At 37.8% G+C, this 277,582-nt stretch overlaps 7 protein-coding genes and 1 long non-coding RNA gene across 18 annotated transcripts; 4 read left to right on the top strand and 4 right to left on the bottom strand.

Annotated features, from left to right (window-relative positions):
* The first annotated feature begins 16,893 nt into the window (after positions 1-16,893).
* On the top strand, positions 16,894-37,993 carry GPRC6A (G protein-coupled receptor class C group 6 member A). Its single transcript, XM_088840589.1, is given in 14 exon segments — positions 16,894-16,919; positions 16,921-17,039; positions 17,042-17,075; positions 20,613-20,916; positions 23,837-23,999; positions 24,002-24,141; positions 31,946-31,985; positions 32,715-32,801; positions 32,804-32,886; positions 35,965-36,088; positions 36,905-36,994; positions 36,997-37,064; positions 37,066-37,643; positions 37,645-37,993. Coding segments are annotated over 14 exon segments (2,205 nt in total).
* LOC129560849 (uncharacterized) lies at positions 29,654-55,980 on the bottom strand. The gene is made up of 4 exons (XR_008686866.2): positions 55,861-55,980; positions 55,718-55,769; positions 53,683-53,746; positions 29,654-30,283 (listed from the first exon to the last, which is right to left on the bottom strand). It is a non-coding gene; the product is annotated as an uncharacterized LOC129560849 (long non-coding RNA).
* Positions 55,981-55,983: 3 nt separating this feature from the next.
* On the top strand, positions 55,984-65,504 carry FAM162B (family with sequence similarity 162 member B). 2 transcript variants are annotated; one of them, XM_055433064.2, is made up of 4 exons: positions 55,984-56,292; positions 56,429-56,540; positions 58,876-58,984; positions 63,552-65,504. In XM_055433064.2, the coding sequence occupies exons 1-4, from the start codon at positions 56,121-56,123 to the stop codon at positions 63,714-63,716; spliced, it is 558 nt and encodes a 185-aa protein (XP_055289039.1). In that variant the 5' UTR covers positions 55,984-56,120; the 3' UTR covers positions 63,717-65,504. The 2 variants fall into 2 exon arrangements, with proteins under 2 accessions (XP_055289039.1, XP_055289041.1); XM_055433066.2 differs by having other exon boundaries at positions 55,987-56,292; positions 63,618-65,504.
* Positions 65,505-68,085: 2,581 nt separating this feature from the next.
* Positions 68,086-113,331, bottom strand: KPNA5 (karyopherin subunit alpha 5). Of its 2 annotated transcripts, none has more exons than XM_055433062.2 (14): positions 113,136-113,331; positions 108,718-108,851; positions 107,132-107,233; positions 106,921-107,020; positions 105,447-105,541; positions 100,783-100,914; positions 98,793-98,881; positions 82,669-82,768; positions 80,125-80,288; positions 77,778-77,856; positions 75,710-75,835; positions 74,811-74,938; positions 71,732-71,910; positions 68,086-69,222 (listed from the first exon to the last, which is right to left on the bottom strand). In XM_055433062.2, exons 1-14 carry the CDS (start codon positions 113,137-113,139, stop codon positions 69,035-69,037), a joined length of 1,620 nt encoding a protein of 539 aa, XP_055289037.1. In that variant the 5' UTR covers positions 113,140-113,331; the 3' UTR covers positions 68,086-69,034. The 2 variants fall into 2 exon arrangements, with proteins under 2 accessions (XP_055289037.1, XP_055289038.1); XM_055433063.2 differs by lacking the exon at positions 113,136-113,331 and adding an exon at positions 112,846-113,001.
* A 1,141-nt stretch (positions 113,332-114,472) lies between these two features.
* On the top strand, positions 114,473-157,683 carry ZUP1 (zinc finger containing ubiquitin peptidase 1). 7 transcript variants are annotated; one of them, XM_088840593.1, is made up of 11 exons: positions 114,473-114,757; positions 115,599-115,691; positions 116,604-117,179; positions 120,318-120,428; positions 122,670-122,791; positions 124,955-125,123; positions 127,990-128,178; positions 128,468-128,633; positions 132,007-132,158; positions 133,504-133,724; positions 134,680-135,443. In XM_088840593.1, the coding sequence occupies exons 3-11, from the start codon at positions 116,618-116,620 to the stop codon at positions 134,752-134,754; spliced, it is 1,767 nt and encodes a 588-aa protein (XP_088696719.1). In that variant the 5' UTR covers positions 114,473-114,757; positions 115,599-115,691; positions 116,604-116,617; the 3' UTR covers positions 134,755-135,443. The 7 variants fall into 7 exon arrangements, with proteins under 7 accessions (XP_088696719.1, XP_088696720.1, XP_088696721.1 ...); XM_088840594.1 differs by having other exon boundaries at positions 114,473-114,705; XM_088840595.1 differs by lacking the exons at positions 115,599-115,691; positions 134,680-135,443 and adding an exon at positions 156,961-157,683.
* RSPH4A (radial spoke head component 4A) lies at positions 137,771-154,854 on the bottom strand. Of its 2 annotated transcripts, XM_055433686.2 has the most exons (6): positions 153,964-154,851; positions 150,020-150,254; positions 144,375-145,115; positions 142,598-142,745; positions 140,528-140,645; positions 137,771-138,621 (listed from the first exon to the last, which is right to left on the bottom strand). In XM_055433686.2, exons 1-6 carry the CDS (start codon positions 154,638-154,640, stop codon positions 138,384-138,386), a joined length of 2,157 nt encoding a protein of 718 aa, XP_055289661.2. In that variant the 5' UTR covers positions 154,641-154,851; the 3' UTR covers positions 137,771-138,383. The 2 variants fall into 2 exon arrangements, with proteins under 2 accessions (XP_055289661.2, XP_088696716.1); XM_088840590.1 differs by lacking the exon at positions 142,598-142,745 and having other exon boundaries at positions 138,599-138,621; positions 153,964-154,854.
* A 12,907-nt stretch (positions 157,684-170,590) lies between the features above and the next one.
* On the bottom strand, positions 170,591-179,589 carry LOC129560775 (transmembrane protein 230-like). Its single transcript, XM_055432989.2, has 3 exons — positions 179,545-179,589; positions 173,247-173,255; positions 170,591-171,028 (listed from the first exon to the last, which is right to left on the bottom strand). The coding sequence occupies exons 1-3, from the start codon at positions 179,587-179,589 to the stop codon at positions 170,591-170,593; spliced, it is 492 nt and encodes a 163-aa protein (XP_055288964.2).
* Positions 179,590-189,854: 10,265 nt separating this feature from the next.
* LOC129561230 (amine sulfotransferase-like) lies at positions 189,855-224,772 on the top strand. Of its 2 annotated transcripts, XM_088840930.1 has the most exons (8): positions 189,855-189,989; positions 201,150-201,303; positions 202,854-203,062; positions 212,959-213,085; positions 214,157-214,251; positions 221,707-221,893; positions 223,628-223,713; positions 224,039-224,167. In XM_088840930.1, the coding sequence occupies exons 2-7, from the start codon at positions 201,159-201,161 to the stop codon at positions 223,693-223,695; spliced, it is 831 nt and encodes a 276-aa protein (XP_088697056.1). In that variant the 5' UTR covers positions 189,855-189,989; positions 201,150-201,158; the 3' UTR covers positions 223,696-223,713; positions 224,039-224,167. The 2 variants fall into 2 exon arrangements, with proteins under 2 accessions (XP_088697056.1, XP_055289696.1); XM_055433721.2 differs by lacking the exon at positions 223,628-223,713 and having other exon boundaries at positions 224,039-224,772.
* Positions 224,773-277,582: the final 52,810 nt, after the last annotated feature.

The raw sequence follows: 277,582 nt of genomic DNA on the forward strand, positions 1-277,582 counted from the left end.
CAACCCCATGAATCACAGCACGCCAGGCCTCCCTGTCCATCACTCAGTCATAAAAAGAGTGAATTTGAGTCTGTTCTAATGAGGTGGATGAACCTAGAGCTTGTTATAAAGACTGAAGTAAATCAGAAAGAGAAAAACAAACATAGTATACTAACACATATATATGAAATCTAGAAAGATGGTACTGATCAATCTATTTGCAGGGAAGGAATGGAGACATACATGTAGACAATGGACTTGTGGACACAAGGAGGGAGAGAGTGGGACGAATGGAGAAAGTAGCATCTATGTATATATATACACAGCAGACGTCAGATGGAAAGCTGGTGAGATGTTGCTGTGTAGCACAGGAAGCCCAGTCTGGCTCTCTGTGATGACCTGGAGAGATGGGATGAGGGGAGAGGAAGGAAGCTAAGGAGGGAGGAGATGTACATATAATTACGGCTAATTTGCTTTGTTGTATGCATAAACCAACACAACATTGTAAAAATACTTTTTTTAATATTTAAATAAAAGATAGAAAAAATTATTGTATCAGAAAGCATGTTCTATATGTTATCTTTTTGATAAGCCATATATAGATGATGTGAGCATTTCCCAGGTGGCACTAATGGTAAACAACCCACCTGCCAATGCAGGAGATATAAGAGACACAGGTTTGGTCCCTGGGTCGGGAAGATCCCCTGGAGGAGAAAATGGAAACCCACTCTAGTAGTCTTGCCTGGAGAATCCCATGAACAGAGGAGCTTGGTGGGCTACGGTCCATGGGATTTCAAAGAGTCGGACGTGACTGAAGCAACCTAGCACACATGCACAGATGATGTGAAGTGAAATTTCAAGAGAAAGGTCCGTCTAGTCAAGGCTATGGTTTTTCCCGTGGTCATGTATGGATGTGAGAGTTGGACTGTGAAGAAAGCTGATCGCCGAAGAATTGATGCTTTTGAACTGTGATGCTGGAGAAGACTCTTGAGAGTCCCTTGGACTGCAAAGAGATCCAACCAGTCCATTCTAAAGGAGATCAATCCTGGGTGTTCATTGGAAGGACTGATGCTAAAGCTGAAACTGCAATACTTTGGCCACCTCATGTGACGAGCTGACTCACTGGAAAAGACTCTGATGCTGGGAAGGACTGGGGGCAGGAGGAGAAGGGGATGACAGAGAATGAGATGGCTGGATGGCATCACTGACTTGACGGACATGAGTTAGAGTGAACTCCGGGATTTGGTGATGGACAAGGAGGCCTGGCGTGCTGTGATTCATGGGGTCGCAAAGAGTCAGACACAACTGAGCGACTGAACTGAACTGAGCACACATGCACAGATGATGTGAAGTGAAATTTCAAGAGAATTTTTACTCTTCTACATAAAATAAAGAAATAACGTTAAAAATGCAAGTTATATACAAAGGTGATAGAACCCCTTTTCATCCTTGGATGAAAACTGCTGATCATGTTGGCAAACAAACAAAAAAAGAATCATGCATTTCAGGTTAAAAAAATAAAGGTGAAGGGGAGGAGGAGTTAATAAGAGAAAGAGAAGCAAAAAAGTGGCTTTGATATTAACTTTATAAAATCAAAACAGCTAAAAACATCAAGTGATTAATATTTTAGATACAAAGCCTTATGGATAATTTTCCTAAATTCTGTAGTACTAAAAATGTGTATCCATATATACGGTAAGTCAACTATGTTGAATTTGAGCAATACGTCTTTCAACATCAATTGTATGCATGAAAGTAAATTAGAAAATATACCACTTTGAAAATAATACAACTTAAAAAATTAAATGACACAGTAGTAAAGTACACTACAGTAACATTTACACTAACATGGAAAACAAATAATTACATACCATTACACATGTTAGGTTGATCTATCTGTAATTTCTGTTTGCTCACATCTCTAGGAACTTGATTCATTAACAAGTAAGGCAACATAAAATCCGATGTAAAACCAAAGTATATATTAAACTTAGTCACAAACAGAGTAAATGTGAAATAAGCTTCACTTTTATGAACAAAATAAATAGATATTTCATCCTCACAGCATAGCTACTGTAACTATTAAAAAGGTGGTTGATTATCCATTTCTAACCATGAGTTAATTTTGAAGGGAGACATCGGAGACATAAAAGTCAATTGGTCCCTCCAGAGATTCTAGGCAAATTGTCAAGGTCATTATATGACTTGGTGGAGGATCACGTAAGGAGAATTAAACTAATGGAAAATTCTCCTACAAAGAGTTTCCATTAAATAATCTATGAATTACCAGCTGCCTTCAGCATTCACTGAGAAATAAAAGGATCAAAGAAGACCATAAATAAAAAAAGAAATCCCAATAGTTGAGACAGGAAGTGATTAAGGTAAAAAGATGGACTTGAGTAGAGTCAGGGTCATAGTAAGGATGACTTCTGTTTTGACCCTGTTCTGGTATGTTGATAATTACAAGCCTACAGAGTGAAAAAGTAATTCCATGGTGCCAACAGCAGGCGTATGTTAGACTTTCAATTATTTTATCATCCACTTTGATGGGAATGAGCTCAAATTTTTAAGCTAGAAAATGAAAATTTGTAAGGATATAAATACATGTCATGGATAATGTAACCCTGAGTTTAACTTAAAAGTTAAGATTGTGAAGTCATTTTTTTCAAATTCATGACATTCTGATGTTTTCAGATTCATTGTGCAAGAGAATGGAAGGATATGATGTTTTCACTGCTTCATTCTATGAGCAGCAGGCATGAAGCCCTCTCTGTAGGGGTGCTGCTGCTGCTGCTAAGTCGCTTCAGTCGTGTCCGACTCTGTGCGAACCCATAGACGGCAGCCCACCAGGCTCTCCCGTCCATGGGATTCTCCAGGCAAGAACACTGGAGTGGGTTGCCATTTCCTTCTCCACTCTGTAGGGGTAGCTTTGTGAAAAACCCTACCCTTTTGTAGGAAGCAAGGCTGCCTCCTTCTCAGGGATGCACTTTGATTCTTGCATTAAGAGGACACACCCAGGCTTGCTGGGGAAGCAGGCTGCCTAGCCTCACCCAACAGAATGATCTCTTCTGTACACAGACTGATGACATAGAGAGCTGAACCTCCCATTCACCTGCGTACAGTCCTGATGTCCAGCAGGGAAATAAGAGATGCCAATGAGACTATGGAGAATGAGAGAAAAGGAAATTCAAAAAAATCCCCAAACTAAGATTTTGATATATTTGAATGCAAATTCAAGACCCAGAAGAAATAACTAGGATAAACTGAAAGGGGTAGAATTGTTTGTACTTGGAAAAAAAACACACAGTAGAAGGATAGCACATTGAATCCTTTAAGCCAGAATGGAGATACAAGTTCCTCAGGAATGAAAGAATAAATACAAAACATTTATTAATATCTATATCATTAACAGTATATAGCACTTGGCTTATAATTGGTACTCAATATTCATTATAGGGATTAATAAACTTTGGGAGTTTTAATAATACTACATTGCATACCAGGGCTTCCCTTGTGGCTCAGTGGTGAAGAATCCTCCTGTGATGCAGAAGACACAGGAGAGCTGGATTCAATCCCTGGGTCGGGAAGATCCCCTGGAGGAGGACACGGCAACCCACTCCAGTATCCTTGCCTAGAGAATCCCATGGACTGAGGATCCTGGGGGGCTACAGTCCATAGAGTCACAAAGAGTCAGACACATCTGAAACAACTTAGCGCACACACATATACCAATGTAGTGACCACTGTGTTAAGTAGTTTGTTATATGGTTTTATCCTCACTGATTCTATGAGATAGATGAAAACATGAGTTTTTTACAGATGAAAAAACTGAGATTCAAAAAATTTAAGTTACTTGCCTGAGTTCTCATGGTTAGTAAATGAGGAATCAGGATCGAATCCAGCCTGGCTTGATTTAAAGGGTCACAGTCTTATCAGTATAAGAGCAGGCTTGCTAGACCACCTACCAGCAAAGGGTCTGTGTCGTACACACTTGTACCAGTGGTTCTCAGCCCTATAAACCCACACCTCCACATCCCATTGTTGTAAGAAATATTTTGTAATACTCACTTTACTAGAGAAATTCATAGATAAGTACACACATATTTAATCAATATAATGCACTGGCTCCAATATAAAGAGTGAATTAAAGAAAGGTAATTAATAATAAGCAACATGCATTTCAAAATAGATGTTCAACAGATACACTAAAACACTTTGTTAAGAAATCTGGTGCTTATATCTAACCATAGAATCACCATGAAAAGAACAATTATACATATAGGGTAATATTGGTGTGGGATTCTTACATGGAGCCTCAGAGCTCCCAGACTATTCCAAGAATCAAGAAGTGCCCATTTCTAGGGCCTGGAAATTTGCATTGTGTCACTTCTGTGATATTGTATCGATCAAAGAAATTCTAGAACCAGCCAAGATTCAAGGAGAGGGGCCATGGATCTCACATGCCATCTCTTGGTGACAAGTGTCAAAAAATGTATGACAAGCACTGCAGTCCATTCTGTGACCACAGATTACTTACATTCCTCTCACTTTTAAGATACACTCCCTCTCTTCCCAAATTCCAAAATGTATCATCCCCTTAGAGCACCAGGCTCAGGCTAAATTCCAGGGTCTCATTATCTGCATCACAATCTCTTTCCCTATCTCCCATTTCCCCCAGTCTATGAGATCTTATTCTATTTAGGATGGAATACCATCATACATTTTTTTCAAATCAACTTTAAAAGGCAAATACTTCATGTTCTCTTGACTTCGTGGCTTCATCTTTAAATCTTTTTCTCCCACAAGTTCAACCCTATCAAGTGAAAGTATTGGCTTGAAGACTTGTCTCTGATAAAAAATTTTAAAAGTCTTTTTGTTTTTTTTTAATTTTTTTTTTAAAAGAATTTTATTAAAAAAGCACAAATGCAAAGAAATGAACAGAGGAAAATTTATGCGTCGAACCTGGACTGGTCACTTATGATAATATACATGCTACAATTCCATTCTCTCCAATCATTCCACCTTCACCCTCTCCCACAGAGTCCCAAAGACTGTTCTAAATGCCTATGTCTCTTTTGCAGTCTCTTATACCGTATATTAACGCATATATATGGAATTTAGAAAAATGGTAACCTGAACCCTGTAAAAGTCTTTTTGAAAGTGTCTATCCAGAAACTTTTTTCCTTTCTTTGTTTTTAATCTGTATGAGAAAACAAATGTCATAGTACTGAATGGATACACCTGGGGAAAAAACTGGAGGCTGAGAGGTCATTTAGGAGGCTGTGTGATCTTGTACACCTAAGATGATGTGGACCCAAAATCCTGCTTTGGATTAAGACAGTGATTTGTCCTCTTTCCTAATGATAACGTTGAAAATTATTATTTCTTCCTTAGGTTATATTGATTCAACCCAAAACATAATTTATTATTCTGTCATTTGCCCTTTCATAAAATTCTTGATAAGTTCTCCAAGACCTTAAAGTGCTCAGTATATGTTAATCATTATTATTAGTAGTAGTACTTAATGTCTTTAAAAGTAAGAATTTTCAGTTTTCACTAATTGAATATTATTAATATTATTCAGCGTTACCAGTAGGTGGGGATGTTGAACAATATTTTTCTAGGATGTCACAAGCTTTGTTCCTGACTTAGAAAAAAATGTCTATGAATAAAAACTCTCCGACTGTATTACAAAATCTCTTATTAATGGAAATTTTTTTCAAAATTTGCAAATAACTTTTTTTAAGTATTCAAAATAACCATAAGAAAAAGATTGGGTTCAGCCTAGAATATGAACTCTAGAGCTCCTGGAGGAAGGTACGGTCACTGAAAGGTCAGTCTCTTGCCTCTAGGCTGCTTAGTGGACTTTAAATCAATGTCTCATCTCAATTTTGGACCCAGTACTTTGAAAGTGGATTAAAAAATAGAAATAAAGAATAAGTGCCTCTGTCTGATCCACATGTCAAAAATACTAGGATAGAGTCTGACTCTACTTCTTTCACTAACAGTAGCTATTTAGCAACTACAGGTGCCAGGTGCTAAATTAGGTGCTCTTCAGATTTGGCAAGAAGGCTGAGCGTTGAAGAATTGATGCTTTTGAACTGTGGTGTTGGAGAAGACTCTTGAGAGTCCCTTGGACTGCAAGGAGATCAGTCCTAAAGGAAATCAGTCCTTAATATTCATTGGAAGGACTGATGCTGAAGCTGAAGCTCCAATACTTTGGCCACCTGATGCAAAGAGCTGACTCATTAGAAAAGACCCTGATGCTTGGAAAAATTGAAGGCAGGAGGAGAAGGGAATGACAGAGGATGAAACGGTTGGATGGCATCACTGACTCAATGGATATGAGTTTGAGCAAGCTCTGGGAGATGGTGAAGGACAGGGAAGCCTGGCACACTGCAGTCCACGAGGTTGCAGAGAATCAGACACAACTGAGCGAGTGAACAGCAACAACAAATTCTCATAGCAAGCCTAGGAGGTCAATATTATTAGCTCTGCTTACAGATAAGAGAACTGAGGAATTAAGTCACTTAGCTAGTTTCATTCAACTATTAGATGGTGGAGACAGAATTTCGTCTCTGCCTTCGTTGATTCTTAGGTCTTGCTTGCAAGCCTGTGTGTGTGCTAAGTCGCTTCAGTCGTGTCTGACTCTTCCACTCTTTGTGACACTATGGACTGTAGCCCTCCAGGCTCCTCTGTCCATGGGATTCTCCAGGCAAAAATAGTGAAGAAGATCCCTTCTTCCCCACCCAGGGATCTTCCCCACCCAGGAATTGAACCTGAGTCTCTTAGATCTCCTGCACTGACAACTGATGGTCTATGTCTTAATCCTAGGAGTCAATTCTGACTAAATATCCTAAAGATGAAGTGAAACCAGCAAATATCTCTTCCAGTGCCAAACTACAGCATTCAAATGAAACCGCAGCTTCAATCTCATTGTGGCATTTATGGAAAATGAGACTTCATTTTTGAAGTTGGCATCTATGGAAACTTCCAGTTTAGCAACAAAAGAACCATCTTTTCTTGACTTACCCATGAAGTTGTTTCCTTGAACTTGTCATTCTAACCTAAATGGGACATTATTTTTCTCCAATATCCTAGGGAATAACAATGGAGAGGGGTTTGAGAAGACAAGATATACAGTGTTGGAAAATAATTTTAATTCATATGTGTAGCAGAATTTATAAAGAAACCTTAAGAAAAAGGTACAACCCTATTTTCAAATGGACAAAGCACTTAGCAGGTGCATTTTAGAAATGATATCTCCATGCTGTACCTCTCTAGGGTAAAGGCTGAGAAATCAGAGACCTTGGCTGGGGCAAGGGATCTGGGGGGATATGCCTACTTAGTCTGACCCAAAGTTTCCCATTTAATTAAATAAAAATACTTTTATCAAAGGACAACTATTAACATCTTAAGAAAGTTTGTGAAACATTGACCTGGAGATTTTATTTTTTCTCTTCCTCTAGTTGCTCACATAAAATTCTCTCTCAGATCTTCCTAGTACCCAAACTAGGAAGTCATCAGACACCTCTCTTGCTAGCATTCTATCATTCATTGAAATTGTAAGTCATAAGTGTTTTGCTTTTCTTGTATCTCCTGGAAGATTATTTTCTTAAGTGGAGTTTAAATTTTTGGTTTACTTCATAATCAAAAGAAAATGCTTTTATCATCTCTTGTTTACTAAAGCAAGTTCTAGTAGTTTTAAACTAAGCATGAAAGTGAAGTATGGAAACACACTAAGTAAGAGAGAGTGACAGAGTTCAAAAGTTGAAAAATCTCAATGATTATTCTTTTCCTGTTTTTCCTTTACTGTCTTTGAAGCCAAATGTTTGATCTTTTGCATTTTCCAAGATGGACATATTATGCTATTGTTAGGTAAACACCAAGACAGAACCATGAAGCTCAAAATAAATGTTTCAGCCACACCTCATTAAAAATAATATTTACCACATACTTAGTAAGAGAAAAATACAAACTGTGTTTTATCTTTTATCCCATTTTATTGACTATTTTAGGAAAAATAGTGATAGTACAAAATATAGAGAAATATTATGTAGTTTTTCTTGAACATTTACATATTTCAAAATATAGGTTCTATAGCCAAATAATTTGACTTCCTGAATCTATACCCACATCCTCAGTGTAGCTGTAATAAAAATTGAAAAAATAAAAAAATTTGAATTTTAGAGTTGGCAACTTTTCTAAGTAAGTCAGCAACTTCTGTTGGCTGTGGTTTTTAAATACATCCAGAACTTGACTACTTCTGACTTTCTCTGCTACTACTAGACTCACCAGAGCCACGATTATTTAGCCTAAATTATTGTAATGACTACCAGCTCTATTCCGATTAACTCTCAACACAGAAACAAACTGACCCTTTAAAAACTTAAATCAGGTAACACAACATTGTAAATCAACTATACTCCAATAAAAGCTTTTTGAAAAGAACATGAAAAAGCGATGAAGTGATCTAAAAAATGTAAATTAAGATATATTTCACTCTACTATTCCAGACCTTTCAATAACTTCTCATTTAAAGGCAAAATCCTTACAATGATCTATAAGGCCCTCATATATGGCCCCCCGTCATTTCTCTAATTCGTCTCTTACTGCCCTCCTCCTAGCTCCCTTTACTCCAAATACTACTCTTTGCTATTCTGGATGCTCTCTATTCAACTTTTTTTAAAAGTCTTTATTGCTTCTGTTTTATGTTTTCGTTTTTTGACCACAAATCATGTGGGATCTTAGTTCTCTGAGCAAGGGTCAGACTACCTGCACTGCAAGGCAAAGTCTTAACCACTAGGCTGCCAGGGAAGTCTCTCTCTTCAAGCCTTTGTAACTGGATCACTCTTTCTTCCCATATCCATAGGCTCCTCTCCCTCACCTTTTTAAAATCTTTGTTCAAATGTCTCATCTTTTCAGCAAGCCCTTGAATGACCAGCTTGCCTTACCAACTCTGGAACTTTCTATCTCCCTCTCTGTTTCTTTATTTTTTACAACCTTCTTCAGTTCAGTTCAGTTCAGTTCAGTCGCTCAGTCGTGTCCGACTCTCCGCGACCCCATGAATCACAGCACGCCAGGCCTCCCTGTCCATCACCAACTCCCGGAGTACACTCAAACTCATGTCCACAGAGTCGGTGATGCCATCCAGCCATCTCATTCTCCTTCGTCCCCTTCTCCTCCCGCCCCCAACCTTTCCCAGCATCAGAGTCTTTTCCAGTGAGTCAACTCGTCTCATGAGGTGGCCAAAGTATTGGAGTTTCAGCTTTAGCATCAGTCCCTCCAATGAACATCCAGGATTGATCTCCTTTAGAATGGACTGGTTGGATCTCCTTGCAGTATAAGGGACTCTCAAGAGTCTTCTCCAACACCACAGTTCAAAAGCATCGATTCTTTGGCGATCAGCTTTCTTCACAGTCCAACTCTCACATCCATACATGACCACGGGAAAAACCATTGCCTTGACTAGACGGACCTTGGTCGGCAAAGTAATGTCTCTGCTTTTTAATATACTATCAAGGTTGGTCATAACTTTCCTTCCAAGGAGCAAGCGTCTTTTAATTTCATGGCTGCAATCAGCATCTGCAGTGATTTTGGAGCCCAAAAAAACAAAGTCTGACACTGTTTCCACTGTTTTTCCATCTATTTCCCATGAAGTGATGGGACCAGATGCCATGATCTTTGTTTTCTGAATGTTGAGCTTCAAGCCAACCTTTTCACTCTCCTCTTTCACTTTCATCAAGAGGCTTTTGAGTTCCTCTTCACTTTCTGCCATAAGGGTAGTGTCATCTGCATATCTGAGGTTATTGATATTTCTCCCAGCAATCTTGATTCCAGCTTGTGCTTCTTCCAGCCCAGCGTTCCTCATGATGTACTCTGCATATAAGTTAAATAAGCAAGGTGACAATATACAACCTTGACGCACTCCTTTTCCTATTTGGAACCAGTCTGTTGTTCCATGACCGGTTCTAACTGTTGCTTCCTGACCTGCATACAGGTTTCTCAAGAGGCAGGTCAGGTGGTCTGGGATTCCCATCTCTTTCAGAATGTTCCACAGTTTATTGTGATCCACAACCTTCTTAATACCTTCTAATATATTATAAAACATACATTTTCTGTAATTATTGGCCTCCTCCACTAGACTGTAAGCCTCACGAGGGATGGATTTCTTTTTCTGTTTTGTTCATTTTTGTTTCTCTAGCACCTATGCTAGAGACAAAGAAGACACTTAATAAGTATTTATTGAATATGAATATAGTATAGGCACAGTTTAATATGCCTTTTAACCAAGAAAGGAAAGAATGTATAAACAAATGAAAAGTAACTTTGATCAATTGCCAGGCAACTGAGACTATTTTAGATAGATTATACCTGAGAATAGAATTGTAAGTATAACTGATCCAAGTTCTCTCTACCTTTCTCCTAAGGCACTGAGTTGCTACATGATCAGTTTACCTTTGACAGAAATGGACAGTAGTCTATCAGCACACGAATGTTTATGTGTATGTGTATGTTTGTATGTTTCAGTTTTATTCTTGTTTCCAACTCTCATTTTCCACTTTATACATTTAAAGAATTATATACATTTATTTCTACAATGTTTGAGGACAAATTGAGTGGATTCAAAGAGCTGAATGATCCTGGTCAATCTAACCAACCAGGATTCTATATAGCAGTCATAAGTATAATTGTTATCTTTCTTAGTAAGATATCTGTTTCACTGTCTTTTGTAATCATAACAGAGATTTTTACCTGTTTCTTTTCAATAGTTCTGTTATCTCTTTCTGTAAGTAAACTTTGAAAAAACTCTTCAGTGATTGCTTGTCAACAGAAGCAGCTAGATCTGCAATAATTCACCAGCTTGGTTTAACCAAATTTGTCTGCCTTTGTTTGAGGGATTAAATCTGTTTATTATCTGGAATCTCAACGGTGGAAAAGTTGAGCTTGTCTCTTACACTATTTCCCACTCAAACTCACAACCTCTTTCCTTCTGCCTATGTTGATGAAGAACCTATAAACGGAAATGCCCCTATTTCTGGGCAACTTTGAAGTTTTTCCACTGATGAGCTGTTCATATGACAGAGTTCTGAGTTTCTCGTCTACTTACTTATCACTTACTTTGGCCTGTTCCTGTTAGCGATTTGAACAGCTGCATGTGTAGCTCATTTATATATAAAAAGTTATTTAGCCTTAAAACACTCACATGTGACATTCACAATGTGAAATGCGAACCTGATGGAGTATGTTGAAAACAAATAACAGGTCAGTAGTGAACAGTCTCGGAGAAGGCAATGGCAAGCCACTCCAGTACTCTTGCCTAGAAAATCCCATGGATGGAGGAGCCTGGTAGGCTGCAGTCTGTGGGGTCGCTAAGGGTTGGACACGACTGAGCGACTTCACTTTCACTTTTCACTTTCCACTTTCACACATTGGAGAAGGAAATGGCAACCCACTCCAGTTCTTGCCTGGAGAATCCCAGGGACAGGGGAGCCTGGTGGGCTTCCGTCTATGGGGTCACACAGAGTCGGACACGACTGAAGTGACTTAGCAGCAGCAGCAGCAGTGAACAGTCTGTTGGGGCTACAATCAGCCAGGTGCTTACTATTTCAGCTCATTAGGAGTGGAAGGCGGAGAATGAATAAATAGGGGAGCAGGTATCATTGACTTCAATACAAATCTTCCTTCTGCGATCACAAACCAGAGAAAACCAATGTGAACTTGGGAGTTTCTATTTTTAGCTTTTTAGCTGTTTTTTTGTGGGATTCACCAATATTCAGCTTTCAGAGTTTCTATGGGTGCTGTAGATTCCTAAAGCTATGTGCTCCCAGTCAAGAACAGCAGTCTAAACTGTAGCCATCCATTTTTGTCCTGTTTCAAAGTATTCATTCATTTGCCCAACAGCCTGTTATTGAGTGTCTCTCATGTGCTGGGCCCTGTATAAGATACTGGATACAGCCAGGTAACCTTATGGACATAATGTCTATCCTTGTAGAGTTTTAAAATATAATGAAGGAGGTGGACTGTAAACTAATGGGGAGAGATATTAATAAACGCTGTGAAGAAAAGGAATAAGTTCTGTAAGAAACTTACACATTTAAAGCCAAAACCAGATACAAACAGGTTGAAAATACTCTAGTATCAACATCAGTAGGGTAACAAAAAGTGATCTTTAGACTTTTTCAACTTTGAGCTCAACAGAGTAACCTGGGTAAGAAGGAATAGGTTTATCACTAACATAAGCATTGTGTTCAGAATGTTTATTAGAGAATACAGGAACACAGTTTAGAAATTTCTGAAGAAGGTTTGTTTATAAATTAAGCATTATTTATTCATCATAGAGAAAAGAAAGCTTAGTGCTTATCTTGGACTATATATGTGCACATCAAAAAACTGAAAAAACATTCAATCAGCCAATTTTATCAACAACTTGAAAGTAGTGATTCAGCAGATCTGTTTTTTTCAAGGAATTTATAATTTAGCTTGATACTGAAAATGACTTTCAAGCATGTGCAACTTAGACAAAAGATGAAAGCCTTATAACTTTTTTATATAACTCCACTGAAGAAAAGTGTGGGAGATTCAATCAATACATTAAAATAAGGCTGAGACAGTGATGGATACTGAGGCTAATCCTTTGGGATTTTTATTTCCTTGCCTAATTTACAATTAGGGCTGAGCTGGGCAAAAGAAGTATTTGGATAACTGGAACAGTATATCAGAGTTCAAAGAGAAGATGATGAAATGCTATATTACCATTCCATGTGAGACTGTGAAAGGTAGATCTCAATGGCAACCTAAATGACTAAAGTTCTCCTCTTAAGAGAGAGAGGGGAACACACACACACCCTCAAATTATAACAAAGTATTTATTTTAATAACAGCATTTTTGCATGATTGGCAAAAAAAGAGAAAATGAAAATAACTTTGCAAATTGAACACTTGGTCTGTTCTGTTTTGAACTAATGAAACAGTATAGACTGTTTCTGCTGCTTAACTTCACTGGGAAACAGCAATCCTTCCCTTCATTTTGTGGTCAGTAAGGTAAGTAGATTTTCTTAGGGTGGTAATCTAGTTGTGATCTGCTTTGCAACTGATGAGAAGTACTTTGTGGGTCTTTTGACTGGTGGTTTTAAATGAAGACTGGATATCAAGCAAATGATGAAGTTGTTAGTGGAGGATTAGTGAGAATGATTGGAGGTACAAATGGATAACAACAAAGGCAGTATCATTATCTTGGAAAACATTCCTGTGTTTCCTGGGAAGCAAGGCTCCAATCAGTTCTAATAGACAGTAGTGCTTAACTTCTCTGTGGGAAACAGACTCTGAGAATCTGATAAAAGCACTGCCTGCTCTCCCCCCAAAAAACACAGACATGTGTGTCTACTAAAAATTTTTATACAATTTTAAGTGATTCACAGACTTTCACAGATATACTAAGGTGACTTGAGTAGGATAATGTCCGCTATGTTGAACATTCAAGAACACTTTCAAATGCTAAATCTATATATTACACACAAACAAAATGCTAGGAGAGAGATTTCAATTACAGACAGGAGTACAGCAGATGGTGTATGATGGAGCCGAAGTGCTGCAGTGATAACCAACAATTCAGTGAGGAGTATACAATGATGGAATACAGACAAGGTGAGCAAACAGAGAGGAACAAAGGAACTGGCAGATGAAAAACTGCAAGAACACCAATTATCTTATAATCTTCTTAAGAACCAACTCTAAAATTACTTACATATTTGAAATCCAACTACTTTCAAAAGTTGAAATTAAAATACTCACAGATCTGAAATCACTCAGTCTTGTCCAACTCTCTGCGACCCCATGGACTGTAGTCCATGGATTATACAGTCCATGGAATTCTCCAGGCCAGAATACTGGAAAGGGTAGCCTTTCCCTTCTCCAGAGAATCTTCCCAACCCAGGGATTGAACCCAGGTCTCCTGCATCGCAGGCAGATTCTTTACCAGCTGAGCCACAAGGGAAGGCCAAGAATACTGGAGTGGGTGGCCTCTCCCTTCTCCAGTGGATCTTCCCAACCCAGGAATCCAACCGGGGTCTCCTGCATTGGAGGTGGATTCTATACCAACTGAGCTATCAGGGAATCCCAGAAATCCAACTAAATGAAATCAATCACTTAGCTATGCAGCTAACTAGTTCCATTAGTGATTAGGCCTCGGCCATCTAATTTTACCTCTAGCTGAAGTTTGCTGTACTTTGTGATGTACGATACAGTGGTATCCCTCTAGCATCCAATGATGCTTAAACATCATATGCATTGATAATTTGATTTTTGCAAGTGGGCAATAATAGTAATAGCCCATCTAAGATGCTGATCATATCTAGTAACCACTGTAGCTCAGATTAGCTTAGTAGGCTGCAGCGACTCACCCTATCAAAGTGCTATAAACTAATGATAGTGCAAAGCAGGCTTACTCATTTATTTTACATCCCTTACTGTAATTGTCCAACCTGGGTAATGGTGTTTTTATGAGAATTACTTGGCTAGTGCTATCACTTCTGTGCTATCACCTTTAAATGATATTAGCCAGATATGTCTTCACACAAAGAACATTTCAAAGAAATATAGAACCTTGAGTAAAGAAAGCTGAGCGCTGAAGAATTGATGCTTTTGAACTGTGGTGTTGGAGAAGACTCTTGAGAGGACTGCAAGGAGATCCATCCAGTCCATCCTAAAGGAGATCAGTCCTGGGTGTTCATTGGAAGGACTGATGTTGAAGCTGAAATTTCAATACTTTGCCACCTGATGCAAAGAGCTGACTCACTGGAAAAGACCCTGATAGCTGGGAGGGATTGGGGGCACGAGGAGAAGGGGACGACAAAGGATGAGATGGCTGGATGGCATCACCAACTCGATAGAAATGAGTTTGAGTGGACTCCGGGAGTTGGTGATGGACAGGGAGGCCTGGCGTATTGCAGTTCATGGGGTCACAAAGAGTCGGACACGACTGAGCGACTGAACTGAACTAAACTGAGATCAGAGAGGAGCAAGCTAGTGCCATCAGTAATTCATCTCACTGGAAATTTTTTACAATTTTTATCTTTCAGAAGCAGTTAATTAAAAAAATTTTTTTGGAATAGTAGTAATTATTATTGTAATTTTTAAGTCTTTTAAAATTGCATAAAATATATAGTAACTATAGATTCAAAATGATGGCTAAGACTTTTGTCCCTGGTTCAAAATTAAATCTTGATAGTAATGGAAACTACAACAATGAAGATAACATGTCCAGTGAAATTCTGAAGTAATTAATATACCCTTATCTTTTCTTATGCTGAACTCAGTAATGGGTTTACATTCTAGGGAGACTATAGCCAGCTAATGGTTCTATCACAAACATCATCATTTCCACCAGGCATGCATTTAAGATATTTGAGAAAGAGCTTTGAACAATAATTTACTTAGCCAATTGTGGAAAACACTCCACATTTAGGAATTAATAACTTTCAGTTTGGTTTTAGGAAGGGACAGGAGGGAACTGCTATGTTGTGAATATTTCCGTTCTGTTCCGTCGCTCAGTTGTGTCCAACTCTTTGCGACCCTGTGGACTGTAGCCTACCAGGCTTCTCCGTCCATGGGATTCTCCAGGCAAGAATACTGGAGTGGGTTGCTATTTCCTTCTCCAGGGGATCTTCCCAACCCAGGGATCGAACCCGGGTCTCCCTCATTGGAGGCAGATGCTTTAAGTTCTGAGCCACCAAAATTCAGATGTTAAAACCTAAGCCTAAAGGTGATGGTATTAGGAGGTGGGGCCTTCAGGAGGTGATTAAGTCATGACAGCAGGGCCTTCCCAGTTGGGTTAGTGCCTATATGAAAGTAGCCTTGAGAAAGCTCCCTTGCCCTTTCTGCCATGTGAAATTTATAGCAGGCTCTCAGTAGACACTGAATCTGCCAGTGCCATGATCTTGGACTTCACAGCCTTCAGTACTGTGAGAAATAAGCATTTGTTGATTCTAAGCCAACCAGTTTACAGTATTTCTGTGACAGCAGCCCTGATCAGTTAAGACAGGAGCCAATTACTGAGTACCTACTAGAATCAAGGAGCTTTACAAATCGATTCAGTTCAAGTTTCAGAACATATCCATGAGACAGAGTATCTTATCTATTTTATGTATGAGAAAATTATTGTCCAGAAAAGTTCAGTAATTCGTTCGAGGTCACATGCTAAGTGGTAGGCAGAGTCAACCAATCTGTCAGTTTGCAAAGTCTGAGCACTTTCTGCCACATGACACTGAGTTTTATAGCACAAAGTCTTCTGAAACTTTCTGTTTTTCTACCTTCATAAGGCTCCTTAATAGAAATAGATTTTCCAGCTTAGATTAAACTGAAAATCACAAATATCTAAATTGAACTGAATTTCATTTTTTACATAGAGGTTTTCTGGGAAAATAAATTTGGGATGCTACTTTTTATAAACTGCTTTGCAGCTTTTGTGCCTTGAATTTGATACCTTTGAAAATGCATAACTGTCCATTTCCAAAGTGAGAAAATATTCCCAAACTGCTCCCTCTTAAAGATCCTAAATCCCACTTCAAAAGAAATACCAACATGCCTCAAAGCCTTTGACACGTCAGAAGAGTAAAAGATGCTATCGCAGTGAGGAGCTGTGTAGAAACACATACATTATAAAATTCTATCAGCTTTTACTTTGTGTTACCCCCATCACATATCAACAATGGGGTGTGAGAGGGTCTGATATGTTCTTACTGGTGAAGAACTGTTTTGACCATCATCAGGTATCTGAACACTGGGTGTTTCAGGCCCTTGACAGCGTCCCATGCAGTATATGTGTTTACAGGTGAAACAGGAATCGTGTTACTGCCACCTGTGAGCTCAGAGAGTCCTAAGAACTCTCAAGAAGTGAGCAAATGAGACAGAAACATGGCACTACTGATGGTACTGATTACTCGTTTTTGCTGCTTCTCAGCCTTGCCAGACCCCTGATGACTTTGTGGCTGCCACTTCTCCAGGACACATCATGATTGGAGGTTTGTTTGCCATTCATGAAAAAATGCTGTCCTCAGAAGAATACCCAGAAGGCCAGAAATCCAGAAGTGTGCCAGGTGAGTAAAGCCTCAGAGTACACATTTAGATTTCAAACTTGTACTGTGAGACTAGGGCATGTAAATGTTTACTTGTATTAACATCTAAATCATTTTAAATACAATTTAAACTTATAATCTTTAAAGTTGCATATAGTTACATCTTGCTATTCTCTTCCTTAAAAGAAAAATATATTAGTACTACATGTATAATCAGCCTCCAAGTACAGAAGCTATGAATGCTTACCATTAATGTATTTGGATTTTGCCTAAAAAGAATAACCCCAGAAGATACACGAGAAAGCCAATGAGAAGACACAGTATTAGCCTGTCCACTACATGCACATTTATATTTCTATCACTCACATTATAGCACATTTATATTTTTATCACCCACAAATGCAGGTTGTTCCAAACATGAATCTTAATTCTTCAAAATAGACTGCACTTAAAATTTTTCTCTACGCTTATGTTTTTGTCAGCACTGTATTTATTTCATTCTTGAAATAATCTAATTCTTTCATAATAAATTAAGACCCTACTTCAACTCAGAGTGTTCATTTGTGAACCTTTTACATTGTGAAAGCTGGACTATGGAACAGACATTTGTCATGGTGTATTATAGAAAAGTTAAGCTGAATGGAGGATATTGAAGATAGCTTTCTTTAAGGAGCGCAGACTTTTTGAATTCTAATTTCAGTTTGGGGACAAAGTGATTTTGTAGATTTAGGCACATCATATAAACTCTTTGAGTTCCAGCTTATAATTTTTCTCTTCTATAAAACAAGGGCCTGGATAACTTTTAAAGGCAGGCGGCATCAGCTTCTGCTGCTCTGGCAGTGTGATTCCAGTGCTTCCTGCTAACTCTCAAACCTTGATTTTTTTATCTTGATATTTTTGGATGCAAATTTAATCTCATCTTTTCATTGCCATTTTTTTTTTAAAAAGCTTTTTATTTTGTATCGGGGTATAGCCCGTTAACAATGTTGTGATAGTTTCAGGTGAACAGCAAAGGGACTCAGTCATACATATACATGTATGCATTCTCTCCCAAACTCCTGTCCCATCCAGGCTGCCAAGTAACACTGAACAGAGTTCCATGTGCTATACAGTAGGTCCTTGTTGTTCATCCATTTAAAATATAGCAGTGTGTACACGTCCATCTCAAACTTCCTAACCATTCCTTCCTCCATCCTTCCCCCAGCAATTATCCATTTTTTAAAAATCAAAAGTATTTAGCATGTCCTATATGAATGCTTTCAGGTAAAATGTGTTCCCATGTCACTTTAATATTCCTTCCTATCATTCTCCCCAGAAATTGGACATTTTGATCTACTGTCATCTTAATCATTGATTATCAGGTATACCAGTGAACACTGCAAAAAACATTAATGAAGATTTTTCAGAGCACTAAGTTGGCACCAGAGAATGACTGTAGATTTAAGGCCACAATCATAGGCCAACTAATAAGGATGGAAAATGTTTAAAAAAAAGTTTGTCTTGGCTAAAACAATTTATTCCAAAAAAAGGTCACTGAACATCCTTTGGTCTTATTGTCACTCCTTGAGAGAAATGGTATTCACTCAACACTGAACAACTCTTGTTAAATGCCTACATTCAGTTCAGTTAAGTCGCTCAGTAATGTCTGACTCTTTCTGACCCCATGAATCACAGCACGCCAGGCCTCCCTGTCCATCACCAACTCCTGGAGTTCACTCAAACTCATGTCCATCGAGTCAGTGATGCCATCCAGCCATCTCATTCTCTGTCGTCCCCTTCTCCTCCTGCCCCCAATCCCTCCCAGCATCAGAGTCTTTTCCAGTGAGTCAACCCGTTGCATGAGGTGGCCAAAGTATTGGAGCTTCAACTTTAGCATCAGTCCTTCCAATGAACACCCAGGATTGATCTCCTTTAGAATGGACTGGTTGGATCTCCTTGCAGTACAAGGGACTCTCAAGAGTCTTCTCCAGCACCACAGTTCAAAAGCATCAATTCTTCGGCGATCAGCTTTCTTCACAGTCCAGCTCTCACATTCATACATGACCACTGGAAAAACCATAGCCTTGACTAGACGGACCTTTGCTGGCAACGTAATGTCTCTGCTTTTTAATATGCTATCTAGGTTGGTCATAACGTTCCTTCCAAGGAGTAAGCGTCTTTTAATTTCATGGCAGCAATCAGCATCCACAGTGATTTTGGAGCCCCCAAAATAAAGTCTGATACTGCTTCCACTGTTTCCCCATCTATTTCCCATGAAGTGATGGGACCAGATGACATGATCTTAGTTTTCTGAATGTTGAGCTTTAAGCCAACTTTTTCACTCTCCTCTTTCACTTTCATCAAGAGGCTTTTTAGTTCCTCTTCACTTTCTGCCATAAGGGTAGTGTCATCTGCATATCTGAGGTTATTGATATTTCTCCTGGCAATCTTGATTCCAGCTTGTGCTTCTTCCAGCCCAGCGTTCCTCATGATGTACTCTGCATATAAGTTACCTCGGCCCTATTCTAGGCATGGGTGAGACTAAGGTGAACAAAAGAGATTCAGACTCCCATGGAGCTAACATGTAGGGGACTCTGAAAATATTATGCGTTTTATTTGCCAGACAACTCATTACTTTAACCTCTCTCTTTCTCGTATCTTTCTTTAAGTTAAAAACTTAAAGCTCATTGCCAAACTTCACATTTAGATAGCTGCAGTGACAAACAGCGTTATCCAAATATAATTTATGTTAACTAAATGAATTAAAATAAACTTGAAAATATCAAAACCCTGAAAAAAATCCCCTTTTATTAATTCAAAAAATATTTCTTGAATTTTTACTATATATTAGGCACTGTTTATAACCTTTTATATATAGTGGTGGGTGAAGTAAACGTAACAGTATGTCAGTAATCAAATAATTCAGTGCTCTGGAATAATTACAAGTCCCGAAGTCAACTGGAAAAATCCCACTAAATGAGGAAATACCCATGCCTCGTAACTAAAATATTGCACATTGTCTAGGAGAAAGCTACTGGGCTTTTACCCAGAGCCTGTTTTGTAAGTAATTCTTAAGACTCTTATTCATCTGTTTTCCAACCACAATAGCTTAGCATCACAAAGCTAAAAAATGGGGAAGTGAGTCTATAAGAGCAGATTCTTGAACAGCAATAAAATGCTGACATCTAACTACAAAAAGGAACAGATATCAGATACATTTTCATACTGTAGAATACTAAATTGAGTACTCAAAATCATCCTGAATAATCAAGAAAAGGTTAACTCCTGTTACACAGACTCCATTCAAGAAGCTGTGGGTTCCCATATACATTAAAAAAATTTTTTTTGGCTGTACCATGCAGCATTGGAAACACTGGACTACCAGGGTAGTCCCACTAAATACTCTTGAGAAAGGTTTCCATCAAAACCTTTTTTAAAATAAAGTTTAGATTCTCTTAGAGGTAAACTTCATGGATTCAGGAATTGTCCATCATAAGGCAGAAATTAGGATAAAATTGGATATTATCATGTCTGAAGAAGAGCTATGTTCTAATTTCAAAAACACTTGTTTCTCAATAGCTTTGAAATATCAACTTTTCTTCAAACTCTTGCCATGATACACAGCATTGAGATGATCAATAATTCAACACTATTGTCTGGAGTCAAACTAGGGTACGAAATCTATGACACATGTACAGACATCACAGTGGCAACGGCAGCTGCTCTGAGATGTGTTTCTAAGTTCAACAGCTCCAGAGAAATCGTGGAGTTTAAGTGCAACTATTCCAACTACATGCCAAGGGTTAAGGCTGTCATTGGTGCTGGCTATTCAGAAATAACCATGGCTGTCTCCTGGATGTTGAGTTTACAGCTCATGCCACAGGTGGGTTTTGTTCTACCACCATTGGGTGGGTGTGATCATATTCTTCATCCTGAACCGATCAGGGTAATCTATGAAACTAGTTGGGGAGATTCCTCTACTTTAACTTTTCTTTCTCTTCAGAAAAAAATAAAGGATGTGCCCTAATATGGATAGTATAGTGATCAAAGCACTAAGGAGTAGTCACCCCTCAATCTGTCAGGTCTAGTTTCTGACAGTTTTTAGCATGATTTAGATAAGACACATGCCTCTAAACAACTCAACTGCCTTGTTTCTAAAGTTCCATCAGTTAGATGCCATGAAGAAAACTGAAAAGGAAGTGAGAGGTAAAGGGGCCCAGAAGTCAAGGATACTCTCAAGGAAACGATGATTAGCCTGAAACTTGAATGAGAAGAGACAGCCAAGAGAAGATGGGGGAGGAGCGGAAAGTATCTAGGCTGAGAAAACATTAAGTGCAAAGATAAATGTCCAAAGGAAAACAAAAGATCAACGGGGCTAGATAGGCCTGAGCAGAGAGGTACAGAGTAAGAGATGCATTCACAGAGGTGTGTAGGGGCGGGCCATGTAGCATCCTGTAAGCTATGGTGTGCTTGGTATTTCATTCTGAGTATTGTGGAAGGGCTTTGAGCAGAGACTGTGGAATTACTGAGCTTCTGATAACGTAAGCCCTTACCAGGAAGTAAGCAACATGGTCTCTGAAAGACCAAAGCACGTGTTTGAGAGCCCTGCACTAAGTTCCTGTGCATTACTCAAACAAGTACCCCTGACTTTAATTTTGAACTAACTAACCTTCATATGCGGAGAAGGCAATGGCAAGCCACTCCAGTACTCTTGCCGAGAAAATCCCATGGATGGAGGAGCCTGGTTGGCTGTAGTCTGTGGGGTCGCTACGGGTCGGACACGACTGAGTGACTTCATTTTCACTTTTCACTTTCACACTTTGGAGAAGGAAATGGCAACCCACTCCAGTGTTCTTGCCTGGAGAATCCCAGGGATGGGGGAGCCTGGTGGGCTTCCGTCTATGGGGTCGCACAGAGTCGGACACGACTGAAGTGACTTAGCAGCAACCTTCATATGACATCACTCTATAACTCAGTAGATCACTGCTTTCTAAGCCCAAGGAAGAAGCCATAAGTTAGACAATGCTTATGGTCAGATTATCAAGAAGTAACCATCTGATAGAAGTGAACAGATAAAAATATATATGAATAATATAATAAACATGTGTAAGAATTCAAATTATATAACTTTCTGGAGCCAGACTAAATAAGTGTGTATATCCTTGTAAGACTCTGAGAGTTCCATCGTATTGTAGCCTAGTAACGTCGATAATGAAAAGTTTAAATTAAAAAAATAAAAAAGAACTATTCCCCCAAATATCTCACAGATAAGGCTTTGGCCGAAAATTTCTAGACTATGCATAAAACTAGTTAGGTGACAAGTAAGAAAAGTAGAATATTTTTAACAATGAATGTTTAATGTAAAAATGTAAATTCCATGATAGCACAATAGAAGAGAGGACTCTCCATGGTAACACAGATTTTACAGAAGCCCAGGTAGCAGAGTGAAGGTGAGCATAGCAATGTCTCCTGAGGCAATTAAGATTTAATGAATGAATGTACACTGTGTGCCAATTAAATCGTTTACATTTTCTCCTTCAGTCTTCACAAGAATCCTGTCATTTCACAGGGAAAGAAATGTTAACTAACTTTGTCAAATTTATTGCAGTCAGGATTCTAACAGTTTGTTTGACTTTAAAGTGTATTATCTTTCCTTGCATACCAGTAGCTGCTATAAATAGTAAAAAAGAAAAGAAAAAAAAATTCACTGAGCAAGTGGCATGGTGCAATGGCAGCTGTGGAAGGTAATCACTTTCCCTAGAATAAAATCAACAAAGCTGTAATTTAGGCAAAACTTTGCACACAGTAGGGAGATTTTCCAAAATGCTACTGCTCATTTGAGTGGATTAGGAGTCAGAAAACTATATAGCCTGCGGATCACATGTGGCTCTCAAGGTCTTGAGTTCTCAAGCTAAGAACGATTTTTACATATTTTTTTGAAAGGTTGTTACAAAAAAATACAAACATAATATATGACAGAGACCATATGTGATCAACAAAGCTTAAAATATTTTATATTTGGTCCTTTACAGAAAAAAATTTGCTGACCCCTGAACAGATGATTCTTTGTCTGGATGATTTATCTAGAATAAAAGTCATCAAGGTTGCCATTTATACAAATTTTGAACAAATAAGGAGTCCCAAAAGTTATGGTGCTTATTTGACTGGTTGCATTTTCCCATATTTATTTCTAAGTATTTAAATAATATCCACTGGTAGCTCTGACCTGAGATATAAGATAGATATAAATAAATATAGGCATGTAGAAAGAGTTATGGAGAAGGCAATGGCAACCCACTCCAGTACTCTTGCCTGGAAAATCCCATGGGCGGAGGAGCCTGGTAGGCTGCAGTCCATGGGGTCGCTAAGAGTTGGACACGACTGAGCGACTTCACTTTTCACTTTTCCCTTTCATGCATTGGAGAAGGAAATGGCAACCCACTCCAGTGTTCTTGCCTGGAGAATCCGAGACGGGGAAGCCTGGAGGGCTGCTGTCTATGGGGTCACACAGAGTCGGACACAACTGAAGCGACTTAGCAGCAGCAGCAGAAAGAGTTATAATATAGAGCCTGAACCTTTGCTTATACTATACACAGACAAAACAAGTGAGATGCAATGACTCAACAATCATCAGGTCCTAACTATCATGATTTAAGCTAAATCATGAAGGGGAAGGATAGAAAGGATCAAAGAATTTAGAAAACTTTATGGAAACTCACAGAAATCAAAGAGAAGAACATCTATTATGAAAAGCCACGTGCAGCTCATCAACACCATAACTAAAATATTCTGTCCATTTCCAGGTGAGTTATGAATCTACTGCAGAAACCCTAAGTGACAAAATTCATTTTCCTTCATTTTTATGGAAAGTGCCCAGTGACTTCTACTAAACTAAAGCAATGGCCCACCTGAATTAGAAATCTGGACTGAATTGGATTGGCATCCTAACCACAGATGATGACTAAGGAATCTCAACACTTTTGCAGTTCAAACGGCAGCAAATTATGTGTGCATAGCCTTCAGAGAAGCTCTCCCAGCCTTCCTCTCAGATAATATCATTGAAGTCAGGATCAATCAGACATTTGAGAGAATCACAGCAGAAGCCGAGGTTAATGTCATTGTGGTATTTCTGAGTCAATTCCATGTTTTCAATCTCTTAAGTAAAGCCATTGAAAGGAATATAAATAAGACCTGGATTGCTAGCTAAGGCTGGTCAACATCCACCAAGATTGCTACCATTCCTGATGTTAAAAGGATTGGCAAAGTTGTGGGGTTTACCTTTAGAAGAGGGAATGTGTCCTCTTTCCATTCCTTTCTTCAAAATCTGTACATGTTTCCCAGTGATAATAGCAAACCCTTAAATGAATATGCTATGCTCTTATCTGCTTGTGCACACGCTAAAGACAGTGATCTGAGTCGATGAATCTCCAACTATTCTCAGGGCACTTTGGCCACTAAGGACACAAAAAGGAACTTCTTCCTGAGAACTGACTTCCTGTGGGATTACACTGAACTGGGACTTGTTCATAGTATTCAGCTATCAGTACTGGCCCTTAGTTATGCCATTCTGGATCTGTGACAAGCTTGAGACTATCAGAACCCCACCGCCTTTCAACCATGGGAGGCAGTAACTCACACATACAAGAAAATTCCCCTACCATCATTTCTTTCTTTCCTTTAATTTGCAATATTGCTATAAACTGCTCTAAATTTTATTCCTTTTATAAGTAGATACTGTCAGTGTTGAATAACCTTCATTTCTATTATTCTTTGTTCTTAAGCATAACAGAGTTATTTTACCTTCACCTTCTATTCTTTTCCGCCAAAGGTGTATTCTCTTATTTTCCAAGAAGATTCTGCTGATAGTGTTATTTTCCTTTAGCTTGTGGATTTATATCTGATCTTGCAGTTTTTCAAAATTTCATACGAATTATCTCTTTTGATGCTCTTAACAACACAAGACCAGGCATGTTTAATGATCCCTTTTATTATTGCTAAATATTGTGGGTAAGGAAACTAAAGCAAAATTACTAGTCTCTAGTCTGTGTCTTCTGACTCCATACCCTTTGGGTGATTACAGCCCAACGCCTTCAGTTAAGACTCTTTCTTAGGGCAGTCTTCCTAGGACTCCAGTCTTCTTCAAAAGAATGTTATTAGGTCAATCATAACAAGTCCTGTGTTATCTCAGGTTTAAATGAACCACTAATTATATAAAAGAAGCCTTTTTCTTTCTTCTCTTCGATTAGTTTGTAGAAACTCTAATTAGAGTGGCCTTATTTAGTGAAGATTATACATTGTGTCTTTAAAATGTCCATAAACAAGGCATTTAAAAGCAAACTGCTGCTTTATATGATAAATTTAACTCATCAAAAACAAATTTCTCAGCATTCAAACTTGTCTGTCTTAAGGAAGAATCATGTTCCAAAAATTTAGTTCTTTTAAATTTGTTAGGGGAGAAACGTAAAAGGGAATAAGATCCAGTTTTTTCTGATCACATAAGTGATCAGAACAGGGCTGAATCAGCCCATGGCTGTTTCTACTTGTGTCATTTTTACTTTAAACACCCACAACCACAAGCTCCAAGGTTTGAGGTGATCAGCTTACATTTGGGTGAATCATGTGATGGTCAGAGGGTGTTTTAAGTTGCTCATACTACAATTAGTTTTCACTTTGTAAATGCAAGGAAAAAAAAACTAATGAAGAGGTAAGACTAGAGATTAGGGGTTTTTATTTTTAATTAAAAGTCTCTTTAAAATATACATCACTATACACACACACATGCACATTTATATGTCTAGTTATTTTAAGGTAGCTATTTGAAAGCATACTGTTTGTAGTGAAAAACTTTAATGATGGATTGGGTTTTTTTTTAAAAAAAAACCTATACGTTAAGTGGACCAACATCATAAAACCTACCAGATGAAATTTTAAGAATGAGAGGTGAGAGCTAGAAATGGAGAGAAAACAGACAATCAGAGACAGATGGGATAAAGGGGAGGAGCTATAAAGAGACTCATAAGAAAAAAGAAATACAAATAGCAATAGTTACTTATCCTCTGGGAAAGTATTTTAAATCAGGAATAAGTCTCAAACATTCTGAGGAAAGATCTTGAGAAAGTATAATCGAAGCAACTCTTCTAAAATGTTTTATTTAAACACTGGGAGCCTGGGGTCATTCTTTATTCATCCCCTGGGACATGGTAATCCAGAAACAGACAGAAACAGCCTGGAAATGAGGAGTGGAGGAGTGTCTTGCTCCTTTGATCACCATGAGCCATGTCCCTGCCAGATCCAATAGGACAAATACAATAATGCAAACGATTGTCTTTTTAGGAAGAAATTTCCATATAGATATTAAATTGAAAAGATCAGCAATATTAAGTGTCACTAATCAAGGATATATTCCTCAAAATTATTTTGTCCCCTGGAAAAATTCACTAATACTTAAATAATACTGAGTGATTTTAGATTCAAATAACTTCAAAGGAGTTAGTTTTTCTACAGTATTCGAGGATAATCTTTACTTTGGCTCCACATTTGGTGATATCTGTGAGCAGTATTCAGGGAAAGTGCAATCATATTTGTTTTACTGCAACAGATTTTTTTTTACATTCCTCAGATGTGTGTGAGGACTATTACCTCCTTGTCCCGAATAGTGATTATGGTTTCCTTGTTCGTTTTCCTTTATTCTGGATCAGGTACAAGATAGTGAGTGATGTATGTGGGACAAGAGAATGTATAAGAGTCAAACTACTATTCACACAATTATTTGCCAAATATTTATTGGATGTCTCAGTATTCCTGCCATGGTGTTGAATTTTGAAAATAATATGGGCAATGAGAAATTCTCTCTCTGAAGGAGTCCTGTGTCTAGAGGAGTAAACAGTCAAAGAATTAAGGAGCTGATTACAGTGCAGAATAATGCATTACAATGTTTCATATAAGTACAACATGGCAGAGAATATTCTCCAGAGATCATGACATCCCTGGTGAATATGATAGATGAGTGGGTGCTAGGCAGGACAGAAACACTCCAGCAAAGTCACAGAGAGAGAAAGCGTGGCATCTTCAGGGATCAGAAAGTAGCACCACAGAATTGGAGTCTTTTGTGGAAATTACAGAGTGGAGGGTTAGTGAAGCATCCATGATTAGGGCTTGACAATCAGAGCATCTCAAACTCTGCTCGAGTGTTAATTACCTGGTAATCTTATTATCATGTTGATGCTAATTCAGTAGTTCCAGTGAGGGGACCTGAAAGTCTGCACTTCTAACAACCTCAGGTGATTCTGATTATTGCTGGTACAAAGACCATCCTTTCAATGCAAAGTCTGCAAGCTATGTTTAAAGGTTTGAACTTGAGAGAGCAAAGGGGAGCTATTAGAGCTATTTTTAGACAGAAGAGTGATGTGACCTACCATTGTAGAAATGGTATTTCTACTGCAATGTGCATTGATTAGATGAACACAAGACTAGACAGAGAAAGTTTGTTAATCCAGGCATACAATAAGTATGCCTTATACTTCAGGTATAAGTACTACAGGTACTAAGAATGTGACAATGAGGATGGAGCGACACACATTTCAGAAAAAGATGGAGAGTCTTTGGAGATAGATTGGATGTAAAGAATGACAGAGAAAAGCAAAGATGCTGCAAATGATTCTAAATTTTGGCAACTGGTGCCATTTATTGAGTTGAAAATGCAGAGAAAAGTGAAGGTCTGGTAGAGAGAAGAAATATTAAGCATTCCATTTTGGACACGGTGAATTTGAAGAACTTATAAGACATTCAAGTGTAATGGTCTGGAAGTCAGAGGAGACATTGGGACTAGAAGGGAAAGATTGTGAAGTGATGAAGACAATAATAACTAATAATTTTTAAGGCTTACTAAATTAAGCATTGGGGCTTCCCTCACAGCTCAGTTGGTAAAGAATCTGCTTGCAATTCAGGAGACCCCAGTTCAATTCCTGGGTCGGGAAGATCCGCTGGAGAAGGGATAGGCTACCCACTCCGGTATTCTTGGGCTTCCCTTGTGGCGCAGCTGGTAAAGAATCCGCCTGCAATGTGGGAGACCTGGGTTCGATCCCTGGGTTGGGAAGATCCCCTGGAGAAGGGAACGGCTACCCACTCCAGTATTCTGGCCTGGAGAATTCCATGGACTATACAGTCCATGGAGTCGTAAAGAGTCGGGCACAACTGAGCGACTTTCACTTCACTTCACAAACTAAGCATTAACATACCTCATCTCTAATCTTTAAATATTATGGTAGATCCACAGATTCATGTTCACTACACTTCATCCTAAAGAACTGGCAAGAGGAGGTGTTACTGGTGACTGAGACTTGCAGCAGTTTAGGGATGGGGGGGACCTCAGTTGTAAGGATCTGGGGCCCATCAGGATCTGCTGCCACAGAGTCAGCAGAAAAACTCTCCCAGTGTTAGTCATGTGCTTTTGCTACACCATGGAAAACTTTACAAAAGTAAAAGACTGGGTACCAGACAGAGATGCAAGGGTGCTTCCTCTGCAAGTCTCTGCTTGACTCACATAGATATCTGTTTTCACGAGCACAGCTCACTTACAGAGTTGCAGTGGACAGCAGAGCGGCTGAGGACATGGAAAACAGCATCAACCACGGCAGCTTAATGGGAGTGGCCTCCTGACCTTGTGTTCTCAAAAATAGGTCATCACCATCCTGAGGTGAATTATATAATCATGGGAATGCAAATCCTACTCTCTAAATATTTTGGGGTCAACTTATCATGAGGGTCAGAGTCTTGATGAAAAACAAAAAAATAATGGATGGAAGAAGTCTTTAACAGCTTAATAATTGTAGTATTAGTGTTCAGAATTTAATCCAGAGCAAACATTCAAAAGAATATTTAACAAGTAATGAATGCACTGTTTTGTTTCCATCCTCTTTCCTGTAAGAACAAATGTGGAATTGTGCCATTTTATTTACATCATACAATGTTATCATTATATATGGAACATATATGTGTCAGAAATTTACCCTGTAAAACCTAATTAAATACAGGATAGAAGCTGGTGGAAATTATAGTTCAAACAAGAGAATGGAAGAGGATTTGCTCCCTAAAGTACTAAGATACTAGGGCTTACATGTGTATATTGCTTAAGGAAGGAACGGAAGAAAAATCAATACACAGGTAGAGTTGGGAACACTGAAAGCTGAGATTATTTTTACCTATTTTTGTTCCCTCCATATTTTCTTCCAGGCAATGGCTGCAATAAGATTTTTTGGTTAATTCCACCGTTAGATCTGATATTCTGCTTCTTTAAAGTAATACTAATTAAATTTGAATTAATTAAAAGAACTAGAAGTCTGCGAAGATATATAATAAAATCAATACACATGCTTAAAGATTTTGCTAAAGTTATATTTGGTCATTGACCTGACTATTGTAACTAATATATTCACTTAAAATACGACTTGATTTTCTTTTTTTTATTTAAAAAAATTTTTTTTTATTGGAGGCTAATTATTTTACAATATTATATTGGTTGGTTTTGCCATACATTGACATGAATCTGCCCCGGGTGTACATGAGTTCCCCCTTCCGAACCCCCCTCCCACTTCCCTCCTCCCCTTATCCTTATCCCCGACTTGATTTTCTTACATTGTATTTGCCAAAGAGGGAAAAAACTGAAGGAAGGAAACATTCATAAAAGATTAACTGAGAAAAAACAGAGGAAGAATAACTCTATTCAAGTAGAATAACTTCTGCCTTGTTCCATAGATTCTGTACCCAACAAAAAACCACAGAAGCATCACAGGTACAGATGTGATGGTATTTGCTTAGCCATGATTATAATGGTGGAGCCGGAACTCAAATGTTCTCCTTCTTCTCAGTCTAGTATTCTCTCCTGCACCACAAGTTCAAAATGGCTGCCTCATTTGTCAGTAAAACATTTTCTGTTCTAGCTGTACTGCATACAAGTTCTCACTGTGCAAACTAAGTAATAAGAAGAGTAATTTTTCGCTATATTTCTTTCTTCTCAGGTTAAAAAAATCATCTTCTGAACTAAATTGGAAATAGAATTTAGAGGTCTCTTTATCATACCCTGGGGCTTCCCCAGTGATTCAGTGGTAAAGAATTCACCTGCAATGCAGGAGACATGGATTTGATTCCTGGGTTGGGAAGATCATCTGGAGGAGGAAATGGCAACCCACTCCAGTATTCTTGCCTGGGAAATTCCATGGACAGAGGAGCTTGGCGGGCTACAGTCCATAGGGCTGCAAGAGAGTAAGACACAACTTAGCAGCTAAACAACAATTACTATACCGTCTGTTACTGAAACAGACTTAAAAACCATTGGTGATATAAGATTCCCCACCTCCCACCAAATGAGTATGGACTCAGAGGGAGGTCACTAGCAGTGACTCTGTGCTCAGTTGTGTACGAAACTTCTGTGACCCCATGGACTGTAACCTGCCTGATTCCTCTGTCCATGGGATTTCTCAGACAAGAATGGAGCCGGTTGCCATTTCCTTCTTCAAGGGATCTTCCTGACCCAGGGACTGAATGAACCCAAGTCTCCTGCTTTGCAGGTGGATTCTTTACCACGAAGACATCTGGGAAGCCCAGAAGTTACATTAGGTCCACCAGTTAAACTTCTCAGATGGGGATGCACCCAAGAACAGGGTGCGTTTGTTACTAAACTTCTCTGGGTTTGCAGCTCTGTCGCCTCAACCTTCATTTTGGGGCTGGTGAGCATGACAACTCCTGGCTTGGATCACTGGCTGAGACTTGGGTCAAAGACCCAGGCTGAGTGTGACTCTAGAAGGAAAGGATGAATTTTCCTGCTTCCAAATGGCACCTTGATTATGGCTTTGAAGAAAAAAACATAGTGAGGAGAATTTAAACTAATATATCATTAGGTGCAACAGAAAGACCCCATAATGAAAGTCAAGATGTGTATCTTCAGAGAAGGTCTTTCACTCCTTGGCTGGGGTCCTCCTCTGAGAAAAGAGGAAGATGATCCCTGCTAAGTGTGCTTCACTGATTGTTATGGAGTAAAAGGGCATCACAGATTGGAGTATTAGAAAGTAGCATATGAATGTCAGGTGACTTCATCACTTGATAGACTCAAAGCATTTTCATTTATTTGCACATCATCCCTGTAAGCTAATTCTAGGTACTTAAAAGTATTAAGCTAATCTTTATTAACCCTTAATCTGTTCCTGATGCTAGGCTAAAGTGTTCATATATATGTGTGTCTGTGTTCAGTTGCTCAGTCGTGTCCAACTCTTTTGCGACCCTATGGACTGTAGCCTGCCAGGCTTCTCTGTCCATGGGATTTTCCAGGCAAGAATACTGGAGTGGGTTGCCATCTCCTTCTCCAGGGGATCTTCCCGACCCAGGGATCGAACCCGCATCTCTTACATCTCCTGCACTGGCAGGCAGACTTCTTATGCTGCAGCCACCTAGGAATAATTACATTTAATTCTTACAACAATCCTATTACGTATTGTAGGTTACATTTATCTCAACTGAGGACTAGAAAGAAGTTGTAAATGTCAAGATCACACCACTAATGAAATTTGGAACCAGAATTAGAGTGGCATCTGATCTAGAGGACCCATTCTGAAATGCAAAGTGGAATATACAAAGGTGCTCAGATTTCAGTTCTGTAAGTAAGAGAATCTACCTCCATAAACATTAACTTGCTTTCTCAAATTCACAGAGCAAGACATCAGAAATTCTCAACAATTCTCAAATTGTTGCTTAGTAGTTAAGAACTACTAGTTCTCAAGTAATTCTCACACTCCTTGATCCAGAATATCCTTTTTTCTAATTTTTAAGTGATATTCCTTACAAGGCAGTGTTATAATTGGGATAATGGATACACTTAAAATATTTCCATCAGTCTTTATTTCTGTTTTTATTTTTCATAGTTTCTTGCTGTACTGAAAAATGTCACATTCATGGAGGGCTGCTGCTGTTGCTAAGTCGCTCCAGTCATGTCTGACTCTGCAACTCCACAGACGGAAGCCCACCAGTCTCCCCTGTCCCTGGGATTCTCCAGGCAAGAACACTGGAGTGTGTTGCCATTTCCTTCTCCAATGTTTCCAGTGGTCCTATATGGATGTGAGAGTTGGACTATAGAGAAAGCTGAGCGCCAAAGAATTGATGCATTTGAACTGTGGTGTTGGAGAAGACTCTTGACAGTTCCTTGGACTGCAAGGAGATCCAACCAGTCCATTCTAGAGGAGATCAGCCCTGGGTGTTCATTGGAAGGACTCATGTTGAAGCTGAAACTCCAATACTTTGGCCACCTGATGCAAAGAGCTGACTCATTGGAAGAGACCCTGATGCTGGGAAAGATTGAGGGCAGGAGGAGAAGGGGACGACAGAGGATGAGATGGTTGGATGGCATCATCGACTCAATGGACATGGGTTCGGGTGGACTCTTGGAGTTGGTGATGGACAGGGAGGCCTGGCGTGCTGCGGTTCATGGGGTCACAAAGAGTCGGACATGACTGAGCAACCGAACTGAACTGAACTGAATGCATGAAAGTGAAAAGTGAAAGTGAAGTCACTCAGTTGTGTCCTACTCTTAGCGACCCAATGGACTGCAGCCTACCAGACTCCTCCATCCATGGGATTTTCCAGGCAAGAGTATTGGAGTGGATTGCCATTGCCTTCTCTGATTCATGGATAGAGGAAGTTCATTTCATTTTGATGCCCATGGAGCTATGAATACTGGATACAATGTTGTGCTCTGGAGGGAGATCAATGGCCACATGACTATCACAAGATGGCACAATATGACCTGAAGAATGATGTCTTCATTGTCACAAATCAAGAAACAAAAAATGAGCACAGGAATCTTAAGGTCATTTTGTATTGGCTGCTTTGTAGCATTCAAATCAATTGATACTTCAGCTGCAAAAGTCCTTGTCCCCACCAGACCCTTCAGTGGCCCTGCTGCCTGTTCAGTGGTCCCAACATCCCTCCTTATATTCCATGGTCAACTTGTATATTACTGCCTTGTATGCACCCTCAGTTTCCTTGCCCATCTATCTATTCATCATTCATTGGAGCAAAGTATAATCCTGATTATATTAAACTTTGTCTACCCAATACAGCTGATCCTGGCAAAAACAAACAAACAAACAAACAAAAAACCCCACCTACTCTGCTAACTGTTCTCACTTAAAATTCATGACCTCTAACTTCCATTAGGTTCTAAATGCTGTTGGGAAATCAGACTATTATCCTAGCCCATTCAGTTGTCTACCATCCTAGATGGTTATTTATACTTTCTTTTCTGTCCTTCTACTCCAGCACACCCTTCCCATCTTCACTTTCAGTGGACCCTGTTTCCTATTTGACTAACAAAACTGAGACAATCAAAAGGGATTGACTGCCTCCACCACATCTGTGCTGCGCCATTGCTTTCCATCTGGCACTATGCATGGACTGTCCATGCTCTGAGCCAAGGTCAGCTCCTCTAAATCCCAGCGCCTTTTACTTGCTCAAAGATGTTTCTCTGGCAATTCTCTACTCTCTTCTGCATCCTCAAGTATTTTCTCTTCTATGTTATGGTGATACAAATAAGTTGTGCTTCCTTCCATCTTAAGAAAAAAATCCAAAGAACTCTACTGATCCCATCTTCCTCCTTCGTATACTGCCCTTTCCTATTTTCCTTTATGGCAAAACTCCTTGAAAAAGTTGAATTCACTGGCCTCAATTTCTCTCCTCCCATAATTCTTTTGAATTCTTTTCAGTCCATCAAAATTTTTTCTCTCTGGTTAATAAAAACAAACATCATCTTACTTCGCTTACTGACTAATTATTCTCCCCTCCATGAAACACTTTCTTTATTTGCTTCCATGGCAGCACACTCCCTGGGTTTTCTTCTTCTGTTTCTGGCCACAACTTCTCAGTCTCCTTTGCCCTTTCCTTACTATTCCTGCTCCCTCTGAATATTGGTGGACCCAGAACTCAGAACTGCTCCTTTTTAAATTTTTTTTTTTTTTATTTTGGCTACACCCTGTGGCATGTGGGATCTTAGTTCCCAGATCAGGGCCCAAACCTGTGCCCTATAAACTGAAAGTGCAGAGTCTTAACCACTGGACCACCAGAGAAGTTTCCTACTCTTCTTTTCTGTCTGCACTTTTCCTTAGTGATCTCATCCACGCACTGAAACAATGTCATTATATAGAAGGCAGGTGACTCCCACATTTTTATCTTCTGAATTTCAGCTCAAGTAAATATACAACTATCTATCTGACATCTCTACCTGGGTGTCTAATAGTTTTTCATCTTAACTGAAAAGACTGACCTCCAAAACCTACCTCCATCCCAATAAATGGTAACTCATTTCTCCTAGCTGCTTATGAAACAATCCTACTGGGATCCTTGTCACTTCTCTATCTGTCACACTTCACAGCCATTCTAGGCTACACTTTCAAAATCCACAGTCTACACTTTTGTCCTCTACTCCATTGCTACCACCACCCTGATCCAAGCTCCAGTCACCCACACCCAGACTCATTTTCTTATTGCTATCTTTTATGTGGGGAGAGAGAAAGAAACTGTATAGCTGGGAAGAAACGTTTCACTTTTATCCCCGTAATGATGTTCAGCTTTATCTCATAGTTCAATCCTTTTGTGTCTTCTGAGCATCCTTTAGGAGTGTGGATACTCTGGACTAAGTTTTCCCTGGGGAATCCACAGGGCAGATATCCTGCCTGCTGAAAACCCAGATCAGACATAGCTGTAGTGAAGACAAGAAAGCCAGCATCTGTGAACGCAGAGCTACTAACCTTGGCTACTTTTCTCTCTCACTCAGATCATTTTCATGTCCCAAAGAAAAGACTAGTTAGCTAAGGGCTTCATTTTCCAGGCGAGGAATAGCTGTTAAGACACTCTAGAGAAAGTCTCATTTACTTGTTCAGCTTTGACTTCCCAAGGGTAAGACTGAGACAAAAAAAAAAAATTATCTCACAAGATGTGCCATGAGAAAGGGATTAGGAATGGAAAAGAAAAAACAAAACAGCTGAAATGCAAAGAGTTACTAGCTATATTGAAAAGAGATGGTTCCATAAAAGTAGAATAGTATATGTGACTCACATCATGACATGCAGAATTAAATCTGAAATTCTCAAGATGAATTAAATATTAAATTTTATTTATATATCAAGGGTTATCTTTTTAACTAATACTTTAATGGTTTTAAATTATAATTTTTCCATTATTTTGTTTTTCAAGATTAGACCGGGCATGCTCTTTGGACGCCATGATTAATAACCTTCATCTAAAGTATATAAAAGTCCAGTGATTCTTATATAGTTGAACTCTTTATCTAGCACAGGATTGAAAATTTCCAAAACATCATTTCCTCCATTAGTTCCACCACTACACATTTTTATGTCTGCTAGTGCTCTTGCCTGGAAACTCCCATGGATGGAGGAGCCTGGTGGGCTGCAGTCCATGGGGTCGCTAAGGGTCGGACACGACTGACCGACTTCACTTTTCACTTTTCACTTTCATGCATTGGAGAAGGAAATGGCAACCCACTCCAGTGTTCTTGCCTGGAGAATCCCAGGGACGGGGGAGCCTGGTGGGCTGCCGTCTATGGGGTTGCACAGAGTCGGACACGACTGAAGCGACTTAGCAGCAGCAGCAGCAGCAGTGAATTTTTGAAAGAGTTAATTTCCTTATTTGCTTACAAAAGTTATTAATGTGACAAAATCTGTATTCTTCCTGAGCAGTTTCACTATCTGAAGTACTTTCTATTTTTTAAAGTTGTTGAAATTCCTCCAGATGACAAAATAATTCTTTTACACTATGAAGAAAAACAGACCAAAATACTATTTTGTAAATAAATCTTTAAATTAAATCAGAGATATTACAGTTAGGATAAATCTTTTTAAAAACTTATTTGGAATTTCTTTTCACTTTGCAGAAAATTCAATCTAAATTCTCCAAGGAATGCAGCCCTGGGCAAATGAAGAAAACCACAAAAAGTCAACATACTTGCTGCTATGAATGTGTGACCTGTCCTGAAAATCACTATAGTAATCAGACAGGTAATTAATTACACTCCCTACAACATGCATAGTGATACACCTGAACCATTTCTCTTTAAGCTGATTTTTTAACATGAATTTTATTTGGTTTATTTTTTTCACGTCAAAAAATAAATAGTGTCTTATGTTTCTGAAGCAGATGAACACTCAATACCTAACAGATGTAAAAGTAGCTTCACTTCCAAGGGAAGATGTTGTTCCTCTACTAGACTTCTTCTGCTAGCAACTCTTAAAATAATGCAAGTTCTCTGCCAATTTTTGTCTATGTATCCCACACACATGTGTCTGATTTGTAACTAAGGCACAATAACTATAGATAAATAAATGCTGAATTAACTAAACTGAGCATGATGAAAACCCAGAGGTGTACATACCCTAGAGATCTCGTTATTCCTACCAAGAGGCACTAGTTCAATCAGCCAAGATTACAGGACCCATAAAGGATAGAGAAATGGCTTGAAGTAGGTCTGGTACCAAAGCTCTTATTCTTGACAGTCCCTGAGCTGCCATCTATCATAGCAAGTTCATAGAGGCTAGCATCTATCTTGAGTATATTAATTTTCTAAAGACTCATAGCCCAGATGAATTTTTCTCTTTTTCTTTTTTTCTCTTCCACTCTTCCTGTTCCCTCACTGTCACCCTTTCTTTTCACCTTCCTGGGTCATGTGGTGTTTTATTTTAATAAGTAACCAATGTGACAATTATCTATATCCATTTTCCAGTCAGAACTCTCACTGAGGAGTCTCATTTGTAGCACTGTGGACAATCACCTGGTTTAAATATTTGCAATGTAACCAAATCTGCTGTGTCTTTTAGATACGGATCATTGCCTTTTATGCAACAACGAAACTCACTGGGCCCCTGTAGGGAGCACAATGTGCTTTGAAAAGGAAATGGAGTACCTTGACTCAATGACTCCTTGGCTATCTTGCTCCTGGCCCTCTCTCTGCTGGGAATCCTGTTTGTTCTGGCTATATGGCATAATATTTACAAGAAACCTGAACACACCCATTGTGAAATCATCCGGGGAATTGATGGTCTGCTACGTAATCCTCTTCTGTCATTTCCTCAACTTTGCCGGCACAGGCTTTTTCATTAGAGAACCACAAAGCTTCACGTGTAAAACCAGGCAGACACTATTTGGCATGAGCTTTACTCTCTGCATCTCCTATATTCTGATGAAGTCCCTGAAAATTCTGCTGGCCTTCAGCTTTGATCCCAAGCTGCAGAACTTCCTGAAGTGCTTCTATAAACCCATCCCCATGATTTTCACTCACACAGGCATCCAGGTTGTTATTTGCACCCTCCAGCTCATCTTTGCAGCCCCTGCTGTGGGAGAGAATGTCTCCTTGCCCAGAGTCAGTATCTTTGAATGTGCGGAGGGGTCCATTCTTGCATTTGGCTCCATGCTGGGTTATACTGCCATCCTGGCCTTCATGTGCTTCATTTGTGCCTTCAAAGGCAGGAAATTACCTGAGAATTACAATGAGGCCAAATTCATAACATTTGGCATGCTCATTTACTTCATAGCTTGGATCACCTTCATCCCCTTCTACCACATTTGGCAAATATTTGCTGGTTGTGGAGATCATCGTTATTTTAATATCTAACTACGGGATCCTATGTTGCATGTTCTTCCCCAAATGCTATGTTATACTTTTTAAGCAAGAGACTAACACAAAATCTGTCTTTCTCAAGATGATTTACAGTTACTGTTCCCACAGCACAGGCAGCCTTGTCATGAGCCACACCAACGTCACAATAACCAACCCCAGCTCTGCTGGTGGGTCTGCAGTCCAGCAGAAAAGCAGTGATCTTCAGGTACAAGGCTTTGCACACATATGCAGAGAAAATGCTATGTGCAGATCTAAAGCTTTGCCTCGAAAAATAATCTCAAGTATATGAATGTGTCCTTAAAACATGGTACATTTCAGAACGAAATGTTTTCTAGGGTCTTCGCATTTAAGATGTGCATTTACTTCCTGAACAAATGTACACCATGTTTCTTCACTGCTACTACCTACACCAAATTTCCCCCTGTTCAACCACCTGTGTAACAAAGAAAATAGAGCCCTCAGCCTGAAACTCCATTCATTCCTTAACCACCCCCATCAGCCTCCATCTTTATCTCCTTCCTTTTAGGCACAGAGTCAAAGGTATCTTTTCTAACAAAATCAACCGGTAATGCATCATCCTTATTCCATTCTCTATAACCTCTTCTCAAACCTCTTTGTAGGGTTCTCCTCCTCTCTTGAGCATCTTTACCTTCTAGCCTTGTCTGCTGAACAGGCAGTTGATCAATTAAGGTCAATTAAACAAGAAGTTGAGCACTTACCATGTTCAGGTGATATGCTAAATACAAAGGTACAAAAAGGATTGAGGCATCATTTCTGACTTTAAAGAGCTCAAAATCCTGGGGAAAACAGTCACAAAAATCATTGTTCAGTCACTCAGTTGTATCTGACTCTTTGTGACCCCATGGACTGCATCATGCCAGGCTTCCCTGTCCTTCACCATCTCCTGGAGCTTCCTCAAACTCATGTTCATTGAGTCGGTGATGCCATCCAACCATCTTGTCCTCTGTCGACCCCTTCTCTTCCTGCCTTCAATCTTTCCCAGCATCAGGGTCTTTTCTAATGAATAGGCTCTTTGGATCAGGAGGCCAAAGTATTAGACCTTCAGCTTCAGCATGTCTTCCAATGAATAATCAGAGTTCAGTTCCTTTAAGACTGACTGGTTTAAACTCCTTGCATCCAAGGGACTCAAGAGTCTTTTTGAAAGCATCAATCAATTCAGAGCAGTTGTGATCGATGGTTGTATTGTGAGTAGGGCATTATAATCACATAGTGAAGTAGCACTTTGCCACCGGGGGAATAATGGGAGGGTTTTAAAGAAGGTTAAATAAAGAATGTGATATTTAGGTGAAGTCCTGAGAAATGAATAAGAGTCATGGCTAATCAAAGAAAGTACAGAAAGCTGTTCCAGATAAAGGGAGAAAACAGCAGCAGAAAATGTATCAAGAGTACGAACCCAGGGAAGGACAGTCATTTTGTATGACTAGAGAGAAGTCTTCAGCCATATGTAAAGATGAAATTATAAATGAATGTCACAGACCAGAGTTCTTTTATGAAAACCTTAGGTCTTTATCTTGTGGGTAGAAGGTGACCATCAAAGAAAGATAAAAGGTTCAAAGTCCTGTTCTAGCGATTTGAATGTACTTCATGCCACTGAATAGTGTACTTAAAATTGTCAAAACAGTAAATTTATGTTGGTGGCTTAGTCACTAAGTTGTGTGTGACTCTTTGTGACCCCATGGACTGTAGCCTGACAGGTTCCTCTGTCCTTGGAATTCTCCAGGAAAAATTACTTGAGTGGGTTGCCATTTCCTTCTCCAGGGGAGCTTCCCAACCCAGGACTTGAACCTGGCTCTCCTGGATTGCAGGCAGATTCCTTACTGATTGAGCCTCCAGGGAAGCTCAAATTTATGTTATATATATTTTATCACAATAGAAAAAAAGTATGCAAAAAGAGTCAGATCACTCTGACACAAGGTGATGGATGGAGTCTAGTTAACAGAGGATTAAGATCTATGCCAGGGACCAGAAAGAAGGATGTGGTGTGTGTGTGTGTGTGTGTATTCAAGCTACACAGGAGGTAGGAATTTATTTTGGAGCAGTTGTTGAAGGTTAAGGTAATAGGCTTCTAGCTTGGTTCATTGAAGGGTGGCATAGAATACAGGAGAAAGACTAGTTTAAAGTAAATGAAGAATATTGGACTTGCCTGCAGTCTAATACTGGAGGTGCCTGGAGTCATCTCAAGATGTAACAGGCATTTACATGGATATAAGACTCTGAGCTCAGGGAATAGGTCAGGCTGGTGATAAGGATTTGGATACATGTTCACATCATTTCCATCCTTATGAAATAGATAAATGTACAAAATAATATATCCCTCCTTTTCCTAAATGAATGCTTGAGGGAATAGTGTCATAAATGACTTGTGACCCATTAACTCCGAGACCACTAAAATATGGCTTCTAGTTGCACCACTCTGCAAAAAAGATCTCAGAAAAATGAGGCTTTTTAATCTATCAAATTCAACAGTCATCTCCTTTGAATCTTAATGGCATTTGTGGTATAATTCCTCCTACTTGAAATTCTTTCTTCATTACCACCATAGATTTTTTAAAGCTTTCAATTATTCCTCAATCTAATAATGCAAAGGCTCTTTTGGTTCTACTCTGACATCCCTGACCATTCAGATTTGGTCTCCATTGCTGATATGTCTTCCTCCTTTTGACTCTAAATGTGGTTATTCCCCAGAGTTCCTCCCTCAGTATGAATCTCGCTTCTTTCAGCACCCTCTCTCACTACAATATTATCCCATCTTCATGTCTTAACTTTGATGCAGATAACTCGCCAAACTCTCTGGTCCAGGTCATTCTCTAATCAAACTACCTGTTTGTCACTCTAACACTTCAAAGTCAGTATGCCTAAAATTTATTCCATTATTTCCTTCTCCTAACTCCTCCTCCTTCTGTTTTCCATTTCCAGCTGTACTACCACTGGACTAGGTGGAACCCTGGAATTCATCCTAGCCACCTTTAACTTCACTATTTCCTTCATTCTTCTCCATTTTTAATTCATCATCTATATTTTCTTAAGTCTTTATTGAATTTGTTACAATATCATTTCTGTTTTATGTTTTGGTTTTTGGCTGTGAAGCAGGTGGGAATATTATTTCCACGACCAGGGAATGAACCCACACACCCTGCATTGGAAGTAAGTAAGTAAGTGTTAACTGCTCAGTTGTGCCCGACTCATTGCCCGCCCACGGACTGTGACCCACCAGGCTGCTCTGTCCATGGAATTCACAGGCGAGAATACAGGAGTGGGTTGCCATTCCCTTCTCCAGGGGAATCTTCCTGGCTCAGGGATCGAACCCAGGTCTCCTGCATTGTAGGCAGATTCTTTACTGTCGGAGCCACCAGAAGGCAAAGTCTTAACTACTGGACAGCACAGACAGGGAAGTTCCTGTCTTTTATTTTCTAATTCCTGCATTTTCTCAAAATCTTGCCAAGATCTGTACCCCTGTCTTTAGTTCCTTAACCTAGGCCTTCATCACTTCTTACATCGATTATTGTAATAGGCTTCAAATGGACTCTGGTCTCTCAATGTTTTATTCTAAACATAGAGAAGGACTCACTAAACCTTCCAGTCATTTCTGATACACATATTTCTATATTAAAATCCTCTTTGCTTTACTCATTTGTTTTTAAACCTGCAGTTAGTCAAAACTCCTTGTCCAGATGCTCAAATTCCACAAGTCCAGCTCCAGCATGTAGATAACGCCTAGTGCCTCACCCCTGGGAAATGGCCAACTGCTGGAGATTGTGTGTTCCCACACCTCAGAGCCCACCTCTTCCCCCTGCCTTAATGTCCTCTCCAGACCCTGCTGTCCTCCTCACAGGTCCATCAGACACAATTCAACCATCTCCTCTTCTACCAAGGCTTTCTTTCTGCTTCTGTCAAAGCACATATTACATTTTACTGCATTCATCTGTTTTTATTCTAATTTATTCTACTAACATTTATCAAATGTTTTACTATACACAGGCATACCATTCTATGCAAGGGGAATATAGAAATGATAAAAGACAAACAAGTTCTCACCTCTTGAGGAGTTTACATTCTAGTGTTTTCATCATTTTGCAGTGAGCAGTTAATTCTTCTTTAGAAAGAGCTCTTTCAACTGCCTTTTCCTCTCTGCTATTACTATTGTCGTCATCACAATTTAAGCCATTATGACTTTATCTCTCTCTTGTTGGAAAATTCCATGCTAGTTACCTACCCCAAGATTCCCCTTCTGATACACAGAATACATCATTACAGATCAACCTTTAACAAGTTTGTTCCAGTACTATCATTGTCCTATTCAGAAAATTGAATAACCTCCTATTGCCTTCAGAATTAAATTCCCCCACCTTGCTAAGCAAGACCTTCCACAGTCTTATCTCAGCATGGATTAAACATTAAATAAATAAATAAGCAAATGAAAAGAACAAAGGTATTAATCCTAGGTGACTGCTTAGCTTAAATGTATTTACATACAATATGGTGATAATATCTCATAAAATTGTTAAGGGTATAAAATATTCTGATGTACATGAAAGTGTTAAGAAATGAGTATTCTGTCATTTCATTGACTCATTGTGCTGTTGACATGAAAACACTTTCTCTTATTGAGGTGGGAGCAAAGTTGTGGGAACGCTTTCAGATCTCAAGTGTAATCACACAAAACAGAAATCCCAGCACTGCTGTGCCAACAGAACGATAAAAGAAATATTGTTTCATAGGAGTTGTGAGTTTCACTACAGTTACAAACTTTCAACAGTTATTCCACAAGAAAAATGCTATTCAACCTGTGAAATTAAGTTCTGAATCCTTTAAACCTAAAGCTACCTCCTTGCTTCCATGTAAAACAAACAACTAAATGAATGACTATTGTACCTTTCATTTTTCTGTTAACTTTTGAGGTTTCTGAATTCAACTGGGTATAAATTCAATGATTTTCTTACTATTTTGTCATAAAGGGCTTATTTTTTTATTATAAAGACAGTATACAAATATTATAAAAATGAGAAAATAAATTTATTATTTTTTCCTTGGTAGCCTGGACTGTAAAGAATCTGCCTGCAATGCAAGAGACCTGGGTTTGATCGCTGGGTTGGGAAGATACCCTGGAGAAGGGAACGGCTACCCACTCCAGTATTCTAGCCTGGAGAATCCCATGGACAGGGGAGCTGGGTAGGATACAGTCTTTGGGGTTGGAAAAAGTGGGACACGACTGAGCGACTAATACTACTACTACTAAGAAAACAAAAATAAGAAAATGAACACTCAAAAAAGGACCCATATAGTCATCTCCTTACTCTGTGGAGACACACATATATTTTATTGCTAAAATGCAGGGGTGGGGAAATAATACACATTGTTCCACCACTTTTATTGGCAGGATGAAATCAGAAGCCTATCAGCCCAGGTTGTGAGGATCTCAAGAGCAAGGTCCAAGTGTAATTGTGCACTCTGGGTTTGGTATAAGGCCACCTCCGAAACTGGCATTCAATAAATGTTAAATGAGAGATTTTAATGTTCTCACCAATTTTCCTTACATCTTGGTCAGCACAATAACTCAATGTTTGTGTTCCCAACTTTCTCCACGGTTCTTGAGCTATCTTTAAACCAAACCTTCAGATAGGCCCTTCACTGCCATGGTCAACAAAATTAGACTTTCAGAGCAGAAAACAATGAATTGCATAACCTTCAAAAGATGGCTTAAAATAAGGTGGAGAATAAGCATGTGAACAGTGAAACATGGAAGAAAGTGACACTTCCACTGTGACATTAAAAGGAAAGAATATGCCCTCCCCCAGCTTCTTTTCCCTTCTTGATGCTTCTATGCAGCAATGGAGCCATGATCTCAGACCATGAGATAGAATCTGCAAGTTGAAGACAGCAAAGCAACAAGCCTGAGGAAGACTTGGTTCCCAACTCTATAGCACTGCTTTTTCAGCCCTGGATTACTTATGTTTAGAGAATATGGAAGAAACACAAACATCCTGATAAAGTCATGTGTGGGCTGCTTGTCTGCTTTAATGAGTGGCCAACTACAAAATCAATGTCAAGTACTGGAAGACAAAACACACAAACAGATGTATACAGCAAAAGCTCTTTGGAGGAAAATCTCAATTGACATTTCTTGCATTTCATAATTTCTGCTCTTATATAATTTTTCTGGTACCTGGTATTATGTTTCCAGCCAAAATCAGATTATAGGAAAATAAAATTTTGAGAATGCCAGACCTAAAACAAATTAATCAAAGATCTTCTCATTTTTGCAAATAGCCATTCCTTCACATCCATAAATATGTGAACTTGATCTATTTCTTGCTTGTTAGAACTAGAAGACAGGACTATAAGATGTACAAGCTGACAGTGTGAAATCTGGTCAGCAGTTAACCAGTGGGCCTATGTTAGATTATTTCCCATCTAAAGAGCTTTCAATTGCAAATACTTTAGATAAACAAAACCTGGAGGTCAAATTCTGCAAGTTACCAACGTAAAACTAATGAATTCCAGGATATTAGTCTTTACATGCCACTGGATGACATAAGAACTGATAGTAAGAGATGCCCATGTCAGTAAAAAGCACAAGAAAAGTGAAGTGTTGAAGGCTGCGAGTTATTTATTAAATTTGCAACCACCTATTTCCAAAAAGAGATCTGAAGTGTATTTTTTAAAAGGAAAATACATATAATAGAATTCTTAAACATTCTAGAAGGCAAATAATAACTGAAATTGAAGCTAAGAGTAGTGATGGCTTTGGTGCTAAACTTAGCTCTGGGCCTCTTGGCAGACAAGGGAAGTGGACACCAGCACCCTCAGCAGGCATCACTTGCAGTGCTGTTGGGAAGTTCATAGTCTCCGAGGTTTGTTTCCTGGTCTCAGCTCCTCCTGTATTTGCTGTGTTCCAAGTCTCCATCCCTCTTCATAATTGTTTGAGGAACTGTCTACTTCATGTGACACTGAAAGGACAGTCAGTCCTGGAGCACTACAAGGGTGGGAAGCATCTGTGACTGAGCCAGCCACAAGAGTCCCGGGTCCTCTCTGCACTGGGAAGGAGGCAGAAAGACCCTCCTTGATTTCAGTTTGTGAACCACAGGGCTATCAACCTTCACCTTTCCTGTCACGTGAAGGAGACTTGTTTGAGACAGAAGATAATGAGTTCAAAATGAAAAGTGAAACTGAGCCAAGTGATACAGAAGAGGGAAGCGGGTAGAGGGGAAGAAGAAGAGGCGAGGGAGACCAACATTCGAACACCTTGATACAGCAGTACCTAAAGCTGAACTCTCTTTAGACTGTTGGCTATGAAAGCAAATAATTTTCCCGTTTTCTTCAGTTTATTTTTCTTGGATGTCTACTAATTGAAATTAAAGAATCATGACTAAAACACTTATGTCTCACATCACTGGTTACATGTTCTCATCTGTAAAATGAAAGATATGGAATAAATTGATTTCAAACTTCCCTTTCCAATCTAAAATTCTATAATTCTGACTAGATTAATTCCTTCAGCACAAGGATATTATCTCATCAACTTTGGTATCAAGAATTTGTGCCACTTAGAAGACTCTCAATAGCTATGTCTGGGAATCAATTGAAAAAAAATAGGTGGGTAATTTTGCTTACTTATTCCCCATCTGTATCCCCAAATTAAGCAGTATCAGATATATGCTCATAGGTTCTCTTTCCTGGAAAAAGAGCTAAATAATGCACCAAAATCATTGAATGCGTTTACAACCCAAGTGAGAAAAACACGTTAAACTATAAGTCTGATTTCATGAGAAATATAATATTCCAAGAGAGTTCTTTATTAGTGACATAGTTCAAGTTGCGGAGAAAAATTATTAATCTTCCACTCATAACGGACTTTTAAGGTTTGCATCAGGGGGAGTATAAAAGCATTTACTGGATCAGTAGTTTTAAAAAGCATAAGCCAGATTTTGGAACTCTAGCTCATGAATCTGTTAATGTCAAGACTTTCTTTTCTTTCAAGTATCTGCTCTTACTCCTCAGAAAGAAATAAAAATGCACATTTACATACACGTCCTCCAGGATGGGGAAGAAGATGACAAATTACTCTGCTAAGCCACATGAGAGAGGGTCCTTTTCTGGTTCACCTCTAAGACCCAGTGTGTATTGTGTTCTGGGGCTATTCCTAATAACCTAGTGTGTGGAAGGCTGCAAATCAGTGCTTGTAATGAAGCTCTAGTGGAAACTGAGAAAAAAGAAGGAGCAAATTAGATGCAGAACCAAGGCTTCCACTGGTGGAAGAAACAAGAGGAAACTTGCCTATTCTATTTCCATTGGGCATAGGTGAGTGAAGTGCTATACAAAAGCAAAGCCTGTCTAATAATTCATAGTACTTTTATCACGTACACATTTATAAATCACACACACATATTTATATTTTCTAGTAATTAAACTTTTCTCCATAACTGTATTCAAAGAGTTTTGCCAGGAAAAGCAGAGGAAAAACTGTTGGTCACAGACTAGTCTTCTCATAGTAAACATCCTTAGGAACATTGGAAGAAATGCCATACACACACAGAAGCCCCTGAAACGCTTTGCTACGAATATTTATGTAAGTGTCCTTGTCCTTGGTATTACCTTTGTGTAGTAGATTAGCTTCTCAAAGAAACCTTCCTTGATACTGTTACCACATCTTAACTGTGTCTTAGTTTTCTTATGTGAAAAAATGATGATAAAAATGCATATTCCACCTGCCATATAGGGTTACTACAAAGATTTTCCCTGGCAGCTCAGCTGGTAAAGACTCTGCCTGCAGTTCAGGAGACCCTGGTTCGATCCCTGGGTTGGGAAGTTCCCCTGGAGAAGGGATAGGCTACCCATTCCAGTATTTTGGGGCTTTCCTGGTGGCTCAGATGGTAAAGAATCCACCTGCAATGTGGGACCTGGGTTTGATCCCTGGGTCGGGAAGATCCCCCAGAGGAGGCCATGGCAACCCACTACAGTATTCTTGTCTGGAGAGTCCCCATGGACAGAGAAGCCTGGTGGGCTATAGTCCATGGGGTTGCAAAGAGTTGGACATGACTGAGCGACTAAGCACAGCACAGCATAAAGATCTAAAGAGATAATGCACCATTAATGTGTTTTGAAAGCTACAAATCACTATTCAAAAATATTTTTATTACCCTCATCACTGTTATTACTAGTTTTCACAACAATCTTGTGAAGTTGGTAACTATTACCAAGGAGGAAATTATGGAAAAGTAAGATTAAGCATCTTGCCTGAAGTCTACAACTATTAAGTGTCCAAACAGATGTGAATTCAGACATTCCAACTTGCTGCTAGACCATACAAATCCATGTACTCTGCAAATTTCAAGCAGAAAAGTCTTCCAGAGTTGTGTATCAACACTTTTTTCATGCCTTTGACCTAAAAATGTTTAAACTTTTAAGGGGATACATTCAGTTCAGTTCAGTTCAGTCACTCAGTCATGTCCGACTCTTTGGATGACCTTTTAGACATTCAAGTATCAGGTTAGAATCATAAACCTGTTTCTCCAGTGAGTCAATCAAAACCAGATACAGAACAAGAGGAAAGAGTGTATTGAACACAGTGTTTACTCAACCAGGAAAAGATATTCTTGGAACCTTCAAATTGTGTTAAATTTACTAGTTTGGAAATAGGAATTATTATATACTGTAGATGAAACAGTAATTCAGGACAACTTTTTGAAGGTCAATTTGTCAGTATCTATCACAATTAAAGAACAGCCTCTGACTTAGCAATTCTCCTGCTATAAAATTCATACCTCAGAAATAAATTCTCAACTACACAGAAATATATTTATTTACAAGATATTCCTTGTAAAAAAAAATAAGGATAAATTTATTTTAAAAACTTCAATTTTTTAATACAAAAAAAATGAAATAAAAAAATTTTAAACTTCAAATAAGTTAAATGTCATAAAGAATTCACTAAATAAATTATGGCACATTAGTTCAATAAATGATTGTTCAGCCACTTGAAAAAGTGAAGTAAGTTTATATGAACAGGTATTGAAAGCCCTGCCTTCCAATCTGAATGTTGAAAATCAGTTTCAGAATAGTAAATATTTTGCATATATAATATATATAAAGATTGGAAAGATAAGAATCTAACTGACAAAACTAGTTTTCCCTAAAGAATAGTTGGTCGAGTAGACTTTTGTTTGCTATGTTTCATTACTGTATGAATTTTCATTACAATAAGCATGTTTCATTTCAGAATAAAAATTTTAATAAAAATAATTTCTCAATTTAGCCCATTCACTTTTTTGTGTTATCACAATGAAAATCATAAAAAGCTGTTTTATATAATAAAAATGGAAAATAAGTGACGAAGAATATTCTAAAAGAGAATAAGAATGATAAAGGTGGGCGAAGTACCAGGAGTCAGTAGTGCTTCCAGATAAAGAATAATTAAATGATGCAATATTGAAACAAAAATAAACATAAGTAAAAGAGAACTTTAAAATCCAAATTAGCCCATTTACATATTATACTTAAGCAGTCAGTAAAATAAGAATCACCTAATTCCAGGAAAGTGATTATTATTTAGCAAACAGGGATATTGAAGTACAGTCTAGAGAAAATTGATTTAGATCTAAAACTTACACCCTGAATCAACTCTCTGTCAATTATTTGGTTATAGAAAAGCAAAAAAAGTAAAGTATTACTTACAAAAAATAAAGTTATGACAACATTCCCAGAATTTAAGTAAAGTCTGAAGAAATATCATAACATTGTATTACTTGGACATTTTTGCTTGTGTGAACTGTTTCCTTAAGTCAACTTCCCAGAGTAACACACACACACAATTCTTGACACGTGTTGGGAATCAAATTCAGAATATATGTTTTGAAAAATATGAGAGTACATATTTACAGATAGACTTATACAAAATACCTGAACTAAAGCTCATCCAGGGCAACATATATTCTTATAATTAATTACAACAGGTAAAGTTAGAAACTAGTGGCTGACTATTTCTGGGGGCTCCAAAATCACTGCAGATGGTGACTACAGCCGTGAAATTAAAAGACGCTTACTCCTTGGAAGGAAAGTTACGACCAGCCTAGACAGCATATTAAAAAGCAGAGACATTACTTTGTCAACAAAGGTCCGTCTAGTCAAGGCTATGATTTTTCCAGTAGTCATGTATGGATGTGAGAGTTGGACTATAAAGAAAGCTGAGAGCCGAAGAATTGATACTTTTGAATTGTGGTGTTGGAGAAGATTCTTGAGAGTCCCTTGGACTGCAAGAAGATCTAACCAGTCCATCCTAAAGGAGATCAATCCTGAGTGTTCATTGGAGGGACTGATGTTGAAGCTGAAACTCCAATACTTTGGCCACCTGATGTGAAGAACTGACTCACTTGAAAAGACCGTGATGCTGGGAAAGATTGAGGGCAGGAGGAGGAGGGGATGACAGAGTTTGAGATGGCTGGATGGCATCACCAACTCAAAGGACATGGGTTTGGGTAAACTCCAAGAGCTGGTGATGGACAGGAGGGCCTGGTGTCCTGCGGTTCATGGGGTCGCAAAGAGTTGGACACGACTGAATGACTGAACTTAACTGAACTGAACTGAGAGGTGAATAAATAGCATCAAATTTAATAATGGATAATAGTCCATTCTAAAGGAGATCAGTCCTGGGTGTTGGAAGAACTGATGCTAAAGCTGAAGCTCCAATACTTTGGCCACCTCATGCGAAGAGTTGACTCACTGGAAAAGACTCTGATGCTGGGAAGGATTGGGGGCAGGAGGAGAAGGGGACAACAGAGAACGAGATGGCTGGATGGCATCACCGACTTGATGGACATGAGTTTGAGTGAACTCTGGGAGTTGGCGATGGACAGGGAGGCCTGGCGTGCTGTGATTCATGGGGTCGCAAAGAGTCGGACGTGACTGAGCGACAGAACTGAACTGAACTGAACTGAACTGATTCCTAGAACAATTTGGAATTCCGCTGCCACCTAGTGGGCAATCATATTTTTTTTTTTACTATTTATGGTCAACAGCATAATAGGAACTAGGACCCTCGTAATGATTTTAGAAAGGCTTCATGATAAAAACTTATATTTATGTTTCTGTTTAATTCAATACTAACAAGCATTAAATGAAAATATATATTTTGTTAGTTTACCAGATAAAGTATTTAATAAAGGGTAAAGATATATCCTTAGGAGCAAAGAATTTGCTTTTAAATTGACTCAAAAAAATTACAATTTTTCATTTTGTCAGGGCAATGATCCCTTATTTTCAACTTTTAAACATTTTTTCTTTTGGGGAAAAATGGTTATAAAAATTGCTTTTTTCCCTAAAAAGTCAAACTATAACACATATGAACAAAATCTTCACAAAAAAATTTAAGTTTCCCACCATTTATTCATTCACTCAGCATTTCCTGTTGTAGCCTTTCTTTTTTCATTTAAAGAAGCTCTTTTTAACACTTCTGTAAACTTGGTTTATAGAACACTTAGTTTTTTCTGCCTGAGAAGCTTTCTCTCCCCTTCAATTCTGAATTACAAACTTCCTGGGTAGAGTGTCCTAGATCATAGGATTATAGTTTTTTTTTTCCCCTTTTAAGTACTTTGAATATATCATGCCACTCCCTTCTGGCCTTATAACTCAATTTTTAAATAAAATGCTTACACAACTAGTAACTACTTTAATGGCCTCTTAGAGCAGTCTCGGAGAAGGCAATGGCACCCCACTCCAGTACTATTGCCTAGAAAATCCCATGGATGGAGGAGCCTGGTTGGCTGTAGTCCGTGGGGTCGCTAAGGGTCGGACACGACTGAGCGACTTCACTTTCACTTTTCACTTTCACACATTGGAGAAGGAAATGGCAACCCACTCCAGTGTTCTTGCCTGGAGAATCCCAGGGACAGGGGAGCCTGGTGGGCTTTGGTCTATGGGGTCGCACAGAGTCGGACACGACTGAAGTGACTTAGCAGTAGAGCAGTCTAGCTTTTTATGAACCAGCTTTCAAGATTTTAGATGACTACTAGAGGAAGCCAGGAAACATTTCAAACTCAGAACATGATGTTTGTAATAGAAGTAAAGAGTATTTAACATTCAGGTACCTCTGGCGTGCTGTGATTCATGGGGTCGCAAAGAGTTGGACACGACTGAGCGACTGAACTGAACTTCTGTCTCTGTTCCCATTTAACTTTTTTTTTTTTAATGATCTAAACAAAACTTTGTTATTGAATCAATATGTTTCAGCCTGTCAGTGTCATAATGTTTTTTGTTTTAGAACTTCCATTTAGTCAAAATACACATGGAAATTCCAATAACAAGTATGTATTCAAGGAGACAGCTCTTTTAATATTATTAATGTTTTATTTTTGGATAGTCTAGTAGGATTGACTCTTGGATGTTTAGTAGTATTAAGCTTTTGAGAAGAGACGTTTAATCTATACTTTTTGGTTGAGTGAAAGAATGAAGGAATAATAAACAAATAATAGCTGATTTTTAACCTAGGCCATCTAGTTTTGACCTTAAAATATTTCCCTAGATTTTTATTTTTTTACCTAGCTCTCTTGTAGGAGAGCTCTGATAATTGAAATGACTTGTGGTATTAGTGTCTTGTCAATTACCTTTAACAAATTCTGTTTTAATCTTCATTATCACAATCATAAACAGTAAATACTAATTTAGTTGAATTTGTAGGTGGTGGTGTAAGAAGAATTATGAAAAAAAAAAAACTCTTGAGACTCTACCCTTTTAATTAGCTGTGCCTAGATATTATTAGACTTCACATTGGAAATTAGAAATCTGTATGAGTAGCCCCAAGAAAAAAGGTTCACAAAAGCAAAAAGAAAATTATTCTGATAAGCTGATCTCTTTATCCCTGAATAGGGAAAACATTCAAATAGGCCAATTCCCCATTTCCTAGAAAATATGATCACATGAACCAAGAGAGAAAAGCCGCTGAGAGATGCTGAAGAACTGAATAGATGCATGCAGGGAAAGAGGCAGTTGTTTTAAGAGAACGTGAGATGGCATCATTCACATCATGATTATGAAAAAAAAACCCACCTTCTTCAATTGTAATTGTATAAGTAAGGTATTACATCATACATTTATAATGGACATCATTAACTTTTGCAAGACCACTTTCCTATTCATGTGTGAGGAGGGTGATGTGGGACTCGGAGCTGGAGACGTACTAGCAAGTCATTATAAATTTCTATTGCAAGATACAAATTTGAACCACATAAAGGCATGACTGTGTCTCAAGGATGTGAAGTCCGTAGCAAATTCAGGGTTGGGGACCATAAATTCCTCATTTTTGTCATAAAAGATTGTTACTAGGAATTCTCGAGTTTGAAATTTTTCATGGGTGCCAGAGGCTGCTCCGCCAAAAATGATTAACAATTACGTACAATCTGACATTTATGTGTCTTTACATTCTTGCCTGGAGAATCCCAGGGACGGGGGGAACCTGGTGGGCTTCCATCTGTGGGGTCATACAGAGTCGGATACGACTGAAGCGACTTAGCAGCTGCAGCAGCAGCAGCATAGACATACAAGTAGGCTACAAAAATAACCTTTCAGCCAAAGAAAGTGAGAGACATGACCGCTACAGATGCCTCTTCACTGTCCTAGGGGACAGTTTGCATAAATAGTACTTCATAAATATGCTTATATCTCAGACTTGCTATTTCTAGAAAAAGATGCAACCTATGTATTACTGAAAATATAAAAGGCTTTGATTGGTGCAGAAGCAGCTAATGCAGCCTGGTTTCTTCTGAATGTATTTCTCAGACTAATGTTTAGACCAATGGGAAAACAAGCAACTCAGCCAGTCAGAACTCAGCCATGCCCTGATGAGTACTGTGCCTACCCAGCTAAATGGTGATGTTAGTTGATTGCTGTTGTGCATCACTATTAGCACAGAGTAATTCAATGTAATCTACCTACCTGTGCTTAGTGATATTTTAAATGTCGAGGGATATGACAAGGGCATAGATTTGAATCAAACTATGCAAAGTATCAAAGCAGAAGACTTTAAAAGAGTCCTCCCTGCCTCGCTATAAGTTTTTTCAGGGTCCTTTTTGTAGTCTGGTGATTGGGGGAGCGGGATTAGAAAAGGAATAGGGAAGAGATTGGCACCATGAAAGTTTTACATAATAACATCCATGTTTTAGCAAACTATTTCTGGCAACTAGGCCGAGAAAGGACTGGAGATAGAACTAACCAGAGATGGGGAAGATACTTTGGAGGTCCTTACAACAGGATGATGGAAAGAGAAATAAAGACTGAAGTGCAGCAATGAAAATGGGAATTAAAAGGAATACCATGAAGAGAAGTACATAGATCTTTTGGTTTTCAAGATCTCATTTTGAACTTTGGTTGGTGTCCTCAGCTCACGCGTAGTACAGAGCAGGCGATCCTACACTTACCTGGCCCACCCACTTGGTAAGGCTGCCTGAACCACTGGAGACCACTGTAACCTGGGTCTGCCAGGAAACTGTCACTTTAGAACTTTCCCTGCAGAGGGACTAGTAGGGGATTGGAAACAGATCAGTTAAAGTCCCTCCCAGCTCCTCCTTTGGGAGCAAGGCATTTCCTGATGAGGGACTATCATCCCAGCCAAAGTGGGAACTTCTCTGGGACTGTGGCAGTCTTTTCATTTCCTGCCTTAGCCCTGTACTGAGCACACACTAGCTTTCAATAATAAAAAATGATAATAATTTAAAATTACCCACACTTTCCACTTACTTTATGTAATATACTCTAAAAAGTTATATAACACAAGTAAGTAAATTAACTGTAGGAAATGGGAAAGTAAACTATACTAATCCAAACAAGCTTTGAAGGAGTAAAACTGAAAACAGTACATGCAAATTAGATGAACCATTGGACTGAGAAATAATATTGTATGGAATGGGTAAACTGAAAGCACCACAGATTAATAATAAGCTCTATGAGAAACAAAAAATCTTGTATGCTTACCTGCTATGCCATGACCTCAGAGCCCAGAACAGTACTCAGTGCACAGGAGACACTCAGTGAACATCTGTGGAATGAAGAAATGAACTGTCCTCATTTAAAAGAAAGAAAGATAATGGGCTTTTTTTTTTTCTATTAGGAGTTGATTTGAGTTTGTTTATGTTTTTGTTTGGTTGTCCCAATTCTAGAGCTAAAGAAAATATCTCTTATGCAGCTGTAACTTTTTAAAAATGGAGAACACTGCCAAATAGTGGTATTTTAATCCCATCAGGAACAGAGAACAGAATGCAAACTGTTCTTTCTCTCATGACATAAGCCACGATTCTCTTACCCTGTGGTTCTGCAGTGCTAGAGAAGCCTGAGATAAGAAAACCAAGTGTCGATGCCTGACATTTGGTTCTCTCAAGGGAAATAAATTTATTTAACTAGTTTAATATTTCTTGGTGAACTATTAATGACCAGCTGATTCACAGAGATGTTTTTCTCTAGCTCCATGGATATTCTCAGTGACATGAAGAAAAATAAAATAATGAAGGGAAAAACAATACATTTGAAAAATGGGGGAATTTTCAAGTGGCATATACCTGCAACTATCAAATATTACCTATGGCAACATAATTTTTCAGGTAGGAATTCATTCTGTTTATCATACATCATGTCCTGAGTATCCAGTCTCTTCTTAAACTAGCTTAGATACAGTCCATTTTATTACTGAAGAATCACATTAAAAGTATCTATTAAAAGCCAGTGTTTGGGCTATACCCTCAGGGAGCTCTTAGCCTCCTACAGTTCCCTACAAGGGATTTCATGAATTAAGATGCACTTGTGCTTGGGAACTAGTTAAAGAATGTGAAGGGAAAGAAACATCTTTGAAAGGTTATTAACGTGCCAGGGACATTTAAAGGGTATCCTTAACCATCCTCTCTAAATAGTTTCTACATCATGTCTGCTTACTTTTTCTCATCCTGTTTTTTTCCCCCTCTTCATATGCTAATCCTCACTGGACACTGTTCACTGCTCTATGTCCAGCTCTGAGGAGTAGCTGGCATAGAGCAGGGTTTTTTTTTATAGCTGTTGCATGAATGAACCTGAAAGGAAGCCATTCTTATTTTACAAATGAGAGCGAGACTAATGACTTCAATGATTTGCTAATAATTGTGCAATTCTTAAATCACAAATTAGGGGTTTAAACTTTAGTGTGAACGCAAAGCTCATGGTTCTTTCCATTGTCACATCTCTCAATGCATGTTTCTTTACTGAGATATGAATGTTTTCTTTTGTTGAACCCATTACATGAAAGATGCAAAGTTACAGAGATATTGCCCTCAAGAGCTGGACACTTCTAGTTAGGAAGGAAAGAAGTATCTGGAGACCCAACTAAAAGTAGCTCAGTGTTTGGGTTGAGAAAAACCTCTGAGACAGAAAAAGGGAGGGTGAACTGGCCTGGGGCTCCCTCCAGGGGAGCACTTTAACTTGGATGGGGTCTGTGATCCCTTGAATCTGAGGAAGTTGTGTGTTGTTATGTTAGTCGCTCAGTCCTGCTGGCTCTTTGCAATCCCATGAACTATAGCCCTCCAGGCTCCTCTGTCCATGGAATTCTCCAGGCAAGAATACTGGAGTGGGTTGCCATTCCCTTCTCCAGGGGATCTCCCCAACTCAGAGAACCCAGGTCTCCTCATAGCAGGCAGATTCTTTATCCTCTGAGCCACCAGGGAATATGCGGACATAGAATATTTCTTTAGAGTTGACAGTTTTCCTACAAGCCCCTTCTTCTGAGTTCCTATCCACATTTAGATGCCAAAGAAGAGAGGATTCTCTCCTCTTTTTGAGTGGGAAGATGGTAGAAATGTAGAAAAGCTCATTTTGAAGAGTGGCGAGTTTGCAGTCTAAGAAATGAAGAGGTGGACAAAACTGTAGGAACTGAGGTTGTTTTGTCTGGAAAAGAGAAAAGTATGGGACTGGAGGGTGAGGTGAAGAGCTCACTTCAAAAAATCTCCTCATGGGAAAGTCAGAAGTTTGTTGAAGCCCTTACACTCACTTGGTAAACAACTGAAACGACCTGCACTTGAAGGCCTGACTGTTGGCTTTCCCTGGAAGAGAGAGAGGTTAAATTTATTCTCTTAAGCACCAAACAGTGAAATAAAAAAAAAAAAACGATGGAAACACGTTTCTATTCAATACCAAGAACTGCCTTTAAAAGGCCTGGAGCTGTTTGGGGAGGAAGGTCGTCCGCGGCGCGCCAGGGGACCGACTCAGTCCTGGGGTCGAGACGCCCGGGTCGGGGGTCGCCGGCTGGGGGCGGGGACCCGGAGCCCAGGCTGCGCGCGTCAGACTCCAGCTGCGCATCCGGGGCTCCCCTGGGAGCGGCGCGGGGCGGGGCGCAGGGGTCCCGGGAGCTTCGGCCCGGGCTGGGCTGAGGGCGCGGGACCAGGCTCAGCAGCATGCTGGCCACGGTCGGGAGCCGCCTGCGCCTCCGCCTAGGGCGCATCCCCTGCTGCGCCCCGGGAGCGCCCCCAGAAGTCGAGCGGCGGCCGGTCGCCTCTCTCTGGCCCCGGGGTCACCCCCAGTACTCCAGTGGCGGGAGCCCCGGCGGCTCGGAGCCCCCAGGTTCTGGTGAGCAGGGGCTGGGAACGACCCGGGAGGGACGGGTCCGTGGAGCTCTGAGGCTGGGGGATGGAGGCGTGAGTGCGTCCTGACCGCTGGGCTGTCGGTCTCTCCGTCACTCTGTATGTCCCTGTCGCTTTCGCAGCCGAGAAGGTCCACAGGGTCCCCGCCGAGCACAAGCCGTCGCAGTTCGACAAGAGAATCCTGCTGTGGACCGGGCGTTTCAAAGCGATGGAGGATATCCCGCCTCGGATTCCGTAAGTGTGGCCCGTCCCCGGCCGGGTTGAGGGCGCCCTGGAGGGTCCGCCCCAGGCCTGGAAGGCTCGGGGTCCACCCACCTCCCGACCTGGGCGCACAGAGGTCGGGAGAGGTGTGCAGAGCCACACAGGTTTTCACAGAACTATTTACCACTCTAAGGGAATTACTCACGTGCCCCTAGTGCGGTTAAATGCCGAGCTCCTTCACTGGAGTGTGAGAACCAAGCTAAGCTTATGGGGAGATTGCTGAAGTCGGGTGAAAATCCCGCAGTTCAGTGGGTATTTTCACGGTCGCTCAGATAGCCGCCCCCGGCGAGCTCCAGGGCCGGGAGGCAGTGGAGCCCTTAGGCCAAACAGAAGCCAGGGTCCTCGCATACACCCGGGTGGCTGAGAGGCGGAGGGGTCCTGGCCTGGGCTGGGGAGGGGAGGAGTTGCGGCTCCCTGATCCACCCAAGGAAGGATCATGACTCGTGGGGTGGCCGGAGAGTCTCTGGGAAGAAGCCACATCCATGTGACCTCCTCTTCTGGGGCGGGAGCTGCCTGGTGTACGCGGTTCTGCAGCCCTCTGAGCGCGGGTTTTCTAGGACTAGGAGCCAGGGCGCATCTGTGTCTCTGGCCTCCTCGTCCCATATCCAATTCAGACATTCACTTGATAAAACCTAAGCTGACAACTTCAACTCCAGGGTAAATGTAAGCTTTTACGAAAACAAAAATAAAGTAAAGGTCACCCGTAAGAGACATTTTTTTTACAGCTTCAATTTATGCAAAACCCAGAAATCTTCCCAGGACTTTACAAGGGAGTGGTTAAAAGGGGAAGGAAGGAAATTAAAACCAATCTACCACTTTTTAAACTGATCTCAAGAAAAAGTGAGACTAGAACTATAAAATCAAATAAGGATTTCAGATGTCCAAATATTATTTTATATGATGTGATCAATGCCTGTGAGAATGGATGATGGAAATTGGGTCTACACCTTGTTCTGTGCATATTGTGCACACTTTTTATTGACTGTTAATTTATTAGTCATCAAAAGCACCTCAAATGGGAAAAATATGGTGGGAAATGTTCAGTAATGAATTCTCAAACATTTTTATTCAATTATGGATTAAATGATTTAATGAGGAATGGACATGGAATTTGAACTCTGTTTTCAGCACTTATTCACCATGGAGATTTTTTTTTTAATATTATAAAACAAATTTTGTTTTCCTTGAGATCTATAATTTAGCCCAGAGCAGAAATTAGCCCCAGAAAAGCTTAAAAAGACCATCCTCAGTGTTTTTGGATTTTGAATTCTAGGGCTATATGACAGAGGAATCAACAATGTGAAGAACCTGCATTATTGTAAATTAATGCATGTCTAGAGATTCTAGACCCAATATTATAGCAATATAGCTGTATATGTGAAGAGACCCATTTTACAGAAATTTCTTCCCCAGGATCACAGTCAAAGAAATATCATAAAAAGGAGAAATTCTGTTAAATTAATTTTTAGCAAGGTGCCTAGGAAAAGTATTGTAGTTTTGAGTTGGAGACATGAAAGTATTTGAATATTTTTTATTATTTTCTCTAATTTTTAAATCATTGCTATTTAGGAGAGATATGCCTCCTAAGCTAAGTGTTAGATTTACAATGTAAACAGCTTTCACTCTTATGCTTTTAATGGACATATAATTAACAAGTGACCTATAATTTTTGTACCATACACTAATGATATTTAATAATGACTGTACTTTTTCCTTTCTTTTCAGTGTTAAACTAATTTGATGTAGCAGTTCAAAGCCAGATGGATGGGTAAAAAAGATCAGATCTTTCAGGTTCCATCTGGAACAAAAATCAACAACAAGTGTAATCTAATAATGTGCTAATATTCACCTGTTTGCAACTAATATCTTAAAACTTACATTAATCTGCCTAAAACCTGAGGAAAACAGGCTAGATATTGGTTTTCTGTGTTCTTTCAACTAGTGGAAAGTTAAAGAAATATTTTTTAATTTTTAAGAGGAATTGTTTCCTAGAATTTTTTTTATATTACTGCATTCTATTCAAACGACATAGATAAGAAAAAATACTGCTGAATACTTTCTCAAAAATCATTCTTTACTTATGTCTATTTATAAGCTGCCACTTCATATTAGTGCAGGAATATAAATAAAAAATACCTGCTAATTTGAAATTAGTAAGATAATGTACTAGAATTTGTAAGGCTTTCACATCTGCCAGTTACATTCAGGGAAATTTTTGGAATATTTACATAAAAAATCATTGTCTATTATGCCAGTCAGGAAATTATATTGCTTTAATGTAACTAACAGAATACACATCTTGGTTTAGGCCAGAAATGATAGATGCTGCAAGAAACAAAGCTCGGGTGAAAGCTTGTTACATAATGATTGGACTCACAATCATCGCCTGCTTTGCAGTGATAGCATCAGCCAAAAGGGTGAGTACCTCTTTAAAGTAAAAATAGACTTGTGAATTTTAGGAAGGATTATGAGCTTTGTTCTCATTTGGGGGATTATTGCTGGTTTTCCAAGGTAAGAACAGTCTCATCTCAGACATCTTATCCGCATATATCAATTGTACTGGAAACAACACTGATCATGGAAAATTGAGTCAACAAATTAACTATCTGGACAGAAGGGACAGAAGCTTGTTTCCATTTATAAGACAAAGAAAAATGAGAAATTACAGTTTACGACCTGGTTAAAATCGGCAAAGGAAGAACTTTTTTGTATGAAAGTTATCCAAACTACATCCTTCCTTAAATCATGAACTGTTTAGCTATGGCATCAGTTCAGTTCAGTCGCTCAGACATGTCCGACTCTTCACGACCCCATGAACTGCAGCACGCCAGGCCTCCCTATCCATCACCAACTCCCAGAGTCGACCTAAACCCATGTCCATTTTGTCGGTAATGCCATCCAACCATCTCATCCTCTGTTGTCCCCTTCTCCTCCTACCCTCAATCTTTCCCAGCATCAGAGTCTTTTGAGTCAGCTCTCTGCATCAGGTGGCCAAAGTATTGGAGTTTCAGCTTCAACATCAGTCACTCCAATGAACACCCAGGACTGATCTCCTTTAGGATAGACTGGTTGGATCTCCTTGCAGTCCAAGGCACTCTCAAGAGTCTTCTCCAACACCACAGTTCAAAAGCATCAATTCTTCGGCGATCAGCTTTCCTCACAGTCCAACTCTCACATCCATACATGACCACGGGAAAAACCATAGCCTTGACTAGATGGACCTTTGCTGACAAAGTAATGTCTCTGCTTTTTAATATGCTGTCTAGGTTGGTCATAACTTTCCTTCCAAGGAGTAAGCATCTTTTAATTTCATGGCTGCAATCAGCATCTGCAGTGATTTTGGAGCCCAGAAAAATAAAGTCTGACACTGTTTCCACTGTTTCCCCATCTATTTCCCATGAAGTGATGGGACCAGATGCCATGATCTTTGTTTTCTGAATGTTGAGCTTTAAGCCAACTTAGTCACTCTCCTCTTTCACTTTCATCAAGAGGTTCTTTAGTTCCTCTTCACTTTCTGCCATAAGGGTGGTGTCATCTGCTTAGCTGAGGTTACTGATATTTCTCCCAGCAATCTTGATTCCAGCTTGTGCTTCTTCCAGCCCAGCGTTCCTCATGATGTACTCTGCATATAAGTTAAATAAGCAGGGTGACAATATACAGCCTTGACGTACTCCTTTCCCGATTTGGAACCAGTCTGTTGTTCCATGTACAGTTCTACCTGTTGCTTCCTGACCTGTATACAGATTTCTCAAGAGGCAGGTCAGGTGGTCTGGTATTCCCATGTCTTTCAGAATTTCCCACAGTTTATTGTGATCCACACAGTCAAAGGCTTTGACATAGTCAATAAAGCAGAAATAGATGTTTTTCTGGAACTCTCTTGCTTTTTCAATGATCCAGTGGATGTTGGCAATTTGATCTCTGGTGCCTCTGCCTTTTCTAAAACCAGCTTGAACATCGGGAAGTTCACAGTTCACATATTGCAGAAGCCTAGCTTGGAGAATTTTGAGCGTTACTTTACTAGCGTGTGAGATGAGTGCAATTGTGTGGTAGTTTGAGCATTCTTTGGCATTGCCTTTCTTTGGGATTGGAATGAAGACTGACCTTTTCCAGTCCTGTGGCCACTGCTGAGTTTTCCAAATTTGCTGGCATACTGAGTGCAGCACTTTTACAGCATCATCTTTCAGGATTTGAAATAGCTCAACTGGAATTCCATCACTTCCACTAGGTTTGTTTGTAGTGATGCTTCCTAAGGCCCACTTGACTTCGCATTCCAGGATGTCTGGCTCTAGGTGAGTGATCACACCATTGTGATTATCTGGGTTGTGGAGATCTTTCTTGAACAGTTCTTCTGTGTATTCTTGCCACCTCTTAATATCTCCTGCTTCTGTTTGGTCCATACCATTTCTTTCCTTTATTGAGCCCCTCTTTGCATGAAATGTTCCCTTGGTATCTCTAATTTTCTTGAAGAGATCTCTAGTTTTTCTCATTCTTTTGTTTTCCTCTATTTCTTTGCATTTGTCACTGAGGAAGTCTTTCGTATCTCTCCTTGCTATTCTTTGGAACTCTGCATTCAAATGGGTATATCTTTCCTTTTCTCCTTTGCTTTTCACTTCCCTTCTTTTCGCAGCTATTTGCAAGGCCTCCTCAGACAGCCATTTTGCTTTTTTGCATTTCTTTTTTTGGGGATGGTCTGGATTCCTGTCTCCTGTACAATGTCACAAACCTCCGTCCAGAGTTCATCAGGCACTCTATCAGATTTAGTCGCTTAAATCTATTTCTTACTTCACTGTATAGTCATAAGGGATTTGATTTAGGTCATACCTGAATGGCCTAGTGGTTTTCTCCACTTTCTTCAATTTCAGTCTAAATTTGGCAATAAGGAGTTCATGATCTGAGCCACAGTCAGCTCCCAGTCTTGTTTTTGCTGACTGTATAGAGCCTCTCCATCTTTGGCTGCAAAGAATATAATTAATCTGATTTCGATGTTTACCATCTGTTGATGTCTACGTGTAGATTCTTGTGTTGTTGGAAGAGGGTGTTTGCTATGACCTGTGTGTTCTTTTGGCAGAACTCTATTAGCCTTTGCCCTGCTTCATTCTGTACTCCAAGGCCAAACTTGCCTGTTACTCCAGGTGTTTCTTGACTTCCTACTTAGGCATTACAGTCCCCTGTAATGAAAAAGACATCTTTTTTTGGTGTTAGTTCTAGAAGGTCTTGTAGTTCTTCATAGAACTGGTCAACTTCAGCTTCTTCAGCGTTACTTGTTGGGGCATAGAGTTGGATTACCGTGATATTGAATGGTTTGCCTTGGAAACGAACAGAGATCATTCTGTTGTTTTTGAGATTGCATTCAAGTACTGCATTTCGGACTCTTTTGTTGACCGTGACAGTTACTCCATTTCTTCTAAGGGATTCCTAGGCTATGGTTTTTCCAGTAGTCACGTATGGATGTGAGAGTTGGACTATAAAGAAAACTGAGTGCCAGAGAACTGATGCTTTTGAACTGTGGTGCTGGAGAAGACTCTTGAGAGTCCCTTGGACTGCAAGGAGATCCAACCAGTCCATCCTAAAGGAGATCAGTCCTGGGTGTTCATTGGTAGGACTGATGTTGAAGCTGAAACTCCAGTACTTTGGCCACCTGATGCAGAGAGCTGACTCATTTGAAAAGACCCTGATGCTAGGAAAGATTGAGTGCAGGAGGAGAAAGGGACAACAGAGGATGAGATGGTTGGATGGAATCACTGACTCAATGGACATGGGTTTGGGTGGACTCCGGGAGTTGGTGATTCAGGGAGGCCTGGCGTGCTGCGGTTCATGGGGTCGCAGAGTCGGACACAACTGAGAGACTGAACTGAACTGTATCCATCTTCCTTCTCTCCAATTCACCTGTCACTTTGAATAATTAATATTACGTTATTTAAGATGCTGTCAGATAGAGATGGAGAAATGGTTAGCAATCTGAGATGTGTTTGGAAAGGTAAAAAGGATAGACTTTTAGGGTAAATTCAGTGTGGGAAGAGGAAACAAAATGGAAGAGTGACATCAAAAAAGCCTGGATTTCTGTCTTAAGCATCTAAGATGGATGGTGTTGCCATTCCCCATGTGTATGGCTGGGAAAAGAACTGGTAGGCCTGAAAGACAAAATATATTAAGTCCTCTATTTTGGATATGTTAAGTGTGAAATGCATATCAGACTTCCATCAATATCTATTAGATTTTTTTTTTTTTCCTGCTAAGGTCTTTGTATGTTATTCAGTCTGAGGGACCTACAGCTTTGCTCACTTCTGAAAAAGTGTAAGCTTTTATCACTTCAAATGTGACCTCTCCCCCCATTCTAATCACTCACCTGTTGGGAATTTATGTTGGAATTTCTATTTTCCATGTCTCTTCTCTGTTTTTTTGTATTTATATCTCTGTGTTGCATTTATTATTTCCTCTGATCCATGTTCTAGCTAGAGTCCTTTCCTCCTTATCACAATGCTAATTATGTTCTTTTCATAAGCAATTCCCAACCCCCCCAGGTAAATGCCTAGTGTCCTTACCAGTTCTCAGGCTGATAAGAGCTTTAGTCATTTCACAGGAATATCTCAGCTCCATGCCCATGATCTAAGTCTGAACTTGCCTACTGGTATAGCGATTCAACTTCTAGCCCACAGAAGCCATTATTTCCCCCTAATAAAGCCATTTCCGTCTATCCTGGCTTTCGTCATTCTCATTCCCCATCAACTTATGCCTTTTGCATTCTTTTCATACAAGGTATCTGAGGATTTCCCTTTTTTGATTTTGAGTTTAATTATTTGAAAGTGTATTTTTCCAACAACTATATCTATGTGTGCCAAGAGAGGGTGGGGGCAGATTTCTGATGTAGCGGTACTGTTGACTAGAAGTCTAAAAACTTAGGCAGATTTTTTCTGTATCAAAGGATCATTTTTCTTAAATGCTACATGTGATTGATGCTTTGCTATTTTTCTTCTTTTCATGGAGTCTGCTATGTATCTGAAATACAAATTTTTCCAGAGCGTCAAAATGCTTCGCCTTTTGCTTCTGCAGGCTGCAGAACGACATGAATCTTTAACAAGTTGGAACCTGGCAAAGAAGGCAAAATGGCGTGAAGAAGCGGCGCTGGCTGCACAGGCCAAGGCTAAATGATACTCTAACTGACAAAGTGCTCATCGGAATATCATCACTGTTACCAGCAACAATAAATGATAGGTCAAAGAGAGTATTTAACAAAGTACTTGTCAAGACTTTGTTTTGGTAACAAGAATGGCAGAGTCTTTTTTTTTTTATTTCTACTTTTAGTAAACTTTTGCTGAAGTATAACATACATTTAGAAAGTGCACAAAAGTGTACACAATTTGATAGAATTTTGGTGAACACACCTGCATAACCACTGTTCAGGTCAAGACGTAAAACATCTCCTTTCTGCCTCATTTCTGCCCTCAGTCAGTCATTACCACACAGATAAAAAAAAAGATATTTTACCACCATAGGCTAGTTTTGCCTGTTTTAACTTTATATACATAGAATTATATAATACACACTTTTGTAAATTCTTATACTCTGTATTATATTGTGAGATTCATCCACAGACTGTGAGTAGCAGGAAGTCATTCATTTTCATTGTTATAGTATTCCATTGTATGAATATGCCAGTTTATCTGGTTATTTGGTCCAGTTTTTGGCCACTAGAGATGATGCTAAAATGAGCATTCTGGGGACTTCCTTGGCGGTCCAAGGAAGACTCTGTGAGACTCTGCTTCCACCGCATGGGGCACAGGTTTCATCCCTGGTTGGGAAACTAAGATCCCACATGCCTCAGGAACAAAAGTAAAACAAACTTCCCCTACCAGACATCACGATGTAGTCACAAAACAGAATAGTAAACAGCAAAGAAAATGAACAAACCACACATATATGCATCAATATGAATCTCAAAAAATGTTAACATTGAGCCAAAACCCAAAACTCCCAGATAAAGAAAATATATGTAAACTTCCAGGTTACACATTTAGAAAACAGATAAGTGAGGCTATATTTCTTAGGGATATATACACATGAGATTGAAACAATGAAGAAAAGCACAAGGATTATTAATAAAATCCAGAGTAATAGTCACAAGGGACTGATAATAATTAAATTGGATGGTGAGTACACAGGTGTTTTATTATTCAATCTGTCTTCTTACACATTATTCTCTTTGTGTATTTTATAATAAAACAATTTAGAAGGTGGAATGCTCAGAAAATAATGAGTCATGTTAAACCCCTAAAATTTTGCCATGCTTTTTTAGACAGCAGTTTAAAAAAACAACCATGACTGAAAGGGAATAAGAGGGATCTCTCAAAATTAACACTGTCCAAAGTTTAGAACTCCCAATTTTTAAATAACAGGTACTTTTGAGGATTACACATTAAATTCCCCAAACTGCCTACCGCTTCCAAATGTAAATGTTTATGCAAAAGCTAGTGAGCATTTTAAGCTCTTTACTTGGTGGGGTTGCTCCCAATCAACATTTTAGTTCTGGTGGTGCTGTACAGCAATGCTTGCAAGTGCAACTATTTGAAAATTTAATTTCATAAGAATGAAAAATTGAAATGTTAAAGTGACTAATAATGATATGATGTATGTCTCTTAAAATTGCTTTATTGGGAGCAAGAAACCCTAAAAATAACTGACATAATTACTTTTACTACTCTGTGATTAACAAAGTTTCAAATACTAAAGGAAATGAGGTCAGATGAAGCTAAAAAAAAGGTAGTAGAATAAGAAAATAAAAACGCTAAACTAGGGGGTGCCTAAGCTTGGCTACTGGGTGATTTTGTGTTTTAGAGTACACTAAGAAAGTTAAATCAGATATTCCCTTCTAGTTCCATTTATTAGGTTTAAAACTCTAAGCCTTAAATAAATGCACTGTATTGCATTAAAATAATAGAAAAGGAAAAATAATCTCAGTTGGAATATGTGAATGTCCCATTAATTGCCAAGGCATGAGATACAAACATAAATTAGATACATCTTCCATTATAGTTGAATATATAAGTTCTAAAATAAAAGCAACATACTACTTTATCAGATAGTCCTACCAATGAAATCTTACTGGTTTTAGAAAGGGGATGGAATTTTAATCATTGAGGGTATCTACTTTTGCTCTGTTAGGAATACACAATCGTGAGTGAGAACAAATGAAACAGACACACTTATATAAATGCAATTGTAAAATAGCATTTTATTGTTTTTAATATAGTGCTGTAACATTTCATAATATTGCATATTACTCAAATGTTGATTTTTTTTAGTTAGTCAAGAACATCTTCCCCCATCCCACTTCCCAATCAGAACTTAAAGACACATTATCCTTCTAGAGCTCTATCATATTGGCTCCTAATATGTTACATTCCATCAAACAGTAATGCTATGAACTAAGATGAGTAAAGGTTAACAATTACTTTGATTTCACAGTTTCACAAAGCAGCAAGTAGACTGCTAAATTTAGAACAGCAACAAAAATCCACTAAGATTTTGTATTGTAATTACTTTTTCCATAATGCTCCTTCTTAAGAGAAGAAAAAACACGAAGGCAAAGGTAATGTTCTGTCCAACAAAAGTCCTTTATCAACAAATCAATCTTTATCTGTAAATAGGTTTTACAGTTACCTAATGATATGCTGTTTCTGTGCCAGCAGATTTTAGTACATTTTTTTGTTTTTATTTTTTGCTTTCCTGTTCTAGTGCTACCAGTAAGTGAACAAAATGACACTAAAAATTAAGTTCTAGAAACAGTTTTCAAAATAAAACTGATAGTAAAAACACACAGGTCATTGAGTCAAGTACCTACAAATATAAAACAAGTAAGCATAATTGCATAGATTAGCTAGTAAAAATTCAAATTCAGACAAAAATAAAACACCAAATTTAAAGTAAAGGACTCTTTCAAGTATTTTTAAAAAATTTCTGCATTAATGCTGTATGCATTGCCCTTTAGAACATGTTTTCTTTTCTTTTTTTTGGCACAGTTTCTCTCGGATTTAAATATAATAAATCTTAGGAAAGCAAGTTGAAAAAAGAAAAAAATTTCCCACAAGGGCCAGTGAAGATTAAGGAAAATACATTTTGGAGCATTTAAAATAGTACATTTGAAAAGAGTAGTCATATTAAGAAAAATTTTAGAAACAAAAGTATTTGCTAGTATTGGTTCAATAAAGTTATTGCCACACCAATAGCTGGTCCCAACAATTACATATTGCCCCTTGCACTCAAATCTAATCAAATCAATTATCCTAGTAACAGATCCAATGAATTAAATATAATTTTTGTACATAAATGCCTAAAATATGGTCAAATTCTATACTTAGAGGTATAATGCTTGCTTTACTGGAAAAAATTTAAAATTAAAGGCCATTCTATTATTTTCATTATTTTTCCTTCTGTAAGAACTATTTTGTTTGAAAGACGTGGTTTAGAGATTTATTAATCTAAATCTCCTAAACTGACTACAGGGTCCTCAAAATAAAAGCAGGCACAGCTGGTTAGTTTATGAATTATGCTGCATTATCAAGTTCAACTGATTAGAAAGAGTGGAATACCCTGTCACCTGATACTTACACTATCAGCATCACAAAAAAGTGTTGATCTGATAAATTCACCATCAATTTGGTAATCTTTAATATAACTACCCTGTTCTTTTGAATATACATATACTGAACTTCATAACTTCTACTACAATAAAAAGGGCACAGATACAATACTCTACTTAACAATATAAAAGAGGTTTGGCAGATGCAGTCAGCATTACGGACACCATTTAAACCTGTAGTCTATAGCCTGTAGGTTTTAAGTGTTTTGCCAAAAGCTTAGTTTCATGATATATAATTTTACAAAGTGTCATACTATTTAAAAGTACCTCTGTATACATTTTCTTGTTAACATGCCTCTGATTTCCAGCAGAAACATTATAAATGATACCATAAATGAAATCTTTCTTTACAGAATAGACTATGAGTCATATCAAAAATGCTTTTAGTTTCTATCTTAAAACAGCAATAAACTAATTTTTAAATAAGTATTTTAGATATATAACTGGAAATGTAAACAGCCTGTATATAACTATAAATGAAAAGACTGAGCTCAACAGTACCATATCTGCTTAGAAAACTACCGAGTATAGTACCGTGAAAAAAAAACACATAAGACACATGCATATATATGGATCTATAAATAAATATATATATATATATATAATTTTCTATTGAAACTTTTTTAAAAGTTTCAAAATATGAAGAGGTTTTTGCTGTTAACATAAACGCTTATATTAACCAATCTGATACAAATGTAATCTAATACAATGGTACATTGACAAGCAGCAGTATGACCCTCTGAGTATTACCAAAGGGAAAAAAAATCCTAATATAGGTTTCAACCAATTAAAGAATCATTAGTAATTTTCATTAATATCATCCTTTTGTGTCCAAACATTAAGTACATTTAATAAAATTTAACACACAACAAGGTGATTTCTTCAGGACAGTTTTGCCACTCAAGTACCTAAGTTCATTATTACACAGAAAGTGAAACTTTTCGATTACTGCTCTGAAAAATCAGAGAAAGGAATACAGTATTATTTTTGCTATGCAGCACTACTTTAGATTCATGATGGCATCTCTATCATGATGCTCTTTAAAATAAGCAGTGAAAAAATAAAAAAACACTATTTCAAAAATGCTAGCATATTTGGTCAAAATATAAAATATACTAATATAGCATTTATATGTTAAAAACACAAATATTTAAATGTTGTGTAATTATTTTAATGTGTTCAATATGAAGAACAGCTTCTCTCTTTACAATTGCTGCATTTTAATTGATTATCAGTACAACATTTTTCCTATGTTTTGTAAGTAACTTTTATAGGTTTCGTTAAACCTTTTTTTTTTGCAAAGTATAACCTACAGCACAGTGATTCATAATTTCTGCTAACATCTATCTTTACATTCTAATTTAGCCTTTTCTCTATTTCATGCTTCTGAAGCTTTTTTGTTTTGTTTTTGCTTTGAGAGGTAGATTTAGTAGAGAACGGGAATGTCAAACACTGCCAAAATGCAATTATCAACAGTTGTACTGTTAATGTGCAGTTTCCAAGAGTGCTAGAAAAATTCAGAACCATTATTGTAATACTTTACCAAAATTCTCCTTCTCAGGCTTAAATTATTAATGTATTTAACTGTTCTCAAATAGATACAAAAAAAAGGTAAAACAATGAAAGATATATATACAGGCAGAGAAACATAACAACAAAACTATAATAAAAGGTTGCATATTAATGGAAACTTTTGTTTTGCTTTCTAAAAGTGCATCTTCTTTCTTTTTTTGTTCTACACAAAAACACATCAAATATTCCTACTGACAATGCAAGAAAGGGGAGATATGTAAAGCTACCCTTCTTAGCCATTAATTTACCTCCTACCAAATTAAAGTTGGAACCCTTCCATTGGTGCTTCCTGCTGCTGAAATACAAACTGTTGCTGATTTTCATCCACTTGAGGTACAATACTGGGGTCGTCGTCTTCTACACCAAAGTAATGTTCAATCAGATCAAAAGCCTTTTGGTAAATTTCCTGATTTTCATGGCTTTGCAGAAATTCAATTTTATCTAGACCTATTATATAAAGCATACATATAAAATCAAAGTTATTACTCAGATTTCAACATATATTTTAATCTTAATAATGAATCAATAGTATCACCAGTCCACTGGCAATGGAACTGTTATTTTTAATCTAATTAAAAAATTAAAACATAATTTTTAAAGGTGGTATTCCATTTACAGTTATTACAAAACATTGGCTATATTCCCTGTGTTGTAAAATACATCCTTGAGCCTACCTTATCCAATAATTTGCACTCCACCCCTACTGGCTACAGTGGTAACCACTAGTTTATATGAGTCTGCTTCTCTTTTGTTATATTCACTAGTTTGAAGTATTTTTTAGATTACACATTTAAGTGATTCTGTAGTTTTTATCTGATTTTTACATATAATGATAGTCAATACTTATGCTTTATAGTTCACGAATAAAAATACTGGGCAATAGGGTATGAAGAGTAAGCATTGGCTGGGCAGTAGGAAGATCACAGAATCCACCCTTCTAGTTGTATGCTTTTTCCCAAATAAGTTTGATTCCTCTGTACTTCAGTTTCTGAATTTTAAAATGACAGTTTTAGATCATGTAAACTCCACAAGTTATTTCCAGAGTAATCATGCTAAATAAAAAGCACAAAAAGGGAAAGCAACAAAACAAAAACAAATTAAAAAATCTAAAATTAATGAGCAAACTAACAATAAGTTCTCTCACAGAATAAGCCAAAGTGTATCAATAAGGAATAAGTGAATACTATTTGTAAATCCAATACAGTTTATAAGTGAAACTGAAAAAACCCACTTGCATAGTGTAAGGAGAATCTACAGTGCTCTATATTACTGCTTACAAAAAAATAATCCACATGTAAGTCTGGATGATGCTAAAAGTATTTTTCACTTAATTACAGATAAACCTCTTCAATTTATTGCAGGATATAAAGAATACACCATGTAATCATATCTATATACACTCACAGAATAGCTCAAACTCTAGTATAACTTGGGGCCAAAATAATAATTGTAGTCAGGAAATATTCTTAAATCAACAATTAATATCTTTCATTTATATGATGTCTTAACCAGTGACATTATGTAATTTGAAATAAAGGCAAAGTGGTCTCCCAGGCTTTGGTTGAAGAACAGCAAATAAAAGCTTGAATGGATATAATAGGACTTAAGACAGAAAGTGAATATTTAATGGAAATATACTGAGAGGAAAAAGAACTGACTTAGATTCATGCCTCATCTGGAAATAAATTCCATGGTCTTGGTGACAGTTGTTTGAATTCTGGATCTGATGCCAAACACAAAGGACAAAAAAGCAAAAATAAACAAGTGGGACCACATTAAACTAAAAAACTTCTGCACAGCAAAGGAAAACATCAGCAATATGAAAAGATAACCTAGGAAATGAGAGAAAGTACTTGTCAATCATATACCTAGTAGGGGGTTAATATCCAAAATATATAATGAACTCATATAACTCAATACCCAAAAACCAAACTATCTGATTAAAAAATGGGTAGAAGATCTGAACGAGTATTTTTTCAAGGTAGATACACAGATGCCCAACAGGTATATGACAAGATGCTCAACATTATTAATCATTAGGGAAATGGAAAATCAAAACTATAATAAGATATCACCTTATACCTGTTAGAATGACCACCGTCAAAAAGATAAGACAGGAAGTGTTGGTAAGGATGTGGGAAAAGGAAACCCTTGTGCACTATTGGTGGGAATGTAAACTGGTGCAGTCCCTATGGATAACAATATGGATTATATGGTAGTTCTAGTTTTAACATTTTACATTTATTTTCTTGATATTTATCTCAAGAAAATGAAAAAAAAAATGAACTCAAAGATATTATGAACCCCCATGTTCATTTCAGCATTATTTACAACAGCCCAGACATGGAAGCAATCTTATCTATCAAAGAATGAACCGATAGAGAAAATGGGGTACATACACACACAACACATACACATACAGAAGAATATTATTCAGCTTTTTTAAAAATGAAGAAAACCTTGCCATCTGCAACAACCTGGATGGATCTTGGGGGCATTACACTTAGTGAAACAAGTCACAGATACAGATAAATACCTTATAATCTCACTTATATGCAGAATCTAAACAAACAAAAACAAAGAGCTCAGAGTGAGCACATTGATACAGGTTACAGACTGGCTGTTGCCAGAGATATGAGGTGAGGGGGTGAATTAAACGGGTGAAAGGGGCTGTCAAAAGGCACAAACTTCTAGTCTGTATAAGCTTTGGGGAAGTAATGTACAGTGATGGGGACTACATTTAATAATACTGTAATATATATATGAAAGCTGCTAAGAGTAAATCTGAAGAGTTCTCATTACAAGAAAAAAAATTTTAACTATGGTGACATGAACTATAATTCATTTTGCAGTATATACAAATATTGAATCATTATGTTACATACATGAAACCAATGTGTCACTTGGATCTCAATTAAAAAATTGATAGCAACTATAAATTTTACTGAATGCTCACCATATGCTTCTTCAATGAGGGCACAGTATGGATTAATGCCTATTCCATTCTGCTTAGATTCTTGTTCTCCAAGCCGTAAAATATTTTCAAGTCCATTTAAAGCCACTTGAACTATTTTAGAGTCCATAACAGTCAATAGATCACAAAGTGGTTTAATGCAGCCTAAGGCTACCAAATACCTTCAGAGTAATTAAAAAAAAATGTGGGGGAAAAGCATTTTAAAAGACTTAAATAAAGCAATGACATGAAAACATTCTTCAATGAAATGTTACATAAACACTTAAGTAATCCTAAACAATCTCAAACATTAAAAATACTTAAATTTTTACTCATAAAGGAACCTGAATATTCTTACTCTCTTATTTCCATAATTTAACATAATTAGAAATTAATGGTATTACAAATATTACAAAAAATACATATAAGCAAATTGGTACTTATAGTTGTTTTTGCATAGCATATGAGTGCAAAGAATAGTTGGCTCAAGGTTTGTTTTTGTTTTAAAGGTTAGTTAGCCCGTGTAACACATGAAGCCATATCAGGAAATGAAGAGGGAAAAGAGACACCTAAATCAAACTGAAATTTTCCACAGAAACAATCACAGTTAATGTTCTAAAATATAGGCTGTGTTTCAGAAGCACAGAAGGCTTTTAGGAGCAAAACAGGCCATGTTGTGAATAATCTTAATAAACAATGATCACAAAAATTATTCTACTCATTTCCTAATGCTTTTTCCTTTTCTAGTTGTTATTATATCTTTAAAATAGCTATTTTCTTCACCTGGCAAAAAGTCCATATTAAGCATGCTCTAAAGTCCATATTAAACATGCTCTAAAGCCAAACTGCGTGGTTTCAAGTCCTAATCCCACACTTTATTAGTTGTGTGATTTAGTGTAACCTCTCTGTGCCTCAGTTTCCACATCAAAAGTGAAAATAATAATAGTACTAAACTAGAATGCTGCTGAGAATACTGCAAACATTCAGTATAAGTTAGTTTTCATCCCCACCTCTTTTAAATGTGCATATCTTCACTGGAATACTCACTTGCCATATACTAACCTGTGACTGACCAAATATAATTACTGAATGAATAACTATCTCATAGTTATAAAGTTAATGAAAATAAAATATATGAAAGCATCTGATGTACTGCTGATGCTCAATAACTGAAATGACTTAGCATAACCACTCCGTTCCGTCGCTCAGTCGTGTCCGACTCTTTGCAACCCCGTGAACTGTAGCCTACCAGGCTTCTCCATCCATGGGATTCTCCAGGCAAGAATACTGGAGTGGGTTACCGTTTCCTTCTCCAGGGGATCTTCCTGACCCAGGTCCCGCATTGGAGGCAGTCGTTTTACCTCTGAGCCACCAGGGAAGCCCTAGCAGTCAATAAATATTAGTGATAGGAATGCTGAACCTTATCTGAGATCAAGTCTTCTTTCCTATCTGCAGAGTTAATGAAATGGTGGAAATGGCTAGAAAAATAATTATCTCAATTTGGACACCTGGTTCTTACTAATACATTTTAAGGAACAGACACAAAAATGAAAATAAATTGAAAAATAAAATACAACTGTTTATAAACTGTTTACAAACTTTGGGCCCCAAAACAGACAAAAATAACATCAGCATCAAAAAAATATACAAGTTAGAACAAATGAAAGATCTTATTTTATCACTGTTTGTATTCATGACACAAATGAAATGGAAATAATAGTGATTAAATCAAAGAGGAGGAATGGAAAATAAAAGGCAGAGACAGATGGTATCAACATATCTGAGTAAAGAAAATAACAGTAGAAATGAAGGCAATAATAGACAATGATCTCCCCAAAAGTAGATTTCAAAATCCTCCTAGTGATTTGTAAATTGGCATAGCAGCTAACTTCTTGTTGTATAAATTAAGAATTAAATCAAATACGTATTAGAAAATATTTCCTAAATAAGCACTTCAAAAAACCAAAGAAGTCTCGAGTTTCATGAAGTGATCCTCAGAACAAGAAGATTCTGTAGAAAGTCAGGCTTTTATAAAACGGCAAAGTAGAACTTTGTTATGGAGGAAAAAAGAGTGAAAGCAGGGAATTCTCTGGCAGTCAAGTGGTTAGAATTCTGTGTTTCCCCTGCAGGGGATATGGATTTGATCCCTGTCCAGGAACTAAGTTCCCGCAAACCACACCATGCAGGAAAAAAAAAAAAAAGTGACAGCAGAAAAGAGAATACCGATAATAAAAATTATGATGATTACAAATAATAATGATAATAGATAATCTTAGTAGACAGCTTAATGTTTAGGCACCAAGGTAAAGCACTGCAGGACTGTAAGTGTACAAGTTATACAGGGAGGCCTGGCGTGCTGTGATTCATGGGGTTGGAAAGAGTCGGACACGACTGAGCTACTGAACTGAACTGAATACTACCATAACGTACTATCCATTATTCAATTCATTTTAAAAAATGAAGACACTCATGGATTAGAGAGACTAAATGACTTTGGAAGGTCATGCATCCTTTAATAAATAGGATTTGAAAGCAGGCTAACTTCAAAGTCCATATACCTATTATTTACGTTGTTAGGAAAAGAAACAAAAACAATAAAAAGCCTAGAATCAAACAAGTATACTGAAAAAAGAAAAAAATTTATTTATGAAAGAATAAAAGTGAGATAATATACACAGGTAAGGCTAACAGTCAACTAGGAATGTCTATTTCAATTTTATTTTAAATAAGTGGATATTCAAATTTATTAGCCATTTTATAAAGTTACATGCATGAGATTTTAATGGTCAAAAAAATACTTAATGCCCATAATAGTATAGTTTTCAAATTAACATATGCTTCTTTTTCAGATTTTTAATCTCTGATTTTTCATAGTTTGCCTAGGAGAATATCAATTATACTTTGACAAAAATAAACCACTGTGGTGAATAAAAGATGTAACAAATGCTGTCATTTCACATTAGAAATGCTTATAAAACTAACTTAGAAATAATGTTTTAGTTTTATCAACAAATAAAAAGTATGTATTATTCCAAATTTTGTCCTATTTATATTTAAAAAACAATTAAAAATTTTTTTTCACCTGATCTGTTCTGGAGTGCCTCCTGATGTTGCATTAGTTATAGCCCAAGCTGCTTCTTTCCTTGTGCGAAACTCTGCTTTCTGAAGAATCTCAATTAAAACAGGAAAAATATTTGCATCTATAACAGCCTGAGGAGAAAAAGTGATATAGCATAATCAATGCAAATAGTGCCTTATAAATATTATGAAGTAGAGGAATCTTGAAACTCGTTGGCTTTAAAATATCAGACTTTTTGGAAACCTTTAGAAATACTTTATTTCTAAATTTTCAACAAACGTTCACATACTTTCCTTTAAAGACTACAAAATATATTAGCAAAATATAAATTTTAAAGATGATAAAGCACGGGCTAGTCATTGATCAAGAAATTAGTATTAAATGACTCAAGGAGCTTGATGGGACACTAATAAATCATTAAAAGCGTTGAGAGAAGATTATTGTCTAGTGTGTTAGTTGCTCAGTCGTGTCTGACTCTTTGTAACCCCATCGACAGTAGCCTGTCAGGCTCCTCTATCCATGGGATTTTCCAGGCAAGAACACTGGAGTGGGTAGCCAATCTTTCCAACCCAGGCATCAAACCTGGGTCTCTTGCAGGCAGATTCTTTACCATCTGACTCACCAGGGAAGCCCAATCATTGCTGATATTGAAACCTAATGAAATTCAAGCTCTTCTTAATGACTAACCATTATGTGTCAGGTACTGCACTAGAATACCTACTACAAGTAAATGTTATTATTTTACAGGAGGAAAATTCAGTTCTATAAAAAACTTTTCAAGGATCTTTTAAGAATCTGTTTTCAATAACTCACTAAAAAAAAAAAATCACTGATAAAATGCTGACTTCTGTTCAAAATGACTCCTGAGATATCCTGTTTTTTCTAATATGAAAGCTATTTACCTGAATCTGAGCTCTGTTTCCAGCAGTGATGTTTGAAACAGTCCAGCAGGCTTCTTTTCTGATTGACTCCTTTGAGCTACTCAGTAAGTGTAAAAGACAGGGTAAAGCAGAACAATTCAAAATTACCTAAAACAACAAAATGGAAACAGTTTTATTGGAAAAGAACCACACAAAAATATACTATTTAGAAACACAATAATAATTCTGGAAAACTGTATTAAGAAAAAAGAAATGTCTCTCAAAGTAAAACTTAGTTACGCACTTGCTGTCTTCTGCTCTCCCAATTTGCCAAAACTTGGTGTAGTGAAGTGCCCTGTTGTCAATCCACTCATTTGCAAATATGCAGAATACAGAGGTGTGCCCATCAAGTTTACAAATACATTCAGAGTTCAACCGATACAACTATTTGAACAGAGATTTAGTAATTGGTCAGGATCCAACCACTTAAGTTTTGCCAAATAAATTAATGGGGAAAATATATCTTATTCTATACCTCAAACAGTTTGAATGTATCTAATTCCATAACTGTTAAGAAATAGTGTCTATTAAGAAACTGTTAAGAAATGTGTATATTAAGTCTATTTGTTTCATTAAAATTTATTCTGTCCTATTTTCCTTTTGTAAGTACAGTTTGCTTCCCCGGTAGCTCAGCTGGTAAAGAATCTGCCTGCAATGCAGGAGACCCTGGTTCAATTCCTGGGTCAGAAGATCCCTTGGAGAAGAGAAAGACTACCCACTCCAGTATTCTTAGGAGCTTCCCTAGTGGCTCAGACAGCAAAGAATCTGCCTGTAATGCAGGAGACCTGGGTTCGATCTGGGTTGGGAAGATCCCCTGGAAGAGGGCATGGCAACCCACTCCAGTATTCTTGCCTGGAGAATTCCATGGACAGAGGAGCCTGGTGGGCTTCAGTCCATGGGGTCACAAAGAGTTGGACACGACTGAGTGACTAAGCACAGCATGGTTTGCTTTGTCTCTTTACATTCTTTATTTCATGGCAAGATTAATTATGCTCCATTTTCACAATAACCACAATGATTTACATTAAATTTAATTGGTGAAGAACATATGAAGCAGTGCACCAAAATTCTGCTGAAAACAGTGTATGTGTAGACGTGCATTTTATTTTAAAGAGCTATTTTAAATTAATAATTATCAATTGCTAAAGATCTACTGTTTAATAACTAAATATCTAAATATGACTTCAAAAGACTAAAACTGAAAGAATGTAGATTAGAATATACAGTTTATGATAGCAGTGGATAATTTAATGTTTCTGAGTTTAAGTTTGTATCTTTAAGAAAGAGTATTCCAGATCTGAAATCAGTCTGACATCATACCTTTTTAAGTCTCACCATCATCCAAGACAGGCAAACACACACGCAGACACATACAGATGCAGACACAGACACACACACACAGTTAGTTACCAATCTGGGAAATGTTTCCTTGCTATCCTTCCTTCAACTCTCATAATCTAGTTTTTCAATCTATTACAAAGACCCTTGTATTTCCAACCCAACTTTTAACCTGTTTATCATCAATCACCATCTCCTAAGCAGTTTCTTTTCCAGCCAAGTTTAACACCTCTTAATCAAAACTCAAACATGTGTGCCTCTACCCTATGACCACATAAATTTCTTCTAGTCTACTGAAATTCTTCCACAGCTGTAATTCCAACTCCTTTATGGAATCTACAAAGATTTCTCGGCACACCGATTTTTTAAGAAAAATTTTATAGTATTTAAGGACAAATCAGTTCTCAGGAAACATACTACCTTAGGTAATTTGATTTATTTCATTATATATTTTCTCCTCACTTTTCTCAAGAGCCAAAGTCCTACCTTGTACTTCTTTACACTGATATAGGTCTAGGATAGTGCCTTCATATACAGGTATTTGAGATGGATTACTTATTACTGAGAATATGCTTACTGACATATAACAGATGCCTGCATAATTATGGTAATGCTAACATCTTGTTTAACATGTAACCAAGTCATATGAAAATGTAAAACTTCTTAAAAGTTCCTTATGTTACCAATTTATCATATTACAGTCTGAACTCACCTGTGTTTGAATATCATCACCAGTCACAATATTACCAACTGCTCTTAACGCAGGTGATACAACTTTATAATCATTGTGCCTAAAAGCAAAAATATGAACTTACATTCTATATTAAAATTTACAGAAAATTTGCCAAAGTAGTACAGAAAATCCCTCCATGCTCTTTACCCAGAGATCCCTTTCAAGTTTCACTGATTTTCCCAGTAATATTCCTCTAACAAAGAAATCTAACCCAGAATCATGTGTTGCACCCGTCTTTCCAGTCTCTTTCAAATCAAAAGAATTCCTGAGTTTTCCCTGTGACAATCAAAAGCTAATTATTTGGTTTTGTTCAGTGATTAAGACGAAGTTATATGCTTTTGGCTGAGATATCAGAAATGCTATAGTCTTTTCATTACATGGTATTGGATGGCATATGGTATCTATCTTGTCCATTATAGTGACACTGGCCTCTGTCACTTAAATAAGATGGTGTCCACCAGATTTCTTCACTACTGTTTTTCCCTTTATAATTAGTGTTTTGTCAGAAAATAATACTTTTAAACTATGTAAAACACCATTCCTTAATCCACTTTCACCACTAGCTTTAGCATATTCTGATATTTATTGTCTGAATTAATAATAATCATCAGTGTTGTTGCCAATGATGACTAATACTATCACTTACACTATGTACCTTTTTCTTAATCTACTGATCTATCTACTTATTTAAGTGTGGACTTATGGATTGCTATTTTATTCAAAGAAGTTGTAATATGTTACTACAATTTATTTCAATGTTCAAATCATCCCAAGTTTAAACTGTAGGAGTCCCTTCAAGTGGCCTTCTGTGTCCTTTTGATATTTCTCTCTTCTTTGAGCCGGAGAAGGCAATGGCGACCCACTCCGGTCCTCTTGCCTGGAAAATCCCATGGATGGAGGAGCCTGGTAGGCTGCAGTCCATGGGGTGGTGAAGAGTCAGACACGACTGAGCGACTTCACCTTCACTTTTCATTTTCATGCACTGAAGAAGGAAATGGCAACCCAATCCAGTGTTCTTGCCTGGAGAATCCCAGGGACGGGGGAGCCTGGTGGGCTGCCATCTATGGGGTCGCACAGAGTTGGACACAACTAAAGCAACTTAGCTGCAGCTGCAGTTTCTTTGAGCTCTCAATACTTTCTGGGTTCATCTTGCCTTTTTTTTTCAGGCCCAGCCCTGGTATTAGTCATTTCTTCAAGAACCCATGACTCTACTTGATGAGAACAGTGTTTAAAAACCAAGATTTGTGCATTCGGTGTGCTCATCTTGTTAGTATACGTTTGTCACTGCTCTCAGGCCCTCTAAGAGGACACATATACACACATACATGTATATTTACATATATATTTATTTCTATATCTATCTCTTTATGATGAAAGCCACGAGCTCACATTGATATCTTTACTTCTGATCTAGTACCATAAGATTATTCTGGCTTTTCTCCTTTCCATACATATATCACCATTTTCTAAGAATAAGAAGCTGGCTTCCATTATCACAACCTCCCTATATATGACCAGTCTTCTGATTCAGCTAGACTGCTATCCTGTATGGGTTCCAATTCCTGCTCCAGCCTGCTTATCTGCTCTGCTCTAGTGGGTGTCATCGTCAGTGTGGGCCCTGATCTGATCCCTCTGTTGGACTGTGTTCCCCTGCTCCTCAGATGCTGTCTTCAAGCTAGGGCCACAACCTCTTACTGAACCTCTCTTTTGTACCATCTTCCTTCTTTGAGCCTACCTGATGACTTTTTGACAAAATAAAAAAGGAAGAAAAATAACACACTTTTTCAAAAGAAAAGGATGAGGAAGCTAAAAATAATCTTTTTAAAACAAGTTTTCTTACAAGTTTTTAATTTCTTTTATAGAAAATCTGTTCTTTTTAATGAAAGTAGCAACAATAGGCCAGCAAAGAAAAACATGATCTTTAATACAAGTGAAATACTAAATGTTCTTCACTGCATGGACCCATACACAAATTGATTATAGTAATGAACAACTGAGTAGTTATTGGTTCTGTGAGAGCAGAACTGTGTTCCATACATTATTAACATATTGCACAACACTCTAGCAGGTAATAGGCATTCAATAAATACTTGGTGAATTAAGTCCCGCCCATTCATGAAGAGATTAAACTAGTAAAATTCATTAACAAACTGATAGAGGATATAAAAACTAAGTTTAAGGGTCAGAGTCTCAGTATTTCAGCTATTCTGCAGAGTGGATTTGGTAGCTTTTCAATCCTTCCTTTTCAAGATGTTTAGAAGGCCATTACTCTAATTGCTAAAGTTAAAACACAATCATATACTTATTAACCATAAATTATAGTTACATCAAAAGTTCCACCAATCTTCGACAGACTCCAGAATCAATGACTGCCTGAATTTTATCGTTGGATCCATCGGAAAGATAAGAAAGGGCCCAACACACATCTGCTAATACATCTGGGTCACTGCTAAACAACAATCGTGACAGGACATTTAAGCAAGGTGAAACCTGGAAGGGAAGAAAGAGCCAGTATTTAAAATTTTTCTCCATCCAAAACAGTTTCTTTAGGAAAATAATTTCTACTCAGTTTAAAAATTTTAAATACAAAATTTAAGCTAGAAAAATATCAGAGAAATTGACATTCCACTGTTTGAAAATTATGATCATGAAAACTACATATAAACATGAAACTGATTATGATTCCTATTTATCTTATCCTGAATAAGTTATTTTGCAAAGTTCATAAAAATAATTACGTATTAGGGATCTCCTATGTCTGAATCATATACACACACCCCAACAATGATTTAAAAAACAATGAAGTCCTACAGAGTTCTAGTTTTAAGAAAACAAAAACATTTTTGCCCCACTGTCTTCTCAGAAACTAGGAAAAGAAAAACTAGAAATACAAATTCCATCTTTGAGGAGTCCAGTAGACATTTATAATCCTGTCTACAACTGGTGAGCTGCAGAAACTGAACTTTGGGGTACAGTTCATAGAAGAGGCTGAAATGAAACACTGGACTGTAAACTAGAGAGATTAAGTAAGTTACATACTGACTGAATTCAAAACTTCCAGCCCTCTTGCAATTCCCAGCTCCTAGGTCTCCTACTCAACCTAATCCACCCACCTTCCAACAGGAGAGTAAAAAATCTGTCCTTAGAGAAACAAAATGGTTTCAGAAAACATACTGAAATTTGGAGTTCCTCAAAGAAAACATGGTTTTGCTGCCCGATTAGTCTACAGTGAAGCTCATAAGATGATGAGCCTATATACCCATCTTTCAATCAGCTTTTTAGTGCCTGCCTCTTGAGTATTTCCAGAGTGTCAAGGATCACCAGCTGTATGAGAGCTTCTAGTAGGGAAGAAATCAAAACAACTAGACCATAAACAAAATGAAGGAGACATCAGAAAAAAAGAAAAATTCAAAAATTATAAACCCACAGATATGACAATTTGCTGAAATCATAAAAGAACAAAAATTTATATAAAGATGAGCAATCAAAGAACAAAAAATATTATTCTTGCAAATATAAAATGATTGTGAAAATAAAATTTTAAAAACTTTGCATGATAAAAGAATCTCTCTCATAGAAAATCACAAAAAATTTACTTAACAAAAGTCTAATGAAAGAAAAAGACTCCTAACTTTAAGAATTTTACACTTTAGAGGAAAAAAAGTTTTTTTAATATCAAAAAGTCAACAAATAAACACATATTATATTAAAAGGTACTGACAAAAAGGAGTAAAATGTGGAGGTCAGTGGCTAGGGACAGTTATAGATTGAGGTAGAGATTGAACAGGTAACTTTTAAGCAAGGACTTAAAGATGGGAAATTAGTCAGGTAGATATTAAAGCAGTACTGCAGGTCAGGGGCTCTCAAAGTGTGGTTCCATGGACCCCTGGGGAATTCTTGAAACCTTTAGGGGGTCTTTAATGCCAAAACTATTTTCACAGTTATTATGTGTTAGCTTAGAAATAAATTAATTACAAAAAAAAACAAAAAAACACAATCAGCCTTTTTCATTTTGTTGACATTTGCACTAAAAGTATAAAAACAATGGTGGGTAGTAAAATTATCAGCTGCTGCTGCTGCTGCTAAGTCACTTCAGTCGTGTCCGACTCTGTGTGACCCATAGACGGACACCCACCAGGCTCCCCCGTCCCTGGGATTCTCCAGGCAAGAACACTGGAGTGGGTTGCCATTTCCTTCTCCAATATGTGAAAGTGAAAAGTGAAAGTGAAGTTGCTCAGTCGTGTCCGACCCTTGGCGACCCCACGGACTGCAGCCTACCAGGCTCCTCCATCCATGGGATTTTCTAGGCAATAGTACTGGAGTGGCTTGCCATTGCCTTCTCCGAAAATTATCAGCTGCTGCTACTGCTAAGTCACTTCACAAATCAAGGCAGTGATACCAAAATGTACCACAGATTGTTGTAGTCTTCACATCCACATACTTATAGTTAATAGTGAGAAGGGAGAACAATCCCGGAAGAAGCAGTAAAAATTACTAATTTTATTAAACCTCAACTCCTGAATACATGTTTTTTGAATACTCTGAGATAAAATGGAAAATACATATCAAGCACTTCTGCATATCAAAAAACTATGATGATGATCTCCAAGAAAAATACGTGTTTGAGTTACAAGCTGAATTAGCTATTTTATTTTCCCCACAGTAATACCATTTTTACTTAAAAGACTGACTCTTAATCGTTATTCAGTCAAATATTTGGCAGACTTTTTTCTTTGGGAAAATAAACCAAGTGAGCCTTTTCATTATGCATCTTTTGATTTTGAGTACAGTCCCATTAATCTCTAAAAATCTATTATAAGGAGACTTTAAAATTTTTGTAGACAGATTAATTTGTGTACTTTACAAATACCTTACTAAAGTTCGGAGGAGGATTTTTGCCTCTACATAAATTCGAGAGGGCCCATACGGCATTTCTCGTTGTTGTAAGTCTGTTTGAATTTGTTAGTAACCTGCCAAGAAAAAGAAAATAGGAACTGTCACTTTATATTCATTTTTCCTTTCCAGCTAGCTTCTACTATCATAATACAAAAATTCTTAATGTATCTTATAAGGAATCAAACTGATCTGGTAAAAGGAAAAGTGCATTTTAAAGATTCATTATATTTCTAGAAAAAAAAAACATTCAAAATAAAGAGTGCCATGGGAAATTGACTTAGTTATTTCTATATATTTTAAAAAGAGTACATTATTAGATTACTTGTTTTTAACCATGAAAATAATACACAATACAAATTCATAAAGTAAGGAATACAGAATTGAATGAAGATCAGATATTAAGGAAAAATAGTTTTATTTTTAACAGACTGCCTGTCTTAGTATTTCCATCTGCATCCTGCTAGCAAACTGCAAGAAGTACAGAGAACCTAGATTTAGGAAAAATTCTTATTCTAGAGTGACTTTGGCAAAAATGATACAGAAGATAACCCTGGAGGCCTGTCCTTCCCCAAAACACCAATTTTTGCAAACTCTGTTAGAATCAGTTTTATCAGAACTTTCCAAGATAGTAAATGTTCATAGTAAGCAAGTAAACTTTTAATCAGGAAGGGTCTGAAATGTGGAAGGAGAGCTTTCTGGCAATATAACTTACCTTTGTCCAATCCCCTCCCTAGCCTGGAAGCAGCCTTGCAGACAAAAGCTGGAGTTCCCACTGTGAGTTCTGTTTCCAAAAGGGTCTATGGAGACTTGTTTCCAAGTAATTATTGTGTTTCTCTGTTTTGACCTTTCTGGGTACTCCCTGAAGGACTGATGTAGGGGGCTTGCCTTTGTTTTGCCTAACTGGGAGCTCTCTCATTATGATCGATAGCTGATTTGTCATCAAAAATCATGGAGGACAGAGGCAATAATACACTTAAACTGCTGAAAGAAAACTATCAAACAAGAATTCTATATCCCGCAACATTATTTTTCAAGAATGAGGACAACAAAAGTTGAAAATTTCCATCATTAGTATATTCACTTTATAAGAATAACTAAAATAACTAAAATGTCCTGAAATAAAAAGACAATAATAACTCAGGACTGTATGAAGAAATAACAACATTAAAAATAACTACACAGGTATATAAAAGACAGTATTATTTCATTTCTGGTTTATAATTTCTTCTATGATTTAAAAAATATACACACAGAGCATTCATTATAAATCTACGTTAAGAGGTACACAATGTATAACAATGTAATCTGTAATAATAGTAACTTATTGTAAGACAGATACAAAGGAGCAGAGCCTTTGTATCATACGGAGACTGAAGTGGTATAAATTCAAATTTACTCTAAGTTTAAGATGTTAATTGTACTCCTTAGATTTTAAAAATACAACCAAAAAAATATACTAAAAAAGAAATGACAAGAGAATAGACACAGTATATTATTACACCCAGGGTGGATTCACGTCAATGTATGGCAAAACCAACCAATATAATGTTGTAAAATAATTAGCCTCCAATAAAAAAAAAAAGTCAATAAACACAAAAGAAGGCAGGAAGGAAGGAACTGAGGAACAAAAAAGGATTAAGGCATAAGACACATAGAAAACAACAAAATGGCAGAAGTACATTCCCATGAGCATTTACACTGAACGTAAATGGACTAAACTCTTGAATTAGAATTAAAAGGCAGTGACTAGCAGCATGCATTAAAAAACAAATAAAAAAAATAATAATTCATGAGTCATCTGTAATGCACTCTACAAGACACTCATTTTAGATTCAAAGATACAAACAGGTTGAAAGAAAAAGGATGGAAAAAGTATTCCATGCAAATAATAACCCAAAGAGAGCCAGGGTAGCTATATTAATATTAGGAAAATAGACAAGAGAAAATTTGTTTAAGAGATAAAAAATAACATTATATGCTGATAAGAATGACAATCCATCATGAAGTTTTAACATTTAGCAACAAAGCAAATCATACAAAGCAAAAACTGACAGAACTGAAGGGAGAAACAGACAGCTGTACCATCACAAAGGCCTTAATATAGTTTTCAGTAATAGCTAGAACACTTAAACAGAAGATCAATAAGAAAATAGTGGACCTCACCAACAATATAAATCAACTAATAGTAAGACACCTAACAGTCTATGGGGACACAGTGAGTTGGACATGGCCGAGCACAGTACATACAACACTCTACTCATTAACAACAGAACATACATTCTCTTCAATGGAATATTGAAGAATATCCCATGGAATATTCTCCAGGATATACCATATATTAGACCACAAGCTAAATCTGATGTATTTTCAAAGATTTAAATCTTACAGAGAACAATGGAATGAAGCTAAAAATCACTAAAAGAAGAAAAACTGGAAAATTCACAAATATATGGAAATTAAGTAATATACTCTTAAACAACCAATAAGTCAAAAAAAATCACAAGGAAATGAGGAAGTATTTCAGAATAAATGAAAATGAAAACCCAACATGCTAAAACTTACAGAATTCACTGAAAGCTTAGAGAGAAAATTATAACTGAAAATAACTACATTAAACAAGATATCAAATAAATAACATAAACTTATATCTTAATTAAGAAACCAAAAAATCTGCAGCAAACTATACCATAAGCTATAAGAAGGAAGGCAATAATAAAGAGCAGAGATAAATGAAACAGAGAAGAGAAAAAAACACTAGAGAAAATGAACTCCATCAAGAGTTGATTCTTTGAAAGAAAAATTAACAAAATAAACTTTTACCCAGACTGACAAAGAATAAAAGACTTAAATCAGGAATGAGAGTTGGGGATATTACTACTTATTTTTCAGAAAAACAAGTAATTATAAGAGAATACTATGGGATCAAATTGCCAACATCCGCTGGATCATGGAAAAAGCAAGAGAGTTCCAGAAAAACATCTATTTCCGCTTTATTGACTATGCCAAAGCCTTTGACTGTGTGGATCACAATAAACTGTGGAAAATTCTGAAAGAGATGGGAATACCAGACCACCTGATCTGCCTCTCGAGAAACCTATATGCAGGTCAGCAAGCAACAGTTAGAACTCGACGTGGAACAACAGACTGGGTCCAAATAGGAAAAGGAGTATGTCAAGGCTGTATACTGTCACCCTGCTTATTTAACTTATATGCAGAGTACATCATGAGAAATGCTGGGTTGGAAGAGTCACAAGCTGGAATCAAGATTGCCGGGAGAAATATAAATAACCTCAGATATGCAGATGACACCACCCTTATGGCAGAAAGTGGAGAGGAACTAAAGAGTCTCTTGATGAAAGTGAAAGAAGAGAGTGAAAAAGTTGGCTTAAAGCTCAACATTCAGAAAACTAACATCACAGCATCTAGTCCCATCACTTCATGGGAAATAGATGGGGAAACAGTGTCAGACTTTGTTTTTTGGGGTTCCAAAATCACTGCGGATGCTGATTGCAGCCATGAAATTAAAAGACACTTACTCCTTAGAAGGAAAGTTATGACCAACCTAGATAGCATATTAAAAAGCAGAGACATTACTTTGCCAACAAAGGTCCATCTAGTCAAGGCTATGGTTTTTCCAGTGGTCATGTATGGATGTGAGAGTTGGACTGTGAAGAAAGTTGAGCGCCGAAGAATTGATGCTTTTGAACTGTGGTGTTGGAGAAGACTGTTGAGAGTCCCTTGGACTGCAAGGAGATCCAACCAGTCCATTCTAAAGGAGATCAGTCCTGGGTGTTCATTTGAAGGACTGATGCTAAAGCGGAAGCTCCAATACTTTGGCCACCTCATGTGAAGAGTTGACTCACTGGAGAAGACTCTGATGCTGGGAGGGACTGTAGGCAGGAGGAGAAGAGGTTGACAGAGAATGAGATGGCTGGATGGCATCACCGACTCGATGGACGTGAGTTTGAGTGAACTCCAGGAGTTGGTGATGGACAGGGAGGCCTGGCGTGCTGTGATTCACGGGGTCGCAGAGGTGGACACAACTGAGCGACTGAACTGAACTATGAACTATAAGCCAACAAATTGGATAATGCAAAAGAAATGAACAATTTCTCAGAAACACATAAACTACCAAACTGATTCAAGAAGAAACAGAAAATCTAAATAGATATATAACAATTAAAGATACTGAATGAGTAATCAAAACCCTTCTAATAAAGAAAAGTCAAACATGAAACGATTTCACTGGTACATTCTACTAAACATTATAGAAGAATTAAATCCTTCTCAAACTCTTCTAGGAAATAAAAGAAAACATTCCTACCTTATTTTATGATGCCAGCTTTACCCTGATACCAAAGCCAAAGACATGACAAGTGTGTGTGTATGTGTGTGTATTACTAACAGATACAAAAAAATCTTCAACACAATTCTAGGAAACTGAATTCCAGGAACATATTAGAAGAATTACACACTATGAACTATGGAGATTTATCCCAAGAAGGCAAAGATGGTTCAATGAACAAAGACCAAACAATATATTCACCACATTAACAGCATAAAGGAAAACAACACAAAATGTGATCATGTCAACTGATGCAGAAAAAGCATTAACAGATCCCAACACGTCTTCATGATAAAAACACTCAACAACCTAGGAAAAGGAAACCATCTCAATATGATAAAGGATATTTATGAAAAACCGACAGCTAACATTATTCTCAATGGTGAATTCGTGATAAAAAAAAATAATGTCGCCACTTTTATGCAACATTATGGTGGCTCACTGGGTAAAGAATATGCCTGCAGATTCAACTCACACATGGATGGTCAACTCCTTTTCACCAAAGGTATCAAGATCATTCAATGAAGAGAGACTAGTCTCTTCAAGCAACCTTGCTAGAACAAGTGGATGTCCACATGTATCTCAAGTCACATAAAAAAATTAGCTCAAGATGAACCAAAAATGCAAATATAAGAGGTAAAACTCTTAGAAGAAAACATAGTGTTTCATGACCTTAAATTTGGCAATAGTTTTTTACATATGACACTGAAAACATAAGCAACAAAAGAAAAAACAGATACTACTGGACTTCATCAAAATCAGAAATTATGTGAATCAAAGAATTTATCAATAGAGTGAAAAGAAAACCCACTGAATGCAAAAGATATTCTAAAATCATCTATCTGATAAGAATCTATCCAGATTATATGAAGAATTCTTACAACTCAACAATAAAATGACAATTGAATTTAAAAATATGCAAAGGACTTAGATATTTCTCCAAAGAAGATACACAAATAGCCAACAAATGTATGAAAAGATATGAAATGTCATTAAGAAATGTAAATCAAAGCAAAATTAAATACCACCTCACACCCACTAGGATGGCTTTAATCAGAATAACGGACAACAGAAGGATGGAGGAATAGGATGGGGAGACCACTCTCTCCCCCATAAATTCATCAAAAGATCCTTTGAATGTGGCCAACTTCCACAAAACAACTTCTGAATGCTGGCAGAGGACACTGGGCACCCAAAGAGGCAACCCATTCTCTTTGAAAGGAGGTAGGACAAAACATAAAAGACAAAAAGTGAGACAGAAGATTTAGGGATGGATATCCGTCCTGGGGAGGGAGTTGTGAAGGAGAAGTTTCCACAGTAGGAAACTCTCTCAGAGGCAGATCTGTGGGGAGTTTTGGAATCTCTGTTGCTGCTGCAGCCTGAGATCAACTCCTCAGAGGAGACACAAGGAACACCTGAAATGGTGCCCTTGCAGCGCACCCGGGAAACCAAGCACCTGGGACCAGGGAGGTGACTCAGACGCACAGCCCGTCTGGGATACTACACTCTCCAAGCACCTGGTCACCTGAGCTGCTTGGACCTGGCAAGGGCACAAAACACATGCCCAACCGGGTCTGTGCCCTTGTGGAGTACCCGAGAACCTGCGTGGTTTAGACCTGGGAAGTGCATGAAACGCAGGGTCCACCTGCGACAGTGACCTTGCAGAGTGCCCTGGAGCCTGAGTAGCATAGACCCAGGAAGTACAGGCTGCTTTGGGTTGTGGCAAGCTCAGTGTGGTCCATACACTGCGACCACCCTCCCCACACCAGATATTTGTTTGCAGTGTCCCTCCCTCCCCACAACTGAACAAGTGAGCCTAAATAAGTGACCACCTTCATCCCCTTCTGTCAGGGGAAAAATTAGACACTAAAGAGACTTGCAAAAAAAGGAAGCCAAAATAAACAAAGAAGAGGGAACCGCTCTGCAAGTGACAGGTGCAACAGATTAAAACCCTGTAGTTAACATTAACTGTGCATTGCTGCTGCTGCTGCTGCTAAATCGCTTCAGTCGTGTCTGACTCTGTGCGACCCCATAGATGGCAGCTCCCCCGTCCCTGGGATTCTCCAGGCAAGAACACTGGAGTGGGCTGCCATTTCCTTCTCCAATGCATGATAGTGAAAAGTGAAAGTGAAGTCGCTCAGTCGTGTCTGACTCTTTGCGACCCCATGGACTGCAGCCCATCAGGCTCCTCCGTCCATGGGGTTCTCCAGAAAAGAGTACTGGAGTGGGGTGCCATTGCCTTCTCCGAACTGTGCATTGGAGGGGGCCTATAGACTTTGAGAATAAGCTGACCTTGAATACAAGCTGGAACAAGGAACTAGGATCTGAAACTGAACTGACCCACACTGCCCACAACGGCTCCAGAGAAATTCCTAGATATATTTTTACAATTATCACTTTTTAAATTTTTTCAAGTTCTTTAATTTTCATTTTTATAACCTACAATTATCTTGTAAAACAAAGACCCTATTTTTAAAGCAAATTTCATATATATATATATATTTCTTTTTAAATTTTTGTGACTGATTTTGTTTTGCAATTTTTATATTGCATTTTTGAGAGTCTAACTTCTATTCTAGATTTTTAATCTTTGCATTTTGGTATTTGTTAATCAATTTTGTACATTTAAGAATATAATCTTCAGTATGTATTTTCACTTAGGAATGTGATTACTGGCTTGACTGCTCTCTCACCTTTTGACTCTCCCTTTTCTCCCCCAGGTCACCTCTATCTCCTCTGTCCCCCTTCTCTTCTCTGCTTAACTCTGTGAATCTCTCTGGGTGTTCTGGGCTGTGGCGAGCACTTAGGGAACTGATTACTGACTAGATTGGTCTCTCCCGTTTTGACTCCCCCTTTCTCCTCCTGGTCACCTCTATCTCCCTCCTCCCTCTTCTCTGTGTAACTCTGTGAATCTCTCTGGGTTTTCTGGATTGTGGAGAGCACTTAGGGAATGGATAACTGGCTAGATCGCTCACTCTCGTTTTGACTCCTCCTCTTCTCCTGGTCACCTCTATCTCTCTCCTCCTTCTTCTCTTCTCTATGTAACTCTGAATCTCTTTGGGTGTCCCTCGCTGTGGAGAATTGGTTCACCATTAACCTAGATGTTTTATCATCTGTGCTTTATGGATGGAGAAGTCTTGAGGCTACTATAAGAGAAGGACTGAAAGCCAGAGGCAGGAGACTTAACTCTAAAACTTGAGAACACCAGAGAACTCCTGACTCCAGGGAACATTTATAGACAAGAACTCACCCAAAAGCCTCCATACCTACACTGAAACTAAATTTCAACCAAGAGCCAACAAGTTCCAGGGCAAGACATACAATGCTAATTCTCTAGCAAAGCAGGAACAAAGCCCTGAGCATTAAAAAACAGGCTGCCCAAAGCCATGCCAAACCCATAGATACCCCAAAACTCACTACTGGACAGTTCATTGCACTCCAGAGAGAACAGATTCAGCTCCACCCACCACAACACAGACACAGGCTCCCCCAACCAGGAAACCTTGACAAGCCACTAGCCCAACCCCACCCACAGGCAGCAGACTCTATAATAAAGAGGAACCATGAACTTCTAGCCTACAGAAAGGGCACCCCAAACACAGCAATCTAAGCAAAATGAAAGGCAGAGAAATATTCAGCAGGTAAAGGAACATGATAAATACCCACCAAATTAAACAAAAGAAGAGGAGATAGGGAGTCTACCTGAAAAAGAATTCAGAATAAATGATATTAAAGATGATCCAAAATCTTGAAAACAAAATGAAGTTACAGATAAATAGACTAGAGACAAGGATTGAGAAGATGCAAAAATGTTTAACAAGGACCTGGAAGAAATAAAGAAGAGTCAATCAATAATGTATAATGCAATACTGAGATCAAAAGCACTCTGGAGGGAACCAACAACAGAATAACTGAGGCAGAAGAGAGAATAAGTGAGGTGAAAGATAGAATTGTGGAAAACGAAGGAGAGAGGAAAAAAGAAAAAAGAATAAAAAGAAATGAGGACAACATCAGAGACCTCTGGGACAATGTTAAACGCACCAACATTCAAATCATAGGTATCCCAGAAGACGAAGACAAAAAGAAAGAGCATGAGAAGATATTTCAGGAGATAATAGTTGAAAACTTCCCTAAAATGGGGAAGGAAATAGGCACCTAAGTTCAAGAAAGCCAGAGTCCCAAACAGAATAAACCCAAGGCGAAACATCCCATGACACATATTAATTAAACTAATGAAGATCAAACACAAATAATAAATATTAAAAGCAGCAAGGGAAAAGCAACTAGTAACATAAAAGGGGATCCCCATAAGGATAACAGCTGATCCTTCAACAGAAACTCGTCAGGCCAGAAGGGAATGGCAGGACATACTTAAAGTGATGAAAGTGATGAACCAGTGATGAAAGAGAAAAAACCAGATTACTGTACCCAACAAGGATCTCATTCAGATATGAAGGAGAAATCAAAAGCTTTACAGGCAAGCAAAATCTGAGACAATTCAGCACCACCAAACCAATTCTTCAACAAATGCTAACAGATCTTCTCTAGACAGGAAACACAGAAAAAGATTATAAAATCAAACCCAAAACACCAAAATGGCAACAGGATCAAACTTATCAATACTTACCTTAAATGTAAATGGATTGAATGCCCCAACAAAAAGACAAAGACTGGCTGAATGGATGAAAAAACAAGACCCCTATAAATGCTGTCTACAAGAGACCCACCTCAAACCAGGGGTCACATACAGATTGAAAGTGAAGGGCTGGAAAAAGATATTCCATGCAAATGGAGACCAAAAGAAAGCAGGGGAAGCAATACTCATATCAGATAAAATAGACTTTGAAATAAAGGCCATGAAAAGGGACAAAGAAGGACACTACATAATGATCAAAGGATCAATCCAAGAAGAAGATATAACAATCACAAATATATATGCACCCAACATAGGAGCCGGAGAAGGCAATGGTAAGCCACTCCAGTACCTGGAAAATCCCATGGATGGAGGAGCCTGGTAGGCTGCAGTCCGTGGGGTCGCTAAGGGTCGGACACGACTGAGCAACTTCACTTTCACTTTTCACTTTCACACATTGGAGAAGGAAATGGCAACCCACTCCAGTGTTCTTGCCTGGAGAATCCCAGGGACGGGGAGCCTGGTGGGCTTCCATCTATGGGGTCACACAGAGTCGGACACGACTGAAGTGACTTAGCAGCAGCAGCAACATAGGAGTACCTCAACACATAAGGCAAATGCTAACAAGTATGAAAGGGGAAATTAACAATAACATAATAATAGTGTGAGACTTTAATATCCCACTCACATCTATGGATAGATCAACCAAACAGAAAATTAGCAAGGAAGCACAAGCTTTAAATGATACAATGGACCAGTTAGACCTAATTGATATCTATAGGACATTTCACCCCAAAACAATGAATTTCACCTTTTTCTCAAGTGCACACAGAACACTGTCCAGGATTGATCACATCCTGGGTCATAAATCTAGCCTTGGTAAATTCAAAAAAACTGAAATCATTTCAAGCACCTTTTTCGATCACAATGCACTTAGATGTCAACTACAGGAAAAAAACTATTAAAAATACAAACATATGCAGGCTAAACAACACACTTCTGAATAAACAACAGATCAGAGAAGAAATCAAAAAGGAAATCAAAATATGCATAGAAACAAATGAAAATGAAAACACAACAACCCAAAAACTATGGGATTCAGTAAAAGCAGCGCTAAGAGGAAGGTTCATAGCAATACAACCTTACCTCAAGAAAGAGGAGAAAAGTCAAATAAATAACTGAACTTTTCACCCAAAGTAACTAGAAAAAGAAGAAATGAAGGACTCCAAAGTTATCAGAAGGAAAGAAATCACAAAAATCAGAGCAGAAATACATGAAAAACTAACAAAGGCGATACACCAAAAATCAACAAAACTAAAAGTTGGTTCTTTGAGTAAATAAATAAAATAGACAAACCATTAGCCAGACTCATCAAGAAAAAAAGGGAGAAGAATCAAATCAATAACATTAGAAATGAAAATGGAGAAATCACGACAGACAAGACAGAAATACAAAGGATCATAGGAGACTACTATCAGCAACTATATGCCAATAAAATGGACAACTCGGAAGAAATGGGCGAATTCTTAGAAAAATATAACCTTCCAAAACTGAACCAGGGAGAAATAGAAAATCTTAACAGACCCATCACAAGCATGGAAATTGAAACTGTAATCAAGTATCTGCCAACAAACAAAAGTCCAGGACCAGATGGCTTCACACATGAATTCAACCAAAAATTTAGAGAAGTACTAACAACTATCCTACTCAAACTCTTCCAGAAAATTGCAAAGGTAAACTCCCAAACTCATTCTACGAGGCCACCATCACCCTAATACCAAAACCAGACAAAGATGCCACAAAAAAAGAAAACTACAGGCCAATATCACTGATGAACATAGATGCAAAACTCCTCAAGAAAATTCTAGCAAGCAGAATCCAACAACATACTAAAAAGATCACACATCATGACCAAGTGGGCTTTATCCCAGGGATGCAAGGATTCTTCAATATTTGCAAATCAATGTGATACACCACATTAACAAATTGAAAGAAAAGCCATATGATTATCTCAATAGGTGCAGAGAAAGCCTTTGACAAAATTCAACAACTCATTTATGATAAAAACTCTCCAGAAAGCAGGCATAGAAGGAACATGCCTCAACATAATAAAAGCCATATAGGATAAACCCACAGCAAACATTATTCTCAATGGCAAATAATTTAAAGCATTTCCCCTAAAGTCAGGAGCAAAACAAGGGTGCCCACTCTCACCACTACTTTTCAACATAGTTTTGGAAGTTTTAACCACAGCAGTCAGAGAAGAAAAAGAAAAAAAGGAATCTAGATTGGAAAAGAAGTAAAACTCTTACTGTTTGCATATGACATGATCCTCTACATAGAAAATCCTAAAGACACAACAAGAAAATTACTAGAGCTAATCAATGAATATAGTAAAGTTGCAGGATATAAAATTAACACACAGAAATCCCTTGCATTCCTATACACTAACAATGAGAAAACAAAGAGAAATTAAGGAAACAATCCCATTCACCATTGCAATGAAAAGAATAAAATACTTAGGAAAACCTTGAATAGCCAAAGCAATCTTGAGAAAGAAGAATGGAACTGGAGGAATCAACCTGCCTGACTTCAGACTATACTACAAAGCTACAGTCATCAAGACAGTTTGGTACTGGCACAAAGACAGAAACATAGACCAATGGAACCAGACAGAAAGCCCAGAGATAATTCCACAAATCTATGGACACCTTATCTTTGACAAAGGAAGCAAAAATATACAATGGAGAAAAGACACTCTCTTCAACAAGTGGTGCTGGGAAAACTGGTCAACCGCTTGTAAAATAATGAAACCAGAACACTTTCTAACACCATACACAAAAATAAACTCAAAATGGTAATCTATTTTGAGACCTAAATATAAGATCAGAAACTATAAAACTCCTACCAGAGGAAAACAAAGGCAAAACTCTCTTTGACATAAATCATGGCCAGATCCTCTATGACCCACCTCCCAGAGTAATGGAAATAAAAGAAAAATAAACAAATGGGACCAAATTAAACTTAAAAACTTTTGCACAACAAAGGAAACTATAAGTAAGGTGAAAAGACAGCTTTCAGAATGGGAGAAAATAATAGCAAATGAAGCAACTAGCAAAGAATTAATCTCAAAAATATACAAGCAACTCATGCAGCTCAATTCCAGAAAAATAAATGATCCAATCAAAAAATGGGCCAAAAAACTAAACAGTCATTTCTCCAAAGAAGACATACAGATGGCTAACAAACACATGAAAAGATGCTCAACATCACTCATTATCAGAGAAATGCAAATCAAAACCACAATGAGATATCATCTGATGCAGGTCAGAATGGCTGCTATCAAAAAGTCTACAAACAATAAATGCTGAAGAGGGTGTGGAGAAAAGGGAACCCTCTTACACTGTTGGTGGGAGTGCAAACTAATACAGCCACTATGGAGAACAGTGTGGAGATTCCTTAAAAAACTGGAAATAGAACTGCCATATGACACAGCAATCCCACTGCTGGGCATACACACCAAGGAAACCAGAACTGAAAGCGACACACGTACCCCAATGTTCATTGCAGCACTGTTTACAATAGCCAGGACATGGAAGTAACCTAGATGTCCATCTGCAGATGAATGGATAAGAAAGCTGTGGTACATATACACACTGGGATATTACTCAGCTATTAAAAAGAACACATTTGAGTCAGCTCTAATGAGGTGGATAAAACTGATGCCTATTATACAGAGTGAAGTAAGCCAGAAAGAAAAACACCAATACAGTATACTAACGCATATATATGGAATTTAGAAAGATGGTAACAATGACCCTATATGCGAGACAGCAAAAGAGACACAGATATAAAGAACAGACTTTTGGACTCTATGGGAGAAGGCAAGGGTGGGAATATTTGAGAGAATAGCATTGAAACATGTATATTACCATATGTGAAACAGATGACCAGTCCAAGTTCAATGCCTGAAACAGGGTAATCAAAGCTGGTGCACTGGGATGACCCAGAGGGATGGGATAGGGAGGGAGGTGGGAGAGGGGTTCAGGATGGGGGAAACATGTACACCCATGGCTGATTCATGTCAATGTATGGCAAAAATCACCATAATACTGTAAAGTAATTAGCCTCCATTAAAATAAATAAATCAATTTAAAAAAAAAGAATAACAGACAACTGTTGGTGAGAAACTGGAACTCTCACATGTTGCTGGTAGAAATAGAATGGTGCAGCTACTATGGAAAAAGTCTGGTGGTAAAAGGTAAAGACAGCATTAGCACATTACCCAGCAATTCCACTGGTAGGTACATACCTAAAAAGAATTGAAAATACTGGTGTTTAAACAAAAACCTGTGCACAAATGTTCACAAGAGTACTATATATATACAGTAGCCAAAAGGTGGAAATAACCCAAATGACCATCAAGTGATGAATGTACCACAAAATGTGGTATATCCATATAATGGAATATTATTTAATTATAAGAAGAATGAAGTATTGATACATTCTACGATATGAATGAACCCTGAAGACCATATGCTAAGTGAAAGAAGCAGACACAAAAGGTCACACAGTGTATGATTTCATTTATGTAAAATATCCAGAATAGACAAATCCACAAAGACAGAAAACAGATTAGTGTTATCCAAATACTTGGAAAAAAGGGTATTGGGATTTCTGTTTGGGATGACAGAAAGTTCTAGAACTAGACAGTTGCTATGGTTGAGAAACACTGTGAACATACTGAGTGGCAGTAAATTGTACACTTCTAAATGGTAAATTTTTTATTGTGTATATTCTGTCACACAAAAAATATGCTCTAAAAGTTCTGCTATAAAGAGTATTTGAAACCTCCTAAAACCATAACTGATTTAGAAATCAGTTAGTTACACTGACTTACTATATCAGGAACTGACAAACTTTTCAGTGAATACTTTTGGCTTCACAGGCCTTTCTCTATTACAGCTACTGAACTCTGCTGGTATAGCATGAAAGCAACCACAGACATTAAGTAAGAAAATTGATGTGATCCAGTAAAATTTAATTTTCAAAAACAGGGGACAGGCCAAATTTGGCATGAAGACTGTACTTGGCCAAGCTGTGATGTATATTATCCTCCTTGTATTAATGGGAGTATTATGAGAAATTACACATCTTTTCTTGTCCAAATTTGCTATATTATAAAGTTGCATTAAATTAAAACAACAAAGCTGTATCAGTATATTGGGATCTTCCCTTGTAGCTTAGTCAGTAAAGAATCTGCCTGAAAGGTAAGAGACTCGGGTTCAATTCTTGGGTTGGGAAGATCCACTGGAGAAGGAAATGGCAACCCACTCTAGTATTCTTGCCTGGAGAATCCCATGGACAGAGAAGCCTGGCAGGCTACAGTCCATAGGGTCGCAAGAGTCAAACACGACTTGGTGACTAAATCACCCTATCAGTATATAAAGTCCATAATAGAAAGTCCATAATAGTAAAAGGTTTACATTTACTGAGAATCAAAAGGCAGAACTGATAAAACTGTATTACATCAATAAAAATTTTATACAGACTTAACACATTAGCTAAATGTTAATTTAACTTCAATGTGAACTACAGATTGTCCATAATCTTCTTAAAGTTAATAACATTTTTCCTTTCGACCAACCATGGTGAGAACATCTTGACATACCTTCCTTCTTATCGCCTTTCTCAATTTTTTAATTAAACTTTGAAAATTTCTAAACCTACCCTTTTTCTGAAATTTATTATGTTTATAACCATGATTAGATAGCTAGGTACTGTTTGCTTTTCATTAGACCTTTGCTTTTTAGTTTGGTTTCTTTAGTCATAATTAAAAGATCCTTAGAACATTTAGAGTAATTAGAACTAAGAAATGCTTACTTACTATTTCATAAACCATTATCGACTTTAAATATTAACAAATAATAAATGACCCAAAGATAGAGAGCAAAGAATATGACCTAGAGACAAAGTAAAAAAAGAAACAAAGTGCTCACAGTTAATCTTCAAACCATAAAATCAGGCCAGAAAAACCCCAAGTTGAAAATTTAAGAGGTACTTTTAGTAGTATGAACGTCAAAATAATTCTGATATTGAACCCTAAATCAGTATTTTTCTTTATAATTGGACTAACTGCTCAGATATTATTTTGAATAAGCCCAAAGTAAATGAAATCACAAGTGGTTCAGTGGCCTGAACATAGTTAAGTACATAGTTAAGTACTCATACACAGTTAAGTGAGTTGAGTGAAATGATGCTGAGAAATCCATTTTGTCCCTGGAAAGTTACACTTTCTGAAACAATAAAATATATTTTGCAAAACTGTATCTAAAAACATATTCTTTCTATTTGTATCTAAAAACAAAACAAAATTGTATCTAAAAACATACTCTAATTTCTAAGCTTGGAAAGGATGGCGAATGGCATAGAAATGTTAAGAGTAAAATTTTCCCTTTCAAAATATGTCAATTACTTTTTCCTTTTTCACTATTTGCCAATGGTATTCAGCCTAAATAAAAATTCTCTCAGTAAATGATAACCAACTTGGATAAATAAACCTATCTTTCAAATAATTTTGTCATTTCTGTAAAGAACCCTGTATTATAGGGTAGCTTTTTTTCTTAAAAAAAGCATAAAGTATTAGAAAAAGAAACCACTAGCTAAGTCATTTTAAGTAAAATTCTAATTCTGAAAAAAAATCTCTCTGTTCTCTGAACATTTCAAAATCAAATATGAAAATCTGACAAGTTCAACACATCATCTGTTCATCAACTCAATGCTATACTATCTGCTTTAGTAACTTTTAAATTTTTAGTGTGTTAAAAACTACTACTTATCCGTGTTCTCTAGAATAATTGTTTTAGCACAGTAGGCATCAAGTAAGCAATGAATGCTGTGAAGTGTGGCTTAAGGGAACATAAAAGACAGATATGATACAACCGGAAATTTTCTTTGTTAGTCTTATGCAATTTCAAGCTACTTCAGGCTTGGCCAAACATAAGCAAAATTTAAAAGTATCACTGAAGAAGCAAATGTGTGTGTAGAAATATAGTGTAGAAAATAGTTTGCTTTTCCAAAAGTTAATAGTATTTAATTGTGATAAACTTAAAGTACTTACTCTAAAAGAGGTGGAAGTATTTCACAATTCAAAACAAAATCTCTGCATTCTGCATTGTCACCAGCAATATTACCAAGTGCCCAAACAGCCTTCAAAAAATAATAAAAATATTCTTTTACGACAATATCTTAAATAAGATTGTCTCTTAATAATGAAATTTTATTGTAAAAGGAAAAAACTGATGAGTTTTCAAGATGTTAAAAAAAACATGCCAGTAGACAAGAAAGGAAAACTTCAAAAGTATCTTTAATAATATTTTTAGTCAAATTAAAACACGGGGCATTTAAAAACGTTTTCTTACATGCTAGTGAAGTGTTTATTCTCTTTAAGAAGGAGATAGTTTGTCTACTTTGAATCTACATGGATAGATAAAATATAGTTGACCTTTGAACAATTTGGCAGTGAGGGACACCAACCCCTGCAGTCAAAAATCCATGTATAACTTTCAAGTTGGCCCTCCTTACCCAAGATTACTTGCAGACTCAACCAACTTTGGATTGTGTAGTACCGCAGTATGCATTTATTGCAAAAAAAAAAAAAAAACCTGTGTGTAAGTGAACCACACATTCAAAACTGTTTTGTTCAAGGGTCAACTATATATCCATTTAGGGAATTTTACAATTACCTATGCTAGAGGTTTGCTCCTATGCCAAAGAATCCACTCACTGAGAAGGAACTGACTTGTAAAAGAAGAAAGGAAGGAGAGATAAAGCATTGTAAACTAAGGTAAAGCTAATGTGAGAACTGTCTTAAATTGATGCTTAAAAATAAGCTTAGAGATAGTCCAGGTTAAATAAATGACAGTAAAAATCAAATTATTCATGTATTAAATTTCAATTAGATAAGAAATTATACAAATGCAAATGATCATTATATTTTCATTTCAAGTTTCTCATATAAGTACAAAAGTAGACATAAGTTAATATTTCAACTGGGAAAATTATATTTTAACATTTAAAATTTACACTAATATTTTTAATATCTACTCTAGACCTAAGTTTATTTTTTACATTTTTAAGAAAAAGTTTTTAAAGTGATGACATTTTGCACCCTGTGAAGTATTTTGTTGGTGGGATATCAATTTTTATAACATTTTGGAAGTCAATTTTGAAATAGTAATAGCATTTAAAAGCTTTTGAGTATAATCATTTTTCCCTAATGTAATAATCAAGGCATATATTAATAACAAAACATATTACTATCAAGATTGATATATAATGATGCTCACCACAATATTATTAACACCAATAAGGTAGAAATAACTCAATTGTACAACTACTGACGAATAGATAAATTATAGCAGCTACCTGAATGGATAATGAGTAAGCAGTAAAATTTTCTTCAAGAATAATAAATGCCATAAGAAAAGGCTCCCAATAATATTAAGTGGGAAAAAATATAACATTAAAATAAAAATATAAACAAACAAATGGAATGGTAGTGAGATCGACGGATCAATTTGCAAGAACATGAATCAAAACAAAAACAACAAAACATTTGACTTTCTCTAGATGGTAAAAGTTACATGTGATTAAATTTTCCCTGTTACAACAACTATAATTTATATATAAAATCCAATCTAAAATGGTTTATTAAAAAATAATGTGATATATCAAAAAGAAACAATAAAATAATCTACATACATGTAAAGAACAAGGAGTCAGACTGGTCCAGGTTTAAAACCTGGCTCAGCCCTTCACTGTGACTTTGGGTAAATTACTATCTTTTCTGGGTCTCAGTATGCTCTTTTATAAATGGGAATAGTAATTCTCAATAGCTGAAATCTATGTACAAAGGCCGGGATTATACATAAAAGAATTCATTCTTCCTTTCTTCTAATTTGACACTAAACAGAAACTATTATATTCTAACAAATGTAATGCACAGGCAACTTGGTAAAAATGAATTTCAAATTATAATCAATGACAAACGGCACTTTCAAGAGAAAATTAAAATCTAGTAGATATAACAGTTCAAATTAGAAACTTACCTGTTCTTGAACATCTTCATGTTCTGAATTAAGAAGTCTGATAAAAATTGGAACAGCCCCAGTTTCAATCACTACTTTGGTATGCAGAAAAGTTCCAGATGCTATATTAGTTAATGCCCATGCAGCTTCAAACTAAGGAAAAATAAAAGCAAAATAAATGAAAGCCCCAAAGAAACACCAGAAGGAGGAAGAAAGGAAGAAGAGAGGGAGTCAAGACTCAGCTGAACAAGTCTGAGAGAAAGATTCACTTACGATTAATAAGATTCAATGTGAAATCAGATTTGATAGGTAAAAATATTTTTTAAAAAAAGGGCTCTTCAATCTGGAAAAATAAGAACTGAGAAGAATATAATAAAAATTTATAAAATCATGAACAATAAATGAACACATCTGAATTTATATTTCATATAAAACCTCTGATGTTTACTATTAGGGAGCCAGGTTTTCTAAATCAAGCAGTTTAAAACAAAATGATACACACTACTTAATAAACAGAATATTTATGGAGCTTAGAATCATAAAAGGTACTTTTGTTTCCCTAAGGATCATCTATTCCTAACCTCCTCACTTAAGAAATATGAAAAATTAGAAAGCCATACATTTAGGTGGTTAGTTCAAGGTGAAAGAGTTCATTATTAGCAGAGCCACAGAACTTGTGGTATTCTTTCAAGGAGCAGAGCCTCCGGGAAGTTACTCATATCAATCAGAATTCAGATATACTTATCTGTGATGGATTTATAATGATGCAATTGAGAAAAATTTAACTCATGGTTCTCTAACAAACTAGCAAATCAGACCTGATAATTAAGGAGTGTCAATAGCTTTAAAAATATTTAGCCTAGACAACTTCTCAAATTAAGGTAGGTATTATGATTAAGACAAGTATAATAAAAAGCATTAGTGAAAGGCATGAAAAGTACAGATAAAACTAGAGAAAATGGTTATATTTTTAAAAAGGAAAAAAAAAAAGAGGCAGAGCTCCTATTCGACTCCACAGGATCTTTATGTGGCAAAAATGCCAATTCTTCTGATTTGTAAAAAGCAGCCCCAAATCTAGACTTCCATTTGAAATTCTTCAACTTTTGAAAACCTGATATCTAAATTTATATATTTTAAAACATGTGCAGGCCAAACATGTAGGTCCCCAGTTTGAGGCCTCTCAATTACAAGTAAGTCCCCTACATATGAACCATCAAGATGCAAACGTTCAAAGATGTGAACGTGTGTTCCATCAACATCAGGCAAGAGTGAAACTGCAGCTTAACCTCCCTCTCGTATTGTTGATGATCCTTCAGCTCTACCATCTCCCACTTTCTCTCCCTCCTCCAGTCAGTAACTCTTCTCGCCTGGCATGCCAGCCCCTGCATGCCAGCTGCTGTACTATACTACTGTACTTTTCAGGTAGTACACTATGCGATTAAAAATGTTTTCTTTATTTTTTGGTTGTTTTTTATGGATTATTTGTGTAGAAAGTATTACAAACCTTTTACAGTACAGTACTATATAGCCAATTGTGTTAGTTGGGTACATAGGGTAACTTTACTGGACTGACAAACGCACTCTCAGAACAGAACTTAGTATAGTTCAGTTCAGTCGTTCAGTTGTGTCCGACTCTTTGCGACCCCATGAACTACAGCACTCCAGGCGTCCCTGTCCATCACCAACTCCTGGAGTTCACCCAAACCCATGTCCATTGAGAGTTGGTGATACCAGCCAACCATCTCATCCTCTGTCATCCCCCTCTCCTCCTGCCCTCAATCTTTCCCAGCATCAGGGTCTTTTCAAATGAGTCAGCTCTTCACATCAGGTGAAAGTATTGGAGTTTCAGCCTCAGCATCAGTCCTTCCAATGAATATTCAGGACTGATTTCCTTTAGGATGAACTGGTTGGATCTCCGTGCAGTCCAAGGGACTCTCGAGAGTCTTCTCCAACACCACAGTTCAAAAGCATCAATTCTTTGGCGCTCAGCTTTCTTTACAGTCCAACTCTCACATCCATAATCATATGGATAATAATCCATGGATCCATAATCCAAATCATAGCCTTGACTAGACGGACCTTTGTTGACAAAGTAATGTCTCTGCTTTTTAATATGCTATCTAGGTTGGTCATAACTTTCCTTCCAAGGAGTAAGCATCTTTTAATTTCATGGCTGCAATCACCATCTGCAGTGATTTTGGAGCCCAGAAAAATAAAATCAGTCACTGTTTCCACTATTTCTCCATCTATTTGCCATGAAGTGATAGGACTGGATGCCATGATCTCAGTTTTCTGAATGTTGAGCTTTAAGCCAACTTTTTCACTCTCTTCTTTCACTTTCATCAAGAGACTTTTTAGCTCTTCTTCACTTTCTGTCATAAGAGTGGTGTCATCTGCACATCTGAGGTTAGTGATCTTTGTCCCAGCAATCTTGATTTCAGCCTGTGCTTCCTCCAGCCCAGCGTTTCTCATGATGTACTCTGCATATAAGTTAAATAAGCAGGGTGACAATATACAGCCTTGATGTATTCCTTTTCCTCTTTGGAACAAGTCTGTTGTTTCATGTCCAGTTCTAACTGTTGCTTCCTGGCCTGCATACAGGTTTCTCAAGAGGCAGGTCAGGTGGTCTGGTATTCCCATCTCTTTCAGAATTTTCCACCATTTATTGTGATCCACACAGTCAAAGGCTTTAGCATAGTCAAAGAAGCAGAAATAGATGTTTTTCTGGAACTCTCTTGCTTTTTCCATAATCCAGCGGGTGCTGGCATTTTGATTTCTAGTTCCTTTGCCTTTTCTAAAACCAGCTTGAACATCTGGAAGTTCATGGTTCACATATTGCTGAAGCCTGGCTTGGAGAATTTTAAGCATTACTTTACTAGCGTGTGAGATGAGTGCAATTGTGCAGTAGTTTGAGCATTCTTTGGTATAGTCAGATCTACATTTGAACAACATATTTCATATTAACTTGGATAATATGGCACACCATATAGCTGCCCCAAGAACACACTGTTGAATTTCACTAGGTTTCAAGTATAATGATTAATTGGAGAACAAAATCCCAACTCACTCCAGTATTCTTGCCTGGAGAATTCCATGAACAGAGGAGCCTGGAGGGCTATAGGCCACAGGATTACAAAGAGACATGACTGAGTGACTAACACACACACACACACACACACACACACACAATGATTGATAAACACTCAAATCCCCAATGTTCTTGAATACTGTGTGCTGTGCTTTCTACAGATGCTATTTTCACAACCTGAAATTACTTTTCCTTTTATTCAGCCTGTTAAACTCTCATTCCCCCTTTAAGACTAGCTGTGTAACATTGTAAACATAAGCTGCTATGTTCTCTGCTCTCCAAGCACTTTGTATAATTTTCTGTTAGCACTAAGCATACTATAGGATCACAGATCTGCTTAGGAGTTTGTCTTCCCCAACAGAGTGAAGAATTTCTGCAGAGAGAAATATCTTACCAATCTGTAACTACAATGCCTTATACAATGTATTGTTTAAACTAACATTCAATTTTATCCATTCATTTCTTCTTTCAATCACCTAGAATTAAAGAGCCAAATAATAAACTAGCTATCAGGAGGCTTAGGTTTTAGTTTGGACTCAGAGCTTACAAATCAAGTGAATGACCAAACCATGATTTCTAGCCCTTACAGCACTATTATGTAAAGACTCTAGTTGATAGATTTTAGTGGATTAATAGTCCTTACAGCACTATCACTTAATTGACAATAAGACTATCCTTATTGTAAACATACTCAGCATTTTTTATAAAGCTCACGATGGGTAATGTTCAGAAGTGCAGCACATTTCTTTGCTTATACCTAGAGAGAGGATCTTTCCCAAATTACTCAGATTAAGTGGAACACTATTCTAAGATGTAATTTCAAATTACTCAAATACCAGGAACAGTTCTCTAATACCAATAAGAGCACTGACAAAGTAGGTGTAGGTCTTGCACAATTCCTAATAGATATAATTCCATCCTGTACACTTACTTAAGAATATATATATAGCAATGGAAGTCAGGAAGAATAATCTTAAACAGTAAAATATTTGCAAACTTCAATACTTTCAGTAGCCAATTACTTGGAAGACATCTTAAAATTTTCACTATAACTGAGAAGCAACACTCTTTAAGACACACTTAACTTTGGTCACATTTTAAGTAGATTATACTGATTTGTTCTTTCTTCAAAAAAAAAAAAGGAACTGATCAATCAGATAAAAATGTTTTAAGAGGTATAAGAGTTTATACTAAAAAGTTACAACTTTAGTTAGGAGCCAAAATAAATTTAACCATTAAGTAAGTTAACATTGTGATTTATGATTTAACAACTAAAGCAGAAGTTATTAAAGGTTGACAACTATAAAATTTTTCTTATAATTACAAATTATTTTAAATATATTTTTCAAAAAAAAATTGTTTAATGATAATAGTTTCTAGAGAAAGTAATAGTTCCTAGAAATAAATAGTTCCTAGAAAATATTAGCACTGTAAACTTGACCAGGACAAGACAGGTAGCACCACCTTTAATTGCCACTTATTGATATTTACTGAATGCTTACAATATATTCAGTATTGTAGAAGTTGCTTTCACTAGAAACTAATCCTATGTCATTTCTGGAAAGAGATAATTAAGAACGTAAACTACAGAACTCACTTGTAATGTACAATTTTCATTTCTTTCAAGAAATTTCACAAATCTCTGTACCACTCCTGGTTTCTGTATAACTTGATCAATTGGTGGATTAGGTTCTAAAGATTAAAAAAGAATGAAGCTATTATGCAGATATAAAAGCACAATGTGTCAGTTAACAGGACACACAAAATAACTCTTTCCTAGATTTCACTGCCCAGATTTGAAACCCTTAGCTGGATGGAACTGAAGAAAACAAATGCTCTCATAACTGCAATGTTTACTACCAAAAAAAAAAAACACAAAAAAAAGCAAATTATTTTTCATTAGCGTAACAGTAAGAAAATTTATAAATATTTCCTATACAAATATTTTAAATTGATAAATTAAAGGCTATTTAGGAGGTCACCTTTACAGTATGGGAGTATTTCAGTCCAATACTCAGAACATCAATCAAAGGATAATAATCATTCTAAGGATATCAGTCCTTCTAATTCTTTATAACCATATTCCAATTTGCAGGGATGTCCCTTTCACTATCAACCATGAACTGCCTAATGTCTTTCAGCCAGACAAGTCCTATCTTCTCAAGATGTTATTTACAAAAATGCTATTGAACTATCTAGAATTCTTTATAAACTCTCATGACAGGTGAGGACTTAAGAGAATAATAAAATCTCCAAGAAGTTTAAATGCAAATTTAAAATAAATGCAAAACGTAAATACAATTAAAATAAATGCACACTTAAAGCTATTTCTCGGATTCCCTGGCGGTCCAGTGTACTTGCAATGCAGGGGGCCCAGGTTCAATGGTTGGGAACTAAGTTCCCACAAGTCAAGCAATGTGGTCAAAAGGAAAAAAAAAAGGAATAGACTTTCTTCCTTTTCCTTTTTCTACAAATTGGCTATCCTAACTTTTTCAAAAATTGGGAGATTTCTGCAAAGTTAGTAAAATACTACAAAGTTTTGTTTTGGTGTTCTACATGAAAAGTCTGGATTCTTCAAAATGTAAATTCCAGACTATAGCCTAAACTGCTCTTACAGTTATAAAACATTAACAAGATAATACATAATATTATTAATGCTTTTATTCCCACCCAAAATAAAATACAAATTAAAATTTTTAAAATTTGGAAAAAAAGAAGTATCTGATTAAATTATTTTACATTCATGCTCTGCTGTCATGCTGCCATTTTTAAAAAGTCTGAAAAATATTTTAAGAATTTAGAAATATGTGTCTCTAACTTTCTTAGCAATGGGACTGATTTGGGACTTTTTTGCTTCTTTAAATTCTTTCATATCTGCAGATATTTTATAATCAACATGTGTTACTTTGACAGCATAATGGTTTTTAAAAAGAGATTATTATAGAACAAATTAAGACATACTGGCAAAGAAAGTGTCTTAAAATAAAAAAAACTAACAAAACTGCACTACAAATTCCTGTAACATCAGGAAATAAGTAACATCAAATAAGCACACTGAAAATAATTCTTGCCTTTAGAAAGTAGCTTTCTAAATTTCTGTGTAGCTGTTAGTTGTTGATCAGCATTATTAGAAAAAATCATCTGAACCATATCTGAAGTAATAACTTCTTCCTAAAACACAGAAAATATAATTATTATCTAAATATTTTACATTAATAATTTTATAGTATCATCTCTGAAATACTGAAGAAATATAATTTGAAATATATTTGTAATATCTACCTCTGGAATGGGTACAGTGGAACTGATGTCTGGATCCTGGATAGGATTTTCTAACATAGATTCATCATTTCTAGGCAAAGAGACATTTCTGCGTTTGAATAACTATAATAAAGAGAAATAATACATCAAGTTTTCCATAAAACAGTAAATTTCCATAGAATTATTTTTTCCTTTAAGTGAACAAAACAATCATTTTATCACTTAAAGTTCTGAATATTTTAGTATTTTGTAATCACCATACCATAAACACATAAATTATTCAAGATAAGTTAAATATTTGGGGCTAGATTAGCTCTTGTCCTATAGCCTGCTTTGGGACATTCTTAATCTCAGGTCTTTTAACCAATTTCCAGTACCATAAACAGAACACACATTTATATTTTACAGCACTTGGAAAAGCACATATGCCTACACTGAATTATGAGATATCTAAGAAGAAAAGCAAATCTGTTATATGAGTGAGATAACGTGATATATTAACAGAGCCAGTATATCAGACGAACAAGGAACAAGAACAACTGTGAGGAAAGCTGCTGCTGCTGCTGCTAAGTCGCTTCAGTCGTGTACGACTCTAGGCGACTCCACAGACGGCAGCCCACCAGGCTCCCCTGTCCCTGGGATTCTCCAGGCAAGAACACTGGAGTGGGTTGCCATTGCCTTCTCTAGTCAGGAAAGATGACCCTATGGTTAATAACTGAATGAACATAAAAAAAAAAAAGAGAGAGGAAGAAAGAGACATGGTCAAGTCACTGAGCAAGATTTACAGGTATATTTCAGAAATCAAAACTGATAAAAAAATCTGGTATCATAATCTTTTTGACAGCTAAATAAAATTCTGCTCTTCCTCAGTCTCTACAGAGTTCTTTTCCTATTCATTTTATTCAACAGACTTTTCTTTCTTAAGTACCTACTGTAATATAGTAGAGACTATGTTAGATGCTATAAACTGGGGGGATAATCATATTTCTAAAACAGGGCTTTTTTTACTTTCTACATTGCTAGTCCCTTTTACATTGTAGTTTTAATTCATGTATGTGAGGCCCATACCCTTCTACTTATTATGAATACTTTTAAATTTCAGTATATCTTGGAATGAAACATGTGGAGATGCATTCTTTTAATTGAATTTTTCTGTTTCTTAAGTTCCATATATAAAGCTCAAACAGAGAAGGCTAAGAAGTCTGCCTGATGAGACTATAGGAGGAACAGTATGAGTAGCACAGGAAAACGATTATAGTTAATTTTGAGGCAAGGGTTATGAAAACCACATAGTGTCAAATGAATACAGTTAATGTGTTTCTAGGGGGCAAATTTTACAACGCTGAGTGGAAGTGATACAAATAGGCTCAAGAGAAAATATGTCTTAGCACTGGGGTAGAAATATTGACATAAAAGGTTTATCAATGGAATAGAAAAGTCATTCTTGTCAGTGATTAAAAATAGCACAGAATTCTGATTCATGAATTTGCTAATATTACTGGATTCTAATAAAAATATATTTATATTCAATTTCCTAGAAAAATTTTTTTCATTTAAAATTATCTAAAAATTAGCAATAACAGAATTAAATATTTTAAAACACCTACCTGTTCTTCCCTTTTTTGTTTTCGAAGCTGTATTCCTTCTTCTTCTCTTCGTCTACGCATCTCCTGGGGGTTTAGGGCTTTATTCTTATAACTTTTCATTCTATAGTTATCTTTCCCTGGACTAGCCATGGCATCTTTAAGATTAGGAGAGAAGAAAATAGATATCAATTACTTTCAAAATAACATGAGATGTTTACTCTGGGGCAACTAAATTCAGGCTCGTGGATTAAATACACCAACAGAACTCATCCTAAAAATTACGTACAATGAATATATCCTCTCACCACCACATCAAAATTGGAGGAAAATGATCAAATGTTTTAGGACTTCACTATCAAACAAATAATAGATTTTGTTCTAAACACAAAGTCATTATTCTAATTTCACTGATTCAGAGAGGCACTCTCCTATCCCTTTTAACCTTTCTATAAGTGAGGTGCATCTTAAAATAACTGTTAGCCAGGAAATAATCATAAAACAGTTGGATAAAAAACTTCTAAATCACAGCTTCTGGAAAGATCAGGAAATAATCAGCAATGAATTGTCTTATTTTCAATAAAATATGGCATCAAGTTTCTGTAAGCACACCTTATATATTTATTGGTGTCTGGCTTCTTTCATTTACTTAAGGAACTGCCTAAAGAACTAAAACCACACAGGTCAGGACTTGAGTTATGACTACAATACCAATTTACAGTACTAGAGTATAATCAGTTCATTTAAAATACTGAAATATTTCTATACTTTAAGTAGTTTTATTATACATGCATTAAAAAACTAACACAAAAACATTTTATAAATATACAAAGCATATAAACATAAAATGTGTTTTAAAAGGGGCAGGAGATAAAACTAGAAAGGTGGGTAAGGTTGAAATATATAGTTCCTGCAATCTAGCTGAGAAATCTGGTCTTGATCCTAAGGAGAAGAATTAAAAAATTAAAGAGAAGGTTGTTTCAAACTTTGATGATAAAAGACCTAAAGTAAATAAGTAGCTGCACTGAAAAACACAGAAGACAGACTGATTCCAGAAATATGCAGATATTGATTCAATAAGAATTAGAGGCCAAGGGAACGTAAGGGATATGTGCTAAGGAAGAGAAAGGAGTTGAGGATGACTTCACGGTTTTCAGCATGAACTCTTTCAGAATAATGACAAAATAACCCAAGATAGGGAATACAGATGGAGGACTGGAGTGCTGGTTTTGTTTTTCATCTCCTTGTTTTTGAGATGAAAACAATGAATTCAATTATTTTATTTTTCATTTACATACAGCAAAAATAACTCAGTACACAGTTCTACGAACTTGATACAATGCTCAGGCATATAAAATTAAGATATAGAACAGCTTCATAATTCCCCCCAAAACTTCCTCATGCTGCTCCTATTTAGTCCTTCTCCTATTCCTAAAACCTGGCAACCACTATTTCCATAGCTCTGCCTTTCCCCAAATTTCACATAAATGAAATAATAAACAGTATATATTCTTAATTGTCTTCTTTCATTTAGCATAATGTATCTGTAAGTCACCATATTGTTGGCATGTATCAAAATTTATTCTTTATTATTTAGTAATATTCTGTTGTACAGATATACCACAGTTTATTGATTCATTAGCTAAAGAACATTTAGGTTGTTTCTAGTTTAGGGCAGTTACAAATAAAACTGTTATAAACACTCATGTACAGGTTGTGTAAATATAAGTGTTCATTTCTCTCAGGTAAATATCTAGGAGTAAAATCTATGGATAACAGGACAAGAATATGCTTCACATCTTATAACAAATTGCCATTCTGAAAAGTAAGTATACCACTTTGCATTTCCATTAGCTATTACTGTTGCTCTTTATCCTGGCTACCCTTGTTAGAATTTTGTTATTGCAGCCATTCTAATGATGTATAGGGACTTTAATCTTAAATGTGTTAAATTTATAGTACATAGAGCACAAACAGGTTTTGATTTATCGATGGTTAAAAATTATAAGTCAAACTCAGGAAAAGAGTATTGAATGATCACTTAAGGGCATTAGAGCTACAAAACAAAGACACCCAAAGGAGAAATCTTAAGGATGTTCACATTTCTATGGCAAATGGAAAGCAAATGAAACCAAACATACATAGAAGGATCAGAAGAAAATAAGAGTCACGAAAAAGAAGGGAATTTAAAAGATAAAGAAATATTTCAGATGCAGTGACACTAAAAAAAAAAAAAGTCACTCAATTTATTCATTCATTGATTTATCCCGCCAAATATTTAGTGTCTGCTGCTGCTGCTGCTGCTGCTAAGTCACTTCAGTCGTGTCCGACTCTGTGTGACCCCATAGACGGCAGGCCAATAAGTCAAGTGCCATAGGAAGGTAGACTTGATAATTAGGTCACTGGTAAAGACAGAAAAATTTCTTTAGTGGTGGAACTAAAGGTAGAATGGAAAGGGCTAAGGACTTTCCAGTGATTTAAAAAGTACTTTGCACCTCTTAACACATGTATATAGTTGTGCAATTAAAATACATGTATAATCAACAAATATCTTTATAGTCAATAAATTAATTTTAGCAATACTGTGTGCACCTACAAACACTTATGTCTAGAAACAGTTCAATCTTTCTTAATAACAACGTTTAGCATTATTCTCTATTTTATATATAAAAGTTCTGTTGCACTAATAAAAGCTTAGGCTCTTGGAAGGGAAAAACAAAGTTAATTACCAAGCAAACTGGGCTTCACATTAGTTGTTGAATTACACTCAACAGTATAAAATATCTTAGCAAAATGAAATGTTCGCAGCAATAAACCTCTTTACAATACTTACCACCTATATATTAGGCATCTTCTAGGCCACTGGCCTCTAAACTTTTGATCACATATCCTATGCACACAAAATACATTTGGGAATTCACCTTCAATATGCTTGTTTATTTATATATGCGTATTACTAACTTAATAAACTATCCAATTATAAATTCACAGAAATTTTTTTAAAAAAGAATAGCTTTAAAAGATAAGCAGAAGTTCTAATATTTTCTCCCCACATCTGATTGAATCACCTTGTGCCTCCCAACATACAGCAGACAGTACTCCTAACACCATCAATCCAGGCAATGACAAATTAAAATCTTTCAGTATAAATGCTAACCAAATAAAATCTCACCCCAGCAACTCATATATCATTTGTTCGTTTTCCTTCTATAGTACTAACTTCTTGTCTCTTGTTTAACGTCTGCATCCTCACTGCAGTTACTTTAAAGGGGATATAAAGTTCAAGGGAAATGATTTTTTTTAAAGCTGCCTCACCCAAGGGGATTTTCTTTCTCTGGAATATAGCCTAAAAGACTGTACTTCAAAGCCTGCTGTCTCATACAAGTTATTTCAAATATAATAAATGCCATTCAAACACTATAAAGTTGCCAGAGGAATTTTTTTTTTCAGTCATAAGCTTATTTTTGACTCCGCTCTTTGAAAAAACTGTGCTGAGGTTGGGCAAACAACTGGAATCTGAACTTTTTCTAATACATATTAACGGAATTTCTTGTCTCCATAAAGCCTGCGTTTCTATGGGCTTGGGTGTCTGTTAGTAAAATGACAAGATCAGTACAAAGCGGAAAGTGCAGCAACCAGAGCCCCTACAAGCAAACAAGCAGTACTTGAGGATCTAAAGGACAAAGCTATTTCCTGTTTACCATGAGAGAAAGTCACTTTTTTAAAAATATAAATCATGGAATGCTGTAACTAAGAGACATCAGAAGGTTTTTTAAAAAAGCGTTCAAAAAGACGAAGAGTTAATGCCAGTGTCACATTCTTTAGAAGTAGCACCATCCCTTCTCACAGCTTTCAATTGCTCTCATCTCTTGTGCATTAGTGAGGAGACACTTAAACTGTCACCTTGGAAGTGGGCTAGCAGAAGCATCTAACCCGCGCTGGCCTGAGCCCTTCCGAGCATCTGCGCCAGGTGGACGGCAGCGGCTGGAGGTAGAGGGGTGCGACACGTAGGCCCCTGGGACCGAACCTGCCTTATTCTCGACACGAAGGAACTTCTAACAAGCTGAGCTGCGGAACAGACTGCTGAGCCTCTGAAGTGACAGGCAACGTCTGATAAGACCATATACCAAAAAAAAAAAAAAAAAAAACTACCGAGAGACAGCGGAGCAGAGCGGCCAGAGGATCCTGCGCCCGAAGCTCCTGAGCATCAGCCTGGCTCTCGGAGAGGCTCTGAGCTCCCTGCGCCTTCGCGTCCTCAAGGCAAAGGTCTGGCTGCCACGCCCCCGCCACCGCTGTCTCCCTCTAGAGAAGCTGAGAGAACCCGGCCCGGCCCTGAAGCCTTTGTAGGGGAAGAGAGAAACACAGTGGCCTCGGGAACTAGTAGCTCCCGAAAGGACCAAACCCGAGGCTCACCCCACCTGGCGTGCGTCACTCTCACTTACCCATTAAAGTGGCACGAGCCGGCGCCCTGACTTCCAGTCCCCGACTGCGGCGGCTGCTGCGGTAACTGTGGGGTCAGCACTCCGCCCCTAGCGATGAGTACAGAGACCAGGATCACAACTCAAGATGGCGGCCTCCTGCGCCCCTTACTCCAGACCCCCAAGTCTGGGCTCCCAGAAGCCCTTGCACGCGGCGGCGGCGGCGGCGGCGAAGCTGCTGCACCTACCGGCAGAGGGGCGGAGAGAAGCGGACGCCCCAGCCCCACCCGCTCAGGGAGGATCCGGCCACTTCTGGCCTCTGGGAATTTAAATCTGAGCGTTGCTGTGCCTCAAGTGTGTCCTACTGCCCTGCCAGCACTATGCTCCCTGCCAATTCTGTCATTCACTCGTTCGTTCTTTTGTTCATCCATCCATCCAAGCTTCCATCCATTCATTTATTCATTTTACAACGTAGTATTGACGGAGGGACTCATCTGTGCCAGACTTTATTTGATGTTGGAGGTACAGTAGTGTACACAACGGATAAAAACCCTGACCTTATGGAGCTTCATTTTCTTCAACTTTATTCACTTCTTCCTATCTTCTCTGCTCATTTGTTTCAACCTTTCAGTTGAAAAATTTTGGATTCCGTAACATCTGTGGATTTTTTTGCAAAATAGTACCCACTAATATATGAAATAAATAACTCCAGGTAAAGTACTCTTAATTTATTATAACACACATACAGCCTTGTTCAACACATGATTCAACCTTGGGGTTGAACAAGCAGTATTGGAAACAGATTGTTTTCTCTATGTAGTGCTAGGCACAGAATATGCAAGATAAATAACACATGAGTCCTTCCCCAAAGAAGCTCCTGTTTTCCATCTCTTGTTCTTTTTTGTTCTATTTTCTGAGAAAATTTTTGGGTTACCTTACAGCTCTCTATTGATATGATTTTTTAAATTCTGATATTGTATTTTTTAAGTACCAAGAGCTGTTTCATATTTTAAATTCAGGGGTCAAAATAGTGTTATCTTGTAACCTTGAGGCAAGAACAGGTCTTTGTCATCCTCCATAGTTAGGAGTTTGGCGCGCTGTAACATTATAAGCCCTTGATTGATGATGTAACAGAGTGATACTCAGTCTGGCCCTAGACAGTGGGTATTGTGGATTCGTGTAATGCCTTAGGACCCAACCTGGGAATTCATTTATAGAGACCTCTTATCTAGTGTCTCCTCTTAAATTAGGCGTTGGAAACTTGACGGGAAAACGACTACGACTCCCAGAGTGCACTACGACCCAGATTAGCGTGCAGACGTTCATGCTGGGATTCCTTCTCTTCCGGAGAAGACAGGAAACGCTTTTTTGAATTTGCATCAGGAGGCTGAGACTTTTCAGAGTCGCTGGTTCTCTTCTCGGTTAACCGTGAGTCTCTGGGTAAAAAGAAGGGCCTCCTTCAGTTTTTCAGGCCGGGAAAGGTAATCGACACTGCGCAGCACTCCTTTGCCCGCGAGCCAGACGGCATCTGCTACGGGATCCGAAGAGGAAGCCAAGCATAGGGCAGTGTGAAAGCGGCCGGCCCTCGAAGACGGTAGGAACTGACCGTCCCAACCCCGGATCCCTAGGCCCAACGCTTTGACACAGTTAGTATCGGGACTGGTTTCATGTGCTGGCCTTGGGACGTTAGCATGGACCTTTGGGCAGGCTCCGGCACCTCTCGCCGACCTCCACACGTCTGTCATCCACTTGTTCCGATCTAAGTGTTGGGGAGCTCAAGCACACCCTTCTGGGTCTAGCTGTGTCCCGGCCCGGGAAAAGAAGAAACTTCTCTGGGTGTCACGTTCTTTGCACTGGTGGTTTGGGAGAATTTACATCAAAATCAGAGACCGTTTTCACTTGTCTGAGGAAAAGAGGGGAAAAAAAAGTTGGGAGATCTTATAAAACTAAATTTATTTAAATGGAGGGGATAGTTTCCTTATTTTCACTTTCTGTTTGTTTTAAAACAGTTTCCAGCTGAAAGATAGTCTAGATAGTAGAAAGATTGTGACTGTGCTTGCTTTTAAAAAACTTCTTAGCAAAATCACTTTTGTGTCATAGCCAGAACTTTGTAAAATCCAGAAGTGACTGCTGATTCAGTACAACTCATTTTGTAGCCCGAACCTCAGAAAGGTGAGGTGTGTCATCTAAAACCTGAGATTATAACCCAGTTCTCTTGACTCTGGAATCAGTGCTCTTTTTAACTGTGCTCACTGTGCTTTTATATTTTGGGTGGAGAGTGCAGCTCTGGAGCCTGACTGGGTTAGCATTTTGGCTAACCATTCTCTGGTGCTGGTGACTTTGAGCCAGTTTCCTTCATTTAGAATGATCATGTGTGCCTAATCAATTCAGACCTTACAACTGCATGGACTATAGCCTGACAGGCTCCTCTGTACATGGGATTTTCGTGGCAAGAATACTGGAGTGTGTTGCTATGCCCTCCTCTAGGGGATCTTCCTGACCCAGGGATCCAACCTGCCTCTCCTGCATTGCCGGGGTGAATTCTTTTCCGCTGAGTCATCAGTGAAGCCCAGAATGATGGTAATGGTGCTTAAATTAGTTTGACATGTAAAACTCTTTAACTGTTAACTGCTATTATGAAATTTATTTGCACAACTCATTGTTAATAACTTTAAAGTTTTTGTATTTAGATATATTGGTTGATAAGGTTTCTTCTGTTTTCTCTTACTTGGCTTATTTTACCTGGGTGAGTTTATATGCATTATTTTTTCTTCACCTCAGTCCAGACACACTTTGAAATTTTTGAAAAATTGTTTATTTCAATTTGCAGTATCATTACCTTTGTTTAGGGATTCCCTGGTGGCTCAGGCAGTAAAGAGTCTGAATCAGGGCTCCATCCCTGGGTCAGGAAGATCCCCTGGAGAAGGAAATAACTCACTCCAGTATTCTTGCCTGGAAAATCCCATGGATGGAAGAGCCTGATGGACTACAGTCCATAAGAGTCAGACACGACTCAGCAACTTCACTTTCGCTTTGCCTTTGTTTTATCCAAACCATAAACTTGAAATACAGTAGCGAAGTTTTGGTTGAGATTTATAAATAAATTCGTAAATTTGAGGAACAGTAAGGACATTTGGCCACCTCATGCGAAGAGTTGACTCACTGGAAAAGACTCTGATGCTGGGAGGGATTGGGGGCAGGAGGAGAAGGGGGACAACAGAGAATGAGATGGCTGGATGGCTCGATGGACATGAGTTTGAGTAAACTCGGGGAGTTGGTGATGGACAGGGAGGCCTGGTGTGCTGTGATTCATGGGGTCGCAAAGAGTCGGACACAACTGAGCCACTGAACTGAAGGTCATTGAAAATTTCTTCATCTAAATAATCTAGTTATAAATAACAAATATGGTTGTTCCAAATCCTTTTATACAATGTATTTTCTTTTTCTTCAGCTCTTACTTTCTAACATAAACAACATTGTATTCTTTTCTAGTTACCTGCTCTGCCATGCTATCTTGTGATATTTGTGGTGAAACAGTATCCTCAGAACCAGACATGAAGGCTCACCTCCTAATTGTTCACATGGAAAATGAAGTTATGTGTCCATTGTGCAAGTTGTCAGGTGTGAATTATGATGAAATGTGTTTTCATATTGAAGCTGCTCATTTTGAGCAAAATGAACTAGAAAGAAACTTTAAGAGGATTAATACAGTACAGTATGGAACTTCCGAAAACAGGAAGGATAGCAGCCTACAGTGTAGAGCAGACATTAATTCAAGTGTTCATTCAGCTTGTGCATCTAATCAGCCGAAGATTTCAGCTGAAAGCCTGCCTAAGGATGGTACTTTAAAACATAAAGACTTTTATTCAGAGAACTTTACTGAATCTAGAAAATTCCTGAAAAGTACGGAAAAACAGTCTGACCGAACCAAAATTAAAGAATCAATTTATGAAACAATGTACAGTCCTCCTGAATGTCCATTCTGTGGAAAAATAGAAGATAATAGTCAGGATATGGAAACTCATGTGAAAACAAAGCATGCTGATCTTTTAGACACTCCGTTAGAAGGTAAAGTATTCATTTTATAGAATAAGTAGCACTAGTCTCAATTTAATATGTAGTATCCCAAAAGTTGGTTTGTAAATAAGATTACTACAAATCTGTTTTTAATTTCAGTTTATAGCATTGCTCATTTGCCATTATTATAATATGAAGCTACTATAATGGAAAAGAGTTTTGATGCAAACAATAAATGTTTCATCTACTTCGAAAGTAGCTGTAGAAACTTTCTGAGGAGAAGCAGACTCACAGTCTAGTTTCCAGAGGAAGAAAGTGAAAATGAAAGTGTTAGTTGCTCAGTCCTGTCTGACTCTTTGTGATCTCACGGACTGTAGCCTACAAGGTTCTGTCCATGAAATTCTCTAGGCAAGAATACTGAAGTGGGTTACCATTTCCTTATCCAGGGGATCTTTCCAACCCAGGGATGGAACCTGGGTCTCTTGCATTGCAGGCAGATTCTTTACCACCTAAGCCACAGGGAAGACCAGTTTCCAGAGGAAATTCTTTTATTTACCACCAGGCCAGTGGCATCTGGATTGTCTGGGATTCTGATTTTCTGAGTTCTAGTTTGATTCTTTTTTGATCAGAGAGCAAATTTTATGATTTAAGTTTTGAATTTGTTGAAGTTACTGAAACTTGTTTTATAGCCTAAGATATGGGATGGTCTGTCTTAGCACATGTTATATTCTGCTGTTGTTGGATCAAATGTTCTATATTTGTCAGTTAGAGTGTGGTGTTTGATTGTGTTCAGATCTTCCATGTCCTTACTGATTTCCTGTCTAGCAGTTCTACCGGTTTTTGGAGTTTCCAATTATGATCTGTATATCCCAATATATTTGTCTGCTTTTCCTTTAGGCTCTACCAGACTTGTTTCATGTATTGTGAGGCTCTGTTGTTGGTGCATACACATTTAGAATTATGTATCTCTGTGATACTGTTGTTAAGAATAATTTATATATTGTGGATGCAAGTCCTTTATTGAATTTTGCAAATATTTTTTTGCAAATATTTCACAAATATTTTCTCCCAGTCTGAGACTTGTCTTTGCATTCTCTTAACAGTGTCTTTCACAGATCAGAAGTTTTTACTCTTAATGAAGTTTGCCTTATTTGATTTCTTTTTTCATGGGTTGTGCTTTTGGTGTTGTATCAAAACTCTGCCAAACCCAAGGTCACCTTTCCCATGTTATCTTCTGGAAGTTTTGAATTTTACATTTACGTCTGATTCATTTGAATAATTTTTATGAAAGGTTAAGGAGAAGGCATATATTCATTTTTTGAATTTTAATAAATGCTATTTTTCAGAAAGTTTCAGGTTCACAGTGAAATGGAGTAGAAAGTAAGGGAGTACCCAAGTACCCCCGTCCCTATATCCTCATAAACTCCTCCAGCTTTCCACAACCCATGCCAAGTGATACATTTGTCAAAGTCAGTGAATCTGCATTGATATCAATGTCACCCAAAGTCCATGTTTGTATTAGGGTTCACTCTTGGTGATGTACACAGGTTTTGACAAATGTATAATGACATGAACCCACCATTTAGTATTTAGTATCATACAGAATAGCTTCACTGCCCTGAAAATACCCTGTGCTCCACCTGTTCATCCTTCCCTCCCTGTGGACACCGGCTACCATTGATTTTTTTACTGTCTCCATATTTTTGCCTTTTTCAGAGTGTCATATAATTGGAATCATATGCCATGTAGCTTTTTCATATTGGTTTATGTCACTTAGCAATGTGCATTTAAAATTCCTCCATGTCTTTTTATGGCTTAATAGCTTTTTTTTTTTTACATTGAATAATATTCTTTTGGATGTTCCACAGTTTATCTGTTCACCTACTGAAGGTCCCTTTGGTTGCTTCCAAGTTTTGGCAATTACCAATAAAGCTACTATAAACTGTACTGGCTTTTGTGTGGACAGAAGTTTTCAATTCATTTTGGTGAACACAAGGGAATTCGTGATTTTGGATTGGGTAGTAATAGTGTGTTTGGTTTTATGAGAAATTGCCAGACTTTTTCAAAGTGATTGGACCATTTTGCATTCCCACCAGCAGTGAATCAGAGTTCCTGTTGCTCGTGTCCTTGCCAGCATTTGTTGTTGTCAATGATTTTGTTGTTGTTCAGTCACTAAGTCACATCCAACTCTTCGTGACCCCCATGAACTGTGACACACCAGGCTTCCCTGTCGTTCGATATATCCCTGAGTTCGCTCAAACTCCTGTCCATTGAGTCAGTAATGCCATCCAACCATCTCATTCTCTGTCACCTGCTCCTCATCTTTTCCTCAGTCTTTCCCAGCATCAAGGTGTTTCCCAAAGAATTGGCTTTTCATGGTGGCCAAAGTATTGGAGCTTCAGCTTCAGCATTAGTCCTTCCAATGTATGTTCAGAGTTGATTTCCTTTAGGATTAACTGGTTTGATCTCCTTGCTGTCCCAGGGACCCTCAGAAGTCTTCTCGAGCACCACAGTTCAAAAGCATCAATTCTTCAGCGTTCAGCCTTCTTTACGGTCCAACTCTTAACATCTGTACATGACTAGGAAAAACCAGAGTTTTGATCATACAGATTTTGACTATCCAGATTTTGGTCATTCTAATATATATGTAGTGTTGTTTAATTTTAATTTGTAATTTTCTAATAACATCATCTGTACCCAATATCAGCTAGGTCTTGGTCTTATAGAGGTACCATTTCTCTCTTGGGCAAGTTGTACCTGTCTGTCTGCAGTGCTGGTTAATGGATGCAGCTCTTTGATCTTATGCTCCCAACTCGGGCATTTGATCCGTGTCCAGCTTTATGCTGAATGCTTGAATTCTACATATCACCACTTAGTTTGGAGGGTACTGAGAATCCAGCCCCCAAAATCCATACCTAGACTGACCACTACTTACCATTTGATTTTCCTTTCTACTTTTCTTATTTTGACTACAGAGCTGAATCTTTTTTATTAATATTTTCTTTCACTGTAGTGATAAGAGGTTTGTGCTTATGCTCAGTCTTTCATCTCGAAGTAGAAAATTGCTTTAAATCCAACTAAAAAGAGCTTTTACTTAATAAAGTTAGTGAATAGTAGACAGTCTTTGACTTGATGTGAAAAATCTAAAGATTTAAAAATAAAACCAACTAAATTATATCTCTAATACAGACTGTAATCAACTACTCTATGACTGCCCTATGTGTGGGCTCATCTGTACAAACTACCATATTCTGCAGGAACATGTTGACTTGCATTTGGAAGAAAGCAGCTTTGGACAAGGTATGACTATATGTTCAAAGATAAGGATGTTATGATTTAATTTCTGCTTCCTAGGACATTATCTACTTTTTAGATTAGTGTTATAGAGGGGAAGAAAATACACTGGTTAAAAATAAATCTGTCCCTTAAAAAAAATTTTGATACAGCTTCAACTTGTCAAGGATTTTTCACAGAAAAGATTGTAAAGGATTAATTGGTATGACCAACAATTGAATTAGGGGTGTGCATCCAGGGTTTTGACCCAGAACATCAGAAGATAATGAAATGTTGTACCATTTAAAAAATCTTTTTGATTTAAAAGTTGAGGCCATTCTTTCAGCAGCTGGAAGTAATTGAATTTAACATCTTATCAGTAAAAATTGTTTATGAACTCAGAAGCTGCCATATGGCACATGTAATTTTAAAAAGAATGTGAAGTATATGACTTCAAAGTTTTTCAAGTACATTTTCAACTACTTTTCTAGCTTCTTTATTACCACTGATTAGTTTTGTAAGAGATTCTAAAGATTTCTTCTGTTCCCCTATCTTTTTTGCTAGTGGCATTGATTAAGTAATCATGATGGTGCCTTAGAAGTGGAAAGATCCTATATGAGTTTCACAATTCCATTGAAACAAAATATAAAGTAGACCAAAAGAGAAACCAATTGTGTTCTACTGGATATCAGTTTCTTAAGGTACATAGATATCTCCTGTTACTGCAGAGGTTTCTAGTACTCATTATCAGCGATCCTAGTACCAGTTAGTGATGTCCATGGACAGCATTACCCGATCACTCAGCCTAAAACCAAGATGAGAATTGCCGGAGTAAAGATGGAACAGTTCTTTACTGTGTTGATTCTTTACTAATTTCTGTGGAAGAATAACTCTGAAGTTGAGTTTCTTGTAATTCTTTGTTTATGATAAGCTCTGTATGCTGCTGCTGCTGAGTCACTTCAGCCCTGTCCAACTCTGTGTGACCTTATGGACTGCAACCCACCAGGCTCCTCTGTCCATGGTATTCTCTAGGCAAGGGTACTGCAGTGGGTTTCCATGCCCTCCTCCAGGGGATCTACCCAACTCCAGGATCTAACCCAGGTCTCAGGCAGATTCTTTACCACTGAGCCACCAGGGAGATCCAAGCTTTGTATGGGTGCATGAGTTATTCTGTAACCTCCATAGGCTTACACATAGGCTATGTGTACTCCATAGGCTGGAGTCTGAGGTGAATCTTAGTGAATCACTGTAGATAGCCTCATAAGTATGCTGAAAATCAGTTTTGGATTGCATGTTTCTACCAGTAGAAGTGGGGACCAATTAGGAAGAGGTATCAGAGGCTGAGAGATTTGATGGGAAAGAAAGAATATTCAGATACATAATTAAACCATCAAATTGGGAGGTCAAGGAGATGCTAGCCAGAGGGCACTGAATAATGGATGTGTAGGACGCTGGGTCCGGAGAAGGCAATGGCAAGCCACTCCAGTACTCTTGCCTAGAAAATCCCGTGGATGGAGCAGCCTGGTAGGCTGCAGTCCGTGGGGTCGCTAAGGGTCGGACACGACTGAGCGACTTTACTTTCACTTTTCACTTTCACACATTGGAGAAGGAAATGGCAACCCACTCCAGTGTTCTTGCCTGGAGAATCCCAGGGACGGGGGAGCCTGGTGGGCTTCCGTCTATGGGGTCACACAGAGTCGGACACGACTGAAGTGACTTAGCAGCAGCAGCAGCAGGACGCTGGGTAGAGAGCAAAATGGGCAAGGTTTACTATTTGCTTGAGGTCAGACATTAGGTTATGATCTAATATCTGTACTTTGCTCACTTGTTTTTTTATTCTCTTAATTATTTCCACCCTCCCCGCCCCCGCCCCCAAGTTTTTCTCTTAAAAACCAGTCTGCCTTGTATGTATTAATGAGGGATAGCACTCTAGGGTGCTACTTAATTTCTCTTAAGTTCTGGTTTCTTCAATAGATAATACTACTTAACTTCCTAACTGTTATGCAGATCCAAATGAGATAATTAATGATATTTATGAGAAGTGTTTGTCACAGTCTAAACACTCAGTGAATATTAGTGATGAAAGTGGAGGTTGTACCCTTACAGAGGCAGTTTAAGGTCTGCTGGATTTGTACTCGGTGTTTCTGTGACATCATAGTCATGAATAAATGGCAAAATAATAGCCTTTATTCTGTTTAAAAAATATGTACTAACATATAAGTGAGCCTTGATTTGTCTTTTATTCTAAACATTAAAAATATATAATAGGTGTGAATAGAGTCCAGTGTTCTAGAGATCTAGAGTTGGCTCAACAGCTTCAACAAGAAGAAGACAGAAAGAGGAGATCTGAAGAATCAAGACAAGAAATGGAAGAATTTCAGAAGCTGCAGGTACAAAGATTAATAATAGTTATATTATTTTGGTTTAGTTAGAGTTCTTATTTTTCAAACATGCTGTTAAGACTTCAGCCTATTATTTTTGTCTTTATTATAATACAAAATATTTTTTACATACATTTTTTATAGTTTTTAACAGCCACCATTCATAAGTATACATTTACATACTAGAGTAAACACTTCTTATAAAGCGGCAGTCCCCAACTTTTTTGGCACCAGGGACCAAGACAGATTTTTCATGGACCTGGAGTGGCAGGGGGAATGGTTTCAGGTTGATTCAAGTGCATTATGTTTATTATGCTGCTGCTGATCTGACAAAAGTTTCAGACAGTAATGCAAGTGATGGGGCTGCTGCTGCTGCTGCTAAGTCACTTCAGTCGTGTCCGACTCTGTGTGACCCCATAGACGGAAGCCCACCAGGCTCCCCCGTCCCTGGGATTCTCCAGGCAAGAACACTGATGGGGAGCGGCTATAAATACAGATGAAACTTTGGTCACTCACCTACTGTTAAACTCCGGCTGTGTGGCCTGGTTCCTAACAGGTCATGAACTGGTACCCATCTGTGGCTCTGGGGTTGGGGACCCTGATGTAAAGTATCTTACAGTCTTCCATACTCCATGAAGTTATTTTAGATTTTTTTTTAAACAGCAGCAGAAGAAATGGAAACAAAGAGTGCTTATGTAGCTTAACTTGTTCAGGATTGGGCAGTATTAAATGGTGAAGCCTACTTTTAAACCTGTGTTAATGGAGAAAACTAAGAAATTGAGACTCAGAATTTTAAATGTATAAATACTTACAACAGAAACTTAGAATTAATGTCTCCTGAGTCTTAAATTCTTTTAGTGACTGCAGTTCAGGAATTTAGAAAGAAGCATTTTTAATGGAAAATGCTTTTTTATGAAGTTTGAGCCTATCTTAGGTGAATGGTAGTATCTACTGAACTAAACTGGTAGCTTCTTTGTATTTTAACAGCTTATTCTACTCTTTTCAGTCCTAACTTGCTATAGACTATGTAGTTATTTGCTAATAATGCTCATACGTTTTAAATGTTCTTTTTCTATGTGCTTAATGTGTGAATAAAAAGGGTTTATGAATGAATAGGTTTGAAAATGTTCAATTAAACAGGTTTATGTACCTGATGTCTTCTTAAAGCCTTTAGTATACTAATATGCATTGTGCATATCATAATCTTCCTGAACTTGTTTGACCTCTAACTTTTTTTCCTCTGATTTCTTGCACATGGCTATTCTTCCTTTAGAATATCTAATTTAGACTATTTTTCTCATCCATGGTTCGTGTATTTGCATAATTATTTTCCTACCAAGATTCAGAGGAGAAAAAAGTTGACTTTTCCTATATCTTCTCTACCTTATATTATCATACAAAAGTTTTCAATGTTTACGGGAGTATAAGTTTATTATGTAACTTTGCAGGTTAGTTGTTTAGATCTCAGAAATATTTTTGTAGGGGCTGTTTTAACATATTATTTTAGATTTTCTGTCAGTGTGCAAAAACATAGTTCATTTACTGCATAGAGTGAATACCTGAGTGAATTGTGGATTAAGTAGGCCTTACTGAACTGAACTGAACTGAGGAACCAAGTAACAAGTACAGGTTCCTTGACAGGTTGTCTTGAAAAAAATGAGCAGTATAGTCAGAACTCATCTGCTTTCACATTACCATTAGTAGGAAGATTGGATTCTTTACTTTTCCTACTTCAAGGAAAACAAGTCTTGCCATGATGGTTGTTTGTAGAGAAAGGCTGTTGTTAACTCAGGGATTTTTTTGTTGTGTGATTATTTTTCATAAAAATCTATAAATTGACTCAGATTTAGAAGTCTATAAATCAGAATGTTTCGAAATATATTTCCAGATATATAAAGTAGTGGGAAAGGTTGGGGGCGGGAGGAGAAGGGGACGACCGAGAATGAGATGGCTGGATGGTATCACCGACTCTGTGGACATGAGTTTGAGTGAACTCTGGGAGTTGGTGATGGACAGGGAGGCCTGGCGTGCTGTGATTCATGGGGTCGCGGAGAGTCGGACACGACTGAGCGATTGAACTGAACTGAACTGAACTGAAAGTAGTGGTAAATTTCTCACCTCATTGATGTAAAGGGACATAAAAATTAAGTCATTTGTTTTTATGTTCAATAGAGACAATATGGTTTAGATAATTCTGGAGGGTACAAACAACAGCAGCTACGAAATATGGAGATAGAAGTAAATAGGGGAAGAATGCATCCATCTGAATTTCATAGAAGAAAAGCTGATATGATGGAATCACTAGCTATTGGTATTGATGATGGAAAAACAAAAACGTCTGGTGAGTATTTAAACATCCAAATCATGGTTTTAATATTACATACATCACTATAGTATTATTTGAATCGTGCTTGATTTTCACAACCCACAGTTTATATAGTTTTAGTTGAGACCATGTATTCAAATAATTTTTTTTGTGTTGTTTTAAAACTCCTGAGCTTTTATTTTTATAGTAAATGATTCACTTTTATCTTGTATCAATTTACTTGACATTTGAAAACGGACCTTTGAGAATAGTTTTTATTGAGAGCTTACTATTTTCCAGACAATTGCTGTCTAGTAGAAAGTAAGTGAACCACATAAATAATTTTAAATTTCCAATAGTCACATTAGAAAAATTAAAAAAAGACTAGGTGAAATTAATTTTAATATTTTTCCAGTATGTCCAGAATATATTTCAGTGTGTAATCAGTATTAAAAATTATCAGTGCAGTATTTTGCAGTCTTTGTACATTCTTTAAAATCCAGTGTGTATTTTAGTTTGCAGAACATCTGAGTTTGGACAAGCCACATTTCAGGTGTTCAGATAACCTTATGCAAATAGTTTCTGCCATATTGTTCAGTATAGTTTTAGACACTAAGACCTTTATATATATATATTGTATCATGTAACTCTCAAAAGAAAAATTTTGTGTATTAGATTTTTCAGGATGAGGAAATTGTGACTTAGTGAGGTTAAATTACTTTCCTGAGGTAAGCTTGGGCTTCCCAGGTAGCGCTAATGGTAAAGAACCTGCCTTCCAATGCAGGAGACATAGAGATGCAGTTTAAATCCCTGGGTTGGGAAGATCCCTGGAGAAGGACATGGCAACCCACTCCGGTATTCTTGCCTGGTAAATCCCATGGTCAGAGGAGCCTGGAGGGCTACAGTCCATAAGGTTGCAAAGAGTCAGACATGACTGAAGCAAATTAGCACAAGGTGAGGTTGTGTAGCTAGTTACTGGCCCAGTTGGTATTCACAATCAGATCTGCCTTGTTCCAAAGAATGTATTTTTTCCTGATATTTTCCACATTTAAAAAAAAATATCTGTTAGTATAGTTAAAAAAGATTATATGGAAATAGCTTTGTTCCAGCCACCCAATTTTTATGAAATTTAATGTTTTTAAGCTGTAAAACCTTTTATATTTATTTTAAACCCCTCGTGTACCCCTTTTTGATTTCTAATTTCTCCTCCTCCACAAAGGGAATCATTATCCCGAATTTGGTATTTATCAATCTCATGTATGTTTTAGTAATTTTATCTTGTATGTAAGTTTCCATAATAATATATAATCTTTTATATTTTAAACTATGTGTAAGTTGGTGTACAGTATGTGTGCTCTGATTGGATTTGCTTAAATATGTTGATTCTTTAACTGTGCTGCTTTCACTTTGCTGAATAGAATCTGCTTTTATGAGTTACATTGTTTCCAGTGTTTTATTCTTAAAAATTATGAACAGGTTTCCTCCTCAAAAGTTTCTCTAACATCCAGACTAGAAATGCTAGATTAAAGGGCATTTGCATAATTAATTTCATTAAGAGTATTATGAAGTTGTTTTCTAGAATGGTTGTAACCTCCATTAGGTCATTGTGTTTTGACTCATACTTTATATTGTGACTCTTTTAAGTTTTTGCCATTTAATGGTAAGATGCATCTCTTAATTGTATTTCTCTGATGACTCCTGAGTTTGTTTCTTCTGTAAATAACCTAGTCCCTTTTCTCGTCTCTGTTGGGTTGTTTGTCTTTTTCTTATTGATTTTTGGCAGTCCATTAAGTATTCAAGATATTAATTCTTCATTGATGATATGAGGAGCATTTTTCTTCTTCAAATCTATAATTTGCCTTGAACCCAGGTCTCCCGCATTGCATGTGGATTCTTTACCAGCTGAGCCACATGGGAAGCCCGAGAATACTGGAGTGGGTAACCTATCCCTTCTCCAGCGGATCTTGCCAACTCAGGAATTGAACCGGGGTCTCCTGCACTGTAGGCAGATTCTTTACCAACTGAGCTATCAGGGAAGCCCAAATTTTGTATATGGTGTCTTTAATTAGGCAGAATTTTAAATTTGAACGTAATTAGATTTCTCAATCTTTCCCTTTACTTGTGTCTTAAGTGTCTTATTTAAGAAATTCCTCCATCTTTGATATCATAAACATATCCTTTTATATTGTCTTTAAATATTTATACTCTTAAAATGGATAACCAGCAAGGACCTATTGTATAGCACAGGGAACTCTGTTCAATATTATATAATAATTGTAATGGGATAAAGAATTTGAAAAAGAACAGAATTATAACTGAATCACTTTGCTGTATACCTGAAACTATCGCATTGTTAATGTTAATCAACCATAATCAATATAAAATAAAAAGTTAAAAAATTATATATAATTTTGTGTATATATATATATGTACATAAAAACAATTCCTTCATGTAGATCTTGGTATTTTTTTTATGCCAACTGGAAATAATTATATCACATAAAAATCAACTCACTGTGATAAACCATAATGAAGTTTTTAAATTGGGAGCAAATTGATTAGAACTGAGCTTCAGAGAGAATGATGTCCAGCAGAATGTATAGTAAAATGGAGAGATAAGAACATTCAGCAGTGTACTTTTATGTGCGAGGCCCTGCAGATGCAGAAATGAAAAAAGCAAACAATTTCAGTTCAGCGTAATAAGTAATATGCTAGTGTTGGGAACCTTGCATTGTGTAAAACAAGCAGGACAGTGACATAGACTATGTCAGTAAAAAGGGAGAAGACGGAACCGGCGGGATTTACAAGTGCCCTTGAGAAAGAGATTGATGCTGGAAATGTATGAGACAGCCACAGAAGGGTGATACCCTTCTAAACCTTCGAAATCTCTTTTCCACTTTAGGAATTACGGAAGCACTTTATAGGTATTATCAGAATGCTGCCACAGATGTGAGGCGTGTGTGGCTTTCTGCAGGAGTGGATCACTTTCACTCATCTTTTGGTGATAAAGGTTGGGGTTGTGGTTACAGAAATTTCCAGATGCTGCTTTCATCATTATTGCAAAATGATGCTTATGATGATAGCTTGAAAGGTATGTGAAATACAGACTCTGAATTTACCATCTAATGAAGTACATACGATGTGGAATGAATTAATATATAGTATGCTTATTAAAATTAATAGCTTTAATAAACATTATTTTAGTGGATATTTGCATTAAAAATCTTCATTCTGGTTGTAGGAAGAGAAAATGATATAGTAGATGTCAGAAATAACTGTCTTAAAAATGATAGGTTCTTGTAGAATATATGATGTACTGCTAAATATTATTCCGTACTTTAGTAACTGTCTTATTACATGTTTTCTTTGTATAATTTTAGGTATGTCAGTTCCTTGCATTCCAAAAATTCAGTCTATGATTGAAGATGCATGGAAGGAAGGTTTTGATCCCCAGGGTGCCTCTCAGCTTAATAACAGGTTACAGGGAACAAAGGCCTGGATTGGAGCATGTGAAATATATACCCTTCTCACCTCCCTAAGGATTAAGTATGTACCTAAAAAGCCAAGTTAATGTTATTGTCATATCTAGGAAGATTTTGTTGTTTGTGTTTTTTATCAAAGGGATAGTTTATAAAAATAAAATTTAAGTAGCATTTATAAAATGAAAGACTTAAAATGAAAATCAACCACACATACCCTGTTTCTTGCTCTTCTCTATTCTCAAGTCTTATTTCTCAGAGACGGCTGTCACTTTCATTGTTTTTAAATAATATGCTTTCATGGCTTTTTCTTGGTTTGTCAGCTTTAGACATTGTTGCATCCTTATATCTCCCACCTGTTTCTCCTCACTTTTTATAATACGGTTAAATCTCAGTTTTTATTAAGTTAGAGTCATAACTATGTAAATATTATTCACTAATGATTTTATATCTTTCCTGAAAAGCTTTTTAAAGTTTTCCTTAAGAATTGCCTTACCTTTTCCCTTTTACTGTTTGTATCATGGTCAAGTTTTTGCAGAAACTCCACTTAAGTAATCTGCTGCTGCTGCTGCTAAGTAATCTGAGGTACTCCTTATTCCTGGAGACGTTTTTCTTAAAGCCAATTGTCCTCTTCTCTAGTCTGGATTGTTTGCTTCTAGATCCTTTCCATAGCTCTAATTGTGTTGCATTTCTTCACTCTGTTGAATTGGATCCTGGATTTTTTCGTGGGTTCCATGTCTTTCTTGTCTTTTTGGATTATTCTTTTTACTTGAACACTTCCTTTATTAGCTTCCTAAGAAAGGATGCCTAGTCTTATTACTGAGTGATAGTTTGTGTTGCTATATTATTCTTAACTCAAAATCATTTATGGATCAGATTAAGTTGTTCCTTTACTGGCTTCTAACAATCAGTATTACTTAATGAGAAGGCAAGACATACCTGGAGAATCCTGTGGACATAGGAGCCTGGTGGGCTACAGTCCATCGGGTCGCAAAGAGTTGGATATAACTGAGGGACTAAGCACATAGTGGTTAAGAGCTTAGACTTTTTGAAGTAAAATTGCCTACAACTGATTCTAGCTCTCTGCTTAATAGCTCTATGACTTAGCTTGTTTGTATCCTAGTTCCACCACTGAAAAAAGAATATATAAATAGTGACTACTTCATAGATTTGTAGTGATAATATAGTGCTTAAGACTGTGACTGGCATGTAGTAAGAGCTTAAGGGTTCACTGTTGTTTGATGAGTATGATCTCTGTTTTCTTTATTTTTCTTTCTGGCACTCCTGTTTGTTGGCCCCTGAACATTTTTGACTTTTTGAGTTCACTGGTCGTGTCTCACTTTTTCATCTTTGCCTTTTGTTTTACTATCTGGATTCTCAACTTTATCTCCTCACTACTCTTGAAATTTTTATTTTAACAATAATGTTTTTCAATTTTAAGGAGTAATTTCATAGCATCATAGCCTTTTATGGTTGTAAAATTTTTCTATTCCTTTCATTTTTCTGTTTCCTCCGTGTTAAATTAGTTTCATGTCTATTTATTTTAGTCTGTTCGTTTAGAAGTACTTCTAACTTTTAAAAATCCTTACTGTTTCTCCTAAAGTGAAGAATGAAGCACTAAACAAGCTGATCGGCAGTCCTGTAGGGTTTCATGGAGCTTGCAGTTGAGAAAACTTCATTTCTTAGGTGGAAGTTTGCTGTGTGGTTGGGGACTCTCAAATATTAGTATAAGAGAGAAATCTTTTCTCAGAGTCCATTCTTGCCTATAGTTCCTCCATCAGGAGAGGTGAGGAGTTAATTAGTGATTTGCTGTACTTATTCAACCTTCCAATTAATCTATGTTTTCAGCTTCAGTACTGTTCTACCCAATACCTGGTATTCATTAAACTTCTGTCCTCTTTTGGGTTTTAAGAAAGTTGTCTCTATTTCTTTGCCTTCACTTTTATGTTTCCTCTCTGCTGTTATCCATTTTCCAGAAATGTGTGCCAGTTTCTTGTCAGTCCCTATTCTCTTTCTCCATAGGTGTTTAAATCATTTTCTTCTTCAGTATTATGTTGTTGGGCTTTCAAGAGGCATCAGAGATAAATGCTTATGATCCTCTTTGATAGAAAGTTTGCCTTAAGCTTCATGACTGTATATTTCCTTTTATGTTTGTTTCCAAGTCATTTTGCCAGTGTTTTACGTCATTTCTATATATGAGTTATATTCAGAGATAAAAATACTTCTTAAATTTTAAATAGAAAAATGAATGTGTGTATAATACTTTCTTGAATTATTAAATTCAAAGGATTGTTTTAATGCCCTTTAAATTTTTCTTCTTTTCCTTTTTGCCAGTCTCTTCACACCTTCAGATTATTTATACTATATCATGTTTTGAGCTTTTAAGTAATTTTTAAGAAAAGGAAAATTTTTGTTTAAAGTACCTGATATATCAAGCTGTTTTCTTGGTACCTGAAATAAATTAGTTCTTTGTAAAGCCTTTTTATTACTATACCCTGAATTTGTTTACTAGTTATTTAAATGTCTTCCTTTTGCTCTCTATGAATTTATCCATAGAATACTATTCAAATTCTAAATCTAAACCTGTAGTCAACTGCTAACCCAAGATCACTGTTCTTACTTTTTGATAGCTTTTCCTGAAGTTCATTTCAATATTTAAAGCTCAGGAAGAATCAACTGAAAGTTATCAACATTAAACTTGCTGAGGCTGAAGATAGCAACTAGGACAATGTGGGTGTATTTGGAAACTTTATGGCCAAGAAAGACAAGAATAGGCTATCTGTGCTATACTCTAAAGTGAAAATAAAGCTTTTAATTGTTTTTCCTTTCCCTTGTACTCAACCATTTTAAAATAGTTGTTGAGAAGTGTAAATAATGCTCCTGGTAATTTGATTTATCCATGATTGACTTCCTCTTGAGGAAACAGTGCCAGCATGGTCTGTTGCCAAATAGTAGGTAGGTAGATGTGTAGATGGGGGTACACACAGGTTTTCTGTGATCTTTACAGGTATTCTTTTCTTGTCTATTATTGAAATTTGAGAAAACTAACAGGAAAAATATTTAGGATATTTTTGATAGCTCCTTATGGCTGCTGAGGAATTAAAAATCAACTTCTAATTAATCAGCAGGTTTAGAGACTTTAGAATAAAAGTTCCCATGTCTCAGGTTATATGTAGACTCTTTTAAAATCAGGTATGATCCTCATTTACTACAAAGGGTGATTTTCTGTGTGAGAAAATTTTTGTAACTTTGATAGCTGTCATCAACCTTAAGTTATTTAAAGAATTTCCTCCTAAAATAACAGTTTTCAGATAAATAATAAAATTTTATTTCTTAGGAAAATAATGATGAAATAAAATTAATTTAAAATGTTTGCATTTTACAACTCCATTAATAAAAAATTTTTAAAATATTTTCTAAATACTCCATTTTGTCAATAGGTGCCGTATTGTTGACTTTCACAAGTCAACTGGTCCTTTGGGTACACACCCTCGCTTATTTGAATGGATATTGAGCTACTATGCTTCAGAGAGAGAAGGAAGTCCAAAAGTAGTGTGTACATCTAAACCTCCTATCTATCTTCAGCATCAAGGTTAGTATAATTTATAGATACTGAGTATAACTTATAAGATGATTTATTTACATAAGACAGCTAATTAGCTTTTGCTTTAGGGTATGTTAAGATTCTGGAGAAGGCAATGGCAAGCCACTCCAGTACTCTTGCCTAGAAAATCACATGGACAGAGGAGCCTGGTGGGCTGCTGTCCATGGGGTCGCTACTAGTCGGACACGACTGAGTGACTTCACTTTCACTTTTCACTTTCACACTTTGGAGAAGGAAATGGCAACCCACTCCAGTGTTCTTGCCTGGAGAATCCCAGGGACGGCGGAGCCTGGTGGGCTGCCGTCTATGGGGTCGCACAGAGTCAGACACGACTGAAGTGACTTAGCAGCAGCATGTTAAGATTCTGATAATGAGAGAAGTATAGTGACATTACTCTGATTTTTAGAGCTATATCGTCATCATAATACATTGCAGTAATGGATGATATGCTTGATATCTTTGGGGCTACCTGATTCAGGACTACCTCTTCCTTTATTGTTCATCGTTAATTTTTTTCAGGGCGTTACCTCACTTCCCTGACCACCCTTTAAAATTTTTTAGCTCATTATGCTGTCCCTCTCTAGCACTGGTATTTCCTTTCCCTCTGCCCTGCATTATTTTGCTTTAGCTAACATATATAGACTTTACTCATTTACCTTGTTTATGGAGTATTTCTTCCTATTAGAATCTAAGCTCCATGAAAGCAGACGTGTTTGTTTTGTTTGCTTTTGTGTCACTAACTGCCTGGAACAGTGCCTGATGTATGAGTATTTTATGAAATTTGTCAAGTGGATGATTTGGATTGACAGGAAGAAGAAGTAAATGTTAGGAATTTCGTTGTTTAGGGTATAAGCTATAAAGTTTAAGCCCTTCCCATTGAAATTCTCTTATATATAAATTAACTTCTGTTTACCTTTTGGAACCATGAGTTTTTGTTCCCCAGCAGTTAAATCTCGAATCCTTTATCTGAGATCACTTGAATAAAAAGGACTATGGGATTAGGAAAGGAAACTAAAATATTTGGCATTTGGCATAGTATAAGTAGAATATTTTGCCGTGAAGCCTTTGGAAAACTAAAATTGAATGAAAGAAAACTGGAGGTTAGGAAGTAGAACTAAAGTTTTGTGTCTGAGAACTGAAAGAACTCAGATAACCAATATGTCAGAGGGACTGACTGTATTTATAATCGAAACACACATAAAAAGTATATATAGGGTGTCTATATGTGTGTGTGTGTGTGTGTGTGTGTATAGTGACTTACACCTGTATGTAGCTGCTCAAATAGGTATCTCTCTCACATTTATATATGTACTCGTTTTTGATTTTTCTATAGGCCATAGTCGAACAGTTGTTGGAATTGAAGAGAGAAAAAACCGAACATTATGTTTACTAGTATTTGATCCTGGATGTCCTTCTCGAGAAATGCAGAAACTCTTAAAGCAAGACATGGAAGTTAGCAGTCTCAAGCAACTGCGGAAGTTTGTGGGGAATTTAAAACATAAGCAATACCAGATAGTGGCAGTGGAAGGTGTGCTTTCTTCAGAGGAGAAAATTGTAAGTATCTAAATATTTTTCATGTGATGCTTGGACAGGATGAACTTCAGTGTAAAATTTTAAGTTAAAGATCAGTGTTTTTCCTTTGTAACTCCTAACACCTCATTCTTCATTCTGTAACATTAGATTGGCAAAGATAACGTTGTTGTTCACTACGTCATTTAATTCCAGAATGGACATCTTTAAATTTCAGATGATACCCAAATACTGTCAAATACTTTGCTCAGAGCTTCATAAAAATATTTAATTTTATAATACATAATTTAACTTTGATTATCAAGGGAGGGATGAAAATGGCAACAGTATGATAAGAAAGTCTAACTTAATCCAAGGAGTTCCAGCTCATATTGGTCTTAGTTGATAAAACGTGATTCTAGAGATTCCTGAGGCTCTGTGTTAGACACTTATATATATTGGATGTACTATTGGAGATATAATTATCACACTAATGAGAGAGTGAAGTAATCTTAGGGACGTGTTTTTCTTTCAGATTCAAGAACTGTTCATACACGTAGTACTTACTGGATATATACAGTTCCAGAAATTAATTCCAGTAGTGTTGCCTCTTTATCCCTTGCATTTGAGTGATGAGCAGTACATTATAGAAAAATTCCTAGGCAGTGGAACCCCTCCGTTTGTATAAACAAGCTATATGGTAGCATATCAAGTCTAGAAATGCACAATTCTCTAATCTTGAAGAAAAAAAGTCCCTATTAGAGTACTCCACATTTGTTTCCCTCTAAAGAGAGAAGGGCTTCTCTTATGGCTCAGCTGGTAAAGAATCCTCCTGCAGTGTGGGAGACCTGGGTTCAGTCCCTGGGTTGGGAAGATCCCCTAGAGAAGGGAACACTTACTCACTCCAGTATTCAGGCCTTCAGAATTCCGTGGACTGTATGGTCCGTGGGGTCACAAAGACTTGGACACAACTGAGTGACTTTCACTTTCACTTTCAAAGGGAGAAGAGACACTGCGGGAGAGAGGGGCATTCATGAAGAACAGGATCATGAGGGAGAGGACTAAAGGTGTTTGATGTGAGAGAGCTAGAGTAATCTTTTTAGCCTCACAACTTGGGATATAAAGGCAAGGACTGTCGAAGAAGTTCTTCAATTTAATTATGATAAGTTTCTTTGCAAATGTTTGTGCAAAGAGGTTTCTTTGCAATGACTTAAATAATAAAACTGCATTCCTTTTTTTTAACCCTATCATTTATTTGGCTGAATGAAGTTAAAAGTTAATTTTAACTGTTAGAAAAAGCAAGATGCTTGTTCACCAATATACAGATAACTTTTAAGATCATAGATGAGGTTAGATAGTAAGATGGAGTTTAGCTGAGTATTTTATTTGGCTGTTATCTTTCTGGTCTTGAAAGTGAGGCGTTGGTGGTATTTCTCTGTTCATAGTCTCATCTTTATCTCTCCTTCCCTGTTTTTACTTGTCTGTCTCTGCGTTTCAGCCAGATTTTTACTTTTGATTCATTATTCCATAAAAAGGTGATATTTTTAATTTTTTGCATTTTATCTTTATCTCAAATTTTCTTTAATTTTTTATGGCTTGACTTTAAAAATGATTTCCTAATTTCCTAGATTTGAAGTTGTACTATTCCTTACAGGATTTTCATTATCTTGAAAAAAAAAATCCCAGATTTTAGTTTTTTTGATATTAGATGATAATGCATATTTTAATTAATTGACTTCTCACTTACTTACCATTTTTAAAATTTCTTTTCAAGGCTAGGAGACAAGCTTCTCAAGTCTTTACAGCTGAGAAGATCCCTTGAAGAAGTCAGCATTTCAATGATTTGTGGAATTTTACTTTGTTTTCCAGATTCTGGTATTAACCTTAATATAGCATATGAATCTGTGGATTTTCTAAATACTCCATTTATATTTTAATTTCTAAAATGTCTAAATTATGCCATTAGTGCATTGTTTAGTAACTATTCCAATAAAATATCTTGTTTGCATTGTGAGTTTTGTATTAATTTATCCATGTTTTAGAAATTAATTTTGTGTTATAGTCATGACTGTTTGTTGAGTTCTAACTCGTGTTAGGTGTTCTCAGTATTTTGCATGTATTAATTAGTTTGATTTTCAAAATATTTTATAGTTCTGTGAGACAAATACTGTTATTAGCCCTGTGAGGAAGCTGAAACTTTCGAGATTAGTAATTTGCCCAAGAAAGTGACCCTAATCCAAGATGTGAACCCAGACTGTTTCACCTCCAAGCTCTTACCATTATAGCATTCTGCTTTATTCTGTTATTATTATATATGTAATGAAATTCCCTCCTCACTAGATATAAAGAACCTTAATATTTCATAGGCATAGTTCCAAAAAGAGTAATTTGCTTTTGTTAAATATTTACACTCTTATATAACTGTGAGAGTCTTATGTTTAATGTGTCTTATAGGAAGGAATCTTTCAGTTTCATGTTAGATTTGCCAGTTAAGGTTGAAGCAAGAATCTTATTCTGGCCAGTTTTAAACAGAAGAGAATTCGTTCAAATTATCAGAAGTTCACAGAATCCACAGGTAACTAGGGAACTATTCTAGAACAAAGGCAACAGTTGAGGCTAGAATATGGCCTAATATTATAGCAGGGGCAATCAGGTTAGGAGGTGAGGTAGAATGTCTGCTTAGATTTCAGATTCCAGAGAAGAGGGCACATTTGATTAGCATGTGACCGTCTGCCATGGCTCAGAGGCACTTTCTGAAAAAGAAATCTGGGTAGCTGAAAAAAGAGATATTAAATTAAAAAGGAGAAGCAGTAAGGGGCTGCTACCTCATTAAAAAATGATCAAGAACTTACTTGAATGAAGTTCTATGAATATTATCTATTGTATTAAATATTAAGTATTGCACTCCTGGAAAATTCTGGAAAACCTCCTTTCTAATACTGTCATTCAGACTGGTAAACAGGTTCCACTGTATATCCCCAAGCAGTTATGGTGCTTCATGCCATCATTATCTCTTACCTAGACAGTGTAATACCCTCCTAACTGGTCTGCTTGTCTTGATCCTCTGTCAGTCCATCTTCCACACAGAAGCCAAATTGTTCTAAAATACAAATACAAGTTTGTGACTGCCTAGTTGAGTCCCCTTCATTGCTCACGGTTAAAATCCAAACGTCCTACACAATCTGGGCTCTGCTTACCTCTTCAGTTTCATCTCTCACCATGCTCAAAGTTTCACTCCTTTCAGCCTCAAGTCCTTTGCCAAAATACAGCTGATGCTGCCTAGGACCCTTTCCCCTTAGTTCTCCTCTTAGAAGGGCTTCCTCTTAGAAGGAACTGCTCAAGTTTGGATTAAATACACCTTCTAAGGGTTTGAAGGTGAAGGTTTGGAGAAGGCAATGGCACCCCACTCCAGTACTCTTGCCTGGAAAATCCCATGGATGGAGGAGCCTGGTAGGCTGCGGTCCATGGGGTCGCTAAGAGTCAGACATGACTTAGCAACTTCACTTTCACTTTTCACTTTCACTTTTCACTTTCACACATTGGAGAAGGAAATGGCAACCCACTCCAGTGTTCTTGCCTGGAGAAGCCTAGGGGCAGGGGAGCCTGGTGGGCTGATGTCTATGGGGTCGCACAGAGTCGGACACCACTGAAGTGACTTAGCAGCAGCAAGGGTTTGATAAGCAATGTTGCTCAAAGGTAAGATCACTGATCTGCAAACCGCCAGTCTGTGACAAGAAAATTACAGAAACTACAATTACTGATACTTTTATTTTACACAGATAATAACCATGGAGTAGAAGGGTTTTTTTATTTTTATTTTTTAATTGGTTCTTCACCACAGGGCTTGACAAACACTGTACTATTTCATAATATTTATATCACAAAATATTTCCTTCCTTGAATGTAAGCTCCTAAAATTTCTGAAGCAATGCCTAGTTTTTAACAGTAGCCTTGGAGTGCCAGGGATATAGAACTTAAAAATACTTTTTTAGTGAATAAAAATAACTAGTTTTAGAAAAGCAGTGATAGAAAATAACAGTCTGAAGTCTTTTGATGTCCCAGCTAGCCATCTCTGCAAATAGTTTTTCCCCAAATCAGATAAAACCAATTTGTATAGGATGAAAGAAGAGTTACATTGAGAAGTTTCTTTAAGAAGTAAAAGGTAAAAGCTAAAAAAATTTGAATGTTCCTACAGTCTTGGAGCAGGTAATGGTATTGTATACCCTCTCCACACAGAGGGTTGGGGGAATAGATATATAGAGAGATAGATAGATGTATATACATACAGTATTTGCAACAGTATCACAAATTGCTGAAGAACATGCTCTAATATAGGTATCAATATTTTTGGTCTCAGTATTCCTTGACACTCAAAAAATATTTAAGCCCCCCAGGTAGCTTTTGTGGGGTATGTATTACCATGTTTGCCTATTAGAAATTCAACCTGAGGCTTAAAAAAGTACAGAAGTACATATTCTGTTAGCTGAAACCATCAGAACAGTAATTAAGAAAATGTCATTTAGCCTCTGAAAAATCTGTTGAGCATCTTTCTAAAAGTACATATTAATAGTTCCAAATGTGAAATTCCCAATTTTTATTTTCAGGGAATGATATTTTACACATGAATTAGTTGTAATTTATATATATAAATCAGTCCTAAACGAGTATGTGTGCATCAGTCTCAAGACTGGGCTAATTCTTGTATTAGTCATAATCGTCTTCCTCATCTTCCTCTTCCTCAGTTTCTTCGTTCTCCTCTGTTGAATTTGCTGCTGCTTCTTGTGCAGCCCTGAAAGTCTGCTCCTCTTCCACAGTAGGATCATCCATTTCCATAATTTCTGGTCCAATGGGGTACTCTTGATAAACTGGTGGTGGAACTGGAGGTGTATAGCTGTCTGGACTATATTTATGACCCCAGCCTATGTAGAAATTTTCAAACTTTCTGTAAGTTAAAAAAAAAAAATGTAGATCATATAATTTTTCAGTAAGAAAAACTTATCCTTTCCTGTAAGAATAAAGTACTTAAAAGTATCATAGTCCCATAATGTTAAAACAGTACAGTATATTTAAAATGCATTAGAGATGAAATATCCCTAAATGATTCTTCTACCACAGGGAGTTGTGTGTGTATGTGTGCTCAGTTGTGTCTGACTCTTTGCTACCTCGTGTACCATAGCCCGCCAAGTTCCTTTATGTCCATGGGATTTCCCAGGCAAGAATACTGGAGCTGGTTGCCATTACCTCTTCCAGGGGATCTTCCCGACCCAGGGATTGAACCCACATCTCTCACATCTCCTGCATTGGCAGGTGGATCCTTTACCACGCATAACCTGGGAAGCCCACAGGGGGTTACTATGACCCAAACTGCTCAAGCTGGTTAAGAAAACATAGGACTAGACTCTGTCAAAATGTACCCTACACCTGGACTGGACCACAACCTTTGATCTTTTAATTATTTTCAGTAAAACAAAACAACTAAGTTAAAAGTTGCATACATCCCTTAGAGTTAGGAAGAATTAAGAAGTTGCCAATCTAGCAAATTTGGCTGCATGAGGAGTTGGGCTTGTGGTTAGAAACCTATGTGTGAATTTGCAGGTCCAACCTTGGGCAATCACAAAAACTTTCCCTGGTAGACCTCATGGAGAAAACTTCTCTCTCCGCACCAGACTTGCTGCACAGCCAGTGCACTGCAGTCTCAAAGGAGTTGTGGGCAAGGACTCTGGCCTCTCTGGCCTGTCATACTCTTGATAGAATTGTGTTTCTGGCGCAGGTGCCTTTATTCCCAAGCCTCTTCATCTGGGGCCTTCAGCAGAAGTCTTCAGGCCCCTCTGCCAAGGCTTCCTAATGGGGGTTGAGTAAGAGAAGAGGAGACCTTATAGATGGTTTCCCCTACTCTGACTCAGTACCCAGTAGTTTTTTTTGTTTTGTTTTTGATTTTTGGCGTTACAGCATGTGACATCTTAGTTCCTTGACCAGGGATTGAATCTGCATCCCCTGGAGTGGCACCTAAGAGTCTTAACCACTGAACCACCAGGGAAGTCCCAGTACCCAGTACTTTTTCCTAGCCCTCCCCAGCTTCCTCTGATCACAGGTCCATAAAACTGCAAGAGCCTTATGTTAAGGACTTCCTTATCAGTGGGATGGCCTCACAACTGTGCTGACCCATCTGACCTTCCACCAGTGTGCCATTCCATGTGGGCAAATGGAATGAGGTGGTGGACAGCAAGTAGAATCAGTGCTTCAACTTGCTTATGCTATCACAGTAAGTGATTAAAGGCTTGAAAACACTTTCATTTTTGGCTTGTTGATCTCATGGCTACTCTGACATTTGACCACTCACTTCTCCCGCTCAGCCAAGCTTCTGACCCTAAGTTATTAAGTAAGAAATGGAAGCATAAGACAAATGGAAGTATATGTATGCTCTGCGTGACAAAAGGACATTGACTATCCTCTTATCCTAATTCTCTTGAAAGTGATAGCCTAAATCATACATATTTTAAATTATCTTTTCTCAAGATATCTAACAAAAATGATAAGACTCAATTTAACACTGCTTAGAATTACCTCCATGAAATGATTATCAATTACTCAAATAACCATAGAATAAAAAACATTTTAGCTCCATTAATTTGATAATTCAGATGGAAATGCAGAAGTCTGAATTACTCTAATGTTCTGAATTTCATGCTTTGTTGTATAAGATGGATGTTGTTTGAATTCATTTTATGCCATTACAGACTTGACATGCCAAAGAAGAGTTAAAACAGTAGTAACTAACATTCCAGTGATAACTTATAATTTCCAGAAGTTACATCATCAAAATAACAGCCTTACAAGTGGGCACATACTTGCCATTGGAAAAGGCATACGCTCCAGGCCAAAGGTTGGATCTAAGGACTGCAATCGCATATTGAGGAATGAGATTTGAGGATAACCGTGTTGTCCAAGGCGATATATTCTGGATCTCTGAAAACCAAAGAGAAATTTAAAATAGAATTAACTCCTAAATAGACAAGCATATACTGTGTAACAGAAAAGCTATATTTATAAACCTTAAAACACACACACACTTGACATAGAAAAGTTAAAACATTTGCTTAACATAGAATCAGGAGGGTATTATTTGAACATTGTGGAACAATGAAATTTGAAAAAAATGTGTGTTTATATATATTTGTCTATGTTTATATATGTGTGTACATTTGAACAACAGAGAAAATAAGTTTTACCAAGGGAGAGGAGGGCTGTGTGGTAGAGGGAAAAATATGTAATGACCAAACCATTATTTTGAAAGAGAGCTAGGGTTTGGAGCATGAACACTCCAAAACTAAATAGGAAGAAAAGAATAATATGAGAACAATAGTATATTGGAAAAAGAAAATAGTACTTCATGACATTTTACTCTATGTCATGTGTTTATGATCTGTAGAATGCATAACAAGTATGATAAAAAAAAATAAGATAACTGTCAGCATTTCTAGTAAGAGAGCCAACTTATGTTTCCCCTCTGCAATACATTCCTGCAACCTCTGTCCTAGAAAGTTCTTTGTGGGGCCGGCCACATTACATTCTTTACTCCCACCATTAACTACAGTGTGTGTGTGTGTGTGTGAGTGTGTGTAAAGGTTTCCCCCAGTATCTACTATCCAAAAGTAGAGCGCTCCTATGAAACCTTTTGTAAGCCGAAATGACATAGAGCAAAGAAGCAATTACCTTAGGACACATCTTGCTAATAGATTGCCAAGATAAACTGAGATAAAGCACAGAAGCTCCAAACACAATTCAAAGCTATGACAACTTGTTGCTGAGTGTAGTTCCTGGGGAAGGAGCTTGGAGGTGCTGCTCTGACAGCCTGAAGTGTATGCTGCCCTATAACTGCTCACTGCAAAAATGCTGAACATTACTTTTGTTTTGCCTTTTTTAAAAAAAATTTCTATCAGTGAAAATTGGTACTAATGTAGTTCTCTCATAAAAGCAAAGTACTGTAAACTGATTTTTTGAAAAGCAAGAAATACCTGTGTATATATTCATTTATGGGTTTCCCTCATAGCCCAGTCAGTAAAGAATCTGCCTGCAATGTAGGAGACCCCAGTTTGATGCCTGGGTCAGGAAGATCCCCTGGAGGAGGGCATGGCTACCCACTCCAGTATTCTTGCCTGGAGAATCTTCATGGTCAGAGGCACCTGGTGGGCAGCAGTCCAAGGGGTCCCAAAGAGTTGGACATGACTGAGCAACTTAGCATGCAGCATGTCACCATGCCAAGATCTTATGTTATTTGGACTATATTTCCCACACTCTACATTTTATAGCCATGAGTGTAAGTCATAGATATGTAAGCTATGTAAGTCATAGCCATCTTGTAACTGGAAATTTGTCTCCTATCTCCCTCACCTAATTCTCTCAATCCCCCACAATATAGTATTTTCTAATTAAGACATGTACATTTTTTAGATATTATGTTATTGTACACTTAATCGACTGCAGTAGAGTGTAAACATAATTTTTATATGCACTGGGAAACCAGAAAATTGACTCATTTTACTGTAATATTCACATTTTCTGCAGTGGTCTGGAATCTGTCTTACAGTATCTCCAGGGTATGCTCATATATGGGCTTCCCTGGTGGCTCAGAGGGTAAAGCGTCTGCCTGCAATGAGGGAGACTGGGGTTCGATCCCTGGGTCAGGAAGATCCCCTGGACAAGGCAATAGCAACCCACTCCAGTACTCCTGCCTGGAAAATCCCATGGATAGAGGAGCCTGGTAGACTACAGTCCATGGGGTCGCAAAGACACGACTGAGCAACTTCACTTTCACTTTCATGCTTGTATATACATGTGTACATATTTATATATGCCTGTATACACACACACATATACATATATGGACACACAAACATATGTAGGATATGTGAAATTACCTAAATCTTCAGAGATTGGCGTCAAGAGTGGAGGCCCCACTTCTTGTTCTATGTCGTCAGGCTCTTCTCCTTTTTCCTCTTTTTCTTCATCTTCTTCTTCCTCTTCCTCCTCACTTTTTTGTATGGGGTTGAACCAATTACAGCGACCCTGGGTAAAAATACCGCAAGATCTAGTGGTCTAATGAGGACCTTAAAATGCCAGAATATTCCTTTGGATTGAAGTAATTATCTGCATGGTGTTCTACTGTGTGGCATATTGATCATTTGATCATTCATTCATTCAATGTATATTTACCAAATGCTATTTTGATCTATGTTGTTTTAAGCAAAATATTGTCAGGGTATTTATATATTAAAATATATATATTCAAACCTTAGTGAAAAAGGTAATAATGAATTTTACTAATTTGTATGATGGTAAGGAGATCCAATCAGTCCATTCTGAAGGATCCTGGGTGTTTATTGGAAGGACTGATGCTAAAGCTGAAACTCCAATACTTTGGCCACCTCACGCGAAGAGTTGACTCACTGGAAAAGACTCTGATGCTGGGAAGGATTGGGGGCGGGAGGAGAAGGGGATGACAGAGAATGAGATGGCTGGATGGCATCACCGACTCGATGGACATGAGTTTGAGTGACCTCCGAGAGTTGGTGATGGACAGGGAAGCCTGGTGTGCTGTGATTCATGGGGTCGCAAAGAGTCGGTCACGACTGAGCGACTGAACTGAACTGAACTGAAGGTACTATTATTATTAATAGCAACAATGTGATAATAAGATTAGGTATGGAGTTTTGAGGTTATAATTTCTCATTTAATTAACTCATACAGAGATATTTAAGAATATCTCTTATCTACATCAAAGTATAGTGAAGATATTCTACCTGCCAATGAGACCGTTTAACGGATTGTTTAAGAGTGTGGACTCTGGATCCATTCTGCTCATTCACATCTGAAACTTATTAGATAAGTTTCCCTTGTGATGTTCCCTAAACTTTCTGCCTTAATTTCCTCATCTGTACAATAAGGATATTAGTCTTTTGGGGTCGCTACAAGTCGGACACAACTGAGCGACTGAACTGAACTGAACTGAAGCTTTAAATTAGCTGCTATATATAAAGTGCTATTAAAAACTGGCAGAATAGGTTCTATATAACTACTATTTGACATTTTACTTGTTTTTATTAAAATCTTTTATTGTTCATGCAAAAAAAGTTCCTTGGCTAGTAAAAACAGAATAAAATAACTCTTCCCAAAATTAATGTACCCATTTATATTTAACATATAAAAATAATTTCACAACACACCTAAACCTAAATTCTTCCATAACTTGCCAAATACTCCACGTGTGCTTAGTCACTCAGTTGTGTCCGACTTGTAGCAACCCCATGGACTGTAGCCCACCAGGTTCCTCTGTCCATGTTGATTCTCCAGGCAAGAATATTGGAGTGGGTTGCCATTCCCTCCTCCAGGGGATCTTCCCAACTCAGGGATCAAGTCTGCAAATCAAATCTGCATTGCAGGCAGATTCTTTACCATCTGAGCCATGAGAGAAACCCAAATAAAGTCCGTTTTACTTCCATTTGGAAATAAAATCTGTTTGAAGATCCTGGGTCTAAACAACTTGGCAATTATATGCTACTTTGTGTTTAGGTTTTTTACCTGTCTCTTTGTCTACAGTCTGAAGGCCTTTGTCTTGAATATAATGTGTGCATTATAGACAGAATTTAATGCATATTTACTGACTAGCTGATAGGATGAGAATTGCAAAACCCCTACCTGAGGGAGGATATGTTGTACATGATGAACCCAGTTGGATAAGGATTCCACTAGATCAATCACTTGGATGCCTTCAAAATCAGGATTTTCTTCAAAGCTATCTCGCCCACTTTCTATTTCTTCTTCCTCTTCTCCTTCTTCTTCACCAAAATGATAGAATCCTAGAGGGCTGACATGGGTCCCTGCTGAAATTCTGGCAATTTGTGCTCGTAAGTAATTACTCTCATTTCCTGGGAAGGGTGGGTAGCTTATAATGGGGTTATCCAATCGCCCAGTGAAAAACTTCTTGATTTTTCTTGCAATAACGATTTGTGCAGGTGTCACTGCTGGTAACTTCACCCATGGTCTTCCTGGTTCATTGCAAACAAAATAGACATATTTGTTGGCACCTGTTCTGCTTTCTTCTTTCGGAATGGCCTGTGGGGCCTTGTAAAAGGGCCTTGGTAATTCGTCTTCATCGTCTTCATCAGCTTCACGATCTCCATTGTCCCTTTCTTCAGGTACGTCTTCCTCCTCCACCTCCTCTTCATCTTCTCCCTCACGGAATTCCACTTCAGCTACAATATAATTCATTTCCAGACCTAAGATCTTGCCCCAGAAACGACATTTTTGGATTGGGTGGGTGTCAGTAAGCTGCTTGAGGGCAAGAAATATGCGGTAAGTCTCATCTGTGCCCAAACCAACTCCAGCTTGTTCAAAATAAAAAGCTGATTCCATTATATTTGGAAGAGCGTGTTCTGCCTGGGAATACAAGCACTGTGATTAATATTTTATCCATAAGAGAACTGCTTGCAACCCAAAGACTTAATGCAATCCCTATAAAAATGCCTTTTTTCTTAGAACTAGAATAATTAATACTAAAATTTATTTGGAGCTACAAAAGACCCAGAATAGATGAACTAATCCTGAGGGGAAAAAAGGTTGAAAGTATAACCCTCCCAGACTTCAGAAAATACTACAAATGCTACTATAATCAAAACAGCATGGTACTGGCACACACACACAAAAAGACATATAGATCAATGAAACAGAATAGAGCGCCTAGAAATAAACTGTGTACCTGTGGTCAATTAATCTACAACAAAGGAAGCAAGAACAGTGTACAGAGGAGAAAAGACAGTCTCTTCAGCAAGTGGTTTTGGGAAAGCTGGACAGCTACATACAAATAAGTGAAATTAGAACATTCCCTCACACCATCTACAAAAATAAACTCAAATATGAGTCATGACACCATAAAGCACCTAGAAAAGAACATAGGCAAAACATAAATCATAGCAATATTTTCTTAGATCAGTCTCCCAAGGCAAAAGAAATAAAAGCAAAAATAACAAATATTTGATCCCCACATGCTGTTTGTCCCCAGACTTGCCAATGCTATATACAGCTCCATAACCAAGTGTTTTGAATAAGATATTTTTAGAAAAGATCAGCTAATGTCAAGTCCCTGACACCTATCACTTGTCCCTTCTGATTGAAATATTCTATATTTCACTGTGTCATTTGTGTCTCCTTATGGAGGCTACAGATCTCTAGAGGGTTTGTGTGTGTTTACTAAGTTGCTTCAGTCATGTTCAACTCTTTGTGACCCTATGGACTGTAGTCCTCCAGGCTCCTCTTACCAAGGGATTCTCCAGGCGAGAGTATTGGAATGGGTTGCCATGCCCTCCTCTAGGGGACCTTCCCGACCCAGATATTTAACTCGCTTCTCTTAGGTCTCCTGCACTGGCAGGCGGGTTCTTTACCATTCGTTTCATGTGGTATATCCCTACCCCTCCTATCTTTCCTTGACTGAACCCTGTGTCCTTTTTTAAACATATCTTACTCCAAACATCAAATTTGCAAGTATGTAGACAATTTTAAATAGCCTAACAGTAATGAACAGTGACAAAGGGCAAAATGATAGGATACTGAATGAGGAATTCCCCAGGTCGGTAGGTGCCCAGTATGCTACTGGAGCTCAGTGGAGAAATAACTATAGAAGGAATAAAGGGATGGAGCAAAAGCAAAACCAATACCCAGTTGTGGATGTGACCAGTGATAGAAGCAAGGTCCGGTGCTGTAAAGAGCAATATTGCATAGGAACCTGGAATGTTAGGTCCATGAATCAAGGCAAATTGGAAGTGGTCAAACAGGAGATGGCAAGAGTGAACGTCGACATTCTAGGAATCAGTGAACTAAAATGGACTGGAATGGGTGAATTTAACTCAGATGACCATTATATCTACTACTGTGGGCAGGAATCCCTTAGAAGAAATGGAGTAGCCATCATGGTGAACAAAAGAGTCCGAAATGCAGTACTTGGATGCAATCTTAAAAATGACAGGATGATTTCTGTTCATTTCCAAGGCAAACCATTCAATATTACAGTAATCCAGGCCTATGCCCCAACCAGTAATGCTGAAGAAGCTGAAGTTAATCGGTTCTATGAAGACCTACAAGACCTTTTAGAACTAACACCCAAAAAAGATGTCCTTTTCATTCTAGGGGACTGGAATGCAAAAGTAGGAAGTCAAGAAACACCTGGAGTAACTGGCAAATTTGGCCTTGGAGCACGGAATGAAGCAGGGCAAAGGCTAATAGAGTTTTGTCAAGAGAATTCACTGGTCATAGCAAACACCCTCTTCCAACAACACAAGAGAAGACTCTACACATGGACATCACCAGATGGTCAACACCGAAATCAGATTGATTATATTCTTTGTAGCCAAAGATGGAGAAGCTGTATACAGTTAGCAAAAACAAGACCAGGAGCTGACTGTGGCTCAGATCATGAACTCCTTATTGCGAAGTTCAGACTTAAATTGAAGAAAGTAGGGAAAACCACTAGACCATTCAGATATGACCTCAATCAAATCCCTTATGATTATACAGTGGAAGTGAGAAATAGATTTAAGGGACTAGATCTGATAGATAGAGTGCCTGATGAACTCTGGATGGAGGTTCGTGACATTGTACAGGAGACAGGGAACAAGACCATCCCCATGGAAAAGAAATGCAAAAGAGCGAAATGGCTGTCTGAGGAGGCCTTACAAATAGCTGTGAAAAGAAGAGAAGCGAAAAGCAAAGGAGAAAAGGAAAGATATAAGCATCTGAATGCAGAGTTCCAAAGAATAGCAAGGAGAGATAAGAAAGACTTCCTCAGTGATCAATGCAAAGAAATAGAGGAAAACAACAAAATAGGAAAAACAAGAGACCTCTTCAAGAAAATTAGAGATTCCAAGGGAACATTTCATGCAAAGATGGGCTCGATAAAGGACAGAAATGGTATGGACCTAACAGAAGCAGAAGATATTAAGAAGAGGTGGCAAGAATACACAGAAGAACTGTACAAAAAAGATCTTCCCGACCAAGATAGTCACGATAACGTGATCACTGACCTAGAGCCAGACATTGGAATGTGAAGTCAAGTGGGCCTTAGAAAGCATCACTACTAACAAAGCTAGTGGAGGTGATGGAATTCCAGTTGAGCTATTACAAGTCTTGAAAGATGATGCTGTGAAAGTGCTGCACTCAATATGCCAGCAGATTTGGAAAACTCAGCAGTGGCCACAGGACTGGAAGAGGTCAGTCTTCATTCCAATCCCAAAGAAAGGCAATGCCAAAGAATGCTCAAACTACCGGACAATTGCCCTCATCTCACACGCTAGCAAAGTCATGCTCAAAATTCTCCAAGCCAGGCTTCAGCAATATGTAAACCGTGAACTCCCAGATGTTCAAGCAGGTTTTAGAAAAGGCAGAGGCACCAGAGATCAAATTGCCAACATCCGCTGGATCATGGAGAAAGCAAGAGAGTTCCAGAAAAACATCTATTTCTGCTTCATTGACTATGCCAAAGCCTTTGACTGTGTGGATCACAATAAACTGTGGAACATTCTGAAAGAGATGGGAATCCCAGACCACCTGACCTGCCTCTTGAGAAACCTGTATGCAGGTCAGGAAGCAACAGTTAGAACTGGACATGGAACAACAGACTGGTTCCAAATAGGAAAAGGTGTACGTCAAGGTTGTATATTGTCACCTTGCTTATTTAACTTATATGCAGAGTACATCATGAGGAACGCTGGGCTGGAAGAAGCACAAGCTGGAGTCAAGATTGCTGGGAGAAATATAAATAACCTCAGATATGCAGATGACACTACCCTTATGGCAGAAAGTGAAGAGGAACTCAAAAGCCTCTTGATGAAAGTGAAAGAGGAGAGTGAAAAGGTTGGTTTGAAGCTCAACATTCAGAAAACTAAGATCATGGCATCTGGTCCCATCACTTCATGGGAAATAGATGGAAAAACAGTGGAAACAGTGTCAGACTTTGTTTTTTTGGGCTCCAAAATCACTGCAGATGCTGATTGCAGCCATGAAATTAAAAGACGCTTGCTCCTTGGAAGGAAAGTTATGACCAACCTTGATAGTATATTAAAAAGCAGAGACATTACTTTGCCAACCAAGGTCCGTCTAGTCAAGGCAATGGTTTTTCCCGTGGTCATGTATGGTTGTGAGAGTTGGACTGTGAAGAAGGCTGATCGCCGAAGAATCGATGCTTTTGAACTGTGGTGTTGGAGAAGACTCTTGAGAGTCCCTTATACTGCAAGGAGATCCAACCAGTCCATTCTAAAGGAGATCAGTCCTGGATGTTCATTGGAGGGACTGATGCTGAAGCTGAAACTGCAATACTTTGGCCACCTCATGCGACGAGTTGACTCACTGGAAAAGACTCTGATGCTGGGAAAGGTTGGGGGCGGGAGGAGAAGGGGACGACGGAGAATGAGATGGCTGGATGGCATCACCGACTCTGTGGACATGAGTTTGAGTGTACTCCGGGTGTTGGTGATGGACAGGGAGGCCTGGCGTGCTGTGATTCATGGGGTCGCGGAGAGTCGGACACGACTGAGCGACTGAACTGAACTGAACTGAACAGTAATGGAACATAGGAGCTCAGTAGCTGTACAGTATAAATTACTCAGTAGAATAAATTGCAAATATGCAGGCATTTAGGAAACAAAGTGGATACTGATTTGAAATATTTTAAGGTAAAATTTTTGTAATACAGCTGATTTCATTCTTGAATGATAGCTTTTAATCTCTGTCACCAACTTTCTCTGTAAATATTTTCAACAATTTATCTTTGGGGGTTAAAAGAAATATTTTATTTCTCTCCTATTATGTCTCATTGACATAATATACATACTGTCAAGATACAATATGAAGAAGTAACCTTGGAAGAAAATGGAAATGACATTAGAAGCTATTTTAATTTTTCCAGTAAATTAAAGGGGAAAATATGTATCTTGATTTAAAGCCAAATTTTAAATATGTGCCGTTTATTCATTCATTCAATAAATACTCAATAAGAAACAACTATGCACTCAGGCTGTCCCAGGCATTTTGGAGAATATAAAAGATGAAGAAACCATTTTCACTGATACCAAGGAGTTTAGCCCCACAAACATAAAATAGCTAAATCTGTGAAATACTAAAACACAATGTGAAAACATAAGAAACTTTAACCAAGGAAATAAGTGGTGTGAAATAAGGTTGCAATACTATTTAGCAAGCTACAAAAAAGCAGTGGGTATGAATTTAAAGCCATACCCCATTCACCTCAAAAAAACCGTAAGATTGACCTATTCAAATTTACAGGAGTAACTTACTATTTCATCTTCCAGTTCTTGGTCAGCTCCTTCTAAATTTCCCTGAAGAAAAAGAGTTTTCTGCTTCTCTGCTATTTCATAGGTTGGAAGCATCTCATTCTCATTTTGGAGTGTATCTAATTTTTTACTAAAATGTTCCATCTTGACATCTTGGCTAATATTTTCAATGATGTCCACAGCATTTTCAGGACGCTTATCTAAGACCGTGGTCAGCATTTCAGAAAGATGATCATATCTACCCAAAAAGAGAAAATTCCAGATAATATCCCTGTCTAAAGCATTTGAAGAAATATTTCATACATATTCAGTGGGTTTTTAGGAAACTTCAACAACCTGAAGACTTGAGAGATTTTTAGTGGAAAAATTCAGTAACTTTTACCACTGCCAAGAATAACTTATTCTAGAAGTTTTTAAGAAATACCTTCAATAAGATATGAATATTTAACTTATTAAAGAAAAACACATTACAGCAAGATACATGTTCTACATCAGCTACAATTTTCACTTTTTATTTCAGATCAAAATCTCTCAGTTATATATTTAAAAGTGACTAAGCTTATTTTTCATTCTTTTAACATAACTTCTTTTCCTATCCCTCATCAAATCCAACTTGATTTTTAAATCCAGCTGACTCTTTCAAGATCAATTCTCTTTTCACATTTCCTAAGCCTGTTATATACTTCTGTGTTTTTAGACCCACAAGAAATACATCTCATATTGCAACCCCAACCTACCCCCCAACACACAGAGAGAAAAATGTCATCTGATGTTACTCACGTTTATAAAATGTGATGCACTCTAATATTTTTTGTCCTTTTCTGTTAAAACCACTGCTGTAGCTTTTTATTTCATAACTGAATTAGTGAAGCTGCCTCTCACCTCTCTATTGATTCGTTAATTAATCTCTAATCTCTCATTAATTCATTACATTTTACACATAACTGCTAGGAGGTGCTTTTTAAGATACCAGTTTTGCAATGTGAAATTTACTACTGAAGAACCCAAAATGCCTGTCAAACTGCTCTCAGGCCAGATAGAAATTCCTCTGTCCAGTGTGAGGATTTGCATAAATTACCTCTCTGGTGGATAAGCACTGTATCTCTCCACTTTCATTTCTAATAATTAGTTCAGTTAAAATGTCTGCCTAGCAAGGTAAATGTCTGCCCAGCATCTCGTTGCTATCTGACTTGAAAGCCTTTGCTTGTGGTGTCCTATACATATTTTTCTCAAGAAATGATTTAAAATACAATTAATCCTCAAGGCCTTACCACTCAGGTTATTCCTGAAACTGTTCTTCTTCAGTGTGGACTGGGCCTTTCTAAGATCACTGATACACTGCAGGGTAATTGTGTACAATACATATTTCTCATTCAGCAACTGCAGTAGGTTCTTCCAGGGCTGAAATTGGGTTTTTGTTTGTTGTTTTAATATATCTCCTTCCTTATTATAGTGAAACAAAATGGATGTTCAATAAATTCCTACTATCTTTAACCTGCCCTAGTTATTTCTTTCTTTAATATTTGTATTTGTCTAATGGATCTTAAGAAGTCAAAGAAAAATAGGTAAATTATATGCACAACCAATGTGAAGGACAGTTTGCAAATATTATATGTGAAGAATATCTCATTCTTTCTCCAAAAATTACTATTTTTATAAATGAGCAGAAATGTTATGACTGGCAGAAAAGAAGAAAGCAGGGTTTTTTGCGGGCTTTTTATTCAACAATATGAAAACCAATTTTGTATTTTAGTCAAAATTGTTTTAACTGCAATAAAAATATAACTTTCATGGTGGTTAAATAAGAGATGTGTATAAGATATGGAGTTTAGTTCATCTTTAATAAGTCATTTTTAACTACAGGCTATAAAGCACTTAGAAAGTAATAGTGAATATTATGGACGGTATCATTTATTACCTCAGAGACTTAGCATTTGGACACTAAATTAAATTTAGCTATTTAAGTAATGTCAGTTATAAAATAATTCAGTAAAAGAAATTATCCCACTTTATGTTTTGTATTCAGTTTTAAATTGTGAACTTTCAAGTATTTATAATAAGCTTTTTTGACATTGTATCAAAGTTTGTAAATTCTTGCTTGTTATTTAACCCAGGGAATTGTGACAAGAAGTTTATATCAGTAATTCAAGTAGAATCCAGCAAATCACATCCCTGAAGTTTAAGTAAATTGTAGTTAAAGACAGCAATTTATAAATAATATTTTAATTTGGGTTTTGTGAAGACTTCTCACATTATATATTAATTGATATCTTGTTCTTCAGACTTTAAGATCATACTTCATATTTTTAAAAGCCAAGTAATAGTTATAAGCTTTCACCACATACGTTTATTGAATGGCATTCATTTAATGTTTGCTGACTAATCAGGAGGCATCTCAGCAAATTGTTTTAAGGATTGTTGTCATTGTTTAGTCACTAAGTTGTGTCCAACTCTGTTGAGACCCCATGGTCTGTAACCCGCTAGGCTCCTTCTGTCCATGGGATTTACCAGACAAGAATACTGGAGTGGGTTGCCATTTCCTTCTCCAGGGGATCTCCAGGGGATCCCAACCCAGGAATTGAACCTGCATCTCCTGCATTGCCAGATGAGTTTTTACCGCTGAATCACCAAGGAAGCCCCCATGTTGAGGATTAACTAGATTCAAAAGGTCTAGACTGTGTCTCCTGTACTCCCATTAATTAATTAATTCTTTATTCAGTAAATAGCTGATAACACTGTGCTAGGCATTAAATATATAGTGGTGTTCAAAACTCAAATGCTCCCTGTACTCTGGGGACCTACACTTTAATGGGAGAGTCAAACATTAAATATAAGTCTGTAAGTCTCTATACAATTATAAATGACCTTAAGTACTATGAAGGAAAGAGCAGGCAGTTATAATAGAGTTCTATGGGAGCTGATTCCTAAAAGATGTGAAGACAGCCAGCAGAGACTAAAGAGGACTTAGGGAGGAAGCCATCTGGGCCAAGGGAACAACGCTGGGACTGACGAAGCCATGTGGCTGAAGCATAGTGATGGAGGAAAGGTAAGAGTCAGAGAGTGTTGTAGCCAGAGAAATGTTGAGAAAATTAATTTTTCCATGACTTAGTCCCCTCATTTAAAAAGCAAGCGGATTATATTATGTGTTTTCTCAAGTCCCTTCTAGCCCTGTAATTTTGTTGACCCTATGATTATGTAACCCTGGAAGCAAGAACCTCTAGAAATCTGGACTCAATGATGAGATCTGAATCTCAGCTATGATAGGATGGTCAGAAAATTCCTGGGTCATTGGTTACCACATTTTAAAAGAGAATTCGATAAAATGGCATGTCCTTCGGGTGGCCTGTATAGCAAGGAATTCTCCTGATTTGCCTCGGACTGAGAAGTTTCTCAGGATACCATGCTTAGTCAGGACAGTCCCAGGTGAAGCAGGTAATTTATCACTCCAGCACTGGCCTGGGTAGGGACTTGAAACCACACCATTCAAGCACTGAGAATGCTTAGATTTTGGTAGACAGTGCCTTTTAACAAGCATCCTGGAGAGATACTTTATGGTTTCTTTCAAACCCCAGATTCCATAATTCCTAGATTTTATTTCTGTGTATCTAGGATCTTTAAAGATGGAGAAGGAAATGGCAACCCACTCCAGTGTTCTTGCCTGGAGAATCCCAGGGATGGGGGAGCCTGGTGGGCTTCCGTCTATGGGGTCACACAGAGTCGGACACGACTGAAGTGACTTAGCAGCAGGATCTTTAAAGAAGCTAAAAGAAACTCCACCAGTGACCTGTCTTGAGTCCTACAATACAAAGAGTTATGAAGTCACTCTTTCACTAATCCAGACTTTTCAGATATATTTTCATTCACCCACAGAAGCACATCCTCACACAAAGATAATCATACCCCCTCCCTTTGCCAAATTTTCCTCTCTCTTTTCCTCCAAGACTTACAGATTTAAGCCTGACTTGCTACTGGTCTTCAGTAGGTAAGCCTTAGTATTCTGAATGGCAATCTCAAGCATGCTGGGGGCCACTTCAGAAGCCCCAGACTCAGGCTGATCTAGATGATAGTTACTGTTTGAGTCATCTTCTTGAAAAATGTCAAATCTCAGGTCTTTCTGTTTAGAGGTGTAGTTGCTCACATCCCTCAGTTCATACAGGGGATATTTGGTTTGCTGAAAGGTGTTTTCCTTTGATTGACATGTTTGATGAGGAGTTGATCCGCCTTTATCAGATAATTGTTCCAAATGGCCAAACGGAGGTGTCTCAGCTTCAGAAATAACACTAGTGGTCTTGTCTGACTGCCATGGTGCCATAAAGTCCTGCCTGGCCAGAGCCAGGGGAGAAAGAGTCGAAGGGAGCTCCTGAGATGATGAAGGTGGAAATGATGCGCGTAGTCCTAGGAGGTCATCCACAGGTCGATCCGGCGTTCTGTCTCCAGAGAGGGGCATCCTAGGAGGGCTGCTCCTAGGCTGGAGTCCCGTTTCTGGCCCCTGCTCCAACTCTAGGGCCTCGGATAACCCAAGCTCAGGATTTTGGGAAGTAGTTACCGTTTCTTCCCACGGCCGCCCTGTTTCCCCAAGTTCTTGGTGTTCTATTTTTTGGTTGACGGGGATGGAGTCTTCCATGGAAGGAGTCAAGAGAAAAAAGTTTTGGATGAAGAGGGCATGCAGATATGGAAGGCAGCAACGCAGGGCACTGGCTTTGCTTAGGTTTGCTAGGCGATATCTGGGTCCTAGTTGCTCGCAGCGTCATGTCTCCATAGCAACCCCAGGCTGGGTTCCCCGAAGAGAAACAACACACGCCTGTTGCCAGGAGTCTAGGGAGGAGACCGAGAAGGATGAAGATCCTGGATTTGTGATTTGGTGAAGCCTCTGCTCCTCCAATAGCTCAGCCAATCTAATCTGCCGTCCATCAGGCCCGCCTGGAAACCTGAGAACTGGGCCGACGCGGAGGAGGAGTCCCGGGAGAATTTTCAGGGTCTGATACTAACATTTTGATTCAAGTTGCGCGTTGAGGAGTGAGTCTTGCATTAATGGGGGAGGGGGAGAATGCGTTTACAGAGCTTGTGTGTGTTCGAGAGAGAGACAGTGCGTGTGTGTAACGGAGAAGAGCCTGACGGGGGTCAGGGCGAGGTGAAGACCGTGGAAATCTGGAGGTTCAGGTGACAAGGAGACTCCAGTGTGCAGAACATCAGAGTCCAAAACTCAGAAATCAGAGGTGTATCGTTTGCGCCAACCGAATCGGCGACTTTTGGACAATAAACAAAGGAGTCATGATTTTCCTCTTCTCCCTCCTGTGGAATCTGCCAGATAATTAGGCAGAAAATTACCTTCAAGGAGAAGGCAATGAGGTTACCCTATGTAAACAAATAATTCATGGATTACCTGTTTTCTAATAACTGAAATTCAAATTAACCCTAAAACTATACTAGTATAATGTAATCTTTCTTTGATAATACACCTGTGATTTCACAATTTTGCAGTACCTAAGGTCATGATTATGACTATTAATTCATATTATTCAATCTCCAACAAAAAGAATGTATAGAGGATGGAATCATACATATCTGGCCTTGACTAAAAACTGTAAATTAATAAAAGTCTTTTATGTTAATTTGTTCTGTATCTCTCTTTTAAAACAATACTTGATATAACTTCTAATTAACAACTTGTTGGTCATAAATTCTAACTTAATGAAAAAGCATCATATTTACCACCACCCACCCCGAGTTTAGTGGAGGTTAAAAAGCACAGAACTCCTCTTCAAAACTTTGTTCAAAGCTATGGATCTTTGCTACTGCTACTGCTGCTGCGTCACTTCAGGCTCCCCCGTCCCTGGGATTCTCCAGGCAAGAACACTGGAGTGGGTTGCCATTTCCTTCTCCAATGTGTGAAAGTGAAAAGTGAAAGTGAAGTCGCTCAGTCGTGTCCGACCCTTAGCGACCCCACGGACTGCAGCCTACCAGGCTCCTCCATCCATGGGATTTTCTAGGCAATGAGTGGCTTGCCATTGCCTTCCAAAATGTACATGGGTGTGCACACACAGAATGTTGTATGTAATTTCTTCTGGTTCAGGGACTCCTTGAAGTCAGAGGCCCCAGATTAGACTCTTGGAATAGATTCAAAAAATAAAATGAAAGATAAGCTAGAACTATATATTGGAGATTATGTTTTTGTAATTGATACAAGGATTGAAGGGGGGATAGCATTTTTTTCCCCTTCATAGTTTCTATTTTCTCCACCCTTGAAGCTGGCAAGAAGTGATGGAGGCTTTTTTCTTGGCCTGACAAGCCAGAGCAGGATGGTAAGACCAGGAGAAAGGGATGATAAGAGTTTTTTGCATCTATATTCTCAAGAAGTATTTATCTGTAGTTTCCTTTTCTTGTAATGTCTGTCTGGTTTTGTTATTAGAGTAATTCTCGCTTCATAGAATGAATCAGAAAGTATCTTCTCTGGTTCTATTTTTTAGAAGAGATTGTAGAGAATTGGTAGGATTCACCTGTGAACCCGTCTGGACTTATTTTTGAAGATTATTAATTATTGATTCAATTGATTCACACACACACACATATATATGAGGAAATTGCTGATATATTTAAGTCTATGTATGTTTTGGCAGACTGCTTTATTCAAGGAATTGGTCCATTTTACCTAAGTTATCAAATTTATAAACCTAGACTTGTTCATAGTGTCTTTTAATATCCTTTTAATGTCTATGGGATCACTAGTGGTATTATATCTTTAATTTTTGAATTAGTAGTTGCAACTTCTCTCCTTTTTTTCTTTTACTTAACCTTGCTAGAGGCTTATTAATTGATTGACCCTTTTATAGAAATAGTTTTTGGTCTTGTTAATTTTCTGTTTTCAATTTCATTAATTTCTGCTCTAATATATATTGTTTCTCTTCTTTTGCTTACTTTGGATTTAATTTGCTCCTTTTTTCTAGTTACCTAAGGTGCAAGGAGATCCAACCAGTCCATTCTAAAGGAGATCAATCCTGGGTGTTCATTGGAAGGACAGATGCTGAAGCTGAAACTGCAATACTTTGGCCACCTCATGCGACGAGTTGACTCACTGGAAAAGACTCTGATGCTGGGAAACGTTGGGGGCGGGAGGAGAAGGGGACAACAGAGAATGAGATGGCTGGATGGCATCACCGACTCTGTGGACATGAGTTTGAGTGAACTCTGGGAGTTGGTGATGGACAGGGAGGCCTGGCGTGCTGTGATTCATGGGGTCGCAGAGAGTCAGACGTGACTGAGCGACTGAACTGAACTGAAGGTGGAAGTTTAGATGATTGAAGCTTAGATGACTTATATCTCTCTTCTTTTCTGATATATGTGTTCACTTCTATAAATTTTCCTCTAAATACTGATTTTGCTGCATTCCCCAAATTTTGATGTTATATTTTCATTTTCATTTATTTAAAAATATTTTGAGATTTCCATCTGTTTTTCTGTTATTGATTTATAGTTTAATTCTGTTGTGGTCTATATGATTTTAATATTTATTTTCTTACATCCTTTAAGTTTGTTAAAATGCTTTTATGGCCTAGAATGTGGTCTACCTTGATGAATATTCCCTCTGGGCCCAAGCAGAATGTATGTTCTGCTATTATTGTATGAAGTGGCCTATAGTTGTCAATTACAGTCTGTTGATTGATGATATTGTTGACCTCAACTATGTGCCTATTGATTTTCTACTTGCTGTATCTGTCTATTCTATAGAGAAGTGTTGAAGTCTACACCTCCAATAGTGGATTCACTTATTTATCCCTGTAGCTCTATCAGTATTTGCCTCATGTATTTTGACTTTTTCCTTGTAGGTGTGAAGCCACTAATGATTGTTATGTTTTCTTGCCTGGCGTGCTGCAGTCCATGGGGTCGCAAAGAGTCAGACACAACTGAATGACTGAACTAAACTGAACTGATGTCTTCTTGGGGGCTTTCCAGGTGACTCAGTGGTAAAGAACCTGCCTGCAATGCAAGATATACAAGAGATGCAGGTTTGATCCCTGGGTCAGGAAGATCCCCTGGAGAAGGAAATGGCAACCCACTCCAGTATTCTTGCCTGGAAAATTCCATGGACAAGAGGAGTCTGGTGGGCTCTCATTCACGGGGTCACAAACAGTTGGATATGGCTGAGCAACTGAGCACATGTCTTCTTGGACGACTGATCCCTTATTATGTGATACCCCTCTTTATCTCTGATAATTTTCCTTGCTTTGAAGTTAGCTTTGTCTGAAATTAATATAGCTGCTCCAAGTTTGAGTGTTAGCATGGCATTCTTGCTCATCCATTTACTTTATTCTATGTGTGTCTTTGGCGATGTTTGTGGCATAAGATTGCAGAGTAGAAGGACGTGCACTCATCTTCTCCTGGGAGAACTCCAAAATTACAACCCGCTGCTGAACAACCATTGACTGGAAAATGTTGGATCCCACCAAAAAAAAAAAAAAAAAGATATGCAATGTCCAAGGGCAAATGAGGAGCCCCTGAAAGATGGACAGGGGTGAAATCGCATTTAGAATCAAACCCCATACCCGCCAGAGATGCTCAGAGGCTCAAACAAACCTTGAGCCCACTAGGACCCAGAGACCCCACAGAGACTGAGCCAGAGCCATGTTTGAGCGTCTCCTGCAGAGGGACAGGTCAGCAATGGCCTGCTGCAGGGGCAGGGGCTCTGGGTGCAGTAGATCTGGGTATGGCATAAGCCTTCTTGGAGGAGGTCAACATTAACCCCACCATAGACCCGCCAGAACTTACACAGGACTGGGGAAACAGACTCTTGGAGGGCACAAACAGAACTCTGTGCGTACCAGGACCCAGCAGAAAGGAGAAGTGACCCCACAAGAGACTGAGTCAGACTTGCCCGTGAGTGTCCAGGAGTCTCCAGCAGAGGCGTGTGTCCACAGTGGGATGCTGCAGGGTCGGGGCACTGAGTGTGGCAGTGCATGTGTGGAACCTTTTGAAGGAGGTAGCCATTATCTTCATTACCTCCACCATAGTTTGGTCTCAGGTCATAAACCAGGGAGGGAACAAAGCCCCACCCATCAACAGGAAATTGGATTAATGATTTACTAAGCATGGCCCTACCCATCAGAACAAGACCCAGTTTTCCCCTCAGTCAGTCTCTCCCATCAGGAAGCTTCCATAAGCCTCTTATCTGTAGCCATCTGAGGGCAGACAGAATGAAAACCATAATCACAGAAAACTAACCAAACTGATCACATGGACCACAGCCTTGTCTAACTCAGTGAAACTATGAGCCATGCCCTGTAGGGCTTTCCAAGATGGACGGGTCATGGTGGAGAGTTCTGACAAAACATGGTCCACTGGAGAAGGGCATGGCAAACCAGTTCAGTATTCATGCCTTGAGAACCCCATGAACAGCATGAAAAGGCAAAAAGATAGGACACTGAAAGATGAACTCCCCAGGTCAGTAGGTGTCCAATATGCTACGGGAGATCAGTTGAGAAATAACTCCAGAACGAATGAAGAGATGGAGCCAGAGCAAAAAGGACACCTAGCTGTGGATGTGACTGGTGATAGAAGTGAAGTCCGATGCTGTGAAGAGCAATATTGCATAGGAACCTGGAATGCTAGGTCCATGAATCAAGGCAAATTGGAAGTGGTCAAACAGGAGATGGCAAGAGAGAACATCAACATTTTAGGAATCAGTGAATTAAAATGGACTGGAATGGGTGAATTTAACTCAGATGACCATTGTATCTACTACTGTGGGCAAGAATCCCTTAGAAGAAACGGAGTAGTTATCATAGTAAACAAGAGTCTGAAATGCAGTACTTGGATGCAGTCTCAAAAATGACAGAATGATCTCTCTTTGTTTCCAAGGCACACCATTCAATATCACAGTAATCCAAGTCTATGCTCCGAACAGTAATGCTGAAGAAGCTGAACAGTACTATGAAGACCTACAAGACCTTCAAGAACTAATACCGTCCAAAATGTCCTTTTCACTATAGGTGACTGGAATGCAAAAGTAGTAAGTCAAGAGATAGCTGGAGTAATAGGCAAATTTGGCCTTGGAGTACAAGATGAAACAGGTCAAAGACTAACAGTTTTGTCAAGAGAACACATTGTTCATAGCAAACACCCTCTTCCAACAACACAAGGGAAGACTCTACACATGGACATCACCAGATGGTCAGTACCGAAATCAGATTGATTATATTCTTTGCAGCCAAAGATGGTGAAGCTCTGTACAGTCAGAAAAAAAAAAAGACTGAGAACTGACTGTGGCTCAAATCATGAACTCCTTATTGCCAAATTCAGACTTAAATTGAAGAAAGTAGGGAAAACCAGTAGACCATTCAGGTATGACCTAAATCAAATCCCTTATGATTATACAGTGGAAGGGACAAATGGACTCAAGGAATTAGATCTGATAGACAGAGTGCCCAAAGAACTGTGGACAAAGGTTCAAGGCATTTTATAAGAGGCAGTGATCAAGACCATCCCCAAGAAGAAGAAATGCAAAAAGGCAAAACAGTTGTCTGAAGAGGGCTTACGAATGGCTGAGAAAAGAAGAGAAGCTAAAAGCAAAGGAGAAAAGGAAAGATATACCCATCTGAATGCAGAGTTCCAAAGATTAGCAAGGTGAGATAAGAAAGCCTTCCTCAGTGATCAGTGCAAAGAAATAGAGTAAAGCAAAAGAAAGGGAAAGACTAGAGATCTTTTCAAGAAAATTAGAGATACCAAGGGAACATTTCATGCAAAGATGGGCACAGTAAAGGACAGAAATGTTATAGACCTAACAGAAGCAGAAGATATTAAGAAGAGGTGGCAAGAGTACACAGAAGAACTAAACAAAAAAAGGCCTTCATGACCCAGATAACTATGATGGTGTGATCACTCACCTAGAGCCAGACATCCTGCAATGTGAAGTCAAGTGGGCCTTAGGAAGCATCACTACAAACAAAGCTAGTGCAGGTGATGGAATTCCAGTTGAGCTATTTCAAATCCTGAAAGATGATGCTGTGAAAGTGCTGTACTCAATATGCCAGCAATTTTGGAAAACTCAGCAGTGACCACAGGACTGGAAAAGGTCAGCTTTCATTCTAATCCCAAAGAAAGGCAATGCCAAAGAATGTTCACACTACCGCGCAATTGCACTCATTTCACACACTAACAAAGTAATGCTCAAAATTCTCCAAGCCAGGCTTCAGCAGTACATGAACCGTGAACTTCCAGATGTTCAAGCAGGTTTTAGAAAAGGCAGAGGAACAACAGATTAAATTGCCAACATCTGTTGGATCATCAAAGAAGCAAGAGAGTTCTGGAAAAACATTTACTTCTGCTTCATTGACTTACGCCAAAGCCTTTGACTGTGTGGATCACAACAAACTGTGAAAAATTCCTTAAGAGATGGGAATACTAGACCACCTGACCTGTCTCCTGAGAAATCTGTATGTAGGTCAAGAAGCAACAGTTAGAACTGTACATGGAACAAAAGACTGGTTCCAAATTGGGAAAGGAGTACATCAAGGCTGTATATTTTCACCCAGCCTATTTAACTTATATGCAGAGTGCATCATGAGAAATGCCAGGCTAGATGAAGCACGAGAAGGAATAAAGATTTCTGGGAGAAATATCAATAACCTCATATATGCAGATGACACCACCCTTGGCAGAAAGTGAAGAAGAACTAAAGAGCCTCTTGATGAAAGAGGAGAGTGAAAAAGTTGGCTTAAAACACAACATTTAAAAAACTAAAAACATGGATCCAGGGTCATCACTTCATGGCAAATAGATGGGGAAACAATGGAAACAGTGAGAGATGTTGTTTTCTTGGGCTTCAAAATCACTGCAGATGGTGACTGCAGCCATCAAATTAAAAGGTTCTTGCTCCTTGGAAGAAAAGTTATGACCAACTTAGACAGCATATTAAAAAGCAGAGATATTACTTTGCCAACAAAGGTCCATTTAGTCAAAGCTGTGTTTTTTCCAGTAGTCAGGTATGAATGTGAGAGTTGGACTACAAAGAAAGCCGAGCACCAAAGAATTGATGCTTTTTAATTGCGGTGTTGAAGAAGACTCTTGAGAGTCTCTTGGACTGCAAGGAGATCCAACCAGTCCATCTTAAAGGAAATCAGTCCTGAATATTCATTGGAAGGACTGATGCTAAAGCTGAAACTCTAATAGTTTGGCCACCTGATGCGAAGAGCTGACTCACTGGAAAAGACTGGGAAATCTGATGCTGGGAAAGATTGAAGGTGGGAGAAGGGGATGACAGGATGAAATGGTTGGATGGCATCACTGATTCAATAGACATAAATTTGAGTAGGCTCTGGGAGTTGATGATGGACAGGGAAGCCTGATGTGCTGCAGTCCACATGGTCGCAGAGAGTCGGACACGCCTGAGCGATTGAACTGACTGATATGTGTCTTTATATTAAAGTGGGTTTCTTGTAGATAAGATATAATTGACTTTGTTAAATCATTTACAGTTGAACTGACATGCCCAGTGTATAAACAAAACCTCTGGTATGTACAGGGAGCTAACACCATAACTACTTGAGCTTAGTTCAGCATCATTATTCTTTGTCAATGGTATGGAGTATGAGTATCAAGTAGACAAAAAATGAACATATCATTATCCTCTCACTTTCCTGTTTCTACTAACTGCCAATTTAGTAGACCAATTTCATTGCAGAATAAAAAATAGTGGAAGAATGCAAAAAAAGACAAAAAGAACTAATAATGCATCTCAATAACCTCTGACATATAATAGCCTATCACGTTAGCTCACTCAGACTTCACTGTTACCTCAGACTTTAGAAACAAACCAATTTCTCCCTGATAGTGATATGTCTTTCTGTGAGAAATGCCCGTGAGTTACTCAAATTAGGGCCATATTACTGTTTAACTCTTGAAGGGAGTCTTCTAATTCTTTTGTAATTCTCAAATTCCTCTGAAAGAAACACCTTTGCAGACAATGAATATACAACTTGACACCAGGTTATTTTGGGGAACTTCTTATATAAATAGGTTTCTGGCTCTCAAACTTCTTATTGAGAGCCACTTTACACTTTTACAATTAATAACCCCTTGAAATGGCTCTTGCTAATGTGGGATATATTTTATATAATATAGTCACAAACTCTTTCCATTTTAAAGATATGCTTTTTCATTCTGCCCACTGTTCTTCTCTACCATGTCATTACTATCATTTTAGACAATGCTATCAATTCTTAAGATGAAGGGTGGCAGAGGCATTTGGGTTTGTTCACAAGAGACAAGTCTGTCAGGTATTTATGTAAAAACAGGATGAATTAAATCTATTAATGTTGTTAGCCCTCTAAACTTAGAAAGCTGTCCAGTTTTCTGTTTAATTTTCTGGCCTGGACCTGGTGATTTTGGTTGTGATTCCACTGCCATCTTTGGTCTTCCTTTTTTTATTGCAAGGACTTAAACATATAGAATTGTGAATTCCAGTCCTGGCTCTCTACTTACTAGTTATGTGATAAACATAGGTAAATTTCTTAAAGACTTCTTGCCTCAGATTTTATCCATAAAAATGTGGGACTAACATCTATAAAGGGTTGTGGTAAGAATTTCAAGACATGTGGTCAAATAGTAGTATTATGATTAACATCATTATTTTTAATACAGTTAGATATTAATCTTATATTGAGTTTAGTATTTGGAGACATTCTCTAAAGTACTTTCACCTGATTGGTTTAATGACACAAATTGCTATTATTTCAGCTTTCTCACATCTTTATAGATTATTCAGGGTACTTAAAAGTAGTTCTCAAATAAAGAAATAATATGTTCTAATAATAAAAAAGCAACAGTTAGAACTGGACATGGAACAACAGACTGGTTCCAAATAGGAAAAGGAGTGTGTCAAGGTTGTATATTGTCACCCTGCTTATTTAACTTATATGCAGAGTACATCATGAGGAACGCTGGGCTGGAAGAAGCACAAGCTGGAATCAAGTTTGCTGGGAGAAATATCAATAACCTCAGATATGCAGATGACACCACCTTTATGGCAGAAAGTGAAGAGGAACTCAAAAGCCTCTTGATGAAAGTGAAAGAGGAGAGTGAAAAGGTTGGCTTGAAGCTGAACATTCAGAAAACAAAGATCATGGCATCTGGTCCCATCACTTCATGGGAAATAGATGGAAAAACAGTGAAAACAGTGTCAGACTTTATTTTTTTGGGCTCCAAAATCACTGCAGATGCTGATTACAGCCATGAAATTAAAGACGCTTACTCCTTGGAAGGAAAGTTATGACCAACCTAGATGGCATATTAAAAAGCAGAGACATTACTTTGCCAACCAAGGTCTGTCTAGTCAAGGCTATGGTTTTTCCCGTGGTCATGTCTGGATGTGAGAGTTGGACTGTGAAGAAAGCTTTGATGCTTTCTTGGAAGAATTGATGCTTTCAAACTGTGGTGCTGGAGAAGACTCTTGAGAGTCCCTTGGACTGCAAGGAGATCCAACCAGATTCTAAAGGAGATCAATCCTGGGTGTTCATTGGAAGGACTGATGCTAAAGCTGAAACTCCAATACTTTGGCCACCTCATGCGAAGAGTTGACTCACTGGAAAAGACTCTGATGCTGGGAGGGATTGGGGGCAGGAGGAGACGGGGACAACAGAGAATGAGATGGATGGATGGCATCACCAACTCGATGGACGTGAGTTTGAGTGCACTCTGGGAGTTGGTGATGGACAGGGAGGCCTGGTGTGCTGTGATTCATGGGGTCGCAAAGAGTCGGTCACGACTGAGCGACTGAACTGAACTGAACTGAAATAAACATTTAAACAGTATTAGTATAAAGTAAAACAGTTTATGCACATACCATTTTGAATCCATTAATCAAATATGAATGTTGTAATAGTGTACATTTCTAAGCCAATTGATAAAAATGCATGAAGTTAGAAAAAATATTTTCCCACTGTTTAGTTTATCTTTTCTATTAAACTAGGAGGGAATATATGTATTTGTGAATATACTTTGTAAAGAAACAAATGGGATAATGCTAGGCACTATTCTAGAACTGTTTATTACATTCAATAATTATTTAACACATTCTAAAATTTGTACATATATGTGTGTATAACGTATTTGATATTAAATATGTTCTATAATTTATTAAACCTAATGGCTATTGATGGAGACTTAGTTGTTCAATTTTTACTATTTGAAAGTGTAACTTAGCAGCAGCAGCAGCAACACTAAACATCTTACCACAATTATGTTTGTTCAGATCATAAAGTATATATTATATGTGTGTATATATATTTATATATATGATAAATTCTAAATGTGAAATTTCTGGGTCAGAAGTTATGTACATGTAAAATTTTTATTTACATTGTCAAATGATAGCTAACAAGATTGATAATGACTTCCCTGATGAATCTACCTGCCAATGCAGAAGACAAGGGTTCAATCCCTGGGTTTGGAAGATCCCCTGGAGAAGAAAATGGCAACCCACTCCAGTATTCTTTCCTGAGAAATCCCATGGACAGAGCAGCCTGAAGGGCTACAGTCCATGGAGTCTCAAAAGAGTTGGACGTGACTTAGTGACTAAATAACAACAACGAAGATTGATAATCTACTATAATTGCTACATTTTTAAGATGTCTGAAAAATCTGGGGCAATATTTTTGACAAATTATTTGAGTTGTGTAGATATGAATGGCTTGTGCTCATATTTATAAATTAACCTCAATAAGGCAAGCTCGGGAGATAGTGAAGGACAGGGAAGCCTGGTGCCACAGTCCATGAGGTCATAAAGAGTCAGATACAACTGAGCAACTGAACAAGTCAGTTGGTTAAATAATATCTTACCTGAAATATTCTGATTCTGTATAAAGAATTTTCTATTAAATTGTATTTATAAATGCTTCATTTTCCAGTTAAATTTTTATATGGAGAAGCAGCAATGCAACCATCTTTAAATGTCAATATATCAATTACATTGATACGTCACAGAGAATGTGATGCAAATACAAATAAATACCATGATCTAATATTTTGGCCATTCAAAACAAGTTTGTACTTATGTGCATGCTATGTGATATACTCTTCATAACTTAGCACTCAGATAATGCACATAAACATATCTAACAAACCATTTAAAATTAGAAGCTAGATGTAGCTGTTTAAGAATATCAGGCTTTACAGCACCTTATTGGCTGGTAGTAGTGCCAAGAGTCCAGACTGTCTTGATTTTATTCCCCATGTACTGCCCTGTTACACAGTGAATAGTAAAGAAATTAAGCTCACTTTTTCTAAACTGCTACTCTGCTTTAGTAGCATTTCACTGAACAATGGCAGATCAAAACAAAGGCAGTCGATAACCAGTGGTACACTTTCAAAGCTCTAACTTTTCATGCCCACTTTTGAACCCAAATTTTCTAAATGTGCTGGAAGACTTTGAAATCCATGCTACTCATCTTGATTTATTCTTATCTGAAATATAGTAAGTCATATAATTGTTTTTATTTTTAAAACGTTTTAGTGTATATATCTGGAGAAGGCAATGGCAACCCACTCCAGTACTCTTGCCTGGAAAATACCATGGACGGAGTAACCTGGTGGGCTGCAGTCCATGGGGTCGCAAAGAGTCAAACATGACTGACTGACTTCACTTTCACTTTTCACTTTCATGCATTGGAGAAGGAAATGGCAACCCACTCTAGTGTTCTTGCCTGGAGAATCCCAGGGACGGGGAAGCCTGGTGGGCTGCCATCTATGGGGTTGCACAAAGTCAGACATGACTGAAGCAATGTAGCAGCAGCAGCAGTGTATATATCAATAATCACTAGAAAATATTATTAGAAGTATTTATTATCATTTTATAGGGATAATTTTTTTCCAAACATGTCCCAAGAGAGGAAAGGTGTAAGAAAGTATGTGTATCCTGATCAGTTTTAATGGAATATATCACTTCCTTGTTAAATGCACAAATCATTCTTTCTGTTGAGAGAGTCCAAGAATTCCCAATCATTGATGACTGACTTGAAAGATCTTAGAGTGTGAGTTGGATCTACTCAAGGCTGGAGACATTTTCTTCTCCTTCCCACTGCCCTTCTGCAAGTATAGCTCTATATGATCTTGTTTTCTGCTTTTTTGTTTTGTTCTTTTCTTATTTTTCCAATACTTTTACTTGATGACTTTGTCAAATAGAGTCTTTCATAAAGTATTTTGAGGAGGGAAAGGCAGAAAGGAGAAGGCATGGAAAAAAAGCTCATTTGACTGCTCCACTAGCACCCATTCAGCAGGACCAGTGTCTTGTTTTTTTCCCAGTCATTTAAATGATATATTTGAAGCTGCACATGCTGTCACAGGATAGGTGTTTGTCTTTGTGTCTCCCACACAAATATTGATGATGGGACCCAAGTTTACTGGTCAGGTGCATCTAGTCTGTTTAAAATTTTGACAGGTAATGTTCTCAATTCAGTACGGGTTTTAAGACTTGACATGTTCTACAAATTTCTTGAAAAGCAGCTGATGAATGAGCTTGTGGAATCCACTGTGAAACAGGCTACTTTCAAAGCCATGGAAGAAGACCTCAGAGTAAATTATGAGTTTGTAGCCCACACTCTTGGAGGGACAGAGAAATAAGACTTTCTTCCAAAAATTAATGAAGTACTGTGCTCTGTTTCAAAATCAAAGATAAGCTCCTACTATCAGAATGTTGTTAGAAATATTCTTCTGTCTGGAGATGGGTTTTGATTCTTACACTCTCTCACCAGCTCTTCTGTCCAATGACTCGGCTTGGTGAGCCAATTAACTGTTATCAGATGGCTGTCAGGCACTGCTGGGAAACCTAGTCATTTCAAAAGGATGTTCTAGGAAATTTGTCTAAACTCTGTATAAGAAAAGAAAAGGCACATAAATATAAGTTACAATTCAAGAAGAGTTATTAGATATATGACTTGGTAAACTAAAATTATAAAGTTACCACATAAACTATCCATACAATGTGGAGTTAAAACAATTTCTGGATTTCTAGTATCATCTTCTGTGATATGATCATGATTTCATAGCATGTCTTTACTGGCCTAACTGTGTTCTTTGGGATAAGGTTCATCTCTGAACAAAGGTTTACCACTGCTGACTTTATTTGGATCTTTGATTTCATGAATTGTCATTCCTTAACTAACATTGCACAGATTTATTGTTCTTTAATATTAATTACTCATATTGAAGCTGTGGTGAACTTTTTACCAGTTACTTTCCCAATATACTCTTCTGTATATTCAGAATATAATATATTCTGTTGTTTCTAATAAAAGAGTGGATTATGATAATGCTATCAGAGCCCAAACAAATTACATTTCATATTATCCCTGTTTATTTAGCACACTTTGATAAATATCAAACTAATATTTAGAGCTTTATTTGTTTTTCACATTCATTATGTATATGTCTAGGTATGAAAAATAATATAATACCCATGGAAGATCACCAAATTCTTTTTTTAAACTTGAGTACATCCTGTTTATTCTAACAGGAACACAATCTGAGAGAATCTTCTTTCTCTTTTATGAATTGACAATATTCTTTGTCCAGAAAATACACTCCTTTCCTTATCTTTCAGAAATCTATATTCTTTATTACAACACTTCAAAAAGTATTTCTTTTTATATGATGATATACTTTTCTCTCAAAAATATTACTAGTTTGTTCAATATTATCTTTAATCTTGAGCCACAGTCTTGACTCCATATTCAGTCCTCTTCTCTAGATCCTTTCTTCACCTTCTCTAACAGCCAAATTTATCAGGAAGCTAATGAGACTTACGCATCAGGGTCCCACCCTTATATATGCCCCTTGATAAGCCCTCTGTTTAATTCTGAATTCACAAATTTGCATTCTATTTCTTAAGAGACGCCCCCATCCAAATTATATAAAATTAACCACCACAAAGCCTGTATCTGCCCCATTCCTATATAGGAATCGAGAGAAGGTTCATGCAAATAAAAAGTAACGCTGTGTCTGGATTTAAACTTGTAACTTTGCAGATTAGCAGTCTAATTCTATCTGGTGGCCAGATCTTCTATGTTGTTTGAGGTGAATAGATGTAATTCATTTATGGCTTAGTGCATTCTTCTATAGAACCCTATTTTACAATGAGAAATTAACACTTTTGAAAACACATATGTGATATGTCGTTGATATGGAATTTTTTATTTAACTCCCATTAGAACACAAAACTAAGATCGTGGCATCTGGTCCCATCACTTTATGGCAGATAGATGGGGAAACAGTGGAAACAGTGGCTGACTTTATTTTTCTTGGCTCCAAAATCACTGCAGATGGTGATTACAGCCATGAAATTAAAAGATGCTTACTCCTTGGAAGGAAAGTTATGACCAACCTAGACAGCATATTAAAAAGCAGAGACATTACTTTGCCAACAAAGGTCCATCTAGTCAAGGCTATGGTTTTTCCAGTGGTGATGTATGGATGTGAGAGTTGGACTATAAAGAAATCTGAGTGCTGAAGAATTGATGCTTTTGAAGTGTGGTGTTGGAGAAGACTCTTGAGAGTCCCTTAGACTGCAAGGAGATCCAACCAGTTCATCCTAAAGGAAATCAGTCCTGGGTGTTCATTGGAAGGACTGATGTTGAAGCTGAAACTCCAACACTTTGGCACCTGATGCAAAGAGCTGACTCATTGGAAAAGACCCTGACGCTGGGAAAGACTGAGGGCAGGAGGAGAAGTGGACAACAGAGGATGAGATGGTTGGACGGCATCACTAACTCAATGGACATGAGTTTGAGTGAACTCCGGGAGTTGGTGATGGACAGGGAGGCCTGGCGTGCTGTGGTTCATGGGGTCGCAAAGAGTCGGACATGACTGAGCAACTGAAGTGAACTGAACTGAGAACCCAAAACTGGAGGAATTATGGTCCCCAACTATGTCTCAGAGTATTATAGAGCTGGAAAGTTTGCCTCTGTGATTTAAACCGAGTTCTGTGTAACCCTAAAGTTTGTAGGGCCTCTATACAACACAGCTGTAGTGCTCTTTTAATTTTTCCTCAATTGATATTTAGTTTTATCAAGATCATCAATAGAATGCAAAGTTAGAGATTAATATGAGGGATAAAATAGAAACTTTTCAAATAAATCACTTGGTAATAAATTTAACATAATGTATTACATTTTTCTATTTGCCACAAGATATAATAAAATTGTCCATGAGGACTATTTAAAAGAATCATTCAGCTCTAAATAGGTGGCAGTGGCAACATATTGCTTTCACAGAGTAACTTATCACTTCCTCACACGATTAACATTGCTATTCCTCCTCTATACATATCCAAGTGGAAAAATTTGTCATGGGCTTCTGCAAGGGCCAGGAAAATAAAAATAGAACACGTCCTCTCTTAACTTCCTAGTTGGCTAACTGTAAACTCAATTAACATTTGGAGGATGGATTTATAAAATCTGGCCATAGTTGTGCCGAACATTTATTTGCAAAACGGTAGATTTCCTTAATTCTTAAGCATCGATTTCCACAACTTCTGTCCGATGCCTTCTACTCTTTTCACCCCTACCTGTAACGACTCTGGCTGGGTGGGGGCTAGTGATCAAAGTCCGGAAGGTCACGGAAGGAGCAGCCCGGACATCCTCGGTAGGCTCTGTAGGCGACGATCAGGTAGTAAAACCCGGGGAGGAACACCAAGATGCCGACAGTCAGAACTGGGAAGGCTCGATTGGCGCCCACTTTACTGATATAGCCTGCCAGCAAGAGGCAGCCCGTAATAATGAGAGAAGCACCAACCAAAAACTGTGAGAAGGCGCAGGCAATGGCCTTAATAGGAATGTCAGTAGAGCTTTTCTCCAATACATGAGGTCTTACGACACCTGGGCATCTTTTCAGCTTTAAGCTCTCTTTGGCGGGTGAAGTTTCCTTCTGACTGTTAATATGTCCGCCGTCGGGGCTGGAGAGCTTTGCGTATCTCACTTTGCCACTGGGCATGCCAGCAGCCACGTTGGTGCGAGTGGGCACGATAATCCTCTGAGTGGGTGCGGAGCTTGCCCGTGGCCACACGGCAGACGGAGGCGCCAAGGCCAGGGCGTCCACCCAACGGCCGCCTGACCACGCGGTGGGCTGCCCCAGCATCTCTCCATCTGCCTTCCCCTTCTGGGAGACTGCCCTGTTTTTGATGGAATCTCTCTTTTATCATGTGAGTTTGCCATTATGTTGAAAATCATCAGATTATTGGCTGTATTTGTTATTTTCTTAAGCCAGTTCTAGTAAACTCCCAAATCCTTTACCGTTAAAACTATTTAGACTGAGCAGATTAGATTACATTCTTTGTTTTCATTTAGTCAATTTCACAGAATTTCCATTTATACTTGCTTATAGCAGGTGCCCTCAATAAAGCTCAAATCCTGACATGATGATCAAAGGCAAAATATGTTTAAAGACGTCAAGGCATTTCACTCCTAAATTTTGCCTCATTTTATAGGGAACAGCTGTCTTGTAGACTGTATTGTCTCAACACTGATTCAGTGATTGTGGGAGTGATAAGCTCTTTGGAATGTTAGAGTTTAATGAGAAGCAGTGTAATGTTTTAGGAGATTGCAGAGGGGGCGGTTCCTACTTCATGACAGTTCAAACTGGAAACCTCTAAGTTCTCTCTCAATATCTAGAATATCTAGAGAGCTTGGTCCTTAGCTGCAGCCTCTGTTCAAGGTTCTTTACTAACCAAACGTTTGACTCCTCCCCTTTTCTGTGTTCTATGTCTACTTCATACTGACCTGTGTGTCTTATAAGTTTATAATTCATCTTAAAATTTATTACCTACTACATTTGTCATCCTATTTAATTCAATTTGACCTCATTTGGAATGTGCATTCTAAATTCAATCACAAAGTTCTGTTTTTTAAAACATATTCTTTTATATTTGGGATTACCTCATTATCCTAACTAGAGTATAATTTGTTTATGGAAGTAATAGTATGACTTCCCCATTCTTTCAACCACAGAGATCCCAGCAATGAGCCCTTGACCTTCTGTAAACCTAGTGTTTGTTGGTTAAATTTACTACAAAATGCAAATATTGTTGTTGTTATTCAGTTGCAAAGTCCTGTCTTCTTTGTGGCCCCTTAAACTCATGCTTAAACTCATGTCCATTGAGTTGGTGATGCTGATAATTTTCCCTATAACTATTTAAACTTAAATTATAATCTTACTTTTATTTACATGAATTTTATAATGTACATCTCTTCTCCCTAACATATCTCAGAAATATAAAGTTTGAGTGGTACATTTGACCCCAAGGTCACACAGCTGGAAATTAATGATATGAAGAACATCTCCCAACGATTAAGAGCTAGAGGTAAGTCATTTGTAATGGAGGTAAAGCTTAACTTCATTCCAGTTTATTGTGTTATATGCATATGATCACATTTCGTATGAGCCAAATGAGAAAGATAGTGTCTCAGACCTGTACATTATGGGCTGTTGAGAGGAGATCTGTGCATTATGAAGATCAGAGCATTCAGAAGAGATATCTTTGAGAAAAGAGAGTTGAACTGAGTCAAGGGAGGACATTCTTATTTCAAACAGGCCAATCTCAGAGAGGCTAACCACTTTCAGTGTGATCCTGCTGGCACAAAGGAGACCCATATCTGATGTTGAAATTGTGCTTCTGGGAAACAAGAGGAAAAGGTATAAATCAGAGAGCATAAACTGTAGGGCAACCCTGACACAGCAGAATAAAGAGGAGTTTGGTAATTCATTGGAGAAATGTATTTCAAATAGCTTAACATTGTTATTTTATTAAATTGATTTTATCAACTAGGATGGTCTAAATTATGTTTTGTTTGCTTAAATAAAGCCATTAAATTTATTTTATGCATATGTAGGTATATAAACAATTTTGAAGTTTAAGAATATAGTAGGTAGAAATCTCAGTACTCATTTAAAATAATTTAGGGTCCAGACTTTGCTGACAATTTGGCCAATTGTTAACTTGGGATCATTAAAATGAACTGGTAGCTTTGCAGACCTGACCGAGGTATCATCTCATGTGTGTATGTGTTAGTCATGTTCGACTCTGCAATCACATGGACTGTAGCCCTCCAGGCTCCTCTGACAATGGAATTCTCCAGGCAAGAACACTGGAGTGGGCAGCCATTCCCTTCTCCAGGGGATCTTCCTGGCCCAGGGATTGACGAACCCAGGTCTCTCACATTGCAGGCAGAATCTTTACCATCTGAGCCACTACCTCACACTTCTCTAAATTAAAAGTGGCCAGGATGCAGTAAATTATTCAGAGATTTGAAGCTTTCGACAAAATATACCATATTTGTGCAAACTCACTTGCAGCTGACCTTTTTACTATTTCCTCCTATCTGTACCCACCTCTGTTACATATGGTTATTGGCAACTGACAGCAACAAAATCATGGTTTGTTTTTTTTTTTCAGGAAAAAGTGAATTCCTTTTGAGTTTATCTGGGAGTAATAATGAGCTTTAAATTCAAGGCAACAGAAAATCACCTATGATATTTGTGCATTAGAATGACACAGATATGTAAAACAATGCAGGTGCTTTCTTGATTCTTTAATATTTTGCTCTACATTGCTTCTTTTTAAGCTTTGAATTTAATTTTGGGCATAGTTTTTTCCCTTGACTAGATGGGGTAAATTTTGACCTTGACTACTTAGAGGCGACACATTTCCTGCTTCTTAACTTGCAGACTATTTTAAACTCCCATACCTCTGTTTACCAAGAGAGAAAAATAGGACTGGTGGAAAGACTATTTCCATAGGATCCTTTCACGAATATGGCCCCTCAGTTACAATTCAGTCTTGTCTCTGGTAGTATGCTTCACAATGGTTCTCTCTTTTCTCCTTTGATGAGAAAGAAAAGATTGTCACAGTGAAGTAACTCCAGGATCAGCAGCCACTCATGTTTGCCATCATTCTAATAGCCTTGAGTATGAGGTCTATCTCTGTTTCCTCGTAACACTTCTTTTTGCTTTCCTTTTATTGCAGTGCATGCATGCTAAGTCGCTTCTGTTGTGTCTGATTCTATGCGACACTATGGACGGTAGCTCAACGGGTCCTCTGTTCATGGGATTCTCCAGGAAAGAATACTGAAATGGGTTGCCATGCCCTCCTTCAGGGGATTGTCGTGACCCCAGGATTGAACCCTCATCTACTGCAACTCCTGAATTGCAGTTGGATTCTTTTACCACTGAGCTTCCAGGGAAACCCTTTATAATAGCTATATAATAACCTTGCTATACAATACCTATTTTCTTCTTGTGGAAAAGCTTCAATTAAATGTTTGCATTACTGAATCATTGGACTTGGACTTGGTCTGGTTATTCATCTATGTATGTCTGGTTTAATGGAATTAGATTGTTTACAATAGTTACCTACCCCTCCCCCCACCCCTCAGCCCCCACCCTCACCCCGTGCCGCACACACATTAATGAACCTGCAATAGGCTACAACAGAAGCTGTTCTGTCAGGGGCAAGATCAGATAGAGACAATAAATTCTCCTTTGTCCAAGGTTTTGAAGAAAATGTCTATTTAGTTAAATGATTCCTGTTTAGAAATAATTGTTATGAAGATCACAAGTGATACTATACATCAGCAATTTTGCCAGAATTATTTCGATTAAAAACATTTCACAGTACTCTCATTCATATACACATGTACTTTTCATGGTCTGTTCACGTGAAGATCCATTCATAATTTAGAAAACAATAGTGGAAATACTAGTATTTCCTTCTTTTTAAAATAATTAGATGCATTACTGAGCATGCTTATGTGTTTATTAACTTTTCTTATCCTTTCCTTTCATCCTGTAATCCTTAGGTGATTTTCTGGGAATTTGTCCTCAAATCCACCTTTTCTGCATATTGTCTATCCTTAACTGTGTGTGTACTATGACCTCTGCCCACATCAAACTATCTGGCAATTCACAAAAGCATCAATACTCTTCTCATCTTGTGAGTTTTCTTACTTCCTACTTGCTTTCCCAGGAGCAATTTCCCTCTTTTGTCTGCCTAGTTACTTTTATACTCCTTTGAGAGTTAAATCACTGAACAATTTTTGTGTGTGTGTGATTACTGTGTACCAGGCCCTGTGAAATAATAGAAAATAGTCAGTCCCTTTTCTCACAGCGTATTTAGTCCCAGCATAAGAGTGGAGAATGGAGTGAGACTTCCCTGACCCAGGGGTTAGGACTCTGCACTTTCACTTCATGGGGCATGGATTCAATCCCTGGTCAGGTAGCTAAGATCTCATGCTGCAGGCAGTGTGGTCAAAAATAAATTAAAAAAAAAAAAAAAGGAAGAAGAATGGAGAGAGAAGAAGTGTTAAATAAAATACACAAATATAGAACTGTAGACTGCAATAAATGTAATATGAAAAAGTAAATGAATCAATAATACTAATTGAGTGACCTACACCACATTAAGAAATCAGGGAAATCTTACAGAGAATATAGATGTGGGTGAAAGGACTATTGGTCAAAGAGACTGTGGCTCTGTAGAAAATGATAGGAGGCAATGTGGCTATAGAATAGCAAATGAAAAGCTCATTAGTGTAGGCTGATACCGCAGTTAGACCTGGACTAGCGACACTAGATTTTTAAGGCTAAAAAGATACTGAGGTGAAGGATGCGTGCTCACTTAGTCACTAAGTTGTGTCTGACTCTTTGTTACCCCATGGGCTATAGCCCACCAGGCTCCTCTGTCCATGGAATTCTCTAGGCAAGAATACTGGAGTGGGTTGCCATTTCCTTTTCCACGGGATCTTCCGGACTCAGAGATTGAACCCGCATCTCCTGCATTGGCAGGCTGGTCTTTACCACTGAGCCACCAGGGAAGCCATATATGTATGTGTATATATACACACACACACACACTTATGTACATATATATATGTAGCAAGCATTGTAAATCAGTTCAGTTCAGTTGCTCAGTCGTGTCCAACTCTTTGCGACCCCATGGACTGCAGCATGCCAGGCCTCCCTGTCCATCACCAACTCCCTGAGTTTACTTAAGCTCATGTCCATTGACGGAGAAGGCAATGGCAGCCCACTCCAGTACTCTTGCCTGGAAAATCCCATGGATGGAGGAGCCTGGTAGGCGGCAGTCCATGGGGTCGATAAGAGTCAGACACGACAGAGCAACTTCACATTCACTTTTCACTTTGATGCATTGGAGAAGGAAATGGAAACCCACTCCAGTGTTCTCGCCTGGAGAATCCAGGGACGGGGAAGCCTGGTGGGCTGCCGTCTATGGGGTCACACAGAGTCAGACACGACTGAAGCAACTTAGCAGCAGCATGTCCATTGAGTCGCTGATGCCATCCAGCCATCTCATCCTCTGTCATCCCCTTCTCCTCCCGCCTTCAATCTTTCCCAGCATCAGGGTCTTTTCAAATGAGTCAGATCTTCGCATCAGGTAGGCAAAGTATTGGAGTTTCAGGTTCAGCATCAGTCCGTCCGATGAATATTCAGGACTGATTTCCTTTAGGATGGACTGGTTGGATCTCCTTGCAGTCCAAGGGACTCTCAAGAGTCTTCTCCAACAACACAGTTCAAAAGCATCAATTCTTCCACACTCAGCTTTCTTTATAGTCTAACTCTCAAATCTGTACATGACCACTGGAAAAATCATAGCTTTGACTACAGACCTTTGTTGGCAAAGTAATGTCTCTGCTTTTTAATATACTGTCTAGTTTGGTCATAACTTTTCTTCCAAGGAGCAAGCATATTGTAAATCAATTATATTCCAATTAAAAATAAATAATAAAAAGTAAAATAAAAATAAATAAACTGTAGAAATGAAAATTTGTCCATACACTGTAAGGCTAAAAATTAAAAAGAACTGAATACCAACACTGTAATCCAGCTGGTAAATTTCTTCTCGTAGAAATATGACTTAGCAATTGTTGTACTACTTACATGTGTACTAGTGTTGAATGTATAAGCAAGTGGATTGTAGAATCACTTTCTCAGGTTAAGAGAAAGAGGGAACATTGGGACTATACACTATCTTTGAAAAACTTTTGTAGACCTACTTATTTAAAAATAAAGAGGCTTGAAACTAGATCTTGATAACTGTCTAGGAGGACTTCTCCAGCTTTGCTCTTCTTTAAGGACTGTTAAACTGATGTTCTATTTTATAAGTTTTATTTGAAAAGAGTTTGCTCCCTAAGAACATGTAAAAATAATACAGAAACTCATGAAGTTCCCTTCTCCATGTTTCCTCCAATAATAATATCCTACATAACCATAATACATTATCAAAAGCATGAAGTTGATTTTAGTAAAATATTAACTCAAAAACAGACATTGTTAAGATTTCACCAGTTTTTACATGCAGTTGTTTTTGGGGGTTGAGGTAATTATACTGCTATGAAATGTTATCTCTTGTAGATTCATGTAAACTTCAGCACAGTCAGGAAATATAAAGTGCCCCATCACCATGAAGAAACCTCCTGTCATTGCCCATTAGTATTTATACCCACCCATCTACTTTAGCACCTGAATTTTTCTTAGCTGATTTGTATCACTATAATCTTGTCAGGTTGAGAATGTCATGAAAATAAAGTCATTAACTAAGTTACCTTTTGAGTTTATCTTTCTTCAGTTAGGGTAATGCCCTTGAAATCTGTTGAAATTATTGTGTTTTTTACATTTCTTTTTATTCCTGAGTGAAATGCCGTTGTATGGCTATACTGTGGTGTCTTTATCTGTTCACCTACTGAAGGGACATTTGGAATACATCTAGTTTAGGTTATTACAAACAGATGTAATAAAAATTCATGAACAACTTTGTGGGTGAATAAAAGTTTTCCTTCTCTAGGATAAATCCACAACAGTGGGATTGCTTAATTACGTGTTGTTGTTGCTGTTGTTTAGTCCGTAAGTCGTGTCCAACTCGTTTGTAACCCCCATGGACTATATAGCCTGCCAGACTCTTCTGTCCATGGGATTTCCCAGGCAAGAATACTTGAGTGGGTTGCCATTTTCTTCTTTAGGAGATCTTCCCAATCCAGGGATTTAACTGACATCTCTTGTACTGGCAGGCAGATTCTTTACCATTGAGCCAGCAGGAAAGCCCAATCATACGTTAAGTATATGTTTAATTTCATAAGAAATTTCCAAACTGTCTTCCAAGTGGCTGTGACATTTTGTGTATTACTCAGCAATGTAAGAGAGATCTATTTGCTCCGTATCATTGGCAGCATCTGGTGTTGTCAATAGTTCATAAAATCGATTCAAATAAGTAAGCAGTGATATCTCACAATTGTTTCATTTTCTGTTTCTCTGGTGACTAATGGTGGAACATATAGTTTGAAATGTTTATTCACCACTCCTTTGTCCTCTGTGATAAAGTGTCTTTCAAGTCTTTTGCTGATTTTCTGATTGGACCGATTGTTTCTTGACTGTTGAGTTTAGAGAATTCATTTTCTCTGGATACAAGTCCTTGAGGAGATACTGTATGTGATTTGAAAATATTTCCTTCCAGTCTATGGCTTTTCTTTCTTTCTTTTTTGAAAATAAACAGCTTTATTAAAATAGGAATATTCAGAGTATGCTACATTAATTAGAAAGCTTTCTATATCTCCTTGGGGCTTCCCTTGTAGCTCACTCAGTAAAGAATCTGCCTGCAGTGCAGGAGACCCAGGTTCAATCCCTGGGTTGGGAAGATCCCCTGGAGAAGGAAATGGCAACCCACTCCAGTATCCTTGCCTGGAAAGTCTCATGGACAAAGGTGCCTGGTGGGCTGCAGTCCATGGGGTCACAAAGAGTCAGGCACGACTGAGTGACTAACAACAACAATATCTCCTAAGAAAATAATTTGCAGTGTGAGTTTTTTTCTTAATTTTAAACAACTTCATTATATCTTTTTAATGGATGACGCCTTGATTTCATGGCTAAGAACTTGTGCCTAAGTCATGAATATTTTATCCTATGTTTTCTTCTAAAAGTGTTATAGATTTAAGTTTTATATTTACATCCGCAATGAACTTTGAGTTAATGTCTATTAGATATAATATTTAAATCAAATGTCATTGTTTTTGTTTATGAATGTCCAGTTATTACACCATTCACTGAAAAATCTATTTTTCTTGATGTAATGGCCTTTGCAATTTTGTCAAAATTCAACTGTACTTCTGTAATTTTATATGTGAGACATTTATTCTGTTCCATTGGTCTGTGTGTCTTCTTCTGCCAATACGATGCTGTATTGATTAACTGCTTCTCTATGGTCTCTTAAAATTAAATTTTGTGTCATAATTTCTATAAAGAACATTTGAACTGATTACCATTTTCACAAAAATGTATGGGAATGTTTATTTCACTCTACTCTTTCAAACATTGAGCATTTGTCAGTTTTTAAAATTTTGCTAATTATGAATTCGGCTTCCCAGGTGGCATTAATGGTAAAGAACCTGCCTGCCAAAGCAGGAAACATAACAGATGTGGTTTCGATCCCTGGGCCAGGAAGATTCCCTGGAGGAGGGCATGGCAACCCATTGCAGTATTCTTGCCTGGAGAATTCCATGGACAGAGGAACCTGGTGGGCTACAGTCCATGAGGTCGCAAAGCATTCAACATGACCGAAGTGACTTAGCATGCTTGCATGCAGTTATGAATTAATGTTTTGTCTTTTCTATAAATGGCAAGCTTTGTGTTTAGTATACAAAATGATTTCATATTTGTTATTTATTTCACATATTTATTAAATATGACACAAACAGGAAAACTCAAAAATTATTGTGAATAATAATGTTTGCAAAATGACTAAATCTATGGAACTAGCAATAAGATCAAGAAATAAACTATTACTAAGACAAACTAGTGGTTACCAGTGGGGAGAGGGAAGGGAGGAAGGGCAATATAGTGGTAGAGGAATAAAAGGTACAAACTATTATAAAATAAGCTACATGGATATACAATACAGGGAACATGGCCAATATTTTATAATAACTATAAATGGAGTACAATCTTTAAAAATTGTGAATTGTTATATTACACATCTATAACTTATATAATATTGTACAGCAACTATAACTCAATTAAAAATATTACTAAGACCCTAAGACTTTTCTCATTTACCTAATCAGTTACTATACCATCCTCAAAAGGTAATTACTCTCCTTTTTAAGCCATAGATTAATCTTACTGCTTTTTAATCTCTTATAAAGAATTGTGTGATATGTCTATTTTTTCCACTGAATATTATATTTCTGAGATTCATATATGTTTTCCACGTAGTTGTAATTCATACATTCTTATAGTGTTTCCTTATACAAAGCCACACAATTTCTTTATTTGTATTGCTGTACATGAGTATTGGGTTATTTCTATTTGTTGACTTGATAGTAGTCCTCAAAATGTTTATGACTGTAAATTTACTAACTTTTTAAAGTTTCTTCCACTGCTTTTATGGTCCACAAGTTTTTTGCAATTTGAAAATTATGATCAGATTCACCTATACTTTTCTAGCTGTTCAAAATGGTTTTATCTTAAATATTTAAGTATTAAGTAAAGTGATGTGTTACTGACATAACAATGTTTTTCATCCAAATAGTTAAATGATTAACTTACATTGAACTTTTGATCTTTTGTGAAAACTGTGATCTGGTAATAATTAATAGATGTGTGTGTTTACATGTGATTTCTCAATTTCAATATTTACATTGAATGTAAGCCAAAGCATTAAAGTTTAATTAGAAGAATGAAAAGACTAACATTTGATTGATCCTAAATTTAGTTGAGATAAATAAAAAGTATACACTACAGAAAACTCAAGACATTTACAATGTATGTTGTATGCTTTTTGTCTTTCCTTTATCATTCAGGCTAACAATGCAGACCATCATCTTATTTTTTGAAATTTCAAAGTGTTCATCAAATTCATGACAACTAATCCAAGCACAGTTTACTTATTTTGTTAATGTTATAGTTAACATTTGTATTAGAAATACAAATGAATATATATATTAAAATATACTCTCTAGTTAGTAGATTTTTTATATGATTCTTTTGTAAATTGTACTCCTCATTTATATCCCTGATGAACTTAAAGGAAAATATCTCATCTTCCTTTGGAATACTCTGTCAAATCTTTCATTGTGCTGCGTTGTTAAGTGATGCTTCCAGTTTCCAACCATACCTAGTAAGACAAGCACATATATGTAGTTTCATGTGACCATCAGCTCAATCAGGGTACAAACTGATTCCTCAACAGGAGAAACACTTCCTGTGTCACACACTTCTTTGTGTCACCCATTAGTATTCACAACCACTCCCCAAATTTAACACCTGGAGATTACTGATCTTTCCGTGAAATGTTCCCTTGGTATCTCTAATTTTCTTGAAGAGATCTTTAGTGTTTTCCATTCTTTTGCTTTCCTCTGTTTCTTTGCATTGATCGCTGAGGAACGCTTTCTTATATCTCCTTGCTAGTCTTTGGAACTCTGCATTCAAATGGGAATATCTTTTCCTTTTCTCCTCTGCTTTTCGCTTCTCTTCTTTTCACAGGTATTTGTAAGGCCTCCTCAGACAGCCATTTTGCTTTTTTCCTTTTCTCTTCCATGGGGATGGTCTTGATCCCTGTCTCCTGTACAGTGTCACGAACCTCCATCCATAGTTCATCAGGCACTCTATCTATCAGATCTAGTCCCTTAAATCTATTCCTCACTTCCACTGTATCATCATAAGGGATATGATTTAGGTCATACCTAAATGGTCTAGTGGTTTTTCCTAGTTTCTTCAATTTAAGTCTGAATTTGGCACATATTGCTAAAGCCTGGCTTGGAGAATTTTGAGCATTACCTTACTAGCGTGTGAGATGAGTGCAATTGTATGGTAGTTTGAGCATGCTTTGGCATTGACTTTCTTTGGGATTGGAATGAAGACTGACCTTTTCCAGTCCTGTGGCCACTGCTGAGTTTTCCAAATTTGCTGGCACATTGAGTGCAGCACTTTCACAGCATCATCTTTCAGGATTTGAAATAGCTCCACTGGAATTCCATCACCTCCACTAGCTTTGTTTGCAGTGATGCTTTCTAAGGCCCAGTTGACTTCACATTCCAGGATGTCTGGCTCTAGGTGAGTGATCACACCATCGTGATTATCTGGGTCATGAAGATCTTTTTTGTACAGTTCTTTTGTGTATTCTTGCCACCTCTTCTTAATATCTTCTGCTTCTGTCAGGTTCATACCATTTCTGTCCTTTATTGCACATGCTAGTAAAGTAATGCTCAAATTCTCCAAGTCAGGCTTTAGCAATACGTAAACCGTGAACTTCCAGATGTTCAGGCTGGTTTTAGAAAAAGCAAAGGAACCAGAGATCAAATTGCCAACATCTGCTGGATCATTGAAAAAGCAAGAGAGTCCCAGAAAAACATCTATTTCTGCTTTATTGACTATGCCAAAGCCTTTAACTGCGTGGATCACAATAAACTGTGGGAAATTCTGAAAGAGGTGGGAATACCAGACCACCTGACCTGCCTTTTGAGAAACCTGTATACAGGTCAGGAAGCAACACTTAGAACTGGACATGGAACAACGGACTGGTTCCAAATAGGAAAAGGAGTACGTCAAGGCTGTATATTGTCACCCTGCTCATTTAACTTACATGCAGGGTACATCATGAGAAACGCTGGGCTGGAAGAAGCACAAGCTGGAATCAAGATTGCCAGGAGAAATATCAATAACCTCAGACATACAGATGACACCACCCTTATGGCAGAAAGTGAAGAGGAACTAAAAAGCCTCTTGATGAAAGTGAAAGAGGAGAGTGAAAAAGTTGGCTTAAAGCTCAACATTTAGAAAACTAAGATCATGGCATCTGGTCCCATCACTTCATGGGAAATAGATGGAGAAACAGTGGAAACAGTGTCAGACTTTCTTTTCTTGGGCCTAAAATCACTGCAGATGCTGATTGCAGCCAGGGAAGCTTACTCCTTGGAAGGAAATTTATGACCAACCTAGCCAGCATATTAAAAAGCGGAGACATTACTTTGCCAACAAAGGTCCATATTGTCAAGGTTATGGTTTTACCAGTGGTCACATATGGATGTGAGAGTTGGACTCTGAAGAAAGCTGATCACCGAAGAATTGATGCTTTTGAACTGTGGTGTTGGGTAGACTTTTGAGAGTCCCTTGGACTGCAAGGAGATCCAACCAGTCCATTCTAAAGGAGATCAATCCTGGGTGTTCGCTGGAAGGACTGATGCTGAGGCTGAAACTCTAGTACTTTGGCCACCTCATACCAAGAGTTGACTCATTGGAAAAGACCCTGATGCTGGGAGGGTTTGGGGGCAGGAGAAGAAGGGGACGTCAGAGGATGAGATGGCTGGATGGCATCACCGACTTGATGCACATGAGTTTGGGTAAACTCCGGGAGTTGGTGTTGGACAGGGAGACCTGGTGTGCTGCGAGAGTCAGACACAACTGAGCAACTGAACTGAACTGAACTGAATTTCACAGATTAAGAAATGCAAATTGACATTAGTTTGAGATACTATTTTATAATTATATATTTATAAAAAATTAAGTTTGATAGAAAAATTACTAGATGAGAAATAAGAGCTCATATATTGATTTCAGCTTGAGTTAGCATAACTGCTTTGTTGAAAATAAAAGAGCATCTTCTTATAAATTTGAATGTTTTTGTATTTTGTTCCTTTGCATTTCTATTCTAGGGTGTTTACTTCTAGGGAAGCTCATTCAGATGTGCACCAGGGTATGTGCTCAAGAATGTTTATAGCAGCATGTGTTGTAATAACAAAATATTCAAAGAATCTCATTATTCAGTCAGGGAAAATACAGTTCAGATAGGATAATATACACAACTTCTAAAATTATAGAACAATGGAAAATAATATTGTAAGTCAAGAACAAAAAACGGCATATGGCGAAACCCTGGGGGGTAAAAAACAGTGTCAAACTAAAGTTGAGTAAAATTTAAAATCAAATAGTTTAACAAAACAACATGTAATTTGTTTGCAATGACCCCAAAACAGGAAATTTTGTGTAATAAATAACTCAATGTATAAATAGTACAGTTTCTAGTAGGTCACTGAAGATTTTGGCTTAGCAACAATCATAGTGGGAGTTGTAGACACATTTATCTTTAGACTTGAGAATAAAAAGATTAACATAATAAATTTACAATATTATTTAACAAAATATATTATATATATGTGTGTATGTTATGCCTGATACATGGAATTTACACTGTTTTCTCATGAAGTTATCAGTTCAGTTCAGTCAGTTCAGTCGCTCAGTCGTGTCCGACTCTTTGTTGAAAAATTGATCATGCATTTGGTCATAAAACTTATTATTAAATCTTAAAAATTGGAACTCTTTAGTACCATTACCTCATGACAGTATCATAATACTATAATCAGTGATGAAAACATTTTAAAAATAATTGTGAAAGAGCCTTGGAAAAAACCTTCAAAATAATTTTTATTATAAAATTATACTTATATTTTATAATATATATTATAATTTTATATATAATATATAAAATTTATATACTAAATATAATTTTTATTATAAAATCAAAACTAAAATGATAGATTATTTATAAACTAACAAAATTACATCCATAGCTATACTAAAAAGAATTTTATCATCTTAAAATGTAAATTTTGGAAAAAGATACAATTAGTATTTAATTAAACACAGAAAAATATTTGCAGAAAATAATGCAAAAAATTAGGAAATAAATTATTACAATATGTATATTATCATAGGTGAAACAAATCACCAGTCCAGGTTCGAAGCATGATACAGGATGCTCAGGGCTGGTGCACAGGGATGACCTAGAGGGAGGATAAGGTGAGGAGGGAAATGGGAGGGGGGTTCAAGAAGGGGAACACATGTACACCCGGGGCGGATTCATGTCAATGTATGGCAAAACCAACCAATATAATATTGTAAAGTAATTAGCCTCAAATAAAAAAAAAGAGTAAAAAATAAAATAAAAGCAGAAGTTGATGAAATAGAAAACCTTAAATTATCTTAAAAAAAAAGCCAGATTGTTGAAAGAAAGCCATGTAATAGAAAACTGCTGATATCCTGAAAAGTGTTCAAAATATGTAAAAGTTTTCAAAATTACAGATGATTGATAAAGATGTGCAAACAAGACAAAATGATCAAGTCATAACAGAATACACTGTGACTTTTTTTAGTGTTTTGCAATCTAGATAAAATGAGGATAATATACTCTGAAAATAAAATTATATTGTTGGATTATGAAAGGCAGGTAAGTTAAACTCAGGAGAAAAAGACAGATGTTGAAGATTATAAATTTAACAGAATCAGACATATTTATAATGGACTACACTCAAATCTTCAAAAAATTATGTTGTCTTATATTTGAAAATCACTTGATGACTTAGAATAAAAATACAAAGCTTCAAAAAAATCTGCAACAATAGATTTCTAGTGATTCTACAGTCAAATGATAGAACAATTATGGAATATTAAAGTATGTTTTTTTAAATAGCAGTAACAATTCTTGAGTTAAAATTAACAAAACTATTCCAGCTGTTTGTTAACACAAGAACTCTACTATAAACAAGTAGGATTTACCCCAGGAATAGAACATTAGTAAATTATTAGTGAATTTCATTTCACTCTAGATTAAAGCATGGCAGGAAGGACATGGTACACTGAGTTGCCTAAAAAGGCATTTTATGTAATTAGACCTCTACTGACTAGTAAAACAAAACTACGAGTAAAACTCTAAGTACACTAAGATAATAAAAATGTATTTCTCAGCATTATGTCCCTCAAAAACCAATTGCAAAACAACACGAAACAAACAAAACCAAGAAAAGATACTAAGAGTACTAGAGTCAAGGACATTTGTCATAATCTCTGTTATTGTATTTCTTCTGTAGAGTTTAACCACTGAAATAGAAGGAAAAGAAGTGCAAAGATTGGAAAGGAAAACAAAAAAATGCATTTTCTTAAATGAAATATGTTCAAATTAATAAAACTAAGAAAAAGATTAATGGAGCCAACTAAAATAGTGTAACAAAATCAGTGCTGCTATTTTAAAACAGTAATAACTAAATAGAAATATGACAGTGAAAATTTTCCAGTTTTTACTATCAATAAAAAAATTATCAACTGAAGATCAGGAAAAAATGCGTAGGAGCATATATACATACAATGGACATGAAAATAGACTTGATAAAGAGTGATACAATGATTCTGGAAGGAATTGTGGAATATTGCAAAGCAATGAATGTTCCAGAATTAATATGTATCTTTAATCAAATCTAATCAGAATCTAAATTAATGGGAATTTTCCTTACCAGGTATAATATTTAAAACAGTGAAGAACTGCCACGTATTAGGAATAAAAATGCAAATTCAGAGGAAGGCACTAAGGAAAGTTAGTATATCAAAATATAGAGTTCAAAATAATATGTAAACAGCAAATGCTTAAACTATTTTGGGTCCATTGGCCAGCCAGTTTGGCAAATAGCATGAAACAGTCATAGTTCAAATCACATGTAGTATCAGATATAACTTATAATTAAATATAAAAGTTCATTAGGAAATCTGGAGAGAATTTGCACATTTGTGGAGGAGGTGTTTTTTGGGTGTCTCAAGAGCCAGAAGTTATGAAGGAGAGATTAATAGACTGGTTCTATAAAGTTAAAAGTGGTGAACAATTTTTAAAGGTAAACTGTTAATTAGAATAATATTTGCCCCTATATAAATACTTCATAAAAAAGCAAATAAAGGGCAGGCTAAAGAAAAATGAATAAAGGATATAAATGACATATGAAGGCCTATAAATGTAAAATAAGATGCTCAAACTTTAACAAGAAAAAAGGCCTTCAGGTTACTCAAGAATAGCATTGTATTTATCTCGCACTTTAGCATAGATTGATAATTTCAATCTTTGGCAAGATGTGAAAAAAGTACTTCATGAAATGCAAATTGATAGATTTTAGAATGCAAATAGATAATACCTCCCAACATATAAAATATTTGGACCCTTTAATCTGAAAACTCCACTCTTAGGGAAACATTTCACCAGAGACCAAAAAAGTACAAGGGTCTATAAGAAAGTTTATTGCAATTTGAAATTTGGTGTGTTTCTTTGCTGCAACCCCTGTCCACCAGTACATGCTATATATTCTACTGCCATCCTGAAATTATGAAAGAATAGAATTTTGTGTGCTGACATAAAAGAGTTTTTGTTATATGTTATATTGGGCTTCCTTGGTGGCTCAGATGGTAAAGAATCCACCTGCTATGCGGGAGACATGGGTTCGATCCCTGGGTTGGGAAGATCCCCTGGAAGAGGGCATGGAAACCCACTCCAGTATTTTTGCCTGGAGAATTCCATGGACAGAGGAGCCTGGGGGAGAGCAGTCCATAGGGTCTCAAAGAGTTGGACATGACCGAGTGACTAAGCACAACACATATAATAACACTGCAGGCAATGTTGGTGATGATCTAATTTACGTATATATTGGTTTAATGTATAAAACAAGATCAGAAAGAGTATAACAATCCCATTTGAAAGAATGTGGATGAGTAGGGATGGAGAACAATATTTGAAGAAAATATTTTTGTTTGTGCAAAATATTCATAAGTTATTTCTATGACATACTTCAGCTTTTTTGTTCTTGAGATCTTTCGGTGCCAAATAATACGGGTTGTGGGAAGAGAAGATGAGAGGGGATGGTCTCTTGTCATGGTCTATTGTGCGTAGTTTGTATTCCAGGAAGGGGACTCTATCAACTGTTTCCACAATTTCCTTTCTGTTATGATGTCCCTCAAAATAAATCAAGCTTAATATCTGCGGAGACCAGATGGTGCCTGTAAAAATAAATAATATTGTTTTCAACCTTGAATAAATTTTTCATAGTAAATATCAATAGCCAAAGCCATCCATTTCGAAATCATTTAAAGCTTTAAATTCCTGTTAACCACTCTAAATGTGCCAGTGAATTTGCCCAAGTATTTTCTTTTATTTGTATTTTTACATTAACATTAATAAAGGTGGAATCATGGCCTCTTCCTTCCTTTTCAACCTGATGAGCTGTGGGTGATTCTGATTCCAAGATATTAGTGATTCAGATGAATCCTTCAGCTTTTCTGTTTCCTGTACTTCAAGTAAACTCCCTTTATACAATTTTCTGAGGCTCCCTGTTTCTTCTTCCTTAGTCTCCTTTCTTACAGCTTTATCTTTTAAAGTATAGACTAATTAAGAGCTCAAGACTAAAAAGAACTTTCACTTCTTTTTCCGTTTTATTATTGTGTAGCATGTCTTTTACACAGTGTTGAATAAAACTAAGGACAGCAGGCAGTCTTGTCTTGTTCTTGATTTTTCATAAACAAGAAACATTTTTCATAAAATGTTTCACTGTGGTATATGATGTTTGTGGCAGTTTTTGCAGATTCTCTTTTTCAGGTTAAAAATGTTCACTTTTCTCCCTAGTTTGCTAACGGTTTCCTGCATGAATGGCTGCTGAATTTTATTGAATGCTTGTTCTGCAACTATTGCAGGCTTTCTCTTATACTCTAGCAATGTGAATAAAACTTTTCGAACCAACCTTGACTATTGAAATAAGCCCACCTTTGTCATAGTGTATTTTTTTTTTTCTAACATTGATGCATTGGTTTTGCTTACAATGGTTTTAGGATTTTTGCATCTATTTTCACAGAAATAGCATCAGTAATCTAAAAGGATGTGAGATGTTAACAGTCTTGTAGTGTCATTACTCCACTGATTTATATAGATGATCTATTTGATGTTAAAGCTGAAACTCCAATACTTTGGCCACCTCATGAGAAGAGTTGACTCATTGGAAAAGACTCTGATGCTGGGAGGGATTGGGGGCGGGAGGAGAAGGGACGACAGAGAATGAGATGGCTGGATGGCATCACTGACTCGATGGACATGAGTTTGAGTGAACTCCGGGAGTTGGTGATGGACAGGGAGGCCTGGCGTGCTGTGATTCATGGGGTTGCAAAGAGTCGGTCACGACTGAGCGACTGAACTGAACGGAACTGAACTGATAGTGAATCCTGGAGACCCTTTAAGCTCCTCTCTAAAGATGAATGAAACTCAGCAAGCTGGACTGAGAACTGGGTATTATGTCACTTCAGTCTTATTTGCTCCTTGTGACCCTACGGACCTGGGCCCACCAGGCTTCTCTGTCCATGAGGATTCTCCAAGCAAGAATACTGACATGGTTTGCCATTTCCTCCTAAGGGGATCTTTCCAACCCAGGAATCGAACCTGTGTCTCACATCTCCTGCACTGGCAGGCAGTTTCTTTACCACTTAGTGCCACCTAGGAAGCCCTTGTGAAGTGAAGTGAAGTGAAGTGAAGTGAAAGTCACTCAGTCGTGTCGGATTCTTTGCGACCCCATGGACTATACAGTCCACGGAATTCTCCTGGGCAGGATACTGGAGTGAGTAACCTTTCCCTTCTCCAGGGGATCTTCCCCACCCAGGGATCGAACCCAGGTCTCCCACATTGCAGGTGGATTCTTTACCACCTGAGGGACAAGGGGAGCCCATGGGATAGTGTGAATAAAAGCCTGGAGATTAACATCAATCTTCTGAGAATGGTCTGAAAGATTTTACTAAGCATTTCATGACCAACAAAACTGTTGCTGTAGCTTTCAAATGTACCCTTTTGTGTTTGTTTGTCAAAGTTAAGTAAAGATGACTGCTGGTTACATGTAGACCTCTTTAATATCTCCAACACTTTTGACCACTTTTTTTGTTTGTTTCTGGAGGAACCTGATCTGTTCCTAAAGTCAACAAAATTTTGCACAATTTATTTATCCAAACTGAGCTACTGGTTGATACCTTAGAATGCTACCTATGACCAAGACAAGCTGCACAGAATATATCTGTCTCAGCAACACAGCAGTCACTCACACCCCTGAAATCACATCAGAAGGGATCTTGTCTCATCAGTTCATCTGTAATAGTGAGTAGAAATAGGGTAGACTCGATCTCTTTCAAGTCTCACCCTCATTTCAATGTAAAAATGTACTTTTTTCTCTCAGTTTTCTGTTTTTCCTCCTTTTCTTTTGAGCTTCTGTGCAAAAGTAAGAAGGAGACACAAGATGACCTTTCTCTTTATATAGTCATTGTCTTTCATTATATTCATCATGGAAAGACAAACTATTTATGTCTCACCAATCCTGAGTTCCTACATGTATCTATCCCATTCCCTGCTCTTTTTAAACTGTTCCTGTGAGAGCTCTTATAATTCTCTCTCCTGAGACTGTGCAAGACAACTAAACTAAAATTAGCAAAAAATAGAGTAATGTTTAGAATGTTTGTGTGGCTGCCTGCCACTTTCCTCTTTTCACAGCATCCAGAGTCTCTGAAATTAGTGCCTTTTAATGACTGTTTGGGGTGACATTGTGGGGTGTCAGAAAGTGTGTGATAGTGACTCATACTGCCATTTTTGCTTTTTACTTCAATCATATTTTCTACTTACGAACTTCTACATTTAAGCATATTATACAATATGGATTCTCCCTTACTGTACTCCTTAGGCTCTGACTATTTTGTTTTTTACTGGAGAATTTGTGATGCTTATGTCAAAAGAATGCTCTCCCTCTACCTCTATTGAAACCATTCTTTGTGTGGTTTATCAGCCAATCTATTCGGTCCTTAGTTCGCAATATTTGAGGTTCTCAACTTCAGGAGTGAGGAACCTTCCAAAAGTTTAGTAGGACCTAAGTTGGGTGCCAAATAACATTCCACAAAGGTTTCTCTGTAGGTTGAGATAAGCATTCAATGAAATCAAGACAGTGCTTTGGCATTATTTTGATTCTCATGTTTTAGGATGAATAGCTTTGTTGTTAAAATGTAAATTTCTAGATGATACCAGATGTCATGATCTTAGTTTTCTGAATCTTGAGTTTTAAGCAAACATGTTCACTCTCCTCTTTCACTTTCATCAAGAGGCTTTTTAGTTCTTCTTCACTTTCTGCCATAAGGATGGTGTCATCTGCATATCTGAGGTTACTGATATTTCTCCCAGCAATCTTGATTCCAACTTGTGCTTCTTCCAGCCCAGCATTTCGCATGATGTACTCTGCATGTAAGTTAAATAAGCAGGGTGACAATATACAGACTTGATGTACTCTTTTTCTGATTTGGAACCAGTCTGTTGTTCCATGTCTAGTTCGAACTGTTGCTTCTTGACCTGCATATAGATTTCTCAGGAGGAAGGTAAGGTGGTCTGGTTTTCCTATCTCTTTAAGAATAACATTCATACTTGTCAACAATATAGAATATGCCAGCAAGAGAGAAGAATAATATGTGGTGAATTACATTAACTGTAATCATTTTCAGGAAAAGTGCAGTGATGTTGTATAGCACAGGGAATGCTACTCAATATTCTGTAATAACCTACATGGGAAAAGAATCCTACAAAAAACAGTGGATACATGTATATGTAAGGCTTCCCTGGTGGCTCAGATGGTAAAGCGTCTGCCTGCAATGTGGGAGACCCGGGTTCGATCCCTGGGTCGGGAAGATCCCCTGGAGAAGGAAATGGCAACCCACTCTAGTACTCTTGCCTGGAAAATCTCATAGACAGAGGAGCCTGGTAAGTTTACAGTCCCTGGGGTCGCAAAGAGTCGGACATGACTGAGTGACTTAACCCAATCCAATGTATATGTATTTCACTTTGCTGTACATGTGAAACTAACACAACATTGTAAATCAACTATATGCTAATAAAAAATTCTTTTAAGTACAGTGATACAGAATCTTTGTGGGTAACTTTTATGGATTGGCAATCCTGTGATCCTACTAGGATATGATAAGAGCAATTGAACTATTTATTTCCATTGAATAAGTATTTACTGGCTGCTCACTCTGCTCTAGACCCTGAGGTCACATGGAAACAAAAAACTGGTCTCTGTCTTCAAGGAAATTGAAACCTACACCTAAAAGTATTATTGAGTCATTAAAGTGACTATAGATAAATGAGAGAATGTGACAAGTGGGAAAGTTAAGTGATAAACAAGGTATCAAATTATGACATCACTTTGTTTCCTTGCCTAGAAAATCCCATGGATGGAGGAGCCTGGTGGGCTGCAGTCCGTGGGGTCACTAAGGGTCGGACATGACTGAGCGACTTCACTTTCACTTTTCACTTTCACACATTGGAGAAGCAAATGGCAACCCACTCCAGTGTTCTTGCCTGGAGAATCCCAGGGACAGGGGAGCCTTCCGTCTATGGGGTCACACAGAGTCGGACACGACTGAAGTGACTTAGCAGCAGCAGCAGAGAAGGAAATGGGGGCAATCCCCTTCTTAAGCAAACTGTCTTTTTCTCCACTTAAAAACTTTGAACCTTGGAGTAATGGCATCTATGAAGGCAGTAAATGCTGTTTGGAAAAATGTAGTCCATAAGGACCACTTCCGAGATCAATCCTGGGTGGGTGTTCATTGGAAGGACTGATGCTACAGCTGAAACTCCAATACTTTGGCCACCTCATGCGAAGAGTTGACTCATTGGAAAGACTCTGATGCTGGGAGGGATTGGGGGCAGGAAGAGAAGGGGACGACAGAGAATGAGATGGCTGGATGGCATCACCGACTCGATGGACATGAGTTTGAGTGAACTCCGGGAGTTGGTGATGGACAGGGAGGCCTGGCGTGCTGTGATTCATGGGGTCACAAAGAGTCGGACACAACTGAGAGACTGAACTGAACTGAACTGAAGGACCACTTCCAGAAAGGAGGAACCTTGCAACTAAAAATGGCATGTCCTCCTTTAAGATGGACCTTAGTGACTTTTTTTGGGTCCAGGCTACATGGCATGCATGCTGTATCTTAGTTCCCCAACCAGGAATCAAACTTGTGCCCCCTGAAGTAAAAGCACAGTCTTAACCACTGGATGGCCAGAGAAGTCCCCCTTAGGGATTCTTTAACATGGACTTCAGTGAAGGATTTTTTTGCAATAAATAACACACAAAAAAGAAGTACTTAAATGAAAAGTGGGAAACTAGTCAGATATGTGCAGTCTGACTAAAGGAAAACAACAGGCTTGTGTGCTCAGAGGACCAGTAACATTATCAATAATCAGGACTATTGCCCAAGTATTACACCTCATACATTACAGTCCACACTCCCAAGTGACAAACTGGTCCTCTTACCTGCACCCTGAATTCATATCAATGGGAAAGAAACCAGGAGTCTGGGGGCATGCCAAGAAGTTGGGATAAAATTGGTAATACAGAACATTAGGTTGTCTTTTATTATTTTAGTATAAAGTACAAAAAAATGGTAATTCTATAATTATAAATAAGTCTATAAACTTATTTCCAGTTTTAGAAATAAGGTATTATCTCACCACTGTGACTTATGTGTCTGTTCAAAATACTAACTAAAGGCAAAATGGAAGAAAGGATTTAAGATTCAAATTGTTCCAGAATTGGTCAGACGCAATATTTCAAGGCTGGTTCTGGGGTCCCTTTGACATGTCTCCAAGACTGTATACCTCTTTTCTTTCTGGTATAATAAGATGTTCCAAACTCATTTGCATTTTCTTTGCCCTATCTCTGTAATCAGTCATTTCTCCTGATTTCTGTAAATAGAGATTGGTATTGAGAAACCAAGATCTTGGTTTTATTTGTGCTCACTGCTCTGACTTTTCATAGCTTTTATGTCCCCTAGCAGACAGACATAGGAATTATAAAATGGTACAGTCTGAGATGATATGAAATAATGTGCCCCAAGTTACCTCAATTTTTTGAGTTCTCAAAGGACATAAAAAGAAAAGATGAACTGATTATTTGGAGTGAGGAAGAGAAGCTAGTTACTACATCACAACTATATAGGACTTTCTAAATCCTTTCTTCCATTTTGCCTTTAGTTAATATTTTGAACAGACAATTATTGCACCATCCAAAACCTTAGAAACCTTTCAGTAAGCCTTCAAAAGTTCCATGGAAAAAAAGATTACTAATATTCTTACTCACTACATGAACCATATCATTGTTTGGTAGAGAACTGAGACATCTAAAAGAATGTTTTTGATCACTGATGCAGGACTATTTTTTTTTAAACTTGTGTTACTGCAGACTAATATAGAGAGAATAGGGGAAAGATCTCAGAGCTTCTCAAAAGACCCCTAAAGTGTTTAGTTTAATGAAAATTCATGTTATACATTCAGAAATTCTTGACTGAGATATTAACTTTAATAACAATTCTTTTATCCTTGATTTTTATCTTTAAGGCTATGCCACTCTCACAAAACAGATTAATGTTTAATTTACAAACATTGTAAGAAACCAGACGGATGGAACATTTAGAAGCTTAACTCACCCTCAGATTAAACACTAGCTCATACCAATGAAGATTTGTACATTGAAAGGATTAAAAATCTCCTCTAGGATCAAACAATGGGTTTAGTGGAAACCTGAGAATTGTAACTGAAGAGCAGCTTATGCAGGTTAGCGAACAGATTAATGAGTGAAAACTCCAAAGAGATGTTTGCACAGATCTGAGACAAATGTTAATTATGTAGAATATAGAAAAGATGGGCTGAATCTTCTGTAACATCTAATAAAAGAATAAAGAACAATGAAAGGCATCATTTAGTGATGGACAAGTCTGGGCATTTAAAAAAATTGATTTAAATATTCAGTGATTAATAAGGCCTTTGGATATTTCCCTAGCCAGTTTTACATGGGATGATATAAAGAAATGAAGAATGCACACCTGCCCTCTAATATATATCTAAAAGATTTTACTAACTTCCCTTCAGGCCCAACAAAGTTGTTTCTATCCATTCAGTTCAGTTCAGTCGCACAGTCGTGTCCGACTCTTTGCAACCCCATGAATCACAGCACGCCAGGCCTCCCTGTCCATCACCAACTCCCGGAGTTCTCTCAAACCCACCTCCATCGAGTCGGTGATACCATCCAGCCATCTCATTCTCTGTTGTCCCCTTCTCCTCCTGCCCCCAATCCCTCCCAGCATCAGGGTCTTTTCCAATGAGTCAACTCTTCGCATGAGGTGGCCAAAGTACTGGAGTTTCAGCTTTAGCATCAGTCCTGCCAACAAACACCCAGGACTGATCTCCTTTAGGATGGATTGGTTGGATCTCCTTGCAGTCCAAGGGACTCTCAAGAGTCTTCTCCAACACCACAGTTCAAAAGCATCAATTCTTTGGTGATCAGCTTTCTTCACAGTCCAATTCTCACATCCATACATGACCACTGGAAAAACCATAGCCTCGACTAGATGGACCTTTGTTGGCCAAGTAATGTCTCTGCTTTTTAATATGCCATCTAGGTTGGTCATAACTTGCCTTCCAAGGAGCAAGCGTCTTTTAATTTCATGGCTGCAATCAGCATCTGCAGTGATTTTGGAGCCCAAGAAAACAAAGTCTGACACAGTTTCTACCTGCTTCTCCATCTATTTCCCATGAAGTGATGGGACCAAATGCCATGATCTTAGTTTTCTGAATGTTGAGCTTCAGGCCAACTTTTTCACTCTCCTCTTTCACTTTCATCAAGAAGGTTTTGAGTTCCTCTTCACTTTCTGCCATAAAGGTGGTGTCATCTGCATATCTGAGGTTATTGATATTTCTCCCAGCAGTCTTGATTCCAGCTTGTGCTTCTTCCAGCCCAGCATTCCTCATGATGTACTCTGCATATAAGTTAAATAAGCAGGGTGACAATACACAGCCTTGACGTACTCCTTTTCCTATTTAGAACCAGTCTGTTGTTCCATGTCCAGTTCTAACTGTTGTTTCCTGACCTGCATATAGGTGTCTCAAAAGGCAGGTCAAGTGGTCTGATATTCCCATGTCTTTCAGTATTTTCCACAGTTTATTTTGATCGACACAGTCAAAGGCTTTGGCATAGTCAATGAAGCAGAAATAGATGTGTTTCTGGAACTCTCTTGCTTTTTCCATGATCCAGCGGTGATGGTCAACACCGAAATCAGATCGATTATATTCTTTGCAGCCAAAGATGGAGAAGCTCTATACAGTTAGCAAAAACAAGACCAGGAACTGACTGTGGCTCAGATCATGAACTCCTTATTGCCAAATTCAGACTTAAATTGAAGAAAGTAGGGAAAACCACTAGACCATTCGGATATGACCTACATCAAATCCCTTATGATTATATAGTGGAAGCAAGAAATAGATTTAAGGGACTAGGTCTGATAGAGTGCCTGATGAACTATGGACGGAGGTTTGTGACTTTGTACAGGAGACAGGGACCAAGACCATCCCCATGGAAAAGAAATGCAAAAAAGCAAAATGGCTGTCTGAAGAGGCTTTACAAATAGCCGTGAAATAAGAGAAGCAAAAAGCAAAGGAGAAAAGGAAAGATATAAGCATCTGAATGCAGAGTTCCAAAGAATAGCAAGGAGAGATAAGAAAGCCTTCCTCAGCGATCAATGCAAAGAAATAGAGGAAAATAACAGAATAGGAAAAACAAGAGATCTCATCAAGAAAATTAGAGATACCAAGGGAATATTTCATGCAAAGATGGGCTCGATAAAGGACAGAAATGGTGTGGACCTAACAGAAGCAGAGGATATTAAGAGGTGGCAAGAATACACAGAAGAACTGTACAAAAAAGATCTTCATGACCAAGATAATCACGATGGCGTGATCACTCACCTAGAGCCAGACATCTTGGAATGTGAAATCAAGTGGGCCTTAGAGAGCATCACTACGAACAAAGCTAGTGGAGGTGATGGAATTCCAATTGAGCTATTTCAAATCCTGAAAGATGATGCTGTGAAAGTGCTGCACTCAACATACCAGCAAATATGGAAAACTCAGCAGTGGCCACAGGACTGGAAAAGGTCAGTTTTCATTCCAATCCCAAAGAAAGGCAATGCCAAAGAATGCTCAAACTACCGCACAATTGCACTCATCTCACACACTAGCAAAGTCATGCTCAAAATTCTCCAAGCCAGGCTTCAGCAATATGTGAACCGTGAACTTCCAGATGTTCAAGCAGGTTTTAGAAAAGGCAGAGGCACCAGAGATCAAATTCCCTAATGTCAACAGAATCTTATTCAATTTGTTTATCCACACTGACATTTTATACCAGCTGACATTCTAGAACACTACTTATTGGTCAAATCAAACTCTGCAAGGAGTATTTCTTCCTCAGCAACACATCAATCCCTAACACCCCTAAGGTTGTATCAGAGTGAATCCTGCTTCATCCATTCACCTCTAACAGTGTGTAGTAACAGGGTAGACTTAGCCTCTTTCAAGTCTTACCCTCTCTTCAGCACACAAACACATTTAATTTTTTCTCCTTAGTTTTCTGTTCCCCTCCCTTTTTATTTTAGACTTCAGTGCAAGAATAAGGAGAAACAAGATGTCCTTTCTCACTATGGTCACTTTCTCCTATATTCATCATGAAGATACATACAAGTCTTTGCAATGCTGAGATCCTGTATGAATCCACCCCATAGCCAACTCTTCTCTTCCATCTCATGATATTCTCAAACAACTCATGATATTCTCTTAAAGCGGTGCAAGACAGACTGAATTATTAATAGCAAAGATGTGGTATTCAGAATGTTTGTGTGGACTGCCTGATACACTTTCAACTTTTCTTAGCATTCAGTGTCTGGAATTTGTGTTTTCTAGGTGGTTGTTTGGGGCATTGTGGGGTGTCAGGTGGTTTGTGATATTGACTCATTTTCATCTTTGCTTGCATTTCAACTATAGTTTCTATTTATGAACTTCTGCATTTATCCATGTTATACAGAAAAAATTCTGCTTTACCTCACTCCACAGTATGAATTCTCCAAGGTTTTTCATGGAAACTTTGTGATGCCATGTAAAAATAGCACTACATATATTGAAACCACTCTTTCCAGTTTATCAGTCTATTCCATTCTCAGTCCTCAATAGTTGAGGTTCTGTGGACTGCAACTTGAGGGAGATAACTACTAGCAGGTTGGTAGAACCCTAATTGAATCTTCAACTGAGAGGCAAATTGTTGTTGTTGCCTTTGTTTTTTCTCCAAGTCTCGTTCAACTTTTTTGTGACCTCATGGACTACAACACATCAGGCTTCTCTATCTATGGGATTTGCCAGGCAAGAATGCTGGAGTGGATTGCCATTTCTTCTCCAGGTAGTCTTTCCCACCCAGGGATCGAACCCACATCTCCTGCATTGCAAAATAACATACCCCAAAGGCTTCTCTGAGTATTGAGATAAAACATCAATTGAAACAAAGATAGGAAATTAACTTTATTTTGATTCTCATTTTTGGAAAGTTTAGGTTGTTAAAATGCAGATTTTCCAGTCACACACCCCAGAAATTCTGATTCTTACAGTTTGAAATAGGGCCTACAACATGAAAGCTTGTCCAGATTCCCAGGTGGTTGTAACACAGGTGATTTTTTTCTCTTCCTTAGCAAACTAAGCCCAACTTTTGTCTCCCTTTAATGATACTCTGGTATTTTCCAGGTGGTTCAGTATAAAGAATCTCCATGCAATGTAGGAGATGCAAGTTCAATCCCTGGGTTGGGAATACCTCTTGGAAAAGAAAACAACAATCCACTCCAGTATCCTTGCCTGAAAAATCTCATAGACAGAGAAGCCTGGCAGGTTATAGTCCACTGGGCCACAGAAGAGTCAGACACCACTTAGTGACTAAACAACAACAGCCATGATTAAATGAGTTAGATTGTCTGAAAGGATTAAACTTTTTTGGGGATTAAGTTATATTTGCAAAATTTTTAACAAATTCATTTTCTTGATGCGCACAGAAATTTTTTAAAAGTACATAACTGAAATATATGCTGGTTCTAAATATAATATTATTAGAATTTCTTGGATTCCCTCATTTATTTAACAATTAGGAATAGATTTCTCCCTAATAAAGGGCCCCTGGACAAGGACCCTGTCCTTTCCTCACTCAGACCCATCAGTAAATCTTCCTTCTTGACAAAAATAAATTACTAAAATTAACATCTTAGATATGGATTTTTAAAAAGAATAGATTTCTCTACCAGAGCTAATGAAGAAATGTTTGGCAGGTATAATTTTTGAAGATGCATCTTTAGACTGCTTCCAATTTTTACTCTCATTTTCTTTTTCAGACTTATTTCAGAATTCTGATTAAAAACAAACAAAAAATTTCTATTGGAAAATACAGTAATTACCAAATAGTATCTTGCAACTATATGAAGGAATATTTCCAGTGTAAATCCAATTGGTATTTCTCCCACAAAATATATCCCACAATTCATTTGAAAGAGCATGTCAGATCCAAGAACCTCAAAAGCTTCTTTCAGAGATAGCAGATTCTTCATGTTCAGAAGAAAAAGAGAAGCTAAAAGTACATTCATTAAAGAAATGTCTACTTCTATAACAATGAAAAACATAAAGTGTAAACATAGAAATCATAAGAAACTGTATGATAAAACGTTTAAGAGCATGGACTCTGTTGCCAAATTGTCTGGCATCAAATGAAAATGTTTTTGCTGAGCCTTGAAAGATGCTGGTATTCTTGGCCTCCGGAGGAGAAGAATTCAATCTGGGACTAGTGATGAGGCTTGATCACTCAGACCTTTTGTGTAATAACGTTTTATTAAAGTTTAAAAGAGATAGAGAAAGCTTCTGACATAGACATCAGAAGGGAGCAGAAAGAGTGCCCACTGCACTCTTTAGTTGAATGTTATATAGCTACTATTGCTGCTGCTGCTGCTAAGTCGCTTCAGTCGTGTCCGACTCTGTGCGACCCCATAGACGGCAGCCCACCAGGCTCCCCCGTCCCTGGGATTCTCCAGGCAAGAACACTGGAGTGGGTTGCCATTTCCTTCTCCAATGCATGAAAGTGAAAAGTGAAAATGAAGTTGCTCAGTCATGTCTGACTCTTCACGACCTCATGGACTGCAGCCTACCAGGCTCCTCTGTCCATGGGATTTTCCAGGCAAGAGTACTGGAGTGGGATGCCATCTAGCAGTCTGCTAATTAGGAAATGTCTCAAAACTCAGAGACTAGCACCAGGGCCCTCACCCACAACATGCATTTTGAGATAACATTGGCACAATGTAAGCTGTCCTGGAACATAAAATGATTGACATGAATCTTGAAGAAGGGCAGGTTTAAATACAGTGTCATTAACATAGCTTAAGAGAACATTTGCATGAGTAAAACATACTGGTTTGTCTTGTCGGTTCTGAGTCTTAGGAGGAACTGACTTGAAGACAGAATCTAGGGTAAATACATAGTTCATTAACATAGTTTAAGACAAATATTTCCGTAAGAAAAATGCATTGGTTAGCTCAAGGTTTGAGAAAAGTTAAGTTCAGGTGGAACCAGGTGTGCTTATGGCAACACAGAATTTTAAAAGAATTTTAAAATTTTCTTGTATACAGAAGGGGAAAAAATCTAACACGTGTAGTTTGTTTCCTTCTGCTGCTTAAGAGAGAGATAAAAAATGTCTGACACTTGCAGCCTGTTTCCTCAGTTTGGAGACCCTGGCATTCCTGCCTGTCACCCGCTCAAAATCTTGCATTCCTTCTATCTGGGCCACCTTGAGCAATTTGTTTATTTACACACCTGTATGTTTGGAATCATGATAATATTGCCCTCAAGGCAAGCACTTTAACTTAGTATCTTCCTTACCCCATCTTTATCACAGTGGTAAAAACAACGCTGATAGCTCATTTGGTAAATCCTCCTGAAATGCAGAAGACCCCAGTTTGATTCATGGCTCAGCAAGATTCGCTGGAGAAGGGATAGGCTACCCACTCCAGTATTCTTGGGCTTCCCTTGTGGCTCAGCTGGTAAAGAATCCACCTGCAATGTGGGAGGCCTAGGTTCGACCCCTGGGTTGGGAAGATCCCCTGGAGAAGGGAAAGGCTACACACTTGAGTATTCTGGCCTAGAGAATTCCATGGACTGTATAGTCCATGTGGTCGCACAGAGTCAGACATGACTGAGTGACTTTCACTTCACCTCACTGGCAATCATGGGTTCCCGTGAATATTAAATGATATACCATATGTAAGCTAGTTTCTCTGGTAAATGAGTTGATCCATATTGAACATTCAGGAAGTTTTAGTCATTATTGCAAAATATTAATAACTTGAATAATATTTTATCTGTTTTTACATGTAGGTGATAATTATGGATGCCAAAAACACATATATTTTGAAATATAAAGGCTATAATTTTAATCGTTCTTTGGTGGTTGATAGTGACTTTCTAGAAAATCTAGATGACTTTGAAATTAGAGACGATGATGTCTTCATCATTACATACCCCAAATCTGGTAAGTCTGGGGAGTGGCCACCTATTTCATTCTTCACTCTGGCTTGGTAATACATGTGGACAGATGTACTCTTATCCAGACTTTGACAGTAGCCCAGCCAACAATTAGGTAACCATTTAGGATCAGAAGAAAAGTTAAACCTCATATCTCTATCTTACAAGGTCATTTGAAATGCCTATATTGTCATTTCTGTTAGCACCTATGAAGAAACCAAATAGGAAACCAACAGGATATACTTGGTAAATGCTGACCTTGGTCTGAGAATGAAGGAAATACATGCCCGGGTTCAGTCCCTAGGTTGGGAAGATTCTTTGGAGAAGGAAATGGCAGCCTATTCCAGTATTCTTGCTTGGAGAATTCCATCGACAGAGGAGCCAGGCAGGCTATAGTCCAGAGGGTCACAAAGAGCTGGACACAACTAAGCAACTAACACTTTACATATAATAAGAAAATAAATTTCTCTATGACAAATTGTCCTCAACATGAAATTTTTACAATTTATTTTTTAATATTGGGCTTCTCTGATGGCTCAGATGGTAAAGAATCTGCCTGCAATGTAGGAGACCCGGGTTTGATTCCTGAGTTGGCAAGATCCCCTGGAGGAGAGAATGCTACCCACTCCAGTATTCTTGCCTGGAAGATTCCAAAGACAGAGGAGCCTAGTGGGCTACAGTCCGTGGGGTCCCAAAGAGTCAGACACGATTTTTCATATCAGACAATTTTTTATATTACACTGTTTAGAACATAGGATGACTGGCACCACTGAAGCAATGTTGTGTGAAGTGAATAATGTTCTCAAAGACACATTGGAATCTAAGTCAATGGAAATATAATTATTCCTGATTTTTATGAAAATACTCCAACTCTTCCCTTTACCATCGACTTTGAAACTCATGAACTTGTTTACTTCCCTGAATTAGTAATACATCCCTTTACCCCTGTATTCTTCCACTCTGCACAACTTATTAACACCTCTGATTTGGTGATTATTTTTCCTCCCTTAGTTGTCAGTGGCATCTCAGTGTGCCTAGTTTTAGTTCAAACACTGAAGTCCATATCTAGTTTTTCCTTTACCCTTAATTTTGCCCAAGTATTTTCCCAAGTATTATGTCAAGAAACAATAAGCAAGCAAAAAAAAAAAAAAGTGAAAGAGGTCTTGAGTGCTTGATTTATCTATTCTTTTAAATGACAAAGCTTTAAGAAAGGAGACTAAGGAAAGGAAAACAGAGGTAGTCAGAGAAAATTGTGGAATTAGACTTTACTTGAAGTAGAGGAAAGAGAAGGAGCAGAAGGATGAATCTGATTCACTACTATTATGGAATCAGAACCCCCACAGGTCTTCAGAGTGAAAAAGGAAGTAAAACCCTTGATTTCATCTCTAATAATTTTAATGTGAAACACAAACAGAAAACTTGGATGAGTTCACTGACATCTTTAGGGTGGTAAAAAGAAAGAAAAGCTCCAAATAATTTTGAGATGATTGGCATTATTATTGACACTTAATGTTAAAAATTAATTCAAGGTTGAAAACAAGATATGTATTTTTACAGGTACCATCTGGACTCAGCAGATATTAAGTTTGATTTATTATGAGGAACATCGTAACAGAACTGAACTTGTGGAAACAGTTGACAGAAGCCCCTTCCTGGAATACAATTTACACAAAATAGACTATGGGAAGAGACCATCCCCTCGCCTCTTTACCTCCCACATCCCATACTATTTAGCACCAAAAGGTCTCAAGAACAAAAAAGCTAAAGTAAGTCAAACAAAAAGCTTTTGAACCTTTGAACAAACAAAAATAGTTTCTTCACGTAATGTCCTCCCAACCCCACTCATTCACATTCTTTCTACTGTGATTATTATAATCTTTCTGACATTGTGCTTAGTTGCTCAGTCTTGTATGACTCTTCACAACCCCATGGATTGTAGCCCATCAGGCTCTTCTGTCCATGGGGATTCTCCAGGCAAGAATACTGGAGTGGGTTGCCATGCCCTCCTCTAGGGGATCATCCCAACCCAGGGATCGAACCCAGGTTTCCCACACTTCAGGTGGATTCTTTACAATCTGAACCAACAGGGAAGCCCACGAATGCTGGAGAAGCCTATCTCTTCTCCAGGGGACCTTTCTGACCCTGGAATCAAACCAGGGTCTCCTGCACTTCAGACAGATTCTTTACCACCTGAGCTGACAGGGAAGCCCCGGTACCTACTATGCCCCACCAAACAAAAATATTACTTTACACATTAAAATTGTATATGAAATTATAACTATATACATGGATTGGGATCTCACGCACATTGTTCGCAGCGTAATTATAAAAAATACAGCAAAATTTAATTTGTCTGCACATAAAATTCTATTGTTTTTAACAAGTTAGTAGGATTTTATTCAGTCTATGTATATAATATATATGATTGTGAATTGATGTACAGGTGAGTTTTAGAAAATGTATGTACCATATTGTAATAAACAGTCTTATAGATCACACTTTTTTGTTCTGGTAAAGTGTTTCCCTAAAAGTGAAAATTTCAGCTTTAGATGTCCAAATATTTTAAATGTTGGTGGGTATTATCTACTTGCCTTATAAAATCTATCACTGACACTTCATCAAATAGCATATAAGAATGTTTTATTCCTTACACACTGACCAAAGAATGAAATTATAAATCTTTGCTAATGTGTAAGGTAAGAACTATCTTATTCTTGAGTAACTGTTGTCCTTTTGGTTTTAATAAACTTGAGCCCCTTTCTGTTTATTTCCAGGCCTTGAAATATCCTTCATATCCTTTGCCTATCTTTCTTAAAATTTGTCTGTATTTACTGTTTGCTTGAAGCATTTATATGGGGTAAAAATTGTTCCATTTAACAGTTTACCTTTAAAAATTGTTGAATGCTTTTAATTTCACGTAACAAACTTAACCAACCAACTTAACAATCTTTCCTTCATAGTATCTTGCTGTCGAGTTTTGTTAATAAATACTTCCCAGCCAGAAAGATTGTGCAAATACTTTCCAGTTTTCCTCTCTGTTTTTATTTTTTTACATTTAATTATAAATTATATCAAATATCACAGGCGATTTGAAATATGACTGCTGCTGCTGCTGCTAAGTCACTTCAGTCGTGTCCAACTCTGTGTGACCCCATAGACAGAAGCCCACCAGGCTCCCCCGTCCCTGGGATTCTCCAGGCAAGAACACTGGAGTGGGTTGCCATTTCCTTCTCCAATGTGTGAAAGTGAAAAGTGAAAGTCAAGTCGCTCAGTCGTGTCCAACCCTTAGCGACCCCACGGACTGCAGCCTACCAGGCTCCTCCATTCATGGGATTTTCTAGGCAAGAGTACTGGAGTGGCTTAACATTGCCTTCTCCGTGACTATTGCATAATAATTGCCAATGGGATTGGTCAGTTGATCCGATATGATTTCAGCATTTAGTCTTTCCCTACTGTTTTCAAGTCTACATTTTGATATACTATTTCCATATTTCCTCCCTCTGATTATTCATTCTTCATTCCCCAAATTAATAGATATATTTAATATGTGCCCATTCTTCACTGTTTTGAATGTTGTATTTGATAAGGAAAATCCCATGAAGTTTATTCTTTAATATGTTAATTTCCTAATAATATTAAATGCTGATTAGCATTAATAAAATAAGTCTGAGAAAATGATTATCATAGCTCTTTCCCAACATTCCATCCAGCAATATTCTATTGCTCTTTATTTATCAGATATACATTCGTATCTGGGCTTCCCAGGTGGCTCAGTGGCAGAGAATCTGCCTGTGAAGCAGCAGATAAGGGTTATATACCTGGGTTGGGAAGATCCCCTGGAGAAGGAAATGACAAGCCTCTCCAATATTCTTGCCTGGAGAATCCCCATGGACAGAGAAGCCTGGCGGGCTGCAGTCCCTCAGGTCACAAAAGTGCTAGACAGGACTCAGTAACTAAACAAAAAGAACATTTGTGTCAAGCACGAGTGTTGTCATGCTCTTTGTATGCTTCCTACATTTTTTTTTCCTGGATTGCCAGTTTTTGGTTTAAATTTTACACAAGTAATTAATTGGTTTTCTTTTGTTCTTTTTTTTAGGCTTTTTAAATTTTTTTTTAAAATTTATTTATTTTAATTGGAGGCTAATTACTTTACATTATATTGGTTTTGCCATACATTGACATGAATCTGCCCCGGGTGTACATGTGTTCTCCATTATTGCCTTCTCTATTTAGCTATTACTCTTATAAGTAAATGATACAGATTTTGTTACACTATTATATTTGGCTCCACAAATCCCTTTATTTGTTTTATTAATTTTCTGTATATTCTGGGAAATACATTTTATTTTAAAATAACAATATATTCTATGTTTCTCCAATTTTCAATATTTGCACTTCTTTTCTGTTTCAGGGGTTAAAAATCTGTAGAAAAGAAATAGAATACTAGAGGTGATGTGGAATATTCTTCTCATGTCCTTGATTGACATTTTTTGCTATATTTTACTTGATCTGTTTTTAGTTTTATGTTGCAATGATTATGAGGTACACAATGCTGAGAAATAGTTTTCCCCCCATTCTTAGTTCACTTGGAATTTTATTTTTGTTTTCAGAAAAGTTCTAATTACTTAAAAGGCCTTTTTAGGCACCCTAAGGTACAACGTTTCCTCTTCCCCACCTTTAAACTAAAGCAAAAAGAAATTCATTATTTACTAATGTTTTATTTCTGAGATAAATCTTACATTTTTATATTGTTGTGCTTTATTAACATTCTGCTGGAAGAGTTTTATTTATTTTTTCAGGAAATTCTACCTGTAATTGTTTTCAAAATAGACAATATTCTGTGATAATGAAAGATATTTGATTTTAATATCACTATAAGTCAATTTTATAAGACAAATTTTGAAGCTTTTAAAATTTGGTTAGGTTTTCAAGTATTTTAAAATTATAAATAGGAAGAATATTTTGAAGATTTAATTAAATTCCACTACAATATGTCTCATACTGATAGCTCTGGAGTTCTACAACATTTTCCCTTTTTCAGTTTATTTTATTTATCTACCTTTACCTAAATCATTATTAATTTTATCATTACTAATCATTGCCGCCCTGGTGGCTCAGACAGTAAAGCGTCTGTCTACAATGCAGGAGACCTGGGTTCCATCCGTGGGTCAGGAAGATCTGCTGGAGAACAAAATGGCAATCTACTCCAGTACTATTGCCTGGAAAATCCCATGGACAGAGGAGCCTGGTAGGCTACAGTCCACGGGATCACAAAGAGTCGGACACGATTGAGCAACTTCACTTACTTAACCATTGCTAATCATCCCTAAATTTTATTTTCAAAGTAAATTATCACACTTTCCTTAGATTTCAAAACTGTTGAAAAAAACTGTGACATATACTTTCATAAACTGATGAATATTTTTCTAATTCTATGATTACAACTTTTTCATTCATTAGTAACAGTGAAAATTTTCTATATTCTTTACTATGTACATTTTTCAGACCATAGACATTTTTCTATTATATTGTTCAGTTCAGTCGCTCAGTTGTGTCCAACTCTTTGCGACCCAATGAATCACAGCATGCTAGGCCTCCCTGTCCATCACCAACTCGCGGAGTTCACTAAACCCACCCCCATCGAGTCAGTGATGCAATCCAGCCATCTCATTCTCTGTCGTCCCCTTCTCCTCCTGCCCCCAATCCCTCCCAGCATCAGAGTCTTTTCCAGTGAGTCAACTCTTCGCATGAGGTGGCCAAAGTATTGGAGCTTCAGCTCTGGCATCAGTCCTTCCAATGAGCACTCAGGATTGATCTCCTCTAGAATGGACTGGTTGGATCTCCTTACAGTTGTTACTTTCTGGCAAATAACTAAAAATTTTAAACATAATTTAATATTTTTCACTTCATTGATTTCTGCTTTTATTTTACTAATATTTTCTCATATTTTGTTTGAATATATTTTTGTCATGTGCTATCCAATATTCAAGGGACTAGATCTGATACACAGAGTGCCTAATGAACTATGGACAGAGGTTCGTAACATTGTACAGGAGACAGTGATCAAGACCATCCCCAAAAAAAGAAATGCAAAAAGGCAAAATGGCTGTCTGAGGAGGTCTTACAAATAGCTGTGAAAAGAAGAGATGTGAAAGGCAAATGAGAAAAGGAAAGATATAAGCATCTGAATGCAGAGTTCCAAAGAATGGCAAGCAGAGATAAAAAGGCCTTCCTCAGTAGTCAATGCAAAAAAATAGAGGAAAACAATAGAATGGGAAAGACTAGAGATCTCTTCAAGAAAATTAGAGATACCAAGGGAACATTTCATGGAAAGATGGGCTAAATAAAGGACAGAAATGTTAGGGACCTAACAGAAGCAGAAGATATTAAGAAGAGGTGGCAAGAATACACAGAAGAACTGTACAAAAAGATCTTCATGACCCAAATAATCATGATGGTGTGATCACTCACCTAGAGCCAGACATCCTGGAATGTGAAGGCAAGTGTCCCTTATGAAGCATCACTGCAAACAAAGCTACTGGAGGTGATGGAATTCCAGTGGAGCTATTTCAAATCCTAAAAGATGATGCTGTGAAAGTGCTACACTCAACATGCCAGCAAACTGGGGGAAATCACCAGTGGCCACAGGACTGGAAAAGGTCAGTTTTCATTCCAGTCCCAAAGAAAGGCTATGTCAAAGAATGCTCAAACCACCGCACAATTGTACTCACCTCACACGCTAGTAAAGTAATGTTCCAAATTCTTAGGCAGTCTTCAACAATACGTGAATTTGAACTTCCAGATGTTCAAGCTGGTTTTAGAAAAGGCAGAGGAACGAGAGATCAAATTGCTAACATCCATTGGATCATCTAAAAAGCAAGAGAGTTCCAGAAAAACATCTATTTCTGCTTTTTTACTATGCCAAAGCCTTTGACTGTGTGGACCACAGTAAACTGTGGAAAATTCTGAAAGAGATGCGAATACAAGACCACCTGACCTGCCTCTTGAGAAACCTGTATGCAGGTCAGGAAGAAATAGTTAGAACTGGACATGGAACAACAGACTGGTTCCAAATAGGAAAAGGAGTTTGTCTAGGCTGTATATTGTCACCCTGTTTATTTAACTTACATGCAGAGTATATCATGAGAAATGCTGGGCTGGAAGAAGCACAGGCTGGAATCAAGATTGCCAGGAGAAATATCAATAACCTCAGATATGCAGATGACACCATCCTTATGGCAGAAAGCGAAGAAGAACTAAAGAGCCTCTTGATGAAAGTGAAAGAGGAGAGTGAAAAAGTTGGCTTAAAGCTCAACATTCAGAAAACTAAGATTGTGGCATCTGGTCCCATCACTTCATGGCAAATAGATGGAGAAACAGTGGAAACAGTGGCTGACTTTATTTTGTGAGCTCAAAAATCACTGCAGATGGTGACTGCAGCCATGAAATTTAAAGATGCTTGCTCCTTGGAAGGAAAGTTATGACCAACCTAGATAGCATATTAAAAAGCAGAGACATCACTTTGCCAACAAAAGTCTGTCTAGTTAAGTCTATGGTTTTTCCAGTGGTCATGTATGGATGTGAGAGTTGGACTATGAAGAAAGCTGATCGCCAAAGAATTGATGCTTTTGAACTGTGGTGTTGGAGAAGACTCTTGAGAGTCCCTTGGACTGCAAGGAGATCCAACCAGTCCATCCTAAAGGAAATCAGTCCTGGGTGTTCATTGGAAGGACTGATGTTGAAGTGGAGACTCCAATACTCTGGCCGCATGATGCGAAGAACTGACTCATTTGAAAAGTCGCTGATGCTGGTAAATATTGAGGGCAGGAGGAGAAGGGGATGACAGAAGACGAGATGATTGGATGGCATCACCAACTCAATAAACATGAGTTTGGGTGAACTCCAGGAGTTGTGATGGACAGGGAGGCCTGGCTTGCTGTGATTCATGGGATCGCAAAGCGTCGGACACGACTGAGCAACTGAACTGGACTGAACTGATCCAATACTTATTTGTTAAACATTGACATTGTAAAATGATGACTATTCATTTCATTATTGCTATGGGTATAATGCTGTTAGCATTGAAGTATTCTATCTTTTCAGTTTTAATTTTCTCATTGGTCCAAATTATTCTGAAGAATTTTTATTTTCAAATAAAGTGTTATAAATATTTATAGATTTAAAATTGCTTTTCAGTGTTGATAATTAATATTATGGAATAGTATTTATGGACTCAGGTAATGGTATAGTAAGAATTCTAAGTTTTGAAATTCATTAAGAAGTTTTATGGCCAATTAATTGTAAATCAATTTTTTAATACATTCCATGACAACATAAGAAAATGATGTATATTTCTGTTGGGACACCAGAAATTGAAAGCGTTAGTCATTCAGATGTGTCCAACTCTTTGTGGCCTCATGGACTGTAGCCCACCAAGCTCCTCTGTTTGTGGAATTCTCCAGGCACAAATACTAGAATGGGTAGCCGTTCTGTGTTTAGGGGATCTTGCTGGCCCAGCAATCGAATCCATGTCTCTTGCCTTGCAGGCAGATTCTTTACCATCTGAGCCACCTTGGGACACTAACACAAACATATGAAATAAATTTTGCTAAATAATATTATAAATTTATTATGTTAATCCTTTTATGCTTATGTCTGAAGATGAGTGTGTAAATTTTCATGATTGTATCTAAATTGAAATCTTTCCAGAGTTTCTAGACATTGAGCTATTCACATTTTTCTATTAATGCAGTATACAGATTCCTATTCTGTTGGTCATTAGGACAATTTTTTTAATTGTCCTATTGAAATATTTGGCTTTAAATTCTACTTAGCTATACATTATCGATTGTTTTCCCTTTCCCTGAGGTTTTGACATGTGCCTTTTCTTGTTCATTTTCAGTGTTATTTTTGACTGCTGTATAATTTTATATGTTATGTAAGTAATTCTATGAGACCCACACTTTTCCTTCATTGAACACTTAGCTTCTTCCATTATTCTGTTATTAGAACATTTCCTGTTACATTTCATTCTTGAGCATGTCCCATGGTGCACATCAGCATGAGCTTCCCTAAACACCCAAGAATAGAATTGCAAAGCCACAAAGTACAAAAATATTCAACTTCATAAAATGACGCTATTTTTTTTTCAAAGTTGTTGCAGCATAAACAGTGAAAACTATAAAATATGAGTTTTTATTTTTCTTTTAGTATTTTTTTTCTATCGGATTTCCTAATTTTATTAATTTGGTGATTAAAAGATGCTATCTAAAATTGATCTTAATTTCTATTTATGTAATCAATAATGAAATTAAGCAGGTTTTGAAAAGTTTTTTGGCCACTGTTGTTTCGTATTCAGTGAAATTATTATAACTTTTGTCAGTTTTTTTATGTTACCTTTTTCATAGTGATTTTTATATGTATCTTCTGTTTAATTTTGTTGTTGCTGTTGTTGAGTCTCTAAGTCATGTCTGACTCTGTGGGACCCCATGGACTGCAGCATGCTAGGCTTCTCTGTCCTGCACTATCTCCTGGAGGTTACTTAAACTCATATCCATTGAGTGAATGATGCTGTCCAATCATCTTACCCTCTGTCACCCCCTTCTCCTTTTGCCTTGAATCTTTCTCAGTATCGGGGTCTTTTACAATGAGTAGGATCTTTGCTTCAAGTGGTCAACATATTGTACCTTCAGCTTCAGCATCAGTCCTTCTGATGAATTCAGAGCTGATTTCCTCTAGAATTGATTGGCTTGATCTCCTTGCAGTCCAAGGGACTCTCAAGGGTCTTCTCCAGCACCACATTTGGAAAGCATCAATTCTTTGGTGCTCAGCCTTCTTTATGGTCCAACTCTCACCCATACATGACTACTGGGAAAAACACAGCTTTGACTATATGGACCTTTGTTGGCAAAGCAAGCTCTCTTCTTTCTACACTGCCTAGGTATGTCATAGCTTTCCTTCCAAGGAGCAAGCATCTTTTAATTTCATGGCTGCAGTCACTATCCACAGTGATTCGAGAGCCCAAGAAAATAAGATCTGTCCCTGTTTGCACTTCTTCTCCTCTATTTGCTGTGAAGTGATGGGACAAGATGTCATGATTTTAGTTTTTGAATGTTAAGTTTTAAGCTAGCATTTTCACTCTCCTCTTTCACCCTCATCAAGAAGGCTCTTTAGTTCCTCTTTGCTTTCTGCCATTAGAGTGGTATCATCTGCATATTTGAAGCTGTTGATATTTCTCCCAGCAATCTTGATTCCAGTTTGTGATTCATCCGGCCCAGCATTTTGTATGATGCACTCTGCATAGAGGGCTTCCTAGGTAGCATTAGTGGTAAAGAATCCACCTGCCAACGCAGGAGACATAAGAAACGTGGATTCGATCCCTGAGTCAGGAAGATCCCCTGGAAGAGGGCTCACAACCCAGTCCAGTATTCTTGCCTGGAGAATCCCATGAACAGAGGAGTCTGGTAGGCTACAGTCCATGGGTTGCAGTGAGTCAGACATGACTGAAGTGACTTAGCACACAGGCACTCTGCATAGAGGTTAAATAAGCAGGGTGACAAAACACAGCCTTGATGTACTCCTTTCCAATTTTGAACAATCCGTTGTTCCATGTTTGGTTCTAACTACTGTTTCTTGACTTGTATACAGGCTTCTCAGGAGGCAGGTGAGGTGGTCTGTATTTCCATCTCTTTAAAAATTTTCCACTGTTTGTTGTGATCCATACAGCCTAAGGCTTTAGTGTAGTCAATGAAGCAGAAGTAGGGGTTTTCCTGGAATTCCTTTGCTTTCTTTGTGACCCAACAAATGTTGATAGCTTGATCTCTGGTTCCTCTACCTTTTCTAAATCCAGCTTGTACATCTGGAAGTTCTTGGTTCACATACTGCTGAAGCCTAATTGCAGGATTTTGAGCATTACCTTGGTAGCATGTGAAATGAATGCAATTGTGTGGTAGTTTGAACATAATTCAGATACTAATCTGTTATCGGTATCTGTGCTGCACTTATATTTTCTTGCTTTTTGTAGAGCTTTGGTACATTTTGATGAACAGCATTCTTATTTTAATGGAGTCTGATTGATCCATTTTTATGTATTTCTATATGGGAAATATTTTCCTGTTTGAAAAACAGTTTCTTTACCTAAGGTCAATAATATATTCTTCATCTTTTTAAATGCTAAAGATTTGCTTTCAAAGTTAAATCCTTAATCCATTTGTAAATATGTTTCTATATATGTGTGAAGTAGAAATCCACTTTTTAACATGGATTATTATTTACCGAACATCATCTGTTAAGCAGATTTTCCTTTTCTCACTGATCTCCAATGCTACCTTGTCTGTATAACAAATATCACTTAATGCTCACAGAGGGTAAATGGAGCATCTTTTATGGAAGGTAATTTGCAAAATTAATCAACCTTATAATAAATAATTTCAGTTTTAGAAATTAGCCCTATATACTCACACAAGTGAAAATTCATAAGAATAAAGATTTTATTGCAATAATCCTTTAGATAGAAAAAACCTTGGGAACAAGTTAGTTTCTATCAGTAGTAGCCAGATAAAATAAATTACTTTGCATTCATATAATGAAATACCAAGTAGGTATTTAAAAATCTGTAAAGATAATGAAGAAATGTTCAAATTGTTCATTATTCCCTCTGCAGGTAATTTACGTCTACAGAAACCCCAAAGATGTTTTGACCTCATATTTTCATTTTTCACATTTGTTTAGTAGTTTAAGAGCTTCAGAAAACATGGGATATTTCATGGAAAAATTTCTAGATGGAAGAGGTAACTATGAATCTATTTATCAAGCAACATGTTTATGAGGCCACGTCGTCATTTAGCCAAATTCTCAAACCAAGGGAATATATTTTAGTGAGAAGAGAAGGCTAATCATAATATGCACAATATACACAAGTGGTTGGTATTGTCTGTCTACTTGCCACCCTATAGTTTTGTTTTTTTTTTCACTAGGACCACCTATTCTGAGAATTGTCAAGGCTGCGTAGTGTATAGGAGAAACTTTGACTGAGAATAATAGAATCACAAAAGGTCTAGATCCAAAGCTCGTTCCAAAGTAGCTACTGTAGATATAGTTCTGTACTCTGTGATGGCCCTGGGGTAGACCTTAAATGGCAACTGTGGGATTCTCATTCCAGCACTAAGAAAGATAGATTGATGTAAGCAATTTGTGGAATATGGGATCAGGGCTATCTCACACTTAGAAGTTTATATCCATGTACTGAAAGAGCTGACTCATTGGAAAAGACCCTGATGCTGGGAGGGATTGGGGGCAGGAGAAGTAGGGGACGACAGAGGATGAGATGGCTGGATGACATCACCAACTCGATGGACATGAGTTTGAGTAGACCCCAGGAGTTGGTGATGGACAGGGAGGCCTGGTGTGCTCCGATTCATGGGGTCGCAAAGAGTCAGACACGACTGAGCGACTGAACTGAACTGAACTGAAAAGTTGTTATTCACAGATCTTTAAATATACAATAATAGGAGAAATAAAGATATATGTTTTCAGGTGAAGGAAGCAGAAGAAGGAAGGGAGTGATGTTAATAAAATCTTATTTCTTAAATAATGTTAGTTCTTATCTAAGAATTTAGTTCATCAGGATTCTTTTCTCTGCATTGCTGCTTTCCTACAAATGTAGAATAGCTTGGAAAAGCAGTTTTCTATTAAATGGTGCAATCATTTCCCACAACTCCACTTTTTAAAAGATAGCATAGATGTCCAGTGGTTTGGAGCTTGGTTTGCCTTTTGAGGATTCTTGAACAGAAAAGACAGACTATAATTGTTATGTTATAAGTATGACATCTTTACCTGCTAACTTATTAATTTTCCCACAGTGGTAGGAAGCCTTTGGTTTGATCACGTCAGAGGCTGGTATGAGCACAGACATGACTTCAATATCCTATTCATGATGTATGAGGAGATGAAGAAGGTAAGAGAATAAAGTTATTTTTAAATTCTTTCTTAGAAATTCTTTCTTATGGTTTCAATGAACCACGTTCTCTTTGTATGGACGATTAAAAAATGCACTATTTAAGAACTGTGAGTTAAGTTTTATTTGGGGCAAAATGAGCGATGCAGCCCAGGAGACAGCATCTCAGATAGCTCTGAGAAACTGCTCCAAAGATGCAGGGGGGAAGGTCAGTATATATGTGATTTTGGTGAAGGAGGATACATGCAGTCGAGCACATGTTTTCCCAGAAGGTTTCTTCTAGTCTTGTGGAGCTTTTTCTATCCACAGGAACAGTCGTCGTCATGCAGGATTTTAGTGCTTTTCTAGATATGAGAAGATACAAGAACTGGACTCATAAAATCAGCTCCTGAAAATATCTCACTATCTGAAGACCTATCCTGCCCGTTTTTCCCTGAGCACAGAGTGCCTCACTTTCTGCTCACCAGCTGAACTCCTTTCAGGGGGTGTTGAAGATCAGCTGCTGCAGCAGCACATGATTTAATCCTTGTAGAAGTAGATGGCAAGTGCCAATTTGTAGTTGACAGTATCTAACTACTTTTCAGGGTTATTTTTTTCTTGGAGGGGAGGGGTTTAGTTTTCTGCAGCTCATTCATTCCTGGTCTTCAAGGCTCTCTCCTCACTGTACCCACTCATCATTTTTGATTCCTCTTCATATAACCATCTGTCACAATAAAGGCATATTCAACTGTGTAAAGCACTCACATTTTAAAATAGAGAAAGGGCACTAGGCACCACTAAGGTGAAGTGCTACTAAAATAGGGCTAATTAACTGAGATGAATGTGTGCTCTGTGATGCAAGCTCTTCCTGTTTTTTTTTTAAAAGAAACTCTTGAAACCAGTTTTCCTGCATAATTACATAAAGTTTATTCTTTGTCATTCAGTTAAAACTGTCTTAAAATATTGCAAAAACCCAACAGAACACATTTAAGTTCACTGTTTTGTAACCTCTGATTGATATGTTCATTCAGTAAGACATCATTTACTTACTCATTTCATCAAAAATTATTGAATGCATAATATGTGACAGACACTAAATTATGACAAAAAGAGAAGTGAACATTTTATTCATAGAGCTTATCATCTAACAGGGAAGACAGGTGTCCCCAAACAAATACATATAATTAAAAACTATGATAAGTAATATTAAGAAAAACTGCAGATTTCATGAGTATACAGAAGAAGAAGATCTGGTATTGTCGAAGTTGATAGGCAGTATTTTCTGAAAAAAAAGTAACCTGAAAACTGCAAGCTAATAAATATCTATTAACAAAAAAGAAAGGGGGGAAAAAGGAAGCCAAGGAAAGAGAGTGTGCAAATTTCCTGAAATATTAAGAACAGGCAAAGTGAAAGTATTAAAAGATTGAGAGGTCAGTAAGCATCAAGCTGCTCAAAGACTGTATTAAATGATGGTGATTTCTTTCACCTTAAAGGCAGTATGAAGTCTTTTAAGAATCACAAGAAGGAGAATTATGTAATGCAATTAATATTTTTAGAATATCATTCCCACTTGTGGATTGAAAATGATGGTAGTGAATACAGGCAAATTAGTTAGATACTAGTGTGATAACCCACTGGAAACCAATGATGCTTTGGGTTTGAATGGTAACTCTAAGACTGGAGAAACTGTAGAGTTTTAAAACTTATGTTTAAGGTCAAAAGGAAAGGGATTATATACAGGAAAAAATGAAAAAGAGAGAAATATTAAGATGCTTTTTATATTCTGGCTCATATACCTGTGTTGATAATGATGTCATTCATTTAGTGCTTAGGGAACACTGAAGCAGGGTAAAGCTGAAAGGAGAAGATTATGAGATTGGTTTTGACATATGGAGTTTAAGATGATTTAGAAGTATCCAAATGAAGATATTTGAAAATTGGGGAAACATACAGGCCTACATTTCAAAGACGTTTGCTCTAAAATTATCAATGATATTAATTTGGACATCATTACTGTATCAGTTCAGTTCAGTCACTCAGTTGTGGGGCAAAAATCAAAACCTAACAAACAAAATCAGAAAACTTATTCCCAGTCCTATTCTGGCTACTTCAGCTTTTATCTCTTCTCGCAAAAAGCCTCTCTTTATTTACTCTTAGGCATCCTCAGCGAGCTGCCAAAGTCTTAGCATTCAAAGGTTTTATTGATCCTGCTGCACACTTAATATGTACAATCTCATGTTGCTTACACTGTTTCTTAAAGTTCAGTTCAACCTCTGAGTCATGTCCGACTCTTTGTAACTCCATGGACTGTAGCACCCAGGCCTCCCTGTCCATCACCAACTCCCAGAGTTCACTCAAACTAATGTCCATTGAGTTGGTGATACCATCCAATCATCTCATCCTCTGTTGTCCCCTTCTCTAACCTTCAATATTTCCCAGCATCAGGGTCTTTTCAAATGAGTCAATTCTTCACATCAGGTAGCCAAAGTATTGGAGTTTCAGCTTCAACATCAGTCCTTCCAATGAATATTCAAGATTGATTTCCTTTAGGGTGGACCGGTTGGATCTCTTTGCATTCCAAGGGACTCTCAAGAGTCTTCTCCAACACCACAGCTCAAAAGCATCAATTCTTCAGCACTCAGCTTTCTTTTAATCTGACTCTCACATCCATACATGACAACTGGTAAACAATAGCCTTGACTAGATGGACCTTTGTTGGCAAATTACTTCTCTGCTTTTTAATATGCTGTCTAGGTTGGCCATAACTTCCTTCCAAGGAGCAAGGGTGTTTTAATTTCATGGCTGCAGTCACCACCTGCAGTGATTTTGGAGCCCAGAAAAATAGTGTGCCACTGTTTCCACTCTTTCTCCACCTATTTGCCACGAAGTGATGGGACCGGATTCTATGATCTTAGTTTTCTGAATATTGAGCTTTTAGCCAACTTTTTCACTCTCCTCTTTTCCTTTCATCAAGAGGCTCTTTAGTTCTTCTTCACTCTCTTCCATAAGGGTGGTGTCATCTGCATATCTGAGATTATTGATAATTCTCCCAGCAATGTTGATTCCAGCTCGTGCTTCCTCCAGCCCAGCGTTTCTCATGATGTACTCAGCGTAAAAGTTAAATAAACATCACTGTATAGACTATTAGTTGAAACAGTTATTATGCTTAAAATTGAGAGTGAGGAGGAAAAGGACAGAAAAAGAGAAAGGAAGAAAGAGAGTGTATGGGAGAGAAAAAGGGGGACTAGTACCATTACTGGGAGAACTTAAAACATAGCATTTGTGTAGAAAGGGTGAGCCCACCAAGGACACTGAAAAGGAACTATCAGGGAGGTAGGGAGAAAAAGGCTGTGTGTGGTGACAGAAGCCAAGCAGGTGTGTCAAGAAACCGTTTTAAGACTTTTTAACCTCTCAGGACTGAGAAGTCAAGTGAAAATGAAAGTTTAAAATATCCATCAAATCTAATTACGTGAAGTATACAGTGCAATAGAGTAAACCAGGTTGGAGGGGTTGGGGTGAAATTGATGAATCCCAGATATATAACACTGGCACAGACACATGTGTTAATATATTGCAACTGTCTTCTATACACCTATTTTTATAGCTAACATTTGGACCTCAGAAAAAATCCTTTCCCCAGTAGAATTATCATCTTCCAACAAAAGCTGCCTGTTCTCCCATGAAATGTACTATATCTCGTGATCTAAGGCAGAAACTAGCCTTCATGCTTGCTATCTCCTTCACCCTTGCCTCATAATTTCACTAGTTAGTTAATGTCTGAATTCTGTCTCTGATTCCTTTGTGGAAGATGCAAACATACCAATCTCTGTTGCCCCTTCCATGGTCCAGATCACCATTATCTTTTGCTTAGTTTCTAAAGCAACTCATCTAACTGATTTGCCTACTTGCAATTCTCAGCCCATCTCCATTTATTCTCTGTTCTTCAACCTGTGCTGTCATCCTAAAATGCAGATGTGTTCCCTTCCTTATTTTTATATTTGAGCTGTTCCATAAGAATGTGATCACAAAACTATATTCATAAACAACAGATTTTGCTGGAATTGTGAACATAGAAGACACTGATTAAGCTATGCAAAATCCTGGAGTATTTGTCTGTTCTGTCATCAGTATACAATCACCAGGTATCAATTTTAACTACCCTTCCACCAAGTTGCCCATTGTTGATATATTGTTGTTCTCGCTTTCCATCAGCCTTTCAAACAAATATTTTTTTTCACCATATCTTGGGGAAAAACTCTTAACTTTCTCTCTCCAGGAAAATAGATTTGGTCAACTCAAGTTTCTGCTTTAAAGCTCTTTTAAAAACAGGATCCCTAATTAGGTCAAGCAATTATGTACCATCAGTATTGATGTAGATTTTGAGGTCTTCTTTGTCTACTACTTCCCTTGAATATTTCTTGAAGAAATTTTGATTTATGCCTAGTCTTTGATGGTAATTGACAAGCCCATATAGATTATCAGAAAGCATTTTGAAGATTTTTCACAGAGCTGAAGGTGGTATTCTTAACTATATAGTGTCTATGTTGAAACATTTTCTAGCTACTTGTGTCAAGTGTATCGAAGTGTGTAGTTTAAATGAAAGCAGAAGTAGCTATGTTGTTTGGAGATTCATAACTAAATGATAAAACTATGAGTAAAATCAAAGAAGTAGCTATATAAATAAGGATAGTGGTTATTTGGGGGCAGATCCAACCAGTCCATCCTAAAGGAGATCAATCCTGGGTGTTCATTGGAAGGACTGATGCTAAAGCTGAAACTCCAATACTTTGGCCACCTCATGTGAAGAGTTGACTCATTGGAAAAGACCCTGATGCTGGGAGGGATTGGGGGCAGGAGGAGAAGGGGACGACAGAGGATGAGATGGCTGGATGGCATCACTGACTCAATGGACATGAGTTTGAGTGAACTCCGCGAGTTGGTGATGGACAGGGAGGCCTGGCGTGCTGTGATTCATGGGGTGGCAAAGAGTCGGACACGACTGAGTGACTGAATTGAACTACTATCCTTATTTATATAACTTCTTATTTTCTGCCCCTACTCCCTTTTCACTGTCACTTTATTCTTCTAACTGTAATATGTGATTAAACTTATTCACCAAGGTCTTCATTTCTATTCACAAATCGGGATCTCGTGTAAATCTGCTCTACTAATTTATTCAGATTGTAAAATATATCAGAATTGCCATTCTTTTGAAGGGTGAATGATATTTCATTGCATCTATATAAGATATTTTTATTATACATTCATCCATTGACAGACACATGGATGACTTCCACTTTGTGGCGACTGTAAATAATAATGTTATTACAAAGAGTGTACATATATCTGATCCTCATCTTCATTTCTTTTGCATGTATGCCCACAAGTGGACTTGTTGGATATGGACTTTAATTTTTTTAGGACTTTGAAAGAGTAGTAAACTTTGAAAGAGGAGGTCTAATGCCTCTATACGTGATACTCTCTTTCAAGACTCTATTGGATATCTAATGCCCCTTGAGATTCCATTTGAATTTTACAATGAATTTTCAATGTATAAAAATATCATTGGGATATTGATAGGAATTTCACTGAATCTGTGGATCACTCTGATGGTATTAACATCTTGACATTATTAAGTTTTCCAGTTCAAGCCTGGGATGTTGTTTTAGTCAACTTTCTAAAATATTTTAGCAATGTTTTATAGTTTCGAGGACACAAATATTTCACCACATTGATTAAGTTTATTCCTAAGTATTTCATCAGTTTCAAAACAATTGAAATTATTTTGCTATAATTTAGCCTTTGTAGTGTCCCTTTTTAATGTATAGAAATGTAAGAGTTTTGCATGTTGGCTTTGTATCCTGCAACTTTGCTCAAATTGTTTATTAGTTCTAACAAGGTTGTGTGTGTGTATGTATGTGTAGAATCTTTAGGATTTTTCTATGTATGAAATCATGTTGTCTGTGAACAGAGACAATTTTCCTTTCCAATTTAGATTCCTTCTATTAATATTTGTTTACTGTTTCCTGATAGTTCTGGCTAGGACTGTCAGTATTATGTTGAATACTGGGCAGAAGTGTTCAATTGGGCAGAACAAGCATCTTTGCCTGTTCCTGATTTTAGCAGAAAGTCTTTGAGTCTTTCGCCATTAAGTGTGATGTTAGCAGTAGGTGCTTTCTACAGAGCTTTTTCATCTGAGGTGGTCTCCTTTAATTCCTCATTTGTTGGTTGTGTTTGAATCATGAAAACGTGTTGGATATTGTCAAATGCATTTTCTGCATTAAGTGATGTGATTCTGTGGTCTTTCCCTTCATTCTGTAAATGTGGTATTACACTAAATAATTTTCATAGTTTGAACCATCTTGCATGCCAGGAGTAAATCCAATTTTATCATGGTTTTTAATCTTTTCAATGTGTTGTTGAATTTATTTGTTATTAATTTGTGAAGAATTTTGCACCCTATGTTTCACAAGTGATAATGGTCTTTAGCTTTTTCTTACACCATTTCTCTGGCTTTGGTACCAAAGTAATTCTTGCTTAACTGAATGATTTTGGAAATCTTTCATACTTGTCAAGTTTTTTGAAGAATATGAAGAGAATTGGCGTTAATACTTCTGTAAAAGTTTGGTAGAAGTCACCATAAAGCCATCAAGACTTGGGTTTTTTTGTATTCAGTTAGTTGCTTTATTCATTCCCTTATGAATTACGGACCCTTGGGGGCTTCCCAGATGGTGACAGCGATAAAGACTCTGCCTGCCAATGCAAGAGATACAAGAAATACGATTTTGATCCCTGCATTGGGAAGATCCCCCGGAGTAGCAAATGGCAACCCACTCTGGTATTCTTATCTGGAAAATCCCATGAACAGAGGAACCTGGTGGGTTGCAATCCATGGGGCTGCAAAGAGTTGGACATGACTGAGAGGCTGAGCACACACACAACAAACACACAGTGAGTGTCACTGACCTGTTAACATACTGCAGAACTGAGTTTCTGAAATGTATGCAAGTGTGCATGCTGTCTCTTCAGTCATGTCAGACTCTAGCCCACCTGGCTCCTCTGTCTATGGGATTCTCCAGACAAGAATACCTGAGTGGGTTTCCATGCCCTCCTCCAGGGGATCTTCCCGACCCAGGGATCGAACCCATGTCTTACACATCTCGAGCACTGGCAGGCAGGTTCTTTACCACTAGTGTCACTTGGGAAACCCTCTGAAATGTATATAATAAATCTAAAAGTGTTGCTTGAATGAGTGACTGAAGTTGAGCTATCCTTATAAAATCAAATGATAGGAAACTCTAACAAAGCTGACAACCACAGCACTCAGTTTAATAGAATGAATGTTACAGATCTTAGCCAAACTTTAGACTTAGAAAAAGCCCAAGCACTGTCAATTTTCGAAAATGTGGTAAAGATGTTGGGCTATAACTCAGGTGTTCCTTATAGAATGAACAGTTTCTCATACAATTCTTTCAGGATCTCAGAAGTTCTGTGCTTAAAATCTGCAGTTTTCTTGAGAAAGAACTGAGTGAAGAGGATCTGGACATTATTGTGAATCAAGCTACATTTCAGAACATGAAGACTGATCCTCAAGCTAATTATGATGGTTCTGTGAAATATGAACTCGGGATAAAAAAAAACGAGGGACACTTCATGCGCAAAGGTGATGTTAAGTGGGTAATAGAAGTAAAAGTGTTGAGACTTGTCTTGATTCCTTGGCTGCTAGATTAAGTTAAAAGTGGCCTGCAACATGTCCCTCCAAGAATCTCCATTTAAGCCATACAGAGAATCAATGATCCTAACTAAAATGAACCTGAAAATTATCCCAGGAAACAGAACAGAGCTTCACTACCTGACTAATAAATATTAGGTTCCTTCTTTCTAGTCCGTGTGATCCTGCTCTTTAAAATTTGTTAAAAAGTCTCACTGAAAGGCAAAAGATATATGTGTCCAGGAGAGTTCCAATTCTTGGTTTACCTTATTGCTCTTTAAAACATTCTAGAAGGCAGGTTAATATGTATTTTGTTTTGAGGAGGATTTTTTATCACTGCTTTACCCTCAAATTCAGATTTCTTCATTGTAAAAAGTAGATTGATACCTCATTAACCCAATCTGCTATGAATTCAATCATCAGCAACATGAATAAATTTTTATTATGCTCCATTAAGTTGCCAGGGGTTTCCAAGAATAAATATATTTTCTCCTGATACTCTTTAATTTCCATATTTTCATTTAATCTTTTTAATGTACATTATTCTAAAACACGATTTGCACTAATCTACATTGCTATACTCATATTTTATTCTAACATATTCATAACAGCACTATGACAATAGACACTAATAAAAATCTAATTCTGTAAAGATCTTATTAAAATTCATGTAGATACCAATATTTTAAAAAACCATTGCTTCTTCTTTATCCCATGTATTATCAATTTTCACTTCTTATTGCACAACTAGATCAGATATAAAGCATTTCTCATGCCTATGTAACTGTCATTACTGCCAAATATAATAATATTTACACAATCAATTTTGATAGCTAAAGATGCCAGTTTATTCATCTTTATTAAATAATTGAATTAATGATGGTTTCAAACTTCCATCAAGTGAAATGAAGCAATGACAGCCTTGGGCACCCTCTCTTCCTTGAATTTATTGCTTGAAAATCTATTTTTAATGGCTCTTCTGTCCATGGAGTTCTCCAGGCAAGGACACTGGAGTGGGTTGCCATGCCCTCCTCCAGGGATCTTCCTGACCCAGGGATCAAACCCCAATCTCTTGTGTCTCCTGCACTGGCAGACAGGATAGAGTCTGTTTACAATATATTATTAGTTTCAGTTGTACAGCATAGTGATTCACTATTTTCCAAGATTATACTCCATTATAAATTATTGCAAGGTGATTTCTGTAATTCCCTGTGCTATGCAATGTATCCTTGTTGTTTATCTACTTTATACTGGAATCCTGGACCCCAGAGTGCTCCAGCCTCTCTAACTATCCCAGTGGTTTCCCAACCAGCCCAAGTCTGAGATGCCCAGATCATGGCTCAATCTGTTCACTCCCCAGTGTCTTCTCACGTGATCTCCCTTTTTCTCTGAGTCTCTCCCAAGGGTCAGGGGTCCTGACCTGATCACCCTTCACTTCATACGTGTGCTACGTGTGTAACTTTCTGATAGTCCTGGTTGTCCGGGAGTCTGACTGCCTATTTCTAGGTAGAATTCTTTCAGTGAGAAAGAATCAGTGAGAAACAAAGTGTCAATGAGAATTCTTCCACACAAAGGTGTATTTTTAATGTGTTCATGGAGGGAGGTGAAGTTCAACTCCTTTTGCTCACCATCTTGATCTCTCTTCTACTTAAAAATCTTTGGGGCTAATTTTTTTGTTTTTTTCAGTTTTAAAGATGAAGAAAATACTTACTTTGAAGGGTATCATTAAGAACTATATTATGTGGTATAATTGATGTGGTTTGCTAAGTATGGTGAGTGGCACTTTAAGACATATTTTAATATTCTAATCTCTTTGCATATTTAGCTTTATTTTTCCTTCTTGAGAAAGCTCTAATTTAATGGTTGTGGATAATGAAAGTCTAAGATAAGGAAGTAGATTATAGCTCTATTTTCTGTATTACTATGTCCTAAGTGTGTTTTTAGCTCAGCCATGTATAAGAAAAAGTGAGGTCAAATTCCATGGAGAACAAACAGATATTTATCTGCTTGTGAAGATAATAAAATGGATTGAAGGCAGCTTTAGCCCCAATAGTACTACCTCCTCACCCAGGGCTGTCCGTGTGTTTGTCCCACCAGGTACCGTTGGAGACTGGAAACGCAACTTGACGGTGGAGCAAAATGAGCGATTTGACAGAGTATTCCAAAGGAAGATGAAAGATTTCCCCTTGAAGTTCATCTGGGAAATAGATGAGGAGGAGAATCAGTGCAAAATATAATAATATTATAAAAAATCTAACTGGAAAGCATATTTTAATATACACGTTAATTTGTGCTTCTCATAGAAATGTTAATTATAAAACTTTCTTAATCAACAAAAGAAGTAAACTGTGCTTAGATTCATTTCCATGCCTTTAATGAAACTTTGACATTACAACAATTAAAATGATTTGGATAATCTGCCTTGTTAGCCTGTATGATAAATTGAAAGAAAGAAAGCATGCAACATGAATATTTTGAGAGTGTTTACCGTAGCAGGCATTCATTATTTATCTATAATTTTCTAATTGAAATGTGATATTTTGGCTTAAAACCAATGTGAATATTGAGTAAATAGAGAAATCACATGCATCTGAGAAGCAGATGCATCTGTTTAGTGATTTACTAGATCACAAAGTTTAAACTAAGGAGTTAAGTTTCAAAGGTAGATTGATCATCTAATGGTCCAATTATTTAACTATTTGGATGGAAAGAAATATTTGTATCTATATCACTCGCTAAAGTAATTCTATGTGTATTTAAAAGTTGAATATTTAGAATAAAATTACTTTGAATAACTAGAAAAACATAGATGTCTTTTAATTCCTAAATGGAGAAAACCTTGTGATGCATAAGTACTGTAAGAAAATTAGTAAACTTTATAAATTCACAATCAAACACCTCAAGGTTACCACCCTCTATAACAGCCAATAATTGGTAATTGGTCAGGCAAATGAGATCATTCCTGGGTGTTCAGTCAATTCAGTTGCTCAGTCATGTCCAACTCTCTGTGACCCCATGGACTGCAGCACGCCAGCGTCCCTGTCCATCACCAACTCCATGAGGATGCTCAGACTCATGTCCATTGAGTCAGTGATGCTATCCAGCATCTCATACTCTGTCATCCACTTCTCCTCCTGCCTTCAATCTTTTCCAGCATCAGGGCCTTTTGCAGTGAGTCGGTTCTTTGCATCAGGTGGCCAAAGTTTTGGATGTTGGTAATGGATCCTGGGTGTTGGTAATACTCTGTTTTTTGATCTTAAGGATGGTTCCATAGGTGTGGTCACTTTTCCAATATTTATCAAGCTGTGCTTGTATGATTTGTGAAATATTGTGCATTTTGTCAAATGTTAATAACATTTGTGCAATAACTAATAAACATAAAATCATTCTGTTAGAGCAGACCTCTCCCCCCAAACTCTTGAAGTTTATAGAAAAGACAAAACGTTGATTCAAAAGAAGCAAAAGTTTAAAAACTAGAGAATGCTCAATGCTAAGGGAGAGTAAGGTGAAATAAATGTTCTCTTATATAAATTGTGGATATGGAAATCAGTTCAAATATTCTTCATAGCCATTGAAACAAAATTTTAAAAATCCTAAAAATATAGTCACATTCTGCTGCTGCTGCTGCTAAGTCACCTCAGTTGTGTCCGACTCTGTGTGACCCCATAGACAGAAGCCCACCAGGCTCCCCCGTCCTTGGGATTCTCCAGGCAAGAACACTGGAGTGGGTTGCCATTTCCTTCTCCAATGTGTGAAAGTGAAAAGTGAAAGTGAAGTCACTCAGTTGTTTCCGACCCCTAGCGACCCCGCGGACTGCAGCCTACCAGGCTGCTCCATCCATGGGATTTTCTAGGCAAGAGTACTGGAGTGGCTTGCCATTGCCTTCTCCAAGTCACATTCTATAATCCTGTAATTTTACTTTAAAAATTTCTGATTACTTCAATGAACTCAATTTTCTGCAATTAAAATTTTACCTTTACTACATTTCTTTTTTCAAACAACAAACCTTTCCATCTCCATAAAATTGGTGTATTTTTACTGCACCAATAATATACCTATTCATCCCTTTGTGAAGAACAGGAATCTGGAGTTTTCTCTCATTTTTGAAACTCTTTCTCCTTGCATCTTGTTTAAGCATTTTGTTGCACATAAGAATAGTTGGACTGTGAAGAAAGCTGATCGCCGAAGAATTGATGCTTTTGAACTGTGGTGCTGAAGAAGACTCTTGAGAGTCCCTTGGACTGCAAGGAGATCCAACCAGTCCATTCTAGAGGAGATCAATCCTGGGTGTTCATTGGAAGGACTTATGCTGAAGCTGAAACTCCAATACTTTGGCCACCTCATGCAACGAGTTGACTCACTGGAAAAGACTCTGATGCTGGGAGTGTTTGGGGGTGGGAGGTGACAGGAACGACAGAGGATGAGATGGCTGGATGGCATCACCGACTCAATGGACATGAGTTTGAGTGAACTCCGGGAGTTGGTGATGGACAGGGAGGCCTGGCGTGCTGTGGTTCATGGGGTCGCAAAGAGTCGGACACAACTGAGCGACTGAACTGAACTGAACTGAGCCAGATTATGCAAAACAGGGTGCATGTGTGCCTGCTAAGTCACTTCAGTTATGGCTGTCTCTCTGCAACCCTATGGGCTATAGCCTGCCAGGCTCCTTTGCCCATGGGATTCTCCAGGCAAGAATACTGGAGTGGGTTGCCATGCCCTCCTCCAGGGCATCTTCCCAACCCAGGGAATGAACCTGTGTCTCTTATTTCTCCTGCATTGGCAGGTGGGTTCTTTACTACTAGCGCCACCTGGGAAGCAAAACAGGGTGGTTCATCAAGATGATTAATCCCCATTCTTATGCCCAAGACCCAGGCACATACTAAGAAAGTAAACAGCATAATTTCTGCCTCTATGACTTGACTTTTCTGGACATTGAAGTTCATTCACGTTGTACCATTGTATTAACATTTTTTCCAGTTTTACTCCTGAATAGTAAGCAGTTTTATGGATACACAATACACATATTTTACAAAATTTACCAACTATATACATATCATTCATTAATTTCATACAATGTTAATTATAGTTCAGTTTTAGCAAAGAGCATTGTGGGAAAGAAAAGAAAGGAAAATAAAAGAGGTGGGGTATGGAAGGGTGGAGCATTGCTTTTCTAGGGTATAGAAAAGTCCCATCAAGCTCCATGAAGGATGAAGAAGTGATAATAGAATCAACACCAATATTTATGAATTTTGTAGAAAATAAATTACCTGCATAATAAGAGGCATCTGTGGCATCAAAATACAAAAGGTGAGGCGTAAAAGGGTAAAACCATTAAAGGCAAATAAAGATAAGCTTTTATCAGCAGAAAAAAAGACTATTTTAATCTATTCAATGTTTTATGTAAGCTTCCAGACTAAAGATATGAAACATGAAAGAAAGGCGGACCTAGCACATTACTATGGAAAAACCACCAATTCACAAAGAAAGAAGGAAAACGGAGTTACAAAACATCTAGAAGTCAAAAGATAAGGTGGGAGGAGTAATTCCTTCCATGTCAATAATCACTTAATTGTAAAGGAAAAAGCAATAAAGATCAAAGTGGAACAAAATGAATCATCAACAAGAAAAACAAAGTAAAGGTCAACCAAAGAGCTGGTTCTTCAGGATAAATAAAATTGACCAACTGTTAACTAGACTGAGATAAAAAGAGAGAAGACTGAAATAAATACAATTATAAATGAAAAATGAGACATTGCAGGGGATACTACAGAAACACATAGAATAAGACATTATTATGAACAATGATATGCCAATGAATTACATAACTCAGCAAAAATGTATATATTTCTAGAAATATAATCTACCAAGACCGAATGAGAAAGAAATAATCTGAAGATTAAATATGTAATCAAAAGTTTCCCAATAAAGAAAACACTAGGATATGAGGTTTTTACTACTGAAGTCTACCAGATATCTAAAAATTAACATAAATTCTCCTCTAAATCTTTCAAAGTATCAAGGACAAGGGAATATTTGCAAACTTATACTAGGAGGCCAGAAATACCCTGGCCAAAAGCACATAAAAATGTCACAAGAAATGAAAACCATTTAACAGTATACCTGATGAATATAGATGCAAAAGTTCTCTACAAAATATTAGCAAGCTGAGTTTGCTGCTGCTGCTGATAAGTCACTTAGTCGTGTCCGATTCTGTGTGACCCCATAGACAGAAGGCCACCAGGCTCCCCTGTCCCTGGGACTCTCCAGGCAAGAACACAGGAGTGGGTTGCCATTTCCTTCTCCAATGTGTGAAAGTGAAAAGTGAAAGTGAAGTTGCTCAGTCGTATCCAACCCTTAGCGACCCCACGGACTGCAGCCTATCAGGCTCCTCCATCCATGGGATTTTCTAGGCAAGAGTACTGGAGTGGCTTGCCATAAGAACATATTAAAAAAATTACACACTGTGGCCAGGTGAGCTTTATCCCTGGCATCTAAGATGATTCACAAAAAGGAAACAAATACTTATATCAAATAATTATATGAAGGGTAATAAAAATAATATCGTCATCTCAATAGATACAGGAAAAGAGTTTTTTAAAATATATAGTTTTGTAAAAAAATAAAGCATGAATAGATTGGGTATAGAACGAAAACATCTCGACTTAATAGAAACCACATAGAACAAACACACAGCTAACATCATCCTTAGTAACAAAAGTTTAAAACCTTTCCTCTAGGAACAGGAACACGACAAGGATGCCCACTCTCCTGGCTCCCATTCAACATAATATTTTAAGTCCTACCAGAACAATTAGGCAAGGCAAAGCAATACAAGTAATCCAAATCAGAAAGGAATGAGTAAACTTATTGCAATTGACAGATGTTACAATTTTATAAATAGTAAATCCTAAATGTCAACCAAAACCCTGTTGGAGTTAATAATCTCAGTTAATTTGCAGGATACAAAATCTATATAAAGAGTCAGTTGTATTCCTTCACATTAGTGATAAAACACCTAAGAACAGAAGAAAACTACCCCATTTACAATAACAACAAAAACAATAGAATACTTGGTAATAAATTTAATGAAGGAAATGAAAGATACGTACAATGGGAGCTACATGAATTTGTTGAAATAAAAAAAGACACAAATGGAATGATTGCTCAGGTTTCTGGGTGGGAAGAAACAGCATCATTAAAGTGTCCATAGTACCCAAAGGTATCTACAGATACGACACACTTCCCATCAAAACACCAAAGGCATTCTTCACAGATACAAAAAGAATAATCCTAAAATTTGTGTTTCAAAAGTTTGCAACGACATACCTTGGTGTAAGTCTATTCATGTTTTTCTTATTTGTTGTTGGTTGAGCTGCACGTGTGCTTAGCCACTCAGTCATGTCCGAATCTCTGCGACCCCATGGACTGCAGCCCGACAGGCTCGTCTGTCCCTGGGGATTCTCCAGGCAAGAAAGCTGGAGTGGGTACCTATGCCCTCCTCCAGGGGCTCTTTCCAACTGTGGGATCAAACCCAGGTCTCGTGCATTGCAGGCGGACTCTTTACTGACTGAGCTCCCAGGGAAGTCCATTGAGCCGCATAGATCCATAAATTGGTTTTCATCAAGTCTGGGAATGTTTGGGCCACGGCTTCTTCAAGTATCTTTTTCTACCCTTTTCTCTCCTCTCCTTTATGTACATATGTTGATATAATCAATGTTTTCCATGGGTCTCTGAGAATATTTTTATTTTTCTTCATTATATTGTTTTTCTAGTCTACAGATTGATGGTTTCTATGAATTTATCTTCATGTTACCTGATTCTTTTGTAAAATGCCACTTGCTGTTGAACTCTCCTAGTGACTCATCATAAAGAATATATTTTCAATTGTTGCTTTGTTTGCTATGTCCAACATCTGGGTGCATTCAGAGACTTTTGAAAATATATTGCTTTTTTTTTCTCTGCATGTGTGTCACACTTCCCTGCTTCTTGGTATATTTAATTGACCATTTTATTAGAAACTGAATATTTCAGGTAATATAGTTTCTCTAAATTCTGATCTCCTCCTGAAGGAGGTTTGTTTCTGCCTTTTTTCTTTGTAATCATTTGTTTTAATGATTAACTGGGCTTCCCAGGTGGCACTAGTGGTAAAGAACCCACCTGCCAATGCAGAAGACGTAAGAGAGATTCAGGTTCAATCTCTGGGTCGGGATGATCCCCTGGAAGAGGGCATTGCAACCCACCTCAGTACTCTGGTCTGGAGAATCCCATGGACAGAGGAGCCTGGCAGGCTAAGGTCCATGGGTTTGCAAAACATTTGGACATGATTGAGGTGACTTAGCATGCAGCACAGAATAGGTTCTACAGCCTCTTTCCTCAGCAGTGTGCTGATTTTAATGTCTCTGCTCAGATTTCTTCTTTTAATTCTTGTTGTTTATTTACATCTGAGCCAGCACAGCTTAGTGCTCAGTCAAAACTTGGTCAGAACTTGTGCTTAAACACCTAAAGTTGGTAAGATTTTCAGCTTACAAGATTAGCGAAAGTTAAAATTTTCACTTCTGTGAATTTCCATTTACTTTCTTCAAGTTATTTATTTTTGGGGAAACTCATAATTATTCTTTTCTAATTATTAATGTATTTTGTCGCTAGAAATAGATTATGTTTTAAAATTTAGAAATCCCAGTGGAAAAAGGCAGTCTGACTATCCAACCCTATTTTCTTAGCTGTCAATATTTCTCTGATGAAAGAAACTGAGGTTTTAATTTGAATCAAAATTTTATATAAGGAAAGATAACAATAAGAAAAATGAACCCATGAACTCCTAAGCTACTAAGAGCAGTTATAAGTAAGGAATCCAATGTGACTTTCCCTGGTGTAGTGACAAGATAGGAATGAAGGAAATTGTGTTACGAATACCTTGAGTTTTGTTCCAAATCCGATAATGTGCCCAGTGTAATATCAACACGCGCAAAATAGTCATGACTTTCCTTAGTTTATGGGAATAACTATCTGTGTATCAAGAAGCACTAGTAATAGAAGAGAGTCATCAGTTAATGTCAATAACCCAAATGAATATACAGGGAATTTGAATAGACTATAGAATATCCATCCTTATGTCCATTCCATTTAGAAGACAAATTTTCTTGATAAATTGTAGAACCCATTAAAAGGATGATATGAAACAATACCTGAAAGCTCAATCCCAGACCTATTTTTCCATCTGTGATATAGTATTATAATGTCCTTCCCAAGTGGCTCAACAGTAAAGAATCCACCTTCAATGTGGGAGTTGCAGGAGACACCAATTTGATCTCTGGGTCAGAAAGATGCCTGGAAGGAGGGCGTGACAACACACTCCAGTTATTCTTGCCTGAAGAATCCCACGGACTGAAGAGCACAGCAGGATACGATCCATGGCATCGTAAAGAGTAAGACAGGACTGAAAAGATTTAGCACACATAGTTCTATAAAGACCTTACCAACATTTTCCCAATTCAGTGACAAAGAGCACACAAATGGTGATTGACTGTTAGATAGGTATTAAACTGTGGCAAAAATACTGTAGAATTTGGGAAAATCCCTAGTCCTTCAAAGTAAATCTATTTACTACATGGAGATATCTCATTCTTCCCTCATCATCTCATTTCTTCATATTACACTTATTCTCAATTTTGTTTCGTCAGAAACAAGAAAACCACAATGATTTAAAGGTGCCATTCTAGTGCTACTGAAGTAGAAGCAACCCAGTCTATTGTACTTGTGATGTACAGACATAAGAAGACAATGAACGGGACAGCAAGCAACACATCCTTACTTTTCAGAATTATTCAAAAGTATGGACCTTGAACCTTACCCAGAAGAACTAAGTAGCACTGAGCTGGTTGAATCATTTGCTACCATTACATGCAGTATATGGATTACACTTTTTCACCACTCTACAGTAGATCATTTGAAGATCTACATTTCAGCATCAGCCTATCACTCCTCTTGAGTGAATTATTGATTTTGGGAGCAGTACTATAATTAGTCAACCATAATATCTCTTTGTGGAATATTCAGTCTTCACATTCTCCCTTGGAGGCATTTGTATCAGAAGTTACCTCTTCGTTTCAGCTAATCTCTCCAATGAGTAATTTAATACAAGATAGGGGTGGAAAATGTTTCCCTTCGTTTCCTCTCCATCCTTTGGCTGGTCTAATAATTCAAGAACACAAACCAGATTAACAGAAGAGAGGCAAATTCAATTTCATATTAACAGTGCCCCACAACACTGCAGATGGTGATTGCAGCCATGAAATTAAAATACGCTTACTCCTTGAAAGAAAAACTATGACCAACCTAGACAGCATATTAAAAAGCAGAGACATTACTTTGCCAACCAAGGTCCACCTAGTCAATGCTATGGTTTTTCCTGTGGTCATGTATGGATGTGAGAGTTGGACTGTGAAGAAAGCTGATCGCCGAAGGGTTGATGCTTTTGAACCGTGGTGTTGGAGAAGACTCTTGAGAGTCCCTTGGACTGCAAGGAGATCCAACCAATCCATCCTAAAGGAGATCAGTCCTAGGTGTACATTGGAAGCACTGATGCTAAAGCTGAAACTCCAGTACTTTGACCACCTCATGCGATGAGCTGGCTCATTGGAAAAGACCCTGATGCTACGAGGGATTGGGGGTAGGAGGAGAAGGGGACGACAGAGGATGAGATGGCTGGATGGCATCACCGACTCAATGCATATACATGAGTTTGGGTGAACTCCAGGAGTTGGTGATGGACAGGGAGGCCTGGCGTGCTGTGATTCATGGGGTCGCAAAGAGTTGGACATGACTGAGCGACTGAACTGAACTGAACAAAGACATGAAAACTCAAAGATGCACTGGCAATTGTGTTTATATTACATTCTTAGCTACGGAGAAGGGGACAAGGGTCTGGGATTGGAAGGAGAGGAAGAAAATTCACAGGAAGGTGAGGAGAACAAATGTCTGGCAAACAGATGGTGGCTTTGCCAAACAGATAAGTCTTTATGATACACTAAGTTATCTCTAGTGCTCAAACGACTGCCCAACTGCACTCATCTCACATACTATTATTAATGTTCAAAATTCTCCGAGCCAGGCTTCAACAATATGTGAATCGTGAACTTCCAGATGTTCAAGCTGGTTTTAGAAAAGGCAGAGGAACCAGAGATCAAATTGCCAACATCCACTGGATCATGGAAAAAGCAAGAGAGTTCCACAAAAACATCTATTTCTGCTTTATTAAGTATGCCAAAGCCTTTGACTGTGTGGATCACAATAAACTGTGGAAAATTCTGAAAGAGATGGGAATATCAGACCACCTGACCTGCCTCTTGAGAAACCTGTATGCAGGTCAGAAAGCAACATTTAGAACTGGACATGGAACAACAGACTGGTTCCAAAGAGGAAAAGGAGTATGACAAGGTTGTATATTGTCACCTGCTTATTTAACTTATATGCAGAGTACATCATGAGGAACGCTGGGCTGGAGGAATCACAAGCTGGAATCAAGATTGCTGGGACAAAGATCAACAACCTCAGGTATGCAGATGACACCACCCTTATGGCAGAAAGCAAAGAAGGACTAAAGAGCCTCTTGATGAAAGTGAAAGAGAAGAGTGAAAAAGTTGGCTTAAAGTTCAACATTCAGAAAACTAAGATCATGGCATCCAGTCCCATCACTTCATGTCAAAGAGATGGGGAAACAGTGCCAGAGTTTATTTTTCTGGGCTCCAAAAGCACTGCAGATGGTGATTGCAGCCATGAAATTAAAAGATGCTTACTCCTTGGCAGAAAAGTTTTGACCAACCTAGACAGTATATTTAAAAGCAGAGACATTACTTTGCCAACAAAGGTCTGTCTAGTCAAGGCTATGCTTTTTCCAGTAGTTATGTATGGATGTGAGAGCTGGACTATAAAGAAAGCTGAGAGCTGAAGAATTGATGCTTTCGAACTGTGGTGTTGGAGAAGACTCTTGAGAGTCCCTTGGACTGCAAGGAGATCCAACCAGTCCATCCTAAAGGAAATCAGTCCTGAATATTCACTGGAAGGACTAATGCTGAAGCTGAGACTCCAATACTTTGGCCACCTGCTGCGAAGAACTGACTCATTGGAAAAGACCCTGATGCTGGGAAAGATCAAAGGCGGGATGAGAAGGGGATGACAGAGGATGAGATGGTTGGATGGCATCACTGACTCAGTGGACCTGAGATTGAGTAAACTCCGCCACTTGGTGATGGACAGCAAGGCCTGGTGTGCTGCAGTCCATTGGGTCGCAGGGAGTTGGCCATGACTGAGAGACTGAACTGAACTGAGCTGAGTAGCATTTTTGGCCTCACCATGTCACATGCAGGATCTTAATTTCCAGACCAGGGAATGGACCCATGACCCCTGCAGTGGAAGCACAGAGTCCTAACCACTGGACTGCCAGAGAAGTCCCTCTAGTAATATTTATTTTTCTGGTACAGGGCTTTTATCTAAATTCTTTCATACAGATAAACCAGAGATGGAAAAGTTTCCAAGGCTGTTTAGTCTTAATTGCCTTCAACCAAAACAATGCACATGCCAAAGTAACAAATACATTCAACTTCCCCTCACTTGTGTGTACTGTACTAATCCAGACTCTTTAGTTATTTAATAATTTTTAGAGATACAAACCCAATTATATGTAAGCTATATGCTCATACTGCTGCTGCTGCTGCTGCTGCTAAGTCGCTTCAGTCGTGTCCGACTCTGTGTGACCCCATAGACAGAAGCCCACCAGGCTCCCCCATCCCTGGGATTCTCCAAGCAAGAACACTGGAGTGGGTTGCCATTTTCTTCTCCAATGTGTGAAAGTGAAAAGTGAAAGTGAAGTCATTCAGTCACGTCCGACCCATAGCGACCCCACGGACTGCAGCCTACCAGGCTCCCCCATTCATGGGATTTTTTAGGCAAGAGTACTGGAGTGGCTTGCCATTGCCTTCTCCGATATGCTCATATAAGAGGGCAAAAGATTCTAAAACTGTTTTGCCTTGATTTCTGATAAACCTAGCCCTATATAATTCCAAAATATTTATTTAGAGATTTAGGAACATATTCTGGGTTGGGAAGATCCCCTGAAGGAGGGTTTGTATGGCCACCCACTCCAGCAATATTCTTGCCTTTAAAATCCCATGGACAGAGAAGCCTGGTGGGCTACAGACCACAGGGTTGCAAAGAGTCAGACATGACTGAAGAGACTTAGCCAAAAAAAAAAAAACAAACAAACCCACTAACACAAAAATTTAATTCACCATGACAGTGATATTTACTATGATTCCAGTATAAGTAGGCAATAAACAGTAAAAACTTATGTGATTTGTGACAGTAGACTGAATTTTTTTGTCTTTTATTTTCTATTATTCTCCCCCTATGATCACATTAAACGTTTCCATATCTTTCAAAAAATGTCTCTCTCCAGGAAAAAAAAACCCATTCATTCATGATGGGTCCCTTTTTGTCTTCTCATTTTGTTTCATTATCCTCTTTCAGTACAGTAATATATAAGAAGAAAATTGATGCTTCCTATTATTAAGATGTTCACACAATTCCATACAAGCATTCAGCAGCATCTATTTCTTCATCAGATCTCCTCTTAAACTAGGCTTGTTGTTCTCAGAAGCAGTATCTTTTGGCTACCTGTGTTCTTTTTGGAAGGCTTTGGGAAAGAATTCACTTCCAAGCTCAATCAGGTTTTTGGGAGAATTTGGATCCTTGTGGTGGTAGGACTGGACTTATGTAAGGAGACATGTAAGACCTTGAGGAACACACCATGGGAATTTTTTGGGAAGGGATCATAACTATGCCTACCCCAAAATGCATAGTCTAAGTCAGATGTTTAACACATGACAAATGCTCATCACTTTCTGTGGGGCTTTAAGATATTCTTTTGTTTACTCTCCTCTGCCTTCTATGAGAATGGCTAGAGGAAGAAGTGGGAGGAAAGTCTTCTTCTTAACCAAACTGTCTTTTTCTCCAATCTGAAGGGTTGAACTCTTGGAGCAACAAAGTCCAGGATGGCAGTATGTGATGTGTGGAAATTTAATCCAGAAAGGACGGAGGTAAAAAAATGCAGACCCCCTCATGACTAAGAATGGCATGACCTCCTTTAATGATGGATATTTGTGACTCATAATGAAGAATTTCTTTGCATCAAAAAATACAGATAAGAAGTACTTAAATGAAAAACGTGAAGCTAGTCAGATAGGTGAAGTCTTCTCAGTGGCGCTCCCTGGTCCTGTTCACTCAGGTGGCCAATAACATTAATGACCCGAACCACCGACACAGGTATCACACCTCTTAAGTAACATTCCATATTTCCAAATGAAAAATTGGTCTCTCACCTGCACTGTAAATTGGTACCAATGGGAAAGAACCCAGGAGTCCGAGGGCATAGCAGGAAGCAGGGACAATAAAATAGTGATTTTAGGTTGTGTTTTAGAGATCATAAAGAGAATGCTCAAACTACCGCACAATTGCACTCATCTCACACGCTAGTAAAGTCATGCTCAAAATTCTCCAAGCCAGGCTTCAGCAATATGTGAACCGTGAACTCCCAGATGTTCAAGCAGGTTTTAGAAAAGGCAGAGGAACCAGAGATCAAATTGCCAACATCCGCTGGATCATGGAGAAAGCAAGAGAGTTCCAGAAACACATCTATTTCTGCTTCATTGACTATGCCAAAGCCTTTGACTGTGTCGATCACAATAAACTGTGGAACATTCTGAAAGAGATGGGAATACCAGACCACTTTACCTGCCTCCTACAAAACCTGTTTGCAGGTCAAGAAGCAACAGCCAGAACTGGACAAGGAACAACAGACTGGTTTCAAATAGGAAAAGGAGTACGTCAAGGCTGTATATTGTCACCTTGCTTATTTAACTTATATGCAGAGTATATCATGAGGAACTCTGGGCTGGAAGAAGCACAAGCTGGAATCAAGATTGCCGGGAGAAATATCAATAACCTCAGATACGCAGATGACACTACCCTTATGGCAGAAAGTGAAGAGGAACTCAAAAGCCTCTTGATGAAAGTGAAAGAGGAGAGTGAAAATGTTGGCTTGAAGCTCAACATTCAGAAAACAAAGATCATGGCATCTGGTCCCATCACTTCATGGGAAATAATGGAAAAACAGTGGAAACAGTGTCAGACTTTATTTTTTTGGGCTCCAAAATCACTGCAGATGCTGATTGCAGCCATGAAATTAAAAGACGCTTACTCTTTGGAAGGAAAGTTATGACCAACCTTGATAGTATATTAAAAAGCAGAGACATTACTTTGCCAACCAAGGTCCGTCTAGTCAAGGCTATGGTTTTTCCCGTGGTCATGTATGGATGTGAGAGTTGGACTGTGAAGAAAGCTGATCGCTGAAGAATCGATGCTTTTGAGCTGTGGTGTTGGAGAAGACTCTTGAGAGTCCCTTGGACTGCAAGGAGATCCAACCAGTCCGTTCTAAGGGAGATCAATCCTGGGTGTTCATTGGAAGGACTGACGCTAAAGCTGAAACTGCAATACTTTGGCCACCTCATGCGACGAGTTGACTCACTGGAAAAGACTCTGATGTTGGGAAAGGTTGAGGGCGGGAGGAGAAGGGGATGATGGAGAATGAGATGGCTGGATGGCATCACCGACTCGATGGACATGAGTTTGAGTGAACTCCAGGAGTTGGTGATGGACAGGGAGGCCTGGCATGCTGTGATTCATGGGGTTGCGGAGAGTCGGACACGACTGAGCGACTGAACTGAACTGAACTGAACTAAAGAGATCATTAGGTTGTATTTTATTTCTTTTATTGTGATATACAAAAATTATAGGTAATACTAAAATGAACAATTTATCTACAAATCAGTTTTAGAAATAAGGCATTACTCTACACTGATTCCCTTGTAGCTCATTTGGTAAAGAATCTGCCTACAATGCAGGAGACCTGAGTGTGATTCCTGGGTCGGGAAGATTCCCTGGAGAAGGATATGCCAACCACTCCAGTATTCTTGCCTGGAGAATCCCATGAACAGAGGAGCCTGGTGGGCTACAGTCCATGGAGTCACAAGAGTTGGACATGACTTAGCAACTAAACCACTGAAGTCTTAATTGGGCTTCCCAGGTGGCCTTAGTGGTAAAGAACCCACCTGCCAATGCAAGAGACAGAAGAGGTGCGGTTCCATGCCTGGGTCGGGAAGATCCCCTGGAGGAGCACATGCCAACCACTCCAGTGTTCTTACCTGGAGAATCCCACGGACAGAGGAGCCTGGCAGGCCACAGTCCATGGCATCGCAAAAAGTCAAACAAAAATGAAGCAACCTAGTGTGCATGCACGCAGAGTCTTACCCATGCAGAGCATGGGTAAGCATGCAGACTTTAGAAGTTGCAACTTATGGGCTCTCTAGATTTTGCATAGCAGGTTCAGTTGCTCCTTCGCTTGTGGGATCGTAGTTTCTTGACTAAGGATTGAACTTGCATCCCCAGCTTTGGAAGGCAGATTCTTAACCACTGGACTACCAGAGAAGTCCTACTGTACTCAATTTTATTTCCATCAATAGTACCAAAGAGTTTCTATTGCTTCACATTCTCCCCTACACTTAATAATATCACCTTCCTTCTGACGATCTAAAGGGTACAACATAGTTTTAGTTTGTATTTCTGTGTTTAGTAGCAATTAAGTATATAAAAAAGTATTTAAATTCATTTAATTCCTTTTATGTTTGCCTATTCATAATTTTTGTCATTTGTTCTTTTGTGTTATGCATATCTTTCTTACAAATTTATGTGTAATTTTACAGATAATAAATGCTGCTCTTTGATAATTACATGTATAACAAATAACTTCTAGGAAACTAGGGTAAATAAAATTTTTATATAAATTCAAACATAAAAGTTATTAAAAAAAAAAGGGACAAGGAATTCTCGTGTACCCTAAAGACATAAACCTCAAATGTCCATATTTTGCCCCAATTGCTTTGCCATTCTGTCTCTCTTTTTCTCTCTGGACTGTTTGTGAAATCATTTTCTCTTTTTTCTCAATTACTTGTATAGTTATTTCCAAGAAATAAAGACATTCTCTTTCATATACACAGTTCAGTTCAATTCAGTCACTCACTCGTGTCTGACTCTTTGCGACCCCATGAATCACAGCACGCCAGGCCTCCCTGTCCATCACCAACTCCCGGAGTTCACTCAAACTCATGTCCATTGAGTCGGTGATGCCATCCAGCCATCTCATTCTCTGTCGTCCCCTTAGGTTGATATAATTCAATAACAGGGATGGATTTGCCAACTTGGTTGAAATTTTCTGCAAGGGTTTTTGCATTGTGCATTTATTCTTCTGCTTTTGTTATTAACAAATTAAGATCTTATGGGGATTTATTTTGAGAATATATGTAGCACTGACTTTAAGTTTTTACACATTTTTATAATAATTTCCCCATTATTTACTCTATATGTATTACTTGGTACCATAGTCCGAAGAAATTTCCCTTCTCTATATTAATTTATTAATCTATTCATTCACATAGCATAGATGAGGAGTTGTCAACCTATAGCTGTTAACCAAACCTAACTCATTACCTGTTTTTGAATGAGCTAATGAAATCAAGATTGCCAGGAGAAATATCAATAACCTCAGATATGCAGATGACACTACCCTTATGGCAGAAAGTGAAGAGGAGCTAAAAAGCCTCTTGATGAAATTGAAAGAGGAGAGTGAAAAGGTTGGCTTGAAGCTCAACATTCAGAAAACGAAGATCATGGCATCTGGTCCCATTACTTCATGGGAAATAGATGGGAAAACAGTGGAAACAGTGTCAGACTTCATTTTTGGGGGCTCCAAAATCACTGCAGATGCTGATTGCAGCCAGGGAAGCTTACTCCTTGGAAGGAAAGTTATGACCAACCTAGATAGCATATTAAAAAGCAGAGACATTACTTTGCCAACAAAGGTCCATCTAGTCAAGGCTATGGTTTTTCCAGTGGTCACGTATGGATGTGAGAGTTGGACTGTGAAGAAAGCTGATCGCCGAAGAATTGATGCTTTTGAACTGTGGTGTTGGAGAAGACTCTTGAGAGTCCCTTGTACCGCAAGGAGATCCTAAAGGAGATCAGTCCTGGGTGTTCACTGGAAGGACTGATGCTAAAGCTGAAACTCCAATACTTTGGCCACCTCATGAAACGAGCTGACTCACTGGAAAAGACTCTGATGCTGGGAGGGATTGGGGGCAGGAGGAGAAGGGGATGATGGAGAATGAGATGGCTGGATGGCATCACCGACTCAATGGACATGAGTTTGAGTGAACTCCGGGAGTTGGTGATGGACAGGGAGGTCTGGCGTGCTGTGATTCATGGGGTCGCAAAGAGTCAGACATGACTGAGCGACTGAACTGAACTGAACTGATAGCTGCTTTTGCACTCCAATGACTGAGTTGAGTAATTGTGAGAAAATCAGTCCATCATACTATACATGCTTGTTGCTTCATTCTGCTGCTTGTAGCCACTACTAATCACAATTATCATTATTATTGTTTTTATTATATTTTTTATTATTGGAATAGGGTCATTTACCTTTTTAACATAAGAATTTAGTATTTTCTTGTGTATCTTTCCAATATTTTTGTACATCATTATTAATCAACAGTATTTCATATGCCATTATATGGCCATACCGAATATTTTATTTTTCTGTTATCAGCGCATACTCATCACATTAAAATAAATGAAGAAAAGTAATCTTTAATTGTCATGCTTTTAAGGCACAGTGCAGTATGGATTACTTTTATTGAAGATGGTAAATAAAGCATTGTGATAATATATCTGTGCTGCAAGACTAAGTACTCATCACACTATTCCCAACTCTCGAGAAAGAAATGACCAGAAAATGTTTTAAATGTTAAAAGTATACCTTGTCACAAAATTGCTTTACCAAAATTAATTAAAGTGACTTTGAGAAAAGCATCTAAAGTGTGTTCAGAGAAAATAAACTTGCCTAAGACTGTAAATCACCACTCACCTGCCCATAAATCTAATTTTGTCTTCAGCAGACCTGTATAACTGAAAAAAGTTGTAATTTATTATTATAGTATGAATTTTATTAAGAAAAAGCCCTGGTGACTTTTTTCCATCTTGTTTTATAATCACTTTCATATCTTTGTTCTTGTCACTTGGCCAGTAAGGCTAAAATATTTACTCTCTGGCTCTTTTACCAACAAGTTTGCCTATTCCTTGCTAAATATATTTTCTTATTTAGTTCAAAGGGTTATAATCCACATAATCATTATTAATTTCAATACACATATTGTCCCAGAATTGGACGGGTACTCTCATTCCAAGCTGGTTCTGATATGCTTTTGACATGTCTCCAGATTATTTTGTACTTCTTTACTTTATGATATAATAAGACCTTCAGACTCACTTGTACTTTGTACTTTCCTTGACCCATCTCTCCAAGTACTTCTGCTGAAACCTCGTAATAGAAAATGGTATTTAGAAACCAAGATCTGGGCTTCATGTGTGTTCATTGCTCTGACTTCTCAATTGCTTTTAGGTCACCAAGGAGACAGAGTCAGGAAATAAGGTACAATTAATGTGATATGATATGAAGTACTCCCAATTACCTTAATTCTTTGAACTCTTAAAAGATATAAAGACAAGATAAGTTGATTATTTGGAGTAAGAGGGGCTACTTATTACATCACAATTATGCAGGGTTTTCTAGATCCTTTATTCCATTTTGTCTTTAGATTATATTTTGGACACAGAATTATTGGACTAGGGCATGCTTCTGAAACGTTAGAAAGTTAAAATGTCATTAAATTTTGGAAAGTTCAAGGAAACAAAAGGTTAAGTGATATTCATAGTTGCAAGATATCTCATATCATTGTTTTATATGGAAATAAGAAAACAGAAACCATGTCTTTGGTCACTGATGCCATACTGTCTCTTTCATCTGTGTTAATACAGACTGATCTAGAGAGAGAGAATAGGGAAAGTTATCAAGCATCTCAAAAGACCCCTGAAGCATTTAGTTCAATGAAAATCTGTGTTGTGTAATCAGAACCTCTTGATAGACTTTTTCCCACTGCTTTCTGTCTTTCATACTATGACACAATCACACAATGGATTTCTACCTTTAAGCTATGCCACTTCCACAAAAAGGATTAGTGTCGAATTTAAAAACTTGTTGTGTAAAACAAAACAAGATTGAATATTTACAAGCTTAACTTCAGTTCAGTTCAGTCGCTCAGTCCTGTCTGGCTCTTTGCCACCCCGTGACCCCCGTGGACACCAGGCTTCCCTGTCCATCACCAACTCACAGAGCTTATTCAAACTCATGTCTGTTGAGTCAGTGATGCCCTCCAAAAATCTCATACTCTGTCATCCCAATCTCCTTCTGCCTTCAATCTTTCCCAGCATCAAGGTCTTTGCAAATGAGTCAGTTCTTCACATCAGATGGCCAAAGTATTGGAGTTTCAGATTCAGCATCAGTCCTTCCAATGAATAGTCAGGACTGATTTCCTTTAGATGGACTGGTTGGATCTCCTTTCAGTCCAAGGGACTCTCAAGAGTCTTCTCCAACACCACAGTTCAAAAGCATCAATTCCTTGGCGCTCAGCTTTCTTTACAGTCCAACTCTCACAAACATACATGACAACCGGAAAAACCAAAGCTTTGACTAGATGGACTTTTGTTGGCAAAGTAATGTCTCTGCTTTTTAATCTGCTGTCTAGGTTGGTCATAACTTTTCTTTTAAGGAGCAAGCGTCTTTTAATTTCATGGCTGCGGTCACCATCTGCAGTGATTTTGGAGCCCCCCCCCCAAATAAACTCTGTCACTGTTTCCATTGCTTTCCCATCTATTTGCCATTAAGTGATGGGACTGGATGCCATGATCTCTTTTTCTGAATATTGAGTTTTAAGCCAACTTCTTCACTCTCCTCTTTCACTTTCATCAAGAGGCTCTTTAGTTCTTCTTTGCTTTCTCCCACAAATGTGGTTAAGCTTAACTTACCCTCACGTTAAACTTTATATCCTACCAGTGAAGATTTGTGTATTTAAAGAATTAAAAATCTCCTCAGGGATAAAATACTGTGTCTGGTGGAAATCTGAAATTCATTATCAGAGAGAAAGTTATGTAGGCAAGATAAGGGAAGAATTGGTGAAAAGTCCAAGAAGATGTTAGGATATGTCTGAGACAAGTGCCAATTGTTGGAAGGTACAGAAAAGATGACCTGCCTCATTAAAATTACAGCAATGCATCTAAGCATAGTGTACTCAGTTCTGTATTAATAATTTTATGATAATTTTATGTGAGAAACACAAATCAATATGTATATTAAACTATGTTTTCCATTTTAGACTTTTTTATGTGATTTTTTGCATTGACTCTACTCCTCATCTATATCCCAGATGAACTTCAAGGGAAAATCTTTCTTCTTCTTTTGGAATATTCTGTCAAATCTTCCATTTTGCTCCACTGTGAAGTGATGTTTCCAGTTTCCAATGGTACCTAGTGGGACAAGCACATGGACAGCCCTGGGTGAGGAGGTAGCACTGTCATGGAAACACTTCCTACAACCCACTCTAATCTCTTCTCACGCAGCTAAATACTGAGAGTTCTCCATGGGGTTTGGTACTTCAATTTTCCTTGCACAAGGATGAGCTAAGAAATAAATTTAGTATGGAATAATTCTGAAAATGATTTATAGTCCACTTTCTTATCTGTTCAACTTCCATAACCATTACCATTAAATAACAAACTTTCTTTAGAAGGAAAAACAAAACTAATATTTATTTGTATGTTTGATTAATATTACAAATAATTTTGCAGAGAAGATGTTCAATTTACCCTCTGGAAGAATTAAGTGACATTTGATATACAGCCAAGGTAGCATTTGAGATCAGTGAAAAATGAAAAATCTACTCAACAGATGATGTTGGCTATATAATTATCCATCCAGAAAAAAAAGGAAGATGGATTCTACTTCACATAATATATATAAAAACATGATTACAGATGAATTAACAATTTAAATTTGAAAGCAAAGCTTTGATGTCTAAAAAATAAACAATATAATTCTGGTGTTGGCTAAGTGAAGGATTTCCCAAACAGGAAAATCTTCCCACACAGGAATAAAAATTGAAATTGATCAATTGGACTACATTAAAATTGAGAATGCACTTATTCAAAATATACCATAGTGTTACAAAAAGCAAAATAATAAAAAATCTGCAACACATTATCTGTAATAGATTAGTGCACAAATGCTCAGTTATTCAGCTGTGTCTGACACTTTCGTGATCTCATAGGCTGTGGCCCACCAGGCTCCTCTGTCCATAGGACTTTCCAGGCAAGAATACAGGAGAAGTTGCCATTTACTTCTCTAGAGAATCTTCCCAAGCTAAGGGTCGAACCTGAGTCTCCTATTGCTCCTGAATTGGCAAATATATCCTTTATCACTAGTGCCACCTGGGAAGCCCTCAGTAGATCAGTACCCAGATTCACATATATATTTATATTAGTTAAATATATATAGTTAAATACATAAATATATACAACAGATATATGTTATAATAAATGAGAAAAAGCATAAAAACTAAATTAAAAAGTGGATAAAAGTTATACTTGTTTAACAGAATAAGAAATAATTATGGCCAATAAACATATCATTAGCGCTTAGTCTTCATCATTTGCAATGATCCTCAGAAAAAAATGAGGGCTAAATCATGTAAGAGTTATTTATGTACATATATATATATTATCTTATTCAACCATATAAAAATCGCTGACATTTTCAACAATGTGCATAAATCTGGAGGGCCTTATGTTTAAGTGAACTGAGTTAGAAAATGAAGGAAATATTGTCTAGCGTCACTTATGGGAGGAATCTAAACTAAAGAAAAGTCTAGCTTGTAGAAAAAGAGAATAGAATGGTGGTTATGAGAAGCTGGGGGTTGGAAGAAACAGGAAGTTGTTGATCTAAGGGTTAAAAATCTAAGTAGTTTAATGAATAAGTTCTGAGGTTTTAAATTAAAAATATTAATTGATTAACTTAGGGTCTGGCAAGGAAAACGAACAAGAATTTCCCTAAAATATTCTAGTATGTTTTCACTACAGAATTGAGGTCATGAGTAAACTTGAGTTTTACCAGGCTGTTTTGTAAAGTTCAGTCTTCCCTTCCTGTGGTGAAACCATTGAGGAGCTGATATAGTGTAAATTTCTGTTTTCTATGTTGAGTAGATAATTTTGCTTTTTTTATTTTTTAACTTTACTTTTTCTCTTTTAGTATGTGATGATCTTCAGGGAACTGAAAACTATAGTAGTACTTTCAAAGATCCTGAGGGTTTCCTTTGACTTAGTTAAGTAAGAATTATGCCAGATATATTTATTGGGAAAAGTCTTTAAATATGAGCTGAAGCTTGGAGCCAAGCATAGCATTAAAACTTGTTACTTTCTACACATGGACCTCACCAGATGATCAATACCGAAGTCAGACTGATTATATTCTCTGCAGGCAGAGATGGAGTAGTTCTATGCAGTCAAAAAAAAAGCACAAGACAGAGAGCTGACTGTGGCACAGACAATGAACTCCTTATTGCCAAACTCAGAATTAAATTGAAGAAATGAGGGAAAACCACTAGACCATTCAGGTATGACCTAAATCAAGTTCCTTACAATTATAAAGTGGAAAAGACAAATATGTTCAAAGGATTAGATTTGATAGACAGTGCCTGAAGAACTATGGAGGGAGGTTCATGACATTATACAGGAAGCAGAGATCAAGACCATCCCCAAGGACAAGAAATACAAAATAGCAAAATGGTTGTCTGAGGCGCCCTTACAAATAGCTGGGAACAGAAAAGAAGTGAAAGGCAAAGGAGAAAAGGAAAGATATACCCATTTGAATGTAGAGTTCCAAAGAATAACATGGAAAGATAAGAAAGCCTCTCCTTCAGCGATCAATGAAAAGAAATAGAAAAAAACAATAGAATGGGAAAGACTAGAGATCTGTTCAAGAAAATTAGACATACCAAGGGAAAATTTCATGCAAAGATGAGCACAATAAAGGACAGAAATGGTATCGACCTGACAGAAGCAGATGATATTAAGAAGAGATGGCAAGAATACAGAAAGAACTACACAGGAAAGATCTTCACAATCCAGGTAACCATGATGGTGTGATCACTCACCTAGAGCCAGACATCATGGAACACGAAGTCAAGTGGGCCTTAGGAAGCATCACTATGAACAAAGCTAGTGGAGGTGATGGAATTCCAATTGAGCTATTTCAAATCCTAAAAGATGATGCTGTGAAAGTGCTTCACTCAATATGCCAGCAAATTTGGAAAACTCAGCAGTGGCAACAAGACTGGAAAAGGTCAGTTTTAATTCCAATCCCAAAGAAAGGCAATGCCAAAGAATGCTCCAACTACCGCACAATTGCATTCATCTGACACGCTAGTAAAGGAATGCTCAAAATTCTCCAAGTCAGGCTTCAACAGTACGTGAACCACGAACTTCCAGATGTTCAAGCTGGTTTTAGAAAAGGCAAAGGAACCAGAGATCAAATTGCCAACATCTGTTGGATCATCGAAAAAGCAAGAGAGTTTCAGAAAAACATCTGTTTCTGCTTCATTAAATATAACAAAGCCTTTGACTGTCTAGATCACAATAAACTGTGGAAACTTCTGAAGGAGATAGGAATACCAGACCACCTGACCTGCCTCTTGAGAAACCTGTATGCAGGTCAGGAAGCAACAGTTAGAACTGGACATGAAACAACAGACTGGTTCCAAAGAGGAAAAGGAATATGTCAAGGCTGTATATCGTCACCCTGTTAGTTTAACTTCTCCGTAGAGTACATCATGAGAAACGCTGGGCTGGAGGAAGCACAAGCTGGACTCAAGATTGCCGGGACAAAGATCACTAACCTCAGGTATGCAGATGACACCACCCTTATGGCAGAAAGTGAAGAAGAACTAAAGAGCCTCTTGATGAAAGTGAAAGAGGAGAGTGAAAAGTTGGCTTAAAGCTCAACATTCAGAAAACTAAGATCATGACATCCGGTGCCATCACTTCATGGCAAATAGATGGAGAAACAGTGGAAACAGTGTCAGACTTTATTTTTCTGGGCTCCAAAATCACTGCAGATGGTGATGGCAGCCATGAAATTAAAAGATGCTTACTCCTTGGAAGGAAAGTTATGACCAACCTAGACAGCATATTAAAAAGCAGAGACATTACTTTGCCAAAAAAGGTCCATCTAGTCAAGGCTATGGTTTTTCCAGTGGTCGTGTATGGATGTGAAAGTTGGACTATAAAGAAAGCTGAGTGCCAAAGAATTGATGCTTTTGAACTATTGTGTTGGAGAAGACTCTTGAGAGTCCCTTGGACTGCAAGGAGATCCAACCAGTCCACCCTAAAGGAGATCAGTCCTGGGTGTTCATTGGAAGGACTGATGTTGAAGCTGAAACTCCAACACTTTGGCCACCTGATGAGAAGAGCTGACTCATTTGAAAAGACCCTGATGCTGGGAAAGATTGAGGGCAGGAGGAGAAGGGGACGACAGAGGATGACATGGTTGGACGGAATCACCAACTCAATGGACATGGGTTTGGGTGGACTACAGGAGTTGGTGATGGGCAGGGAGGCCTGGCGTGCTGTGGTTCATGGGGTTGCAAAGAGTTGGACACGACTGAGCGACTGAACTGACTGATGCTGGCAAAGATTGAGAGCAGGAGCAGAAAGGCATGTCAGAGGATGAGATGGCTGGATAGCATTATCAACTCAATGGACATGAGTGTGTGCAAACTCCAGGAGATAGCGAAGGACAGGAAGCCTGGCATGTTGCAGTCCATGGAGTCTCAGGGAGTTAGACACAACTGAGCGACTGAACAACAATGACACCTCATGTACTCCAGGTATTGTAAAATGTCCCAACAAAACTTATTTTGCAGCTTTTTGGTTGTGTGTGTTTTTCTTCCAATCTACAAAACAGTGCCATCATGTAATTGCAAGATATTGTACAGAAATTATTATATTTTGTGAGAAATCTAAAAGAAATCTGTAAAAGAAAGTCAAAATGGAAAGTAAATACTCTTACAATGTATCTGTGCAAAAATTTGACCTCAAATTTGACCTTCTTCATTAGCTCTGCCTAGAAATCTATTCAGAATGCTAATAGATTAGAAATTCCAGATGTTCTAATAATATTAATTTAGAATGAAGATACATTTCAGTTATGAACTGTTAAAAACGTTCCGTATACACTAAGAAAGCAAATTTGTTAAGAAGTTGTAAATATGGCTTTGTCGATAGTATGTGTCAAGAACATTTAGCACCTCGACAAAATATCTGATCAATAGAGGGAGGCCAACTTTAAAGTTTTTCTGAGTAAGAGAAGAAAATGACTTGTATAGAACCACCCAAGTTTTTGGGTAAACGTTCATGGTTGCAGACCCTATATCGGATAGGTAGAATCTCAGTTTCTTAGGAGCGTGACCAACAAATCTGCGTCTTAAAACTCCAGCCATTTATACAAAGGAAAAAAAAAAAAAGAGTCCCAATAGTGTTAAAGCACTGTTTTTGTTTAAACAGATATTTTAGCTCAGCTTTCAGAGAAGACTTTGTGCCACGTTATTTGACTCTCAATGAAAATGTCCAGTTAAATCCTTACTAAACTTCTATAAGTTTCCTCAGTCAAGTGAAGTGCAGTCAACCTTGACTGTGGAATAAAATAGAGTGGCTGTTAAACCACAAAGAATATTTTCAATAGAGGGAGATTTAGAGCTCTTTTGACATTGGCATCACAAATTTTCCAGGATAAACCTAGCCGAACTCAGCCTGTGGAGTATGGTGAGGGAGAATTTATATTGTATAACATGGACAAATCCAGAAGGTCATAAGTAGGAAGTATAGCTGAAGGGAAAGGCAAAAATGAAAGTCTGAGTCACTGTCAAATGCCTCCCAACACTCAACAATCTTACCCTAAATATTCCCTCAATACAACAATTTCAAAGAAACTCTATATGCTGAGAAAAAGGAAAAAAGTGTCAGGTAGTCTCCATGAACATTCTGAACATCACTCATGTTTTGATTTTGGTTTTTTCTATTTACATATTTAGTATACCTTACACAGGTTGGGGGCGGGAGGAGAAGGGGACGACGGAGAATGAGATGGCTGGATGGCATCACCGACTCTGTGGACATGAGTTTGAGTGAACTCTGGGAGTTGGTGATGGACAGGGAGGCCTGGCGTGCTGTGATTCATGGGGTCGCGGAAAGTTGGACACGACTGAGCGACTGAACTGAACTGAACTGAACTGAACACAGTCTCAAGAGGGATGGAATTTAAAAGCTGTTTGTTAGAGAAACAAGCAAAGAAGTCTAGGGCATGGATACACATAGGATGTCAGCATTGGCAAGACATGTACTGTGCGTCTCCTTGATGACTACAAGAGACGATGACTGTATGAAGAGAAAGGACATCTTGTGCCCCTCTCTTATTCTTGCATTGAAATCTGAAAGAAAAGGAGGAAAAACAGAAAACTTGAGGGGAAAATATACATTTGTGTGCTGAAGACAGGGTGAGACTGGAAAGAGGCTAAGTCTACACGTTTACTACTCTGTTACATATGAACTGAGGAGGCAAAGTCCACTTCAGATATAAATTTAGGAATGGTGAGAATTCATGTGTTGCTGAGAAAGATATATTCTGTGAAGAGTTTGTCTTGGCCAGTGAGTAGAGCAGTAGGATGTAAGCAGGTAGCTCAGTTTGGATAAATAAGCTGGGTAACATTTTGTTGAAATGAGGAAAATGATATCTGGTTTCTTCAGAAACAATAAAGCAGTCAAAACTATTCGAGACGCTAACAAGATCTTCCTATAAGCAGTTAACAATTATACAACAGAGAAAATAAAGTATTTGAAGGTTGTAGCTACAACTGTGTTAGCCGTGACATGTTTAGGAAAATTTTTAGACTTTAAACTGAAGAAGGTTGCTTCTCATCTGGCTCTACCAGGATTGAGTCATTAGCACTTACTATCACTGACAATCAACACACACTGAAAGGAGTCATGGTGGAGATCAGGAATGAAGAGCTCTGTGCTCTGGGAAAACTGGCAGAAGAGGACTTCAGATTATTAACATATTCAGGAGAAAATTTATGAACCCAATTTCTCACACCTTTCCATACCTGGAAATGCACTAAAATCATTAGCTGAGATAACTGTTGCTCATGAGTAGCAGCAACCCTCTACCAAGGTGGGTACTTGATTGTATGTACCCCTTCTCCAAAATCAAACCACCACACAATTGCACTCATCTCTCACAATAGCAAAGTAATGTTCAAAACTCTCCAAGCCAGACTTCAGCAATATGTGAACTGTGAACTTCCAGATGTTCAAGCTGGTTTTAGAAAAGGCAGAGGAACCAGAGATCAAATTGCCAACATCTGCTGGATCATTGAAAATGCAAGAGAGTTCCAGAAAAACATCTATTTCTGCTTCATTGACCATAACAAAGCCTTTGACTGTCTGGATGACAATAAACTGTGGAAAATTTTGAAAGAGATGGGAATATCAGACCACCTGACCTGCCTCTTGAGAAACCTGTATGCGGGTCAGGAAGCAACAGTTAGAACTGGATATGGAACAACAGACTGGTTCCAAATAGGAAAAGGAGTACGTCAAGGCTGTATATTGTCACCCTGCTTATTTAACTTCTTTGCAGAGTACATCATGAGGAACGCTGGGCTGGAAGAAGCACAAGCTGGAATCAAGATTGCTGGGAGAAATATCAATAACCTCAGATATGCAGATGACACCACCCTTATGGCAGAAAGTGAAGAAGAACTAAAGAACCTCTTGATGAAAGTGAAAGAGGAGAGTGAAAAAGTTGGCTTAAAGCTCAACATTCAGAAAACTAAGATCATGGCATCCGGTGCCATCACTTCATGGCAAATAGATGGAGAAACAGTGGAAACAGTGTCAGACTTTATTTTGGGGGGCTCCAAAATCACTGCAGATGCTGATTGCAGCCATGAAATTAAAAGACGCTTACTCCTTGGAAGGAAAGTTATGACCAACCTAGTCAGTATATTAAAAAGCAGAGACATTACTTTGCCAACAAAGGTCCATCTAGTCAAGGCTATGGTTTTTCCAGTGGTCATGTATGGATGTGAGAGTTGGACTATAAAGAAAGCTGATTGCTGAAGAATTGATGCTTTTAAGTTGTGGTGTTGGAGAAGACTCTTGAGAGTCCCTTGGACTGCAAGGAGATCCAACCAGTCCACCCTAAAGGAGATCAGTCCTGGGTGTTCATTGGAAGGACTGATGTTGAAGCTGAAACTCCAACACTTTGGCCACCTGATGCGAAGAGCTGACTCATTGGAAAAGACCCTGATGCTGGGAAAGATTGAGGGCAGGAGGAGAAGGGGACGACAGAGGATGAGATGGTTGGACAGCATCACCGACTTGATGGACATGGGTTTGGGTGAACTCCGGGAGTTGGTGATGGGCAGGGAGGCCTGGCATGCTGCGGTTCATGAGGTCACAAAGAGTTGGACACGACTGAGAGAGTGAATTAAACTGAACTTCTCCAAAATCACATATACGCTGGCCTCCCCACTTTCCTCTTCAGAGAAGTTCCTCAGAGCTATTGAGAGGTTGTATCCCAGGCAATAGTCTTCAGAAAGCCCCCAAATAAAATTGAAATGCACAGGTATTATGTTGTGTTTTTATTAATTATTGTTAAATTTTATTAATATATGAAAAATACAGAGAAATCTGTAAATCATATATGCACAGACTGATGAGTATTAACAGAGTGGCCACTAAGATCATAAAACAGAATATTACCAAAGCTGTACGAATTCTCTCAGTTGCCTGAGCAGTTCTAATTATTGGTGTCATTTATTTCTCCAAAAACATTCTAGAAGAAAGTTTAATATTTATTTTTTGTGTCATGGGCAGGGTCAGAGGAGAAGTTTGTATCACTGCTTTTCCATCAAGTTCTGATCTTCATTGTGAAACATAGATTGATACATCATTAACTTAGTCTGCTATGATTTCAAATACTCAGCAACATGTAATAAATTTTTTTATGCTCCATGATTTGGCAAGGATATTTATGAATAAATATCATTTCAGTTCAGTTCAGTCGCTCAGTCATGTCCGACTCTCCGCGACCCCATGAATCACAGCATGCCAGGCCTCCCTGTCCATCACCAACTCCCAGAGTTCACTCAAACTCATGTCCACAGAGTCGGTGATGCCATCCAGCCATCTCATTCTCCATCATCCCCTTCTCCTCCCCCACCAACCTTTCCCAGCATCAGAGTCTTTTCCAGTGAATCAACTCGTCGCATGAGGTGGCCAAAGTATTGCAGTTTCAGCTTTAGCATCAGTCCTTCCAGTGAACACCCAGGATTGATCTCCTTTAGAATGGACTGGCTGGATCTCCTTGCAGTCCAAGGGACTCTCAAGAGTCTTCTCCAACACCACAGTTCAAAAGCATCGATTCTTCGGCGATCAGCCTTCTTCACAGTCCAACTCTCACATCCATACATGACCACGGGAAAAACCATTGCCTTGACTAGCTGGACCTTTGTTGGCAAAGTAATGTCTCTGCTTTTTAATATACTATCAAGGTTGGTCATAACTTTCCTTCCAAGGAGCAAGCGTCTTTTAATATCATGGCTGCAATCAGCATCTGCAGTGATTTTGGAGCCCCCCAAAATAAAGTCTGACACTGTTTCCACTGTTTCTCCATCTATTTCCCATGAAGTGATGGGACTAGATGCCATGATCTTGGTTTTCTGAATGTTGAGCTTCAAGCCAACCTTTTCACTCTCCTCTTTCACTTTCATCAAGAGGCTTTTGAGTTCCTCTTCACTTTCTGCCATAAGGGTAGTGTCATCTGCATATCTGAGGTTATTGATATTTCTCCCAGCAATCTTGATTCCAGCTTGTGCTTCTTCCAGCCCAGCGTTCCTCATGATGTACTCTGCAAAGAAGTTAAATAAGCAGGGTGACAATATACAACCTTGACGTACACCTTTTCCTATTTGGAACCAGTCTGTTGTTCCATGTCCAGTTGCTTCCTGACCTGCATACAGGTTTCTCAAGAGGCAGGTCAGGTGGTCTGGGATTCCCATCTCTTTCAGAATGTTCCACAGTTTATTGTGATCGACACAGTCAAAGGCCTTGGCATAGTCAATGAAGCAGAAATAGATGTTTTTCTGAAACTCTCTTGCTTTCTCCATGAATAAATATATTTTACTACTAATACTGTTAAGGTCATATATTTTTACTTAAACACTCTAATATGTACCATTTTAAAACATAATTTTTACCTCTCTATTTTATTCATATTTTTTCTGAATAGCATCATGATGACAGATTGATTATTTCTTAATTGTATGAGACCTTATTGAAGTTACTGTAAATTTTTAAAATTTGTTTTTCTTTGTCACATTTATTCTCAACTTTCATTTTGATTACTCAACTAGGTCCGATATAAAACATTTCTCAAACTCATATGAGCTTCCTAGTTCTACCAATGCCAATGATTAACTTTACACAAGAAATTCTGATAGATGAAAAATGCCAAATTGTTTATCTTCATTAAAAAATGTGCTCAACAATGGTTTCAATCTCCATCAAGTAAAACTATAGCAGTTACATGCCTGAGCACTTTCTGTGAGCTTGACTTCATTTCTTGAACATCTTTGAATCTTATTCTTTTTTCAATATTAAAAAAGAAACACTTTGAAGGGAAGTGTTAAGAACTATATTACGTGATAGATGCAGTTCACCAAGTACAGTGCGTGGCATTTATTGAAATATACTTAAATATTCTACTCATGTCATTTATTTAGGTTTGTTTTTCCATCTAAAGAAAGTTTATTATTTAATGGTAATGGTTAATGGAAGTTGAACAGATAAGAATGTGGACTATAAGTCATTTTCAGAATTATTCCATACTAAATTTTTAGCTCATCACTGTGCAAGGACAATTGAAGTATCAAGCCCCATGGAGAACTTTCAGTATTTAGCTGCGTGAGAAGAGATTACAGTGAGTTGTAGGAAGTGTTTCCATGACAGTGCTACCTCCTCACCCAGGGCTGTCCGTGTGCTTGTCCCACTAGGTACCATTGGAGACTGGAAACATCACTTCACAGTGGAGCAAGATGAAAGATTTGACAGAGAATTCCAAAAGAAGAAGAAAGATTTTCCCCTGAAGTTCATCTGGGATATAGATGAGGAGTAGAATCAATGCAAAAAAGTCACATAAAAATCTACTAAATAGAGAACACATTTTAATATACATATTAATTTATATTTCTCATGTAAATGTTTATATTAAAGTGTTATAAAAAGTATTAATAAAAATTAATAAAAAATCTAACTGTGATTAGATGCAATGCCATAAGTTGAATGAAACTCTAAAATCTCAAAATGAAAATTATTTGAAAGATACTCTTCATTATTATCCTATAAAATCAAGTGAACAAACAAAAGCTCACAACAGGAATTGTAAATGTTGAGTGTTTTCTGTAGCATGTTTTTATTCTTTACAATTAAATTTAGGATAAATCAAACATTAAAAAAAATCATTTAATTCTAATTTAACTTTAATTTTTTGGGGTACAAATCAGCATGCCTGTCAAATAAATAGAGAAATCATATAAAACACATGCATTTGTTTAATAACTGATCAGATCATGAGGTTTACACTAAAGATCAAATGTTCAAAGGAGTGAAACTGGCTGGTACTATGGATCCTTTGTTGCAGTGCTTGCACCTAGAAAAATAGATCCTTGGACAACAAAATACAAAGAAGCTATTAGGGAGTAAAATTAACTGCCTACTTGTGCAGTTGGGGCCATTTATGACCAACAAAGGGCTTCCCTGGTAGCTCAGCTGGTAAAGCTGGTTACTTGCAATGCAGGAGACCCCGGTTCAATTCCTGGGTTGGGAAGATCCCTTGGAGAAGGGATAGGCTACCCACTCCGTATTCTTGGGCTTCCCTGGTGACTCAGATGGTTAAGAATCTGCCTGCAAGACTCATCAAGAAAATAAGAGAGAAGAATAAAATCAACAAAATTAGAAATGAAAAAGGAGACTTTACAACAGATAATGCAGAAATACAAAGGATTGTAAGAGATAATTATGAACGACTATATGGCAATAAAATGGATAACCTGGCAGAAATGGACAGATTCTTAGAAAAGTTCAATTTGCCAAGACTGAACCGGGAAGAAATAGAGGTTATGAACAATCCAGTAACAACCCATTGATAATTTGACAGGGATTGCATTGAATCGGTGGGTTGCATTTGGTAGTATAGTCATTTTCATTATATAGTTTAATATATAGCATTATATAGCATTCATTATATAGCATTTGGTAGTATAGTTATTGGTCTCTTTCATCAGTGTCTTATAATTTTCTGTGTACAGTTCTTTTGAAATTGAAGTTGTAATAAAAAATCTCCCAAAAAACAAAAGCCCAGGACCAGATGGTTCCACAGGAGAATTCTATCCAACATTTAGAGAAGAGCTAATGTCTATCCTTCTAAAACTCTTTCAAAAAATTCAAGAGGAAAGAACACTTCCAAACTCATTCTACAAGACCACCATCACCGTGATACCAAAACCAGACAAAGACAACACAAAAAAAGAAAACTACAGGCCAATATCACTGATGAACATAGATGCAAAAATCCTTGACAAAATTTTAGCAAACAGAATTCAACATTAAAAAGCCCATACACCATGATCAAGTTGGGTTTATGCTAGGGATGTAAGGATTCTTCAACATACACAAATTAATCAATGTGATACACCATATTAATAAATTGAAAGATAAAAAAACATGTGATGATCTCAGTAGTTTCAGAAAAGCCTTTGACAAAATTCAGAACCCATTTGTTACTAAAACTCTTCAAAAAATAATGTTGTTTCACCATATTCTCAATGGTGAAAAACTGAGAGCATTCCCCCAAGATCAGGAACAAGACAAGGGTGTCCGCTTTCACCACTATAACTAAACATAGTTTTAGAAATCCTAGTTACAGCAGTCAGAGAATAAAAAGAAATAAAAGGGATCCAGATCGGAAAAGAAGAAGTAAAATTCTCACTGTTTGCAGGTGACATGATAATCTACATAGGAAACCCTAAAGATACTATCAGAGAATTAATTACTGGAGTTAATCAGTGAACTTACCAAAGTCACAGGAAACAGAATCAATACACAGAAATCACTTGTATTTCTATATACTAACGATGAAAAATCAGAAAGAGAAATTAAGGGATCAATCCCATTCACCATTGCAACAAAAAGAATAAAAGATCTAGGAATAAACTTACCTAAGGAGACAAAATAACTGTACACAGAAAATTATAAGACACTGATGAAAGAGACCAAAGATGATGTAAACAGATGGAGAGATATTCCATGTTCCTGGGTAGGAAGAATCGATACTGTGAAAATGACTATACTACCAAACGCAACCTACCAATTCACTGCAATCCCTGTCAAATTATCAGTGGCATTTTTCACAGAACTAGAATTCATGTGGAAACACAAAAGACCCTAAATAGCCAAAGCAGTCTTGGAAAGAAGAATGGAGCTGGAGGAATCAACCTTCCTGACTTCAGATTATATTACAAAGCTACAGTCATGAAGACAGTATGGTACTGCACAAAAACAGAAATATAGACCAATGGAACAAGATAGAAAGCCAAGAAACAAACCCATGCACCTATGCGCACCTTATTTTTGACAAAGAAGGAAAGAATATATAATTGGGCAAAGACAGCCTCTTCGATAAATGGTGCAGGGACACCTGGACAGCTACATGTAAAAGAGTGAAATTTGAACACTTCCTAACACCATACACAAAGAAAAGCTCAAAATAAATTAAAGACCTAAATGTAAGACCAGAAACTATAAAACTCTAAGAGGAAAACATAGGCAGAACACCCAATGACATAAATCAAAGCAAGATCCTCTATGACCCACCTCCTAGAGTAACAGAAATAAAAGCAAAAGTAAACAAATGGGACCTGATTAAAGTTAAAAGATTTTGCACAGCAAAGGAAACTATAAGCAAGGTGAAGACAACCCTCGGAATGCGAGAAAATAATGGCAAATGAAACAACTGACAAAGGATTAATTTCCAAAACATACAACTCAATACCAGAAAAACAAACAACCCAATCAAAAAGTGGGAAAAAGACCTAAACAGACATTTTTCCAAAGAAGACATACAGATGGCTAACAGACACATGAAAAGATGCTCAACATCGCTCATTATTAGAGAAATGCAAATCAAAATCACAATGAGATATCACCTCACTCCAGCCAGAATGGTCATCATCAAAAAGTCTACAAACAAAAAATGCTGGAGAGGGTGTAGATAAAAGGGCACTCTTGCACTGTTGGTGGGAATTTAAATTGATACAGCCACTATGGAAGATGGTATGGAGATTCCTTAAAAAAACTAGGATAGGAATAAAACCACCATATGACCAGCAGTCTCACTCATAGGATATACCCTGAGGACACCAAAATTGAGAAAGGCATATGTATCCCACTGTTCATTGCAGCTCTTTCTACAATAGCTAGAACGTGGTGTACTAGGAACCTAGGTGTCCATTGACAGATGAATGGATAAAGAAGTCGTGGTACATACACACAATGGAATATTACTAGCCATAAGAATGAACACATTTGAGTCAGTTCTAATGAGGTGGATGAACCTAGAGCCTATTATACAGCGTGAAGTTAAGTCAGACAGAGAAAGATACATATCCTGTACTAACACAAATATACAGAATTTAGAAAAATGGTACTGAAGAATTTATTTGCAGGGCAGCCATAAACATACAGAATAGACTTATGGAAATGGGGAGAGGTGAGAAGAGGTGAGATGTATGGAGAGAGTAACAGGGAAACTTACATTACCATATGTAAGATAGGTAGCCAATGGGGGAATTTGCTGTATGTCTCAGGAAAGTCAAACAAGGGCTCTGTATCAACCTAGAGGCACGGGATGGAAAGGGAGAAGGAAGGGAGGTTCGAAAGGGAGGTTCGTGTATGGCTGATTCACGTTGAGATTTGACAGAAAGCAATAAAATTCTGTAAACCAATTATCCTTCAATTAAGAAATAAATTTAAAAAAAAAAAGAAGAATCCGCCTTCAATGCAGGAGACCTGGATCTGATCCATGTGTTGTGAAGATCCCCTGGAGAAGGGAATGGCTACCCACTCCAGTATTCTGGCCTAGAGAATTCCATGGACTGTATATAGTCCATGGGGTCGCAAAGAGTCAGATACAACTGAGCTACTGTCACTCGCTCACTCGTCACCAACAAGATACAAAAACAAAAAAACAAAAAACTGCTGCTTCTGAAGAATCAGTAGCAAAAGCAGGGTACTCTGCATGCCCCCTGCCCACAAACACCACCAAAGGGATGGGTAAACCACCGAAACAACTCTTTCAGACTGACCCCTGGACACACCCCTGCTCTCAACCCATATAAGGATCCAGCTCACTCCATCTCAGCGAGGGATCAAGCAAAGGAACCTGTTGCTTGCTGCTGCATCCCCCTACTACAGCAAGGGCCCCAATAAAGCCTTGTCTGAATTTCTTGTTGCCTCTGATCAATTTCTGTTGATTCAGGAGGCTAAGAGCCCTGGTCATTAACAGGAGGATTATCCATCTAATGGCTTAATCATTTAATTAAATGGGAAAAAAATGACTGTATCAGAGCATATCATTCAGCTACCTAATTCCATATGTATTTAATAGCTAAATATTTAAGATAAAATCATTGTGAATAACTAGGAAAATATAGCTGAAATTGTTTATTCAGATTTATTTTGATTCCCAAATGGAGAAAAATTTATGGAGAGTAAAAGCAGAGGAAGAAAATTAGAAGAAAAGCTTAGTAAATTTAAAGTCAAACATTTCAAGGCACCACCCTCTATAGAGTAAACAGATATAACTCAGTGTTCACGTATAGTGAACAAATGTACAAATGTTCATGTACAAATAAGCAAACTGTGAATTTCATGTAAGCAAGTACAATGCATCAATAGGATGCATGAATTTCAACTATGTGAAAAACATACATGAAACTAAAAAGCACAATAATATTCAGTGGTAAAAAAGCCACCACTTATTCATGATTCATCATATAATTTTAAAAATTGCTAATATTAATGTATTGGTTTAGAAAGAAAATGATTCTCTTTGGGGTGGTGTATAGTACCAGTCAGGCAATGAGAATTCCCAGGGCTGTGGTAATATTCTGTTTATTGATTTTCATGCTAATTCCACAGTGTGGTCACTTCATTCATATCTATCAAGCTGTACAGTTATGATTTGTGAAGCTTTCTGTATTTTTTCACATATTAATAAAATTAGTAAAATAATTCATAAAGTGAAAACATTCTACTAGACTAGGCAAAAAAAAACACAACTTGCAATTGACTGACAAAACAGATGCTGATTCAAAAGAATAAAGTTTATGAACTGAGGAATGCTCAGTGTCACAGAGAGTAAGGTGAAATAAATGCCATCCTATATAGATTTGGAAATGGAGATCAGTTCAAGTATTTTAACAATCTGAATCAAAATCAAAAGTCTCAATAACAGTTACATTTTATAATCCTATTATGTCATTAAAAAAAAAATCTGAGCTCCATTTATGTGAATTTTCTGAAATTAAAATTTTACTTTCATTACATTTCATTATTCAGTTAGCATACTTTTCCATTTCTAACAAATTAGCTTATTTGTATAGCACATTTAAAATATCTATTTACACCTCAGTGGAGAATATGAAGTCTAAGGTTTTATCTCATTTTTGAAACACTTTCTCCCGGCATCTCGATCAAGCACTTTGTTATAAATAAGAATAAGCTACTTCTAACAAGTTTTGGCAAAATAGAGTACTCAACGAATATAATACACATTTCCACCCCCCAGACCTAGGCACATACTAAGAAAATAAAAGCACATAATTTCTACCTCTATTGATTTTTCATTGTTGGGCAATGAAATTCATTCATGTTGTCGTATGTGTTAATATTTTGTTCATTCTTACTTCTGAATAGTCTGCCATTGTATCCTTTTAGTCTATTCACCAGTTGATAGTCATTTGAATTATTTCCACTTTGGCTATGGTGAATAATGATGCCATGAGCATTTATGGACAAGTCTTTGAGAGGACTTATATTTTCACTACTTTTGGGTAGATTTATCTAGAAGTAGAATCTCTAAACTGTTTCCCAAGGATACTGTGCCATTTACATTCCCACCGTATGTGAGGATTCACATTTCTACACATCTTTTCCAATGCTTGTTAATGTCTGCTATTTTACTGTAGTGGTGGTGGTTTAGTCGGTAAGCCATGTCCAACTCTTGCGATCTCGTGGACTGTAGCCTGCCAGGCTCCTCTGTCCACGGGATTCTCCAGGCAAGAATACTGGAGTGGGTTGCTATTTCCTTCTCCATATTTATACTGAAGAGATTTTAATAATATTGTAGTAGGTTAACAAGTAAAAATTTCAAATAATAGAATTATGTACAGCCATATTGGCACCTAAGGCAGAAGGAAAGATCAGTAATTATTTTAAATTTGAATATTTTAACCAATGACCTTATATCAATTTTCATCTTTAAAATATTGAATTCAAATACTGTCATCTTTGTTACTGGCTTTTGGATACCACCTTAAATTGTGCACCCAAGTCAAGTGCCTCGTTCGTTCCTCATCATCCTTGGTGGTTCAAAAGACACTCAGGGTTTTCTGGTTTCTATTCCAAGAACATTAGGTAGAAAGACTGGGAGGTGGAATCATGGTGAGCTTTCAGGTAAGGGAGGATAAATCAAAGTGTTCAGTGGACAAGCAAAATGAAGGCACAATATTACCAGCCCCAAGCATACAGTCAAGATAAGCCATTAGAGACAGAATTACTGGGAGGAGGGCTGCTGACAAGACATTAAAACAGATTATTGGATTTGACCAGATCAGTCCAAACATATCTCAATGTGCTATAGTCACTGTATTTAAATAAATTATGCTTCAAATTTAGTAGTATTTTTAGTGGTTTGATTCTCGAGGAAGTGAGACTCTTTTGAAAATATGGATTTAGAACATTTTCCAGCTATAATTTTTATATAAAGTTTAATTTGAGAAACTTCTTAATGTTAATTTGGATGCAACTTCTAATTTAGTCTTTCAATTTAGTCTTTAAAGTATCAGAATGTTCCATCTTTATGTAAAAGCCCTTAAGACATGAACATATGTTACTAAGGGAATTGGTATTAAAAGGTAAATATTGACACTGAGGCTATCAATATTAGGCACATTCTCAAGGGTAAGCACTTAATGTCTTTCCTGCAATTGTGAACTAGTTTTATGGGATTCAGCTTGAGATAGAGCATGTCTCTTGGTGCATGTGTAATTTTTACTCCAGGAGATTGGGATTTCTCTCTTTCTGACATTGATGCTCCATTATTAACAACCACCACACTATGCCAAAGAATGTCCGAACTACTACACAATCACACCCATTTCACATGCTAGCAAGATAATGCTTCAAGCTAGGCTTCAACAGTAGGTGAATAGAGAACCTCCACAGTGACAAGCTGGATTTAGAAAAGGCAGAGGAACCAGAGACCAAATCACCAACATAGCTGGATCGTACAAAAAGTGAGAGAATCGAGAAAAACATCTACTTCTGCTTCATTGACTACGCTAAAACCTTTATGTGGATCACAACAAACTTTGGAAAATTGTTTAAGAGGTGGGAATACCAGACCACCTGACCTGCTTCCTGAGAAATGTGTATACAGGTCAAGAGGCAACAGTTAGAACTGGAGATGGAACAATGGACTGACTCCAAATTGGGAAAGGAGTACGTCAAGGCTGTATATTGTCACCCTGCTTATTTGACTTATATGGAGAGTATATCAGGTGAAATGCTGGGCTGGAGGAAGCACAAACTGAAACAAGATTGCCAGGAGAAATATCAATAACTTCAGATACTCAGATGACACCATCTTAATGGCAGAAAGGGAAGAGGAACTAAAGAGCCTCTTGTTGAAGGTGAAAGAGAAGAGTGAAAAATTCTCAATCCTGGCTTAAAACTCAACGTTCAGAAAACTAAGATCATGGCGTCTGGTCCAGTTACTTCATGGTAAATAAATGGGGAAACAATGGAAAACAGAGGCAGACTTTATCATCTTGGGGTCCAAAATCACTGCAGATGGTGACTGCAGCCATGAAATTAAAAGATGCTTGTTCCTTGGAAGAAAAGTTACAACAAACCTAAACAGTGTATTAGAAAGCAGAAACATTACTTTTCCAACAAAAGTCCATCTAGTCAAAGCTATGGTTTTTCCAGTAGTCATGTATGGATATGATAATTGGACCATAAAGAAGGTTGAGTGAGGAAGAATTGATGTCTTTGAACTGTGGTGTTGGAGAAGACTCTTGAGAGTCCCTTGGACTGCAAGGAGATCCAACCAGTCAATACTAAAGGAAATCAGTCCTGAATATTCATTGGAAGGACTGATGCTGAAGTTGAAGCTCTAATACTTTGGCCAGCTGATGCAAAGAACCCACTCATTGGCCAAAACCCCTGATGCTGGGAAAGATAGAAGGCCAGAGGAGAAGGGGACAATAGAGGACGAGATGGTGGGATGGCATCACCAACTCAGTGGACATGATTTTGAGCAAACTCCGGAAAATGCTGAAGGACAAGGAAGGCTGGTGTGCTGCAGACCATGGGGTTACAAAGAGTGAGACACAGCTGAGTGACTGAACAGCAACAACTATGATCCAGCCCCTGGGTGCTTGAGCAAATGGGGAAATAAAATGAAGAGTTAATATTTAGCACCTAATACTGTAGATCACTACTAAAATTTAACACAATGTTTGGTATAAAAATAATTGAGATGATTCTGGTGAAAAAGTGTGAGAATTGCAGTAATAGGCTCTTCTACTAACTGGGAGCTAGAAAAAAATCATATGGCATCTGATCTTCAATTTTCTTTTCTGTACATGGAGATTTATAATGAATAAGTGAGTGAAATTTGCTCATTCTTGGCAGACTCTTAATTCCAGGGACTGTAGTCTGCCAGGTTCCTTTTTCCATGGAATTCTCTAGGCAAGAATACAGGAGTTGGTTGCCTTTCCCTTCTCTAGGGGATCTTCTCAATCCAGGGATTGAAGTGAGGTCTCCTGCATTGCAGGCAGATTCTTTACCAGCTGAGCTATCACTCTGCCTTAATTTATATATTTAAAAAAATAATTTAAAATGGAAAATAAATAAACATTAAAAATGTCCCCAAAGAGTCCATTTACCAGGGAATTTCTACACAGGGTTTTGTCTACAAATGTCCACGTTCCCCACTTCATCTTATTCTAACCGTACTACACAAATGAAATACCAAACTGAAGTCTATGGCTATGAATGGAATACTTGTGTCCCTCCAAAATTCATATGCTGTTATTATAACCCCCAAGGTGATGATGTTGGGAGGTGAGTTCTTTAGGAAGTATGAATGGGGTTAGTGCCCTTGTACAAGAGGCCCTTGAAAGCTGCCTGCTCCTTCTGCCACGTGAGGTTGCAGTGAGAGGACAGCTTAGGAAGCAGATTCTCACCAAACATGAAAATGTGGGTGTCACAACATGACTTCCAAGCCTCCAGAACTGTAAGAAATAAATTCAAATACTTAGAATCTGCTGTTTTGTCATGTCAGCTCAAATGGACTAAAACAAATACTCCTCCATATTCCTTTGCCAGTGTTTCATCAAAAAATTAAATTCAGAAAAAAACCAAAAGATTCATTTGCAGCATAGACAGCACCTCCTTCAGTTATAGATGCAGAAGTGTTGCTCTGCATTTGCATCTGGAACAGCAAAACTGCCTCAAGTGAAAACAGCTCTGAAGGACATCCCAGCTCCCAAGCCCCCTGTTTACGGTCCACTGTGGATTTTGTTGCACCACACTGCAGTTTAACGTCTCCCTGCACCCCTTCTTGCTTCCTTCACTTCCTGAGAGCATTTTCCAGGCTACGTGCACTTCTCAGTCTGTTTCCTGGGGAACCCAACCTAAAAAGTCTAACAACATAATTTAAAGCATCAGGGTGAACCAACGGCAGAACAATAGAGCAGAACCAATGAGGGCATTTTGGTGGGACACATCTTGAGACATCGCCCTTGGTCGCCCATAGACTCTAAGTGGTGCTCGGAAGTGGTTCTGGGTGGGGGTTGTTAAAGTGCAGGCGGGGCGTTGTGGCTGTCACAGTATATAGCAGGGTGGCTAGGAGTCAGAGACACTAGCTATTTTCTGATAGAAGAAAAACATCACAACACGACAACCTGTTTCTGAATCCTGCACAAATCCCTCACACTCCACTGGACCGTCATGGCTGTGAAAAAGCTACCTACCTATCTTACAATGTAAATTAAAATGGCATGAGGGAACTTCCCTGGTGGTCCAGCAGTTAAGAGTCCACCTAGCAACAGAAGGGACACCAGTTCGATCCATGGTCCAGGATCCCCCATGCCTCACAGCAAATAAGCCCTTGCACCACAACTACTGAGCTAGTGCTCTAGAGCCTGCAAGCTTCAACTTCTGAGCCCACATGCAGCAGCTCCTGAAGCCTGGGCACCTCCAGCCCATGCTCCACAGCAAGAGAAGCCACCCCAGCGAAAAGCCTCTGTACCACAACTGGAGAAGGCAACCAAGACCCAGCATGACCAGAAACAAGTGCGTCTTCAAAAAACAATAGAAACTGCATGGGAATCAATAGTAGAACTATGAAAAGAAAGGTGATCTTTAATCTCAAAGTGTCACTTATTCATTTATTAATTTACTTATTTATTTATGAGTGGGAGAGGGAATTTGTAGAATAGATGAATTGGCAATAAAAACAAAATAATTTATTTTTGCACACATGTCACAGAGTGTAATCACTTACTTGTTTGTCGGAGAATTAAATACAAGTAAATTGTCTTGAATTTGATTCAGTCCTAGGAGCTGGCTTCCAGGGAGCAAGTCCCTTTGCCAGCAAATAAGCAGAGTATCTGTTAAAGATCCCTGTGAATATGAAATCATGGAGGTCCTATAGTTACACTTCAAGAATTTTGGGTCAGCTATTTCAAAAGACAGCAGGGCTTGTTCTGGAACAGTTGAGACGAGTTTCTTTTCTATTGATTGTTTATCATTTTATAGTGAAAAAAAAGCAAGAGCTAAGCATGTGTCAAGCTTATCTGACATGTAAGTTTTATTACTAATTTATGTAAAATTTCACGGGAACTGCCATATGATACAAATTCATCTAGACTGTTTCATGAGAAACTTTTTGTTCGTAATAGAGTTCCTTTTGCAAAATACAGAGTGTAATCCTGAGACTGCTTGCTCTACTGAACATATAAATGATGATAAATTTAAATACCTCTTTTGATAAAGAAAAGTACACCATTGTCACCTATTAGGTAATAAGTTAGGCATGAGCCACAGGGGTTGGTCTAGTCGAAAGAGATTCAAGCTGCTCTCTAAACCCCACCCCACACACACTCCAATGTGGCACAAGAAAGCTCACAGATATGCTACAAAATAACCAAGAGGACAGTTCCAATTCCACCTATGCACCCTAAGCACCACACAATGGATAAGACTAACCACAGTGGCTTCTCCAACTCAGGCACATGCATCCTTGATGCACAGCTGTGTCTTCAGCTGACCTTAGGTAACCAGGAGCCCATTAAGGGTTAACGAATATTCTATATATACATACATCTGATTATAACAGACTGAATTATGGGAAAGGCATGTACATTCAAGCTTGTTGTTACATAACTTGCAACTGTCAATCAAATCTATCAGTCCACGACCACCTAGATATATATGTAAAAGCCCTGCCTTGAACACACCCATACCTCATCATTCCAGGGCCAGTGCCTCTCTTGGCTTGATCCACCTCTCCTTTCACATGTTCTTTCCTTAATATACTTGTTTTTGCCACGGGTAAGACTTCAGATTTTTCTTTGTGTTCTTCCCAAGGGGAGGATGCTCTTTCAGTTCAGTTCAGTTCGGTCACTCAATCGTGTCCAACTCTTTGTGACCCCATGAATCACAGCACGCCAGGCCTCCCTGTCCATCCAACTCCAGGAGTTAACTCAAACTCATGTCCGTTGAGTCGGTGATGCTATCCAACCATCTCATCCTCTGTCGTGCCCTTCTTCTCCTGCCTTTAATGTTTACCAGCATCAAGGTCTTCTCAAATGTCAGTTCTTCGCATCAGGTGAGCAAAGTATTGGAGTTTCATCTTCAGCATCAGTCCTTCCAATAAATATTCAAGGATGGACTGGTTGGATCTCCTTGCAGTCCGAGGGACTCTCAAGAGTCTTCGCCAATACCACAGCTCAAAAGCATCAATTCTTCAGCACTGAACTTTCTTTATAGTCCAACTCTCCATCCATACATGACCACTGGAAGAACCATAGCTTTGACTAGACGGACCTCTGTTGGTCCTCTTTGACCCTTCCCAAATCCTCTAGCACCTATCAACCAGATCAAGACCATTGTCTTGAAAAATGTTAGGTTCTCAAGTGCCGTTTAGTGGTTAAAGACTCTATTGTGTTTTCAGTGGCCAATTTCCCAGTGGTTCTGAGGTAAAGAATCCCTCTGCAATGCAGGAGACTAGGGTTTGACCCTTAGGTCTGAAAGATCTCCAGAAGGAGGGCATGCCACTACAGTGCTCATGGCCTGAAGAGGAGCCTGGAGGGCTTTGGTCCATGGGATCTCAAAGAGTCAGGCATGACTAGAGTGACTGAGCAAAACACTGCTGTATAGCTGAGGCCAACTCCAGGGATACAGAGGACAGAAATCAAAACCTAACAAACAAAATAAAAAAACTTATTCCTGGTCCTATTCTGGCTATTTCTTCAACTTCTATCTCTCCTCCGCAAAATGCCTGTCTTTACTTACTCTTTGGTATTCTCAAATTGAGACTTAAATTGAAGAAAGTAGGGAAAATCACTAGACCATTCAGATATGACTTAAATCAAATGCCTTATGATTATACAGTGGAAGTGAGAAATAGATTTAAGGGTCTAGATCTGATAGATAGAGTGCCTGATGTACTCTGGATGGAGGTTCATGACATTGTACAGGAGACAGGGACCAAGACCATCCCCATGGAAAAGAAATGCAAAAAAGCAAAATGGCTGTCTGAGGAGGCCTTACAAATAGCTGTGAAAAGAAGAGAAGCGAAAAGCAAAGGAGAAAAGGAAAGATATAAGCATCTGAATGCAGAGTTCCAAAGAATAGCTAGGAGAGATAAGAAAGCCTTCCTCACCGAGCAATGCAAAGCAATAGAAGAAAACAACAGAATAGGAAAAACAAGAGATCTTTTCAAGAAAATTAGAGATATCAAGGGAACATTTCATGCAAAGATGGGCTCGATAAAGGACAGAAATGGTATGGACCTAACAGAAGCAGAAAATATTAAGAAGAGGTGGCAAGAATACACAGAAGAACTGTACAAAAGAGATCTTAATGATGAAGATAATCACGATGGCGTGATCACTCACCTGGAACCAGACATCTTGGAATGTGAAGTCAAGTGGGCCTTAGAGAGCATCACTACGAACAAAGCTAGTGGAGGTGATGGAATTCCAATTGAGCTATTTCAAATCCTGAAAGATGATGCTGTGAAAGTGCTGCACTCAATATGCCAGCAAATTTGGAAAACTCAGCAGTGGCCACAGGATTGGAAAAGGTCAGTCTTCATTCCAATCCCAAAGAAAGGCAATGCCAAAGAATGCTCAAACTACCGCACAATTGCACTCATCTCACATGCTAGTAAATTCATGCTGAAAATTCTCCAAGCCAGGCTTCAGCAATATGTGAATCATGAACTTCCAGATGTTCAAGCAGGTTTTAGAAAAGGCAGAGGCACCAGAGATCAAATTGCCAACATCCGCTGGATCATGGAGAAAGCAAGAGAGTTTCAGAAAAACATCTATTTCTGCTTCATTGACTATGCCAAAGCCTTTGACTGTGTGGATCACAATAAACTGTGGAACATTCTGAAAGAGATGGGAATACCAGACCACCTGACCTGCCTCTTCAGAAACCTGTATGCAGGTCAGGAAGCAACAGTGAGAACTGGACATGGAACAACAGACTGGTTCCAAATAGGAAAAGGAGTACGTCAAGGTTATATATTGTCACCCTGCTTATTTAACTTATATGCAGAGTACATCATGAGGAACACTGGGCTGGAAGAAGCACAAGCTGGAATCAAGATTGCCAGGAGAAATATCAATAACCTCAGATATGCGGATGACACCACCCTTATGGCAGAAAGTGAAGAGGAACTCAAAGGCCTCTTGATGAAAGTGAAAGAAGAGAGTGAAAAAGTTTGCTTGAAGCTCAACATTCAGAAAACTAAGATCATGGCATCTGGTCCCATCACTTCATGGGAAATAGATGGGGAAACAGTGGAAACAGTGTCAGACTTTGTTTTTTTTGGCTCCAAAATCACTGCAGATGCTGATTGCAGCCAGGAAATTAAAAGACACTTACTCCTTGGAAGGAAAGTTATGACCAACCTAGATAGCATATTAAAAAACAAAGACATTATTTTTCCAACCAAGGGCCGTCTAGTCAAGGCTATGGTTTTTTCCAGTGGTCACGTATGGATGTGAGAGTTGGACTGTGAAGAAAGCTGATCGCTGAAGAATCGATGCTTTTGAACTGTGGTGTTGGAGAAGACTCTTGAGAGTCCCTTGGACTGCAAGGAGATCCAAGCAGTCCATTCTAAAGGAGATCAATCCTGGGTGTTCATTGGAAGGACTGATGCTAAAGCTGAAACTCCAATACTTTGGCCACCTCATGCAACGAGTTGACTCACTGGAAAAGACTCTGACTCTGGGAAGGATTGGGGGCGGGAGGAGAAGGGGACGACAGAGAATGAGATGGCTGGATGGCATCACCGACTCGATGGACATGAGTTTGAGTAAACTCCGGGAGTTGGTGATGGACAGGGAGGCCTGGCGTGCTGTGATTCATGGGGTCGCAAAGAGTCAGACACGACTGAGCAACTGAACTGAACTGATTTCCTTTAGGATGGACTGGTTGGATCACCTTGCAGCCCAAGGGAGTCTCAAGAGTCTTCTCAAACACCATAGTTCAAAACCATCAATTCTTCAGCACTCAGCTTTCTTTATAGTCCAACTATCTCATCCATACATGACTACTAGAAATACCATAGCCTTGACTAGATGTATCTTTGTTGGCAAATTACTGTCTCTGCTTGTAATATTCTGTCTAGGTTGGTCATAACTTTTCTTCCAAGAAGTGAGTGTCTTTTAATTTCATGGCTGCAGCCACCATCTGCAGTGATTTTGGAGCCCAAATAAACAAAGTGTGTCACTGTTTCCACTGTTTCCCCATCTATTTGCCATGAAGTGATGGGGTCTTTTACTTTCATCAAGAGGCTCTTTAGTTCTTCACTTTCTGCCATAAGGGTGGTGTCATCTGCATATCTGAGATTACTAACATTTCTCCCAACAATGTTATTTCAGCTTGTGCTTCATCCAACCCAGCGTTTCTCATGATATATTCTGCATATAAGTTAAATAAGCAAGGTGACAATATACAGCCTTGACATACCCCTTTCCCTAACTGGAACAAGTCTGTTGTTTCATGTCCAGTTCTAACTGTTGATTCCTGACCTGCATACAGGTTTCTCAAGAGGCAGGTCAGTTGGTCTGGTATTCCCATCTCTTGTTGAATTTTCCAGTTTACTGTGGTCCACACAGTCAAAGGCTTTGGCATAGACAATAAAACAGAAGCAGATTTTTTTTCTGGAACTCTCTTGCCTTTTCGATGATCCAAGGGATGTTGGCAATTTGGTCTCTGGTGCCTCTGCCTTTTCTAAAACCAGCTTGAACATCTGGAAGTTCACAGTTTATGTATTGCTGAAGCCTGGCTTGGAGAATTTTGAGCATTACCTTACTAGCCTGTGAGATGAGTGCAATTGTGGGGTAGTTTGAGCATTCTTTGGCTTTGCCTTTCCTTGAGATTGGAATGAAAATTGACCTTTTCCAGTCCTGTGACCACTGCTGAGTTTTCCAAATTTGCTGGAATATTGAGTGAAACACTTTTACAGCAACATCTTTTAGGATTTGAAATAACTCAGCTGAAACTCCATTGCCCACTAGTTTTGTTTGTAGTGATGCTTCCTAAGGCCCACTTGACTTGGCATTCCAGGATGTCCGGCTCTAGGTGAGTGATCACACCATCGTGATTATCTTGGTCGTGAAGATCTTTTTTGTACAGTTCTTCTGTGTATTCTTGCCACCTCTTCTTAATAGTTACTGCTTCTGTTAGGTCCATACCATTCCTGTCCTTTATAGTGCCCTCTTTGCATGAAATATTCCCTTGATCCCTAATTTTCTTGAAAAGATCTCTAGACTTTCCCATTCTATTGCTTTCCTCTGTTTCATTGCACTGATCAGTGAGGAAGGGTTTTTTTTTTTTTAAGTAATTTATTTTTTATTGGAGGCAAATTATTTTACAATATTATATTGGTTGGTTTTGCCATATATTGACATGAATTCGCCCCAGGTTTACATAAGTTCCCCCTCCTGAACCCCCCTCCCACATCCCTCCTCCCTTTATCCTCCCTCTGGGTCATCGCCGCATGCCAGCCCCGAGATCCTATAACATGCATTGACCCTGAACTAGTGATTCATTTCACATATGACAACATACGTGTTTCAATGACATTCTCCCAAATCATCCCACCCTCACCCTCTCCCACAGAGTCCCAAAGACTGTTCTATACATCTGTGTCTCTTTTGCTGTCTCGTATACAGGTTATCATTTTCATCTTTCTAAATTCCATATATATGCGTTAGTATACTGTATTGGTGTTTTTCTTTCTGGCTTACTTCACTCTGTATAATAGGCTCCAGGTTCATCCACCTCATTAGAACTGATTCAAATGTATTCTTTTTAATGGCTGAATAATACTCCATTATGTATATGTACCAAAGCTTTCTTATCCATTCGTCTGCAGATGGACATCTAGGTTGCTTCCATGTCCTGGCTATTATAAACAGTGCTGCAATGAACATTGGAGTACATGTGTCTCTTTCAATTCTGGTTTCCTCGGTGTGTATGCCCAGGAGTGCGATTGCTGGATCATATGGAAGGCTTTCTTATCTCTCCTTGCTGTTTGGAACTCTGAATTCAAATGGGTATATCTGTCCTTTTCTCTTTTGCCTTTCACTGCTCTTCTATTCAAAGCTATTTTTAAGGCCTCCTCAAACAACCATTTTGCCTTTTTGCATTTAATTTCCTTGGGGATGGTTTTGATCACTGCCTCTTGTACATCATTTTGAATTTCTGTCCATAATTTTCAGGCATTTTGTCTATCAGATCTAATTCCTTGAATCTATTTGTCACTTCTACTCTATAATTGTAAAGGATTTGATTTAGGTCATATCTGATGGTCTAGTGTTTTCCTTACTTTCTTCAATTTAATTCTGAATTTGGCAATAAGGAGTTCATGATCTGAGCCACAGTCAGCTCCCAGTCTTGTTTTTGCTGACTGTATAGAGCTTCTCCATAACTGACTGCAAAGAATATAATCAATCTGATTTCTGTATTGACCACCTGGTGATGTCCATGTGTAGAGTCTTCTTTTGTTTTTGAAAGAGGGTGTTTGCAACTTAAGTGCCCATTCACAAATGATTGGATTAAGACAAATACAATGGAATATTACTCAACCATGAAAATAATGAAATATTGCCATTTGCAGCAATGTGGATGGACCTAGAGAATATTATGCTTAGTGAAATAAAGTCAGACGTGTATGTGTGTGTGCTAAGCTTCTTCAGTCGTGTCCAACTCTTTGTGACCATATGGACTGTAGCCTGCCATGCTCCTCTGTCCATGGAATTCTCCAGGCAAGAATAACTGGAGTGTGTTGTCACACCCTCCTTCCAGGCATCTTTCTGACCCAGGGATTAAATTGGTGTCTCCTGCAACTCCTGCATTGCAGGTGGATTCTTAACTGCTGAGCCACCGGGGAAGGCCCTTAAAATACTATATCACAGATGGAAAAACAGGTCTGGGATTGAGCTTTCAGGTGCTGTTTTGTATCATCTTTTTAATGGGTTCTACAATTTATCAAGAAAATTTGTCTTCTAAATGGAATGGACATAAGGATGGATATTCTAAAGTCTATTCAAATTCCCTGTATATTCATTTGGGTTATTGACATTAACTGATGGCTCTCTTCTATTGCTTGTGCTTCTTGATACACAGATATTTATTCCCATAAACTAAGGAAAGTCATGAGTACTTTGTACGTGTTGATTTTACACTGGGCACATTATCAGATTTGGAACAAAACTCAAGCTATTTGTAACACAATTTCCTTCATCCCTATCTTGTAGTCACTACACCAGGGAAAGTCACATTGGATTTCTTACTTATAACTGCTCTTAGTAGCTTAGGAGTTCATGGGTTCATTTTTCTTATTATTATCTTTCCTTATATAAAAATTTGATTCAAATGAAAACCTCAGTTTCTTTTATTGGAGAAATATTGACAGCTAAGAAAAATGGGTTTGATATGACAGAAATCTGACATTGTAATTATTCAGACTGCCTTTTTCCACTGGGATTTCTAAATTTTAAAACATAATCTATTTCTAGAGACAAAATATATTAATAAGTAGAAAAAAATAATTATGAAATTCTCCCAAAATAAATAATCGAAGAAAGTAAATGGAATTTTTTGAAAGTGAAAATTTTAACTTTCGCCAATCTTGTAAGATGAAAATCTTATCAATTTTAGGTGTTTAAGCACAAGCTCCGACCAAGTTTTGACTGAACACTAAGCTGTGCTGGCTCAGATGTAAATAAACAAGAATTAAAAAAAGAAATCTGAGTGGAGATATCAAAATTAGCACACTGCTGAGGAAAGTGGCTGTAGAACCTATTCCGTGTTGCATGCTAAGTCACCTCAGTCATGTCCAACTCTTTTGAGAACCCATGGACCTTAGCCCACCAGGCCCCTCTGTCCATGCGATTCTCTAGGCAAGAGTACTGGAGTGGGTTGCGATGCCCTCTTCCAAGGGATCTTCCTGACCCAGAGATTGAACCTGCATCTCTCTTACGTCTTCTGCATTGACAGGTGGGTTCTTTACCATTAGTGCCACCTAGGAAGCCAAGTTAATCATTAAAACAAATGATTACAAACAAAACAAGGCAAAAAGGCAGAAACAAACCTCCTTCAGGAAGAGATCAGAATTTAGAGAAACTATATTACCTGAAATGTTCAGTTTCTAATAAAATGGTCAATTAAATATGCCAAGAAGCAGAGAAGTGTGACACACATGTAGGAAAAAAAAACAGTTCATTTTCAAAAGTCTCTGAATGCACCCAGATGTTGGACATAGCAAGCAAAGCAACAATTGAAAATACATTATTTATGATGAGTCACTAGGAGAGTTCAACAGCAAGTGGCATTTTACAAAAGATGAATCTGGTAACATGAAGATAAATTCATAGAAACCATCAATCTGTAGAATAGAAAGACAATGTAATGAAGAAAAATAAAAATTCTTCTCAGAGACCTACGAAAAACTTTGATTATATCAATGTATGTACAAGAAGGAGAGGAGAGAAAAGGATAGAAAAAGATACTGGAAGAAGCTGTGGCCCAAACATTCCCAGACTTGATGAAAACCAATTTATGGATCTATGCGGCTCAATGGACTTCCCTGGGAGCTCAGTCAGTAAAGAGTCCGCCTGCAATGCAGAAGACCTGGGTTCGATCCCGCAGTTGGGAAGAGCCCCTGGAGGAGGGCATATGTACCCACTCCAGCTTTCTTGCCTGGAGAATCCCCAGGGACAGAGGAGCCTGTCGGACTGCAGTCCATGGGGTTGCAGAGATTTGGACATGACTAAGTGGCTAAGCACACGTGCAGCTCAACCAACAACAAACAAGAAAAACATGAATAGACTTACACCAAGGTACGTAGTTGCAAACTATTGAAACACAAATTTTAGGATTATTCTTTTTGTATCTGTGAAGAATGCCTTTGGTGTTTTGATGGGAAGTGTATCGGATCTGTAGATACCTTTGGGTACTGTGGACACTTTAATGATGCTGTTTCTTCCCACCCAGAATCCTGAGACATCATTCCATTTGTTTGTGTCTTTTTTGATTTCAGCAAACTTATGTAGCTCCCATTGTACATATCTTTCATTTCCTTCATTAAATTTATTCCCAAGTATTCTATTGTTTCTGTTGTTATTGTAAATGGCATAGTTTTCTTCTATTTTTAGGTGTTTTATCTCTAATGTGAAAGAATACAACTGATTCTGTATATTGATTTTGTATCCTGAAAATTAACTGAGATTATTGATTAACTTCAACAGGGTTTTGGCTGACATTTAGTGATTTTCTATTTATAAAATAGTAGAATCTGTCAGTTGCAACAAGTTTACTCGTTCCTTTCTGGTTTGGATTACTTGTACTGCTTTGCCTTGCAAAAATTGTTCTGGCAGGACTTAAAATATCATGTTGAATAGGAGTGAGTAGAGTGGGCCTGGTTGTCTTGTTCCTGCTCCTAGAGGAAAGATTTTAAACTTTTGTTTCTGAGGATGATGTTAGCTGTGAGTTTGTCGTATATGGTTTTTATTAAGTTTAAATATTTTCCTTCTATACCCAATCTATTCATGCTTTATTTTTTTTTACAAAACTATATATTTTAGAAAATTCTTTTCCTGTATCTGTTGAGTTGATGATATTATTTGTATTACCCTTCATATAACTGATTTGATATATTATAAGTATTGGTTTCCTTTTGCTGAATCATCTTTGATGCCAGGGATAAATCTCACGTGACCACAGTGTGTAATTTTTTAAATATGTCCTTAAATTCAGCTTGCTAATATTTTGTTGAGAACTTTTGCATCTATATTCATCAGGGATACTGATAAATGGTTTTCATTTTTTGTAGTATTTTTATATACTTTTTGTACCAGGGTATTTTTGGCCTTCTAGAATAAGTTTGCAAATATTCCCTCGTCCTTGATACTTTGGAAGATTTTGAGGAGAATTTGTGTTAATTTTTAGATATTTTGTAGACTTCAGTAGTAAAGACTTCATATCCTAGTGTTTTCTTTATTGGGAAACTTTTGATTACATATTTAATCTCAGTATTTTTCTCTTCAGATTATTTATTTCTTTCTCATTCGGTCTTGGTAGATTGTATTTCTAGAAATATATACATTTTTGCTGAGTTATGTAATTCATTGGCATATCATTGTTCATAATAATGTCTTATTATTCTATGTGTTTCTGTAGTATCCCCTGCAATGTCTCATTTTTCATTTCTAATTGTATTTATTTCAGTCTTCTCTCTTTTTATCTCAGTCTAGTTAACAGTTGGTCAATTTTATTTATCCTGAAGAACCAGCACTTTGGTTGACCTTTATTTTTCATGTTGATGATTCATTTTGTTCCACTTTGATATTTATTTCTTTTTCCTTTACATTTAAGTGATTATTGACATGGAAGGAATTACTCCTCCCACCTTATCTTTTGACTTCTAGATGTTTTGTAACTCCGTTTTCCCTCTGTCTTTCTTTGTGAATTGGTGGTTTTTCCATAGTAATGTGCTAGGTCCGCCTTTCTTTGAGGTTTCATATCTTTAGTCTGGAAGCTTATATAAAACATTGAACAGATTAAAATAGTCTTTTTTTCTGCTGATAAAAGCTTATCTTTATTTGCCTTTAATGGTTTTACCCTTTTACGCCTCACCTTTTGTATTTTGATGCCACAGATGCCTCTTATTATGCAGGTAATTTACATTCTACAAAATTCATAAATATTTGTGTTGGTTCTATTATCACTTCTTCATCTTTCATAGTGTTTGATGGGACTTCTCTATGCTCTAGGAAAGCGAATCTGAACCCTACCATACCCCACCTCTTTTATTTTCCTTTCTTTTCTTTCCCACAATGCTCTTTGCTAAAACTGAGCTATAATTAACATTGTATGAAATTAATGAATGGTATGTATAGAGTTGGTAAATTTTGTAAAATATGTATATTGTGTATCCATAAAACAGCATACTATTCAGGAATAAAACTGGAAAAAAATGTTAATACAATGGTACAACATGAATGAACTTCAATGTCCAGAAAAGTCAAGTCATAGAGGCAGAAATTATGCTGTTTACTTTCTTAGTATGTGCCTGGGTCTTGGGCATAAGAATGGGGATTAATCATCTTGATGAACCACCCTGTTTTGCTTCCCAGGTGACACTAGTGGTAAAGAACCCACCTGCCAATGCAGGAGAAATAAGAGACATGGGTTCAATCCCTGGGTTGGGAAGATGCCCTGGAGGAGGGCATGGCAACCCACTCCAGTATTCTTGCCTGGAGAATCCCATGGGCAAAGGAGCCTGGCAGGCTACAGCCCATAGGGTCGCAGAGAGACAGCCATAACTGAAGTGACTTAGCAGGCACACGTGCACCCTGTTTTGCATAATCTGGTTAGAAGTAGATTATTCTTATGTGTAACAAAATGCTTAAACAAGATGCAAAGAGAAAGAGTTTCAAAAATGAGAGAAAACTCCAGATTCCTGTTCTTCACAAAGGGATGAATAGGTATATTATTGGTGCAGTAAAAATACACCAATTTTATGGAGATGGAAAGGTTTGTTGTTTGAAAAAAGAAATGTAGTAAAGGTAAAATTTTAATTGCAGAAAATCGAGTTAATTGAAGTAATCAGAAAATTTTAAAGTAAAATTACGGGATTACAGAATGTGACTATTTTTTAGGATTTTAAAAATTTGTTTCAAATGGTTATGAAGCATATTTGAACTGATTTTCATTTCCACAATTTATTTAAGAGAACATTTATTTTACCTTACTCTCTCTTAACATTGAGCATTCCCTAGTTTTTAAACTTTGGCTTCTTTTTAATCAATGTTTTATCTTTTCTATAAACTTCAAGAGTTTGGGGGGAGAGATTTGCTCTAATAGAATGATTTCATGTTTATTAGTTATTTCATAAATTTTATTAACATTTGAACAAATGCACAATATTTCACAAATCATACAAGCACAGCTTGATAAATATTGGAAAAGTGAGCACACCTATGGAACCAGCCCTAAGATCAAAAAACAGAGTCTTACCAACACCCAGGATTCAGTATCAACATGCAATACTTTGGCCACCTGATGTGAAGAACTGATTCACTGCAAAAGGCCCTGATGCTGGGACAGATTGAAGGCAGGAGGAGAAGTGGATGACAGAATGTGAGATGGTTGGATGGCATCACTGACTCGATGGACTTGAGTTTGAGCATCCTCTGGGAGTTGGTGATGGACAGGGAAGCTGGCGTGCTGCAATCCATGGGGTCACAGAGAGTTGGACATGACTGAGCAACTGAATTGACTGAACACCCAGGAATGATCTCATTTGCCTGACCAATTACTATACTCTGATCTCTGCAAAGTTAACCATACCCTTTCCAAAGCCATAGATTA

The sequence above is a fragment of the Moschus berezovskii genome, chromosome 10 (assembly GCF_049115385.1).
Source record: "Moschus berezovskii isolate FMDL1 chromosome 10, NW_MosBer_1.0, whole genome shotgun sequence".
Lineage (NCBI taxonomy): Eukaryota > Metazoa > Chordata > Mammalia > Artiodactyla > Moschidae > Moschus > Moschus berezovskii.

Coding starts and splice junctions, on each gene's coding strand:
- FAM162B (XM_055433064.2), top strand. CDS start 56,121: ATGCTGGCCACGGTCGGGAGCCGCCTGCGCCTCCGCCTAGGGCGCATC. Junction 56,293..56,428: donor CTCGGAGCCCCCAGGTTCTG/GTGAGCAGGGGC, acceptor TCGCTTTCGCAG/CCGAGAAGGTCCACAGGGTC. Junction 56,541..58,875: donor GATATCCCGCCTCGGATTCC/GTAAGTGTGGCC, acceptor ATCTTGGTTTAG/GCCAGAAATGATAGATGCTG.
- KPNA5 (XM_055433062.2), bottom strand. Junction 107,234..108,717: donor AACAAAAAAGGGAAGAACAG/GTAGGTGTTTTA, acceptor TCTTTATTATAG/TTATTCAAACGCAGAAATGT. Junction 105,542..106,920: donor TAGAAAGCTACTTTCTAAAG/GCAAGAATTATT, acceptor TTTAATCTTTAG/AACCTAATCCACCAATTGAT.
- ZUP1 (XM_088840593.1), top strand. CDS start 116,618: ATGCTATCTTGTGATATTTGTGGTGAAACAGTATCCTCAGAACCAGAC. Junction 122,792..124,954: donor AAGAATTTCAGAAGCTGCAG/GTACAAAGATTA, acceptor TATGTTCAATAG/AGACAATATGGTTTAGATAA. Junction 132,159..133,503: donor TATCTATCTTCAGCATCAAG/GTTAGTATAATT, acceptor ATTTTTCTATAG/GCCATAGTCGAACAGTTGTT.
- RSPH4A (XM_055433686.2), bottom strand. CDS start 154,640: ATGGAAGACTCCATCCCCGTCAACCAAAAAATAGAACACCAAGAACTT. Junction 145,116..150,019: donor AAGAACTGGAAGATGAAATA/GTAAGTTACTCC, acceptor TTGTATTCCCAG/GCAGAACACGCTCTTCCAAA. Junction 142,746..144,374: donor TACAACATATCCTCCCTCAG/GTAGGGGTTTTG, acceptor ATTTTTACCCAG/GGTCGCTGTAATTGGTTCAA.
- LOC129560775 (XM_055432989.2), bottom strand. CDS start 179,589: ATGGACTGTAGCCCACCAGGTTCCTCTGTCCATGGAATTCTCCAG.
- LOC129561230 (XM_055433721.2), top strand. CDS start 201,159: ATGGATGCCAAAAACACATATATTTTGAAATATAAAGGCTATAATTTT. Junction 201,304..202,853: donor CATTACATACCCCAAATCTG/GTAAGTCTGGGG, acceptor GTATTTTTACAG/GTACCATCTGGACTCAGCAG. Junction 203,063..212,958: donor TCAAGAACAAAAAAGCTAAA/GTAAGTCAAACA, acceptor TTCCCTCTGCAG/GTAATTTACGTCTACAGAAA.